Source organism: Sus scrofa, chromosome 6, assembly GCF_000003025.6.
Source record: "Sus scrofa isolate TJ Tabasco breed Duroc chromosome 6, Sscrofa11.1, whole genome shotgun sequence".
Classification (NCBI taxonomy): Eukaryota; Metazoa; Chordata; class Mammalia; order Artiodactyla; family Suidae; genus Sus; species Sus scrofa.
The window spans coordinates 28819271-29106376 of record NC_010448.4 but is presented as its reverse complement, the minus strand read 5'-3'; the positions used below and the strand labels follow the sequence as shown (position 1 = coordinate 29106376).

The 287106-nt window shown below is 48.5% G+C and overlaps 5 protein-coding genes across 28 annotated transcripts; 2 read left to right on the top strand and 3 right to left on the bottom strand.

Moving 5' to 3' along the window:
* On the top strand, nt 80980-168090 carry SMPD3 (sphingomyelin phosphodiesterase 3). Of its 5 annotated transcripts, none has more exons than XM_005655777.3 (9): nt 80980-81180; nt 138511-138581; nt 153896-155432; nt 160799-160874; nt 160987-161142; nt 161714-161803; nt 162014-162077; nt 164689-164851; nt 165097-168090. In XM_005655777.3, the coding sequence occupies exons 3-9, from the start codon at nt 154113-154115 to the stop codon at nt 165196-165198; spliced, it is 1971 nt and encodes a 656-aa protein (XP_005655834.1). In that variant the 5' UTR covers nt 80980-81180; nt 138511-138581; nt 153896-154112; the 3' UTR covers nt 165199-168090. The 5 variants fall into 5 exon arrangements, with proteins under 5 accessions (XP_005655834.1, XP_020949808.1, XP_020949807.1 ...); XM_021094149.1 differs by lacking the exon at nt 80980-81180 and adding an exon at nt 136060-136166; XM_021094148.1 differs by lacking the exon at nt 80980-81180 and adding an exon at nt 137623-137863.
* Nucleotides 160473-223229, bottom strand: PRMT7 (protein arginine methyltransferase 7). Of its 13 annotated transcripts, none has more exons than XM_021094140.1 (21): nt 222675-222754; nt 219872-219905; nt 219188-219239; nt 218799-218977; nt 214101-214137; nt 204878-205027; nt 199649-199757; nt 189768-189880; nt 186280-186521; nt 185880-186060; nt 182333-182460; nt 181813-181948; nt 180754-180837; nt 180335-180382; nt 179375-179464; nt 174722-174883; nt 173450-173524; nt 170491-170690; nt 169509-169605; nt 169066-169274; nt 160473-162185 (listed from the first exon to the last, which is right to left on the bottom strand). In XM_021094140.1, exons 4-20 carry the CDS (start codon nt 218891-218893, stop codon nt 169101-169103), a joined length of 2121 nt encoding a protein of 706 aa, XP_020949799.1. In that variant the 5' UTR covers nt 218894-218977; nt 219188-219239; nt 219872-219905; nt 222675-222754; the 3' UTR covers nt 160473-162185; nt 169066-169100. The 13 variants fall into 13 exon arrangements, 12 of the variants coding, with proteins under 12 accessions (XP_020949799.1, XP_020949800.1, XP_020949798.1 ...); XM_021094141.1 differs by having other exon boundaries at nt 219188-219250; nt 222675-222728; XM_021094146.1 differs by having other exon boundaries at nt 160482-162185; nt 170491-170651; nt 222675-222805.
* Nucleotides 222805-232157, top strand: SLC7A6OS (solute carrier family 7 member 6 opposite strand). The gene is made up of 5 exons (XM_021094162.1): nt 222805-223046; nt 223155-223439; nt 227678-227881; nt 229367-229487; nt 230406-232157. The coding sequence occupies exons 1-5, from the start codon at nt 222852-222854 to the stop codon at nt 230534-230536; spliced, it is 936 nt and encodes a 311-aa protein (XP_020949821.1). The 5' UTR covers nt 222805-222851; the 3' UTR covers nt 230537-232157.
* Nucleotides 230223-271580, bottom strand: SLC7A6 (solute carrier family 7 member 6). 7 transcript variants are annotated; one of them, XM_021094151.1, is made up of 11 exons: nt 270359-270640; nt 268522-268649; nt 257189-257747; nt 245191-245316; nt 242739-242883; nt 242014-242137; nt 241698-241801; nt 238097-238193; nt 235298-235447; nt 234992-235175; nt 230223-234566 (listed from the first exon to the last, which is right to left on the bottom strand). In XM_021094151.1, exons 3-11 carry the CDS (start codon nt 257709-257711, stop codon nt 234472-234474), a joined length of 1548 nt encoding a protein of 515 aa, XP_020949810.1. In that variant the 5' UTR covers nt 257712-257747; nt 268522-268649; nt 270359-270640; the 3' UTR covers nt 230223-234471. The 7 variants fall into 7 exon arrangements, with proteins under 7 accessions (XP_020949810.1, XP_020949814.1, XP_020949811.1 ...); XM_021094155.1 differs by having other exon boundaries at nt 270217-270363; XM_021094152.1 differs by lacking the exon at nt 270359-270640 and adding an exon at nt 270169-270352.
* On the bottom strand, nt 273609-285757 carry PLA2G15 (phospholipase A2 group XV). 2 transcript variants are annotated; one of them, XM_021094160.1, is made up of 6 exons: nt 285502-285751; nt 281953-282109; nt 278622-278740; nt 278296-278394; nt 277668-277892; nt 273609-275463 (listed from the first exon to the last, which is right to left on the bottom strand). In XM_021094160.1, the coding sequence occupies exons 1-6, from the start codon at nt 285608-285610 to the stop codon at nt 274952-274954; spliced, it is 1221 nt and encodes a 406-aa protein (XP_020949819.1). In that variant the 5' UTR covers nt 285611-285751; the 3' UTR covers nt 273609-274951. The 2 variants fall into 2 exon arrangements, with proteins under 2 accessions (XP_020949819.1, XP_020949820.1); XM_021094161.1 differs by lacking the exon at nt 277668-277892 and having other exon boundaries at nt 273612-275463; nt 285502-285757.

The following is a 287106-nucleotide window of genomic DNA, read 5'->3' as shown; positions in this document are numbered from 1 at the left end:
TTTATTATTTTACTTACCTATTTATCTTCCTACACCCATGTGTCATGCAAATACACTCTGCCCTGGAAATGAATTCATTCCTATGCTGTGTATCCCCAGGCTTATACTTAAAACCCTCTGGCACCCAAGATATTTGGTAAAGAAGGCAATTAGGGTGGCCTTATCTATCAATTCCATTATATGTATGTATTCGTATGTGTAGGAATGCATATATGTATGTATTCGTATGTGTGTATATACATATGCATTCATATGTATGTATGTATATATATACACACAGACACATATACACTCATTGACTTTTTTATCAATTAATCTCACTCTTTTCAATATCTAATTTATCAATTTATTTGAGTGTCCCATGCGACATAGGGATGTTGTCTGGCCAGAATTGGATCTCCCAACGCAGCTCTTGCCACAGCCCCAGCAATGACAAGGAGAGACACTGAAGTCAGGCAGCTATGAGGGAGCTCCCTGAGAGCTTGCCTGATGATACCCATCAACGCTGCTTAATTCATCAGACCTGGTTCAACTCAGGCCTCCATACCTGGCACCGTACTGAAAAGTGAGGCTCAACCCAAAAGGCAAGAAGGAAAATTGCGGGGAGCCGAGGGGGTGCAAGGACTCAAAAAAAAGGACCTTGCCTGATGGCAGAAAAACCTGAAGGCAGGTTCCTAACCAAGGAAGGGAGCTCACCTGAACAGTACATGCCGAAGGTGGGCCTCTGGACAGGATAAAAGCCTCCCTGAACAGTGCATGCCAAAGGTGGGCCTCTGGTCAGAATGAAAGCCTGCCTGTATGGTACAAGCCGAGGGCAGTCCTCAGGTTACACAGCTCTCATTTTGATGTTTATGGGGAAGAATTGGGGCTTCCCTGGGAAAACAATTTCCATGTTTGCGCTGGAGAACATGGATTGTTTCTTGGGTGACCTATTTGTTCCTGTTGTTTTATTTGTTATTCAGTTTTCCTCAGTCTTTCCTGATTATTTGCTTATTATTCTTATTTTCCATTCTTATTTTCCTGTGGTGATTTGTGATTTAACAAAATTACAATAATAATATAATAAGAATTTCATTCTGAAGGACTTTGCCTATTTAAATCCAACTTAATTAAACATAGTGTTTATCTACTAACTAGTTATACAGTAAACTTTAGAGTTAGGATTTTAATGAGGTCTATAGAAGTTAGATATATATTATTCTTGATCAAAAGAAACCCAGCTGTGAGTTTCGCCCTTGTGTTTAGAAACTTTGAACAGTAGCTAAGTTGATTTGTATTTTCTCACACTGTCTCCCTGCCAAGGACACTTTGATGATAGACATTAGTCTAAAGACAGGATTTTTTGTGTTTGTAACTTCTTCAGCTTGTGGGAATTAGCTGGTCATGAGATGGTTTGTGCTGGGTCTCCTCTTTCCCACATGATATGCTGTGTCTGTTTGTCCTTGAATTGTACTCACTAAATTTAGTTAGACTAAAGATTTTAAAACATGACGTATTGCTACTGTACCATTTGACCAAAAAACAAAGTCTAATAGTTAACCAATGTACTTTTAACACTGTGATGCAATCTATAGTGAAAAACTATATAATTAACCACTTATGCCAATAAAATCTGGGCAGTCCAGCACCCTGAAAGAAGGGACAAAGAGGCTGTCTCTGTTTTTTTGCCTATGCTGCCCATCTCCGATTGGGATGTATACTCCCTGGCCACAGGAGCTGGCCTCCAGCAGAAAATTCTGTAACCCTCTTGAGTGAAAAAACCCAGGGACTAGCCCAGCTGCCCACCCTAATGCCACAGAAGTCCCCCATTAATTCATCAGGACCAAGATCTTTCTCCACTTACCTAAATCCCTGATGGTCACGGGCTTGAAAATGGCCAGCTCCCGACACAACACAGATGCTGTGTGGGTCTCAGCCTCTGCTGCTGGAGGAACACCAGGCCTTCTCATACCCAGTGAATACTTCAAGCCTTCTAGACACGCAGCCACCCACCCAACCGGGCTGCCACTCCACTGCCAAATGCTGGAGGGTCACCTGTGCCCTCCGCCTGACCTGAGGCGTCTTGGAGCAGAGAGTCCCTGGTGCCCAGGCAATAACCAAAAAACCGGTGGGTGAATGCTGGGGGTCCCGCTTGGAACCCCATCAGCCCCAGCTGGGAGCCTGCCCCTTCAGAGCCGGGCCGCTCTCAGCTGTTCCAGGCTGCCAGCTGCACCTGGGTCCAGAAGGTACTCTGGCGCCCTCGTGTGGACACCGGCTCTAACATCCCCTCTCAGGTTTTCCTCCTCTCCCCGGCTCAGCAGTCCCTGGTGGGTATAGGCTCCATGGGCAATAGGCTCGATGGATTTCCTTGCCCCGCGTTGAGGAGATACCAAGAAGGGCCCTTTGAAGTGGGCTCTTTCTCTCTCAAAGGCTTTCAGAGCCCTGGGGCCAACCTATGCCCAGCCTCTCCGGTTACACCCCCATCATGTCATGACAGCCTTCTTACTTTCGCATGGATCCCGGCACTTCCATCTTGATGAAGATAGGTGTGTAGGTATGTAACAATTGATGTTTATGTTCTTCATTTTCCACCTGGGATTCCTTCATACAGGAAATTCTGGCCTGCTTGCTTGCTTGCTTTTATTTTATTCTGCTTTTCCTCTTTCTCTCTTTCTCTCTTTCTCAATGTATGAACACCACCTGAAGCGTGCGTGAGTGGTCTGCCCATCGAGGTTTTGGAAGCCGCAGTGTTTTCCACACCCACCGCAGCGACAAAGACATCTCTTGGACCCAGGGTGCCGGGAGGGATCTCGGCGAGAGCTTCCTTGCTATCAATCATTCGACCGACCTGAATATCCCCGACCTGGATTTCGGTCACGACTTCCTAGCGGCTGCCTGGAAGGAACAGAAGAGGCTCCATGGGAAGAAAAGGATCGAGTTTCACGAGACCTCTTGAGACAAAATGCCCAGCGATTGGCACAGCTGCTCTCCAAATTGTCAGGCTTCTAGCATCTCCCGTGCACCACCCGCAGGCACTTTCTCGGGATCCCAAACACCAGGTCAGTCTGGGCTGGCCAAAAGGGACAACTCTGCAACTGAAAGCGCCCAACAGCCAACCAACACCCACAACCCCATGGAAAAGTGGGCAACAGACCTAAAGAGCCCTCTCCCTAAACCCGATAGAGAGCAACAAGCACCAGAAACATGATCCCCGTCACTCATTGCTAGAGAATTGCAAAAGACAACGAACATGAGAGTCCCCCTCACCCCTCTCCAAGTGGCCGTCGTTCACACACCTATAAAGGACGAGCCCTGGAGAGGGGCTGGAGAAGAAGGTGCCCTCCTCCAGGGCGGGCGTGTATGGAAAGGTGTACAACCACTGTGGCCCACAGGATCCAGGTAATCCGAACAAGAAGGAGAGAACGAGCATGGGAATCGGCCATGCCACCCTTGGGCATGTATCCAGAACATGCCCATTGCACAAAGCTCAGTACCCAGCAGTGTTCCTGCAGCCCTCTCCCCAAGAGCAAGACATGGACATGCAGGCCATGTCCACAGACAGGTGATGGGATCAGGAAGAGGGTGTCCATGTGCACAAGGCAACACGACGCAGCCACAACGAGGAGACCCACCCCACCCACCAACACCAAAAAACACGCCTTGGCAGCCACAGAGATGGAAAGAAAAACTCCTGGACGCAGCGACACAGGTCCAGAAGTGAAAGGGAGATACCATGGGAAACCCCTTTCCTCTGGAACCTTCCAAAGGACACCAAGGAACCTTTGTACAGAAAAGAAACACGTGAACTGGAAAACCGATGTGCGGTGGCCGGACTGGAGGGGGAGGGGGTGGGCAGGCCTGGGATGCGGAGGGTAGAAAATCCAACCTCTTGACCTTGCAGTGGGAAAGCCTGGGGATCCTGCTGTATGGCACCAGGAACTATATTGTGTCACCATCTTTAGAATCAAGTGGAGGATACTGGGAGAAAAAGAACATGCAGATACAAGTATGAGCACGTTACTTTATTGTCAAAGTGAAACTGAGCACCAACATCAGCGACAATGGAAAATAATCAATGACCAAACCAACCACCAAACCTGGTGGCTCAGCGTTCACCAGAGAAGGTGTCTGGGTTGAGAGGACCACCTCTTGAGAAGAGAGACAGGCACACCGACTCCATTGAATCTGTCCAGATGTCCTAGCAAAGTGACATCTGACCAGACCTAATTACCTCGCATATATGATGGTATTTCTCTGATAACACTGCATCATAACATGATTTTCCTAACCTGCAGTGAAGTCCCTCCTAGGCTGGACATCCCCAGCCTCGTCCCGAAAACCCTCTGCCACCTGAGCTCTTGGTAAGGACAGCTTTTGGGATTGCCCTATCTATCAATTCCCTTGGCTACTCTGTAGGAAGAGATGTGTGTGTGTGTGTGTGTGTGTGTGTGTGTGTGTGTGTGTGTGTGTGTGTGTACACATACATGTATTCAATGACTTCATTATCAGTGAAGCTCATTCATTTCAATATAATTTTTTTAACAATTTCTTTGGGTGCCACCTACAACAATGGGATGTTGTCTGGCCAGAGCTGGATCTCCCAACACAACTCTTGCCACAGCCACAGCAGTGACAAGGAGAGACTCAGAAGCCAGGCAGCCACAAGGGAACTCCCTGAGAGCATGCCTGATGATACCAATTAAGCCTGCTTAATTCATCAGACCTGGTTTCGGTCAGGCCTCCAGACCCTGGCACTGGCCTGAAAAGGGAGGCTCATCTCGCCAGGCAAGAAGGAATGTTCCCTAAGCCTCTTGAGTGAAAAAAAGCCCAGGGGCTAGCCCGGCTGCCCACACTCACGCCAACGAAGTCCCCTATTCGTTCATTGACACACACGCACATACACACACACACACACCAGGTCAAATTGGGACTCCAAGTGTGAATACCCTCTTGGTGGGGGCTGCAAGGTCAATTGCCCGTTTCAAACGTTGGCAATGCATGCAAGATGTGGAACATATCTCCCATGAAACCTGATAACCACAAGCGGGTCCCTGTGGGGATCTGCAAGCTGAATTCGCAGTCCCTGGGTGCTCCAAAAAACTGCAAGCTCAACATTTCCTTTGCATGGATGGGCCCCAGGGTCATGGTGCTTCCAGGCACCTGGCAGAAGCAGTCACAAATCCTCTGAGAGATAGGAGCTCACAGTGTTTTTTTGTTTGTTTGTTTGTTTGTTTGTCTTTTTGTCTTTTCTAGGGCTGCTCCTGTGGCACATGGAGGTTCCCAGGCTAGCAGTCAAATTGGAATTGTGCCACCAGCCTGCGCCACAGCCAGAGTAACACAGGATCTGAGCCACGTCTGCAACCTACACCACAGCTCACAGCAATGCCGAATCCTTAACCCACTGAGCAAGGCCAGGGATTGAACCCACAACCTAATGGTTCCTCATCAGATTCATTAACCACTGTGCCACAACGGGAACTCCAAGCTCACAGTCTTGAATCACAAAATATATTTAGAAAATAAGGAGCCATGAATGAAATTGCATTATGTGTGTAAGTCAAAGTTTGTTTTACTTCTTATACATAGGTGTGTTGTCTGTTATTTGTCCATAAACCTGGAAGTAATAAAAGAAACAAAAACACTGGGGCTAGACACCTCAGCTCTCACAAAGGTGTACCGGGTGATGAATTTTCCCTGATTCTCTTCACCAGTGCATCAATGCTACCCCCGTTTTCCAGGTTCCATAAGGAGTTAGGATGGGAAAGTAAAGGAAGTAATCCTCCAAAAAGCTAGGCCGCTTCCTCGTGGGGAAAGTGAGGTTGTACCATCCTCCCAAGATGAATGACAGACAGTACTAAAAAATGGGCATAATCAGATTTGTAACAACCTCAAACAGGGAGATCTCAAACACAGAATTTACCATAAAACATCTAATACATTTCCAAAATTATTTTAAGTAATTCATATATGTGTTGAGTATATGGGCAGAGTTCAAAGTTTTTAAAATATTCCTGTTGTGGCTCAGTGATAACCAACTGGAGTAGTAACCAGGAGGACGCAGGCTTGTTCCTGGCCCTGTTCAGTGGGTTAAGGATCCAGTGTTGCCTTGACCTGCAGTGTAGGTTGCAGACAGGACACTGTTCAGATGTGGTATAGCTGTGACTGTGGCAGAAGCTGTCCTGGAGGTTGGGAGGTGCAGATTCAGCTGCTATTGGACCCCTAGACCTGGAACTTCTGTATGCCCCATGTGAGGCTCTAAATATATATATACATATGTGTGTGTGTGTGTGTGTATACTAAAATATTATGAAATAGAACTGAATACGAACCTAATAGAATTTATATAAATAAAAAAATGCAGTATGTTAAACCTAAAATTTCATTACTGGAGGTAACAGCAGATTAGGTATAGCTGGAGAGGAAACTAGTTAATAGTGAACAGAAACTAGACCTCAGGAAATTACCCACAAAGGACAAAGAGAAGTAAAAGCTGGGAAAAAAAAAAAAAAAACAGAGAGCTAGAGCATATCTAACTAGTCTCCAGAGGTTGAAAAGAAGAGGAATGAGGTAATAGATAAAAGCTACAAATTTTCTGAAATGATGAAAGACTCAGATTTATAGGTTCTGGAATACCAGTATCCCAAACGAGATAAAAATAAATTTACACTGAGACACATCATAGTGAAAGCGAAAAACACCAAAGAAGATCTTAAAAGCAGAGAGAGAAAAGACAGATTACCTTTGAAAGAATGAGGTGCGTGTAGAGATGTACTCATCAAAAGGTGCAGGGCTCAGCAGGGCTCTAACACAGGAGGGATCCCGGGAGTGGGCTGGAAGGGAGTCTGCATGTGCCTTCAGCACTCCAAGAGCAGTCACACAGCACAACAGTGCAAAGATACATTCATCTCATTTTTTAACCTTACGTTTAAATTTTTTTTCATTTGTCCATTTCAAGGATTATTGATAAAACCTTAGAAGGGACCACTTGGCAATTTTGAAGGGCGATTTACACCGGCCTGGTGGTTGGCTTGGATTTCTACGTAGATTCACAAATAGATGCATACACTGAACTGGCTCCTCCTCACAGCTGCGAAATGCTGCCCGGAATCTGAATTACCCCAACCCTCCCCCTAAACCAGCACACCTAAGGTCTGGATTGCCAGGGGTTGGCGATGTAAGTGGTGCCTGTCCCCTGCTCCCGGGCCCTGGCAGGCCTTGCACTCTGGGGAGGAAGCTGAGCCCACTCAAAAATGGTGGGATGGTCTGCAGGGAGTCTGAGGACAGCTTCATGAGACTCTGGACAGCCATCCTGAGTCCCAGGTGCAGTCCCCTTCCTTCGGCTCCAGGTCTGTGCTCCAGACAGGAGGGGTGGGGGCACCCAGTAGGGGATACTTGATCCTACCTGGCCTGGCTCTGCCGGGCCTGCTGAAGGTCTGGCGGCTAGCAGCCAGATTCCTCAAGGTGGGTCCACAGCTTTGATTTGACCGTGGGGCCAAGGGGAGTTAACAATCCTTCCAGCCAGGCAAGAGCCACATTCTTCCCTGTGCCCTCCTGTGTCCATGACAAATGCCTCAGCATCTGTTTTAGATTGGAAGATGTACTGCTGAAAAAACCACCTTACAGGTCCAGTTGAGGTTCTGGACATGCAGTCTGGACCAGGGAGATTGGTGAGGACCTTCAGGTGCCCCAAAGTCTTCTGTGACCTGCGACCTGGTGGGCAGAAGGCTGCACCTCTGTTTGGGAAATGGATGATGTCGGATTCAGCAGGACTTTGTCTCAGCCAGGGCAAAGGCAAAATGCTTTCCATGTCACCTGCTCAATCTTTAATAACTACATGGATTTGATCCTCATCTCCTGACTCAACCTGCTGTGGGTCAGGTTTTTGGCTGGGGCCTCCCCCATATCACAGAAGTATCCAAGTTCCAGTCACTTTAGGATGCTCGTTAAAATATTCCACCCTCTGGTTTCCATGAAAACTCCTGAGAGGAGATGGGACCCAGTGAAAGTAGCTGGCTCAAATCCAACCCTATTCAGCCAGAGAACCCCGATTCCTGGAGCAATAGGGAACGTGGGCCCTCTTCTGTGCACACTGGCCAAGGAGAACAAGACGGTGGCCCTGAGAGGGGACTGCATAGCTTCAGCCCTCCACCGAGAGATCTTTGTCAAGCTATCACCACAAAAGAACTCCCTGTGCTGTCATAGTGATACCTTCCTCACTCCCTTCTCTAATTCATGGTAGACAGTGGTCTGTTCTCCATCTCTATACTTTTGTAATTTGTAGAATCATGTAAGTGGAATAATACAATCAGCTTACTTTCCCACTCAGAATAATGCCCTTGAAGTCCATCTAAGTTGTTGTATCAATAGTTGACTCCTTTTTTATTAGTTGACTCCATCTACTGTACGGATGGACCATGTAGTCTCTGGTTCAGTCTTAACTCAGCTATAAGGGATAGGGAAGTTAGAAAAGGAAAAAACTGGACACTCAGTCCTCTAGACCCATACAGTGTGTTGTAAACACCTGAGGCCTTGTCACAGACACCCCATGGTGATGTCTGATAAGGTTTAATCTTGGTCAGTTTCTTTCTTTTTTAACCATTTGGACAGTTTCTTGACCACTACTGACCCTGCTAATTCACTTTCAAGTCAAGCCTGAAGCCTCCACAAGCCTCAGAAAAGTTTTCAACTCAATGAAAGTCCACTGGTCACCTGCAGCCCAAGCTTCCTGAGCTCCTGCTGCTCCAGGTTTCCTCACAAAACCTTCCCGGTGATCTCCTGCCACCCTGAGCCAAGCTGCTGGGACCCACAGACTCTTGCTCCATCCCTGCTATGGTGACCCAGGCCAGAATCAAGTGATGTCACCTCTGAGGCAAGGTAGTCTCTGCCAGTAACAAGGGCCAGAGGTCAGGAGAGCTCACTTTGGTCCTGGCTCAGCCACCTGGCTTTCCCAGGCAGGCCTTCCTCAGGCCAGTCACTTGCCTCCTTGTTCATCGGGTCTCCTTGTTTGCCAACAGATGAGATGGGCCCCTGAGGCACCCTAGCATCCCATATTGCCCTGACCCTGTGGCCTAGTCTGCTTGATCTCAGGCTCCTGTCATGGGCTTGGAATCATGAAAAATGTCTCCTGAAGGAAGGCTTTCCCCAGAGGCCTTTGTACCCGTGAGACCAGGAGGTTCAGTGGACCCGGGATATGGCTGGTTGTATGGAGAGATTTATCCCACTGGGCCCCCTAGGAGGCAAGTGGGATCTGAGGGCTTCTGCAACCAAACAATGGGCTTTGCAGGGAGATCAAAAAGTAGACGAAATGACCCAAGGATGCGATGGGGGAAAGGGGAGAGAAAGGATCAAGGACTAGAAATGAAACAAAATTATTCTCATATTATACTTATTGAAGTAGATGTGTTTGGATTTGAAGTTTTTTTTCTTCCATCATTGCCTTAATGATGAATGTTTAGAGGCTATTAACGTCTATGAGTTTTTAAAATAAACTTGCAAGTTAATTAACTCACAAATATTCTCATGGAGGTACTTTTCGTTCATGGCTAATGTCCTCTGACATTGCAACCAGATACATGAACTCAAGGGACCTGGGCTATAGCCAAGACATGGAAACAACCTAAATGTCCATCGACAGAGGAGTGGATCCAAAAGATGTGGTACATATACACAATGGAATATTACTCAGCCATTAAAATGAACAAAATACCAGCATTTTTAGCAACATGGATGGACATAGAAATTATCATGCCAAGTGAAGTCAGCCATACAATGAGACACCAACATCAAATGCTTTCACTGACATGTGGAATCTGAAAAAAGGGCAGACCGAACTTCTTTGCAGAACAGATGCTGACTCACAGACATCGAAAAACTTATGGTCTCCAGAGGAGACAGTTTGGGAGGTGGGGAGATATGCTTGGGTTATGGGATGGAAATCCTGTGAAACTGGATTGTTATGATCATTATACGACTACAGATGTGATAAATTCATTGAGTAATAAAAAATAAAAATTAAAACTTCTACTTTAAAAAAAAAAAGGGACCTGGGCTAGGTTCTGTGCCCAGTTAACTGAGCTGAGTTCATGAAATGAAGGCTTTGCTTTATTATAGAGATTAATGGGCTTTGAAATCAGCTAGGGCATCTTCTTCACTTTATAGAAGCAGGGGAAGCCCAGAGAAGGAACGACATTAATTGGAGAAGGAAGAAAATGGCATAGGAAAGAAAAGATGCATGTGATCAACTGAAGAAGATTCTTAAGTTACACTGTAGCATTTTATATACATACATGCATACACACACACATACACACACACACACACACACACACACATATAAATCTCATCAGGTGAAATGTGAGGTTTAAAACAATTTAAATTCAAAAATGATAATAAAAAAAAACAAAAAAAGTAAATAAAAAAACATAGAACATGTTACATTGCCAGATTGGTCTTTGGTCATTTGCATTATTTTCTTCATTCCCCCTGCCCCAACTTTCTCTTTGGCTCTATTTACAGGACAGCTGTGTGGTCTCTAGCAAGTGCCTTTCCCTCTCTGGGTTTCTATTTCATCTGTAAAATGAAGGATCTGGTTTGGCTCATCCTAAACCCCATTTTATTTTTCTTCCCCAACTGCTATGCCTAGCTCAAACAGCAAAGGTATGACCTGCATGGAGGTGAGAAAATGCGAAAGTGAAAGTCAGCTGGATCTTTGTCCCTGCCTGGGCTTTTGAAGGCCACAGACAGGCAAGCATTTGTGACACCCTGCTTGGGTGTTCTCTGCTCCTCCCCACCAAAGGTTTAGGGGTAACACCTGCAGGCTACGTGGTTACCAAGGCAACCTGCCTAAGCCACTGTTGCTCCCTAGCTCTGTCATTTTTCCCTTGGGAAAAATGTTCCTTTGGCAGCTCTGTCCAGGGAGGTGGCTCTGGTACTCACCCCTGTGCTGCTAGGCTCTGTCCTGAACCTTGGCTTCAGCAGCCCACTCCCAATCCCACCTGTCCAATCATTCTGGCTTCTCTGGCCTGGGGCCAGGTTTCTCTGGTTTAGTCACCCAGGCCCAATAGCCCTAACCATCAGCTGCTTCCAACCAGGATCCTAGGGGCTTAAGAAGGACTTTTACCCAGGGCACTTCCAGAATCCTTCTAGAAAGTGCAAAAGTCCAATATGATATCAACCAAAATACTCTTCTCTTGGCCAGACCCCACCCCACCCCCATTCTGCCAGTAGCCTTTAATTCAGAACTCAGCTCCTTGTGCCACTTTCCCAGACAGACTTTGTCCATTTTAGGGTGGGATCCCATGGCTAGGATCTAGGAAGGCACCAGTGTAGTGGGGGCATCACTACAGCAAGGCATGGAAGACTCAGTTGGCAGATGGGCATGGGGGTGGGAATGGGCAGGGACAAGGTTGGTGGCACAGGGTAGTTCCCATTTTGGCCCAGTGGAAACAAATCCGACTAGTATCCATGAGGATGCGGGTTCAATCCCTGGCCTTGCTCAGTGGGTCAGGGATCCGGTGTTGCTGTGAACTGTGGTGTAGGTCACAGAAGCAGCTCAGATTCCGCTATGCTGTGGCTGTGGTGTAGGCAAGCAGCTGCAGCTCCGAGTTGACCCCTAGCCTGGGAAACTCCATATGCCTTGGGCCCTAAAAAGCAAACAAAACAAAGCAAAACCCCAAAAGAACAACAAAAGGTTGGTCGCACAGTGTGTGCTGGGACCATGCATGGAGAAGGGGGACTCACCCCAGCCTGAGCCAGAAAGAAAAGCTTCTTGGGGGATGCGATGTCTCAGCTGAAGCTCCAAGGACGAACGGGCACCTGGACTGGAGCAGAGATGTCAGTGATGGTAGGCTTTTCGTTAGGAGGACTTCGAGGTCTTTCTCTTCAGTCTGCTCTCCTGAGGCTGCTGTTCCTCATCAGGATCCATGGATCCTGTGGCTCTTCCTTCTCCTCTTCCTCTTCTTACCCTGTCCTCTCTCCCTGGGCAATCTCTTCCAGCCGCGTGATTGTAACCAGCACTCTTTTGCTACATGTGGTTCATTCTCCTTTGTCACACGCAGTCCCTTCTACTTGGACTGCTGCTGCCTTGCATGCCTACCTGGGGAACCCATCCTTCAAGACCCACCTTAGTATTCACTTCTTTTTGGTGCCTTTCCAGAGCCACCCTTTCAATCATGTATTCATTCTATAAACAACTATCAAGCACTGAGTATTAGGTTCAGAATATGTTCCTACACTTGTAACTTTCTGTTCACTTGTCTGTCTCCCCAGCTGACTAGTATCTCCTGGGGGCTCTAGTAGGCCAGACAGTGTCTTTTGTTTTCTTAATCCTCAGGTTTTCACATTCACTCCCTGAAGGAATAGGTGGATGGGTGAATGGATATAAGCACAGCTTCCCCTTATTAAACAACAAAAAACACCCCAGTTAACAGGGCTGGTACTCCTGACTCCCAGTTCTGTCTCCTAACACTGTTTCAAAGGAATCTGGCCATATGTTATTAAATTAAAGTGAATTAAAATTTGCTTGAAATAACCACAAACGCCCCCACTCCCCTGAGCCTGCAATGACCAGATTACATCTCCTCCAGGCAGAGAAGTTTTGACATTTCATTGCAAAGTCATTTTCTTCTCATTTCCTTATGTTGCTAAAATATTCTCTTTCTCTTCACTTCCCCTTTGTGTCCCCATTACTCATGTTTAAATTTATCTGCTGCCATTTAATCATCGGAGATAGGATTGCTGTTGTGGACAGTCCTAGGGCACTGCCTGGCCTTCCAGACCATCTGTCTCCTTCTGGGCCAGCCTGAGAATGGGGCCCAGATTCCTCCCCTAGGTTTCCGGGCCACCCCTCAAAACCTAGGTTTGTCCCCTGGACAACTCTGACTCGGGTCCTCCTCCCTTTCCCACCTATGGCCGTCTCTACCCAGCCTTCTCCTTCTCGGTTTCCTGGGGCATGGTTTTCATTCTGCGTCCAAGCCTGGCATTTCCTGACAGCCCCTTGGACACACTGAGCAAGGAGTCTCATAATTCTTCTCTCATTAGGTCCCCCAAGTAAGTCCTTAACAGGACAAAATATCCAGCAGGGCAGCCAATACAGAATTGTTCAGTGTCTACTTGGGACACTGCCATGTCTTCTGTGTTTCTGTGACTGGCTGAAACATCCTTCTTCTCACCTGCCCACTTACCCTCATAATATAAGGGTGGGGATGATTCTTTTCCCTGGAGATAGTTAGCAAAGATCAGAAAGGCAATTTTGGCCTTGAGTGGAATCCCAGTTTGGCCTCTCTATACCTGTGTCACTTAGGGATCTGGGATTGCCCTTGGGACTCAGGGCTTAGAACTTCTCAGCACAGGGGCCGTCAAGTCCCAGGGGCCAGAGCCGCTGCCAGGGCCCTGTGAGGCAGGACCAGAAGGCCAGGATGGCTGCATGTACCAGGCACTTGTGGCATGCTGGGCTCTGCGGGCATAGCTGGAGGGATGGCACTGTGAGCCTCCTCTTCTGAGGTGGGCAGTGAAGAATGCTTACTCCTCGCCTCAAGCCTGGGGAAAGGGGCTTCTGGGAGACCATGCAGAAAGCTCAAGACATGTCCTTTGGAGCTCCAGAGACACTGGGGTGATTCATGCCAGAGAAATCTTGATGGCAGGAGACAGGCTGGCCAGATGGCTTGGCAGCACAGCTAGGGGAGTAGCCGCATTGGGCTCTGTGTGTGCGCCCCGAGAGCATGAGGGCAAAGGACAAGGGGATGTTCCAGAGGAGGAGAGGTGGCCACTGACCTGAGAGCCAGCATGGGGCAGTCTCATAGCCTGAGAACCTCCTGCAGTAAAAGAAAGATATCAGCCGAGGGATGAAGAAGGGGTCAGAAGGCGATTTAGCTTAGATTTCAACCAGGGGCAAGGGAAAAGGCAGCTCTATAGGTAATTTTTTTTTTTTTTTTTTTTTTTTTTGCTTTTTAGGGCTGCACCTGCAGCATAGGGAAGTTCCCAGGCCAAGGCTTGATCAGTGCTTCAGCTGCTAGCCTACATCACAGCCACAGCAACATGAGATCCAAGCTACCTTTGTGACCTACACCAGAGCTCACGGCAACGTCGGATCCTTAACCCACTGAGTGAGGCCGGGGATTGAACCTGTGTCCTCATGGATACTAGTCGGGTTCATTACTGCTGAGCCATGACGGGAACTCCATAAATACATTTAAAGGACAAAGGGAGACAAAGATAAATTGTTTTATAGTTAGTTCGCCTTTATGAATCATGTTTGTAGGCCTACACATAAATTATCTTAATTTTTTTCTTTAATGAAATGTACTTCATTCTTGTGTCAATTCAAAACATATTCATCTTTCTAGAACAAGCTCATATCTCCAGCCTACCCTCATTGATATTTTCTATAATCTCCAGCGGCATCTATGTCAAAAAGATCTATTATCTTTATTATTTCCAAAATAGTTTATGCCCTCAAACCCTTATCTCACTTAATTTTCACAACGACCCTGGAAGGGAAGGTCTCGTTAGCCTTGTTCCAGTTTTGAGGATCAGACATTGGGAATGGGGCTCAGGGGTACGCAGGAGTAAGTGGCAAAGTCAACATTTAATTGGAAAAGTTGGGGAGGGGGTGCAGGCAGTGGTGGTGCCAGTGGAGGATGAGGGTCTTCAACAGCCCTCCTTCCCCACCCCTATTCTTAGGTCTGGGCAGCTGTTGTCTAGATGCCCTCTGAGGAAGTTCTGGGTGGCGCCTTCTAACAAACACCTATAGGACAGTGGCCCTGGCTGCCCAGGATTTTGACAAGAGTGCATGAGCCACTCTGTCTCCCGGAAACCCCCACAAAGGAGCCAGGGTGGGTCTCCTTGGTTGATAGTGGTTCTCAAACTACTGAATCAAGTGCCATGACTGAAATTAGTGAACCTAGAGTCATGCTTGTGCGAATTCCAGTTTTAGGGGGAGCAGGAATCAAGGGCCCATCTGCAGAAAGGAGTGCCAGGAGCTAGGAGGTGGGTGAACAGCCCCAGGCCACCCCCAGAGAGATGCTGCCTGTGACTAGACAGTTCCCAGGAGGTCTAGAGGCCTCTTACATTTGGCTCCAGCCCAGGATTTCCCTGGATCCCTGCAGGGACCAGCTCCCCCTTGTAACCTTGGCTGTGGATGGCTCTATCCTCACACCAGTACATCCTCAACTAAGAAAATCTAAAAAAAAGAAAAGAAACTGGATTTAGGAGTTCCTTGGTGGTTTAGCAGGTTGAGGATCCGGTGTTACCACTGTTGTGGCTCTGGTCACTGCTGTGCTGTGGGTTTGATCCCTGGCCCTGGGAACTTCCACATGCCATGGATGCGGCCATAAACAAACAAACAAGCAAATAAATAACTGGATTTCATGAAAAACTTACAGTTCTCTGCATGCACTGGCCACACTAGATTCCTCCATTCTTAGTGCCACTTACTTATCAGTACTCCATCTTTAAGAAGGCAACAGGCTTCCAAGAAGACCACTAGCCTTGGTCCCCTAGCCTCTTTCCTGCCATATTATTTCCTTCGAATAGATGGAGAAAAAATGAGAAGACTAGACTAAAATCAAGCCACATGGCTGTTGCTTGCAGAAGGGACAGAATGAAGTCCCATGGGTTTTTCTCACCCCAGCCACATCTACCTGGTGGTAAGAGATGTCCACCAGAGGCTCAGATGCATTTGATGTCAGTCTGGTTCTGAAGGAGGAGTCTCACGTTTCACCTTTTACTGGGACCTCACGGGTGTTTTAATGTGACTCTGGTCGAGCTACATTGGGGGTGTCAGTGGGTGTTATTTTGAATCATAAGCTCTTCTTTCATTTTTTCTGATGAGGGGGTTTCAGCAGGTGTTGAAGAGGCTGAGGCAGCGGAGGGCGAGCTGCACTAAGATGCATGTGTTCGGCATCTAATTTGATTTGACTTGTTTTCCTGGCCATGAGAACCTGCAGCCAGGAATAAAACGCATGGGCTGCAGGGTGACAGCTTCCTGCCTCATATCCCTGGCTCCCTCCAGCCTGAGGGCTTATTCTATAGCCACAGGGGCACGTGCAGGGAGTATGGCCAAGCTCTCCTGTCAGGCACACACAGCATGGGAGATTGTTTTTTATTATGTTTGAAAGGCCCCAGAAAAATCTCTTCCCCTAACTTTCTACAATCAGGCAAAGAGGCAATTTATTAAGCATGGGTCACACAGGGCCAGCTCTCCTGGTTGGCTAAAATTGGCCTAAAAAATAATTTGGGGTTGTGAGATCCTAAATTAAATGATTCAAATAGTACTGTGGCTGATTACAGGACTTTATTCCATTGCCTCTTGACCACATGCTTTTCTGCGAAGGCAAGAGAGATACTGTTTCTGGAAGAAATTCAATGTTCAGAGATCCTTGATCTGATATAATGAATGGTGTTACTAAATATGGTTCCTCCTCCCTTGTTTGATGAAAGGTGACACTAAAGAGGAAGGAAGAAATGAAATGACTTACTGTTTGTTTTACTATGAACCACCCTCCCCCTGCCAGGTCTCTGGTTCAGAGCCTCCACAGTGAACCAGGCTGGGTGCCTGAGGAATTTTTAAGAATCCTTGAAAGACCTCTAGGTGACAATAACAAAGGTCACCAAATGAAACTCAAGCATGAGCCAACAGAGAAAAGCAATGGATGGATTTGGGACTCTAGCAGACGGTTCTAACAGGGGTGCCTGAATCATCCAGGGCTCTGGAAGTAGGCCCAGCCTTGTGCCGACCCCTAGTGCCCTCTCTTCTTGCCCCCGCTGATTGAACCAGGAGGAGACCATGACCCTAAGCAGCCATTCCAGAGATACAGGATGTTCTGTGGCACAAAACAGATGAGCTAGCTTGGGAGCCTGAAAGAAGAAGCACGTAGTGAGGGGGTTAGGGGCTGGTGTGAACACTGAAAGGAGCAGGGGGAGAGGGCAGGAGGTGCTCAGAGCAGCAACTATCAGGAAATGGGAACTGGGAGACAGGGAAAGGAAACACAGAATGAAAGAAAAACAAAGGAACTGCAGGTGGAGAGAGGAGAGCAAAGCATCTCAGAAAGAGACTAGGGGACCCTGGAAGGGACACAGAGAAACCAGCTGGCCCCCAGGGCGGCCCTTCCTCTCAGCTGCTCTCTGTGCTCTGTCCTAGTTTATGCTCATCTTGAAAACCCCTTCTTAAGGTGGTCTAAGCAGGACTCAAAAGAGCCCAGGTGGACACAAGAATCAACGGAAGTTCTCAGCACTGAACAACAGGGCAGTTCACCATATGAAACATAAGCAATTTTTAGAGAGTGATTCATCTGATCTCAAAGGGATGTGATGAGGTCAGACCAGTGGGGAAGGGAATGGCCTTTTGGCCACAGCAAGAAGGAGCATGGCAGGCATTGGGCAAGAATTGGGTTCGCCTCCTCCGGGGCCACTTGCTCTCCCTCTGACCTTACTCTGGGCTTCTGTCTCTGGAGGAAAATAGGTCATGCAGACAACAGTCATGGCCTGGCCTTTCTACACCAGGCCAGCAAACAGGGAGCTCACCAAAGGGCAGTTCACTGCGAATTCTAGGTGCTGCCTACATCTAGCAGGGCAGAGAGAGCATGGAGGCCTAGGCACCCAGGGTCCGGCCGGGCCCAGGGGCAGGTGCCCAGTGCACTCACCCCCGATTCCCTCAGGCTCCTGGGCAGGCTGCCCTCCTGGAGTCTGGGGTGTGGGCTGGATGGTCCCTCCTGATCATCAAACTTCTTATCGCATTTTACAGCGCTGCCTTGTGCTGCTGTCCCAGCTCAGAGGGCCAGAATGTGGGTAAATTATCTTCACCCAGATATTAGTGAGGGCTTCCCTTCTACTTCCTCAGATCGCCCCCACCTTCTGCTGACACACATGGGGAAGAGTTGTTGCATGGGACCAGTTGCAAGGAAGTGAGCAAATGCCCAGGGCAAAAACAGGTGTTATCATTACTTAACAGTTAGCAGGCAAGTCTGCCTACCCTCCCCTAACATCTAGTGTGGCTCTGGGCACTGGCAATGGACCAAGAGGCCGCACAGGAGCCAATCGCCACTGTCCACATGGACAGAGCTCTCAGCACAGCCTCAGGGACCTGCCTTCTGCCTGGAAGTCTCTCTCCTTCCCTTTCTGTAGGTCTCCGCTCAAGTGCCAACTTCTCAAGGGGTCCATTCGACCACATGATTTAAACAGCCCTCCCTCTCCCCCTCACCATGCTATTCCCTCCCCCCCCCATTTATCCCATCTGCCATAGAATATGGTTTCATGTTTATTGTCTCTCTCTCTCCCCCCACAGGGATGTAAGCTTAATGTTTTGTGTGTTTTGGTATCTATTCCCCTGCAGCCAGAATAGGACCTGGCTTACAACAGGCATCTGACAAATACTTGGAGGATAAATTAATTTACTGAATGAATTGTTTTGATTTGCACTTTGGTTTTTAGCCGGAATATATATTTTTCAAATGTTGAGAACTGGTCTGGTGGAGTAAGGCCCTAGGCTCTGGTGCCAGGGTGCCAGGTTAGATACTGGCCCTGCCACTCACTGAGTAAGTCACTTAGCCTCCTATGCCTCAGTTTAGTCATCTGCGGAATGGGAATACTCCCTAGTAGCACTGTTGAGAGATTTAAAAGAGTTGATCCATATAAGGGTTTGCAAAAGATCCTGCCTATATAAACATCCACTTAACATTTTATTGGGCGTCTGTGTTTCCTGTCCTTTGCCCATTTTTATGGAAGTACTTTTCTAGTTGATGGGCAGGCTGTTGTTGGAGGGAGCGCCCTACTGGGTGTACGCTGTGCAGCCCCTGCTCTCACAGCCTCCAGGGGGCGTGCGGGGTCTGCAGCCGTTGGGGCAGAAAACTCCATGTGGAACCATGACCTGGGTCCTCCTGGATTGTGCCTCTTGTCCCAGATCCTCTGCCCGTTCCCACCTCCAAGAATGGAAGTGGGCAGCGGCTGGATGCACCTCCGGGGGCGTGCAGCCTCCCAGATGGGGCTCCCCTTTGACTTACCTTTGTGTGTGATACCTCCAGCTTCTAGATGTTGCTTGGCTGGCACCCAGGGGAAGCAGGGATGGAGCAGGGATGCCAGCCCCAGGGTCTCAGAGGATACCCCCTGCGGGCTGCCCACAGACCAAGGAAAATGAAGCCCTCATTATTTCGCTCTGAAGAATTTGTACATCAATTCTTCTTCACAGGTGTCTCGCTGGGACCGGAGGAACTGGGCCAAAGCAGGGGTGGAGTGGGGGGAGTGCGAGGGAATCTGGGGCTGGGTTCCTACCAGGCTGGCTAGTAGGGTCATCAGGTAGCAGCTCCCTGCCCAGCCAGGGGCCTTAGATGGCAGCACCTGAGAGTAAGGGATAGAGATACTGGGCTTCAGGGGCTCGAAGGGGAGACAGGGGGATGGCAACAGGATCCCGGTGGAAATGAGGGGACACAAGATCCTCTGGGCTGCTGACCAGAGCCTCCTCAGGGGAAGAAGATGAGAGACACACAGAGTGCTGGGTGTAGCCAAGATGTCAGTTTAGTGGCCGAGACTGTTCGGGATCCAGTCTGGTCATGCCAGCCTTGATGTGGCAGAAAGTGGAGGGGCATCAAAGAAGCTTGTGACTGGTGGGATGGGTCATTCACACCTCATTAAAGTTATCCAAGATGAAGGCAGGTCTTTGAAGTGGGAAAGAGTGAGTCAGGGCCCAGAACAAGGGCTGGGAAGTGGGGGACAGCATTAAGGAGCCTCAAAGGCTGGGGGCTTTGTTTAAGGGTACAGGAGCCATGGTCTCCAGAGGTATTGGGGGGGTCTGGAGAATGAGCAAGAACACCTGTGGTAGGGAAGCTGTGGCAGGAGGGGGCAGATTCAAAGCAGGAGATGGAAAGAGAGGTGAGCATGTTTCTATGGGGATGATGCCTGTGAAGGGAGGACTGCAGGTGGGGAGCAGGTGAGGAGATGTGCGACTTCAGTGGATGGGAGAGCAGGATGGGGCCACCTGGGTATGCGGGTAGGAGGCTGGGCTGGCCTCAAGCATCACAGGGCCTCTGGATAGAGCCCGGGCATCAGAGGCCTCCCTCACAGCTGCTGCTTCAGAGGACCCATCTCCTATTAAGAACCCCCTGCGCCATGACAGGTCCTTAAAGGGCAGGAACCCTGGGCTCTCAGTGCACACGGAGGCGCCTCACATGTGAGAATGCTTCCAGAAGCATTTAGTGCTTTAAAAGGCCCACTGCTTGGCAAGTCGGCCCCATTAGAGGGAACATTTTATCACAATGAAGGTACAAGTAGGTTGTTTGATGGTAATTGCTTCTCTAATCCATAGAGAAAAATGCATCACGAACCCACCACAATTAAGTAAAGTGGTCACACTTCTCTTTTTTTGGATTTAGAGCTATTTAGAAATATTAGCAGCTGACTTTGCTTCCAGGTTTTTATTTTTATTTTTTAACCTCAACTGAAACTTTTTTCTTTTGAATTCCATTAAATATTTTAAGTGCTCCAGGAGGGAAGAATAAAAAGATGTTTGTGTTTCCAGCTCTGCAGCCAACCATTGCTCAAATAATACCCTCAACGCATAACCTGGGAGTTTAAAATCCTTAAATATTTATAATTATGCAGAAATAGCCCCGAGAAATGTTCAGCTTACTCACAGCTGGATAATTATCGGCATCCAACATTCACAAACTCAGAGTTCTCAAAGTTTGGTGGCATCCCTCTGCCACCCAAGGCTTTCTAGGGACGTGGAATCAGTGGGCATGTCCCTAAGGGGGCAAGGAAATGGCATGTCGAGCTCTCCTGAGCACACTGCAGCCCCTCCCCTGCTAAGTTTAAGCCCCTCTTTCCTTCTCCAGAGCATGAAAAGTCCAGATGTGGAATGCAAATGGTGCCCAGCTCCAGTGGTAATGAGGAAGAGCCAGACACACACACACACACACACACACACACACACACACACACACACACACAAAATACTTACTCATTCCCAACAAATACTTTACTCAACCCATGGCTGAAGTCCCACATCCAGGGGTGTCCCATGGAGTCTCAGATGCTGTCTGAAAAAGGGGGCTGTCATCAGATAAGCATGGGAGGCGCTGTACACGCTACCGCTGAGGCCCTTCGGAGAACACACCCTCTATTAATACATCTTCCCTCTCCTGTCGTCTCTCCTGCTGCTCCCTCTGCTCCACGCACATTTCCAGAAGAATATCAAGAAAACTATTTTCCCTGCATAATTACCCACCTCCTCTCCACCCACCTACACACATCTTTCCTGCTTTGAAGTGGCAGCTGCTCTGATTTCTTTAAGTGGACTTGCACTCTGCATTTACCAGTCAGGTAGAGTTAAACTGAGGGAGCTCCAGCCAGTCTAAGGGCCAGGGACCTTGGCTCCAGCCCTCCCCTCACCAGACCTGCTTCCCCTGGGCTCCTCTGTCCACATTAAAGGCCCTTTCCCACTTCTCCTTGGCTGGGGGTGGGTGCAAGGCTGTTGCTGAATGGGTCAGCAACCAGCTGCCTGGTCCTCCTTCCCCTGAACATAGGAAGCCTCAGTTGACCTTGCAACCTGAACGGAAGTTCTTTAGTGAGATCAGCTAGCATGTCCTCAGCTGGAGGTTACATAAAATCCAACCCAAACTAATGAGAACAGTAAAGAGAGTGGGTTGGCTAATGTAACCTCAGAGTCCAGAGGTAGCTGAGGCTCCAGCTGAGGTTCGGGCAGGGCACTGGTTCCACCACCCTGGAATTCTCTCAGGCCTGCCAGACTCTGGCCATGGACTTCATCCCCAGCCCAGCCATACGCCAGGCTGCAAATGGGTCAAAGTTGCTTCAAACCCATGTCTGTGCTCTGACCATCCGGAAGAGTCAGTAAGTCTTTTTTCAGATGATCAAGAAAACCTGTCTCAGGGGATCTTCAAAAGTCCCCTGGTCTGGTTGACCCAGCTTGGGTGAGATCTACCCCTTGGCCATCTATGGCCTGGTAGATGGCGTGTGCTAACTGGCCTCACTAAATCGGGGCCCACCCCTGCAGGGGAGACGCTGCCTGGGAGAATGATGGGTATCCAAGTAAATGGATGGAAGAGGGCACCAAGAAAAGAGAGAATGTATGCCAGAGGCCCACAGTGGCCAATGCCCTCTTCTCTGGGTAACTTGTAATCAAGTCCCCGCACCTAATCTCTCTGAGGAGCAAAGATGAACCTCTTTTTCAGTGCACCTCAATAAAGAGCTTTTCTAGTAGGATCCTTGCCTGTCTTGTGTTCCCAGCACCCAGAACACACACTGGCTGGCCAACCACCGATATGTGTGGGAGGAAGGGATCAAAGGGAGGGAGAAGCAGGGAATCCAATTTCACATCTGCTCAGTACAGTTGGCTCTGGGGCTGTGGGTGAGTCGATGGACTGAGACAGCCCTCGGATCAATGGAGCCGGTTGGCTGGGGGCTTGGGGCCCAGAGTGACACCAGCGCTTCCCCACAGGCCTCCCTTCTGAGATGGACAGGAGGAGGGAGAGCTTTTATCGACAGAATGGTGTGTGCCTACTGTGTAAATACTCTACTCCCCAGGCTGCAGGGACAATTCAATGAAATTCTGGAAGCATCTGTGGAATATCTACTTGGGCCAGATCCAGGAATGGGCAGTGCAGGGCCCAGAGCAAGTGGACAAGGCACAGCTAGCTCCGTCCTGTAGGTGTACAGCCTGGTGGATACAGGTCCTGACAAGCCAGCACAAAATCAGTGGGAATTCCATCACCAGAGGTGGGAGGGGCCCTGTCAAGGCCCCCTCTGCTTCATCTCAGTCCTATCAGCAGCCAGGATGAGCCCCAGGAGCCCTCACATAGCTGCTGGGTGTTCTGGACACTCTCCACTTACAAACACGTGATTTGTGACAAATCAATCCATACCTGCCTGTTTTCACCTTAGTTGCTAAGGCATAAATGAAAGTGTATCTCCTCAACTTTCCTCATGAAGAAATTGGTACTTTGGACACAATGCGTCTGTTTCTTTGAGAGCTCTTCTTAGTAAGAGGAATACATTTATTTCTTCAGTAAAATAATCTATTGCTCAAAATTTTGAAAACTGACTTAATTTCTACGCCTAATTCCAGAGTGGATGTGTGTTTGATGTCAAGGGCCTGTAGACACCCCAGGTCAGGTGTTGGTGCAGCAAGAAGGGATCCTGTGGCCTCCCAAAGACAGCTTCCATTTCCCAAGAAAAAAAAAGAGGAATAAAATGAATAAGAGCCACATGGAACCATGTAAATTATGAGATGCAATAGGGATTTGATTACCAGCCTTCTCAGGCAGTGAGAATTGTGTCCGACATTTTCACTGAAACTACCTGGATGCCCTTCCCCGGGCTGACTCATGCAGTGACAGCCCCTGGAGCCCTTAGGTCTGGAAGTTGCTGGGTCACCTAAGAGAGACACTCTTGGGGTTGGGAATCCATGACCTTTGGTGGGAGACCATACTGGCCCCTCCCAAGCTATTCTGATTCAATCATCAGACTGAAATGTATTCATTCACCCTACAAATGTGTGGTGGGCACCTACCACGTTTCAAGTTCGGCTCTAGGTGCTGGGTCTGAAATGCTGGGCTGCTTAATTCTCAGGATGGTCACACTGAAAAGGGTCTCCATGTTTCCCCCCTTTGCTCAGCCCCTAAAAAGGAGGCCTGGCTAGGAAGAGGTGCCAATGAAATTTCCAATCCAGGCTTCTCCCTGAGTAGACATGTGGGCTTTTCTCATTGATATGTCAAGCAGGCAAGTGCATACCTAGTGCCTTCCACATTCAAGGCGGCCTTACCAGACACTGGGAGGCTATCCCTAAATAAATCGTATAGGCATTAGTGGAAAGAATCCCCAGTGACTCTCAAGTTCATCTCCCTTGTTTGATGGGTGAACAACTGAGGCCCAGGGAGACTGGAGGCTTGCCCAGGAAGCCATTAGAGCAGGATGGGGACAGAGTGGTAAACCCAACTCTAGACTCTTGATCTTGAGGTCAGCATTTCTATCAGATGGATTAATTAGGGGAAAGACCAATGGTATCCGCTGACAGTGATGAAAGCTGGGTGAACTCCCTGCACTGGGATACTGCTTTCTAGGCATTGTATTATTTACTAGGATAACCAACTGTCCTGGTTTGTCCACTACTGAGGGATTTCCCTGAAAGTGGGGCTTTTAGTGCAAAAACGGCAAAGTCCCAAATTGGACAAGTTAGTCATCCTACATTGAACCCTTTCAAAACCTTATGAAGGAACCACTATTGCCGCTTCCATTTTAAAGATCAGAAAACCAAGATTTAGAGAGGTGACACGACTTGCTAAAGGTTTCACAGCTAGTGAATAAAAGAAGCACAGTTGGGACCTAAGAAATTCAACTTCAGAGCCTGCCAGTTTAATCATAAATTAAAATAGGGACCCCTCCTAAAAAATGAGGAATCTTGCAAAATTTGGTTTGTCAGCATATGTATTGAGGAGATTTTTGTTTGGGGGGGGGGAGTCTGAGGCACTCATCAGACTTTTAAAGGGGCTCAGGACTCCATAGTGGATGAAGAGAAGGTCTGAGCTAACTTTCCTTTCGCTCTGAAGATAGAAAAGGATTAACCAGTAAGATCAGGTCTCGTGTGCAACTGCAAGAAAACAAAGAAGGTGGGGGCTGTGCAGTTCTAGAGCAGTCCAGAGGAGTTGTGAAATTGCCTTCCCTCGAAGTGTTAGCAAAGGTGAGAGTCCCCATTCAGCTGCCATGACTCAAGCTTGACCTCCACAAGGATCTGGGATGTGAGCCCTCAAGGGCCCAATTGAGGTAGGCAAGAAGCATCTCCAAGCTTTATCAGCTCAGCAAGGCTGCTTGCCACTTCCTCTCCTCCCTGCTTTGGTCAGCAACTAGCAGGGGGCTTTGGGATTCCACTGGGAAAGGCTTTTCCAGAATATACCATATAAGCTAATGTTGATGGCGTGGGTGTTTACAATTTGAAGTACTGTACTAAGTGCTGTATCTGAAAGAACTCAATTGTTTCTCATCACAGCCTTATGAGGTAGATACTATTATCATCCTCATTTTATAGGATAAATTGAGGTTTAAAGCTGCTAATGGACTTTCTGAGGTGACCCAGCAGCTAAGAGCTGGCCCCAGGCTCTGAACCCAGGCAGTCTGATGCCAACCACCCTTCTACCAAACACTTGGCTGCTTGTCTCTCCACCCTTTATGGTCCGTGTGGCCTGGCTGACAACTCCTGCTACTCCCCTGTTGGGTGCCAAGGGGGCACTCAAAACATCCCTTCCGGAGTTCCCGTCGTGGCGCAGTGGTTAACGAATCCGACTAGGAACCATGAGGTTGCGGGTTCGGTCCCTGCCCTTGCTCAGTGGGTTAGCGATCCGGCGTTGCCGTGAGCTGTGGTGTAGGTTGCAGACGCGGCTCAGATCCCGCATAGCTGTGGCTCTGGCGTAGGCCGGTGGCTACAGCTCCGATTCGACCCCTAGCCTGGGAACCTCCATATGCCGCGGGAGCGGCCCAAAGAAATAGCAAAAAGACAAAAAAAAAAAAAAAAAATCCCTTCCCCTATCGTGGTGCTTAGCCTGTTTGTAGAGCCCCTTGGGAGACACTGTGGCCATCAGCACAGTGACAGAGGCCAGCATCCCTGCGTCAAGGATGGAAAGTGAGAAGAGAGAGGGAGGATGATGCCTCCACCCCACTGGCTCCTGTGCGCCACTCCCCAGGATGAACCCAGAGAAGACAGGACCGAGGGGCTTAAAGCTCCTGAGCCTTGCAGGGAAGCAGTAGGGCCTCGCCTGCAGGAAGAGAAGGAAAGCTCTGGCCCTGAAGAGGAAGGGCTCCCCGCCTACCTGGTCCTTCTTTCCCACTTTGGCTGGGGAGCTGCTTTCCCACACAGCATCCAAATAAATATCCCATGCACTATAGCTCCTCCCCAGTCCCATATGCTCCCCTGAGCTCCGGGCCTGCACATCCAGGGCTACCATGCAGAGCTGTGCAGTTTGTTTTCTGCAGAAGGGTGCATGGCCAAGGGGACTCACGGAGGTCCAGCTGTGCTCTGCCATGTGCCCTGCTGGGAAGCAACGTTTGCCTGAAGGAAAGGACTCCCTTCTCTCATTTGCACAAAGGCACCATATGTGCTGGTAGAAGCCCTGCATTTTTCTCTCTGCCTCCTGACAGTCCCACTTGAGTGACATCTCAAATGTTGCAGGACCAAGACCGATCCCTCGATTTCTGCCCCCCTCAGCCTGCTCCACTCCCGACATCCTCTTTTCAACAGCTGGCACCTCTGTTCACCCAGTTACTCAACCCACAACACTGGACTCTTCTCCTTTCATCGCCTTTCATATCCAAACCAGCAGCAGTCCATCAGCTCCACCACCAAGCTGGCCAGCTCCCCTGTCCTCCAGAGCTCCTGCCCCAGGAAAAAGACCATCATCTTTTGCCTGGACTGATGTGGGAGACATCTACCATTTCACTGCTCTGCTTCAAACCCTCTGAAGGATGCTGCTCATTCTTAGAAGGTCAACATCCAAACTTATCACAGTGGCTTTCAGATGCCTACAGAGAGTGGGCTCCATACTCATGCCCAAATTCCCAACAGAAGGGATCTTGCCCAAGAGAGCTTCCTTCCAGGTGAGGGGAGTGACATAAAGAGGCCAGGCTGAGTCTCAAGTTCACTCAAGGAGGTGAACTCCATGACAGAGAACTACATGAGGAGGTCCTAGTGGGGAGGGAATGAGGAAGGGCTCTGAGGAGCCCATGAAAGTGCCCAGCTGAGAAAGATCCAGAAGTTATATACCAGCCACAGAGAAGGCCAGGATGTCAGATCCCAGCTCTGGTGTTAAGAAAATATTTTTCAGGCCTCTTATGCCCCTCTCCACCTCACTCCCAAAGCCTGGTCCATCCCCAGAGAGATGGACAACATGGCAGCCAGCAAATGGAAGATGAGCCAGAGCAAGAAAGAAGAGACAGGCATACACAACCTTCTGTCTCCATTGCAGGCTTCTGTGTTCAGGTAGAAGAGATTTAGATAGGATAGATATTTGATTATGTGAGGGTGGCTGGAAAAGATTTGGAACATGCCTGAGAGTTTTTCCAGTAGGTGGAGGTGAGAGTAGGAAGGAAGGAGGGTTTTCAGAGGCCAAATCCAGCTCATTTTATAAACTACGTACAGGAAAGTTGGAGATGGAAAGTACAAGTCATTTCGAGGGAAAAATTCACTCCGTGAAGCTCTTGCATGGTGTGTGCTGGGGACAGTTGTGGGAGTGACACAGGCAGAGACAGATTACATTGGTCTAATAGGTCAGGTCAAGTCATCTGAACCTTAACCTGGACAGTAGGGAGCCATAGATGATTGTAGGCAGGGAGTGCCATGCTCTGATCATATATTCTAAAGTTCATTCTGAGTGTGGGGATGGACCAGAGCAGTCAAAACAGATGTCCAGGGGCCTGAGCAAGTTAAAGGAGGTGGGACTGGCAAAGGGAGAGTGGACTGGTGAGAAATTAAGGAAATGAAACTGGCAGGGCATGCTATATTGGGTCCCCTGCAAGCCAATGAGTCACTGAGGCTTTGTGGGAGGAGTTGAGAATCTAGTGTATGCAGGCCCCAGCCTGGGTCTTCCCATCTGTTCTCCCACCCAGTCCTCAAATGACCCATGAGGTAGGGACCATGGTGCCCACATGGCCAGTGAGGGGACTGACTCAGAGAAGCCCTGTGACTTGTTATAGGCTGCACATCTGGGTAGTGAAGCATCCAGGACAGGATGCCAGCCCCGGCAGGGGATCTTTCCTTTCCTGCCACTCATGGGAGAGAGCAGTCACAGGTGACTGACTATCCCACTGTCTCCTTGCAGAGGGACAGAGCAGGCCAGGGCAGGTCTGAGCCACAGCAAAGAGCCAGCTAGGGTTGTAAGTGTTTTCCACTTAACTCACTTAACTTTTTCAGTGGTCCCTGATACAAGTAACAGTTATTAACCACATTTTACAAATGAATAAACGGAGGAACAGAGAGATTCTATAACTTATCCAAGGTCACACAATATCCAGTACCTAGCCAGGCTGGGGCTTGAACCCAGGTGGTCTGGCTCAAGTATTACAACTATGTGTCCCACCCCTACCCCCACTCCTCAAAAGCCCTTCTTGAGCCCTCCCCTGCCTGTATCCTCCCCCAGCTTTCCACCTCATAAGATGCTCTGCCTAAGTGACCTTGACCTAGCCATAGTCTCTGGATATGACCTTGGCTACTAAGCCAACCCCTAGCATTTGCCTTGACTTGCCCAAGACCCTCGGCAGAGGGTCACAGACAGACTTGCCCTGAGAGGAGGTGAGCCAGACCTTCAGGGTGGAGAATGGGCAGCCCCGCAGGCATGACCCACAGGAGGTCAGATGAGGGCTGAGAGCTGGACACAGAGGCGTCCCTCCCACCACAGCCTTGCCACATATACAGACCACAGACCACAGAGACACCGAGCCCTTTGTTCCGCCCAGCTTAAAATAAGTCAGGCCTTGCTCTACAGTGAGAAATGCCAGGCCACACTCCTAAAATGGACTCGTGCACAGGGAGCACTGTGGCTGCAACCCCATGACCCACGGGAAGAGGCAGTAGTTCTCTGGGTTCCAAAAGGCACGGAAACAGGGGTTTGTGTCCTAGGGTAGGGCCAGAACTGGGCCTCAGCCTCTTCTGCTGCTAAGCTGTCCTTTGGCATCTCTAAGGAGACTGTGTGATCTCAGCCCACTAGGAAGCCGAGTCAGCCTGTTACCCCATTTTAGAGGTAAGTGAGGCCTGGAGAGGTAGCACCTACCCAGGGGCAGCCAGAAAGCCAGTGGCAAAGCAAAGATTCAAGCTCCAGCCAGTTCCTATAGCTGCAGGTGCCCTGCCCTATGAACACCCTGAAACCACCCAAGACAGGCCAGGTCTTGTTCAGATGCCCTTGGACATCCCAGCCATGCCACCAAGGCAGTGAACACAAAGCCTGTCATTTTCCCTGGCATGTTTTCCTAACCACCACACCACGATTTTCCCTTTCATTTATTTTTCCACTCATCCACATGAAGAGAACATAAAGAAAACATAATAAAAAGAGCTCTCCAATTAGAGATGGTCCGTAATGCAAAGAAGGTTAACTATAAATAGAAGGCTGACCTCTCCAAGATGCCTCTGGGATGGCCTGATTAGGCAGAGGCCTGCACCCTCTCATTAGGCAGCCCTTCCATCGCTCTCGGGCCCCTGGCAGGGGGACCAACAGGGACATCACAGACACGCTTTTGGGGAGGGAGTCTCGGCACCATCTATTGTGGGCAGCATTTCCTCTGCATGGGTGAGAGGCTGAGGGCAGATCTGGGGCAGATTGTGGTTGGGGGTCCCCTTGGCTTGGATAAGATGCCCGGCCACTCTCTCAGGACACATTCTTAGACATGGATGATGGATATTCAAGAAGATTCAGAAGCAGCTGGGTAAGCAACCCCAACAGCACTCTCCACACTTGATCTCATTTAATCCTCCCAAAAACCCAGTGTCGTAGTATTAAGACTGCCCTTGATCACCAAAACAGACATACAGACCAATGGAACAGAATAGAGAACCCAGAAATAAACCTATAGACACCTATAGTCAATTAATCTTCAACAAAGGAGGAAAGAATATGAAATAGGGAAAAGAGTCTTTTCAGCAAGGGTGCTGGGAAAATTGGACAGTCACATGTAAAGCAATAAAACTGGAATACACCTGCACACCATGCACAAAAATAAACTCAAAATGGCTTAAAGACTTAAACATAAGACAAGACACCATAAAACTCCTAGAAGAGAACACAGGCAAAACATTCTCTGACATCAACCCTACAAATGTTTTCTTAGGTCAGACTCCCAAGGCAACAGAAATAAAAGCAAAAATAAGCCAATGGGACCAATCAAACTGACAAGCTTTTTCATAGCAAAGGAAACCATTAAAAAAAAAAAAAAGACAGAGTTCCCGTCGTGGCGCAGTGGTTAACGAATCCAACTAGGAACCATGAGGTTGCGGGTTCAGTCCCTGCCCTTGCTCAGTGGGTTAACAATCCGGCATTGCCGTGAGCTGTGGTGTAGGTTGCAGACGCGGCTCGGATCCTGCGTTGCTGTGGCTCTGGCGTAGGCTGGTGGCTAAACTCCGATTCGACCCCTAGCCTGGGAACCTCCATATGCCGTGGGAGCGGCCCAAGAAATAGCAAAAAGACAAAAAAAAAAAAAAAAAAAAAAAAAGACAACCTATGCAATAGGAGAAAATAGTTTCAAGTGATGCAACTGACAAGGGCTTAATCTCTAAAATATACAAACAACTTATACAACTCAACAGCAAAAAAACCAAAAACCCAACTGAAAAATGGCAAAAGACCTGAAGAGACGTTACTCCAAAGAAGATATACAGACAGCCAACAGGCACATGAAAAAAATGCTCAACATCACAAATTATTAGAGAGATGTAAATCAAAACTACTATGAGCCACCACCTCAAACCTGTCAGAATGGCCAACAAATAACAAATGCTGGAGAGGGTGTAGAGAAAGGTACCCTCCTACACTGTTGGTGGGAAGGTAAATTGGTACAACCACTATGGAAAACAGGATGGAGGTACCTCCGAAAACTAAATATAAAACTACCAAATGACCTAGCGATCCTACTCTAGGACATATATCCAGACAAAACTTTCCTTGAAAAAGATACATGCACATGTGTGTTCATTGCAGCACTATTCACAATAGCCAAGACATGGAAACAACCCAAATGTCCATCAACAGACGAATGGATTAAGAAGATGTGGAGTTCCTGTTGTGGCGCAGTGGTTAACGAATCCAACTAGGAACCATGAGGTTGCGGGTTCGGTCCCTGCCCTTGCTCAGTGGGTTAGCGATCCGGCGTTGCCGTGAGCTGTGGTGTAGGTCACAGACGCGGCTCGGATCCCGCGTTGCTGTGGCTCTGGCGTAGGCCAGTGGCTACAGCTCCGATTAGACCCCTAGTCTGGGAACCTCCATATGCCGAGGGAGCGGCCCAAGAAATAGCAACAACAACAACAACAACAACAATAACAACAAAAAGACAAAAAAAAAAAAAAAAAAGAAGATGTGGTATAGGAGTTCCCATCATGGTGCAGCAGAAACGAATCTGACTAGGAATCATGAGGTTGTGGGTTCGATCCCTGGCCTTGCTCAGTGGGTTAAGGATCCAGAGTTTCCATGAGCTGTGGTGTAGCTTGCAGACGCAGTTCAGATCTGGCATTGCTGTGGCTGTGGTGTAGGCAGGCAGCTAGGGCTGATTGGACCCCTAGCCTGGGAACCTCCATATGCCACAGGTGCAGCCCTAAAAAGAGACAAACAAAACAAAACAAAATAAAACAAGACTTGAATAACTTGGCATAAAAAAAAAAAGAAGACGTGGTATATATACATAATGGAATACTACTCAGCCATAAAAAAGAACAAAATAATGCCATGTGCAGCAACATGGATGGAACTAGAGACTCTCACACTAAATGAAGTAACTCAGAAAGAGAAAGACAAATACAATACGATTTCACTTATATCTGGAATCTAATATACAGCACAAATGAACCTTTCCACAGAAAAGAAACTCATGGACTTGGAGAACAGACTTGTGGTTTCCAAGGGGGAGGGGGAGGGAGCGGGATGGACTGGGAGTCTGGGGTTAATAGATGCAAACTATTGCATTTGTAGTAGATAAGCAATGAGATCCTGCTGTATAATACAGGGAACTATATCTAGTCACTTGTGATGGAACATGATAGAGGATAATGTGAGAAAAAGAATGTATGTATATATGTATGACTGGGTCACTTTGCTGTACAGTAGAAATTGACAGAACACTGTATACCAACTATAATGGAAAAAATAAAAATGATTAAAAAAGAACAAGAAGTAAATGCCAAAGGGGGGAGAAAAAAAATATTGCCATTATTTCACAGATGATGAACAGAGAAGTTAAGCAACTTGCCTGGGGTGACAGAGCAAGTAAGAGGTAGAGACAGAGTTTGAACCCTGGAAGTTTTCCCCAGGGCCTGCAGTTCTAACCACAACACTATGCTGCTTCCCTCAGAGGGCTGAGGAAGAGATCTACTTGAGCTCGGAGAAGGGTCTCTGACAGCAGGCCATCTGGGTTTGGCCTCAGTTCCAGCTTGTTTGACTGGCCCTGGATAAGGAACGAGGTAAGCAGTGTACTGACTATGGTCAAGGATGACAGGGAGCAGGGAGGGACAGCTGAAGTGAAGGCGGACATTCACGATCCTCAGAGGTACATGGCAGAAGTCACAAGTTGCATCCATTAGAAAGCAACATTCTGAGGGGAAATGTGGAGAGCTGGGAAACGGGCCTTCAGAAACGGGGTCTCCAGGGAGGGAGGGTTATGCCATGTCCTAACAGCAATGCATGTGGCACGTACCCATCAAAGCGAGTGATTAGAGAGGTTCACATACCAGAAGCTGGTCCAGGTCAGCAGGTACGGGAAGCTATAGGGCCTCTGAGCTGAAGACACCTATGGCCACAGGTACTCTAGGCTGCAAATCCTCAAGTTCATGGGCCTCCAGGGTACCTAAGTTCAAAGTCCCCCGGGCCTTTGAAGGTACTGAGGGCCACAGATCTTGGCTCCTGGCCCATGCCTCCCTCTACCTCTCATCTCCCTGGCCAGAGAATCATCCCAGTGGTTACGAATGGGTTCATGGCCAGGTGGGGATGGTCCTGCTTGGCCTCAGGATGCTCAGCATAAACAGGGGCCCCAGAGGCTGGTGTGAGGTGTTCTTGGGCAGGTGCCCAGAGGATCAGGTGGTCTGACGATCTAGCCATGGCAAGATGGCATCAGAACAAAGGAGGAGAGAGGCTGTGCCATGCAGCCTTTGGAGAATGCAGGGCCCACTGGGGGAGGGAGCTTGAGGAGGCCAGCAAGGAGTCACAGACAGAAAGATCTAAGCTAAATAAGGCAAAATGGAATGGGTCCATGCCCACAGGCTACCCCAGACAAAGGGCAGAGCCAGACCTCCGCTCAGGGCCCCACAGCCTGGCTATGCTCAATCCTAGGAGGCGCACTGAACACAGAAAAGACAGCCACGTGGGAAGGTGGCCAGTGTCCTACAGGAGGCCCAAGATTTGTAGGAAAGGAAATGTTCCACCTTCTTTAGGCCTCGAGGGACCTTTGCCAACACTGCTGTGGGGGATCTGCCTTATTACCCTCTGAAGACCCCAGAGAGGACACCCAGGCTCAATGAGGAGCCTGGCCACAGTGCTCAGGGTGGCCACCCTGGAGCCCTGGACCAGTGCAGACCACTCAGACCTTAGGGGTGGCCTGGAAAGCAAGACAAGAGGGCCATGAGAGACAGCTTCGGCCTGGCCTCAACATCCCGGGACCAGCCTCTCCGGCGACCTCCAGGGAGCTAAGTCAGTGATAAGAACGCTGGCTTCTTTCTCCTGCATAATGCACTGGCATTAATAAGGCCACTGCTGTGCAGATTTACAGAACCTCTGATTTCACAATCATTGAGGGCATTGCAAGTATTAATTAAGGCTCAAAACCCCAGGAGCCTGGAGCCGATTCTCATTAACCTCACTCTGCAGAAGCTAGGCGCTTCAATCCGAGAGCCCTACCGATGTGGCAATAGCTCCCGCCCTGGGAGTCAGGCTCCCTCCCCATGTCACAGGCTGGCAGGGCACAGGAGGCTCTGGGCTCCTGATGACTTTGTGACACTCCTGTCAGAGCCAGGTTCAGACCAGACAGACCACAGCTTCTACTAGAGTAGTAGACTTTTTTAAGAATAGTCAGCTCAAAAAAAAAAAAAAAAAAAAAAACCCAAAACAAACAACACGACTTTACTGAGATATAAGTCACCCACATACCATAGACTTCACCCATTGAGAGAGCTCAATTCAATGTCTTCTAGTGTATTTGCAGAGTTGTGCATCCATGACCACAATCAATTTTAGAACATTTTCATGACCACATTTTCAGGACCACAAAAGGAAATCCGCAACTGGCCATGACCCCGATTTCCCCGGCATTCTCCTCAGCCGTAGGCAACCACCACTCTACTTTCTGTCTTTATCATTTTTGCCTATTCTGGCCTATTTTTATTTATTTTTATTGTGGTAAATTTTACATAACATAAAATTTACCATTTTAACCACTTTTAAGTATTAAGTTCAGTGGCATTAAGTACATTCAAGTAAGATGGCAACCGTCACCACTATCCATCTCTGGAACATTTTCATGGTTCCAAACTGAAACTGTTATTAGATAATAATTCCCCATCCTCCTTCCTCCCAGCCCCACTGTAACCACTTCTCTACTTTCTGTCTCTATGCATTACTACTCAAGGTACTTCATATAAGTGGAACCATACAATAATTTCCTTTTTGTGTCTTCTTATTTCATTTAGTGTAACATTTTCGAGGTTCAGCCTGGCTTGCTTAAGTATGAAATACTTAAGTCAAAAGTACAGAAAACAGGATGCAACACAGCCCCTTGATTTAACCCATATATCTCTGATTTGTTAAATGTGCTTTGGTAGCCTCTTGCCATATTTGCTTCCTTCGTCTCTTTTTGCTAATGTCTCCTCGAGAGCTAATGCCATTGTGAAATTAATACGTAGCTTTCTTGTTCATGTCTTTATATGTTTGTGAACTAAGTTTATAACCATAACAATGAATGGTACTGTTTTGTGTCTTTACAATACACTGAAAAGGTGTCAGATGTTCTCCGTCTTGTCATCTGTCCTTCACTCCACATTGTAACTCCAGATGAAGCTGCACCGGTCTGGGCAGCCTGGTTTGCTCATTTCTCCTGCTGCACATAGCCCACTCCTGGCTTTATTGGGTTGGGGGGGGGGGTTCCATGTTTGGATTCTCACAAGAGAAGCCAGGGTCATTCTCATCTGAGCTGGGCAGACAGAGACACACTCCGAAAGCAGAGGACCAGCAAGAAAGCAGAACCCAGAAGTGGACCCGGAGCCTCCACAATCCACACTACGTAGGCTCTGTACTCAGAGCCGTGGAGGGCACAGGTGGCCCTCCCATGCAGGGCCAGCACCACGGAGAGGGGCAACAGTACCATTCTTCCTTTGGTCCCCTGGTCTCTCTCTCTCTCTCTAGGTTGCCGACTCCCTTGAGAGGCTGACAAAGCTAGGATTTCCTCTCCCCATGGAAACACACCATAGAGAAACCTCAAGCTCCCCCACAGGCCTCCAGGGGTGAGGTCCGGCCACATCTTTCTGCGGGTTTCTCTACACAAGTCAGGGAAACGGTGCTTGAAACTGCTGGGGAACTGACTGGTGGTGTGCTGCACTTGGCCAAGTGCTCGGTAAACACTTGCTGAGGGAGCCATCCAGTGAGTGGACAGTTAAGCAAACATGCAAAGCCCCAGGCACAGTGCCTGGGAGGCCTCGGAAACAGTGGCTATGATTAATGTGTGTTTATTGAAAGTCAGGTTAACGAAGTACCATTTACATACAGCAAAATCCACCCTTTGTAGTATACAGTCCTATGAGTTTTGATAAGTGTATAGTCACAGCTGAGGAACTGAGCATGGGTTGGGGGGATGATGGGGAGAAATGAACAGGCTGGATAAGCCACTGACCTTGGCCTTCCCGATGGTCACCAAGCTCCTCCAGTCAAACATCGAAGTCCTTCGGATGGGGGCAGACACTGCTCCCCCTCTGCCATCATGCCCTTACCACCCATAGCAGTACCTCTACTCCTGCTCCTTGACCATCCCTTCCTCCTCTTCCCAGGACCATCCCTGGGGCTCCCCTGCCCCCAGCCCACCTCAGTCTTCCATCTTTTGCAGGTGTCTGCACCAGGAGCCCTGGCTAGCCACACACCACATGCAAGAGGATTGACTGGCAATAAAATATGTCAGTTCGGCATCATTAGTCATGAGGGGAAAAGCAGATTAAAGTCATGTGGAGATACCACCACACACCCATTCAAATGGCCTAAAGGAAAAAAGTGGCAACAACAAGTGCTGGTCAGGAGGCAAAGCAACTGGAACTGTCAGATATGGTTGGAGGGAATGCGAAATGGCACAGCCACTTTGGAAAACATGCTGGTGGGTGGAAAACATGGCTGAGGGCCATTCTGTCTGGCTGCTTGCTCCTCTTCTTCCATCACTCATTCAGCAAGCAGCCAGGGGCATCTCTTCTGCTCTGAGCAGGCAGGGCCTGGGGAACACAGAGAAAAGCCCAGAGGAAGAGTAGTGGAGGTGGCTCATACCTTGGAGCAGGGCCACCTCACTCTGGACTATGGACCCAACATCTGCAGCTCCTGGGTGGCACCAGGAGGCCTGGGAGAGTGTCTGCTGCACAAACACAACACAGAGATCACAACCTCCCCTTCTAGGGTTACGCCCTGCCAGTTCTTCCGCATTCCTCCTCAGTCCCCCAAGGCAGGTGGCAGTCACCCCAGGTGGCCCTTGGCAGTGCTTTGGAGATTCACAGGGTGCTCTTGGCTCCAAAGTTCCCAAGTCATCACTGGGAATTCATGCCCTGGGTCCAGGGAAGCCCAGCCTGTACTATCTGTGCACCTCATCGCCCAGCCTCCTGCCTGGGATTTCTCAGGATGGTACCACCATTCAGTGTCAGGTTCTGGTCTTTACCATCGAACCAGGGAAGTGCCTCCCTGGACTGAGAATAAAACCCCCACTGGGCTCCCCTCTCTGTGCCAGGCACCTCTCCGCTTAGCACAAGCCTTATCTCCAGGCACTGGGCCTCTCCTGCTCCCACTCTGCCCTTGAGCTTCTCATCTTTGTTGTCTACACCTGGACCATTTCCTCTGCTGCTGCTACTGCTGCAATGGTCTGGTGGGCAGGAAGGCCACATTTGCCTGGAAGGCCTGACCCAGCAGGCCCTCTTCCCTCAGTGGTAAATGGGCAAGGATGGGAAGGGCCTGCTGGTGGTGCCAGCAGGCAGGGAACAGGCCAGTCCTGAGTCAGCGACCACTGGGGTATTGCAGCCCAGAGCACCAAACATGGAGGTCCACCAGGAGCCCTTGGAGCCCAAGGGGACACCTCTAAGGGCCCTCCCAGCTCTGATACTCTATGATTCACTCTCTGTCAACCCTCAGCATCAACTGGTCCACAAGCCTGAGCGGAGGAGCAGGAGTGAACATCTTTGAACTGTCTTCTCAAACCCACTTCACGCGATCTGTGCCCAGTGTCTTGATCCTCACAGAGCCCAGACTGAGGCCGAGGGAACATAGACACAAACACTAATTTGCAGCCCCTGCGATCAGGGTCCAGATGGGCTCAGAGAGGTGAAGTAATTGTCTCCCATGGTCACCCAGTGGAGGTGGCACTGGGGATTGGAACTCAAGATTCCAGGCTTCTACACGACACGAGTGCTCTTCTTCCACATCAGACGAGTGTAGCAGCTGCTGTACACGGCCCCTCTCACCACTCCTCCCTCCCCACCCACGCCCGCCCCCCCATGCACACAATTTTGAAGGTGAATTCTGGTTACAGTGAATGCCATTCTGAGGTCACCTGTGGATAGAGTTTTCAGCAGGTCAGTCAAAATGACAGAAACCCGCCTGGACAGTGCTGTACTCACTGTGAGTAACCAGGAAAAGGGCACATGATGTCAATGCTCAGTGACTGCAGCTAAGATTCAACTCCTTGGCAGAGGTCACACTGAAACCTTTGACCTCCCCCTAGGCTCTGCATTCTCCTCCCTTCCCCTCCTGCCCCATGGATGGGATCTCCATGGGAAACTGGGGCCTTTCCTACCCAGAAGTTCAAAGTTACAGCCCCAGGAAGGCCCTCACTGCCTTAGGAATTTCGGGAAGAAGGGACGGCAGGGCCTTTGTGTCACAGGTGACCAACTGAACCTCTGGGAATTGGCCCATGCTGAGAGAAGTCAGACATGAATCACTAACATCCTGTTGGACTGGGAGGACATCTGCGGTCCCCACCTTCACCTCAGTGAAGGATGGCTGCTTAGGAGGAGGTGATGGATGGATGGGAGATGTATGCCTTGGCTCACTCCTGAGCCAAACAGCCAACTTTATGTCCCTCTAACCATCCCCTCATTTATTAATTTTTTTTCTTTTTGGCCACACCCATGGCTTGCAGAAGTTCCTAGGCGAAGGATCAAATCCATACCACAGCTGCAACCCAAGTCATAGCAGTGTTAATAGTGGATCCTTAACCTGCTGAGCCACAAGGGAACTCCATCCCCCATTTATTTTTTATCCATTCAGTGCTTGGTGGGAATCAAGAGAGAGCAGTGTCGCTGAAGCCATAAGAAGAGCAGGTGGCTATGGAGAAGTGCTGACTCGTCTCCGTCACCCCCATATGTGTCTCTCCCTTGTTCTCTCACCACCACCACCACCCACTCAGCTCCTCCTTGGCCTCTTCCTAATGACCTTTCCACCCATGGTCTGTCCACGCTCAAATCTATCCTTTGCATTGGCTGCCAGGTCCCTTTCTAAAACACAAACCTGTTCTAATCCCCATTTTGCCCCTCCCATAAATACTATCTATATCCCTTGGCAGGAACTGGATGGTTTCACAACCTGGCCCCAACCTGCCTGAGTCAACTCTGTTTCCAAAGAGGCACTGATTGATGTTGTTGAACGGATGCATGAATGAACTGCACACTCCAAACTCGGGTAGGACTCATTCCATAAAAACATCATAATCCAGAAAGGCCAGGCCCCAGCAGTGACCAGAGGGACAGGGGCATCAGCCTTGCCCTCTAGTGCTGGGCGCTGCTCCAAGCTCCTTCCTGCAGGGAATGGGCCTAGATCAGCAGCCTTGACCTGGGCAGTCCCCAGGGCTCTGGAGTTCTAGGCCCTGAGTTCTATGGCTCCTCCTGGGGCAGTCTGGCCAGGGGGCCACCTTCCTGGAACAGAGCTCTAAGCCAGGGCCCAGACCTCTTCCCTAACTCTCCCAACATCCACTGAAGTCATTTATTTACATAAAAATTAGTTTCACTGGAAATTAGGCTGTAACTGTTGGACTGTGGCTCTTTGAGTCCAGAGGGATTTTCTCAAATGCTGAGCTAGAGATGACTTTGTTTATTATCTGCAGGTCCTGCTCAATTCCTCCAGCCTCTGGGCCTACATCAATGACAAACAAGCCTCTTAAGATGATGCCAAGTCTGACACCATCTTCTGGAAGGATTTCCAGGAAATCCCTCCCTCCATGACCTGGGCCCAAGGGCTACAGGTCACCAGCTGGGCAAACCCAATGAAGACTCAGCTCCGAAGGTTTACCCTGTGGTTCATAGCCAGTCAAGAAAAGGTATGTGGCAAATTCATACCTTGTTGATGAGAATGTGAAATGGAACAACCACTTAGAAAACAATCTGGCAATTCCTTTAAAAGTTAAACATATACCTATCATATGACCCAGCCATTCCATTCCTAGCTACTTACACAAACATTTGCATACAGATATTCATAGCAGGTTTATTTGTAGCAGCTCCAAATTAGAAACAACCCAAATGTCCATTAGCAGGAAAAATGGAAAAATGAAAAATAAACAGACTGTGATATAATCCATGCCATGGAACACTACTTAGCAACGAAAAGGAATTAACTATGAATATACACAGCATGGATGAGTCACAAAACAAAGGTGCTGAGCAATAAGAAAAATAAACAACAATAGTACACACGGGATGATTTCATTTGCATAAATTTTAGAAAATACAATCTAATCTGCAGTGACAGACAGCAGTAGATGGGTGGTTACCTGGGGATAGGAGGGAGGATGACAAAGGGACACAGGGAAACTTTGGAGGTGATGGATGTGCTCATTATTTTGATTGGGGTGATGGTTTCTCAAATGTATACATACTCTTGTTATATACGTGTATACATTAAAGCTCCAGATTTAAAGTATGTTCAGTTTGCATGACTCAATTATACCTCGATACAGCTATTTTTTAAAAAAAAATAAGAAACAGACAGAGTCTCCCTGGACCCTCACTGCAGCCCTCAGGATTGAGTCACCACACAGCTTGGTCTGCAAGGCCTAGTTTCTGGTGGCCTGGCACCTCTCCAGCCTCTTCCCTCTCTCCCCTCCAGTAGCTGGGCCATCTTCTGCCTCATCCACACAGAGAACTCCTACTCCTTTGTCAAGGCCCTGCTCACTGTGCCCTCTCTGGGGAAGCAGGTCACAATGGACAGCTTCCTCTGTATCCCACAGTCAAGGAGCACAATCTGTCATTAGCATCTGTCTGTCCCAGCAGACTGTAGGCTCTGTGAAGCTGGGACAGTGTCACATCCATCTTTGTATTGTCAGTGCCAGGCACATGGGCATCCATGAGGCTTTACTCAGCAGATTCTACCTGCCCAAGGAGGTGAGGTGGGTCAGCATGGGCAGAGCATGAGAGGTTCAGAACTGAGGAGCTAGGAGCAGGAGAAAGTGGGGCAGGAGGCACAGCTTCCCCGATGAGAGGCAGGCTGCTTCCCTGGGAAGAGGGAAGACTGCACTGCTCAGGGTTCAGCCAGCATCTCAGCTGGGGTACTCCCTGCTCCTCCAATTACAGGAGGAACAAGGAGCCTTGGCAGAGGAGAAGAAGCAGTTCTGCCTCCCCTCCAGACAGGGGAGGGTGCTGAGGTCTCGGACCCAGAGTTCATTGGGAGTTTCCCCAGATCTGGTGGAAAACAGCACAGGAAATTCCATCTGCAGTGAGCAGCTTGGAGGAACAGAATGGGTGGCAGGCTCTACCATGATTCCTGCAAACAGTGAGAAACACTGCAAAGGGAACCACAGGAGTTCCTGACTGCTTTGGTTGACGGTCCTAATCTCCTCCTCCACGGTACAGGGATCCTCTGGCTGGACACTGTGCAGGGGAAACCCCTTTTCCACACAGCCCTGCAGCCTTAGCCTTCCTGTTTAGCTCCAGCTCAAGATAAGCTAGATAATCTCTGTTGGGAGTCAGGCCACGCAGGCAGATGAGAGCTCCCACTCTGCCCAATCAATCAGGGAACAGTGTGGAGGCCAAGTACAGAAGGACTGAAGGAAATCAGCCTTCAGAGCCCAAATCTGGGAGACTAAACACCCAGAAATAATGGCCCACAAGCTTCTAGGCTGGTAACTAGAAACAGGTGTGTGCCAGGGGCCAAAATTCCTGAACCCAAGTAGCCCATTTGGGAATAAGGACAGCGAAGAGCCAGAGGCACAGCCGAAGGTGACAAACCTGGGCTGGGGGCAGAAAGGCTGCTGTCCAACCCTGGTCAAACTAATTCCGGATGCCACAGGCAGACGATCATGGATGCCACACTTCTTTGCAAACCCTAGTGCCACCACTGGGGACTGTTCCCATTGTTTACCCTTGAGCAGAACTAGCTATGAGCTGGTTGTTCTTGGCTCCCATCCTAGCTGATTTAGCAACTGGTTTCACATCAAAGGACACATTAAAGGTCAGCCTGTCCTTGAAGGTATCCTGTGACACCTCTCTTGGAGAGGGGCCTTCTAATGGTGCCTTTCTTGAAAATTCCTCAAGCTGGCATTGCCAAGTGATGTCCTAGAAACTCATTCTTAAGCCCACACAGTTTGGCTTAGGAAAGTTGCTAAAATCCTCAGCACCTTAGCATCTTCCACTGCAAAAGGTCTGCAATTCACTCCCTTTCTTCCATTTCACAAGTATTTCTAGGGTACCTGCTACACGTGGGACCCTGTACTAGATGCCTCAGAGAAGAGAGATGAATATCCTACTGGCTGGAGGGTGCAGCCATGCATTTAGAAACTCGCTGACCCACACGGGCTTCAGAGCCTGGTCCAGTGAGCATCCCTGGGAATGTGGAGAGGAGAAATGAGGGGAGTGGGCCACACAGCCCTGTTTGAAAGGGGCTTACAGCCCAGAGGGGGAACCAAGAGGCCAACACAATTCTGAGTGCTCTGCGAACTGATCAAAGAATGTTCCAGAACAGGTGTACCAGGAGGGAAGGTGGGAATGGCACCCATTTTATGTCATTCCCATTCATAGCTCCCTCTCCAGCAGAATTAGATGAGCTGGTCTTTCTACTGGGAGTGCAAAGGGTCAAGGCCAGCTTTGTGGGGAAGTGCTACTTGAACAGTCTCTGAGTAATAGAGATTTCCAGGTAGGTAAGGGTGAAAGGGCAGGCCAAGGAAACAACATGAGCAAATCTCAGAACAATAGCTTATTATGTGAGATAAGAAGCACAAAGAATTATAAAGTTTGCTAGGGGAGTTCAAAGAATTCCAGAGAAATTTCCAGATTAAAAAAAAAATGATGCAGTGATGTTTGCCTCTTGATACAGAATGGGTGCTGAGTCTGGTGCTGGCCTAATTCACCTCCTTCTGCCTCTGTAGGGAGTTTCTTGGAGACGGCTCACTCTAAAAGCCCTTAGTAATGTTTTCCTATGAAGACACACTGATTCCCCACTGGACAATTAGGATGGAGCTGAATGCTTCTGAGAATGTTGCCTTCTCTAAAGGGTATAAACTGCAGCAGCCCAGGAACTAGGGCCCCTTAATTGATACAGTTTATCTGCATTTGAATCTCATATCCCTTTTGTAAGAGCATTTTTTTTTTTTTTGGTTGCACCCATGGCATGTGGAAGTTCCCAGGGCCAGGGATCAAACCCACACCACAGCAGTGGCCCAAGCTGGTGTATCTTGACCAGCCAGATGGTTAAGCCAGATCCTTAACCTGCTGCACCACAAGGGAACTCCAAGGCATGTACCTCTTTTTAGCTGGCTGAATTTGTTTAAAAAACTGTCTACTTTACGCATGTATACAGGTAAAATGGCAAAAAATGCTGCATTTGATAAGAAAGCAGCTTCAATCTATAAAGTACTCCATAATGCTTAGAATCATGTGAATTTTCATTCTTCTAGACCTGGGCTGCCAATTCAATTATCTCCAAGCTGCTATCCACCCTTCCTGACTCTGAAATCTAGAAAGGTCTCTCTGGGCTGGGACTCACTTCCATCAGATGGGAAGTGTTCAGCCTTCTCAACCTCCCAGCCAGACCTCACCTTCTGGGGAACTGACATAAAGGCCATGGGGATCAAAATGACCAAGGTGAAGCTCAGGGAAGGACAGTTCATTCCCCAACCAACACCAAAAAGGGAGCTGATGGAACAGGATACTCCAGGGTCATTTGACCCTGAGTTTGGGGAATTTTCTTTGGGGAGAAAATGTTATTCACAAAAAGTAGTGTCCATGGCCTTGGAAATGCATAGAAATCCTCTGGTGTCAGGGAGAGCAGTGGTGACCTGGGCTGACTCTAGTGGTGGGGGGTTAGGGTGGGGAAGAAGTGTAATGGAGGCAGATGGAGGGGTCAGAATTGATTCTGGGAATAGCCTATATGGCCCTCGGGGAACTCCCTGGTTCCAGATCCCCAGGACAGAGAGGGTCACTCTTGGCCTCTTGGCACTAGAAAATGAAATGAACACTCACCAGTGACTTCCTAGACACAGAGGGAATTTTTCTCCCAGAGAAACAATGTGCAGCCCCAGTGTGCAGCCAAACACCCTTGTAGGCATTATGGATGTCACTTCTGGGGATGCTACTGAGGTCATGGGTACAGACTTCCCCAGGGACGTTTCATGCTCCCCAGGACTGAAGTTGGTGGTCAGGTGCCTCCCTGGCACCCAGCCCGGCTTGGTTGCGCTACAGACCTTCATATGTGGGGTCAGACCTTAGCTAGAACCTCAGGGGTTGAAGGGGGATGGAGAACCCTGGGCATCAGTCCCCCGGACCTCGGGTCTCAGACTGAATGACTGGGCTCTGGTTTTGTCCCAAAGATCCAGCCCCACCAGGAAGTAAGAGGAAAGGGAACTTCTATTTATTATGCCAAGAATAAGTACTATGTGCAGAGCACTGTGCCTTTATCTTCATTTTCTCATTTAATCCTTCCAATCACCCTATGAAGTAAGTAAAAGGCTGAGGGCCAGAGAGAAGAAGTGACTTATGCAAAATCACACAGCATGAATATACTGTACCACCGAGGGAAATATAGTCATTATTTTGTAACAACTTTAACTGGAGTATAATCCATAAAAATACTGAATCACTATGTTGTATGCCTGAAACTAATATAATGTTGTAAGTCAACTACACTGCAATTTCTTTTTTTTTTTTTTTTTTTTTTTTGTCTTTTTACCATTTCTTGGGCCCCTCCCGCGGCATATGGAGGTTCCCAGGCTAGGGGTCGAATCAGAGCTGTAGCTGCCAGCCTACGCCAGAGCCAGAGCAACGCAGGATCCGAGCTGCGTCTGCGACCTACACCACAGCCCACGGCAATGCCAGATCGTCAATCCACTGAGCAAGGGCAGGGATTGAACCCGCAACCTCATGGTTCCTAGTCGGATTCGCCAACCACTGCGCCACGACGGGAACTCCTATACTGCAATTTCAAACAATCACACAGAATGAGAAGATCTGCCAACTTCAGTTTTAGGGAATAACAGTTGCTAAAAAAACAAACCAAAAAAAAGGAGTTCCCATCATGGTGCAGTGGTTACCGAATCCAACAAGGAGCCTTGAGGTTGCAGATTCAATCCCTGGCCTTGCTCAGTGGGTTAAGGATCCAGCGTTGCCATTAGCTGTGGTATAGGTCGAAGACGCAGCTTGGATCCCGCGTTGCTGTAGCCGGCGGGCTACATCTCCGATTCGACCCCTAGCCTGGGAACCTCCACATGCCATGGGACGGGCCCTAGAAAAGGCAAAAAAAAAGACAAAAAAAATAAAACAGAAAATAAAACAAACTAAATCCTAGATGAAACATGAAATATCCTTCTTGAGAGCATCAAAGAACTGGCAAGAGAGAAAGGAATAAGGTTAAAAATCAAAGGAGAGACAAGAGCCTATAAAAGTAAGGAGAGCCAAAGTCATTTTGGCTCTGTGGGTGTTTACAGATACAGGTATGTGCGAATCTCAGTTTGGATGGCCTTGAGGGGCAATGGGAACAAATGTCAAAACTCAGAGCCTGTCACAAGTGGGGAATCTACCCAGAGACCCTCTTAGATAAAGCTGGTTCGCTAAAACCTCACCTCCAGGGGAATGAAAAAGAAGGGGGAGGGGATACCTCTGAGAAGTTGTGACCACAAGCTAGGCTTCATACAGAGTAGCTGCTCAAATTCACATCACTGAGTGGTTCAAAAAGCCTCAAGTCATGAATTTAGTTCAGAGCATTCCTGGACTACGATTTCCCTGAGGCACCTAGCAGAAGATAAATCCTTTCTGAGGGAAGACATCTTCATTCTAGGCCTCATCTTAGGCCTCCGCAAATACCCACCAATAAATTTCCAAGTAAATTTTTAGCAACACACAAGCCAAAAATAACCAAGCACACAAGGAAACAATGAACAAGAACCAGCGGAGATAACAGACAGCAGACACAGATGTACAACTTCAGATGGTAGAATTATCAAGTATAGATTATAAAATAATGATGCTTACTATGCTTAATGAAATAAAAGACAAGCTTAAAAATATCTCCAAGAAGTAGAAAAATATAAAGAGTGACCTAACCAATTTGAGAAAAAAGCAAACAGAACTTCCAGGAATGAAAAATACCATAACTAAAATTTTCAAACTATTGATTTTGGAATGGATTAGCAATGAGATCCTATTGTTTAGCACTGAGAACTATGTCTAGTCACTCATGACGCAGCATGATAATAGGAGAAAAAAGAATATACACATGTGTGGGTAACTGGGTCACCATGCTGTACAGTAGAAGAAAAACTGTATTGAGGAAAGAACAATTAAAAAAAATTTTTTAATGTGGTGAAAGATTAGACTTAGCTAAAGATACAAATTTTTTTTTAAAGAGACAATTTGTGAACTGGCAGGTGGATTAGAAATAAGCAACAGGAGTTTCTGTTGTGGCTCAGTGGGTTAAGCATCTGATTAGTATCTGTGAGGATGCAGCTTCAATCCCTGGCCTCAATCACTGAGTTAAGGATCTGGCATTGCTGCAAGCTGCAATGAAGGTTACAGATGCAGCTCAGATCTGGCATAGCTGTGGCTGTGACATAGGCCTCAGCTGCAGCTCCAGTTCGATCCCTAGCTTGGGAACTTCCATATGCTACAGATGCAGTCTTAAAAAGAAAAAGAAAAAAGAAAAGAAAAGAAAGAAAAAAGTAACAGAAAACAACGGAGAGACAAAAAGATAGAAAATATGGGATAAAGCTTAAGAGACATGGAGAAGGTGGCCTATGATTAGTAGCAGTTCTAGGAGGAGAAGAGAAAGAAAATGGAAAGAGAGAGTTCCCGTCGTGGCGCAGTGGTTAACGAATCCGACTAGGAACCATGAGGTTGTGGGTTCGGTCCCTGCCCTTGCTCAGTGGGTTAAGGATCCAGCGTTGCCGTGAGCTGTGGTGTAGGTTGCAGACGCGGCTCGGATCCTGCGTTGCTGTGGCTCTGGCGTAGGCCAGTGGCTACAGCTCCGATTCGACCCCTAGCCTGGGAACCTCCATATGCCAAAGGAGCGGCTCAAGAAATAGCAAAAAAGACAAAAAAAAAAAAAAAGAAAAAAGAAAAGAAAATGGAAAGAGGCAATATTTGAAGAGATACTTGCTGAGAATTTTCCAGAACTGATAGGAAACACTATTTACAGATGTTAAGAAACCCAAGGAATTCCAAACATCATTAAAAATAAAAGGAATACACCCTTAAACATACACAATAAATTGCAGAACATACATGAGAGAGAATCAAAGAAAGAGTCAGTGTGCTTAGATTACAGCTGACCATGGCAAAAACAGAACAACAGAAGCTGGGAGTGGAAGGGACCTGACAAGCCAGAATTGCAATGACAGATCCTTAACCCACTGAGCAAGGCCAGGGATCGAACCCACAAGCTCATGGTTCCCAGTTGGATTGGTTTCCACTGTGCCACAATGGGAACTCCCAAGCCAGAATTCTTTATCCAGTGAAAATATCTTCCATGAATAAACACAAAACAAACACATTTTCAGACAAACAAAACCTGAGAGAACGTATAACCAAAGAACTCTCATTAAAGGATGTAAGTTAGGCAGAAAGAAAATGATCCCACATGGAAGATCTGAGATGCTATAAAGAGCCAAAAAAAAAAAAAGAAAGAAAAGAAAAGTAGTAAATATTGTGGGTAAAGCTAAAAAAACATTGGCTATATAATATAACAGGAATGATAAGGTCCGATGAGGTCACGATAAAACCAGACAGAATTAAAGCACACTAAAATAATGTAACAGGAGTGGGTAGATAGAGTTAGGATGTTTAAGATTTTGCATTTTACAGAGAGGAATGTAAAGTGATTGACTAAATTTAGATCTTGATAAGTATGCATGTGGTACTCTCTAAGAAATCTAAAAGGAAGAAGAAAAAGAAACACAGTGTATAACTTCCAATTAATAGAGGAGAAAAGAAGTCAACAATAAAAATAATCTGAAAGAGAAACACAAAAAAGATGAGAAAAATAGGAAGCACAAGTAGGATAGTGGATTCAAGATCACTGTGTGTGAGTGAGAGAGAGAGCGCGCCCCATTTCTGGCCCCATGCAGCTTTGGAAAGGCATCCTCCTTCTTCAGAACACCCTCACTGCCTCCTGATACTGATACAGCCCCAGCATTAGTTGTCTACTGCATGTGTCTGAGCAATACCAGGCTTCACATCCTGCCCTTCCAATAACCCCCAATCAATGCTGGGCTCCCTAAGGCAAGAGGCTAGCACATGGCATTAACAACGATCATGTGTTGAGGGCGTACTGTATGTAGGCACATACTGTGCACACCACAGCAACATCCTCCCTTACTCCTCACAGCTATTCTACAGTTAGTTTTAACATCATCTCAGCGCTACTGATAAGGAAACTGAGGCTTCGAGAGATGAAGTAACTTGCCCAAGGTTGCACAACTATGAAGCAACAAACCTGGATCTGTTTGTCTAACTCAGAGGTTGTGCCCTTAAATATTAAGCTGGCTTTCAAGGGTTTTTTTGGGGGGTGGGTAGGCAAAATACACACAACACAAAATTTACCATCTGACCATTTTTATGTGTTCAATTCAGGGATATTAAGTACAGTCACACAGTTGTGCAAACATCACCAGCATCCATGTCCAAAACTCTGCATTTTACAAAGCTGAAACCCTGTGCTATGAAACAACTCCCTCCCAAGTTCCTAGCAACCATCATTCTACTTTCTGTCTCTTGGTTTCCAAGGATATGTACCAACTGGTCCCAAGTTCCTCTCAGCCTACACTCAGGTAACTTAGTTCTGTCTTCTGAATGCACCCTGCAGGATCCTAACTCCTGGACTTCACTCATGCAGACCCCTTCCTCCTGCAATTCCCTTCTCCAACCCCTATCCTTCTGGAAGTCTCATTCTAAATGTCTCCTCTCCAGGAATAAGCTCCCGCCTTTAGTGATTGTTGGGGATTTGCATCACGCTCAAGTGTGTTCATGTGCCTCCTGCCCTGCCGAGCGGTGAGTTTACTAAGAGCTGGGACCATGTTTGGTTCATCATTCAGCGTCCAGAAGTACCTTCCCCAGTGCGTGGTATGCATGCTTCCTGAATTCTTTAAATCTAGTTCAAGCAGATGGGTACAAGCTGCACACAAGCAGATCCTTTCCCAAGCAGCACAGCTTGAAGGACGGGACACATTCTCCTGGAGCTTGGCATGTAGAGCATTCCTGCCCTCCCCATGTGTGAAGCAATGGAGAAGTTTCTGTGGGCAGGGATACTCCTGGGTGGTGTAAGGGCTGGTTCTGAGCCTAGGACCTCTCTTCCGTGGCCCCTCATTTCTCTCACCTTCAGAGGGGAACGCCAGCATCTATTAACCTCAAGGCTCTAGCCCTGAGAGCAGTAAGCATCTCTGTGCCACCATAGTCTGTCTCCTTTCCAGAATTCAAAGCAAAACTATAAACTACAGATGGCAAACCTCCCACCTTCCTTCCAAGGCTCAGACTCGGGCAAATCAAACTGAAGTAATCCAAATCCATTCAGTGCCACATGAACAGTGCCAGGTGCTGAGAAGACTCGATGCAACGAGGAAGGATCAGACCTGCCTGTGCCCAGGAGGAGCTTACAGTCTAGCTGGGGAGATAAGACACACAGGAAAGCTATGCAGATGGTAATGAGATGAACCTAATTGCCAGTTTCAGGCCAGAGAGGGAGAGGTTCTATAAGACTGAGCCTCAGAAACAGGCTTAGCACATGTGAGGGTCACCAGGTCTGAGGGTGCCAGGGCAGGAACAGGCCCACCCAGCTGAGAGAATCTGGGACCCAAGCTGATTCTCAGGGGACCAAGTGCAGGGACATTCCTGCATGAAAAGCTGAAGGACAGGAAGAAGGGTGTGGACCCGGTAAAGGGTGTGGATCCCTGAGGTGACCAGCCTAGCTAGATAGACTTCCTGAAAAGATCCAGGGAGAGGCTGAGATTGGAAAGGGGCCAGGCTGAGAACACCAGGCTGAGGAACTTGGGTTTGATGGGGACAGTGAGGGATCGCAGAGGGCCTGATCATCAGCCAGCCCCCAACCTTCCTTCCCCCACACACTTGGGACTGTGAGCTGACTCCCAAGCCCTACAGGAGCACTCCCATTCTGGCCCCAATGAAAAGGAGAAGAAAAAAATAAAGCCTAGATCCTTGGAAAGGTAAACCAGCCTCTCCCAAACCTTTCTTTGATTTGACCCAAGACCTTACATACACCCCTTTTTTGGGGCCAGGCCCACAGTATTCAGAAGTTCCCAGGCCAGGACTCGAACCCACACCACAGCAGCAACCCGAGCTACAGCAGTGACAATGCCAGATCCTTAACCCACTGCACCACCTGAGAACTCCCAAATATATTCCTTTAAACATTTCATTCATTGCAGTTGCTTTTCTTTGAAACCATAAAGGAATGTGGGGCAGAGTTTGTATTGTTGGCAGGAATTCTATACAAAATTTGCAGGATTTACAGGGTGGGAACTACTGGCCTGGGAGTAGGAGGTCTGAGTCTAGTAGTTTTTTTCCTGGAGTTTCCAGGAGTTAAGTCACATTATGATGAGCCAGTTGAGTGACCTTGGGCAGGTCACTGAAACTTATGAAACCTTAGTTTGCTCACTCATGATATGAAGATAATACCTGCTCCCACTCAGGAAGGCTGCTTCCCTTCTAAGCATGTAGGTTTCTGCGAGTGCCAACAAGGATGTCAGGCTAGCTGAGATTTCAGTTGGATTTTTTTTTTCTTTTTTTTGGCTCATGGAGGTTCCTGGGCCAGGGATTGAATCTGAGGTGCAGTTGTGACCTACACCACAGCTGTGGCAATGCCAGATCTTTAACCCACTGTGCCAGGCTAGGGATCGAACCTCCACTACTGCAGAGACAATGCCAGATCCTTAGCTGTGGCACAGCAGAAACTCCTCCAGTTGATTTTTAGAACTCTTAAGAGTCTGGCTATCTCTCCTAGTGGAAAGATCTAGATACTCTGGCTGTCATTATAAGAGTTAGATTATCTGGAAAGGCAAACTGTCACCAGCACTATTGTCCATCAAGTGTGGAATGGCCTTGGAGTTCCCTGGAGGCACAGGAGGCTAAGGATCTGGCATTGTCACTGCTGTGGGTTGGGTCACTGCTGTGGTGTGGGTTTGATCTCTGGCCCAGGAACTTTCATATTCCAAGATCATGGCCAAAAATTAAAAAAAAAAAATTTAAGTGGAGTGCCCTCAAAGGGATGCTGTTCTGGTCTTTGTCTCCATGATTAGTGCCAGATGGGGGTGCTCCAGGGCCCCCAGAGCAGGAGGAAGGGGAATGGTGCCCCTGTCCCCACCATGTGCTTGAGTGTGCAGCAGAAGATCAGAGGCTGAATAGATCAGGAGACATCAGAGACAGGATGGTGGCTTCATGAAGAGGTGGAGATGGTGGTATGATGGGGAGAGGACAGAATGCTAACCCAGAGCATCAGGAATCTTGGAAGAAAATGGCTGAACCTAGACTCTTACTTCACATTATATACAAAAATTAAAAAGGATCGCTGACTTAAATGTAAGAAATAGCATTATAAAATGACCATAAAAAATCCAAGAGAAGTCCTTTGTGGCCCTGGATTTGGCAAAGACTTCCTATATAGTACACAAAAAGTGCAAGCTTCTAAAAGATAAAAGCCAACATATTGATCTAAAAATCTTCATCTAGATTTAAAACTTTTGTGCTTCAAAATACACTGCTACAAAAACTAAAAGGTAATCCAAAGACTAGGAGAAAATACTTGCAAACTATATATCTACCAACTAACTAACTAAACACACACACACACACACACACACACACACACACGAATCGAGGCCAGTGTTGCCTCCTCTTAGACGCACCGTGGAAGCCTGGCCCCACTTTAATTTCTCTTCCTAACTACAGATCCTGAATCATGTCTGCGACCTACACCATAGCTCATGGCAATGCCAGATCCTTAACCCACTGAGCAAGGTCAGGGATCGTATCCATGTATGTATATGCACACATACACACACACACCCTTATGGCATAGTGGGTTAAGGATATAGTGTTGCCTCAGCTGTGACGTGGGTCACAACTGCAGTGTGGGTTCGATCCCTGGCCCAGGAACTTCCACATGCCATTGGGTGGAGGCAAAAAAAAAACAGTTGTTACTTGGTGCCATTTTACCACAGAAATTGTCAATAAATTACAAGGGGGAATGTGATATATTTGGATATGTATTTGAAAAACAAAACTTTTGATGGATATATAGTTTGTAAATATTTATATATAACATATACTATATAATATTAGTATATGTTATCTTAATGTATATATTATCATAATATAATATAAATTACATAATAATTTTTTTTTGTATTTTTAGGGCTGCACCTGCAGCATATGGAGGTTCCCAGGCTAGCGGTCGAATTGGAGCTGCAACTGCGACCTACACCACAGCTCATGTGGGATCCTTAACCCACTGAGTGAGGCCAGGGATGGAACCTGTGCCCTCATGGATGCTAGTTAGATTCATTTCCACTAAGCCACTACAGGAATTCCAAATTATTTTATACATTATATTAATATAAACCACCAGCTTTTTTTGGCTACACCTGCAGCTGGTGGAAGTTCCTGGGTCAGGGATTAAACCCGCACCACAGTAATGACAATGTTGATCCTTAACCCACTGAGCCACCAGGAAACTCCAACAACCCAGCAAAGAATTTAAGAGACACGTCACCAAAGAAATATATGGATGGCAAGTAAACACATAAATAGATCTGCAACATTATTAGTTACTAGGGAAATCAAATTAAAACTACAGAAAGATACCATGACACATCCACTAGAATGGCTAAAATTTAAAAGATTGCCCAGGAGTTCCCATTGTGGTACAGCAGAAACGAATCCAACAAGTATCCATGAGGATGTGGGTTTGATCCCTGGCCTCGCTCAGTGGGTCAGGAATCTGGCATTGCTGTGAACTGTGGTTGCAGGTGCAGCTCAGGTCCTGAGTTACCATGGTGTTGTGTAAGCTAACAGCTATAGCTTCGATTCAACCCCTAGCCTGGGAACTTCCACATGCCATGGGTGCAGTCCTAAAAAGCAAAGCAAAGCAAAATAAATAAAATAAAATAAAAATAAAATAAGACTGCCCATACTAAGTGTTGACAAGGATATGGAGAAACTATAACTCTCATAAAGTGCTGATGGGAATGTAAAATATTCAATCATTTTAGAAAACAGTTTGACAGGGTTTTTTAAAAGTTAAAAACTAATGAGCCAGCCATTTAATGCCCAAGAGTAGTAAAAACATATATTTACAACAACACTTGTATAAGAACATTCAGAGAAGCTCTATTTCTAGTGGTCCCAAGCTAGAAACAATTCAAATGTCCACAAACAAATGAATAGATATACAAACTGAGTTATGGTCATATGACTGAATACTAGTCATCAAGAAAAAGGAACTATTCATATATGCAACAACACAGATAAATCTTAAAATAACAATGTTGAGTGAAAGAAAGCAGACAATCCAATCAAAAAATAGGCAGAAGCTCTAAACAGACATTTCTCTAAAGACAGACAGATGGCCAAAAAATACATGAAAAGTTCTTCAACATCACTAATTATTAGAGAAATGCAAGCCAAAACTACAATGAGGTATCACCTCACACCAGGCCATCATCAAAAAGTCTACAAACAGCAAATGCTGAAGAGGATGTAGAGAGAAGGGAACCCTCCTATACTGTTGGTAGGAATGTGAATTGGTGCAGCCATTATGGAAGAACAGTATGGAGATTCCTTTAAAAATTAAATATAGAACTACCATATGATCCCACAATCCCACTCCTAGGCATGTATCTGGAGAAAATCACAATTCAAAAAGATACATGCACCGCAATGTTCATTGCAGCACTATTTACAATATCCAAGAAGCAACATAAATGTCCACTGACAGAGGAATGGAGAAAGAAGACAGAGTACATATATACAATAGAATATTATTTGGCCATAAAAAATAATGAAATAATGCCATTTGCAGCAATATGGATGGACCTAGAAAAAATCATACTGAGTGAAGTTACACTGAGAAAGATAAATATATGATATCCCTTATATGTAGAATCTAATAAAAATTATACAAAATAACCTATTTACAACATAGAACAAACTCACAGACTTCTTCTTTTTTTTTTTTTTTTTGGCTTTTGCTTTTTTAGGGCCACACCCACAACATATGGAAGTTCCCAGGCTAGGGGTCAAATCGGAGCCAAAGCCGCTGGCCTATGCCACAGCCACAGCAATGCAGGAACTGAGCCGCATCAGCAACCTACACCACAGCTCATGGCAACGCCAGATCCTTAACCCACTGAGCAAGGCCAGAGATCGAACTGGCATCCTCAAAGATCCTTGGGTTTGTTAACCACTGAGCCATGAAGAGAACTCCCCAAACTCACAGATTTCAAGACCACAGGAATCTTGAAATGGTTACCACAGGAAAAACTGTATAAAGAGGGAAGAATTGGGAGGGTGGGAATAACATATACACATCACAGTATAAAATAGAGGATTTAAGAGAAACTATTGTATGGCATAGGGGAATCTACTCAATAGTTTGTAATAACCTATATTGTATATTTTAAACATGTACAGTTTACTGTACATTAATTATACTTCAGTAAAGCTGTTCAAAAGGAGGAGGGAGGAAGGACCCCTTGGCCCCTTAGAGGAGACTGGTCACTCTCCTGCTCTCCTGGTTGGGTGCAGATATGAGTGTGGGATTTATGAATTATGTCTCCTCTGCCATCCAGAATTCTGTCTCATCTTTACCTATTCAGCTGCATATCCCCCAGTTGTTCCAGGTTTCTCAAAGGCAGGGCAGTGCCTTCTATGTCAAGCCTCTCCTGTTTAGGAAGAGGAAGATGACGACGATAATGGAGCATCCCCCATGGGCAGCGGAGAAGAGCTGCTCTATCACTGGGACCAGGGGTGATCACATGAGGATCCTGCAGCATGCGACTGCTTCATCCCTGGCTTGTCTGTGGAATGTGTACAGCTCACTGGGGGAATACTCCCAACACTGCTGCAGAACTGGATAAGGCAGACGTGAGATGCTGAGCCACGTTTGGCTCCTGAAGGAACTGAACCACCGGGACTTACCCTTCAGGTCAGAGCTGTCAGACAAGATGGTTATTATGTAACCTGCAATGAGTTCCGAAATAATTCTGGAACCAGGAGGCTAATGCTATGTGCAATGGACTCCTCCAGCAACTGGCTGAGCCCAGATTCCAATCTATACCATGCTGAACTGATTGAAATCTCTATAGTCTTCTGGTAAGATTGTCATTCAGGCTGAGGCACCCAGAGGTTGATAAGCTAAATTCTTTTTTTCCCCCTTTTCTTTCTTTCTTTTTTCTTCTTCTTTTTTTTTGTTTTTTGTTTTTTGGTTTTTTTTGCTTGTTAGGGCCGAACCCACAGAATATGGAAGTCCCCAGGCTAGGGGTCAAATTGGAGCAGCTGCTGTCCTAGCCACAGCCACAGAGCCACAGCCACAGAGCCACAGCAATGCCAGATCCAAGCCGACTCTGCGACCTACACCACAGCTCATGGCAATGCTAGATCCTGGACACTGACCAAGGCCAGGGATTGAACCCAAATCATCATGGATACTGTCGGTTCTTAATCTGATGAGCCACAGAAGGAACTCTGACAAGCCAAATTCTTAGCTCTCTCCCTTCTAGAAGCTAGGCCAGCAATTCTTCATGTCAGTAGGCCTTGACCTTCTGAGGGCCAAACACTCAACTCTGCATGAAGGAGTTCATTCCTCTTGCATTCAAACTCCACAAGGGCCTGCAGTGGCAATGGTTCCCATAGATTTGTGGAAATCAAAGCATGGGCGAGGAGTTCCCATTGTGGCTCAGTGGTTAACGAACCCGACTAGTATCCACAAGGACTAGGGTTCGATCCCTGGTCTCACTGAGTAAGTTAAGGATCTGGTGTTGCCATGAGTTGTGGTGTAGGTCACAGACGCAGCTCGGATCCCGAATTGCTGTGGCTGTGGTGTAGACTGGCAGCTATAGCTCTGATTAGACCCCTAGCCTGGGAACCTCCATATGCTGGGGGTGAGGCTCTAAAAAGACGAAAGACAAAAGACAAAAAAAAAGCACGGACAAGGCTAAGAATGAAATTCTCCATCACTGTTGTGAGTCCTGCCAACAGCTATGATCTGCCCTCACACTGTGCGGATTTTCCCTGACAGCACTAGCCTCACTAAAGGAAAGTTTGATTCAAAAAGCCAACCACAAGATGGACATATGTGTTGGGGTTGCTTCTTACATGACCAAAGGAAAAACTCTTTCCTCTATTCATAATGTTTCCAACACCAAATGTGTGGGATTTTCCCTCCCATTAAGCAATCCTGACACCAACTACTTGGAATTAGCATAAACCCCCAAAGTTAAAGTCTCAGGCCCACAAGATGGCCCCCCTTCAGACACCAGTTGCAAGTAAAAGGTACCTGGTTACTCACACTTCTGACTTGGCTGCACACTGAGGGTTCCATGACTCCCTCTTCAGGTTCCATAATTTGCTACATGGCTCACAGAACTTAGGGAAACACCATACCTACTATTATTGGCTTATTATAAAGGCTACAATTCAGGAACAGTCAAATGGCAGAGATCCACAGAGGAAAGTATGGGCACGTCACCCTCTCAGCACCTCCGTGTGTTCACCAACCCAGAGGCTCTCTGAGTCCCTTCATTCCAGAATTTGTTTTTTTTTCTTGGCCACCCTGTGGCAAATGAAGTTCCTGGGCGAGGGATCAGATCTGAGCTGCAGTTGCAACGTACACTGCAGTTGCAGCAACACTGGATCCTTAACTCCCTATGCTAGGCCAGGGATGGAATCTGAGTCCTTGTCCTGCAGAGATACCAATGATCACATTGTGCCACAGTGGGAACTCCTTATTTAGGGTTTTTATGGAGGCTCCTTACATAGGCATGACTGATTAAGTCATTGGTGGTTAACCCAATGCTCAGCCCCTCCCCCTGCCCCAGAAGTTGGGGGTAGGGGCAGGAAAAACAATTCCAATCCTCTAATCCCATGGTGGTTCCTCCGGCAACCAGGGACCATCTTCCAAGAGTCATCTCATTAACACAAACTCGGATTTGGGTGCAGGGGCTTATATGAATAACCAAAAATGTCCCTCCTGACACTCAGGAAACTACAAGGTTTTAGAAGCTCTGTGTCTGGAACTGGGGACAAAGACCAAATATATATTCCTTATTATAGTACACCATCACGGTGACAAAGGAATTCATCACCCAGTGGGACAGCTGTACCGGGTATTCCTTTAAATCACACAGTCTCAGAGTTCCTGTTGTGGCTCAGCAGAAACAAATCTGACTAGTAACCATAAGGACTCAGGTTCACCCCTGGCCTCACTCAGGGGATTAAAGATCTGGCGTTGTCGTGAGCTGTGGTGTAGGTTACAGATGCAGCTTGGATCTGGCATTGCTGTGGCTGCAGTATAGGCTGGCAGCTACAGCTCATATTTGAGCCCTAGACTGGGAACCTCCATATGCCATGGGTGCAGCCCTAAAAAGACCAAAAAATAAAAAATAAATCACACACTATCTCAGAAATATCCACAGAGACTGCCAGCAGGTGGATTTTCGGGTGACACTGAGAAGCAGGCTTTCCTCTCCTCTGTGTTCTCTGTGGTTCCATTTCCTCAGGAAGTTCACCTTGACTTTGACAAGGGCCAGGCTGCAACAGGAGGCAGTGCAGGGAGGGTGTGTGCATTGCAAACAGTCTGAGCTTCCTCTCTAGGCCCCACTGACCTCCATGGACCCACAGGCCTTGCTCACTCTCCAGACCAGCATCTTCATTCTCCCCTTGGCCCAGAGTTCTGTGGACTCAGAGAGTCTCTGTGGACTCAGAACATGGGAGCAACTCCTATCCTACAGATACTTCTTACTGAGCTCAACTCCCCAGATGGTGGGAAAGGTCTGCTTCTAGATCTCTTACCCAGCAGACACCAGGCGACAACTTGCCACCTTGTCAAGTAACTCAGAAAATCCTTCTGATGAACTTTAACAGAGAGCACATGGTGGAGTTCCCATCATGGCTCAGCAGTTAACAAATGTGACTAGTATCCATGAGGACGCAGGTTCAATCCCTGGCCTCGCTCAGAGGGTTATGGATTCGGCATTGCCATGAGCTGCAGGGTAGGTCACAGGTGCGGCTCAGATCCTGCATTGCTGTGGCTGTGGTGTAGGCCTATAGCTACAGCTCCGATTTGACCCCTAGCCTGTAAACTCCATATGTGACGGGTGAAGCCCTTAAAAAAAAAAAAAAGCAAGCACATGCCGAGAATGGCCACGCCGGTGAACAAGGCAAGACTAAGTGACCTCTCTTGTGGTCAAGCACCTGCACAAAGCTCACCCTGGCACAGTCCCTATCTTCCCAAAGCACTTGTTTAACAGAACACAGTCTTCTCAGGGGAGTTCTTGTCCCCACTGTCATGTGCTCATGAGGCCCATGAACAAGCAGGGCACTAAAGCCAACCAGAGAGTCACATGGAGAAGGATGCAGGACTCTGCAATCTAAGACACGGTTGCAGCACACACAGATGAGCATGTAAACAGCACAAGGAGGAGGGACACCAGGGCCCTGACCCTGAGACCACCCACTTCCTTCTTCAGAATGCAGACCCCTGTACAAATATTTGTCAGGCACCTACTAGGTGTTGGCACTGAGGATTCAGTGGTTAATGAGATGGATGAGGCCCCCTGCCCATACAGTTTCCACAACCTCAGCCCTGTCACATCAGCTCTGAGAGATCATAAATCAAGAGGAGGGCTGGCCAGATTACGTAACCAAAGCAGACCAGGCAGAACTCCAGAACTCCACTCCTGAGTGAGAGGAGTGAGAACTCGGGACAGGACAGGCAGGGCCAGACACAGAGCAGAAGCAGCCAATACCCCAGTCAAAAGCAAAAAGGTGTGCACATGCATGTGGGCATATTCCGATCAAGTTCAATGACTAGCCAAAGCTGGCTGAGCACCAAAAGTGCCTGACAAAAGCCACAGGCTATACCAGGGCCTCTCCTAAAGGCTTCGGGTGCTGCTCTTGGTCTGGGCAGGGCAGATCCTGCACCCGCCTGGGACCAGGGGTCCAGCGGCACGAGCTGGGAGCAAAGTCTGGGCTTGCAGTGAAATAGCAAGGCATGTGCAAGTGAGCAGAGAGGTTGAGGAGGTGGAAAGAGAGCAGCAGCCTAAGCAGGCACAGAGGTGACAGTAAAGAATGGGGCAATGCCATGTGTCTCAGCCAAGGGACAGAATCAGGACTGTAGACCATGGCTGCATCTCCCACACATTCCCAGCTGATATGCACCAGAGCCAGAGACCGCCAGTTGCTGCAGCTGGCCTCCAGACTCTGCTTTTCACTCGCCACTTCCCTCCAAGCTACCTTTCTCAGGCTTTGACCTTCTCGGCTGTGTTACCTGTGTCCAACCTACACTCACCCTGTAGACTCACATCAGAGCTTGACTTCCCTGCCTCCCAGGTAGCCCCACGTCCAGCTGCCCTCCCCATCCTCTGGCTATTTTGTCTCCTGCCTGACCCAACTCTGGCCTCACCTCACACCCAGCTGCCAAAGTATCAGGTTGGCTCATCCTGCCCTCCAAGGCTTTCCTTGACCCCACTTGATGGAGGATGGTCTGGATGGAACCAGGAGATATGGAAAATCCGGAGATTGGGAGTAAGAAACCAGGGGCTTCCCAGGACTGCATGGGGACAGCTGGACAGACATGAGTTGTTGGTAAGTTCAGTTCAAAATTGGAGAGACAGGAGTTCCCACTGTGGCTCAGCAGTAATGAACCCGACTAGTATCCATGAGGACGTGGGTTTGATCCCTGGCTTCGCTCAGTGGGTTAAAGATCTGGTGCTGCCAAGAGCTGTGGTGTAGGTCACAGACATGACTCGGATCTGGCTTTGCTGTGGTGTAGGTCAGCAGCTGCAGCTCTGATTCGACTCCTAGCCTGGGAACCTACGTATGCCATCGATATGGCCCTAAAAAGCAAAGAAAAGAAAGGAATGCATTTGAGGTTTCATGGTATAATAATGGCTAGCCCTCTGGACTCTGAAGAATGCATTTGACCCAACAAATAGTGGTTAAATAAAGATGAGGTTTTTTTTTAAAAAAAAAAAAAAAACTGGAGAGACAGGGTTGAGAGGGGAGGCATGACTGAGGCTGGAAGCTTCCCAGAGATTCCAGGAGCTGAGCTGACACGTGCTGAGAGCTGCTCAGCTGGGCTTGAGGCCAGTAATCTGAGAGGCCACAGGGAACTCAGAAGGTGGCTGGGGACTACTGTCACATTGGGCGTCTTTCTCATCTGGGCTCACTGTGTTGTCCCATAGCACCTCGCACTGCCGGGCTGCAGGCAGATGGGACAGGCCAGAGGAGAAAGAGCCACAGTGACCAAGACAACAGCCCCCGGGTGCTCTTCTCGGTACTGTGAAGAGGGTGCAGCTCTCTCACCTTGCATCCAAGCTAAATTCTCCCCCAGGGGATGGCATCCCATGGGTGTGCACTTCAGAAAGTGTTCCTAGCTCCTGCAGGCCACACTGATAGAGTTAGCAAATCTTGCCCTGAGGAATTTCAGATTAACTGCTCCCATCTGTTCATCATCCAAAATGTGGAGTGGAGTTGGATGAGACATGAAACACACATTACAATTCAAGATCCCAGGATCTCAAACAAGGATCAAAGAGTTAATTTGGTTTTGGAAACATATAATCAGCTCCCAAGAAGAATGCGGCTCCAAGGCTCCTAAATGAGAATAACGCCAACACCCACCCACGAGTGCCATCTCCAACCATCTGCAGCCACGTGGCACGTTCTGACCAGGGCGATGGCAGCCAGGAGGCCAGCACTGAGCTGGGTTCTACCACAACCTGTGGCAAGATCCTAGGCTGGTCACTTTTCTCCTGGCCTCAGGTTCCTGATCTGCAAAACACTCCCTGCTCTGTGCCAGGCTGCATGGGGGAGCCTCGTCTATAAGAGCAACTCACTCTCACTGGGCTGAGCTCTGGGTAAAGGCTGTCTGGATCCATCAGAGAAACTGAACTTCCTCCAAAACTCTGGCTCATGGACAGCTCAGCCAGTGCACAGCACTCCAGGGGCCTGGCTCTGAAGGGAGCTGAGTCTTTTCACATGGCTCTGAGGGACCAGGGACAGCTGAAAGGAGAACAGAGAAAGGAGAAGCAGAGCAGAGGTACGTGTGCCCTCCGAGAGCGCTCAGCTTCCTCTCGCAGACCACAGGGCTCAGCATCACCAGGCTCACTGCTGATCTGGAGAGGGACACAGTGGTTCAAGCTGACAGCTGCTGTGCTCCTCCACTCTGTGGCCTTGGCCAAGTGACTCTCCTGCTCTGTGTCTCGGTTTCCCCACCTATCGAGTGGCTCAGTTTTGAGGATTAAATAAGGATATATGTTACACAACAGTCACATGACAAACACCCCATAAATGGAAGTCCTCCTCGCGCTCCTCCTGATCACCTATCACCACCTCTCCAGGAGAGCAAGCAGCCACTATGCTGCTCTCAGCTTACCACCAACCCCCAGGCTTTGGGTGAAACATTTAATGAATAGCTGTAAAAATGTGCAGCTGCATTACGAATAGACAGAAATCTGCGTATTCCCTGTTGTTTCCTTTACAATCTATTATTTTTTTCTAGCAAACTCTACCACTAGCTGAACAAAACCCAATATTTTGGAAAGTTTTAGTTTTGCCTATGAATAGTTTAGTTTTCCTTTAGTTTTCCTATGAATGGCAAAAAACTATGTTAGCCCAAACAGCTTTTAAAAAGAAGAAATAAGAAGAAATAAAACTGAAACCAAATTTGTTTTTAGAAATGCCTTTTGAAATGTAAATATTGATTTTAAAAGGGTAAGAATATTAACATACACATACAAAAAGGATTTCTCCTCCTAAATCTTTAGCTGTGGAGTTCCTGTCGAGGCTCAATGGAAAAGAATCTGACTAGCATCCATGAGGTCGCACATTGGATCCCTGGCCTCGCTCAGTGGGTTAAGGATCTGGCATTGCCATGAGCTATGGTGTAGGCTGCAGACTGTGCTTGGATCCTGAGTTGCTGTGGCTGTGGTGTAGGCCGGCAACTGCAGCTCCGATTAGACCCCCTAGCCTGGGAACCTCCATATGCTACAGGTGTGGCCCTAAAAAGAAAAAAAAATCTTGAGCTGCTCGATCTTCAGAAAATCCAGAACTCTTTTCAAGTTTTTCATTCTGATTCAGATCCAATTTCAGTGCATTCTACTCATGCTGAACAAAGTATAAAATTAATTTTTCTATTCTAAATATTTGTTAAGAAAATAGTCTTACAATTTTAAAAACAAATTTGTTCAGAAATATTTCAAAACTAGCTTTTATGCTATTTCTTACCATGCCTCATGTTTGGGTCGGAGCATAGATAGTTTTGTTCGTCAAAACTGCCTTACTTCCACTGCTGGTCATCACATTGATTTTATATTTCACTAGGAGACAAGGAGCCATATATTGGATGCATCAAAGAGAGCTGGAAAGGGCTTAGTCTCTAGAAAGAGTTTCCATACTTTTCCATTGAATAGACTTAAACATCATTTTGGTACCTGAAGCCTACATGACATGTCTGCAAATGTAGTAATCAAAAACACCGCCACACTGAGAAACAGAAGCAAGAGAACAATCAGGTCAGTGGCTGAAGCCACTGAGAGATGGACAGAGGGATGGGCACAAACTCCAAACAGGCACAAACGACAATTTGGGGATCTTTTGGAAGAAACCATGACACCTACGCTAATAAAACTCAAGACACTGGGTCCTCCACTAGTGCAGAATATGGCAGGTGACGGGATCTTGAGCACCTGGGTCTGAGGGGTGTGGCATGCAGGGTTGATTTCATGGGCAAGTGAACAGTGTAGTTGAATGGGGCTCTGTACTTTAGAGGGTTAATGCCCTACAAATGTCATATCAAAAACTTTACAATTTGATCTTTGAGCTTGTGTTCCATAATTGATGTCTGATGGGACAACAGAGCTGGGTGCCTTGATTCACTTGAGGTCATGCTGCCCTGGGACAAGTTCCCTGCCGCCTGCCCCAATTCCACCCAGGGCGACACCTGCTTTGGCCGGGGTCTGGCACAGGTGCAGGAGGTCAAGGTTGGGTGTATGTGCCACATCATGGGGGGCAGGGCCCCTGGCACAATAAGGGGCTGCACTTGAGTTGTGAGTAACCCTTGGGTCTGAGGAAGCACAACATTAAATATTAGACAAATTAAAAACATTTGTACAGGTTGAAAGAGAAACTATGGAAGAAAGAGAAAAGCTTTTCTCTGCTTTTTTAACAAGGTGTCTCACTTCGCACAAATTATGTAGGTAGCCCTGGCATCAGGCACTCAAAGAAGAAATTTCTAGTCCTGGAAGAGTTAGAAATAACCTCACTGTGGAGCATGGGGACTTCTCTAAGTGAGGCTTAAGTAAGAGGACTGCCAAAATTGTTGCAGGTAGGGCTTTTATCTTTACCTTTGGTTTAAAATACTGGGGTCTATGATGAATGCTCGTGGGAGTGTACATCAGAACTAACTTTGGGAAGACATTTGGCATTTGCTTGTAAAATCCAAGATGCACACACACCTGAGAGAAATTTTGCATTTGTGCACAAGGAGACAAATATGAGAGCCAGCACTGTGGGAATTTTCAAAAATTAGGAATAATCTTAATGTTCATCAGGAGAACAGGTACGGTAGTACATCCATGCAGTGGAACAAAGACAAATGAATTAGGGCTACATGTGTCAACATGGACCACTCTGGAACATAACATGGAGCAGCCCTACAGGCACATAATCTTCATGAGCCATGCTCTATAGCCCCTAAATTGGCTGAGGCCTGGAGCAGGAATGGGATGGCCCCCTGTGGTGAATGTGAAAATCAGCAGACCAGCCTGCATCAAATTCACCAAGGGTCCAATGCCTGAATTTCCATGATTAGAAATTTAATCTTCTGGGTCAAGGTTAGTGTGCTGTGTTGGACATCAAAGAGACTCAATGGTTTCTAGCTCTACAGCACCCTGCTGGGCAGTCACTGGCCACAGCCCAAACCCCTTCGCACTAAAAAGCTTGAGGAAGGAAGCAGAGGCAGGAAGGATGAGCAGCAAGACCAAGGGCAAAATTGGTGGGCACACCAGTGTTTAAGAATTGGTAGATGAAGGGAGGTCAGAGGAAATAGCTGGAAGCATCAGGATATAAGAAATGCCAATGAAATCATAAGCATTTTAAGCGGGCATTATAGAAACTGATCATGTATCACGGAGGTAGGTCAATTCAGGTGAAAAGATGTCCTTTAATAATTTGACAATGAAAAAGCCGCTGGTGGACTTAGCAAGGGCAGTCTTGGTAGAATAATGGGAGAAGAACCCAGACTTGGGGGAGAATAAAGAATGACAAGGAAAGAGAGGCCAAAAAATGTGGGCTACTTCGGAGAAGTTTGTTTAAAGGACAGGGTGGGAGGTGCCAGGGAAGAGAAAGTGAAGAAAGTGAAGGTTTTCTAGAACGAAAAAGAATTATGCTCGCTGAGTGAAGGAAGGGAAAGAGTAGAATTAGAGAATCAGAGAAAGAAGGTAATTTATTGAACTGGGTCCTAGAAGAGGAAAGAGAGAGTGGGAGGGAGAACCTAGGAGGCAGGTTGGTCTCGAAATGTCGTGTGGATCCTGCTAGAAGCAGAGAGCTGAGAAGCTGATACTCTACTCTCCCAGACAGCAGATGTTATGGTCATTAGAGATGAGACATTGGTGGGGTGGACAATTTGAGGAGAGTTGGACAAGCAGGAAACAGCCACCACGGGGAACAAAATTAGTGTCTGGCCAGGTGTGAATAAAAGGACTGGCAAAGAGCTGGCTGAGTTGGAAACTACACCTCTGTGGTGGTGCTTGTTTTCTTTCGTCCCAGGAGAGCCTGAAAAGATGGAAGCCTGGATTATTCCAGATGGGAGAAGGCAGAGAGGGTGCAGCTGGATAGGGGGCTTAAGGCTATCAAGAGTGCTAGTTAGATGACAGCAGCTCTAGGAACAGCTGGGGTTGGCAGACAAAAGAGGCTTCTCCAGTTTTCTTTTTCATAAGAGACAATAGTGCATTGCAACTTAAAAGGCATTAAATAGAAAAGCCACTTGAATGACTGGAATTGATGTTTTCAACAGTGCAGTAGCAACCTGTACCCCACCTTGCTTCTGGGTCACTGACCAGCGTCAAGTGACATCTATAGGTACATGATCTTGCCAGCCTATGTCTCTGCGTGTCATGTCAACCCCACAAACTCGCAGGATTAGATTCTTGTCTTTACTTCCCACCCCCCGTGTGGGTGACTGGGGCTAAAGGTGCTTAAAAAGAGAAGTTTACAAGTTCCTAAACTGTGGTGTTTGGTCAACATGATGAACCATTATTCAAAGAATGGTTGGGTTGAAAACTATTATGTAGAGAAACACCAGAGTCACAACAACGCGGAATCTGAGCCACATCTGAAACCTATGCCACAGCTCATGGCAACGCCGGGTCCTTAACCCACTAAGCAAGGCAGGGATCGAACCCGCAACCTCATGGTTCCTAGTCGGATTCGTTAACCACTGCACCACGACGGAACTCCCTTTTTTTCTTTTTAATGGTCAACCCGCGGCATGTGAAATTTCCAGCCAGCAACACTGGATCCTTTAACCCACTGCACTGGGCCAGGGATCGAACCTGCACCTTCACAGCAACCTGAGCCACTGCAATCAGATTCTTAACCCACTGTACCACAGTGGGAACTCCAATTGCTTTTTGAATCGAGACCTACTGATAAACACTGCGGCAGTTTCACTCCCTCTTAAACATCTTTAAGCAATTTTATCAGGGTTTCTTATTGGAAAAGCAATGCATGTTCAAGTCAGAAAAGTCAAAAATGCAGACAGGTAAAAGAACTGGAGGATATGTGGACTCCTTCCCAGAGACACCATCACTGCTAGTTAACACCCAGGAACAAGTCTTCCAGCAATTTCTCTAAGCCTATAGATAGTGGCTTCATACCATATTTACTTTTTTGCAACCAGTTATAACTGCCCTAAGGAATCCAGCTCTCTGGAGCTCAAGTTCCTAATCTACCCCACCTGTCTTATGCCCTAGGGAAGGGGTTTTGGAAATAAGAGTTGAGAGTGCTGTGAGGTTAACCTAAAAAGGAGAAAGACATTGCAGGCTCTTCTTGGAAGGTGAAATGGCCACATTTGCTTCAGGGATTGCAATGCCCTCACTGAATAGTAATGTAAACAACCACCTCCAGACATCTGTGAATAATCTAGAATCTTGTAATTTGTGCTTTTGGAGAGTGCCACAAAGCCATGGTGGCTCCCTCCTCTGGGGACACTCAACTCATGGCTAAGTGGAGCCGATGAAACTTGAACTTGATCCATAACAGACTGAGAACAAAGTTCAAAAGATTAAATGAGCTACAAAATGCCAACGACCATCCTGAATGGTTGTTATCCTGAAATAACATGTCAAGTGTGCCCTTTTCCTCCCGGTGCCTCCCAAGGTTTCCCCAGCTTGGCAGGCTCAAAAATGAGGGGATATGCTCCAGACCCCGAGAGGTGCTGCCTTACCCTGCCCACAGTCAAGTCCTGTGACCCCTGTTCTTCCAGCCCTCAGTACAAGAAGACAGAACATGGGGCAGCATTCCTCATGCAGTCTCCAAGAAACTGATGGATGAACTGGCCTCAGTGGGTGACCTGATGTGTGGAGAGAGCAGAGGCTCTGACAGACCATGATTTGCACCTTGGTCCTGCCCGATTCCAGATCTTGAAAAAGTTACCTAATTTCTCTGATTCTCAATTATTTGCCTAAAAAATAGGGATCCTGGTAGAGTTACGGGACTAAGTTGAGGCTTTGTAGGAAAAACACCTAGCACCTTACCTGGTATATAGGTGGCGCCCAGTGAATATTAATTTCTTTACCTCCCAGCCCAGTGGTCCCAGTGGTCCCATCATGCCTTTCAGACCTGCCACAACCTGAGCAAGAGCATCCCTGAGATCGGAGTGAACAACATTCATTCACTCAAGTAGCATTTATACAAAGTGCCTGTGTACCTAGCGCCCTGGAATAGCAACTGCACTTCAAGATTTTTTTAATATTATTTTAACAGCAAGCCAAATATGGAGAAGAAAGCAAAATTTGTATTAACTTTAAAGAAAAATATGAGCCATTTTCTCCAGGCCCCCGACTTCCTAGGGATCACATACAGGGCAGCTTGAAGGTGCTAAGTTGCCCAAGAACATGACCTCAGGTCCAGTTCACAGAGATCTTCACATTTTCCTACGGTGAGTCATGAACCAGAAGTGACATAGTCCCTCCCAAGAAAATCACCGTGGAAGAGGGAAATCAAAGGTCCAGGGGAAGCCAGCCAATTACTCAGTGAACCCTCATGGTTGCTGAGTCCACTGTCCCAGAACCTTGCTTACACAGCCTATCTTTCTGATGTAACTGTCACTCTTGGGCCAACTCTACCAAGATTATCTCAACTTCAGTTCTCTGGAAAAGATACACCCATTTCTAGGGAAAATTCGTAAAATTTGCTGTATGTCAAATCTAGGATGTTCAGTCAGATCAAAGTTGTTTCCCTCCTCACTTTCCAGTCTCAGCTCTCAGACTACTTGGCGTCACCCTGCAAGGTCAGACTGGGATTCTAACCTGGAGGTGACCCCATCCTCTTACTTTTGCTACCTGTGCCTTGCTGGACTCAGATCTGTGGGCTCCTCTTAGCAAAGGTCGACCTGAGCTGTAAACCAGATCTCTCATGTTTACTTTCTCATAAAAATATAGCTCCTGGAGTTCCCTTTGTGGCTTGGTGGTAATGAACCTGACAAGTATCCATGAAGATGCAGGTTTGATCCCTGGCCTTGCTCAGTGGGTTAAGTATCTGGTCTTCTGTGATATGGCTTGGATCCCACGTTGCTGTGGCTGAGGTGTAGGCCGGCAGATGCAGCTCTGATTATGACCCCTAGCCTCGGAATTTCCATATATGACGTGTGGCCCTAAAAAGGTGGGGGGGGAGCGCCTTCCCTGAGTCAGTCATCATGTCAACTAATTTCAATATTTGATATAAACAGAAAAGTAGTGCTATAACCCTCTCTGACTGGTGAAAATATAAGTGTTTCTATTTTCATCATTTTGCTTACCTGTATTTTCTTTTTCTTTCTTTTTTTTTTTTTTTTTTTTTTTTGTCTTTTTGCCATTTCTTGGGCCGTTCCTGCGGCATATGGGTGGTTCCCAGGCTAGGGGTCGAATCGGAGCTATAGCTGCCAGCCTATGCCAGAGCCACAGCAACACAGGATCTGAGCCGTGTCTGTGACCCACACCACAGCTCACGGCAACGCCGGATCGTTAACCACTGAGCAAGGCCAGGGATCGAACCCGCAACCTCATGGTTCCTAGTCGGATTCGTTAACTAACCACTGTGCCACGACGGGAACTCCCTATTTTCTCATTTTTGACAATGGACATATATTTTTTGTGTACAGAAAGTGGGGAAAAAAATGTAAAGACTAACATCCCTCTCACTCAGCTGTTAGCTGGTACATTTACATTCTGAATTCAAGCTCAAAATTCCAAGCAGAAAGTCAAAGAATGTTTTTCCCTAGGACAGAAGACTAGAAATCCAGTAATTCTTGCATATTGCTCTTTACCAAGCTGAACCGAATTCCAATTTATAGTTAGGTTTACCAGATCAAAGGAAATTGCTTCAGGAGCAGGGTTATTTATCCAATGTACTTTACATATGATTATGAATCAAAGTCACGACGAAGTCAGAAAAACTACTGGCGAGGTAACGGAAACACACAATTCAAAGCCATGGGCTTGGGAGATTACATCATCCTCCCAATAGCTTAGGAATCTAAGGAAGTGACACCGGACACAGAACAGTACAAGTCATTCAGTCAATAAATATCTGTATATTTACTGTGTTCCAGGCACCATTCCAGGTATAAGGGACACAGCAGTAATGAAAACTAGCACAAACTCCTGCCCTCAGGAAGCCTGTTGTTCAGTCAGGGAGACAGAGGTCCCAGGCAACAACCAAATCCCTAGCATGGTATTAATACTGTTTCTGCTGTTTTGACTGTTTTCCTGCCGTTTTTCTTAGTGAAGGAAAACTTTTACCATGTCCCTTCTACAGCAAGTGACTAAGTCAACTGTTTTTTGACATAGTCCCCCCAGGAAGGGGGCAGACTGGATGCCAGTCCCTATGAAGTCAAAGTAACTAAGAACTGGAGAGCCACCTGGCCACAATCTGCCCGCAGCGATTTTCCTCAGGGCTTAGCTGATACAAAACGGTTCAGATATTCCCAGAGGAAGAAGATGAAGTACCCCAACCATGAATGGAGCAGAGAACTGAGCCAAAAGATTGGGAAACCAGGAGCTGCCACAGTGGGCTGCTGGGATAAACAGAATCAGGAAAGAAACTGACTTAGATCATAGTTCTGTGCACGAGAAAGCATTTCAAGGCCAGAGCTGCTCCACAGTGAAATGCGCTAAAGGAAAGGCAGTTCTCAGGCTCTGCTGGTGAATGATCAGCCTAGCTCTGCCCCTTACGGACTGTGTGACCGTGAGCTAGTCCCGTAACTTCTGTGGGCCTTAATTTCCTTGTCTATAAAATGTTAATAACAATGGTACCTGGTTCATGGGATTGTGCTACAGATTTAGCAAGAGAAAGCAAGAGAAAGCATGTAAGTGCCTGACACCCAGTAAGTTAGACACTGAAAGGCTATCTAGATCAGATCACATTCAAAAACTTATATATTCTATGCTATTTTTTTGGTTTTTGGAGGTTTTTTTGTTTTTTGTTGTTGTTGTTTGGGGGTTTTGTTGTTGTTGTTTTTTGTTTGTTTGTTTTTGGCTGTGCCTACGGCATGCAGAACTTCTCAGGCCAGGGATCAAACTTGAGCCACAACAATAACCTGAGCTATGGCAGTGACAACACCAAGTCCTTAACTACTAAGCTACCAGGGAATTCCTCTACCCTGTTTTTGTTTTTGTTTTTGTTTTTGTTTGTCTTTTTGCTCTTTCTTTGGGCCGCTCCCGCGGCATATGGAGGTTCCCAGGCAGGGGTCGAATCGGAACTGTAGCCACTGGCCTACGCCAGAGCTACAGCAGCACGGGATCCGAGCCACGTCTGCAACCTACACCACAGCTCATGGCAACACCAGATCGTTAACCCACTGAGCAAGGGCAGGGACCGAACCCGCAACCTCATGGTTCCTAGTTGGATTCGTTAACCACTGCGCCACAACGGGAACTCCTACCCTGTTTTTAATAGTGGACTTTATTTTATAGCAAAACAATATTCAGCAGAGTCCTTTTTGGCAATAGGGTTAAAATCTATACTTGTGGGAGTTCCTGTTGTGGTGCAGTGAAAACAAATCCAACTGGTATCCATGAGGATGCTGATTTGATCCCTGGCCTCATTCAGTGGGTTAAAGACCCAGCGTTGCCATGAGCTGTGGTGTAGGTGGCAGACACGGCTCAGATCCTGTGTTGCCGTGGCTGTGGTGTAGGCCGGCAGCCATAGCTCTGATTCAACCCCTAGCCTAGGAACGTCCATATGCCATGAGTGTGGCTCTAAAAAGAAAAAAAAAATCTATAGTGTGACAGTAACATCACAAAAATCAGGAGCTGTGGCAGGGATAAAACCTACAGTTCCCTATGAGGACCCCTCTGAACGATGCTGCCTTATTTCTGATATGACCACAGTCCAGGCCTGTACATGATCTCTGGCTGGTTCGGACACATTGTGATCTTTGTCCTTTCTGGAGGTGTGACAAGGTACTGGGCAAAGGCAGGGATCAGGCCAGTACCAGTGTTCAGTGTTCAGAGAATGTCCTAAGGCAGAAGCACCACCCCCCATACACACACTGAGTCAGGCTGATTTGGGATGATCTGGGGTTCAAGTCCCCAGAGATGTTGTGCTCAAGGTCACAAAGCTCCCAAGGGCCCATTAATGGCCACAGCAGCAGGGCCAGCCTTAGTCCCCCAGGGCTGATGGACTCAGATGGCACCCTGTGAGGCAGGATTCTGGAGGCATAGCCAGGCAGGGCTGGAGAGCCGAGCCATAGCTCAGCAGGATGAAAGGCAGCCTGAAGGCAGCCCAGGATGGAATCCCGACCTGGGATAAATGCTCATGTGGTTCCAGTGGTGGGTAGCACATTCAGACAGGTCTCCTCTCCCACCCAGGACGGATGCCCCAGGGGCAGCTGCACAGCTCCAAGTGACCTGCTTTCGGCCTAGCATTGCCTTGGCTGTTGCTAATGGTCCAAAGGTAGGAGAGAACAAGTAGCAGACCCACTTGCATGTGCCCAGCAGGCCCTCTGGCAGCTGCCATCTTCATTCCAACTTCCCAGGTCAGCCTTTAACTGTCCTGCCAGTGCCTAGCCCATGAGTTCCTAACATTACCCTCCTACAGATTCCTCGGCACGCCTAGACCTGTCTGAACTCTCAGGAGGTACCGAGGTCAGGCCTACCTCCCCCAACTCCCCTCATGCCCACTACTTAAGGGTCAAAATTCCACACAATAATATCTTGTATGTGTGTGGTGCTTAGCATTTTTCAAGGCACTTTTCATTTCCTGTACAAAATCTCCAGGAGCGTTGAGAATCAGACTTGGAAGCACACAGTCAGAAACGATGCCCCAAGCCCCAGCCTGGCAGTGGTCTAAGAAGACACCATCATGACGATGAGTCTAGCATACTGTCCCTGCCACCTACACCACGGACAATCTTATGCTGGATGCTGCCCGTAAAACCACTATCACTGGAAACCGAGCTCATATCCATCAAATCACTAAAAGGGTCGTGTAGCAGACCCTCCTCTGCTGTCACTGGCTTCCAATTCAAGACTGGTGCAGGTGGCAAGGGGCAGGGGGCTCATCACAAGCCTGAGCCTGAGGCCAATGCCCCCACTCTAGCTGCAAAGGAAAATGGCTCCACCTCACGAGGCATGGAATTCCTCCAGCACAGCTGCCAAGCAACCAAAATGAGTGACAAATGTCCAGCCCTGCATCTCATTCAATCATCACACCAACACACATTGTCAGAATGACTCTTATTATCCCCATTTTAGAGAGTAGGAGTCGGACACACTGAACAACAAATAAAACAGGAAGAAAAGCAAGGTCTTGTTTTGGAGTTTAAAAAGATCAACTGCAGAAGTGTGGGATAAGAGGAACTAGGTTTGGCTTCAGGTCATGTAAAGAAGGTCTTAGCATCTCAGCTGAACTTAAGCTTTATATGAACCCAGCCAAAAAAGCTGCTGACATGGCCACAGCAGAGACTTGTGGGTAGGGCAGTCTTGGCCTCAGGGCCTGCCAGACTTACCTAGGGTTGACCATTCTCGTCTGGTCACATGTTTGCAGAGATGGATAGTCAACATAGGGAGGTTCTATGACATCTGGTGCGTGGGCTCTGCTGCTTCAGAGGGCAGAAATGGGGCCACATGGGAGCCACAGGGACCAGATGCCAGGTCGACATCTGCAAAAAGGACAAAAACATGCCAGACTTCCCTGTGAGGTGGTGGAATCGCCATGGGTATGCAAACAGAGGCTAGAAAGTCATCTATCAGAAATTTTACTTGAGGAGTTCCTGTCATGGCTCAGCAGAAACAAATCGAACTATTATCCATGAGGACGCAGCTTCAATTCCTGGCCTTGCTCAGTGGGTTAAGGATCCTGCATTGCCATGAGCTGTGGTGTAGGCTGCAGACACAGCTCGGATTTGGCATTGCTGGGCTGTGGCATAGGCCAGCGGCTACAGCTCCCACTTGACCCCTAGCCTGGGAACTTCCATGTGCCACAGGTGCAGCCCTAAAAACCAAAAAAAAAAAAAAAAGACGCCATAAGGCAACAACATACACTAAACATTGGGCATGGTCTCCAAGGTAAGACAATGAGCCTCCAAAAGCCTCCTAGGGAACCTACTGAACTAAACAATGACAAAAGAAGAAAACCAAAAATGCGCATTCTTACTAAACATCAATTATATGCAAAAATAAAAGGAAAGATCATTTAACACTATCCAAAATTGGAAAGTAATGCCAATACTAGAGAGGCTGTGATAAAGCTAGAACATGCATGCCGGCAACTGGGTTAAGCGGGTACCACCCCTTTCTGAAATCAATGTGGCAGATGGTATTTTAAAGAAAATAAAGGAGTTCCCGTCGTGGCGCAGTGGTTAACGAATCCAACTAGGAACCATAAGGTTGCAGGTTCGGTCCCTGCCCTTGCTCAGTGGGTTAAGGATCCGGCGTTGCCATGAGCTGTGGTGTAGGTTGCAGACGCGGCTTGGATCCCGCGTTGCTGTGGCTCTGGCGTAGGCTGGAGACTACAGTTCCGATTCGACCCCTAGCCTGGGAACCTCCATATGCTGCGGGATCGGCCCAAGAAATAGCAAAAAGACAAAAAAAAAAAAAAAAAAAAAAAAGCACATTTAATCCTTTACCCCAATAACTGCACACTGGGGAATCTACCTTAAAGAATAATTTTTAAAGGGTAATTGCTATATACTTGGATGTATTCATTACATCTCTATTAATAATAAAAAGTCTCAAACAGGTGAGAGGTTAAGTATAGCATGGTGTTTGATGGACTATTAGACAATCATTACAGATGGTGTTTATAAAGAACCTCTGTTCCTCTAGGGCAAGTCCTGCATCCTATTTATTACTGTAGTACCAGCACCTCTGGAACATAAAAAACGCCTCATTAGATATTTGTTGAATGACTGAGTGAATAAACAATTAACAAAAGAATTCAATCTTAGCAAGGGAAAATGCTTCTTACATGTTGACAAAAAACAAGCAAAACTCAAAATTATATCTAATCTATGATTTCCAAAATATGAAAGACTATATGCACATGGATCCTACATGTGGACTGTACGGAAAAGTAAAAACAGATGTTAGGGTTATACACTAAGAATGATGGATCATTCTTATTCATTCACCATGCTTTTCTGAGTATTTTTTATATATCAGGTGCTGTGCCACACGCTGTGAGTAGAGCAGTAAACAAAATAAACACAGTCTCTACTGGAAAGGAGACTTTATCCTAGTGGGTTATTGGAGGAGCAAGAGTAGGGAAGAGACAGACAAACAGATAAATAAAAGACTGTATGATATCAGGTGGTAATAAGTGCTATTGGAAAAAAAAAATAGGAACGGGGGCTAGAGAGTGTCAGGAGAAGAAAGGCTGCCATTTTATATGGGTTGTCCACAAGGATATCTAGAGAAGGTCTTTTAAGCAGAGGGAACAGCAAAGTGCAAAGGCCCTGAGGCCAGGGTGTACTTGTCATCAAGGAGTAGCATGGAAGTCAAAGAGCTGAAGCAGAGGGAACCTAGGGGATGAGGTGGAGAAGTGAGAGTAGGTATGGTGCAGTAGGCCGTCAGGAACGCTTTAGGGCCTACATTGAAAGAGACAAAGAAGCCATTAGAGGCATTTGAATAGAGATGTAACATGATCTGACTTGTGTTTAAATAGAAACACTCCTTTTATAAGAATTTTTTATGAGGGAGTTCCCCATGGCACAGTGGAAACAATCCAACTAGGAACCATGAAGTTGCGGGTTCTATCCCTGGCCTCGATCAGTGGGTTAAGGATCTAGCGTTGCCATGAGCTGTGGTGTAGGTTGCAGATATGGCTTGGATCTGGCATTGCTGTGGCTGTGGCTGTGGCGTAGACTGGCAGCTATAGCTCTGATTCGACCCCTAGCATGGGAACCTCCATGTGCCGCAGGTACGGCCCTAAAAAAAAAAGAAGCAAAAAAATAAAAGAATATTTTATGAAAGTTTAAGACGAGAGTAAGAATTTTAAACAATGGACAGATTATCATAACATTCATGAATTGGTTCACAAAATATTTTCTGAGCACCCCTTGCTTCAAGGGGCTGGAATAGCAGGCCTCTTTTAAGATTACGAAGACATGTCAGCCATACAAAAGTATTTTTAAATAACATTTTTTTTTCCCTTCATACGCAGCACATGGAAGTTCCTGGACAAGGGATGGAATCTGAGCTTCAGCTGTGACCTATGCCATAGCTGTGGCAAAGCCAGATCCTTAACCCACTTCACCTGGCTGGGGATCCAACCTGTGCCGCTGCAGAGACAACACTGGATCCTTAACCTGCTATGCCACAGCAGGAACTCCATAACAAAAACACTATTTTAAGGCCGAGATTTCTCAGAGCAATTAACTGATTTTGTCCTTTTTTCTTTAGAAATTACGGAAATAATTTTTCTCAATTAACATTTAGATGCACATTTCATATTCTATACCAAGTCCCTTAATTGTAAACTGAGCTGCTGTTTGGGAAATCCTAAAGTTGGCTGCTTATTTGACACATCTTAAATTTCTCATGCACAACACTTCTGTAGCATCACTCACAATCCAACAATACTGATAGGAGACCCTTGTGGGAAGTCTGTATGTGCTGGCAAGACTATCTGAAAACTAATAAAATCCTTGTAATCCTTTTCAAGGATACAGAAAGGAACATGGCTGCATTTCAAATTCATGGCATTTCAAAGGCATGAATTAAGCTCTAAGCTCTACATTTGAAAAAAAAATCAACACAAGTTCTCTAATTTATGTTCTAAAGTGAGAAAACAAATCGTTGCTAAGAAATGAAATTTGCAAAATTCTTAAACACACTTTCTAGTTGATATGCACATACTTAAAACTACAAACTATACTAAAATACAAATTCAGGAACCACTACCATTGAACTTGGTTGATACAACTTCATCATGAAGTCTGGAATTGCTTTTTGGTTTGGTTAATTTTATTCCTAGACATTCTGTCTTTTAGGTGTGTACAAAACTGATTATGTGTAGATGATGTCGAGATGATATATCTGCAAAAACATATGAGAGAGCTTATTTCTTCTCTTCCTCTTCACCCTTCAAGCCCTGGGTAAAGGGGCTTCTTCTTACCTCCCCAACATCTTGTGTGACACTCCTGTCAGAGGGCTCTGCACTCTATCCCTCCTCCTTGCCATCATCTGTTAACTTCTCACTCAATGTAGCCTGTCACAGTGCTACCAGAGGTCCTCTCTCCATCAGAGCAGTCATCTTTCTGGAAGATTTGCCAGTGACCCATCCAGCAAATTTGCCCATGACTGCCTCTGTCACTCCAGCTACCCTGCACCTGCCCACAGCTCCTCTACCTCTGACCAGCACGCCTGCCCTCCCTGCTATTCCCTCCCGCTCATCACATCTATCCTCTCACTCCAGAGAGCCCTGCCCCTCCAATATGTCCACTCCATTCTGGCTTCACCTCCTTCTTGGTGGACTACCACTTCCATCTCTCTTGTCTGCATCTCCAACTCTCTTGCCTCCTGGTCTCCCTTGTCTAGCAAAGCCCATCCCTGGATCAGCCTCACTAATAACCTGCTCCATGCCTATCTCAGGGCTGATGGGATGCTGAAGAAAGCCCACACCTCAGAGACTGTTGCCCTCACAAACCCAGAGCCTCCAGCCTCAGCAAGCTCTCACCTCTGCCCTATTGTCTCTGTAGGTTGCTATTAGCTTTCCCTCCTCTTTTCCACAGCAGCCATCTTGAGCATCTTCCTCTTTCTCCAAGCTTCCCACACAATCCCACTTCCTCACACTGAGCAGGTATCACTGCCTTCCAACACAAGAGAAGGAATGGCCCCTGGGTGTGAATTCCCTCCACTTCTCAGGCCCATCTCCCAACTACCTGCATACCTACTGACACACTGACCTACCTGCATCTCCAGCTCCTTCCTCTCTCTGCTCCCGCCTGAGGCTCACTCTGAACCGCACCATCTCCCATCCTCTTGCTGACCTCACTCCATCTTCAATCCCTCTCGTTCCTGTATCCTCAACTGTCCCTATACTGGCTTTTCCCCATTGGCACTTTGAAATGTCCTAATCTCTCCCAACTTAAAACAACATTGTCTCCCAACTCTACATTCTTCCTGGTTTTCTTCCTCCTCCCCCTTCAAACCACTAACAAGAGTTATCTATGTCCACCTCCCACATCCTCAGACTTCTGTTCCTGCTACTCCATGGAACCCACTCTCCCCATGATTGCCAGTGACCTCTTTGTCGCTAAATGTGGTGTGCACTTGTGGTCTACTGGACCATTCTGCACTATGTCACCTCACTTCCTCCATTTGGTTTCAGTGGCACACCATTCTTTTCCTCTTGTCTTTCCATTCTCACCTTTATTTCTGGGCTACTCTTCCTCTACTTGTCCCTTAAATGTTGATATTTCCTAAAGGATTTTGGCTTTCTCTTTCATCTTCCCTACCAAAGGATTTCATCCATTTCCATAGCTTCAGTTATGATATATATGGTGATAATTCAATAACTTAAGGTTCTTTCTCCAGATCAGATCTCTCAAGGATAACAGGCTCTCAGGCTCTTGTCTTTTTGGTTTGAATTAGGTTCAGGGTAATAGTTCCCCTGATTACTTCTTCTTTGGCCATGGATTAATTACTCCCATATACGAAGGCATTGTCCCATGAAAAGCTCCAAATCATCTAATGGACACCTCACTTGATGCCCCACTCACCTCAAACTCACCTCCTCCTCTTCCTGCCTAAACCTGCTCCTTTACTATTCCATATCTCAGAAGAAAGCACCACCATCCAGCTACCTAGTTACCAAGGCAGACACCTGTGCATCACCTTTGATTCAGACTACTCTCCTCCACACCCTCAGCTCATCACTCACAAAGTCCTCCGAATTTCCTTTTTTTCATCTTTTTTTTTTTTTTTTTTTTGCTATTTCTTGGCCACTGGGCACATGGAGGTTCCCAGGCTAGGGGTCGAATCGGAGCTGTAGCCGCCAGCCTACACCAGAGCCACAGCAACGTGGGATCCGAGCCACGTCTGCAACCCACACCACAGCTCACGGCAACGCCGGATCATCAACCCACTGAGCAAGGGCAGGAACCGAACTGGAAACCCCATGGTTCCTAATCGGATTCGCTAACCACTGCGCCACGACAGGAACTCCCCAGTCCTCCGAATTTCTGCCTCCTTAATATATCTCAGATCTACTCCTTTCCCCCATCATCATAGACACTGTGCTGCATCACTGCAGCAACTCAAACCTAAATCTAAGCCTCATCTTCTTCCAGTCATTCTCCACATAGGCCCAACCCCTTTTCAAAATGTACATCTCCTTAAAAACCTTCATTATCCTTAGAATAAAGTTCTACTTCTCAGCCTCCCTTCAGGACCCAGCCTGAGTTACTCCAATCCTATGTCTGAGATTTAGCATTCTGGTTAATCCCCTCGTTACTGAGGGTCTATGGAACGTCACTGAGACCTTTTTCCTCTTTAACAAGGTAGGAGACTAGCTCAATGTTCCCCTGGATCCTTTGCAATTCTAGCTTAGAAGCATCTCGAATTCCTTTTTCTTAAAGTTCTCTGTTCTAACGCTACTCCTTGAAAGTGACAAAACAAATATATTGAACATATGCCTGATCAAAATCATGAAACTCATAAGAAAGAATGGGGATTTCAACAAATTACCCAGGACACTGCTTCCTGCCTATTTATTCACAATCAAACCAGCTTCTGAGAATCCAAGATGAAGAATGTGGAAACAGACAAATGTTCATTGAGTGCTTAATTTTCACAAACTTCTTTGCATAAGGTGTTTTATTTCTCCATTACAATACTGTCGAATAAGCCAAGGGCAGATCCGAGAAGGTGGTTTATACAAAGTCACAAAGCTAGTAAATTTCCCCACCACCATCTTATTAGCTGCTCCCTACCACCAATAAATACCATTTTACAATGGAAGAAACAAGTGCAGCCCAGGTCACACATCTCTCTGATTAGCGGTAAAATCAGAATTAGGATCCAGGTTTCCTGACTCTGCTTGGCTGGGCCGATACTATTTTAGTTGCTGCTTTCGGGAAGAATCGTGGAATCCTGACTTTTACCCTACTTACATCAATTTCCTAAACATTAGCACTACTTCTGAAGGGTAAACTTACCTCTAGAGTTTCAAGTGTGGCTCCAGGAGGTCTTCTTTGGTAGCCCTCTGCAGATACTTTGCCGATGCTGTGCTGATGCCTGCCCTGTAGTGTAGTCCTCTGCCTTCCCGCTTTTCCAACAGCCTCTGCTCTCACTGCATCCACAGAATTAGACAGTCTGTCAGCACAAATCCTACTGCCCCTGCCTCCCTACAGTTTTCTCATCTTTAGTAATGAGGCCTCCATGTGTCCACTCAGCCCCAAAGGCCTTTCCTCATGGTTTAGGCCAGGAGGATCAAAGCCCCTCCGCCATGCCTCTTAGAAGTCCAGTAGTTCTCCCCTAAATGCAATCCATTTGACTCATTGCCCCATTCTGGCCTTCCCTCTCTGGATGTCATTAACTCAAGAATGGCACAGTTGTTGTCTCAGGCTCTGTCTTTTTGATTTGAAACAGGTTTATATTAATAGCTTCCCTGGTTACTTCTTTGGCCATAAATTAACTCTCCTGTTTATTAAGGCATTATCCCAAGAATGCTTTAGCTAAAATACACCCAAAAATGTCTGGATGAAGTGACATACGAAGCATGTGTGGGATTAACTGGACCATCTGACCAACACTGGGGACCTTGAGTGGGGAAAGATTCAGAAAAGATGCTACCTAGCAAGGTGGGATATCACCACCAGGGTTCTATGACACTGGGCAGAGGACTAAAAGAAGGGCAGGGATCTCAGACTGTCTTTACTTCATAACTGACAGGAGCAGATCTTTCCCAGAAAGGGAGTGGGAGGTAGGATGTTTAGACATAGAAGAAGGGCCAACAGCTAGAAATAGAGGAACACAAAGAACTAATGACATTTAGGGGAGAACTGACAGAACTTCCAAGGAATAAAGGGCATGAATCTATCACTCTCTGGCATCGTGGAATTGAAAGGCCTTCAAAGCACTCAGGCCAAATTCCAATCCACTGTATGAATGACATGAGCATTTCTTCAAGGGGGTTGCATCCCTTTAGTTGAATGCTCTCAGCAATGGGAAACACCTGACTTTAGGATAGCAAGATCATGGAGGTATGAGGAAAATTTGATTCCTGTACACTCATTTTCAATTCAACAAACACCTATTGAGGAGTTCCTGTTGTGGCTCTGCGGAAACGTATCTGACTAGCATCCATGAGGACGCGGGTTCGATCCCTAGCCTTGATTAATGGGTTAGGGATCTGGCGCTGTTGTGAGCTGTGGAGTGGGTCGTAGACGAGGCTTGGATCTGGTGTTGCTGTGGTTGTGGTGTAGGCTGGCAGCTGAAGCTCCAATTCAACCCCTAGCCTGGGAACCTCCATAGGCCATGGGTGTGGCCCTAAAAAAGGAAAAAAAAATATATATATATATATATATATAATACACTACTATGTGCCGGACACTACAGGTGCTGGACTATAAATATGAATAATATAGACATGGTCCTTGCTATGTGGATTTTACAATCTAGTACAGAAGATAGGCACTCAAACACGCAAACAGAACAGGGGAAGTAAAGGGTGCTGCTCAAACACAAGGTGAGGTACCTCAAACTGAGCCGGGCCTCTGGAAAGACTTCCCTGAGGAGGCTGCGTCTAGGCTGGGGCCTGAAGAGTGTGCGGGGTTAGCTGAGTGGAGGGGGGAGGAACCTATGGGAGAGAACGGGCGCTTGAGGCTTCCCAGCCTCCAAAGTTCAGATCTTGAAGGGCCTTTACATTGATACTGAAAAAAGTGGATTTAATTCTGGAGGCAGTGAGAAGCTGGGCGAAGGGTTTCAAGCAGGAGAGGCACCCCCCTGGCTACGCTGTGAGAGACCCTGCCTGAGGTATGGGGGGTGTCGTGAAGGAGGCCAGAACCCAGGACAGGAAGGCCCAAGGAAAATGACCAAAAGCAAAGCGCTCAATGACAAGATCGAGGCAAAAATAAAGGGATAAAACTCAGAACGTGCCCCTTCCACTCTCATGTCGAAGGTATCCTTCCTCTCTCACCTTTGCTAGGCAAACCAAAGGGGCTTGCTCTCGAATTGCCCTAACACCGCAGAGTGTGGGTGGAGAGACGACTCCATGCCCCTCTTTCCAGATAAGAAAACTGAAGCCCAGCTCCCGGAGTGGGGATCGAGGACAGACAAGAATAGAAACGGCCTCCTAAGAGGCCGCCCGAAATCCTGCACAATCCTTCGAGGGTCCCACGGCCTGCCCCATTTCTCCGTCAGCCACTCCCAACCAGCCGCCTTTGCTATAGAAACAGTCCTCCCGCCCTCCTCAGCGCCTGCGTTTCGTCAATGCACTCTGGGAAATGCAGTCCACCTCTGGTTACCTGCCCGCGACTTGAGCCCACTCTGCGTCCTTAAAGGACTACAGGTTCCAGAAGCCGGCGCGTAAAACTCCGGCGTCTCTGGGGAATGAGGTCCTGCTAGAGAGACAGAGGAACCCGCGGGCGGGGCAGCAGGGAGCCGGGACTGCACCCCCCCAATGGGCGGCCTCCTGGGCGGGGCCCGGGTGGCCATTGGCTACGGAGGCACGGAGGAGGCGGGGTCATCGGAATGAGGCGCGGAGCTGTTCGCCTCTCCAGGTGCTGAGTCCGAGGGAGGCTCCGGTTGCGCGAGCCGAGGTTGCAGGCGCCGCGGTCGCAGCCGCGTACCGCGCCGTCGCCGTCGCGAGAGGCATCGCCTAGAAGCTGGAGCCGTGAAGAGCTCGGAGGAGCTCCTAGACCGCCCTCCAGCCTTTCTGAGGTCGGTGCTTTCAGATTCGCTTTTGTTTTATTGGGGAGGGAATGAATTGAGGCATGAGGGGGCCTGGTGAGTTGATGGGACCTGTCCTCACCGCCCTCAAGACCATTGTCCTGGAGCGCTGCTGACTGTGGCCCCGCGTCTGAGGTCGGAGCAGCTTTGGTTAGTTTTTGTCTTATGGTGAAGGGGGCTCTTGAGCGTGAAGGTAGAGGGCTGGTGACCTGCCCCTCCATCCCTAGTGAGAGGGCGTTAAGAGCTTGGAGCTTCTCTCCTCTAGTGCCTGAAGTCCAGGCTGCCTGGATTATTGAGAATGGGAAAGTGTCTTGAGATGAAAGATTCAGAGGAAGGGGGACTCTTCCCCACAACACCTCGGCTCCTTAAGGTTACAAAGAGTCTGGATGGAATGGATAAAACAGCGGGACGCCTCCTCGTCTGCTCAGAATCTTCTGGGATTATTGAGGAAGGGCTGTTTGGGGATGTCATGAACACCTATCCTAGTACTCATCTCTCTGCTGAAGCCGAGGGCTTCTGAGGAGGGGAAACGGGATGAAGATGGAGACAGAGGACTCTTCCCCTCCCACCTGGACCCGCCTTGGTTATGGGGGGTAGGGGAAAATGAGATGTGAGGGTAAAGGCTGGGAGACCCCTCCCTACTCTGACAGGAGTCGCCGGTACAGGAAAGCACTGACGGGTTCTCAGGGTCCTTTGCGATCTGGGCCCCGCGCCTAAGGTCAGAGTGGCCAGGGGGTGAGGTGTGCAGTGGGGAAAAGTAAGAGGGATTGAGGAACCTCCCTGGCCTCTCCCCTTCCACGCCTTACCACCTTGACCCCCCTCTACCTCGGTCCAGGCCAGGGGCCCTTAGTCGAGACGACCCTCCCCGCCCCACTCCGGAGCCCGTGCTCCTGTACCGCATCGGGGAGCCAGACCCGGATGGGCACGTGCTGGGCGGGACAGGGCTAGTCCCCTCTCGGGCACCCTGAAGCTCCAGGTAGACGCCCACCGCGGCTGTAGACCCTCGGGCTGTTCCGCTCGGCGCAGGGTGCGCCTCAGATCCAGCTACAGACACCTATCTCCCAGCCACGCGGCGGCCGCTCTGAGCGCAGGGCTTTCAAGCTCGGCCCCAGCATCCGAGGGAGGACAAAGCCGCGGTCGCCGCACTGGCGGGCCTGCGCCACCGGCTGGGCGGGGGGCGAGGCCGAGGGAGGGGGGGTTCGGGTGCGGCGCGGGGAGCTTCCGCGGAAGCGTGACAGAAGCCAGGCAGGAGACAAAGCGTGCTGGCTCCTCGCGGGCCCGCGCGAGCGGGGATGGAAAATCCCGAGGGAGGAGGCGGCCGCGCGGGGCAGGGCACTATATACCCCACACCCTTCCCTCCCACCCCACCCCCCCGCCAACTCCCACCCCCGCGGGTCCTGCCTCCGGGTGCTGTGTGTGCAATGGTAACAGGGTCCCGTCTGTGGGGCGTTCAAGACCTGTGACCATGAGGACGTGGACAGGCAAGGGGTTCTGCCTCGCAGAAGGGACCCAAGGTTCGAGGCATGAGTGAGTCAGGGTCCGCAGGATCATCCTGACTAACCCCTCCCAACCCCACCCACTCCATCAGCCATGTTAGGTCAAATTTGGTCGTGTGTGTGTGTGTGTGTGTGTGTGTGTGTGTGTCAGAGTGTAATGTTTGCATGGGCAATGGTGTGGGTCAGAGTTTGAGTGTGAATGTGTATGACTAGGGAGGTGCCAAGGTGTGCTCTAGTGTTCACATGCGTGTCATAGTGAGCTTGTGCATCTGGCTGGCTGTGTGTGAAAAGAATGAAGTACTGTTGGCCTCAGAGGCGGGGAGCAGGGTAGTCACCTTCAACTCTCAAATCACAGTAACGACCTAAAGTCCACTGGATTCCCTCAGGTAAAGATAGCTTCAGGCCATGTGCATGTGGTGCGGCCCAGAAAGTGGGACCGCACAAGTAAGTGGAGCCCTCTTCAGCCCTTTTGGTGCCTTGGGTCTGACCCTAACATCCTCACCAGTGCCCTGCCTTTCCCATCCCTCAGAAACCTTATCCTGCTGCAGTGGGCTGCCTGAGGACCAGAATTCTGTCCCCCACCATCATAGGCTGACAAGTGAGGCTTGGGGAGCTCATAAGCAGAGGGGTTCCTTCTTTGTTTTTTTGTTTGTTTGTTTTTGCCTTTTGGGCTGCACTCGCGGCATATGGAAGTTCCCAGGTTAGGGGCTGAAACAGAGTTACAGCTGTTGGCCCATGCCACAGCCACAGCAATGCTGGATCCAAGCTGTGTCTTTGACCTACACCACAGTTCACAGCAACCCTGGATCCTTAACCCACTGAGCAAGGCCAGGGATTGAACCCTCGTCCTCATGGATACTATTTGGATTGTTTCCACTGTGCCACAACAGGAACTCCAGGAGAGTTCTTACGATATGGGTGCAAGACTGTGTGGCAAGACAACTTTTGTCACTTGGATCTCTATCTGGAAGGGCCATGGGGTTGGAGTTGCAGGTCAGTGACAGGTGGCCTCTCAGTAATACCAGGTGCACTTGTAGAGAGGACACAAATGTGTCACAAAGATATCACTATGGATAGATAACCCTAGAGGATGAGGATAACCCTCTCAAACCTGCCCATTCCCACTAAGTGACCTCCATTTCACAGCACTTTTATGCAAAGGTGCTGTGTGGCTTTGAGATAATCCCCACCTGAGACTCCTTTTCCCATACAACGAGGGGCAGTGGACCTAGAGGAAGAGCAGTTAACAGACAGTAGAGCTACCATCCAGCCCAGCCCTGCCCCAACCAGTCTCTACAAGTATCCACAGCGACCTCTGCTGGGCAGAAGTGAAACCAAGCTGCAATTTGGCAACTAACACTGGCCCAAGGTGTGAAAGCTCAAGGTGGGTGTGGGCATTGTTTGGTGAAAACCACAAACCTTTCTACTTAGTGGCTACCTGCCTGCTTATGGAGTCCTGAGTTGATGTTCTTGTACACAGTTCCTTCAAGTGATGGAACTGACACTGTCCTCATGCATGTGGAAATATTTAAAGAGGACCTAAACGCCTTTGTTCAAGTTTCCATCCAATTAGGGGTGGGCATCAAATTTATTTATGAGAAAAATGCATGAAAAATATTTATCAGGCTCAAGGAGGTTTAAGCATATACCCTGTCTTTTCCTCTCCTTCAATTCCCTTCTCCTTTTTCTTCCTATTCTACTTTTATCCTCCTCTCTTCCTCATAATTAAATCACTAATTTAGATTAGTCAAAAACAAATTTTTCAAACATAAGCTTTCTTCTTCCTTATCAACAATATGGCCCAGGAGTTCCTGTTGTGGCTCAGTGGTTAACAAATCTGACTAGGAACCATGAGGTTGCGGGTGAACCCTGGCCTTGCTCAGCAGGTTAAGGATCCAGCATTGCCATGAGCTGTGGTGTAGGTTGCAGACATGGCTCGGATCCTGCGTTGCTGTGGCTCTGGCGAAAGCTGGCAGCTGCAGCTCTGATTGGACCCCTAGCCTGGGAACCTCCATATGCTGTGGGAAGCAGCCCTAGAAAAGGCAAAAAGACAAAAAAAAGAAAAGAAAAAGAACACAATATGCCCCAGAAAATGCAGATATCAGGAAGCTATTACTAAATGCAAAGAACTGACAAACCCTGGCTCCTTCAGGCCTAATGATGGGAGTAGGGGAGATGGATGCTCAGTCTTAAATGCCCATCAAGTGACAGGTGTCTCCTTTCCTAGAGTTGCTCTAAAAGGATTTCACACAGCCACAAATTCTTTAGAGCTCCCAAAAGGAAAAGAGGTATTTAAATACCTGGTATTGTTCTTACTTTGGCATCAGTGTGATTTGCATTGAACTATGTGACTCAGTATCATAAAGTAAAAATAGGACTTAATCTCTTCCTTGGCTCTTCAGAAGGTGACTGCATGTGTGTGTTGTGTTTTGCACTGGAGAGCGAAAAGCTAAATTATCTCATAAATTGAACTAACCGCTTACCCTGATTAGAAAATGTCACTTAACATTACACTCAGGCAATAACATTATGGGGTTTTTTAATTCATGCATGAATTTCTGTCTTATAAAACCTTTCTTCATTATTACTTTCACTTGAGGTTAATCAAGAATATTTAATCCTTGTACTGAAGCCAAACAAGATATATATCAGAAGATACAGGAAGATGTGGGTGGTATTTCTGTTCTTCTTAGGCTCAAAAAAAAAAAAAATCCTTGGGGTTCACAGGAACAAAGGAAAGGCCGTGAAGATTTGGTAAATCTTAGGGAGTTAAACAGGTTTCCTCTCCTCAAAATTTTCCAGGAGGGCTGGTCATGTTGAAGAACCTTAGCACGCATGCAAATGGCACACATGCTGGGAATGAGACTGCAGCCTTTAGGGTTCCTAAATTCCTATGGCAGCCCCTCTGGAAAAATCTCCCAAGTCCTTCCTGTTCCTCAGGCAGCAGCCTGAGTAGTTGCTAGGGAGTGGAGCTGTCCAAGGTTCTGGAGCACTGGCCTCAGCCCCCCTAATGGAAAGGGAGAATTTGGGGGCATGGAGTAGAAGCAAGCTCTGAAAACACAGCCTCTGTGATGATTTCTGCAAAGCTAGTTACAGAATGAAATAGGAGGGAGTTTCCGTTGTGGCTCAGCAGAAACAAATCTGACTAACATCCATGAGGACACAGGTTCGATCCCTGGCCTTGCTCAGTGGGCTGGGGATCCAGCATTGCTGGGAGCTGTGGTATAGGTTGCAGACACAGCTCAGGTCTGGCGTTGCTGTGGCTGTGGCATAGACCAGTGGCTATAACTCTATTGGACCCCTAGCCTGGGAACCTCCATATGCCACAGGTACAGCCCTAAAATAAAAGACAAAAAAAAAAAAAAATGGAAAGGAGAAAACATAGCTGTAGAGGGTCCACTGCATCACTTTGAATGAACCCATCAGCAATTCCTATTTAAAGAATCATAAGCTAATAATTAGAAGAAACCTTTCTGAGTCAGGCTCTTCACATGTAAGAATGTATTTAAACCTCATAGTCCTATGAGGTGGGTGGTGTTGTTATTCCCACTTTCAAGATGAGGAAAGGAAGCTCTGAGAGGAAAAGGGGTTTGCCTGTGGTTATACAGCTCAGAAGGAGCAGAATTTAAGTTCTAACCTGGATCTCAAATTCCTACCACTATTTTTTCCCTACTATTATATTATAGAAAAAATTATAGAGGAAAAATTGAAGTATTGGACTGTCCTCTATGAGATTCCAACTAGATTTTAGAGGAAGAGGATTGGGGACTAACTAAGATTCAGACATAAATCACAGAGTCCTTCCAAATTCAGCAAGGATGTTGCCACATACTTTACATCTTATCCTGACAAAGGGCTTGTTACCTGAGCTTGACTGCCAAAGAAGTGGAAATGGAAGTAGATGACCCTTATGGTCAGTGGCCCAGGGTTTTCTTTCTAGAGTGGAAGAGCTTCACAGGAAGTCAAGCCTGCATGGCAACAAAATATGTTTTAATAATCTTCAAGAATAGAGAGGAAAAAAAAACCCTGAGGACACCGTCATTATTCAACAGAGTACATATAGAGCTTAAAAAAAAAAGGCTTATCTTTATTTGCTAGCATCCTGTTCCAATGCTGAGGACGTTTGGATATTGTTAAGAGGCTCCTTCCACCTATTCCCACTCTCAAGATTCTTCACAGCAAAGCTTCTAATATCAAAATAAAAGTTTTCACTGCTGTGAGCCTCAAGTAATCTCAGGGAAACATCACATTCCTGCCTCATGTCATCACAACCAATGTTCCACCTTCGTATGTGGCTGCAGGAGTTCTGAAGGTAAGCAGATTTGGGCCTTGATGGACTTCAGGCCACAGATATCCTCTGGTCTTCCCAAGCTGGCAGTGCCAACTGCCCCAATCTTACCACATACACAAAGGGCCTATGCCTGAGAACTCCTAGCCATAGGTTTGAGTGCCTAAGGAGAGTAGAGTGAAATAGCTCTCCCTAGACCTCAGTGTGCACAACATCCAGATAGGGGGCCTGGCCTTTTGAAAATCTGCTTCACTTCGTGTTGGATCTCCAATCCATTTTGAGCAATTCCTCCCCCTTCTAGGTTGGAATTTCGCAGGGCTTTGACGTTCGGAGCAAAGGCTGCTATTGCTTTTCCTGAGGGCACTTGGAGGCCAAGGACCGGCTCCGCATCTGGGTCTGCTCTGACTCATACGAGTGCAGACAGATTTGATTGTTTTCTTATTTAGAGTCATTAATAAACTCTCCTCGGCATCAGAACAGCATGTAATAAGAGGGAGGCTATTTGCGGGGGTCTCTAGGCAGCCATGCCTATAGCTGAGCACCATCTCCTTTGCTAACAGGATCAGGAAATGGTTTCTAACCCCAGCTATTGCCCTTCAAAAGGCTTAGATTATCAGGATTTTAGGCTAATATGAGAAAGAAAATGAAAGTGTAATTAATTGCTACAGATGATATAGTTATTCTAGCAAAATTGAGGCCCAGGATTCCCCCAAAGAAGAACTGGATTTTCATTCATTCAACAAACATTTCTTGTGCCTACAGTGTGCCAGGCACAGAGCTGGGCACAAGGAACACAACACCAACATGGGATAAGCCCCATCATACAAAAATTTTGACTGGAAAGAGGAAAGAGCTGCAGAAACCCTGAAAAGGGATGTGCTGTAAGCAGAGTTTCTTAGAAATAAAAAGACACTTAATAATCATAAGCCATCATCTCTTTTTTAACATGAAGAAAGAGGCTGAGGGAGGTTGAGGGTTGCCACTGGTCAAAGGCCCAGTCAGTGGTGAGGATGAGAACCAGGTTTTATAATTTCTAAGGCACGTTCTTGCCACTGTCCTAAACTGCTGCTATGTTTATTAAATTATCCAAAGGGCACATTTTCATTTGATCATAGCCTTTTATGATCCAATCCTAACGCAAAACCTAAATTTAAAGTTGAAATAGAAACAAATAGATGAAATAGGACAAGGAAAATGCCTATTTATATCTGTGTTGTCCATGTAATAACCACAGGCAGCTACTGAGCACTTGAAATACGACTAGTCTGAACTGAGATGTAAGTATAAAATATACACCAGATTTTGATAAATTAGTATAAAAAGAATAAAATAGCTCATTAATAATGTTAATAATGATTACAGGTTAAAATAACATTTGGAATACATTGGGTTAAATAAATATTATTAAAATTAATTTCACTTGTTTCTTTTTACTTAGCTGCTACTGTTATCAGAAGGGGCTCATAAATTCTTATAAGATGGGGCAACCGGAAGAAGAACAAACGATTTTCAGATAAATCAAACAAAAGATTTACTACCAGTTAAAACATGACTGACGGGAGTTCCTGTTGTGGTGCAGCGGAAATGAATCCGAATAGGAACCATGACGTTTCAGGTTCGATCCCTGGCCTTGATCAGTGGGTTAAGGATCCGGTGTTGCCATGAGCTGTGGTGTAGATTGCAGACATGGCTCAGATCCTGCATTACTGTGGCTAATGTGTAGGCAGGCAGATGTAGCTCTGATTAGACCCCTAGCCTGGGAACCTCCATATGCCATGGGTGCAGCCCTAAAAAGCAAAAAAATAAAAAATAAAAAAATAAAACATGATTGAAAACACTTGCAAGTATAAGCAAATGAATTACGTTGATGTGGCCCCAATTTTCTTGCAGATGAGGATACTGAGAAAGAGTTCAAGCCATTTACATAAGCATATGATGAATAAACAAATTAGCTAACTGAATTATGCACAGGTCTTGACCTCTGCTAATAAGTTGAAGAAGAGGATGATTAGAGGGTGCTTATAACAGATGACCCAAGAACTCTAAGTCTCTTGGACTCCAAGGTTCCTCAGGGAAATGGGAGCCTTGTGCTCTAGGAGAAAGATGTTGCACAGGAGTCAGACATACACAAAGTCAGAGCCACTCTGCCACCCGTTGGCCTTGATCAAGATACTGAGTCTTGAGCACTCAAAACATGGTGGCTATGATCAAATGAGATTTCAGGTGTTCTTTAATAGAAAAAAAAAAATCAACAGTCTTTGCTACTTTTTTTTTTTGTTTTTTCTAGGGCCGCTCCAGCAGCATATGGAGGTTCCCAGGCTAGGGGTCTAATCAGAGCCGTAGCCACCAGCCTACGCCAGAGCCACAGCAACACTGGATCCAAGCCGCATCTGCAATCTACACCACAGCTCACGGCAACACCAGGTCCTTAACCCACTGAGCAAGGCCAGGGATCAAACCCACAACCTCATGGTTCTTAGATTCGTTAACCACTGTGCCACGAAGGGAACTCCTCTTTTCTACAGTTCTACTGCCCCCATTCCTCATCTTTGCTTGGTCCCTGAAGAAGTTTAAAGGACAGTTTCACATGATTAAGTGTGTCTACACCAAAATGTAGGGTCTCAGCCACTTTGGACACACCTCACCATCTTTCATGTTCCCCTGTCTCATTAACAAATGTACAGTTCTTTCCCTGGGACGATGAGGCAAGCAGCAAAATGGACATTGTTCTCTCATGTCTATCCTGAAATTCTGACATTCTGATGTTGGTGTTTACAGCACTTTACATACAGCTTTACTTTAAAAATAAAGCGACATAAGTTCAGAAACCACAGTCACTGGAGAACGTGGCCATGGAGCCTTCACTGCACAGCTCTGAGGGAGCACATTGTTGCTATCCTTGACCATCGCTTTTCCAAAAGTTTGCCTCTGGATCAAAGAAATACATGTTAAGCTCAGCGAAGACATGTTAACAGAGCATGTTGGAACCAAACTCCTTTCTAGTCCCACAGGAAGGACAGAGATCCCTGGGAGTGTTTTGGAAGGAAACATGGTCAGATATCCTGGGTCAAAGTGTGGTGGGCGGATTGAAGTGGAGGAAGAGCCTGGAGGTGGGCTCACCCCTAGTTCTCTTGAGAGGCCCTTGACTTCCAGGGACTTAAATGCCAGGGTCGGGTTCTTTGGAATAGAATCTGGTTTTGAAATGAATTTTTCCCATCCCTTTACTCTTTTGTTCACTCAACAGACACTGAAGGGTGCATAGCAGGGGTGGGGGCATTTTGAGAAACCTGGCTCTGGAGGAGCCCAGAGTCTGGCTGGGGAGAGGAGTGATGCCCACATGATGGGTGAACCAAGGAACCAGGGCTGAAGTAACCATAGGAGGCCTAATAGCATGGGTTGGCTACGGCAGTGGAAAAGCGGTGGGTCCCAACCAGACAGACCTGACTGAATCTTTGCTTCATCACCAAATGTGTGACCTTGGGCAAGTGCTTTAACCTTTCTGAGCCTCATTTTCTTTATATGGGGCAATAAAATGTACTTTTCCTAGGCTGTTATGGCCTTACATGGCAACATATAAAGAAAATTCTTAGGACGATAGTAACCCTCCTTCAGGCATTGTGGTCAGCCCTTTACATGCATAACAAAGCTGCCATTATTATCCCTGGTTTATAGCTGAGGAAAGTAATACTCAGGAACTTCAAGTAACTTGCCCAGGGTCACACAGGCAGTAGGAGGTATGCGGTCTGACTGCAGAACCTGCTCTTAACCATGGTGATTGCTGCCTCCCTGGTTCAAGGTCAGCAGGAATCCAATAACTTATTTTGAAGGAGGGCGAGGTAATTTGTGGGTCAGCTTGTGGAGAGATTTTCTGCTTGATCTTCAAGGGTGGGTACCATCTGGAGAGGCTCTGAAGGGTAGGGTGGGGAGGGAAGGCAGAGAAAAGCTGTGACCAAATGAACAGGGCTGGCTATGCCAGTGATGTATTTATTCCAGGGCCCCCGAAATAGAGAATAGAGTTTCAGTAGGAAATAGATTTTTGGAAAGAAGGATTGAGAAAATCTTTGGGTAACAAAGGTTAGCTGACAAAAGTTTATAGGCAAAGAAAGAGACATGAAATCTGAAACTACCAATCTGGGGCATCTCACTGAATGTGGGCATTTTATTGCAGTATGGACCATGCTCATCAAATATGCCCAAAGCCAGAGCTTGTGGAGGGTGTGGCCAGTTAGCTCCACCATCCAGCATTCCTCCCAGTGCTCTTTGCCCTTTAGAGAACATGCATGGACTTTTCTCTTATTTGGTCTTCACAAAAGCTCTAGGCAGTAGAAGGTGGTAGGTCTGCTACAATTGCTGTCTGTGTCAAGCAGCATGAGCTGCCAGGAGGCACAGATGCCAGGCACAGCTGCAGTGCCCCAATTCAGGCAAAAGGCTTAGGAGGGTTTTTTCTGTGAGAGAGGAGGCAGAAGTCTTGCCCCCTGGGCTGAGACCTTTTCTCTGTACTCTGGGAGGCAGGCAGTGTTATCTTTGGTCCATGATTCTAGAGTGACACCCCCAAGTGGCTGCCTCCTAGAGTGGCCGCTGTGAGGGCCCGAGTCGGGGGTCACTGCAAATCCCATAGCCCTTTCTGGATGCTGCACCTGTCAATCAGTGGCTCCCTCCTGTGCAGAGAGCTTGTCTCACAAAAGGGGATTTTTCTGGACTTGCCATCTCAAATTCGTTCTGCCTATTTCTCTGCAAACTGTAGGAACTGGAAGCCGAACCCCATTCTCCTTAGGCTGATTAGAGGGAAAATCTGTCTTTTCTAATGGCTGCAGTTGCTGCTGACCACCAGATTTCTCTCCATGGCTACGCTTCTAATAACAATGCAAAACAAAGGCAGGAAGGGAGAGAGATACAGATGCAGCACCTGCAGTTCTGTGAAGGATGTGAGGCAGTGGGGGAGGTAACTTTCACAGCCATGAGAGAGTCTTTTGATGAGTAAAGGGGGAATTTTGATGTGCAAGATGACAGAAGATGAAAGAGATCATGATGCTGTACTGTGTCTTCTTTGGAAAGTCCTATTAGGGTTCCAGATGCCCTCCATAGTTCTGGAGGGATAAATTCACAGGTTGGTGAAGCCATGCAGACTTTGACAAGTTGTCTAGGGAAAAGTCCATAATGATTATAAACATAAGACTAATGAGAAATGACAAACATTTGGTAATGGAATGTTCAGGGTTCATCTGGTCACTGACCCTAGTAATGATTAATGTGTGTCCACGCACACTGAATGCAGCACAGTGGAATGGTGACTTCCGAAGAATAAGACCAAATTGAGAAATCAGAATAAAGGTGTGGATGCTTAGAACGATTGGGCCTCACAAAGTAGAGCTGTGGTGATTTCAGAGCAGTTTACCAGCCAGGTCTCATTTACCTGATCATTTTGACACCAAGGCTCTGACACACCAATTCTTAGACATTCCCAGAACAGCATCTGCCACCTACTCTGTGCTGAGCCCTGAGCCAGGCATTGGAGAGATGGGGGTGAATGAGACCTAAGGCCCTGTCCTTAGGGGGCTAGCCAATCTAAAATAGACCATGGAGTACAGAATAGGAAATGTGAAAATGAACATGACCACTTCGTGATGTTTCCTTATAGATGCTGCCTCACCTGTAGCCCAGCAGGTGAGCCAAACAGGGATCTTATAAACACCGCTAATCTCGTCTCAAATCTGAGCAGCTATGACTCCAGCTCTGGAATCTGGGGTAGCAGAGTGAGGGCAAAGGAGGCAGAGGCTGGTATATTTCAGAAACCTGATGCATTCACTCAGTGAAAATGTTTTTCCTCCACAAAAGCTTGAAAGACCCACTTTCGAGACCCTTTGCCTGCAATTAGAGCATGCTGCTACAAGGGGCACTATGAAGCAGTGTGGCCCAAGCAGCCATACTCCCCACAGGCACGTATGCTAAGACAAGCCTAGTTTTTCAGATATTAACCTTCAGAAGAACAACATTTTTAATTAATTGATCATAGAAAGATTGCACATTTAATAGGACCAAGCCACCGTAACCTATTTACAGTGAGTGGAGAGCTGTGAATTCATCAACATTCATTAACAAAATTCATGTATGCCTAACTGTATAAAAAGAACTGCACAAAGTCCCTGCTCTTAGGTACTCACTGCTGTGAGAAAGACAAACAGAGGCAGGTAATTCCAGTGCCGCCAGATAAATGGTATGATGGAGGGATGAGCAGGGAGCACTGAAAACACGGAAGAGGAATGACTAACTCTGACAGGGAGCACCCCTCCCTTCCTCCCTCTCTCTCATGTGTTAGGTTTGGACCTTAATCCCTGAGGCAAAGGGTTGACACCAACTCATAGAAGAAGAAAAACAAATGGGTCAAATATTTTGAAACACTGGGAGGAACTGGAATCAGCCCACTGAATGAACGTGGACGCCTCGCCTACATCTCTGGACCTCAGTGTTCTCGCCTGGTGCTCCAGGGCTTGACAGTAGCCACCATGATCATGTGGGCCTGTAGATTAGAGTGTTGACCTTGACTCCAATGGCTGGGCCTGGCTTTGTCCCAGCCCCTGCTTATCTGGACTCTGATGATACTACCTCTCGATTCTGGCTAAATGTTCCAAGGCTTCCCAGAGGATCTGGTCCTAAAGGAACTTGGTGTTGGTGAGGTGTCAGTTTTTGGTGTCTGGTGGAAATGGTCTCGCTCTCCTGAGTAGCTATTTGGCTCATCACCCTCCTTGGAAGACCAAAAGCCAGGCTGGCCCTGTCAAAGCTCTGATCACTGCATGCACTGCCCCGTATCACCAGCCAGTCTTTAACCTGTGGCCACTCTTAGGAAAGCATTGCCCTGTCAGGCAGAGGATCACTGGTGGCAGGTGGCCCCACCCTGCCTTTCCCACGCCCCAGCTCTCTCCTGCCTGTGGGTGTGACGTTGGCCTCCCACCTCTGTCTTAGGGAGTCCAAAGGAGCAACTATCTTGCATACATGAAAAAAAAAAAAAAAAGCCAGAGTATTTACATTTAAACAAGTCACTTAAAGCTGTTAATTGCCTTGTGGAGAGTTTTAATATACAATTCATGGTAAAGAAACCTGGTTAAGAGAGTAAATAAATGGAGGCCCCAAGAAAGCCCTCAATGAAATTCCATTTACAAGCCTTTTTGTTTGTTTGTTTGTTTTAGGGCCACACCTGCTGCATATGGAAGTTCCCAGGGTAGGCGTGGAATTGGAGCTACAGCTGCTAGCCTACACCACAGCCACAGCAACTCGGGACCCAAGCCACGTCTGCATTCCTAGTCAGATTCGTTTCTGCTGCACCACGATGGGAACTCCGCATTTATAAGTCTTAAAAAGCATATTTTAGGGAGTTCCCGCTGTGGTGCAGCAGAAACAAATCCGACTAGTATCCATGAGGATGAGGGTTCAATCCCTGGCCTTACTCAGTGGGCTGCAAATCCGGCGTAGATCACAGACGCGGCACAGATCCCACTTTGCTGTGGCTGTGGCATAGGCCAGCAGCTGCAGCTCCGATTTGACTCCTAGCCTGGGAACTTCCATACGCAGCAGCTGTGGCCCTGAAAAAAAGCTTATTTAAAAATAATTCATGGACTTCCCTTTGCGGCGCAGAGGAAATGAATCTGACTGGCATCCATGAGGATGTGGGTTCTATCCCTGGCCTGGCTCTGTGGGTTGGGGATCCGGCTTTGCCATGAGCTGTGGTATAGTTTGCAGGCTCGGCTTGGATCCTGAGTTGCTGTGGCTGTGGCTGTAGTATAGGCTGGCAGCTGTAGCTCCAATTCGACCCCTAGCCTAGGAGCTTCCATATGCCACTGGTGTGGCCCTAAAAAGCAAAAAAAAAAAAATAGTTCACATGCCCAGAATTTCACACCCTTAGACTCTCAGACCCTGAACTGCCTGTCTAGACCGGAACCAGGACCCTGCCAGCTCAGGTCCCACCCACCCCACCCACACCCCCTCACTCTGGTCCCTCAGCCCTGGGAGCCTCTCTCAGCAGAGAGTTCATTCCTGTCAGCTGGGACCAGGTCTGCTCAGGTCACTTTTCTCAACCAAGGGCCCCCAGGCACTTCCTGCTGGGGCTTCCCTGGGCAGCACTGCCAGACACACACCCCCTCTGGCTATAGAGCCTGGACCACCCCTCCCCGTCTTGCAAGAACACAGGGCCCTTCCTCCAGGGAGAGTCCCTCAGCGGTCCTGCTCCATATGCCCAACTTCCTTCCCAGAATAAGCAAACAGAGGGAAAAAAAATCGACAAAGGGCCTTTAAAACCATTCTGCAGAGGATGTCACCTCCAGGAGATGAGCAGGGCTAGGCTGAGATAAGCAGAGCTGCTTACAAACAGACCCGAGACAAATTAAAACATTCATTGAAGGCAACAGAATGCAGATCAGTGGAGTGAGAAACAAGATGTCTCCCTTCCAAATCACTGCAGAAGGTAAAAGAAATCATCAGCTGTGGCTCAAAAGTCAGAACAGAAAGGAGATGCAGAAAACACTAAACAAGATGACAAGGGACAATACATGTAAGCATTTGCCATTCCCTTGTTAGAAGACAATGGTTCCTGCATTAAATTAATGCAAGAGCCTCACCTAAAATAAAACGACTCCAGGGTAGGCAAAGCTATACCAGGTAAATGCAAACAAAAGAGAACACGTGAGTGGCCATGTCAGACAAAGCACAGTTTAAGGGAATAAGCAGCGTCAAGCAGGATAAAAAGGGTAATTTTATATTCATAGGCACAATTGTGAAAGCATAAATGTTCTGAACATTTGTACTTAGTATTTTAGCATCAAAATACTTGAGGCAAAACCCGTTACCATTAAAAATACAAGATGAAGACAGTTGTGGGCATAAATTTACATACGATTCTCAGTACCTGACATCAAGTAGCCAAAATGTATATAACAGAAAGGAGTAATATCATGAAGACGATTGAATTAAAAGGCAGGTGCTGAACTTTGTACCAGCCTAAAGGATTTTTTTTTGTCATGTTTTAAAAGTCCAATCATAGATTGATGCTTCTAGTATGTTAAATTGTGTACAAATGTATATATACAGTATAATTATCATTGCCATTTTAAAAGCTCTAAACCACTGAAAACCCACTGAAAGCCACTGAAAGAAAACACACCAAAACGTTAACATTTGATGTTTAGAAAGGGTGGAAATTAAACATTTAACATTTTTCTTTCCACTTTTTCCTCAATGTTCTTTAATGATCATGTAATATTCTATGACTAAGAAGAAGATAACTGGAAAAAAGAGTTAAGACTTATCGCCATAGCATAAGATTTATAATTTCCAAGATCTGGGTAAAATTTAACAAACTAGAGCAGCGAGCAGTAATCCTAGCAGGTTCCACCCAACCCGGGCCTCCTGGCTTCAGCAGGCCCTCCTGGTCACTTCCTCCTTGAAACCTCTGCTTCTCTGCCTTGGGACACTGTGTTCTCCCAACTCGGTTCCCACCCCTTCTACTGTGCCTTTCAACCCTTCCACCTGCACTAGCAGCTCAAGGGTGGTTGTCTTGAGACAGATTCTGGCCTTTCCCCCTCTGCCCATACCCCTGGTGACCTCACCTACTCTTGTAGAGGGCTCTATAAGCCAAGGATTCCTGGATTCATCTCTAGCTCCAAGTTCATCACAAAGTATCAAGGGCGTACATGAGCCTGCAGACTGGCCACCATCCCATACAGGGGTGGCAGGCACAGTGGACATGCCTTCAGAGCAAACTGTCACTGAATCCTCTCTGAAGACATGGTGATGAGGCACAGGGATTGAGTGTGACACAGGGGGTAGGTAGGGGGTGGCCCAAGGGGTGGTGAAGAAAGCATTTTATCAACCTGTCAGATGCAGAAGAAGGTTCCTGTGAAAGAATCAGAATAAATCACCACCTTGAACAAGGACCTCTCCAGGCCATTTAGAAACAAAACCTGTGGCTCTTGGGAGTTCCCGTCATGGCGCAGCAGAAATGAATCTGACTAGGAATCATGAGTCTGTGGGCTCAATCCCTGATCCCTGGCCTCAATTAGTGGGTTAAGGATTCAGCATTGCGGTGAGCAGTGGTGTAGGTTGCAGACGCAGCTCGGATCTGGCATTGCCGTGGCTCTGGCATAGGCCAGAGGCTACAGATCCAATTCAACCCCTAGCCTGAGAACCTCCACGTGCCATGGGTGCGGCCTTAAAAAGACAAAAAACAAAAAAAAAAAAACAAAAAAACCTCTTGCTCTGATTTATGGGACTATGAATTACGGTTGTAGCGATAATCAAGAAAAGCAACAAAGTCAAATTTAAAAAACCAAGCCCCAAGTTCCCATCATGGCTCAGAAGAAACAAATCTGACTAGTATCCATGAGGATACAGGTTCGATCCCTGGCCTTGCTCAGTGGGTTAAGGATCCAGCATTGCCGTCAGCTGTGGTGTAAGTTGCAGACGTTGCTTGGCTCCTGTGTTGCTGTGGTTCTGGCAGAGGCCGGCAGCTACAGCACCAATTCGACCCCTAGTGGAAACCTCCATATGCCTCAGTCCAGCCCTAAAAAGAAAATAAATCAATAAAATTTTTAAAAAGTAAAAAATAAAAAAGCAGGCCCAGCCCTCTCTGGCCCTTGGACTGCTCATCCACGGTGCCTCAAATTCTCTTCTGCTTTCCACACATATCCAGCCACTGGTTCAGTGCACAGACCCTGGGACACCACTGAGATTTACTGGTCAGTGGTTTCTGGTTTGGTCTCCTGACTTTTCAGGGGCAAGTCGAAAGTCTATAAATACCCTAAGTCTTTAATCTACTAGCAAAAAAGAGTGAGGATGAGATCAGGTGGTTAGTTTACTGATGTGGTCTGTTAATTTAAAGATACAGTTTCTTTTGAAAATGACCAAAATAAACTGAAGTACTAATTTTAAACATAACATGCTTATCAATTTCAGCTCTAAGTACATACTCTCATTGGAAAGTAAAGAAAGTAAATTACTTTAAGAGAGCTTTCTAAAATTATTCCATATAATTTCGCTTGCATTCCTAGGTCTAGATTGCTAGCCAGTTACTGTTTTATTTTGGAAGGCAAAGATACGTGAGTCCCCTCTTTAGAAAAAGGATTTCATGAAATGCGATGCAGCTACCTGGTTTTGGAGAAGAGATACGGAGAAATCACCTCCAGTGAGTTATTTAACTTTTCTAATTCACAAACTCTTCTTAATCATGAAGAGAATCATCCCTACCATAAAATACTGCTGTAAAGAAAATGATGTTTCCTTATACGAAGTGCCTAGAACAAGAGACTGTCTTGAAGCAGGAGCTCAGTAAACATAGCAGGTTATTATTCTTCGCCTATCAGGGGTTTCCAGCCTCCCCGCCCCAGCCCAGCTGAGTGATGGATGGGAGTCCCAGTTTTCCCACAGGTTCCACAGGTACAGCTCTAGCACCACATCCTTTCTCCTCCCACTTTAGAAACATCAGAAGGCACAGAACTGAAATGGAAGTGATGATAGGAAAATCCCCTAGAATCCCTGCTTGTTTTCTTTTTGTTTTTTGTTTTGTACATTAGTGCCAAGCTTTATTACTTTATCATCAGTAATAAATGAAAGGAGATCCAGCAATGTCTAAAAGAAAAGGCCCAATTTATGAGAGCTAGTTTCTTGGAACCAGGCATATCATAACTTCCCTGGGGACCAGAAATCCTAACATCTCCTGCCACGTGCAAGACCTGGGGGCCTGTCTCCCTATCCCAGTCAGATCTCAACCACTGGGTAGTGAGGGCCACATTTTCTTACTCCCCCTCCTTGCTTTTAACTGACAGTTAATAAATGTTTCATGAATAAATGCATCTGAAATCTGGTCCCACTTTTGCACCTCCCTGCACTGGGACTGGCAAATATGTGCAGCAATACTGTGCACAGGAGGCAAATGATTAAATAATGCATGTCTATCCACTTGTCACGACATTCTGCAGCCATTGGAAATGATGCTATCAAAGACTCAAAGGACACACAGAGATGCATCTGACATTAATTGAATAAATAGACCATAAAGAGAATGTCCAGTTCCAGCTATCACACACATGGTCCCGGATCGAAGGGGAAAACCTAACAGAATTTGTTGCTATGCAAGGGGCACGATTCCACATGATGTATTTCCAGATCCTCTTCTATATTGTTTGGTTTTCACAATGAGCGGGGAGCGGGGTGATGAGGGAAAAGGCCCCTGAGATTGGAAATTAGCCCAGGGCTTCCACATAGGCATGTGGCCAAACTCAGTGTGTGAACTCAAAAAGAAGACTGAGGAGCTGGACCGGGGACAGGATGGGTAAGCCAGAGTCCATTCAGGAATGAAATGTGGACTTGACCCAAAATAGCTGTCATGCTCAGCCTCAGAGTCTGAATTAATCCTCCTCTTAGTTTACTGACGACTATGAAATTGATTCTCACCACAGAATCACAACCCATGGCCCTGGCACTGCGGCCAATAAAAAGTGTGACTGGGAGGCAGTAAAAAACATCTGCTCCAAAGATTTGCAAAGGGCCACTGCCGTGGGCTTAGGTGTTCATCCTGGAAAATGTCCCTGTGCCTTCCTGGAAAGAAAGTGAAAAAAGGAGAGAAAAGAAAGGGACAGACGGGAGGTGGGCTTTATGTTGGGGGCTGGCAGGGCAGCTTCTGGGCTGTCTCGTGAAAGCTGACCTGGAGTGTTGCCTCCTCAAGGAAGCCTGGCCCCACTTTAAGCTCTCTTCGTCACTGCAGACCCCAAACGTACTCCCCTAAGATGCAACCCACTGCTGGGTCCAGGAGGTTTCCTCCCTTGGTCCTCAAGTTCTTCATTTGGAAAAGAACTGGGAAGGGCACGGCCCAAAGGGTTGGTAGAGACCCACTGCTGACAAGGATGACCAGGGCAAGCCTGTGGCAGCCGCAGATTACACAGCCACTATCTTTCTCAGCTGGGCTGCAACTGATCAGGCTTCACCACAGGCCAGCAAGGAAGAGCCCATCACATGGCCCCAAGCCAACCCTTTCTCCTGACCCAAGCTTTTGCTGAGAGCAGCAACAACCATTCTCCAGGAATCAGTGTTATAGCCTTGAGGACCAGCATCCCCCAGACACTGGGAGCCTCCCCAGGAGATCCAGCCCAGCCCCGAGACTGCCAGGACAGTCACGGTAGGTACTCTGTCCCCGAACCATACTCAAGCACAGGGCACTAACCTGCTACATGCAGCTCTGATTGGTGCCCAGCTCTGGCAGTTCCTACTACACTGACCCTCCTCACAAAAGCACAGAGTCTGGAAGCAGAGTGATTGGACTGAGCCCACCGTTTCCAGTAGGAATGCCGACGGGCCTTGACTTTGCCACATGGGAGCCCAGATCACCATTAATGCTGCCCTCCGCTTCCATATAGCCTACCCTCAGGGCACCTGGTGGGCCAGGACCACCTCCAGATCCATAACCCTGCAGTGACCAAGATCCCATGGGGCAGCCAAGTTTGATTACATCATGAGAAGCCCCTGGCTCGGGCAGGCTAGCCTGTTCTGGTCACCACTGTCCACTGGATTTTTGTGGTAACTGTTGTTTCCAGCATCAAAAATCTGACTGATCATGACCTCCTCTGGGCTATGTGTACACAGCACAGGGGCTACCCGTGTCCTTGTACGACTCTCTCTGGCCCCAAGTCTAGGCTGGGGAGAAGAGGGAGGTCTCTAGGCTATGGGAGATTTCAGGGACTGTGTCTTACAAACTTCCCAAGGGCACCCTTCCTTCTCCTTCCACCATCAGAACAGAAAAGAGTCAGAGGTCCCAAGACTCAGCATCACTTCCCAGGAGGGCCGTGGCTAGTTCATCTATCTGCCTCCTGCCCTTTCTAGTCCAGACTCAAGACAGTGTGAGGACAGAAGGTAAATCCACCCCAGCCTTTGGAAGCCCAGGGCAGGATGCCTCTCTGAAGCAAGGTGTCCAGGCCCTTCCGTTGTTGCACCTGCTGCCCCCAAATCTGCAGGCTGTGGGGGGAGTGGCCTGAGGGGTGCATTCACTTTGCAAACCAGAGTCTGTGTGGCTGTCCTGTTCAGAGCGTTGCCACCGATGGCCTTGTCCGGGATTGGTCCTGAGCCTTTCTGATCACAAGCAGTTTATTGCCTTCAGCTTCCTATTATCTTTCTCCATGGCCAAATCTCCTCAGGCATGGCTCACAGAAGCAAAAGGGCTTTTGAGCTAGAAAATCATGGGCCGTTAGCCTTTGTAAGAGGAGTCAAGTGAGTTTGTCTCCACGGTGATGTTTCTTTCTCAGCTCCCAGGATGAGGCACAGGCTGTTCAGATGCCCCAAAGCAAACAAAGGAAAAGGATATAGACAGGGGGGGACACAGCTCACAGGAAGTCTAGGGCATGCAGCAGAGGGACAGGAAGGTGCTTCCCTCCAGGGCAGAGCCCTTAACTGGCGCTGAGAAACCTTCTTTCCTTCACATTTATGAGGCTTTAGCTCAGATGACAAGGACTGGGTCCTCAGATGAACCCATATTCTACCTGCCTTCGCTTTCCAAGCCCCTGCCTCCTCCCTTTCTCTGATTTAATGTCTCAGCTCCTACATCTAGAGGAGCTCCTACATCTAGAGGAGCCTCCAAAGGCCTCCAATGAGGCCCGAGCTCAGAGCGCATCAGCTTGGGCCCCGGTCATTTTCAATTCCCTGGTCTGTTCCTATGGCCCAAATGCAAGAGGTATACAGATCCTGACCCAGAATCATCCTGTTGGTTTCTCCCTGTAGCCCTACGTACAGTCTTAGTCCAGCACAGGAGCCACCAGCATATGGCTATTTAAATCGATTTAAATTAAAAATTCAGTTTCTCAGCCGCAATAGCCACATTTCAAATTCCCTACGGGCATGTGTGGCTAGCGGCTACCATTACAGATGGCCCTGATACGAAACATTTCCATCACTGCAGAAAGTTCTAGTGGACAGTGCTGCCCAGGGCTTCAAGATATTTTAGGGGCCCAAGTCTTTGACTGAAAGCTTTCCCTATTTTCCCCAGCTCTTCCTTGCCATCTGCAAGTTTGTTGACCAGAGCAAGAGGAGATCATCTTTGCTGGAATCAGACAAACCAAAGTTTCCGTGATTGAAACTTGAGAGCTGAGTGGCCCTAGGAGGCTTCAGCCTCTGCACCTCCTATATGGGAAAAATCATCTCGACCAAAGTGGATTGACGGAAGGCAGAAGTGAGCCTTAAGTGCCTGGCAGAGAGAAGCGGTCCATAGCGGTAGTTATGGTTATTAATCAAGTGTCGAACAGCACAGGGCTGAGGCCTGAGTCTGTCTGAGGGATTTAAATCCTCGAACACGATCAGGACTGGGAAATGAGTGCAATGACAGGAAGTCACGAGGAGTGTGGATCTGTCCCTCGGCCTCTGGGGGGTATTTCTATTTCGGGTGCTATTTCCTCACTGTATTGATTTTAAATCAATTGTTAAGAGCTTTTCATTGTTTCACAGTTTTCTGAAGCCTATCTCTCCCCCAGATGTTCAGTACCTGTCACTGTAAAATCCCATCAATGAGTCACTTCTGTAAGAGCCAAAGGGTCATGGTGAGCCGCAGGGCGAGGTGGGGGTCAGCTCGAGGTCGCCATGGGGAATCCCAGAGGAACTTCTTGGAATGGTCATGAACCAGTTATCAGGATGGCCTTGGCCAGCCAGCTCACTACTCTTTGCTCTGCTTCCAGTGCCCAGTCCCCGTAATGAATGGGGTTGTCATAGACCAAATGAGGTAATTGAATCAACATTCATTTCCTGGTGGGTGTACCTGTGTCTGGCACCCCGGGACCTGGTTCTGCATGGAATCTTGGTAGACGCTCAGCAAACATGTTGGCTGGATGGTCAATCATAGAAAAATCCTGTTTAGAGCCATTGCTTCGTACTTTGCAAAAAATGGGATAGGACTGTTAATAGTACAATAGATAAGATAGTCTAAAATAGAGCCTCTATTTTATTTTTACCTTCATTCTATTCTCTGATGTTTATTTTCCTTAGAAAAATCCAGTCAGAATCAGAGGTCCCCATTCCTTTTTCGGTCAAAACCATTGTTCACTCAGCACGCCCCTGGGTGCCCCCAAATGCCAGGCTCGGTGCTGAGGGCACATCACAAACTTCAGGGAAACACATGTGACTGGCTTCTTTGCAACCTAAGACAACAGACGAGGGCTGCAAAGCCAGGTGCTGTCCCTCCAGGGGCGTTTACCTCAGCCTCTCTCAGCAGGACAGCTTGTTCTTCAAAACCCCACCTCTCAGCACTAGCCTGGGTCTTGTTTACTGTCCACCAGCCTCCCAGCCTATAGGTTCCTGGTAGCTGTAAGAATCCAAAGAGCTCAGGACTGGTGCTTCCCATGGAGCCTCCACCTTCCTGCCTCTGTCCTCCCAGCTCCCCGCTTTTTGTTATTTCTTCTTCCCATCCTAGATCCGCCCCAGTGGCCAACAGAGCCCTGAGGCCTCTGGCTCCTTAGGAGGCTCTCCCTGTCCTCATGGCATCCAGCTGAGTACTCCTTCCGCTCCTGCCATGCACCCCAGGACCCAAAGACTCTCTTGGAGAGATGAGGAACCTCCCCACTGGGAGAAACCCAGCCACTGACTCTTCACGTCGAGTCTTTGAACCTTCTGGCTGGAGGAGACCCTCTCAGCATGCAGGGCTCCTGCCCATGTTGCCTCTACCCCAAGCAGCCTACTTCTTTCCTCCCTCACCGGTTCCAGCCTTGACTGCAGGGCACCTCTAGGGACATCCATGAGGTTAACTTTTTATTCCCCGTGTGTGCTGAGGCTTGACAATCAAGGGCCTGAAGCCAGAGGTTCTGATTCTGGCCCTGTAAGCCCACTGGCTGATGATGAGTGGGGGTGAGTGCCATTGTGGATAGAGTTCCATTGATTGAGACCCAGGCCTCTCTTCCACACCTTTCTATTAAGGTTTCTCCACCTTTTATTAGGGCTCATTTCTTAAGGATATTCTTCTGGTGTGTAACTAAGACCGCAGCTTTGCAGGAGAACCACACAGCCTCTGTTGAACATTCGGGTGCCCGGCCCAGTGCTGAAACATTCTCTCTGGGTTTTCTCATTTCTTCCTCTCAGCCCCCTTATAGGTGAGAGCTGGGGCTCCAAAGTGAGGTTACTTTACCCAGTCACGGTAGACTTGGGTCCAACCTGACTTCCATGATGCCACAGCCCCGGCACACAAAGCCAAAGCTCTAAAGACTGTGCCCAGGAGTCACGAGGGTCTCGGGAGCTGCTTACTCCCCTGCAGCCCCCATGACACCATATGGGGGTGGGAGTAAAGCGGGCAGAAGAGCAGGGTTGATGCCCCGGGGAAGGCTCAGCATTAAAGCCCCGAGACAGCATCTGTAGGACAATTACATTCTGTCATGCGCACACAGGAACTCTAGTGTTGTAAGGACATGGCATTACAGAGAGGAATCGGAAGAGAAGTTTGTCCCAATGGTCACGACACAGAGGGCTGTGATCACCCCCTGGCCTGGGCACCAACCTGCCATGCTGACCATGCCATGTGCTGACCAATATCCCCCAATCCCCTCAAACTCACCCCTGAAACCCTGAAGGGCACAGCCAGGGCTCTGCAGGTGTTTCCTATGGTGAAGCAAAGGAAAGGTTATACCTAGAGAAGGTGGAGCCAGATCCTCGGGCTTTATGCAGAGAGTGCTTGGCTGGGCAGGAGGCCTCCCCAGCCCCAGCCCCTGGTCACCTCGACCTCTTACCCTCTTGCTTTTGGCCATGTCTACCCCAGTGTGGGCTGCCCACCCCCAACAGAGACCTCTAGATGGCCCCTCTTCCTGATGCTGCTCTGTTGAGTGGCAGCCCCCACCCCACCCCCGCCAAGCACTGCTGGGCTCCAGAGCAACCCCTTTCAGCCTCCATGACTTGCTTCCTCTGCATCAGCCTGTTCCTCCACGCTCAGAGCTCCCCACAGAGCCAGCAATAGCATCGAGCTTAGGAAATACTTGTTAGTGGGTCACTGGGATGGACCTGGCCTTGTCCAGGCTCAAAGCAGGGATCCAGGTGCAGGGATAAGACCCCTAGGTGGAAAGGCCCAGCCCAGCCTGCTGCTAACTCCCTGTGGTATCCTGGGAAAAGTCTCCAGCTCACAAGAGCAGGGTCACAGAACAGGGGTGACCAGGATGATCATGGAGATCCACTCTGTGTCCCGAAGGAAGCCAGGAGGAGGCTAGAAAAGCCGAGTCAAAATCCTCGCCCTGCCAGCTAACTTGAACCAATCAGGTCGCCTCTCCCAGACTCAGTTTCCTCAACAGCAAAATGGGACAATGCCAGTTCCTGCCTCAGGGATTGTGAGAATCAAAGAGCACATGACTTTGAAGATGACGGCAAAGCACCCTCCCACCCCAGGACAGGATGAATGATCATTAACCAAGGTCCCATAAACCAAGGTGGGACCGTGTATACGGACAATGGTTAAAGCAACTGTTCCTTGTCAAGGAGAATCTGATATTTTAAGCTGAAAGGCGCCTCAGAAATCCTAACGTTAACCCCCTCATTTTAATGAGGAGCAGTGCGGCCCCACCGAGGCTCACCTCCTTCCTGGTGGCAGGTCCGCCCACAGGAGGCAGAGTCACCCTCTGTTCCCTGGAGGTTAAACTGAGGAGAAGCAATTTGCAGTCATCTCAGATCTGGGCCTCAGAAGTTCCCTCCCCAAATCGTCAGCGTCATCCAACTACAACAGACACCTTCAGTAGGAGGCAAAAGATCCCCGTGCAGCCCGACTTCTCCCCTCCCCTCCCCTCAAGCAGCTGAGGCTCAGACTTTTGTGACCACAGGGAATTTCTGTTTTCCTCCTCTGAGCACTTACCTATCCTCTGCCTCCCACTCTCTTCCAGCCCCTTCCTTCTCAAGCACCTGATGCAAGTCACAGCTCAAGCTAGGGCCAGGCCCGGATCTACGGCTTCCCCAGTGCCGGGCAAGGAAAGAGGTTGGTTCTGATTGTGAGAAGGCCTGGGCACGATCAAAACAAACCTCTCCTCTCACCCAGAATACATGGTACCTCCTGCTGAGAGCTGCTGATGTAGTCGGAGGATGCTGGGAAGAATGCCGAGGGATTTATTATCTTACAGTTTTGGAGGTCCGAAGCCGGAAATCTGTTTCACTGGACGCACATCAACAGGCTGGCGCTCCTTCTGGAAGCTCTGGGGGGAAATCCGCCCCCTTGCTTTTTCTATCTTCCAGAGGCCGTCTGTGTTCCTTGGCTGTGGCGCCTTCCTCCATCTTTAAAGCGCACCCCCGCAGCTTGCATTTCGCCATCCCCTTCTTCCCCCTCTGGCGGGCGTGCCTCCTTTTATAAGGATTGCTCTAATTCCACCGGGCCCACCTGGAGAATCCAGGCTCCTCTCCCAGCTCAAAATCCTTAAGTACATCTGCAGAGTTCCTACTGCCATGTAAGGTAACATATTCACAGGTTTCAGGGTTTAAGGCATGGACACCTTTCAGGGGCCACCATTCAGTTCACTGCAGGCAGGTCACTGAACCCCTGAGCCTTGGTTTCACGAGCCACCTGGGAAACAGATGCCCACCCCCAGGCTCACTGAGTCAACTCAGTGGTGACCTGGCAGGGCCGTGGCCCAGGAATGGAGGCTGAGCTCAGTGTCAGGACTCCTTCCCTGGCAGAGCCAGAGAGGATGGTGCCTGGGAGACGGGAGCTGGGAGCGAGGGATTTGGGCTTGGTTGTTCCACCTGACACGGCTTCTCCGGGGAAGCTGGGGGAGCCAGTTTGTACTAACACTGCCAAGTGGGTCACAAGTTTACTAAGCCCAGCACTGGACAGAGAGGGCACAAATGCCCTGGGGAGTGGATCTAATGGCCAAGAGGGTCGTCTAGGGCTCCTCCTCTCTCACGCTGCCTCCACGTGCATCACCAAGTCCTGTCAACCTCCTCTCTAAATGCCCCTCAAGCTCCTCCTCTCCACCGAACTACCACGGCCAACTGGAGCCCCCTCAGTGCTCCCCTGGCTCATTGCCATGGCCTTCTCTTGGCCTCACTGCCTCTGGCATCCCTCACCCCACACACATATCTCCCTGAACCATCATCCCAAAGCACAAAGCTGACCATGCCCCTCCCTTTTTTGGTTCCTCCACATCCTTGGGTGGAAGCCCAAGCTCGCTACCCAAGTTATGCGGTCTCTTCCCACATCCCCACAAGCTCCAGGATGTCAGAAAACAGCAAGCAAGTGGCAGATGTGTGAGGGCAGAACTGGGAATGGAGGCGAAGCAGATGAGGGGTGGAGGATGGGGGATGCGGTACAGATGGTGTTGCAGGGACCAGCCTGACCCCCAAGGTCCCGCATGCAGGTACAGCCAGTTCTGATACAGCCGGCAGGCAGACCAGGAGCTCCATCAGCTCCGAGGTAACCTAGGGGGCTGGTGGGTGGCACCGGATGGGCCCAGCCATGGAGCTGTTGGCCTGACCCTAACTCTAATGGGAAACAGCTGCTGAGTGCTGGTTATTATTTTGAAGTCTGGAAGAACACGCAGGAAGACTTTTTCTGCAAATGATTTTGGCTAGACTCCAGGGACGACGACTGCCCACTGGGGCCTGGCCAGGCTGAAGGCCATGGCTTGCTGGGGGAGTGATGTGGTCTCTTTCTGCATCAGCTAAAGACATGGAAAGTGGATCCAGGGCCCCCACGTACCTGAGCCACCACCATGAAGCTTAATTAATGCTTGCAAAGTACTCTGAGGCCTCAGCTGAGAGGCCTCCCGTGAACGCAGAATATCCTTATTAATCACTGCCATGGCGCCAAGTGGGATGGCCTGTGGGGCAGCTGCCTCCACGCACAGAACAATGGATGCAGCGGAGCAGTTAAATGGTGATTGTGAAGAGCAGTCGTGATCAGCCAGCTCCAAAGGAGCTCGGCTGGGGGAGGCAGGCCTGTGTAGGAGCCACTTAACTCACCTGGCCAGTATCTCCGTGCATTAAATGGAGGTGGTAGAACCTCCCATCCCGCTGGGCAGGGCTAAGGGGAGGACAGTCAGGTAATGATGAAGTGTCCCTTGTCATCCTGGGTAACCAGGCTGTACAACCTTGCAAAGATTAGACAGGTGGAAGAGCATACAGTCTCCGTAGCAGGCTGGGCATCTTTGGGCAAGCCTGTCAACCTCTCTGAGCCTCAGTTTCTTCAGCTGTAAAGAGAAATAATCATAATCATACCTTCTCCCTTATAGGATTGTGAGATGCAAATGACACAGTACATGAAAAGGCCTTGTGCCGACAGCAATGACCTCAAAAGGAGTAAGAATAGCAATAGCTGGTAAGGATGCTACCACGTGCCAGGCACCCATCTAAACACATCCCATAATTAGCTACTCTGAGTCCCATTTTACAGATGAGGGAGCCTGGCACAAAGAAGTTCAGTAACCTCTAGTTTCCCAGAGCCAGTGAGAGGTGGAGCCAGGATACAGGCCCAGGCAGTCCGGCTCCAAAGTCTGTTCTCGCCCTCACTCTCTGATGCTGCCTTTATCATTGCTGACATTGTCTTCATTTTGAGGATCAGGCTGGGTGCCTCGTTATCACCACCACCACCACCACCATCAGCCAGTGCTCAGGAACTGGACCCTGAGGCATCTGCAGTGTCGGGCAGCAGGGAGGGGTCCCTGGTCATCTCTGACCCTCTACCCTCTGACCCTCAGGGAGGGGAAGAAACTTACTGTTTTGTTTTTGTTTTTGTTTTTTTGTTTTCTCCTTTTTATGGCCACACCCGAGGTATATGGAGGTTCCCAGGCTAGGAGTCAGATCGGAGCTACCGCTGCTGGCCACAGACACAGCCACAGCCACACCCACACCAGACCCAAGCCGCATCTGCGACCTACACCACAGCTCATGGCAACACCGGATCCTTAACCCACTGATTGAGGCCAGGGATCAAACCCGAAACCTCATGGTACCTAGTCAGATTTGTTTCCACAGCGCCACAATGGGAACTCCCAAAATTTACTATTACCAAGATGAAAACATGGGTTTCTTCACTCATCAAAATTCTGATGGATGTGCAAGGAAATGTGCAGGTACCAGGTTTTTAGGGAGAACAGTCAATAGATGCTGAAAGAGTCTGAAAATGCAACCCTGCCTCCTTCCCCAGGCTGTGGACAGAGGGGGACATTGTCCCCACAGGTGGTAGACAAGAGTGGGTGACAGAGTAGGGCATCAATTGTCCTCTTGCACTGGCTGATGCTGGAGACGAAGGCTCCTGAGGACTGACCCAAAGTCCTGATGTTGGTTCATGTGCTCAGTCCATGCCCCAGAACTTCTAGCTGGCCCTGCAGGGGACCCTGGCTCAGGGACACCAACCCCAGTCTTCTCCCTGTCTCATTGGTGGCTGTAGCAGCTCTGAGGCATCTTCCTCCCAGTCTCACCCGGCCACTCCCAAACCAGCCCCAGGGGGGTGGCCCAGAACCCCTCACCCTTCCAGGAGTCAATGGCCAGCCAGGTACTCACCCCAGCCTCTCCCTACTTCTTCGCTCCTCTCCCACTTCCTGAGGCCCACTCCTACAAGAGACCACCAGGGCCTCCTCTTCACCTGCACCTCCTCAGCATCTTGCCTTCAACCCATCCCCCTTCCTCCTAAATAGGATGCACCCAAAGAGACCTGCCTGTGAATGGTTCCTGCCTGTGAGTGGTTCCTGCTCCAGACTCCTCAGCCCCAAGAAAAACCAGAGACTCCAGTTTCACACCCATCTTTGGATGAGCTCCAGGCCAAGGTTCAGGCCCATGTGGCATTTACAAAGGGACAGAGTCACCTTGAGAGTGAATAAAAGGAGTTCCTGTAGTGGCTCGGCGGTAACGAAACTGACTAGTAACCATGAGGATGCGGGTTCTATTCCTGCATGGGCCAGCATTGCCATGGGCTGTGGTGTAGGTTGAAGATATCGCTTGGATATAGCATTGCTGTGGCTCTGGCATAGGCCAGCGGCTGCAGCTCCAATTCAACCCCTAGCCTGGGAAATTCCATATGCCGTGGGTGCGGCCCTGAAAAAAAAAAAGGGGGAATAAAAGATTTTTCCCAAGCCTCCACCCCTTTAAAATGGGCTTTTCTGTTCCAATATGGGTTCCAACCTGGTCTGCAAAGTAACTTGCGGCATATGGGGCACCAGCACAGGCTACGAAATGCATAGAATCCTCCAAAGCTGGCTGGAGGGGGATGTGAGGCCGACATGGATGTTATTCTTTGCCTTTTCCACTTGCCTTTTGGGGAACATGTCCCTACAGGAAAGTGAGTCTCTCACCCCAGGAAAGATCTCAGCTTTAAAAAATTTAGTGCAATTCTTTTTATATCAGATGGTTATATTTAAAGTATTCAAAGGCCTAGATTTACATTGTCTCGGTTAAATTACTCATCGCCAATTTCTCATCACAACTTTTTTCATTTTCCAAAGGCTCAGTTTACACAGAGGTTTTTCCTTCCCCCTTTTTAAAAATTTTTTGGCCGCCTCTCGGCATTTGGCGCTCCCGGGCCAGGGATCAGATTCTAGCTCTTGTAGTAGCAACCTAAGCCACAGCTGTGGCAATGCCAGATCCTTAACCCGCTGTGTGGGGCCAGCAAGTGAACCTGCATCCCAGTACTCCCAAGACACCTCGGATCCTATTGTGCCACAGTGGGAACTCCCACGCAGAGATTTAGTTTTGGTTTTTTTCCCCAGCCAAGTACACGCTCATTTATACCCTGAGTGTTTTACTTGTTTATCCACCTGCCAGGGGTTAACAATCCATGCACATCTCTACTGACCCTGCTGCTGGTCCACACAGTCTGCTGTGAGCTGAGGGTGCCTGGGTAGATGGCCAGTCTCCCACCGGAAAGTGAAACCCAACAGCCCAGAAATGTACCTTGGCTAACAGCCAGCACGTGACAGGGGAGAGGACAAAAGATAAGACCACGTGGTAGGGCAGATTCGTGAGAGCAACGTGATTTCATTCAAAAATTGTTATTAACGCCTTCCATGTATTGAGCCCTTGATATGTATCAGCCAAGTGTTTACTGTACATATCTTCAAAATAATTCTGGGGAGTTCCCATCATGGCTCAGTGGTTAACGAATCCAACTAGGAACCATGAGGATGCGGGTTCGATCCTTGGCCTCGCTCAGTGGGTTAATGATCCAGCATTGCTGTGAGCCGTGGTGTAGGTTGCAGACACGGCTCGGATCCCTCGTTGCTGTGGCTGTGGTGTAGGCTGGCAGCTGTAGCTCTGATTGGACCCCTAGCCTGGGAACTTCCATATGCCATGAGTGCAGCCATCAAAAGCAAATAAATAAAATAAAATAAAATAAAAATTCTGTGATGTAGGCATCAGGCCCACTGCCTGGCTGAAGAAACTATGGTTCAGAGAAGTTGTGACTTGGCAAATGTCCCAGCTGGTAACCAGCAGCCAGGTCTGACAACAGAGCCCTAACGCTGTATGGGTGTGTTTACTCATTTACACCCTATCTCATTCTAAACAGACCTTGAGGCAGCTCAGAGGGAGCTGTGTGATGCAGCAAAGCAACAAATAACAATAGTGAGGAAGGTGGGCTATGGGAACTCAGAAGGCACCAGCTGTGCCTGGCACACTTGGATGGGGGGCCAAGCTTCCTTGCAGCCAAAGGCAAGAAAGCCCAGTCTCTTCCCCAGTCAGTGCAGGCAGCATAAACACAAATCAAACACAGGCCAAAGGCCCAAAGAAACACAAGTGTTCTAAGTTCAAGTCCAAAAACAAAAGTCTCCCAGGTTACCTCTTAGGGAGGCTTGAGTATAGCAGTAGAAAACTGAAACACCTCAGCAGCCCCAGCACAGCAGGGCCAGGATGGCTCTGGATTGGGAGCTGGGGACTCCTGGAGGGGCGCGGGGTCAGCCTTGTCTCTGTGAGCTCAGCCCGGGCAGCTGTCTTAGACTGGCTTCCCTGAGTTGTGCGCAGACTCGATGGTGAGTGCAGGGACGTGAAGAAGGCAGGATTGGGCAGAGGGAGAAACTGACCCAGGCTGTAGTTGTGACAGAAGGCTCAGCAGTTCCATGGGGAACTCAGGAGCTGAGATGGAGAGTTGTCCCAAATGGAGGCCAAGGGGCCTGGCCTTGGTGCTTTCTGCCCATCAGCTAGTCATGGCCACAGGCCAACCTCAGGGAGGGAGTTTAATCCTGATTGAGTCAGTTCACCTTGGCTGAGGGCATTTCTGGGGAGGGACATAGCTGTGAGACAGTCCCGGCATCTAGGGGATAGATGTGCCAGCCCCAAAGACAGGATCTAGGCAGACACCACAGCAGCCACTACAAAGAGCCCTTGGGCACAACATTTGTGACTGAGTGACCCAGCAATCCTTGGGGAGCTCTCCAGCCACGGGAGCTCTTGTGGGGACTGACACATCCTCCAGGGACACAAGGCCCTTCACCTGGGTTTGGACAAGGCAGGCCTAGGACCAGCCAAGGTGCCCCTGGAGTGTAGCATCGCCTTGCTGACACCTCACGCAGACAGTGCTGAAGCCCAAGGGCTGCTCTGGTTGGCGTGGGCAGCGATAACTTCAGCCTGGAAACTGCCCAACACCTGCCGAAGGCGCACCTACCTACACACACAACCTCAGAAATAAAAGGTGCATCGGGCGCTTGGCTTTAGCAGTATATTGCTTCCTGGTCATTCTGCCAAAGTAAATTGTTTGCTAAGCATACAAGGAGGAAGCAGAGTGAGGGGACCAGTTGGGTGGTACTGGTAAGAGAAAACCTGCTGGGGTTAGGAGACGACAATGGCCTTAGACTTTGCAGTTTGTCAGTGACGTGCTGGATGAGAGGGTCGGGAGGGATGGACCCGCTGGGGCGGCTGCAGTGGCATGGGGAGGGAAGAGTGGGGCAGGGGTGTGAGCCTAGGACAGTTCAGGGTCTGAGGCCCCAGAGAAGGGAGATGGGGTGGGGGGACCAGCAAGGGACAAGGGAGAGATGGGAGAAGGGAGGGGTGAGGTGCAGCGAGGGGAAAGGGTCCAGCTCTGAGCCATGCCCCAGGAGTTTTCATTCACAAGGGGGCCTTCCTGACCAGGGCCCAACAGGAAACAGCTGACACCTGCCTGATCACTAGGCACAGAGGCGACAGCAACCTGTTACTTTCCCTAATGGAAATGGGGTTTCAGAGCCTCACGGAAGGCAGAATTCACAGCTCCATTCAGATTCCATTTGGTTCTGCCTGGCCTCGCCTAGCTGCCCTTGCCTGACTCTGATTCGATGAATGCTTTAAATAGCCACCCTAATGGATAATCAATCATTTCAGAGCTTTAATACTAAATCAGGCTGTTGGACACATTTGGGGGCGAAGCTGCTGTATCTGAGCCCAAAACCGCCCTTTCTCTTTTTCTCTTTTACTTTGCAAAGCAGAGCATGTCACATTAAATACCTAATGGTCTATGATAGGTCTCTTGTGACCTGAAAAAAAAGCCCAAGAGGTAGACTCTCCAAGAGCCTACAAATTAAATACGTAATTTGTAGATCTTTTTAAATGAGGCTCTTCATTGGAAGAGCGTAAAGAAGAGTAAAATAGAATCTCGTGTTAACATTTAAAGTAAGAGTTTGCTCTAAGTATTTTTTGAAGTTAAGATTAAAATAATATAAACAGAGCATCCCTGGTTACACTTTTATCTAAATTAAAAAGGTCCTGGAGTTCCCATTGTGGCTCAGGGGTAACGAACCCGACCCATAACCATGAGACCGCAGGTTCGATCCCTGGCCTTGCTCAGTGGGTTGAGGATCCAGCATTGCTATGAGCTGTGGTGTAGGTCGCAGATGAGGCTCGGACTATGGCATAGACCAGCAGCTACAGCTCAGAGTTGACCCTTAGCCTGGGAACTTCCATATGCCTCGAGTACAGCCCTAAAAAGACCAAAAAACAAAAACAAAAACAAAAGTCCTTTAGGATGTGGGATAAAGTTTCCACTGACAGATCTCCTGGAAACTCCCAAGGAGCCCACTTGCAACCTTCTATCCAGGAAAACAGACCATCTGCAAACCTGCAGAGCTGGCTGAGCCCACAGCATGAGCCTCAGCATTGCTAGTGGGGCCCAGTCCCTCTCCGATCACCCACACTTTCACCAGCCAGGACCCACCTGGCTAAGGCCACCATCCCCAGACCCCTGCAGACTCTTGTCTCTGTGGGATCCCCTGGCTGCTCTCCCAGTCACCCCTCTGCCTGCTCCTTACACTTCTCCAAGGAGTCTGTTTTCTGAAGCTTGAATGTCCGTGATTCCCTCTTTGGGCCTCACCCTACATCTCCCTCTGGGATCTCATCCACTTGGGTGCTGGCCTCATGCACTTTTCTTTCCGGGTTGACTCTCTCCCTGACTGTGCACACTTAGGTCCCACGGCATCTCAGCCCACCCACATGTCCCTCAGCGCCTCAGTTTCTACCTGCCCAACCCTGACTCACCAAAGACACCCACAGCCACACCACCCTCCCCAGCTCATCTCAACATGAGCCCTCGCATCTGCCCAGGAGCCCGGTCCTCCCCCCAGGCCCATTCCCCCCTTGCCCACCACGTCACCAGATCTTCCAGTTCATCATTCGTGCTTCCCAGCTACCCTGTCCCTGGGTGACCAAGGCAACCAGGCCCTGCTGCCTCTGAGCCCTTCTCCTCCTGCAGCCCCTGTGACCTTTGTAGAACACAAATGAGACAGGTCGCTCTCTCCATCTGATGGCTGCAGGATCTGGCTGCTGCTGGCCTCCCTCATCTCCTGCCACGCCCCTGGTGGCTGGAGCCAAGAGCCAGCACTCTCCCTACAGATTCTGCCATTTCTTCTGTTCCTACTTGGGCACACGTCAAGAAATAAAAGCCAACCCCATTTGTGGGAGCCTCCCACGTCTTGGAGGGACTGCCACCAAGAAACCTGACTGCACCTCCCAGATCCCATCCTCTCACCACCAGTTGCGGGGGTGTTGATGTGGGAGTCACCAGACTGGGTCTGTGCCACAGGCAGGGCTGCACAAAACTTAGCGGAGATGGAGTCGATCTGATAAAGACAAGGGGACACAGCTGTTCCTTATCTTCCCAAAGACACACTTAAAGATTTTCTACAAGTTTTTCACGAAGAGGAAAGCCAAAATTTTCTTGTCCAGGCTGTGTTTTCCAAATACTCTGTCACTCCCCATCACTTGCTCAGCTTCACAAAAGCAGCTGAATTACTGAGTGCCCTTTAAAATGTCCTCGTGATGGGGATCTCACAGATACTTGTTTATCTTCTAGCTGCAAAGCCTTCACCGGTCACCCAAGTCCATACGGCAGGGCTCTGTCAGAGTCTGGAAATATCTGGGGACCAGAGGCGGGGAAGGAAGCCAAACAGGGGAACTGTCTCAGGCTGGGCTACGGTCCGGCAGCATCTAGTATCGCCAGCAGGCCAAGCCAGGCCGCTCCTGTCCACCTCTCAGGTGGAAGGCACAGATAGGCTAGAGGGAAGGTTCTCAGATGCCCACAGGCCTGCACCTTGCCAGGCAGCACCCCAGGCCACTAGGAGGGCACCGAGACTGGGGATCCTCCCCATTTTGCACGTGAGGGAACTGAGGCTCAGGGGCTGAGGGTACTTGCTCCAGGCTTCACACTTGGTGTGGAGCAGCTGGTCAGAGATTCCAGGTCGGGACCCCGGTCTGCACAGCCCATGCTCCACCCATACAAAGTCACTTGTCCTTGAACTTAAAAACAGAAACTTAACACACATAGGGGAGACTAGAGAGGGGATTATTATGAGCTGTTTCCAAAGGAGGATTAAATCCTTTTTTGGATCCATTTTAATATACTGCCACATTTTCGTGACTAGCCTGGATTTCTCCAAGTCCACTTATCTTTTTATAGTTTGACCTTTACACAGGAAAAATCTCAATGATTTTCCACTGTTTTGAATAAACTGAAATGGATGTATTTTTCTGAATGATTAGGGAATGAAAAACAGAGGCTGCAGCATCAAAGCCCTTCAGGAATGAACTTCCCTGAGGGATGGGGTTCACAAAACTATCCCCCATGACAGGACTCTGGCAGCTCTTGGTCTGCCTTCCAGCTGCAAGAGCTCTGTCGCTTACCATCTCCCCGTGAGAAGAGGGGAGCTTTGTCCTGGATTAGAGGCAGAAGTAGGGTGGTCCCCCCAACCCCTCAGAGTGGCCCAGGCTGTGGAGGCCAGGGCGGGAGCCAGCAGGGAAGTGCCAGCATCAGCACCACCCTCAAGGGCATCATCGGGGCTCAGGCCCAGTGGGTTCACTTATTATCACACAGCAGGCTTTCCACACAGGTAGCCGCTGAGAACCACAGGGAAGCAGAGGGTGACGTGGGAAAAGCATTCAGAGTGTGGCTGGGACAAATCACTTCAGCTCTCGAAGTCTGTTTTCTTTTCTATAAAATGGTCAGGATAATAGTTACTGGCAGGATTCAGGTTGGTGAGTGGATGGTAAGTTCTCAATAGATGGATTTCCATTCCCTTCTCAAGAGCCTAAACTTCTGAAATCACTACTTCCTGACATTTACATACACTCCCTGCCTTCTTAGGCAATGGAGACGGGATATTATTCCACCACGTCTTCATAACTGAGCTCCTTCTACAGGAATGTGGGAATCACAGACTGTCAGTCTTCAGTCTTGTCCAGGTCAAACCCTCTCCTTGATCTCACACATTGAAGATTTGAAGAGCCATTTACCTTGTGTTTTTTTCTCTTGATTTTGAGTTTTTAAAAAATCAAAACCAGGAATTCCTGCTGTGGTGCAGCAGAAACGAATCCAACTTGTATCCATGAGGATGCAGGTTCGATCCCTGGCCTGACTCAGTGGGTTGGGGATCTAGCGTTGCTGTAAGCTGTGGTGTAAGTCGCAGAGACGGTTCGGATCCCGTGTTGCTGTGGCTGTGGCATAGGCTGGCAGCTGCAGCTCCGACTTGACACCTAGCCTGGAAACCTCCATATGCCACGAGTACAGCCCTAAAAAGCAAAAATAAGATGAAATTAAAATTAAAAAAGTAAAAAATTGAAACAAGGTTGCGATGTTGATCAGAAGTGTGTGTTAACTAAAATTGGTTGGCTCTGAGTGACGGCTTCAGGGGCTTTCCGTACCAAGCAAAGCCCACTAGCGTGGCTGGTACTGGAGGGGCGCTGGCAGCCGCTCTGACTGCATGGAGATGCTTTCTGTTTACTTCTGGACTCATGGCTATGATTGGAGAGGTAGAAGTGGCTGGAAATCTGTGGCACTTCCTGATCTTGATCTTTCATATATGTTTGGTGTTAGGGGTTTGGGGGCTGTTGTCCTGGCTGTGGGCTTCCTCTGCCCACTCCCAAGGGTTATGTCTGGCAGCCAGGAATGGCAGTGTATCTGAGCACTGGGCATTGGCCTGTGGGACTCATGGTTCTTACAGGTTGCTGTGGGGGAACCTTGACAGTAAAATCTTCTTCCATGTCCTCGCCATCCACTCACTCCTCATACTCTGCACTCCAGGCCCTGCCTGCCTTATTCCTTTCCCAGGGAGGTGCCCCAGTCTCCTCTGACGAAGCTCTCCCCAGTGCCTGCCTCTGCTGCCTCCTCAGCCTCCAGCGCGCACTGCCCTAGCATCCCTGCCTTTCCTCCTCCCATCACTTGCTGCTTCTAGATGCTCACTTTCCCACAGCGCTCCCTCTGGCTTCTTCCTCTGCTCAGCTAATGCCCCTTGGCTGCTCATAAACTTGCTGCTGCAACCGACCCTCATCAGCCTCCTGCCTCTGCAGCTCCGCTGGTCCAGGACCACATTTGCAGCTGCCGGCTGTCTTCTCAAACGCGAGTCACAAAACACACTTACATCCTCAACACCCTCATTTCTGCTCAAAGCTTACGGGCCTCCCAGCCGCCCTATCTCCAAACCCAGTGATCAGACTCCCGAATTCCTTGGGTCTATTATTTCCATTTCTACCCACCAGCTCCCACCTCTCGGCACCTCTCGATGGCTGTCCCACTGCCCTGGCGTCCCCAGAGTGTCACAGTCACTTCCCATGGGTGCCCACCAGGGCAAAGTAGGTAGGGCATTAGGAGCTACATATTAGAGTCAGAAACTGAGGTAAGGCTTGGGGCTCACTTTAGCGACCCAGCTGGTTTTATAAGGATGCTCCGTATGCTGGCTGTGAGGGCCTTGTCTCCTTTGGTCACTATCCGTCATCACTTCTACCTGCCCAGTATCACGTCGTGTGGGCGGCCTAGCCAGCCGTCACTCAGCCTCTGGCCATCCCCCATCCCTTCCCCTCCCACCCCTCACTCCCCACCCCTCCGTCCACGCCTGCAGGGGAAGCTGGGGCCACTAAATAGGGTGTCAGGACAGGGGCTAGTGTTGGTCCCACAAGCCTCCATTCTGAACCGTATCAGTCACTTTGACAGAGGATGGTGGAGGGTGTCGGGGAGTGGCCCTCAGACCCCAGCTCTCAGCCCCTATACGGCCAGGCAGCACGACCCCCATAACCGGAGCTCCCTACTCTAACCCCACGGCAGAGCCCAGTACCAAGTTCAAGGAGTTTGTGCTGGTCTCTGATCACTGGATGGAGGTGGTCCTGGCAGGACGGGCCTGAGGGAGCAGGGAGACTGAGCTGACCCTCCCTGCAGGTCTGACCACACTAGGGCTGCATGCAGGCCCTCCCCCACGCCCACGGGGGGGGGCATTCTGACCTTTGACCTTAGACTTTAATGTTAAACAGCAGCAGCCACCTCCCCACCTCTGCCCCCGCCCCGCCCCCGCCCCACCCTTGCCCCTGCCACTCCCACAGAAGCAGCCAATGATGATGATCAGCTGATTCTGGGCTTGGGCAGAACTCACAGCATCCACTGCAGAGCCTAAGCAATTCCTGACCTGACACTTCCTAGGCCGTGCTCCTGCCGCTAAGGTGTCTTCTCTCTGCCTAAGGTCTCTCCATCCCTGATAGGGTCAGGGCGACCAACGCCACAGCTGTTACTGCCCATTTTACCTCAATTACTTGTTGGGCCCTTCATCTGGCTTATAAGTCCTTCTCCACATCTGGGAAACTTTGGAATTAATAAACAAAGAAACTAAGATCTACGCCAGTATTTCCATCCATGGTGGTGGAGAAACAGGTAAAATGATTCTCTGTGGAACCCTGCAGCAAAATGAGGATTTAGTCAGGGAGGCTCGTGCTGTGCGCTCAGAGGTTTTTGAGTCAGGTGTCCAATGTCAGGCTGATTTAAATCCAGTAAGCCATCTCTGTTTATTCTTAACCCCTTCACTTAAGGGTGCCGGATTTGGGAGTTCCCGTTGTGGTGCATCAGAAACGAATCAGACTAGAATTCATGAGGATGCAGGTTCGATCCCCGGCCTTGCTCAGTGGGTCAGAGATCCTGCATTGCCGTGAGCTGTGGTGTAGGTCACAGATGTGGCCCGGATCTCCGAGTTGCTGTGGCTGTGGCGCACGCCAGCAGCTGTAGCTCTGATTTGACCCCTAGCCTGGGAACTTCTATGTGCCACGGGTATGGCTCTAATAAAGGGGGGGCAAAAGGGGGCCAGACTTGGCATGGAAAAATATGACAGTCCAGCCCCTGAGTGATTGGGTGGCAGTAGTGAGACCTGCTGGGGGAGGGGAATCCATGCATCATCTGTGTCTGAACCTCAGAGTGGCATCTGGAGTGACAATGGCAATAATGATCAGGTGGGTGGGACCATCCTGAGTCTGTGGACGGCGAGGCCCACCCTCAGCCCTCCCTTCTCCCTCCCACAGGGGCATCTGCCCTCAGCAAAGCTGACCTCAGGAGCCACCGTGAGACCCTGTCCACCTGAGCCCAGGGCTCCATCACTCAGGAAAGGCATTCTCTGCAAGGCCAAAATGAGCCCTCTAGGGACTTCAAACAAAACGGTGAAACAAAGGATCTTTAGAGCAGCACAGGAATCTGCACTGAGTAACTGAAAGAAAAAGGCAACTCTAGCTAGCTGGTAAAATGCAGTGCCTGCTCCACTCCCACCCTCAAGCCTGCTGGGCAGACAGCTAGAGAGAGGTCAGCCTTGTCACTAAGGGCCCCTCCCCAGCTCCACTCTCCCTGCCACCTATCCACTGGCAGAGCCCTTAGGGGACCTGACCCAGCCTGCAGAGCCTCGGGGTGAGCGCTGCATCAGAAGGGCCACGACAGAGGCTTCTGGAAAGAAGCCCAACATCACAGCTGTACCCATTCATCCAATGCGCCGAAACTGCCCACCTGCCCCTGGAGGGTCCATCCAGGAATTCTCCTGAGCAAAAACTGGCAGATTTAGTCATTGCTGTTAAGAGTTGCAAAAATGCTGCCACTAAGTGGCAAATAGCGTTTGTCATTTTGTAGTACTTTTCCCGTTTTTAGTTTGTGAGCTCTTAGCATCCAGCACCGAGTGGCTGCTAGTAGGAGACAGACGTCCCGGGGTGCTGGGACGGAGTCCATGCCCTCCTGGAGTTCTCAACTCAGGGGAGACAGAGCCAGGGTTAAGTTCTTTATGTGCAAAAGGTACCAGGCACTGGTACAGAGAAATAGGACCGAAGAATAGGAAACATCTCTTCCTGAGGACAGGCAGACACACCAAATGCCCAGGCCCTGGTCATGGCCTTGACTTGCTCACCATAGAAGTGATTTATTCAGCAATAAACTGATTGAATCAGAGCCACCCCAGGTTCACCCACCCAGATCTTAGTGAATGTGTCAGTCTTGTTGCCCAAGCTTTGCCTCTCACAAAAAATTTTCAGAATTCATCTTTTTCTTTTTAACTATTTTTTAAAAATATCCCCCCATTTCCTGAGAAGTTTCCTCTGCCTCGCTTGCTTTTATAAGTTCATAAATAATTACTTAATTAAATATTCATGAATTGACATGCTTTGTCCATTTTAGCAACTGAACCTAAATGTTTTCCCTTTTCACCTTGGATTCCAGGAAGCTCGGGGCTGAATTAGAACTTGATTATAGAAGTAAGGTTAGTCATTGCAGCTAGAAGTTTTGCATTCTCTTTTCTGACTGGGTTCTAATATTCCATTTTTATTTTAATAACCTCACCATCATATCTTTTGTGATAAGCCTCCAAAATCCCTCTTTGATAAGAGGAAGGGAATAAGTGAAGTAAATTTTTAAAAAGACATATTCTCAAAGTATTCTTTCAAAAGAGGTGATCGACCATTTAAATTATCCTTTTCAGAGGAAGATGGCTTTAATTTATGCCTATAAGCAGGGTTCTCTGCACTTCCATGACACTGTCTCAGAAGTGAATTTTGCAAATTGATGGGGACAGTTGTCCTTGCCTGCATTTTGTTTTCGCGGAATGCCTCCAGCAACCTGTGTGTGAATGAATGCATCCCCATCAAGCTACATTTATGATTAAGCAATAATTATAGTGTGCCTGGACCTGCACCTCAAGGGTTCACCTCAAGCCAAGATGTGTGTTCCCTTTAATCTCTTTCTGACCAAGCTTCTGCTCCTGTCTGGCCCCCACACTCTATTCTCCCTGGGAAGTAACCGGAAGACCACATCAATGAACAGCTGAGAACACCCCCGTGATTTTAGAGGATTCCCTCAGGCGAACACGAAATCCTGTCTCCACCTCCACCCCACCCCCCACCCCGGGCCCTGGTGTGCTGTTGTGAGCCACTTCATTCCTAACAGCCAATTGCCTTCTGCAATGTTTGTAAATGTCTCTGGCCGTGTCTCCTCCATGCTACGGTGAGCTTCTGCCCCCTGAAACTGTGTTTTCTGAAGCTTTTGTGTCTCCTAATGGTGCCTGGAACATTTTGAACATGATAAGGAACTCAAATTAAATGAACAATAAGCGTCCCCAACCAGCCAGTGCTTTTTACGAGGCTTTTAATGAAAACACTGAACCGCATCAGGGTCTGACAAAGGCGAACATCTGGAGATGCCAGTGGCAGATGCCCGATTATGCGGAGGCTGATGAATGGGCATGGAGTTATTTGAGGCTCAGCGGCATCACGCAGCTGGGCCTGCTGCTACTTTGGCGACAGGCTTCCCCCTTTCCAGGACACAATGCCGGCCTGGAGAGGGTTGGCAATGCCTGCTCGTCCACGCACCAGCCTAAGCCATCCCAGCCGGCCACCATCACAAGTCTGTTGCCCTGTCCCCAAGGAAGAGAAGGACCAGGTTCAATGTATTTTCCCATTCACGGAAATATCATGTTTTCTAGGCAAAAGTGTTAATTACACCACAGGCACCATCAAATGGCACTAAGTGATAACTACATGTTCAGGAGGTTGACACGTACATTGTTTCAAGTAGCTCTGTGATTTATTATCCAATTTAGATAAACGGCAAATAGTGGTATCATAATAGCCCCCTTTTATTCTGGTTTACGCCTCACTGTCTCTGGGTGTAGAATAAGAAATGAATCATCAGACAGGCCCCCTGGGAAGAATGGCAGGCTGGCTAAGAGCACAGCCTCCAGCATCACACCCATGGGGCTTGAAATCCCAGCCCTGCTGCTGACCAAGGGCAAAAGCTGTGACCGATGAGGGCTTCTCGGGCAGGACCAGGGGTGAGTATGGAGTGAGGCAACCCCCTTGGCAATGCGTCCAGCATAAGAATGGGCTCCACCTGTGTTCGCTGTTGTTAAGTCTTGGGTTGAGGATGACTCTGGGTTTCCGCTCTTGGGGTTGAGGGGCATGTGACTGCAGTAGCCTCCAAACTGTGCAAGCGAGGAGGGGGTGTGAACCGAGGGTCTTACCATGAAAGGGCAGCCCCTGTGGTGGGCCAACCTGAGGCTGAGCTGGCATCTCTCCAAGGCCCGGGCCACACTGACATACCATTCTGAAAGAGGAAGAGGGCTTTCAGGCATGCGTTTTACCCCAAGTCACCATTTTCGTCGGAGCGGAGCTTGGTTCTTCATGATGGAAGAGGAACATTAAGGTCTCCCAGACAGAATCCTTCATGAAGGCTACCAGGCAGCCGGCAGTCTTGGGAAACATGCGGTCCAGGCCCATAGGAAAGAAGACACAGGGCAGCCGTGAGTCCCAAGGATGTGACCTAAACCCTCATCAGAACACCTGCCTAGAGTTCCCATCATGGCTCAGTGGTTAACGAATCCGACTAGAAACCATGAGGTTGTGAGTTCGATCCCTGGCCTTGCTCAGTGGGTTAAGGATCCAGCGCTGCCATGAGCTGTGGTGTAGGTCACAGACGCGGCTCAGCTCCCACGTTGCTGTGGCTCTGGCGTAGGCTGGTGGCTACAGCTCCGATTCAACCCCTAGCCTGGGAACCTCCGTATGCCACGGAAAGCGGCCCTAAAAGGACACACACACAAAAAAAGAACACCTGTGTGGGGGAAGAAACCCTGCTGCCCCACACATAGTGCCTCAGATATAGGTCTCCCTCAAAAGCTACCAATTCCACACATGATAATTAACCATCAAATCAGCTGAAGAAGAAAATCCCATCTTCCAAGAGTTACCAAATGTCTGGGTAAGAGCCAGGTTCTACCCCGGCTTGGCCCACAGGGCCTGGCAGGTCCAAGCATGTGTTATTGGGGTTACAGAGGCTGGTCACTTGTGGTGTGACCAAGAACAAGGTCTCCCACAGAGCATTCCAAGTCGCTGGGGTGACCCTACAAAGTACCAGTGCCTTTTGGTTTCCAATTTGGGTAGAAAGCTTTCTTTTCTACGTTATACTCTTGGAAACAGTGTTTCAGGCTATCGTGATACCCCAGATTCTGTACTGGGCCGGGGTGCGCTCAGCCTCCATGGGCTGGAGCCTCCATGGCAGATGCGCCAGGGATGCAGGTGACTCCCCTCCTCCTCCCCGAGGGACCCTGACTCATCCCCGCAGTCCTGCTACCAAGGTTCCCCGACAAACCCTCCCTGCGCCCAAGCCCTGCACACCCTCCCTTGCGTTTGTGAAGCTGTGGTCATGGGGACTCTGGGAGAAACACAGAAGCCAGGGAGTGTGATGCCCGCCATCCCAGCCTCACCCGGAGAACTGGTGCTAGCTGCACAATGCGGTGCACGGGCTTCTGGACCCCCTCCTCCAGGGCCTTGGCCCCTTCAGTCACAGGCATTCTGTAAAAACAGGGATCTTCTCTCCTCCGTTGCAGGAAGATCCAGCAGGTATCCTTCAGGATGCTGCCCAGCCCTGAGGTTGAAGTGAGCTGGGTAAATTATCGAGCAGGCGATCAAACACCAGCAAATCCATTCTAATTCACTTCATGTAAAACTTTTGTTTTCCATAAAGGATTAGGCTAGGAAAGAATTTAATCACACCAAATCCATTTCCAAAATGGTTACAGATCCCACGATTAAGAGTAATGATTAGAAAAAAGACTAAAAAAAAAAAAAACCCTGACTGTTGAGAACTCGTGTTTGGTAATTAACTGATCAAACCAGCCTTCCTGACACCAAGAAGTAGTCTTCCTCTGGGCTAGGGGTGCTGTCTTGGGTGTTTTCAAGCAGGAATGAAGACAGAGGTTGAGGTGAAGTCAGGACACTTTTTACACCTGACCTGCCGCCAATTTGCACTGGTGTCTGCTATGAGCTGGGTGCTGTTCTGGGTGATCAACAGGGAACAAGACAGACACAGTCCCTGCCTTCATGGGCTTTACCTCCTGGCGGAGGAGGAAAGACAACATAGAAATGCGTACTGTGCGAAGTATGGTGATACTTGGGGAAGGAATATGGAGCAAGGCAAGGGGATACAGGGTGATGGAAAGGATATTATTTTATACAGGATGGTAAAGGTTATGCCGAGGGGGTGGTATTTGAGCAGGGACCGCATAAAGTATTTGAGCCGTGTGGACGGCGAAGTGTTCAGAGGAGCGAAGACCCTGGACCAGAGGTGGCAATGCATTCTGTGTGCTGCACCCTGATACAGTGGCTACAAACTCCTCTTCAGACTCAAGAGGCAAGATTAGCTCATCACCATTCCAGGAACAAAGCCTTCTCACCAGCAAGTCAGCAGAGCAGGTCTTGGTCCCAAGGAGACATTCTTGCTCTTCTCGGCATCTTCCCAGAAGCCTTCTAACTCAGCTCACACTGGCTTCCCAGGGGAATGAGGTGGCCATCTGGAGTTGCGTTCTGGACTGAGAGAGCAGCATCTCACCAGGAAAGGCTTTAACCACTCAGTCCAGCACCCACCGTGTCATAGACCCATCAGACCATCAGAAGGATGCCCCCTGCCTTCCACCACCAGCATAAATATGTCTGCTGACCTCACATGGGCCCTGCTCTGTGGGGCTCCTACCACTGGTGCCAAGATGAAAAGCCCGACTGAGTCACGATTCTGGCCTAAAGCTTGTCCTCTGAGTATGAAAACATACCTGCCAGAATCAATCCCAGGCTCACAACCCTTAGCACCTGGAGGCAGCCCCTTCCTGGGGCTGGTATATCTCACCCCATCCCCATTTTATGTGGGAGAGAAACTGAGGCCTGGAGAGGTGGGGTGCTGTATCATTCAGGGAGGCAGAATCACTTCTAAGCACGATGGAATAAGGGACGGGTTACAGGAGTCAGACCTTGCCGACTGTGAGAGGAGCTGCGGAAGCAACAGTCATAAGGAGGGACTTGATGGATCAGATGAAGGTCACCAGCCAGCCCTGGTGTGGGTGAGGGGGTATCAGAGCTTGCAGAGAGTTCTAGAAGGCAGGCCCATGCTGCTCAAGGAGGCTGGGGTAGGAGTCTATGGAATGTTGTCGGCTCTCAGTGGCCACCATCTCCATGAGTTTGCAGAGAAGCCTGGGATCACTGGTCAGCTGGGCTGGCAGTCAGGAAAGAAGTGGGGACAGAAATTTCAATCCAATCTGAAAGTAACAGTTTCAGGAGTTCCCATCATATCTCAGCAGATAAAGAACCAGATTAGTATCCATGAGGACGCAGGTTCGATCTCTGGCCTCACGCAGTGGGTTAAGGATCTGGCATTGCCACAAGCTGTGGCATAGGTCACAGATGCAGCTCAGATCCCACGATGCTATGGCTGTGCAGAGGCAAGTCCAATTCAACCCCTAGCCAGGGAACGTTCATATGCCACAGACATGGCCCTAAAAAGGAAAAGAAAGGAAGGGAGGGAGGGAGGGAGAAAGGAGGGAGGAGGAGGAGAAAGAGAGAGAGAGAGAGAGAGAGAAAGAAAGAGAGAGAGAGAGAGAGGGAGGGAGGGAGGAAGGAAGGAAGGAAAAGAGAGATCCAGTCACAATCCCCAATAATCTGATTATTGTTTGGCCTATGCGACTCCCGAACCACCAGTTTGAGGAGAAATTCTCCCCCCTCAGAGCTGGTCACACGTTTGCCAGGTATGTGAGCTCAGTGGCTGAGAGTTTTATGATCCTCAGTCACAGAACGGGAAGGAAGGGCCAGCCCCACCTACTGGTTGGTCTCCCAGCTTTGGTTTTGAACAGCACAGTGCTCCAGGCATCTAGGCACCTTCGTCAGGACTTGAAAGGCGTGGCTGCGATGGGATGAGGCTGTGGATGTGCACAGGGCCGGTCTGAAAGTTGCCCCCATCTATGTCTGGGACACATGATGTGTGTAGCCATAATGCACAATACTGAAAAAGTTTGTCTCTTCCATTTAATTTTTTTTAAGCTGTCAGAAAGTACTGGTTGGTGCTTGTTTGAGTCTAATCCAACCATCATGGTTGTCTAACTCATTGAACCAGCTTCTTTTTTTTTTATTTTTTTGGCTGTGCCCACAGCATGCGGAAGTTTCTGCTGTGGTGTGGCTTGAACCCACACCACAGCAGTTACCTAAGCTGCTGCAGTGACAATGCTGGATCCTTAACCTGCTGCACCATAAGAGAACTCCTGGACCAGCTTCTATATCTTGATAAATGTTGATAGAGCCACTGTATTGAATTAGGAGCTGATTATATCTGATTTACACTGCAACGGGTTAGGTTCATTTCCTGGGATGAAGCAGGAGAGCCTGATGGTCACCAAGCTGATACACAATTGCTTCTTTTTTTTTTTTTTTTTTTTTTTTTTTTTTTTTTTTTTTTTTTTTTGTCTTTTTAGGGCTGCACTTGCGGCATATGGAGGTTCCCAGGCTAGGGGTAGAATTGGACCTACAGCTACCAGCCTACACCACAGCTCACGGCAATGCCGGACCCTTAACCGCCTGAGCGAGGCCAGGGATCGAACCCGAGTCCTCATGGATACTAGTTGGGTTTGTTAATTGCTGAGCCACGATGGGAACTCCCATAATTGCCTCTTAAAATTACAGCCCAGGAGTTCCCATTGTGGCTCAGGAGAAATGGGTCTGACTTGTACCCATGGGGATACAGGTTTGATCCCTGGCCTCACTCAGTGGGTTAATGGTCCGTCATTGCCATGAGCTGTGGTGTAGGTCACATATGCGACTCAGATCCAGCTACAGCTCCATTTCAATCCCTAGCCTGGGAACCTCTGTATGCCTTGGGTGCGGCCCTAAAAAGACAAAAAAAAAAAAAAAAAATTATAGCCCAGATGGGCCACACCAAAGGTCCCCAACTAAGGGACACCCAGAGCTGGGCAAGACTTGACAAGAAGCACCACAGCTGCCAGTATGTCCACAGAGCCATCGACCCTTGCCCAGGACCACATTGCCTGTGATGCTTATATTTGAGGGTGGCTCCCTCCAGAGGCCATTTGCCAAAAGCAGGAAGTGGAGCAGGAGGCTCTGTGACAGGGTAGATTGAGAAGAACTCTGGTTTCAGAATCAGATGGACCTGGGTTCAAATCCCAAATTCCCCACTGTGATCTTGGGCAGCCTTACCTCTCCTGGCCTCACCTCTCCAGACCTCAGTGTCCTTATCAGTAAAACAGTGACAACAGCAGTAGTTGTGCTGCTGTGGTGTAGACTGGACAGATGTGATGATGCCAGGAACCTGGTCTCAGTCCCGTGGAGCCAAGGGTTTCAAGGTGCCATGGGCATCACTGATGTGCTGCATTTGTAACAAAGCACTGCTCTCTGGACGTGGTCATTGCAGAAGCCATGTCGATACCTGGCTGCTGGCCAAGTCTTCTAATCAGTGAGGACAGGGAACCTGGTGGTCTGGGCAAGAAGCAGGTGAGTGGGCTGAGTCATCCAGGGGGAACAGGGACCACCACCCTCCCCCCACATGGCAGTCGGCTACCTTTGGGCGAGCCTGGACCAGGAGGGATCTAGTATGTGCCTGTCTCCAAAATGGGATAGATAACACTTAGCTATCCTGGACCCCATGGGACTAGAAGGGGTCCCTTCCACTGCCCTCCCCTCCATCCCACCTAGCAGCCGTATTGGGGGGAAGGGAGCGGGAGGACACTGGTGTTGTCCTGTTTACATCCAAGGCCTAGGGGGCCAGGGACCAATACTCACAAATGAAGCAAGGTGGTGACAGATGTGCAGGGGGGCAGCAGGCCACGGGGCAGCAGGAGCTGGATGGGGGCCCCTCCCCCCTCCCCTCCCGACACACACCCTGCACCCAGAGTAGGAGCCCAGCAGTAAGAGGCCAGAAGGGGCCTCACGCAGGCCTGATTTTGAATCCTGAAGCATCCTCTCCCCACCCCCACCCAGAAAGACGGCTTTCTTCCTTCAGTATTTAAATGAGAAGCGAGAGCTGGAGGAGGCTCAGGAGAAGCCCCTCTCCTGCCCAGGGAGGCTTGGAGGATTTGCTTTGTTCAGAGCCAAGAGCTACAGGCTCAGTGCTTTAAAAACGTTTGAATCAACAGAGGGAGTGTTTATCAGCATTTCTAAAAAAGCAATGTAATTAGGGGCTGGCGAACCCCCAGAGCTTCTGGCCATGGATGTCAAAGGCTTCCTTGCCCTGGAGTGGAGGGACAGGGTGAAGCCACCGCAGACCGGCGGCTGGCCGCGTGGGCTCTGCCGCAAATCCCTCTTGGCAGGCGCTCCCCGCGAGGCCCAGGAAGGACAGGCTGATGCAGGGCTGTTTCGCATAGGTCCACGATTTTCTTTCCTGGGTGGTTTTTCTTTCTAAGCGTGGGGATACGGACGTTCTATTTGGAGAACATTAATTACTGCCCAATTTTAATGTAATCAATGCGAACAAAAAACCAACTTTGAACTGAGGAAAGGCAACAAAAGTAATTTATGGGGTGATTTCGTGTTCACATCCCTCAAGATTGCCTGAGAACATCTGTCTCATGCATTTATTTCTGGTTAAAAGCAGTGAATAAATGGCTTTTTGGTGGTTTCTGGACAACGAGGTGAGGGCTGGCCACATCTGCCTCAGAGACGCCGGCTCAGGCCACCTCAGGCCAGGACGCCTCCTGGGACTCAAAGGAGTAGTGTCAGGAAGGTAAAAATAGAGAGGGAATCGGCAGCAGCTTTGACACACAGTTTTCTCATCCCAGGGACTGCCACGTAGGGCCCTCCTGTTCCAGCTATTCTAAGTGAAACAGAAAAAAACGTAAGAATATCTGAGCACTAAATAAAAACAGTGCTATATTTTAGCCACCTTTTCTGCATTTTTCCACCTTTTCCCAAATGCTCTTTTTGGCTCCTCTTTCCTCACCCAGCCAAAAATGGGATGAGGCCCAAAGTTCTGTCCTTGACCCCCTTTTCCCTCCACCTGCCCTCCCTGAGAACGGGCGTCCCCAGCTGAGGCTTCAGCTCAGGGGCCAGGGGGCGGGTGGCCGCAGCCCTGCCCGTGTCAGGCACCTTGGACAGTCCTCCTCCCAACACCCCGGAACCAGAGCAGAGCCTCCCGTGCAAGGGGCGCGTGTGGGCTGTGTTGCTCCTCCTGGCTGTCAGACCTCATGGCCTTGTCCAAAGGCAGGTGACCCAGGCCCCGGCCCCTCCAGGGCTCACCTTCCCTGCAGGAAGCCCTAATACTGAACGCCAGGGGATACGGGGTCAGCTTCCTGGAGGAAGAGACTTTTCAGCTGAGACCTGAAGCTGAGGAGTAGCCAGCCAGGCAAGGCGGCGAGGCGGTCGGGGGAGGAGGTATCCAGCGGGAGGGCACAGTATGAGGGAACGAAGGCCCACCCTGAAAGAGACCGGGACCACGGAGGAAACAGGATAAGACTGGCAAAGCATGGTATGGTGGCTCAGGGCATGCCTTCTATTCTGGGGGCAATGAAGGCGTTTTAAGCTTGGAAGGTGCTCAGGTTTGCTCAGAGAAAGATCATGTTGGCTTCTGCGTGGAGAATGGATGGTGGGGGCAAGGCTGAAGGACCAGGTGAGAGAAAACAGGCTTGGCCAGGGTGTCCCCCCAACACCCCCAGAGGTGATCACAGTAGCTCTACCTGCTCCTGCTGGTTCACACCTTCCAATCCTCACCAGCTCTAGGTCCACGACAACAGTCCTTGGACACCAGCTGGCACTCTGGTGCTAAGGACAAATAGTGGCAACATCCACTTCAAGTCCCTCTGGGACAGAGGAAGGTGGCAGCAAAGAGGGGAGAGGGGTGGCTACAAGCCTCCCCGCCCCCCAGCCTATGGGTGCCTCCCGATCATTAGGGAGCCCTCAAGGGTCAAAACCCTAGCCAGGATAGGGCCATGGATAAGTCTTCCCCCCAGAGTGTGGTTCTGCCACTCTCTAGCTGTGTGACTCAGACAAGTCACTTACTCTCCTCGAGCCTCAGTTTCCCTCTCTGAGTGTGGGAACAATAATACCCAACCTCCCCAAGCTGTTCAGAGAATTAAACAAGAGATTAATCCTTGCATGCAACAACCTTAGCACAACTTCTGACATACACTGTGTGTCCCAAAATGTTGATGCTGCAGGCGCTATCACCACACACATGCGAGTTCACACAAGTCTTTTAAACTTTAAGGCTACATTTTTGCCTACCTCCCTTTATACAAGGCAGCCTAATTGATGCACTAGTTCAAACAGTTGGGAGCCGTTTTCCCACAGTTGCTGCCATGCCACTTGGTACGTACAGAGGGAACCGAACCTTTTGGTGACTGACGTTGGCCTGGCTAGAAACCACTGTATTAATTCAACCAAGGTTCCTTGAGTTCCTCTCAGGGCCTAGGCTCTGTGCTGGGCACTCAGGGAGCTCTGGGCTGCCAATACAAACCCCAGTGGGTGTGCATGTGGAGGGAGGGGCTTGACAGCTGTAGAGCTGAGCCTCAGAGGCTGGGTGCCAGGGTGTTCCAGGCACAGGGGACAGTGTGTGCAAAGGCACGGAGGCGTGAAAGAGCATGGCATGTTCCAGGAAAGAGAAAAGCTAGAGACTGGGGCTACGAGAATGAATCACTGGGAGAAAGAAAAAGGCAGAAGTGAGGCTGAGAAGGGCAGAGCCCCATCACCAAGGGCCCCTAAGCCAGGCAACACTGGTGGATTTGTTCTGTGCGTAGAGAGAGGTCTGGCAATGCTGGACGAGGGCAGGATGAACTCACACTGCTTGTGGCGGGGATCACGGGCTGGGACATGGAGAATGAGGGAAGGGGCTACATGCAGGCTTGGTCCCTGCAGGCAACCCTGCAGGCAAGAAATGAGGAGGCCTAAAGGGAGATGATGGCAGGGAAGGCAGGGAGCAAGTGATAGAATTTGTTCCAGAGTGACAGAATTGCATTGTTTCCTCTCTCCCGCCCAGCAAGTAAAAGAGGGCCTGTCTCACTTTATAACTGTTCTTATATCCCCGCGCTGCGAACCCAAGTAGGGACCCAATTTCTCCTGCCCCAGCCCCCGAAGCCTTGGGTAAGGGTTGAGTGTTGTCTGATCTCTGAATGGGGCATATTTGACCTTCTGATTGGGCTTGTGCAGGGTACCTCTATTTGCATGGGGAACAGGTTATATAGAGGTGGGCTGAGGAATGGGCGACATTCCTTTCCTCCCAGGGAGGGAGCAAACCAGGCTGCTCAAGGTGGGGGAGGGGGCATCGCAATAAGACTTGTCCAGAGGCTTTCGGGCTTAATCTCGAGGGGACTTGAAGCCTGTAACACAAGGACTGGAAATGGGCCAAAGAGCTAGGAGTGACTAGCTCTAGACAGGACAGGTTGAGGGTGAGGAAGGGGCCAAGGACAGAGCTCTTCCCAAATGATCAAAGGGGCCCAGGCTTGCAAAGCATGGGAGCTGGAGCAGGGAGGGCAGGGCTGGTCCCTGGGACAGGTCTCTGGCCCCTGCCTTCCCTTCACTGCTTTCAGTCTCCTCTCTGTCTTTCTCTCTTTACCTGCCACCAATAGGAAACCAAATACTTTTTAATTTTTTAATATATTTCCTTTTTTTTTTTTTTGTCTTTTTGCCATTTCTGGGGCCGCTTCCACGGCATATGGAGGTTGCCAGGCTAGGGGTCGAATCGGAGCTGTAGCCGCTAGCCTACGCCAGAGCCACAGCAACGGGGGATCCAAGGCGTGTCTGCGACCTATACCACAGCTCATGGCAACGCTGGATCCTTAACCCACTGAGCAAGGCCAGGGATCGAACTGTCAACCTCATGGTTCCTAGTCAGATTCGTTAACCACTGAGCCATGACAGGAACTCCCTATTCCTTGTTTTTAATCTAAAAAATTAAGTGGAATATTTTCTATTTCTCCCTCAAATAGAAAAGCAAAAATAATTAGTGTGCATGAATCTTGATGTGTTTTTTAAAAAAAAAAAGCAGGCAGCTTTTTACCTGTGGGATCTGCAGACCTTCCCTCAAAGCCAGAGGGCACATTCTTCAAACCCAGGATGATGACATTTTGATAAAGTTTTTTTTTTTTTAATGATTTCATTTTGCAAGACAAACGGCTAATAAAATAGAATATATTTTTTTTGGTAACCACCCATACACCAATCAATCTGTCACTCGGAAAACTGTTTCCTGGGAGGTGTGAAATGAGGCCACTCTGTGGGAACAGAGAGCCCCCGAGAAGGCTTCCTCTCACCCAGATGACACTAATCACCCCAAATCTACTGGATTCTGAGCACAAGAAAAACACAGTTAATTAGTTGCTCAATCAATACTGACTTTTGGAAGCCGAGCAGGAGGCCACTGTTCCAGTGTTTACATGCAGCCACCCACACATCATGTGAGCGTGTATCTCACCTATGTTTCTTTGCAATTCCACCCTGTTGGGAACAAAACTAAAAAGTGATTCCCACCCTGGGGGCCTGCAGAGTAAGCTACACCTTGGGCGTTCTGCGCTGCCACCATTCAAGTAAGAACTTAAAGGGTCTAAACAAACAAACAAAAACTTAAAGGGTTGTTTCAACACCACCAACAAAAATTTTAAAGGACAGGTTTCAGCCATAAAACACATCCCCTCTGTGCCCACTTGAAGTCACCATGAGAACCAAGAGGCCCTCCCCTCACTCACCCAGTCTTACCATCTCTGCTTGGCTGCTTTGTGTTTTTTCTACCTTCATTTTCCCTTAGCCCTAATTCTCTCACTACTTTTAAAAAAAGTCTATTACAGTGCACATAGAACACAGTTTAAGTCGCCTTGAATCTCTTCTAGATCAAGATGAAATAAATCTTAATTCATCAGAACCTCCCTCAAAGCAGCCCTAACTGCAGAATTCTCCTGCATAAAACTTAGAAGGGAAGCTGCCACCTTAGTGAGCACACAGTAGGCCCTTGAAAAAGTCAATTAATTTGTTTTTTTAGATGATGAAATCTGCAAAACCTCAGGAACAAGTAAGGTGAACTGAGTAATAACTACTTTGAAAGAAATAAATGACTAGCAGGCCCAGTTCAGAACCACCACCACCAAAAGACAGCTGTAATTCCATGACTATAAAAGAACTGAAAAACATCTGAATCTAGTAGTTTGCATAACTGAAACAATAGAATAAATGAATCAGTGATGCTGAGGATAAAATAAAAACATCCAACCAGAAATGGAGACACAGAAAACAAACAGAGGCTCAAATAACTGACTGGGAAAATGGGGAACAGTGTCACAGCCCTGAAACTGGAGGGAGGTATATGATGAAGAAAACATCTAGGAAAAAAATAACACAAGAAAAGTTTCCAGAGATGAAAAACAACTCGGCATAGAACTAAAGTACACAAACTGTGCCTTTCAAGTTTGACTCTCAGGGAAAGAAGTAAACATTTTCTAGTTAAATTTTTGAATGATAAATTATCTGGCAAGATGAAGTGAAGGAAGATAGGTTCTTTTGAAATTGGAATGACAAGAATGACAAGAGAATTGACATCACGAGACTGAAGATAAACCCCAGGAAAAAATGTGCAATTCTAAACAGACATCAGTTTGCTCCTAAACAAGACTTGCTTTGTGTAAGCAGAAGAAAGCAAAGACATTTAAAAACTGGGGAGGAGTTCCCGCCGTGGCTCAGTGGTTAATGAACCTGACTAGTTCAATCCCTGGACACGGGTTAAATCCCTGGCCTTGCTCAGGGGTTAAGGATCCGTCATTGCTACGAGCTATGGTGCAGGTCACAAAGGAGGCTTGGATCTGGTGTTGCTGTGGCTTTGATGTAGGCTGACAGCTGTAGCTCAGATTTGACCCCTAGCTTGGAACCTCCATATACCATGGGTGCAGACCTAAAAAGACAAAAGACCAAAAAAAAAAAAAAAAAAAAAAAAATTGGGGAGGATTTGTTCACAATTACACTTTTTAAAAGCAAAGGAGAGTGTCTGATTTTTCATAAAATATAAAAGATAAAAGCTGACATAAAAGATACTGGAATTAGAATGGTCAACTGAAAAAAAAAAAAAAAAAAAGAAGCCAACTGACAGAATTTAGTCATTCATAATAATTCCCAAATCCTGTTCCAGCCCAGACCTCTTCTCTGGTCTAAATATCCTGCTGTCACCTGGACACAGTCATGCAAATGTCTCATTTCCCCTGCCCCCCAGCCCAGCCCCCAGCCTTCCCCCACTCCAAGCAAGAACCGCAAACCTCTGAAAGCATTATTTGTCCTTTTCCACATTTCCCAGCCACCCCTCAACCCCATCCGTTCGTGTTAGTCCGCTAGGGCTGCCATAATAAATATCACAGACGGGCTGGATTAAACAACAGAAATTAATTTTCTCACAGTTCTGGAAGCTAGAAGTCCAAGATCACTGTTTTGGGTGATTCATTTTCTACTGCGGCCTCTCTTCCTGGCTTGCAGTCCTCACATGGCCTTTCCTCGACGCATGTGCGAAGTAGTAGGAGTTCTCTGATGTCTTTTTTTTTTGCCTGCACCCGCAGCATATGGAAGTTCCCAGGCCTGGATGGAACCTGAGGCACAGTTGTGACCTGTGGCACAGCCACAGCAAAGCCAGATCCTTTTAATCCACTGTGCTACATGGAACTTCCTCTGAGGTCTTTCTTCGAAGGACACTAATATTGGATCAGAGCCCACCCTTATGACCTCAGGTAACCTAAATTACTTCGATAGACGTAATACAGCCACACCGGGGCAATGAGGGCTTCAGTATATAAGTTGGCAGAGAGGTAGGAGCAGCTCCTCTCACCAGCCATCTCTAGTAGTTACTCTAGGCACAACCCCTAAGGTCCCAACCAAGTGCAGGCCAATTCTCAGCTTGCCTGTCCAGCCATGTCTCTTCCCTTGCCTTGGTTTTGGGGTTCTAGGGGTAACTCCTTCACCAAAGTTCAGTCGAGACCCTTCCCTGAGATCATCAGCTGCTCCCCACCCTCACCTCAAGGGGCTTTTGCCAACCCAACTTAGTTTCAGGTCTGCATGAAGTCTGACCCTGGACTCTCAGCTGCATGAAATCTGACCCTCAGCTGGAGGGCTGTGTGTCTTTCTGTATGTTACCAAACCTCTCTGGGCTTGAATCTTGTCAAAGGTAACTGAACCTAGCAACAACATGTGGATAAGTAAGTCAACCTCCCAAGTACCCAGCCCTTTGCAAGTATTTCTGGGCCTGTGAGGTGTTACTAGCCTCATTTCAAGAAAGTAGAAACTGAGGCTTGGAGAGATCCCCTGCTTGAGGCCACTACTTACTGGTCTAGGGAGCAGGTCCATTCAATGCCACAGCTAGTTCTGCTGCCCAGGCTGTGTCTCAGGACAAGGAAAGGCATCCAGAACCTGGACCAAGCTCCGTGCGTCCAGGCACATGGTCGCACTTAGAGCTGCACGTCCATCAGGGTCATTCCAGGCGCTGGTCTGTGGTCTAGGGGCCCGTGGGCTGGAGGCTCATGGTGGACAAGCAGGCAAGTGAGTGCTTAGGACCACTGCTGGCTCCACAGACACTGCCTTGCTGTGTTGGGTAAATGGCCCACTTTCCATGCCCGCTCCCCAGGCCCGCCCTGCCCCCCTCCCACTGCCTATTTAAGCAACAGGCCCCAAATCCACTGGCCCCAGACGCTGCCAGCTTCCAGAGCTAGGAAAGCAGTGCTGCAGGCCTCGCTCACTCGGGATGAAAGGTCCTTCTGTTTCACCATTTCCTACCGGTGCGTTTTGAATGATGATGCTGAGCTGGGTTGTAGTGGGAGCTGATTCTGCTCGCCTGGGAGTATACTGAGATTGTGACTGGCAAAGGGAGGCTCTGATTGAATTTTTCCCATTTCTAATCCCTGGCTTGATGTGATCTTATTTTCAAAGAGGGAGAAAGGCTGTAGTTTGCTAAAGGACAGAGGAGAGGATAACGAGTTCTGGCTCAGAATATCAATGATCTGACATGTTTTTCTTTTCTTTTGAGAAATGGAAAGGTCCTGCAATCTTGAGGTTGCAGAGTTTCCATTTCCCCTCAGGAACTCCTCCTAAATAGTTAGTTCCTGTCATTTAATTCTATTTTGAAAACACACACACACACACACAGGGAGTTTGGGGGAGGAACTTGGTAGTTGGAGAGAGGCTATGAAGCCTGTGGGGGATAGTTTGGGGGACATCTGAGGATGAAGACTCCTTGGCGAATTCCCCACTGAGATATGAGGCGCAAGCTTCTCACTGCTCTGGGAACGGACTGAGAGCCCACCAGAGGGGCCTGCCTCTTTTGTGTCCACTTCCAGATTCTTGTCAGCCTGTGGTCTAGGGGCAGGTCAGCCCGGCAAGAGAGTAAAGGACAGAGGTGAATGCAGGTTGTCTTCTTACTGAGGATCAGGAGGCAGGCGTTCCCAGCACAGGCCACCCTCTAACCTCTCGGCAGGTTGGACTCCCCAGACTATGGATGAGGAAGAATACCTGCCAGGTGCTTAACTCAGAGGAAATAAGCCAGGTGTCCCCATGGAAACAAGGTCCCCTCATGCAGAGCATGTGGAGCAAGGACCTGGGGCTCTGGCTTCCTTCTTCCCACTCTGATCTGGTGATGTCAAGTTCCTATGCTCACTTGGTCCTGGCCATGGCCATCTAAAACCCTGTAGTGACACTCAGTGTTACAGCAGAGGGGGCATCTGAGGCTCAGAAGTTAAATGACTTGCCCAAGACCTTTCAGCTGACTAGAACCCTTGTCTCACTGGAGCTTTTCTAGTGGCTTCCTAATCGGGAGGGTGCCAACTGTTTCCCAAGTGAGGAGACACTCCTTCCAGCTCTTCTGCAGTATCTTTGGCTTGGGGTCAAAGGGCTTGGGACTCAAATTTCAGATCTTCCGAAACAGTTTGGGTAATTGGCAAAAATAAGTGTATATAAAGCAGGCGACTGGTCCCAAGGGCCCCCGGGGAGCAATGGTTGCATGCCAGGGATGTGAGGGGGTAAGAGGGCTTTGGTCCGGGCAGCAGAACTGGCTCCAGAGGGTAAAGTACCAAAGAGCTCTGCACAGGGCCACGGTGGGGGGGGGGGGGAGCTGAACTTCCTGGGCCTGATTCCAGGGATTCGGGCCAATAACCCAGGCTTCAGCTGGAAAGTCGGGGGGTGGGACTTGAGATTGGAGGGCGGGACAAAAGAGCGCGGACTTTGCCTGAGGCCAGGGGGCGCGGCCAGAGAGCTGCCCGGGGGACCAGGTTTCAGGAGGCGGGGCCGGAACGTCAAGGCAGTGCCCGAGGCTCAGCGGCCCAGAACAGAAATCAGGGCGGGTCCAGCAACCTGAGGCAGCGGCGGGGCCCGATGGTGAGACCTGGCCTAAGAACCCCCAGTGGGGAGTGAGTGTCCGGGCCAGCCGATCCTCCGAGTGGGCCAGCAAGGATTACAGGAACCGGTGGCTTCGTTTCCGAAGGTCTCGGCTCATACAAGTGCCCTCCCAAACGCCCCTTCCGAACACCCCTTGCGGTTCACCAAGGGCCCCCAATGAGCCTCCCCTCCGCCGGTCTGCCTACCTTGCCCCTCAATTCTCCCTCTCAGCTCGGCTTCCTCCCCCTACCCCACCTCCAGCCCCAGTCCTTTCCGGGTCTGGGTTCAGCTTTGCCCCCACCTCCAGGTAACTTTATGAGGCTGAGATGACACAAAGCTCCTGGGGAGAGCGCCCATTGTTCTGGATGTGCTGGTCAGATTAAACCCGGGCTAAGGCAGCCAGAGCTCTGAATTCGCCTCTGCCCGCCCCATACCCCTCGAAGCTCCTGCCTGGCCTGGGTCCAGCTGTCCACATGGAAGCATCTTGCCTCTCACCGGAGTCTTCCTCACGTGTCAGCCCTCCTACCCTCGGACTTGTCTAGGTCTGTCCCACAAACGCGCCCCCCCACTCCCCTACCCAGCTGAACTCCGTGGGGACAGCTGGGCCCACACCCTCTCCTTGGCGACGTGGAGGGTGTGGCGGTGCCTCTGGCACAGGTGCGGCCCCTCGGTCTTTGTACCTGGCTCACTGGCACCTGGCTGCTCGGTGACTGTGGAGTTCCGGACACCTGTGAACCGTTCATCTCCTTTCAGGTCCTTGACTCCGCAGTGAGTGCTCCCTCTTCAGCCAGAAGGACAAGAAGATCCCAGCGGCACTTCCTCAGGTAAGAGCAGGACTTTGCGAATGGTGGGCTGGAGTTCCATCGTGCCTCTGCAGTTAACCAACCCAGCTAGTATCCATGAGGACTCGGGTTCGATCCCTGCCCTTGAGCTGTGGTGTAGGCCACAGTCTCAGCTTGGATCTGGCTGCGACATAGACCTGCGGCTTTAGCTCCGATTTGACCCCTAGCCTGGGAACCTCCGCATGCGGCAGGTGTAGCCCTAAAAAGACAATAAGCAAACAAATAAATAGAAGGGGGGGGTGCATGCCAAGCATGTCCTCATAGGCTACTTATTAATGTTTCACATAGAGAGGTATTGTGTGAGATTGTCTGAGAAAAGGTTCTGCTGCTTGGTTGAAAAGTTTGAGAACACTGCTCTAGGGTAAGCAATCTGGGCAGGCAGTTTGGTCCTAATCTGAACCTGCCTTCATGTAGTTCAATGCCAGCAGAAGGGGTATATCTGGCACACCCAAATCTAGGAAGAAAATGCAAACGCCTTCAATAAGTAGGAAAAGAATGGAGGTAGCACTTCACAAAAGTGAAGGAACACAATTTAAACATCCCAGACAATGTAATCCGATACTATTACCCATTAAACTATTTTAAAAATTTTAGGGAGTTCCCCTTGTGTCTCAGCAGGTTAAGGACTTGATACAGTGTTGGTGAGAATGCAAGTTTGATCCCTGCCCTCTCTCAGTGGGTTAAAGATCTGGTGTTGATGCAAGCTGAAGTATAGGTCCCAGATGCAGCTCGGATCCCAGGGTTGCTGCGGCTGAGGCAGAGGCCGGCAGCTGCGGCTCTGATTTGACTCCTAGCCTGGGAACTTCCATATGCCAGAGGTGCGGCCCTACAAAGAAAAAACAATTTTAATGCTAAATTCGGAGCTGGTAAGGATGCTATGAAACAGGCACTCTCAAACAGCCTTGGTGGAGAGCAGTTTGGCAATAAGATCAGAAGCTTTAAAGTTTATCTCACAATTTTAATCTTGAACTCATTCCAGAGAAATAATTCAAACTACTGGAATAAAAGTAGAAGCCAGTGGAGTTCCCATCGTGGCTCAGTGCTTAATGAACCTGACTAGCATCCATAAGGCCACAGGTTCAATCCCTGGCCTTGCTCAGTGGGTTAAGGATCTGGCGTTGCCATGAGCCATGGGGTAGGTCGCAGATGCGGCTTGGATCTGGTGTTGCTGTGGCTGTGGTATAGGCCAGCGGCTACAGCTCCAATTAGACCCCTAGCCTGGGAACCTCCATATGCCAAGGGTGCAGCCCTAAAAAAGACAAAAGACAAAAAAACCCCAAAAAGTAGAAGCCAGAAACACAGTGATCCTTCAGTCAGGAACCTCAGTCCCGGAGCCAGGAGAGCAAGATCCTTATAAGAACTTGCCCTCTCCCAAATATTGGCAAAATAAGGTATTTTCATGGTTTCTGGGGGGGTCACTTGACTGGAGGTAGGGAGACTTGGGGGTCCAAGGTGATAGTGACAGGATGGAAAAACAAACGCGGAGCTGGATAAGGCTAGCAGTGCACAGGGAGGGAGGAAGGGTCTTCACTAAGGGCTCAGAGGGGGTAGATGATAAACGTAACCTGCAGAGAGACTGGGGGAAAAAAGGGGTAAGGATCTTGTTTGGTGAAAAATGAGCAGGAAGAACAGGAGGATGAGGGGGATAATGTGGGGAACTTGTCCTGGACGTAGGGGGCTTGGTGCTGGATGGTACTCATTCGCATATTTTGAATACATTTGCATATCATTTGTATTCAACCTTGGTGAGAAATACAGAGAGGGAGGGAAATTGGGGTCTGGAGTCCAGGCTACACCTTTCAAGGATGGTCATTTACTTTTCTGAGTATCGGTTTTCTCTTCTATAAATGGGGCAGTGGTCTCCGCTTGAGGGGTCTACAGTGCGAAAGCACTGTCAGCGTCAAGAGCACGTTCTGGGATATGTGTGCTGTGCAACATCTGCTCAGATGTCCTAACAAGGGGATCTGTTGGTTCTGCCTTTCTGAGGCTCATTTCTAGTCTCCCTCATGTCTTCGCTATGGACTGGCTCGTAGCTACACCCCACCTCGCAGGGAAAGGGAGAGGAAGGGAATGAGTTTGAGGTCCTGAGTGGGCCTCAGGCCCCAGATGAGCTGGATTGCTGAAGCCACCCTGGCTGGACTCCAGGTCTGTACCTGTCAATCAGTCATCAGGGGTTCCTATGATCTGTCTACTACGTGCCCAACACAGAGGTAGTGTCAGGTGATGGGATAAAATACTGAGTGCCTGCAAGGGGAGAAAAGAACCTGCATTTCTCAGGACTGGAAGTTGAAATGGTGGGTGAGCTCCAAGGCCGCTGGTACCACCATGCGGGCAGGGTCCCTGGTTCTGCAGACAACCCATAGGGCCACACCCTCCCTTTGTTTCGAGGGATGGGATTTACCAACAATCCTCAAGTCTTCTCTCTCTCAGTACTGTGTCTAATGTGGTAGATCTGAAAGTGTGGGAGGCTGGTCACCTTTCTGGTGTGCCAACGGCAACTGTGCAGTAAATGCAGAGAAGCTGCCAGCTGTCAAGAGAGAAATGGCCCATTTGAGCTGGGCCAAAGATCTCTAGTTATCCCTGGGGCCACTGAGTAGGGGACTGGCTGGGGTTTGGTGAGGAGACCATCACTGTGACTTCCAAACCCTGAGCACCTCTGCTGAGGCCTCATTCCTTGGCACTGATGAGGGCTACAAGGAAACAGCCTCAGCAAGACATGGAGGGCTAGAAGGGTGTGGTGGGAACCGTGCAGCTCAGGGCCCCGGGACTCCAGAAGTAGGAGGGGACACAGGGTAGTCAGGCTGCTGGGCCTCACCTGCCCTTCCCTGTCCTTCCCTGCCTGGGGTCAGCAAGGGCCATTGAAGAGTTTAGCAGGGGAGCAATGCGGTCTGGTACATAGTTTAGAAAGATGCCGCCAGCTGCAGGGAGACCGGGTGGTGGCTGTTGCAGTGTCTGGGGAGAGGGTGAGGCCTAAACCGAACACGATCATGGGAATGGATGCAAAGGGTTAGGGAGGCAGAACCGTGAGCTGGAGAGAGGAGGTGGGTAGGGAGGAGGCCCAGGGTCCTAGGACTACTCAGGAGACAGAGCTGGTGTTGGGGAAGCAGAGGAAGAGGAAAGATGAACTTTTAGGGGAAGGTGGAGAGCAGTATGTCCTCCTGGGCTGCAGCCTGGGCTGGAGTGATCATCGAGGGTGAAGGCTGGCAGGCGGGACATCCTGGCAGCTCTGCCTCCCTCGAGCTACTCTCGGCTCTGACACCCCACCTTACCTCCCTCCTTTGCTCACTGCTTGTTCCACCCACCACCTATCACTTTCCTGCCTCCCTACCATCTAGGGGGACACCCCCACACTCAAATATACACACCCAGAGGAGTCCCCGCTGTGGCATAGTAGGTTAAGAATATGACTGCAGCAGCTTGGGTCACTGAGGAGGTTTGAGTTCGATCCCCGATCTGATGCAGTGGATTCAAGGATCCAGCATTGCCGTAGCTGCAGCATAGGTCACAGCTGAGGCTCAGATTCAATCCCTGGCCTGGGAACTTCCACATGCCATGGGTGTAGCCATAAAAACAAATTAAAAAACCAAATATACATACCTAGAAAGAAAGGCTCTGCCCCCAGAAATTCTTGGGTCCTTTCTGTGAAATACCCCGAGCAGTCACAGTGCTGTGCCAGACTCACAGGAAGGGCTGACAGCTGCTGTCCTGCCCCCTCCCCAGCCATGACAGGTGCCCGCCCCGTCAGCCAGTGCGACCTGGCAGCGTCTGACCACGCCCGGCCCCTCAGCTCTGACCTGAGCCTCAAGCACGAGCTGTTGGCCTCATCTGGACACGCCCTCCTCCCATCCCCTGCAGGCCCTGCTTGGACCGGGGATCAACCCCATACACTGATCCCTGGCAGAAGTTTCCGATGGATTTACTTCCCCTTGTCTATGGATTTATTTTGCTACCTATATCACCAGCCACAGCCTTCTTCTCTGAGCAGAAACAGTTTTCACTGAAAATTAAAAGCTCAAGCTCCCTGATGCCTCAGAGTCCTGTGGACCACAGCCACAAAGCAGGAATCTACTTTTAAGTCCATATATTGACAGCACGGGAAGGAGTAAGCATCCTACCTGGTTTGGATTCAGGGCAGAAGAACGTCCTTATCACCATTTTTTGTTGTTGTTGTTGTTGGCTTTTTAGGGCTGCACCCGCAGCATATGGAGGTTCCCAGGCTAGGGGTCGAATTGGAGCTACAGCTGCCAGCCTACGCCACAGCCATAGCAACGCCAGATCTCAGCCGCGTCTGTAACCTACACCACAGCTCACAGCAATGTCAGATCCTTAACCCACTGAGCAAGGCCAGGGATCGAACCCGCAAGCTCATAGTTCCTAGTTGTATTTGTTTCCGCTGCACCACAACAGGAACTCCTATGTCAGCTTCTTAACACGCTGAGCCACAACAGGAACTCCCATTATTACAATTTAAAATGAAGAACTTGAATAGAGTCCAGTCTATAGGGCAGATGTCTGTATTCCTGGGAAACTAGGTGCAGTCAATCAATAAGGCTTGTTTTTGGCAATCAGGCTGATTAAAGGCCAAATCAGAAGCCTTCCTCTATTGGTTAGGATAGGTTTCCTTCTCATTTGTACTATGTGTGGATCAGTGCGGGCCCTGCTCCAGGTCTCCTCAGCCCAGGACCCAGGTCGAAGTGGCAGAGGGAAAGCACCCTGAGAGGTGTCACACTGGCTGTTAAGAACTCTGGCCCAGGAGTGACACACATCACTTTCACTCAGAGTTCATGGATCAGAGAGGGTCACACGATCTGACCCAACTGCAAGGGGCAGGAGGTGCAACACCTCCCGGGGAGGGGGCAGCAGACTCCAGTAGCCCCCAATCCCCTCCCAGTTATACATTCTGGAGCACGCCCAGGACAGCCCCGTGGGCAGGTCAGTGGCCTCCCCAAGCAAGCAGGCCATGGTTTGGCCTGAGCTCTCATTGGGAGGGTGTCTTCTGGCTGGTTCTCTTGGAGGCAAGGGCTCCTGTGGTGCCATGTACAGAGGGAGGACCTGAGGATAGCGGTGGCCTGGGGTCCAAGGTCTCCAAAAGGGCCCAGGACAAGGGCCTTGGCCCTCAGTGGTGAGTGAGATCCAGTTTGGGTCCAGAAATGCAGCCCTCAGGCCCAGCTGCCCAGGGCTAACAGGGAAAGTTGGTGAGATGCTGACGCCTGATTTTATTTACTCATCCACTCTGATTTGCTTTTTAATCTCTGCATAAATTCTCCTCTAGGACTCAGTTTGTTAAATGTTCTTTGCATAGAAAACTTGAGGCTGAATGTGAAATGATTCCCTTCGGAAGAATTTTAGCAAGTCTGTTCCGCTTTAGGGAGGCTTGTTGTCTTCATCTGTGCTCTCTGGTGCCTTGAAATGCCTACACGCTGCTCAGCCGGCCAATCCATTCCAGGAGGAAAGGCTGTGCTTGAAACACAGCTGAACACTGAGTCTGCATAAATCCTACCATTTGTGTGGACTTGTATTTAAAGTTCTACTCCCACAGAAAGTATGTTGTCATTTCTTCTCAAGCAAAGAATGTTCCAAGCCTTGTTCGGCTCATGAACCATTAATAATATCAGCCCTCATGTCAGGAAAGCAGGGACTTTGCTGGGACAGAAGCCTCAAAGGCAGAGTCTGAGAGAAAGGAGATTCCTCCTGGTGCCCCTTCCCTGAGGAGGGATTCTTCTGAGGGTAGAGGTGGCTCTGGCCAGCAGGGAGCTTGCTGGGGGGCTGGCATTCAGCCAGTCACACAGCCGACACCCGGGCTCACCTGAGGCTGGGGAGTTCCGGGATCCCTGGCTTCTGGCTATTTGCCAGGCGAGGCTCAGGCACAAACCTCAGCGCCTGGGCAGGCTCAGTGCTCTTGAGGTAGGAGGCTCAAGCGCATCTAAACGCTCACCTACTGGCACGTGCTCTCCTGATTTGGGCCTTGCTTAAGGTGCGGCCCTGGAGCTGTCCTATCAAAGCCAAGCGGAGCAGACTCTCTGAATAGAGCGATCTCAGACCTGATTTTCATCTCAGAGGAAGCCCTCACCTCTCAGCATCCCCCACCGTGGCCTCGGCCGTCATGAGCACACAAGACAGGCTACAGCCCTGTGGGACTCGGCTTCCAGCAGACTCTCGGCAGACAGATCTGGCTGTAGGCAGGTTCTTGAGACTAATGCGAGGGTACACGGAAGTGAGAGAAGAAGCAGCTCAGGATGGCCCAGACATGGATTTAGGTATCAGCCACCACCCAGCATTCTCCTTAATGGCCCTCTTTTTGGTCACCCATAGATGATTCTGGAATGGGACGCCATAGAGAATAGGGTGGCCAGCTCCTCAAACTCAGCCCCCTCTGGTGATGGGACCCATGCTACCAGAGCAAGTGCCACACATCCCTGCAGCACAAGGTCCTGAACCCAGGGGTACTGCAATTTTAAACACTAGAATGGTTGGGGCACCCTGGCACACATACCTCTGACCTGGCTTGAGAATAGCTTTTCAGTCATGTGAGAATCAACTCCATCTGTGTTTTCTGAGTTCTGAGGTGGAAATGCCGAGGCTGGCTGATTGAAGGAGTGCCACAGAGCTGCTTGCAGCCTGTTCCTATTCTCAGAAACCACGTGACACATTAATAGCTCTCATGGCAAGTTTCTTTTTGAAAATTTTATGGCCCCTCTGCCTGCATCTGGCTTCTGCAGACTTGGCTCACACAAGGAGCTGCAACAGACAGTCCTACCTGGAGGCAGAGGCCCTGGTGTCCCCAGCACCATCCCTGCCCCTCATCTGGGAGAGCAGGGCACCCTCTCTGTCAAGCAACCAAGCACATAAGAAGGAAACTTTGAAGCCTCCAGCTGTATCTCGATGATCCTTGCAGCAAGGAAACTAAAAGTGAAGTAGTAATAAAAATATTACAGTCATCCCTCGGTATCCATGGGGGATTGGTTCCAGAAGCTCCCGCAGATACCCAAATCCAGAGATGCTCTAATCCCTCAGGGTCAGCCATCCATGTATGCAGGTTCCACATCCACAGATAGAGAGGACTGACTGTACTAGAGATGTGGCAGGCACCGTGCTAAGTGCTGTCCATCCACCATGTCCAACTACCCTGAGATCTTCTTACTATGTGTGCTTAACAGATGAGGAAACTATAGCTCAGAGTCAGTTAAGCACCTCCAGCAAGAGGATCTGAACCCGGCATGCCTGACACCAGAGTTTGTGCTTGTAGCATCCGCCCTGTTGTCCCCTGAGCCCGAGGAATGCTCATGGGCACAAACCACAGGCACCGGGTCTTGCCAGGACCTTTGAGGACTTGGAAGGGAGGCCCCCCCTCTGCCCAGTGGTCAGACCAGGGGGTGCCACAGGGGGTTTGCATGGGAGAAACTGCTAAGAATTAAGTTTTAGAAAGACCAAGTAGCACATACATATTAGACAGGATCCTTTTGGTGGCAAGTGACAGAAACTCAACTCAAAGTGTCTAGAGAAAGAAAAGGGTATTTTTTCAACTCATTAATTAGAAACTCTGGGGCTTGTGTTGGGCTCAGGCATAGGGAAATTGGAGCTCAAAGATGTCACCAGGACTTGTCCTTTTTCCTTCCAGCTCTAAGATCCATTTTTCTCTGAACCGGATTCACTCTCCAGGAAGGCTCCAGAAGCTTCCATCTCAGAGAAAATGCAGCTGTCTTTCTAAGGGATCCAGGGAGAGCTAGGGTCATGTGACCATTTAGCTTAGGGTCTAGAGGCTGTGGTGCCAATTGGCCTGGTGTGGGACAGACAAAAGCAAGTCTGCTGCAGTCAGAGAGCTGGAGCAGGCTAGGATTTGGGCCTGTGTTGGTGCTTGAGATGCCACTGGGAGGTCCTGGGCTCGGGGGTTTGGGGGGGCGGGATGCTGATGTGCAAACAAGCATGTACCTGCTTAGAGGGACAGTTGGGGCTATGCAGGGGAGGGAGAGTAGGAAGGGGTAAGGAGGCTGGGGAGGGCTTCAAGGAAGGGGAGGCAGGTGCTTTGGATTTAGAAGGGTGAATAGGCATTTACCTGGCACAGGTACATGGTTGGGAGTTGTCATTACAGCACACGTGTTCGTGCCAGACCCAAGACCCCCGTTCTGCTTCTGGGATGTAGCTTTCGGGATTAGCCTGGGTTTGTCTGATCTACATCACACAGAAAGGCATCCTATCCCATCGTTCTTTCTGTCCTCCCAGCTATGAGTTGACTCCAAGTTTCAGCAGCTCAGAGCTCGTGTTGCCATGCCAACCCCTCCCCAGCAGGCATCCAGGCAGAAATGGGCTGGCTCGATCTCACTGCTGCCAGCAATGTGAGCACATGCGGGTAACTGGACTGGAGCAGTCCTCTCCGGCTTTCCTACAGGAGCCTGGGGCTTGGGTCCTGCTAGACATGAGCCTTTGGACACAAAGAAGACGCAAGGCAGTCCCTCTGCTCCAGGACTCCCAGCCCTGATGCTGGGAAGAAAGGGCTCAGCAGGCATGAGAACCAGATGGAATGGGTGAGGGAGGGTCAGTTCCCTCCCGGCCCAATACAGGGCCACGCCTGATCCTCATCAACTTCCCAGAAGTTCCCCAGGCAAGACTCAGAGATCCCAAAAAACATGGGCTTCCTCACAGGGGCTTGCCTTGGCCAGCAGAACTGGTCCGGCTTACTCACTTTCACACTGCAGGATAAATTCAAAGTCAAAGTCAGCACCCCTAGGTTGGACCCTTTGGGCCTCTGAGGCTCATCTTGGGGACCAGCACACAGGCCAGGTCTGCTTCCCAGGGAGATGGAAGTGGAATGGCTGTCTCACTGCCCGTGTTACCTGGCATCCAATAGCAGAGATCCCGTCCACTGGTCACCCATGAGGGCTGCTGAGGACCCATCTCTCTACCCAGCATCTTCAACATCCCAACAGGACGAGGCCTGGCCAGGCCCTACTCCTGAGAATGCCCTCCTGGGGGATGGTGAATTAGTCCACCCCAGAGCCCTCAGGACAGTGACTCTGATTTGGCTCAGGCCTATGAGCAGTCGGAGTCCCCCTTCCCATGCTGTGGTGGCTGCAGGTCACAGGTTAATGACCAGCAGTCTCAGTGTTGACATGTTGGTGTGAGCTGCTTGCTGTCAATGCCCCAGGCATTGCCTACCTGGGAGTGGCTGCACCTGTGACTTTTCAGGTCCTACTCAGGACCTGACCGGCCACCTCTTCCTCTCCTGTCTGGACTTAGGGTCATCTGGGCTCCCAAACCTCTCACCCGGGTCAACCTGCAAACCGTGGAGCTCTCTGCTCTTCTCTCCATCCTGGCTCCATGGCCCAGGGTCCTTGTCACAGTCAGACCCAGTCCAGCCCTCACTTCAGGGAGAAGAACAAGTCGGTGAAAGCCGGCAGGTCCGACCTAAACAGTGTGGCGGCATCTCTGAAGGTCTGGAGGCCCTGCAGGTCAGTCAGGGGCCTAGAGGTTCAGTGGGTTGGCTCAGGCTGCCCTCAGAACAGCACAGAGAACCAGCCTGTCCTGTCTTCGAACTCCACCAAGTTTCCAGGTCGGGAAGAGCAAACAGGGTACCTAGGGCCCAACCTCAGGGGAAGAGTGGTCAGGGAGGTCCTGCTAAGAGCAGGGGAGGTAGGGGAGAAAATGGGGCAGCCAGGTTAGCAGCCTGGCCCCCTTTAATCCTCGTGACAGTCCTGGGGACAGGTTTTGCTACTCCATGTCGTAGATAATGAGACAGAGGCTCAATGAGCCTGACTCCAGCGCCAGAATTTCATTCAGGTCAGCCCGCCCCATGAGCCCAAGCTGAGCATTGAACACTGCAGCGGAGAGATGGGGTCTCACCGCACCTGGTAATGACAGAGGATTTACTTCCAGAAGCCCTCTCTTGGGCACTGCGTAGATCCCCACACTGACCCCAGGGCTCAGGAGTGACCGTGAGGACCTGAGGGTGTCTGGGACTCTGGAACAGCTCTGGAGACCATGGTATTGGGGCAGAAGTCATCCCAAGCAACCCTGGAAGCCACACACCAGGATTCGCAATGGAGATAAGCCCCAGGTTGGCTGTCAGCTTTAAAACAGGAACCTGAGGAGTTCCCGTCATGGCTCAGTGGTTAATGAATCCGACTAGGAACCAATGAGGCTGCGGGTTGGATCCCTGGCCTTGCTCAGTGGGTTAAGGATCCGGCGTTGGCCTGAGCTGTGGTATAGGCCGGCAGCCACAGTTCCAATTAGACCCCTAGCCTGGGAACCTCCATATGCCGCAGGTACAGCCCTAGAAAAGACAAAATAAGTGAATAAATAAACAGAAAATAAAAAATAAAATAGGAACCTGAGGCATTCTCTTGTGGCGCTGTGGGTTAAGGATCCAGTGTTGTCACCGCAGTGGCTTGGCTCACTGCTCTGGCGCAAGTTTGGTGCCTTGCACATGCCGTGGGTATGGCAAAAAAAATAAAACAAATAAAAATCAGTCAGTAAAACAGGGACGTGGGAGAGCAATCCAGCCTGCAGAGTTGACCGGCAACAGCTTAGCACACACGGCCTTTCAGGGACCTGTCAGCCCCATCAGAAATGCCCATGGTGGACTTCATGGCAAAGGTGCCAGCCCCTGGACACGGAAGCAGAGAACTGGGGTCAGGGGAGGCAGGTGGTCTCCCCTGGGAGGCAGACCTGGGCTGGGCGAGAAGGCGCTGGGGCAGGGGGCGCAGGCTGGGCGGCTGTGCACCGCTCCCCCCGCCCTGCCAGCCCTCCGAGGACCCTCTGCTTCTCTGAGAGGCTGCCACCCTCCGCTGTTTAACTTCGCTCTCCTCTTTTGTGGGGAAAGTGTAGATCAGACTAATTAATGTGTTGTTGTTTGTTTACCCTCCTTTCATTTCACTGAAACAAAATAATTAACCAAAGAGCTTTAGAAATCGGCTCCATTGGTGGCAATCCCTTTTGTGTCAACTGTGCCAGCAGCTTCTGTGGGTAGATGCAGGGACCTCGTGCGGGAGCAGGGCAGGTGGGCAGCACCTGGAGGCTCCTTCTGGCCGGGAACTGCAGGATGGGAGACAGGTGGACAAGGGATCCAGAGGAGCTGTGAAGGGCCAGGATGGCGGGCAGGAAGGGCTGGGGCACTCGGAGCTGTGGTGGCCACCTCTGCCCGTCGGCCCTCTGGACTGCCTGCCACCTCCATCCCATCAATGCCTGAATTGGGACAAGAAACATTCCTCTGTGCAGCCTGGGGGAGGCAGAAAGGTCAGACCCACCACTCGCCCCCACTGCAGGCTGAGCTGGGAAGGGAATTGCCTGGAAGGGTTTCTGGGGCCACAGCAGGAGCAAGGAGGACCCAGGGCAGCTGAAGAGGGACACCCTCCCCTCAAAAGCCCCATCTCAGCTAACAGCAGATCCCACCCTGATCAGCCAGTGTTGAGGATGAGCCACACAGGACAGAAGGGTTAAGAATTTCTCTCTGAGAGTTCCCATCGTGGCTCAGCGGAAACAATCCAACTAGGAACCATGAGGCTGCAGGTTCAATCCCTGGCCTCGCTCAGTGGGTTAAGGATCTGGCATTGCCGTGAGCTATGGTGTAGGTCGCAGATCGTGGCTTGGATCTGGCATTGCTGTGTCTCTGCGTAGGCCAGCGGCTACAGCTCCGATTCGACCCCTAGCCTGGGAACCTACATATGCCGCTCTCTGGAATCCTTTTAAGAAGCGAGGCTGCATTTACCTCTGACCCATGATGCAGCTATGGCCACTCCATGCCACAGGCCAGTTCTGCTGGGAGGGCAGCAAGGTGTGAACAGAACACCCTCTCCTCCCAAATCCTTTCTCCAGAGTCATCAGGACAGCCAGGGCCCGGCCATGCCGGACTCCTAACAACATGGTGTGACAGTGCACCTGGGAGGGCAGGGGGCAGACAACCCCAGCCGCTCCGCCTTCGCAGCCTCTCAGCCTGGACACAGCAAGGCTCATTCTTCCTCAGTCAGGCCCTCGGCTCAGCCAGACAGTCCCAGTGGAATTCTGCTTTTGGGATCCAGGTATTAAACAGCCTCAGTTCCTGCCTGGATGACAGCGCAGAGTAGAGAGGGTTCGGGGGTCCCAGGCAGCCCTGGGTGAGTCAAGGAAGACCCCTCCCACCCCCAAAGGTGCATCTCAGCTGGCCCCAGAAGAGTAAGGCATTGCTGTAGACCATGCAGCAGGGGGCTTTCAGGCAGAGAGCCCAGCAGGGGCAGAGGCCTGGAGACCAGACAGCAGCATGCGTCTGAGGCAATGGAGGAGCCCAGGTGTGGGCTGGGGAGGAAAGAGGCCCGTGAGGCAGGAGCACAAAGGGCCCCGGACAGAGAAAGGAGAGTGGACTTTGTCCCCTGAGACAGTGAGACCACCAAAGGGAGAATATAATCAGATGGTTTTGAAAGCTCCATCCGACTGTGGATTCAGGGCTTGTGGCCTGAGCCTGAGCACAGGAGGACAGCGCCAGGTGGGGCAGGCACTCAGGTGAGGATGGTGTTGTCTGGGCTGGTGGCCTCAGGTCCTCTTCCACATAGAAGAGGAAGAAAGAGTGGAGGGAGACTTGGGAGGGGTCCTGCTCTGTGACATGTGACACCCAGGGGGCCCAGGGTCCCCAGGAGTCTGGCCTTGGTAAGAACTGCAGGTGCTGCCGGCAGCTGGGGTGGCTCCCTCCCACCCACAGGGATAGGACCTGCATCTCTTGATCTGGGTGCAGTTGGTTCAGGCGGCCGTGCCCTCTCCTGTGGCTCTCACTCCAGCCAGTCCGAAGCTGCGGGCTCCACACCATGACGTGTGCCCATCAGGCTGGGTGGGCAACCGAGTAGGCTGTCACCCCAACTTCAGGTTAAATTCAAATGAAATTGCTGGGATTTTAAAGAAAGAACAAGTGAGTATGTCAGATGGCAGGTGTGGACTCCCTGGATAGCCAATAGCTCCCCAAGCCCTGAGCCTCAAGCGCTAGGCCACAGAGGTGATAGCTCTGCTGGGGCTTAAAGGAGACTGCAAGCACAGAGGGTCAGCAAGTTCTCCAACTTCAGCCACTGTCTATGAAATTGGTAAACCAGCCTGGCCTGAGCTCACAGGGCCCCTGCAGCAGCTGACCACAAGTTCAAGGCCATCAGGGTTAGGCCACGTCCATCCCGGGTGAGAGGGCAGTGGCAAAGGCACTGGCTGGGTCTGAGGCTGCAGGACAGCACGCGGTAAGGAAGGTACTGGGGCATCTCTGGCCTCACCCCCTTCCTCGGCAGTGAGCCTCACTGCTCACACCTGAGTGAGGGGCGCCTGGTCAGATGCCTGTGGTCTGAGTGGACACACCTGCTTCTTTGAAACGTAACCTTCTAGTGTTTGCTTGAAAGTGACTCCTTCCGAAGACAGTAACATCTTCGTAAAAACGGGTTCTCCAGAACCAGCCACAGCCACCAGGTTAGGTTCATCTTTAGACATTTAGCTGTTTCAGAGTGAACCCACCACCCCCATGTCAGATGGTGGCTGCAGGAGTACAACTGGGTGGCTGAAACTCCCCCTCCTTACGCCTTGAGGCCGACTGACCAACATTCACCCACACATCTCCTGGGCTTCTGCTGGTGCAGCCCTGGGTTCCCTGGTGCCCTCAGTGCTGCCCCTTCTTTCAAGAAATCCCTAGTTCTTCTGGGGAGGCCACCTCATCCCATGAGCATCTGTGATCTAGAATTGCAGAGACCAGGCCAGAGATAAGGGGCACGGGAGCCCCACTGGAGGTACCTACCTACGCCACCTAGCAAGGGGGACTTTTGCATCTGGCTGAGGAGTGATTTCTAAGCTGAGTCTTAGAGGGAGGAAGTGAGCGAGACGAGGAGCAGAGGAAATGGCAGGGCACAGCCAGGAAACCACATCACAAAGCAGGCTGGGGCTGCAGACAGGGGCCGGGGAGGGGGGGGGGCGGTGCTGGCTGAGGAGATGAAACGCCCAATAAGGGCTGAGCAAGGCCTCAGCATCTGTGACAAGGTCCGATTAGACAGAGTTCCTCGCCACTGTGTGGAAGATGGCCTGACGGGGAAGAGGCTGGGAAAGCTGGTGATGTGTGACGCAGTCCTGGACCAGCACAGGCGGTCCAGGGGGGCTTGGGTGGGTAGGAGGGACTGATGGGACATGGGGACTGAGGGAGGGTAGAGGCTAGATGACAGCGAGGTCCTGCCTGGGGTGACCAGGGAGGCAGGAAGAAGAGAGGGTGTGGGGCCGAGATAGATGGTCTTGTGGGCTCAGACCCCTAAGGTGCAGGGGCAGAAGCAGGGCTGGGCCGGTGAGACAGTGAGCAGAAAATGAGTCCCCCGGCTAATCTGGTCATGAAAACTCTGGGCTATGCTATACCAGCTTCACCATAGAATGACCACCCTTGGCTCCTGGAGGCTGGGTAAACTTTCCAGACTCTTTATTGATTCGACATTCAGCACAATGCATGCACCTGCAGCCTCTCCCAGGTGGGGCCCTGGGCCTGCTCTAAGACCCACATCAGCTCCCGCACGGGCTGGGTTGGACTCGTTGTGGTAGCTGTCGGCCTCAGCTGGGCTCTGGGGCTGTGTCTCAGAGGCTTAGAGGACAAGCTTGGACCAGACCCTAAAAGCCTCAGGGAGCTTCTTCAAAAGTTACAGGGACCATCAGGGGCCCCTCTAACTGGGTAACTCTGATCATTCTGGAACTTGGGAAGGCCCAGGCTGTATCTGGATCCTCATCAGAAAGGAATTTCTGCTGGGGGTTAGCAGGAGTGGGATGCCAGAGAAGGTCTAATGCTGTAGGCTGGGGCACAGTGAGAGCCTGGTTGTGGGGGGACTCTCCTCTCAGGGCTCCTGCCAGCCACACTCCCCTTCACCCCAGGATGCTCTGGCCCTTTTCTGTGCAGTTTGTTCCCTCACTGTCCTGACCAGTGGTTGCTCAGTGACAGCTGGCTGTGTTTGCAGCTCCTCTGCTCAGACTCACCCCTCGCCAGTTCTAAACACACCCCTGACCCCTGACAGGCTTCAGGCTGCTCTGGGCCAGTGTCAGGCCCAAGCATCCTCCAGGATCCCTCAAATCCTGGGCCAGTTTCCAAGCAATTAGGTTACAAGGTCAAAATGGCCAGCCAGAGGGAGTCATGTCACCAAACACACACAGGCAAACGCAGTGCGCCAAGCCAGCTCCTGGCCCCAAATGCCCCATGTGAAGTTGCCAGCTCCGGCATGGTCCTTGGAACAATCTTGCTTGTGTCAGGGGAGGCAGGAATGGGATGAGCAGGGCAATGGCCCCAGCATCCGACATGCTCCCCTCCAAATGAATATAAGCCCACTCACTTTGTTTTGCAGGTTCTCCAGCAGGCCTTGGTGGCCCAGCATGGCCCACTGAGGTCAACCATGACTGGCTGGCAGACACGTGCCACTGACCACCCAAAGTCACAACTCACCAGGAGGTGACCCCTCCCTCCTGCGGTCACCACTCGCCCGCCCCGCCCCACCCAGGAAAGTGCCTGCGCCGTCAGGGACACCATGTAGTAGGGCCGGCTGCGGCATCCAATGAGCTGCGATGGTTTTGTACACGACCCCCTTTCCCAACAGCTGTCTGTCTGCCCTGCACGCTGTGTCCTGGGCCCTCATCTTCCCATGCTACTGGCTGGCGGACCGGCTCCTGGCCTCCTTCATACCCACCACCTACGAGAAGCGCCAGCGGGCAGACGACCCGTGCTACCTCCAGCTGCTCTGCACCCTGCTCTTCACCCCTGTCTACCTGGCCCTCCTGGTTGCCTCACTGCCCTTTGCATTCCTTGGGTTCCTCCTCTGGTCACCCCTGCAGTCTGCCCGCCGGCCCTACATCTACTCCCGGCTGGAGGACAAGGGCTCGGCCGGAGGGGTGGCCCTGCTCAATGAATGGAAGGGCACAGGTCCTGGCAAAAGCTTCTGCTTCGCCACCGCCAACCTCTGCCTCCTCCCCGACTCACTGGCCAGGCTCAACAATGTTTTCAACACCCAAGCCCGGGCCAAAGAGATCGGGCAGAGAATCCGCAATGGGGCCAGTAGGCCTCAGATCAAAATCTACATCGACTCACCCACCAACACCTCCATTAGTGCGGCCAGCTTCAGCAGTCTGGTGTCACCACAGGGCAGTGATGGCGTGGCACGGGGTGTCCCTGGGAGCATTAAGAGGACTGCCTCTGTGGAGTACAAGGGTGACAGCGGGCGTCACGCCAGCGATGAGGCTGCCAACGGCCTAGCCTCTGGGGACCCAGCAGACGGCGGCTGCCTTGAAGATGCCTGCATTGTGCGCATCAGTGGCGACGAAGGAGGCCGGCCCCCAGAAGCCATCGACCCCCCTGCTGGGGGCCAGGCCAGGAACGGGGCCAGCGGGGGCCCACGAGGCCAGACACCCAACCACAGTCAGCAGGATGGGGACTCGGGGAGCCTGGGCAGCCCCTCCGCCTCCAGGGAGTCCCTGGTGAAGGCACGGGCCGGGGCCGACGGCGGCAGCGGGGAGCCGGGCGCCAACAACAAGCTCCCATACAAGGCCTCGGTGGTGAAGAAGGCAGCCGCGCGCAGGAGGCGGCACCCAGACGAGGCCTTTGACCATGAGGTCTCAGCCTTCTTTCCCGCCAACCTGGACTTCCTGTGCCTGCAGGAGGTGTTTGACAAGCGGGCGGCTGCCAAGTTGAAAGAGCAGCTGCACGGCTATTTCGAATACATCCTCTATGATGTCGGGGTCTATGGCTGCCACGGCTGCTGCAGCTTCAAGTGTCTCAACAGTGGCCTCTTCTTTGCCAGCCGCTACCCCATCATGGACGTGGCCTATCACTGTTACCCCAACGGGCGCTTGTCCGACAGCCTGGCCTCGAAGGGAGCGCTGTATCTCAAGGTAGGAGGCCTCGGCCAGCAGGTCCCAGAACCGGGGGCGGGGGGCGGGCTGCAGCCAGAGGTCTTCACTCTCCCAGAGGGCAGGGGCAGACAAGGCCTTTCATGGAGCCGAACTGGAGAAGAGCTCAGGGGTAAGAGCGAGGCTCCAGGCTGGGTGATCTCAGGCCAGTTCCTCAGATCTCTGAGCCACCATTTCCCCACCTGTAAAGTGGGGGCAATGCAGAGCCTACTCACATGATGGGGAACGGTGCGTGTGCAGCCAGGCTCGGGAGGTTCTCACAGAGCTGGTGTGAAGGTAGCAGGCAGTGATTAAGAGGTGGAGGCGGCAGGGAGCCCCTTCTCTGAATCACTGCAGACAAACAGTCGTAGGCAGGCAGGCAGGCAGGGCTCTCAGGCTCCAGCCCGTTATCATACCCACCCCCTCCGGCCAACAGCCTCACTGGCCAGGACACCCTCTCCCTCCCGGCTGTCACGCAGCTGCCACACCAGGGACTCTGCCCACCAGCCAGAGGCTTCACTTCCATAGTCACTAATTAAAGTGAATCATAATTATTTCTGCTAATTTGGATGCAACTGGAGGAGTTTTTAGACCATGGTAATTTGGTCATTACACATTATCTTCTACTGAGCCTGATACGCTCAGCATGTCCACTTTCTGCTCTCTATTCAAAAGCTGCTCTTGGTGCGTCCAGAGTTTGAAGTACCGTTTGGCCAGCTGCTACAGAACAGGGCTTTCTGCCCCCAGAGGCAGCAGCTGCTGTGTTGTGGCTTGTGGGTTCTCTCCATACTCCCCTCAAGACTTTTCAATTCCCCTAGAAGGGGTCTGTGAGTGGAGGGGGGCCGGTGTGGCTCTTATGGAGGCCCAGCGTGGTGAGGCTGTCATTCCCAGATCAAACTGCACTCAGTCTGTCCAAGAAAGTGCTCTGGTCAGCCAAGCTCCTGCCAGGGGTGAGAGCCCAGGTGGAGGGTCTGCACGGAGTCTGCTGGAGCCAGGGCCCCACCCCCGTGCCCAGACCTACTCCTGTTGCTCCGGCCTTTGCGTAGCACCGCAGGTACCGAAGCTGGGGTCCTGGCTCCCCATTCACAGCCCGAGATGCTGAAATTGAAGGCACTCCTCTTGGAGGAGGGCCAGCCTCCCCATTTTGACATACGGTTCATCAGTGTTCTGTTCCATGGATGTATTTTTGTCTCAGCAGCCAGAGTGACTTTCTGGGGAAGGAGGGGACGTGTTGTCAGGCTTGTGGGTGGGGAGAACACACCCTCTCCCACCTGCCCATCCTACAACAGAGGGCTCAGAGGCCAGGGTCCCCTCCAACCCCACCCCCAGTCCACATGCCCCCTCCTCATCACTCTCCTTGGTCTGGTACCTCAACTCCCATGCGCACCAGGATCAAAAGTCTCCTAGGGACAACCCCTCTGCTGCAGGCTTTCCTCCCACCCCTTACCTCTCTGGCCGATCCTTCCAGGTCCCTTGTATCCTGCCCATCCCTTAAATGCTGATGCTCCCTTGACCTCCTGGATCTAAAACTAGGTTGCAAATATGTTTAGTTTGGTCCACACCATTAAAAACTTTGTGTTGGCCAACATTTAAAAATCAAGCTATTTCATATAAAATCCAATCTGCAACCTCTCACCTCACCTTGGCAGATCTGGCAGCACCAGGCCTGCTGCACTCTGCCCAGCTCTCTGCCCTCACTGAGGGCTGGCAGCCCCCAGAGGAGGGTGGCCACACTGGCCTTTTTATTTCTGAGTGGTTACCATAACCAGCCAGCCCCAGGCGCCTGCCCCAGGGAAGTGACTCTGTTTCCACACTTGCTGAGGACTCGCTTGCCCTGAACCCAATGGATCCACCCAGGCTCCCGATTTCACTTTCCAGGTACGTCTGTGTCCAGCCCATATCTCCACAGAGTGGCTCTCTCACGGCCCAGGCCGCCTTTCCTCTGCCCCCACCAGATGTTTTGGGCTGTGCCCCCTGTTTCTAACTTGTCCTCCTCATGTGATGGGTCTGATTCCTATTACCCTCTTCTGCTGTGCTGGGAAGAAGCCCAGCCTTCACCCAGGCCCCTCCACCCTCCCCGGGCTCTGCTCCAGCTGCACCCCCAGGGGCCTCCATGTGTGCCCCCATGGTCCTGACTGCTCCTGGGTGGCGTTTCCTCAGCAGCATCCAGCACAAGCCAGCTTTCCCTCATGGGTTCCTCAGCCCTCGTCCTGGGTGTCTTGTCTCCGTCTCTCCCATTAGACAGAACTAGCGTGGAGCCATCGTGCCCGGCACAGCAGACCCAACTGCCTCTGGTGGCAAGAGCAGGCCTGTTTCCCTGCATGGAGGAGTGAAATGAGTGAGGTTTCCAGAGCCAGGCCAGCCCCGGAAGGGCCTGGGGGCTGGAAAGATTCTGGCCTGGCTGCATGGAAGGCAGCACCCTTCACCTGGGACTCCCCTTCCAACTCTGCCTCCTCGTTTACTCTAGGAGCTTCCCATTCTCAAGGAAAGCGTCTTTTCCTGTTGCCAAGACACCCTGAGAAGGGGGGACAGGAATGACTTCTGCCTCACAAGCGAGCCAGATTCTGGGCCCTGCTCTATTGACAGTCTTTGCCCACCAGGACTAAAGGCACAACCTCTCGGAATGATTGTTTGTTTTTGCAAGAGAAACATGAGCCTCTGTGGCTCCTGAGGACTCAAGCCGGGAATCAATAAGTCCCAGCACATAATAAAGTGGATCTTGGTGAGCTGACAGGACTGACTGAAGCTGGGCAGGGGGCGGGAGGAGTTGAGATACCTCACGCTGCATGTCTTCCCTCTCCTTAGCAGCAGGGCCAAGTGGTGCCTCCCTGCACTTGCCCCAGTCCCTGCCCAGGACTCAGCACAGGCAGGTGACATGAAGTGCTGAATGACTGTGGGGCTTACGCGCTAAAAGCATCAAATAGGTGGCTACTGAAAAGCCCGGCTCAGTCACCAGGAGCTCAGAAAGCAGCATAGAGCAGGGGTGGAATGGGGTATAGGTCACAAACACCAGATTTGAGCATCAGATTTGAATCGCCCTCAGTCACCAGAGCCTCATGGCCCCGGCCAATGATGATGTATTTTCAGTATAATCTCCATGGTTGTTGTAAGGATCTAGTAAGGCCGAGTCCATGAAGCACTAAGTGACGGTGCTCACAGCATGAATGTTGAGCAAGGAACAGACTTCTGGCCTGAGGAATGCAGAGGGGAAAGCTCCATCATGTGCCCTTTGGGGACACTGTGGTTTTAAAACTGTTGTGTTTTTGCAACAGGGGAACCAAAGGTGTGTGATTTCCAAGGCATTCCAGGGGAGAGGGTACCACTGAGCCAAGGTCTGGGTCTGGAATATGGGCAAGAAGTGAATGGTGAACAAGCGAATTTTTAAACAGCCCCAAATATAGGCCCATTATCAAGTAACCAGTCATCCATCCACTTGGGCACTGGAAAAGGAAAGATGTGCATCCATCCGCACTAGGGAAGGGGATGAAGAACTGCAGAAAGCTAAGGGTGATGATGCAAAAGTCCCCGTGGATGAGAACAGTGCCAACCTAACTTCGGCAGCAAAAACCAGGATGGAAGCCTCCGGAGGCTCTCAGAGCAGAGAATGAGTCCAGGCCACTGTTAGCTAGAGGACAGGCAGTGCTGTGCTCAGCAGATGCCAGGTACACCTGCCCTGCTGCTGCACACACCTCAGCCAAGAACTGGCCTCTATGGTCACCCTCCCTGGACACATCCTGGGGTCCAGGGACTCGTCATCATAGAAAACCCGGTCTGGAATAGATTAGCGAAGTTTGGGGAAGACAGCTGAGGCTCAGATGGGAGGAAAAGGAAAGCCAGAGAGGAAGAGGATGAGGAGCCAACTAGAGGCCTCTGGGAAAGGCACTCAGGGATGGTCTCAGGAGGAGGCGGGAGGCACTCTCCCACCACGGTCTCTAGCAGAGGGCTTGAGAGAGCCAGCAGGCTGGGTGGCCAACCCTCCCCTCCCCAACCACAGGCAGACAAGAGCTCAGGCTTGCCCCAGGCTTACCACTGGGTGCAGAGTTTTCTGTGCTGTACGTGTGAGATGCTCATTTTCATCTGCCAACCTGTGGAGACGGCCTGCCAGGGTCACCTGCAGCTGGGCAGGGAGTCAGGGAGCAGCTTTCAGCCCCACTCTACCCGCCAGGGACTCTGTCTGGAGTGAAGGAAGTGATCAGGAGGCAGACTGAGATGGGGGAGAGAAGAGTGTGAAGAGGCCCCTGTGGAGGGAGGCAGACTGGACTCGGGATGGAGGCTTGGAGTGCCTAGGGTCAGCCCATGACATGGATGCCATGGAGAAAATGGACACAGCTGTCATCCCAGATGGGGGACTAATGGGGACCATAGCCAAAAGGCAAATAAAATGATTACTCATAAAGCCAGAGGGGCAGAGACTGGGAAGAGAGAGCAGTGGGCAGGGTTTGACGCCTCTCACAGTGGAGGAGGGTGGTGGGCTTTGCAGGTGGCCCCTCACAGAGGGGAGCCTTAGACTTCAGAGAAATGGGCTCCAGGGTATGGTCCCTGGAGGGTGTGTGACCAAGGAGAGGAAGAAAGAGTGGACAAGGAACTGAGGGGCTGGTGCTTGAGGGTCATCCATGTGAACATTCTGGTCACCAGGAGATAGCAGGGGCTTGGGGAGGAAATCTGTGGAGATTTCTGCATCTCTACTCTACAAAGCCTTGCACGACACGCCTTGGGGGTTTGGAATGGAAATGCTATAAAACTGGAGAGTTCCCGTCATGGCACAGTGGTTACCGAATCCGATTAGGAACCATGAGGTTGCGGGTTTGATGCCTGGCCTTGCTCAATGGGTTAACGATCCAGCGTTGCCATGAGCTGTGGTGTAGGTCGCAGATGCGGCTCGGATACCATGTTGCTGTGACTCTGGTGTAGGCCGGCAGATATAGCTCCGATTGGACCCCTAGCCTGGGAACCTCCATATACCACAGAAGAGGCCCTAGAAATGGCAAAAAGACGAAAATTCAAAAAAAAAGAAAAAAGAAATGCTATAAAATTGGGTTGTGATGATCGTTGTACAATCATAAATGTAATGAAATTCATTAAAAGAAAGAAAAATAATACAAAGCCCTGCATGAACTGTTGGTGGTATCACCGTGGCATAGGCCGGCGTTTCTTCATGTATATTCCCACGTTGGACCAGAAGCTTCTAGAAGCAGGTCATGTGCTGGTCCTCACTGGGCCCAAGTCTAGCCAGAAGCTGACAGAGATGGGCTTCTGAGGGTTTGAGCTGGCAGTTTGGAGGGGGAGGGGGTGTCACAGGTGTCCCTTTGTACTCCGAGCAACAATAGCTCATAGGCCTTGTCACCAACACCTCCCCTCTTCCCTCACAGGTGCAGGTGGGAAGCACACCTCAGGACCAAAGAATTGTCGGGTACATCTCCTGCACACACCTGCATGCCCTGCCAGGTAGGGCCCAGGGGCCCGTGCTTCAGGGGTGGGGAATGTCCCTTTAGAGGGTGGGATTGGCCTGGCTGGGGTCTGGCTGTAGCTACATCATCTCTTTGTGGTTCTGTCCCAGAGGACAGTGACATTCGGTGTGAGCAGCTGAACATGCTTCAGGACTGGCTGGCTGATTTCCGAAAATCTACCTCCTCGTCCAGCACAGCCAACCCCGAGGAGCTGGTGGCATTTGACATCATCTGCGGAGATTTTAACTTTGACAACTGCTCCTCCGGTGAGGCGTGCTCCTCCCCGTTAGGGTTGGCCACCGGGGGAGGCGTGGGCTCCAGTCAAGGCTGGCAAGACTGGGGTTAGGTTAGGCAGCTTGAAGAACTTCCTGCTCCTCAGGAGCAGGGGGGTGGGACATTTAATAAGACTATGATTCTTCTGCCCCTGAGAAATCCTAGAATGAGAAGAACTCTGCCTAGAAAGCTCAGAGGCCACTTTGCTGGAAAAAAAAGAGATCTCCTACAGATGAACCTCTGGCAGGGAAGGCTGGGAGCCTGTGAAAGCCTAAGGGCAGGTCAGCTAATGGTACTCACCAAGTCATTGTTCACCTCTCACTCTTCACCAGGCACAATTCTAACAGCTCTGGTGGAGGGGGTGGCAGTCTCAAGGACACAGAAACCCAGTGACAGATGATCATAGATCCATCTGTCTGGGACTAGAGACCCTATCCAGAGCCAGTTACCCAAGGGACAGGGACTCAGTGACTCTGGTCAGATTGGAACCCAAGGCAGGTGGCCCTCTAGCACAGGGCAGACATCCCAAGTCTCTCAGCACTCCTTCCCTCTCTCCCTGCACAGATGATAAGCTGGAGCAACAGCACTCCCTGTTTACACGCTACAAGGACCCTTGCCGCCTCGGGCCGGGGGAGGAGAAGCCATGGGCTATCGGTGAGCTGGGGCGGCGGGGGGTGGGGGGGGTGGGGGATTGAGACTGAGGAGCACTGGAGCCCCAGCAAGACCCCACTGCTGCGGGGAGGGGGACACTCAGCTGCCGGGCCAGCAGAAGCCCCTGCTTCCCCTCCTGCCCCAGGGAGGCAGCCCTCCTCAAGGGTGGCTGAGCCCTGCCTTCAGTGACCACTCTTGTCCCCTTGTCCCCAGGTACCCTTTTGGACAAGGATGGTCTCTACGATGAGGAAGTGTGCACCCCTGACAATCTGCAAAAGTAAGCTCCAGCTCCCAGCTGCTGTGGTCAGGCGGGGTAGGCAGATCCAGGTGGCTCCCAGGTCTGGGATGAGCACCAAGCCCGAACTCAGGTGTGGCGAGATGGGCCCTGTGGGAGACAAGAGGGCACAGCTCTGTAGAAGGACACCTGTGAGTCAGCCATACAATGAGACACCAACATCAAATGCTTTCACTGACATGTGGAATCTGAAAAAAGGACAGACTAAACTTCTTTGCAGAACAGATGCTGACTCACAGACACTGAAAAACTTACGGTCTCCAAAGGGGACCGTTTCGGGGGTGGGGGGATATGCTTGGGTTGTGGGATGGAAATCCTGTGAAACTGGATTGTTACAATCATTATACAACTACAGATATGAGGGGAAAAAAAAAAAAAAGGACACCTGTGAGAGCCTCAGGGGCTTGGGCTGGGGTGCATGGAGGCCATGGCGGCCCTCACATCCCAGGGCTGTCCTTACCAAGGAGAAGCCTCTGAGTAAGTATGGGGCCATTTTGTCTTTTTTTTGCCTTTTGTTCTTAGGGCTGAACCGTGGCTTATGGAGGTTCCCAGGCTAGGGGTCCAATCGGAGCTGTAGTGGCCAGCCTACGCCAGAGACACAGCAATGGGGGATCCAAGCCACGTCTATGACCTACACCTCAGGTCACGGCAACACCGGATCCTTAACCCACTGAGCGAGGCCAGGGATGGAACCTGCATCCTCATGGCTACTAGTCGGGGTCATTAACCACCGAGCCACAACGAGAGTTCCAGGCTGGGGGCCCTGAGGTGGCATTTCCTACACCAACACCCAGAGTCCGGGCCCACTCTACCAGAGCCTGCCCGAGCCCCAGCCTGCCTTGGGCACAGGAGGAAGGAGCAGAATCTCCCAGGTCAAGAGACCCTTATGCAAGAGCCCTAGGGACCGTGTCTGCTATGGCAGCTCGTAACCACCAATTAGGCAAAAAGAGAGCTAACACAAGCCAGTCATTTTCAAAGTAGAGACAGCTCCATCCCAGCCAAACTATATTCTTGAACCCGACGAGACTTCCATGAAGGACACATTTGAGGCCAGCAGCAGAGCCAATTCATCACTCACAGCCTGAGACTGCACAGTCACAGTGATGGCTCTTTGTAGCTAATTTGGGACAATTAATTAGATTATAGACTAAATTTGAAACATCATCCTATGCCGAAAAAATTATCTTTTTATGAGATGATGATTTAAAAATGACTATCCCTAACTCTTAGCTCACTGATGCTGGAATTCATTATAAAAGGCAAAGGACAGTAATTGATTACATTCCTGAGATGTAGTGATGTTCTGCACATCATTGGTGTATCTATCTCAAGGCTGATAAAGATCTTGCAGAAATCCCTATTTACTGGCTGTGCCTGTCCAGGTGTCCTGTCCATCTATCCAGGCAAGCCAATGCAGTGTCTCTTGGTGGCTATACCTCTTGCCCTAGAAGTTGGCCTGCACCCCTGCTCTGTGCTGGGGTGTCCCTTGAAGCCTCCTCCCCATTGGTGCTTGGGCTCTGAAGGAAACCCGGCAGGAAGCAGACTGCAGACAAGGAGTCAGAAGACCCAGGATCAGGGTGTGACATTCCACCTGAGCACCCTGCCCTCCCTGTAGAACTATGACCAGCAGTTAATCACCCATATTCATTTCCTTCCTGAGAAACAGGACCATAGCTACATCCCACCTGTTCCTATCTTGACACACCTGATCCCCAAAGTGTGCTGGGGCCACAGCCATCATTCTTATATTAGAGGACGAAATGGAGACTCAGAGGTTTGATGGCACAGCAACTCAGGGACAGACAGATGCAGTCCTGGGATGGGGTCTGGGTGCTCTCCTGGCTCCCAATGATCTGAAACAAGAGTCATGGAGGAAACTGGGCGTGGTGGTTGTTCCAGAACAGAAGGGTTCCAGTGGTTCACTGCAAAGACAAAGTTCTCCAAAAGAGAACCCCACTAGCTCAGAGCAGAACCCCATCCCGAAGAGAGTGGGGGAAATTCTCTCCCTAGCTCGGTCACAGGCTCTGGGTGGTGCCAACATCCTGTTCAGAAAGAGAAAGTAGAGGAGTTCCCGTTGTGGCTCAGCAGAAACAAATCCAACTAACATCCATGAGGACATGGGTTCGATCCCTGGCCTCGCTCAGTGGGTCGGGGATTTGGCATTGCTGTGAGCTGTGGTGTAGCTCATAGACAAGGCTCAGGTCCTGCATTGCTGTGGCCATGGCGCAGGCCAACAGCTGTAGCTCCGATTCAACCCCTAGCCTGGGAACTTCCATATGCCGCAAGTGTGGCCCTAAAAAGCCAAAAAAAAAAAAAAAAAAAAAAAAAAAGTAAAGTAGGAGCTGGCCAGCTTGAGGTGGACATGGGACACTCCTGGGCAGATTCTAGAGTGGCCCAGTTCAGTCAGGGACTTGCAGGCTTGGACTCGGGCTCCTTCCATCCCAGTCCCTTTTTGGGCTCACAGGGAAGACAAATCTTAAATGCAGGGGTTTGGTCTGACCTGGGGGTGGAATATGGCTCCACCACACTTAGGACCCGGGGCCAGGGCTGGGCCAAGGCTGACCTTGCCTTCCTGTGCTTTCTGTGTGAGCAGGGTCTTGGAGAGCGAGGAAGGTCGCCGGGAGTACCTCGCCTTCCCCACCAGCAAGAGCCCTGGGGGTGGCCAGAAAGGACGCAAGGACCTGCTGAAGGGCAACGGCAGGCGCATCGACTACATGCTTCACGGGGAGGAGGGGCTGTGCCCAGACTGGAAAGCTGTGAGTCTGGGGCTGGACTGGGCAGCCAAGCTGTGCATGTAGATAGGGGACCCTGTGCCCTGCACCCCTTAGCAGCACTAAGCTCTCCCCTGAAAATGGGACGAGCCAGTCCAGGAGGCCTTTGGGGCCCATGGATCCCCCTAACCCTCTGCTTTCGGCAAGGTCCAGGCCAGGCCTCTCCTTTACAGGATGCCCTTTCTGTCTAACTGGGATGTTTCTTCCTCTCCCCCGCCCCGCCCCCGCAGGAGGTGGAAGAATTCAGCTTCATCACCCAGCTGTCGGGCCTGACTGACCACCTCCCAGTGGCCATGCGGCTGATGGTGTCTGCAGGGGAGGACGAGGCGTAGACTGGCCAAGTCATCACAAGCAGCAGGGCCTCCGCCAGCCCTTTGAGCCGCAGTCCCTCCCTAGCCATGTCCCCTCCAGCAGGCACCACCGGTGCTGGGGGAGGAGGGCAGGAGCCTGGGAGGGCCACGGCCAGTCCTGGGTGAGCTGGGACCAGCGCTGCCCAGCACCTCTGGGCACTCACTTTGGACAGCAGTCAGGCGGGCCTGGGGAGTCCCGGCTGCCCAACCAGTGCCATTCTTTCAAACCGTGATTTTCTACAAATTTACAGCACAACATAGTTTGTAACCCGTGGGTTAGTATGAGAATCGGGTTTCTGTACTCTTTGTAATTTCTTCTCAAGCTTTGTCCAGGGTTCATTATTTTTGTCTGCTGCCATGTTGTCTCGCATGCCTGCACCCTCGCATGCACGCTGCCCGCATGTCACATGCCATACCGTAGCCACAGACCCCTCCCTCGGGCCTCACCCAAGGCCAAACTCCAAACGTAATCAGAACCAGCCAAAGACGCATTCCTGGACACAGGGCCACCAGCTCGCCGCCTCCAGCCTGGACAGCCCACAAGCCGGGACCTTGAGGGCTGTGTCCAGTTACCAGCGAGCCTGGGCTCTTCCCCAGGGTCTTGCATTCAAGGGCGATTACATTTTAAAAAGAAAAACAGAAAAAGTTAAGAACAAAAACAACCCTTCACTTTAGAGGGTCTATAAGCCACGAGGGAGAACGCTGCTCTTTCTGAGACAGGCTCCCTTTCCCCAGCACAGCAGAGCCTGGAGCCTCCCTCCGAGACTCCAAAGTGGTCGGTGGAGTCAGAGACAGGAATCTAAGGAGAAAGCATCACGTTTTTTTACAGGAAGAAGGGAAATGGTTTTGAAAATGAAAGATTTGTAGCTTCTCTTCCGTCAAAACCAACACCTCCTCTTTCTGCCTGACCCCGTCTCCCCTTCGGACATCTCTCTGGTTCAGGACCAATCCTCTCCTGGGGACTGTCCCCATCCACGTGCTGGCTGAGCTCAGGAACCGTCCACCTGCCTCTTGGTGGGGCTGTGGCTCTGTCCTCCCAGGCCTAACCTCAACAGCGACAAGGGGGCCCTGGATGAAGGGGCTGGAAGCCAAGGTGCAGAGCACCCTGTCCCCTCACCAGCGCGCAGGCTTGGGGTGGCAAAGCCAACAGCCACCACTCGCCCTGGGTAGGGAGTGGTACTGGTTGGCGTCCAGGCACAGATATCCACTCTGCCACCATGTGAACAGGGCCAGCCCTGGGCACCCACGCACAGCGTGGCAGAGCCTGCAGGTGAAGCCCGCAACTCCCCGTCCCACAGCAGCAGTCTCTGCCACCTGCCTTTTTAAACATACCTGGGGACGCTCCCCTCCCCTGCCCCCATGGTCATGCAGGGAGGGTTTTATCTGTTTCCAAGCATGAGGCCCGTCCAACCCCAGGGCAATTCTGGACAACTTCCACTGGTCTGCCCTCATCACTGCGCCCCCATCAACATGCCCACCCGGCTTGAAGCCAGTTCTGCCCAATGAGGCTGAGGGAGCACCAGGACCCTGCTGTCAGGAGCCTCCTAGTGCCAGTAGGCTGACACTGTGCCTTGCCACTCACCGAGCTGCAAGAGACCAAGAGGGGCCAAGGCCAGAGGCCAGGCCCCACGCTGGGGGAGGACACTGCTGAGAGCCAGTGTTCAGGCAGCACTGGTTTGCCTGAACCTCCCTGGCTAAGGCAGCAGCTGGGCTGAGGGCCTCACTGCCTGGAGCACTTCCCTGGCCAGGCCCCCAGCCCCACCCCCCAAGCAGAGCCAGAAGGGGATGCTCACCGCCTAAGGCATGGTCCTTGCCGAGCTCATCACTGCACCCCTGCTCTCGGGGCCTCAGCTAAGCTCCATGGGGTCAGAGGCCCCCACTCCCAAGAGCAGCGAGCAATCTGCTCACAGGCGGAGCTCAACTGGGCAGGCGTGAGGCCTGATATCTGGGCCCGAGCCGAGGTCCTCAGGCTGCAGGCCAGCTGTGTGCCCAGGAGAGCATTAGAGGCAGAGCCAGGGCCTCTGAAGCAGAGCAACTACAGCACAGCGTCCACCCCTCAGAGAGGATGCCTCCCTCCCACAGCAGCTGAGTGGGGACCAAGGCACAGGGGCACATGCTTCTCCCCCTACTCGTGGGGCGGCCTTAGGCAAGTCATACCTCCCTGTGCCTCGGTCATTTCCTGTCCTAATGAGCAGGGCTGCCTGCCTCCTTGATCCCCTCACACCTCCCTCTGGCACGGCCTCAGCACCGAGGCCACCATCGCCCAACCACAAGTTTCATCAAGCCTGTGGACCCCCCCTAGAGCCGGGCACAAGCCAGATTTTTCCATTTCAATTTTTAAAAAGGAAGAAAACAAACATCTCAGATATCTCTGTGGCATCTAGGCCTGGAAAGGACGGACACAGGGGTCACCCAAATCCCCGAGGTCCCACACCTGCCCTGGGCCCAGCCTCTTCCAGAGAAGCCAGGAGGCAGGGGTCAGCTTCGGAAGAAAATGGTCATTTCATTTGTCCAAAACACCTTGAGTTTTAAGTATGAATATTAATCTTGATGCTTTTTAACTATTGTATTAACTTGCTGAGATTTAGAAATACTGTTTTAAAAAAGAAAAAAAATTTTTTAATTTCTGTATTTTTTTCTGTATTATATCCTCATGGGACATTAGGGGTTTTATATGGTAAACACACCTAAGGTTTTGGTAAAAACATCATCAAATATATATCCAGTTGATTCTTCCCCAGAAGAAAAACAATCTTTACATCTGATAAAATATTTTGAAAAGAGAGGTGTTTTTTTGTTTTGTTTTGTTTTGTTCCTTTACTGGTGCTGAAAGGAAGGATGGATAACGAGGAAAAAATAAAACTGTGAGGCTCATGGTTGGTGTTCTCTAGTTATTTGTGTGAAAAGCTGAGGCTGGGCCCTGCTCTGACTCCAAGGGGCTAGGCAGCCAGATGGGGCCGAGAGGCCACTGTGAGGGGCCTGCCTTTCCTGCCTCTCCCCTCAGGATGGGCACGGCCTGAGTCTGCCCTGAGCTACCGGAAACTGGGCCACTGGGTTCTCTTACTCCCTGTGAAACTAGGAGTAAATAGCAGAAGAGCACCTTAAGCATGGGGAGCAGCAGGTCTGGGGCCTCTCTGGGACTCTTTTGACCTTCCCTGGTAAGGCAAGGCTGGGGTGACTGTGCTGGTACGCATATGCCTCAGACTTGTGGGGAACGAGGTCCTTCTGCTAGAAGAAGGGCACATGGGAAAGGAGTGTACCTCCTGGCTCCCTTCTCCCGATGGCTGGTTCCCTGGGTCTGTCTCTTAGGAAATGCTTTGGGACAGCTTCCTCCCTGTCCTCTGAAGAGCAGCCTGGTGTCCAGGTGATAGTCTTGGTCACCTGTTGGTGCTGTTCAATGAAGCCAGACCTTTACAAATGTGGCTTGGTGCCATTACCTAGCAAGTGACCAGGCCTGAACCTGGTCCTCAGTCTGATCCTGGCATGGTCTTCAAGGGCTGGGACCCAGCCATAAGTCAGTGGCTCTGCCCCAGAAGCCCCTCCTAGCTGGAGCAGGCAGGTAGGGCCAAGTTCCCAGAGCATGAGCCCAGCTAGGCCAGCTCTCACAGGAGCAGCCTACCCCGGCATTGTGCAGCAGATGGCCATCCAATCTGCTAGGCCCAGCCAACTCTGGATCCCTTCCGGGAAGTGCAGGTGAGCTCCAAAGCCGAGCCCTGCTTCCCACCACAGCTGGAACAAGAAGCCAACAGTGTGAAAACACAAAAAGGGAAGACGTCTCCTCCAAGCCTAGAGGCCAAGCTGGGCCCTGAAAGGAGAGGCGCCTTCACCTTCCTTCCGAGAAAGCCATACCATGCAGAGCCTGGAGCCCTTGGCCACTTTATTTCTCAACAAGAGAGGACATCAGGGAGTATGAAATCCATGGTGATGTCTCCAGTGTGAGAGTGGAACTCCACAGTGTAGCCGACGGTCCGGGGGCTGCCTGATGCCACGCTGGGGTCTAGTGTGGTGTTGAAGAAGTACACAGCCTGCTTGCAGTGGGGGTTCCAGCAACAGTCCCCCTACAAGGGAAACAGCAAGAAGGCAGTGAGGGCTTCTAGCACCTGAGTCCATCCTTGCCAGCCTCCACCCTGGGAAGCTTGCAGTGAGAAGCTGCGGCTCAGGGCCGGGTGATGGGTCCACTGAGGAGTTAGCATCTGGCTGAATATGCCAGGAAAACTTGGAGGGCAGGCGGGAGGCATGGCAGCACTTGCTCTCAGGGTTGGCCACTCTGAGACCCATGCACCCAGCATTACCTTGTCCTCTGTGGGCTTCAGGAGGCCGGTGCTGACCGTGCTGTCCGGGGTCAGGTGGTATTCCATCCATAAGACAGCCCCGTGGCTCCTCCCAGGCCTATGGGCGGAGGATGTTGGGACAATTAGAAATGCTACAGGAGGGACAGGTGGGCGTGGCCATGGCTCTCCTCTGGTCTCCCCAGCTTCCCCTCTGCCCAGTCAGGAGACTCCTAACACTCCACCTGACTTAAGGCCACTCAGTAAAATACTGAACAGGAAAGGCCACAGCCCAAAGCCCCCATTCATTCCGGAAGCCTGGCCAAGTACCAAAAGTAACCATAGGACAGGGCCAGCTGGCTGCAGGACCACCTCCTCAGCCTGAGGTCACAGAAAGGTTTGGTCCAGAAGCCCTGGAGAAGAGACCAGCATCAAAGTCTATTAGATCTCTCCTAGACACCCTGGAGGGCAGGCCCAGATGGGCCACTGCCCTGCCTCCTCATTACCAAAGGGGCCCCCGGCACTCTGGGCTCATGGCTTCCACCCAATCAGATGAGGTTTGTTCCTCCAGGAAGAAGCTGCCTCCTCCCCATGAAGGGAGCTGGAGCTAAGCTGGATGGGCCTGGTCATGCATCACAACGACAGCCCCTGCCAATTCCTAACCTGCTTTAGTTCCCAGGAGAGTTCAGAAACATGGGCCAATGGGTAACCATAGCAACCAAATTCACGTTTCTCTGCAGCTGTGCGTAACATGCTTCTTAGCTCAAAGAGAGCCTCAGATATGGGAGGATGAGTAAGCCCACCGGGGCTCTCCCTCCCTACTCCGAAGCTGAGGGGCCCATTATATACTCACAGTCACTGCAGACAGGGAAGGGCAGGGCCAAGACAAGGAGAGCCAACCCATATGAATGTGACCAAAGTAAAGGCTGAGCCACTCGGGCAGTAACTATTAGACAGAAAGCAAGCCCAGTTCCTCCACTCCCCCAACCCTGGAGCCTACACTCACCGCCTGAGCTTAATGGTGCCCTCAGCACGGACAGGCTGTGAGGGGACTGGCTGCCGAAAATCAAAGGTCAGAACCTTCTGGGGCTCGGACAGGCTGCGGCACGGGTACTCCCACAGCGGATGGGGCTCAGCCTCCTTGCTCTCTCTGAAGTCCAGGGCACGCTGAGAAGGGAAGGGAAGCAGGGATCTGCAGAGACAGAGCTGGGTGGCCAGGGGACAAGGGCTCATGTCCCTGGGCAACTGCCAGAATCACATGGGGGCAGTGGGTCCTCACAAAAAACCACAAGTGCCTGAATCGGACCAGTTGGTTTCTCGGTTCCCTGCCACCACTCATGAACCATCTCTTTGGTAAGCTTCATTTTCGCCCTTTTAAAACTGGATGACACTGCCCGTCTCATGAGCTACATGAAAGATCAAATGTCTTTACTGGAGAAAACACCTGCCATTTGGACACTCGCCCATGAAGTGACCCTTAATGAGCACTACAGCTGCCAGATCCCCACACCAGGCTCCCAGTCCAGAGGGAGACAAGCAACCACAGCATCTGGGGAACACGGACTGGCTGAGAACAGGGCTGAGCAGGAAAGCTGCCCAGAGACGTGATCTCTGGGCTGCCTCCTGAAGGTCATACGGAAGTTGGCAGCAGGGAGGAGAGAAGACAAAGCCCAGCAGGGAGAGGGTAGAGAGCAGGACAGGGTGGGCCAAGTGGCGGGGGGTGACTGCAGGGGTGTGGGGCGGGGGGATGGGGGCCCTCAGGGAGCCTCCCAGGGTTTTCCCACAGGGGACAGACAGAACCAGTCTTTAGATCTACAGATTCACTTGGGCTCCATGTGAAGGCAGGCAAGAGACAAGAGACCAAAGTGGCCCAGACCAGACCAGCAGCAGCAGGGCAAGAAAACTGGTTCATGGAGGGCCTGATGGCTATGGAACCCAACAACCAACTGCAAGGGAAGGCCAAGACTCATCTGGGAGGAGGTGGTGGCCCTGAGCCCAGAAGTCAGGTATGAAGTAGTGGCAGGTCAAGGACAGGAGCACTGGAAGGGACCAGGCTGGGGATGGGGAAGACAGGTGAATTCTGGAAGCACCAGGTCAGAGTGCCTGAAGACATCTCAGTGGAGAGCCTACTGCTCTTAGCTATTTGGTCTGAGCTCAGGAAAGAGGCAGACACTGGCCAGCAAAGAGAGAGGATGCGGACAGCCACAGAGGGCAGGGTCAGGGTAAGGGCCTGAGGGAGACCCAGAACCCACATCATCTTAGGGAATGGAAAGGTGGGGGAAGGGAGCCCAGGAAGGAGATTAAGGAGTGGCCAGAGGGAGCCAGAAATGTGTGGTGACTTGGCACAAAGGAGTTTTCTAGAAGCATGGAAGTCACTGGTCTGCTGTGGAGAAGCAGGTAAGATGCAAATTGAAAATGTTCACTGAATTTATTTACTTAAAAAATGTTTACACAAGCAATCTACAATCACTGTAGAAAACAGAAAGATAAACAAAAGGAGGAAAAACTTAACCAATTCCTAATTCCACAACTAACATTTTGGTGTCCACTACTCTACCTCTTTTTCTGTGTGTGAATTTTTTTTTCAATTAAAAAAATTTGGGGTGGGGGAGTTCCCGTCATGGCTCATTGGTAACCAACTAGTATCCATGAGGACCTGCATTCAATCCCTGGCCTCACTTAGTGGGTTAAGGATCCGGCGTTGCAGTGAGCTGTGGTATAGGTTGCAGACATGGCTCGGATTCAGCATTTCTGTGGCTGTGGCGTAGGACATTGGCTATAGCTCCCGATTGGACCCCCTACCCTGGAAACTTCCATATGCCTTGAGTGTGGCCCAAAAAGACAAAAACACAATTTTAAAGAGTTCCCTGGTGACCTAGTGGTTAAGGATACAGCACTGTCACTGCTGTGGCTCAGGTCACTGCTGTGGCATGGGTTTGATTCCTGGCCTGGGAGCTTTTGTATGCTGCAGGAGCACCCAAAAAAAATTTTTTTTAATGTTTTATATAATTTTTATTTATTTATTTATTTTAGGTCCGCACCCACGGCATACGAAGTTCCCAGGCTAGGGGTCAAATCAGAGCTACAGCTGCCACCCTAACCACAGCCATGGCAATGCAGGATCTGAGCCATGTCCGCAACTTATACCACAGCTTATGGCAATGCTGGATTCTTAAGCCACTGAGCAAGGCCAGGGATCAAACCCACGTCTTCATGGATACTAGTCAGTTTTGTGAACCACTGAGCCATGACTGGAACTCCTGTTGTATACAATTTTTAAAGGTTACTTTCCATTTATAGTTCTTACATGTATGAATTTTCTTAATGCTTTTACAAAAATGGGATGGTCCTCCCTGTCCTGCCCTTCTCACAGGACTCATGACTCTTCCGGTCCATGCATGTGGAGCCAAATATCACTGGCACTTTCATGACTGCCCTGGGTTCTGAGCAGATCCTGGCAACTGACCTGATCTCCTACTGATGTACAAATAACCCTAGAGAACTCTTCTTCCATATCCCACCTCCTCCACGCTCAGCACCTTCCCCTGGAATGGAGTCCCCAAGCTGAAAATAACTGGCTCAGAAGGCTGCCAAAAGTGCATTCTAGAGAGGCCATCCCAAAAGAGAGAATCTGCTGACATAAGCAGAAGTGATTCCAGTGACCTGGTGATAGACAGACAGACAGACCCCAGCCCAAAATTCTGTTTCAGGGGTTATAGTCCAGGGCCAAGAAGGGCCTAATACCAGACTTGGAGATGCAATAGCTCTCAGGTTCATGCTCACAGTGAACCAAGTACAACGGGACACAGGTGCCCTCCCTGCCCCCAACAGAGGAGCTCTCTGCATGCTGCCTGCACTGCCCAACCTGGGTCCCTCCATGGAAGCCAGATGTCCCCATCAGAAGCCTATGGCCATGTGGAAGGGGTGGGTGGGACAGTGGGGGTGGGAGGTGTGGCCCTGCCTACCTTAATCATATCATCCATGATGTGCACATCAAAGCCTTCACAGTCACCACAGGGGCTCCGGATTCTCCACAGATCCTGTAGGGAAAGCATAGCCTTCACTGATACCCACCTGCCATGGCATGCTGACATCCATACCCACCCAAAGCGGGTGGGCAGGCCAGGCCAAAGGTTCTGTAGGATAGCACACAGACACCCACATCCACCCAGGCATACGGCAATGTGGTGACAAGAGGAGAAAGGGTCAGTACGGTCAGGCTAGGGGTTGTCCCAGTTCTAAATATGAGGCACAGCTAGCTGTTCCTGCAAGCTTGGAAGGACTCCCACAGTTAAAGCGACCCAGACACACCAAAGACCTAGGATGGTTCTTCAAACCTGCAAAGCTTCACATGACCCCAAGCCCTCCCCTATAGGGGACAATCAGCCAGAGCTACTAGGCTTGGGTAGGGTCTCTAAGTCCCTCCCTGTGCATGCTAAACACTGGTTTATTGGGAAGAGCTCTGAAAAGCAGTTCTCAAGGCTCTGCACCCAAAAAAGAGCATGACGATGACGGAGCCCACGAGAGGACCAGAGGTGCACTCAGGCCAGTCAGCTTTGCACTGTCTCTTGGATGTACGCCTAGGAATAAACGTCATTCTGCACATCCCTTCTCTGGCCATGAAAACCAGAATTCACATGGAAATCTGATCAAGTGAATACATAACACAGAAGAAATGCCTAGAAAATTAAGTGATGGAACTACTAAGCTACCAGTGGATAAAGCAGTTCTTATCAAAGAAACATCAAATGAGGTTCACTCTATATTTCAGGTTAAAAGCATTTCAAAATCCTTTTAATAAAAAATGCCTTTCCCCAAATGACTTTGTGACTGTGGTTCTGCTTTGATGAGAAAATTAAAATGAAGCTTTTCAATTTTTTTCTTGCATAAAGAAGCTGACTTGCCCATCTCAAAATGCTTTTAACAACTGGAGCCTCAGCTCTTAATGAGAGCAGAGCAAGCTGCACAGCTTGTCTTCTGAAACTCTTAATTTATATTTTTAAATTATTCTGATAAGCCATAATTGTAAAATGACAACACAGAGCCATTTCCATTTCATGTGCCAAATTACTGCATTTTTACAAAAGTAAGCCTTTTCTATTCAGCCCTGCAGTGTGCTGATACAGAAAAGCTAAGGCCCAAATCATTAAGACCCTAGTTGCTCCACCTGCATCCAAGGTCTTTATGAGAAAACATGGTTCCCCTGGCCCTTCCACAAAAAACTCTGGGTGGCCTACCTTGAATTCCACGACCACCATGTGCAATGAGGCAGCCTGAGGCATCACGACGGCACCAGGCCCCAGATGTTGTGCCACTGCAGTCCGCACATACCAGAAGTACAGGTTGTGCCACGGCAGCAGGCTGGTGGTGAAGAACGGTTCACCCAGGAAGAGAGAGACCTGGGGTCAGAGCAAGATGCAAGACCAGGGTGTCAGAAGGATTTAGCTGATAATTGAATGACAGATCATAAGTTTCACAGGCACATTCGTTCATTCACTAATCCAGTCAGTCAGTCAGTCCACAAACAAGCATGTCAAGGTCTGTACCCACCCCTGAAGATACAGAGATGAGAAACAGATACAAGCCCTATCCTCGGGAGTACAGAATGGAAGAAAGAGCAGGTGAGGCTGGGGGCCATCTCCAGAGGGTGCAGTAAGCTCTCACAGACGCAATGAAGGGGCTCATGGAGGGACCCCAGAACTGAGAGCATTGGGAAGGGCTCCCGTGATGGCATCCTGTAAATCCCACTCAAGCCTTATCATGACAATTTATTTTAGTGCTTGTCTGTCTCCTTCACCAGGATCGAGGAACCACCCAAGTGAGGACATTGGCAGAACAGTATTCCCAGCATAGTAGCTGGCCCAGAGCAGATGGTCAGTGAAGGTTTGCTGATTAGATGAATAAATGCATGAACAGGAGTCTGAAAAGCAACGAAGTGGGGATTCTGGGCAGAGGCAAAAACAGGGGTGTGAATGAGAGCAAGGCCCTTTTGGGAGCTTGTTAGATTAGCAGATGGGGTAGGACAGTAAAGGGCAAAGCCAGAATGGTGGCGAGGAGCCAGGTCACCCTGAGGAAGCTGATGACAGGTAAAGGGGACTGCATCTGCCCTGGAAACAAAAGGGGATCACTAAAAGCTTTCATCAGGGTTTAAAATAAGAAGGAATGTGCTTTAGAAAGATCCCTCTAAGGACCACGAAGTATGTGGGGAGGCTACCTGCAGGTAGACCTGGGGACAGGAGCTGACTTGGGCAAGTACTGCTACAATCCAGCCAAGTCTGTGTCAAAGGGAGGAGAGGGAGGAGTTCCCGACCCATGGCACAGCGGAAATTAATCCAACTAGGAACCATGAGGTTGCAGGTTCAATCCCTGGCCTCACTCAGTGGGTTAAGGATCCGGCATTGCCGTGGCTGTGGTGTAGGCCGGCAGCTGTAGCTCCGACTGGATCCCTAGCCTGGGAACCTCCACATGCCGCAGGTTTGGCCCTCAAAAGACCAAAAACAAAAAATTTTTTTTAATTTAAAGAAAAAAAAGGGAAGAGAGATGGCCAATGCTGAGGAGACAGATCACTCATGGTTAGGCCCAAGCAGATGGGCTCAGGACAGAGCCAGTCTAAGATGACACCTGAGTTCCTGCCTGAGATGACGGAAATGCAGAAGCAAACACTGAAGACAGAATGAGGTTGGCCCTGCGTATTCCCGGCTCCCCCGACATTGGGAACAAGGCAAGACTGGCCACTCTCACTTCTACTTGACAATGACTTACAGAATTTAAGTATCTTGAGAGTTCCCGTCATGGCTCAGTAGAAACGAATCTGACTAGTAATCATGAGGACACAGGTTCAATCCTTGGCCTCGCTCAGTGGGTCAGTGATCTGGTGTTGCCATGAGCTGTAGTGCAGGTCACAGACAGGGCTTGGATCTTGCATTGCTATCTGTGGCTGTGGGGTAGGCTGGTGGCTGTAGCTCTGATTCTACCCCAGCCTGGGAACTTCCATTTGCCACAGGGGCGGCCCTAAAAAAACAAAAAATAAAAAAAAGAATTTAAGAATCTTTTTAATACTCATCAATGAGGAAAAATAAAAGGGCAACTTGTACATGAATGAAGTTTCTAGCATTCTTCATCACAGCCAAAAAGTACCAAAAAACCCAAATGTCCATCAACTGTCCATCAATATGGATAAATAAACAAATGGCTATTGAAAAGATAAATAAAATGTGGTATATCATATCGTGGAGTATTATTCAGCAGTAGAAAGAAATGAAGTACTGACTTGATTCCATTTGTATGAAATGTCTAGAACTGGCACATACACACAGAAAGAAAAATGACTAGTGGTTGCCTAGGGCTGGGAGGACTGGGGATATATGGGGAGTGACTGCTAATGGGCAGGGAGTTTCTAGGTGATGAAAATGTTCTAAAATTGATTGTGCAATCTTATGAATATACCAAATCCTGAACTGTACACTTTAAATTTGTATGCTATGTGAATCATATCTCAAAAAAAGCAGTTCTTTAAAAATAAACAAAGTCAAGAGGGAGTTCCCCTGTGGTGCAGTGGGTAAGGGATCTGGTGTTGTCAATGCAGTGGCTTAGGTCACTGCTGTGCCACAAGTGTGATCCCTGGCCCAGGAACTTCGCATGCTGCAAGCACAGCCCCCCCCCCCCCAAAAAGGCACAGGAGGAAAACAGGCAAAAAATGTACATATTTCACCAAACGAGACAGAGAATAGCTAATAAGCACCTGAAAAGGTGTTCAACATTACTAGTCATTAGGCAAATACAAATCAGAACTATGAGCTATCACTACACACCTGCTAAAATGGCTATCATAAAAAAGACAGTAGCAAGTGTTGGAAAAGCTACAGAGAAACTTCACCCTCAAACATTACTGGTGGCGATATAGTGTTATAGCCGCTTTGGACAACATTATAGCAATTTAAAAAATTTATTTATTCATTTATTCTTCCATTCATTAATTTATTCATTCAATCTTGGGCCAGGGACTGAACCCAAGCTGTAGCTATGACCTATGCCATGCCTTTTTTTAACCCACTGTGCTGGGTGGGGTATCAAATCCATGCCTCCACAACAACCAGAACCACTGCAGTCAGATTCTTTTAACTCCACTGGAATGGAATGCAGTCCATTCTTAACCACAGCAGGAACCCCTAAATTTTTATTTTATTTTATATTTTTGGCTGCATCTGAGGGCATGCAGAAGTTTCCAGGCCAGGAGTCAAACCCAAGCCAAAGCAGTGAAAATGCCAGATCCTTAACCACTAAGCCACCAGGAAACTCCAGAAGTTTCTTGAAGAGTTAAACAAAAACATACAACCCAACAATTCCAAGCCTAGGGATCTAAGGGAACTGAAAACATATTCCTGGAGTTTCCGTTGTGGCACAGTGGAAATGAACCTGACTAGGATCCATGAAGATGTGGGTTTGATCCCTGGCCTCTCTCAGTGGGTCGGGGATCCGGCCTTGTTATGAGCTGTGGTGTAGGTCACAGATGCGGCTCAGATCTGGTGTTGCTGTGGCTGTGGCGTAGGCCAGAAGCTGCAGCTCTGACCTGACCCCTAGCCTTGAAACTTCCAAATGCCAGGGGTGTGGCCCTAAAGAGCACACATACACACACACACAAATTCCCTCACAAAGACTTACATACCCATGTTCAAATAGCATTATTCATAACAGCCCAAAACTGGAAACAATCCAAATGTCCACCAACAAGTGAATGGATGAACAAAATACTGCACACTCATACCTTGGAATACTATTCGGCATTAAAAAGGAACAAAATACTAACATATTCTGCAACATGGATGAACTGTTCAGCCATGCCAGATACAAAAGACAACATACTGTATTATTCCACTCACATGAAATGCCCAGAAAAGGCAGATTTATCAAGACAGAATAGTGCTTGCCCGGGGCTAGGGACTGGGTTGTGGAAGTTTTAAAACCACTCTGATTCCCACGTGGGAAGGGATGCGATGGCCCTGAGAGGAGACACCACGGGAGAAGAGAGGATGGATAAGGAGAGGACACCTGTAGGGGAGGATCAAGTGAAGGAAGAGACAGACGAAGGGCTGAGAAGGAGCAGTCAGAAAGAGAAGAGGAACTCTGGAAAGGCAGCCTCTTAAGAAATCCCGAGAAGGTGTTATGAAGGGAGAGGTCCCTGTCATGAGGGTCCAGGAGACCTGGGAGATGAAGGAGCAGGGAAACCATGTTTAGTAGCTAAGGTCACCAAGTCGGGGTGGGGGGGAGGGTTTGGGAGGCACACACAGGGGACCAAAGACCAAGCACGGCTGCAGGAGGAGGGAGGAACAGACAGGAAGCAGAAGCCAGCCCAGCAGTGCCGTGAAGGGACACATACGTGCTGCTGCCCATCCCAGCAGAGCCAGTCTGCTGTCAGTGAAGGGTCAGGGATTAACTGGAATCAAGACAAGTGCAAGTGGAGTTCCCGTCATGGCTCAGTGGAAACGAATCTGACTGGCATCCATGAGGACGTGGGTTCTATCCCAGACCTTGCTCAGTGGGTTAAGGATCCGGCGATGCTGTGAGCTGTGGTGTAGGTTGCAGACACAGCTCGGATCTGGCATTGCTGTGGCTGTGGTGTAGGCTGGCAGCTACAGCTCCAATTCGACCCCATATGCCGTGGGTATGGCCTTAAAAAGCCAAAAAAAAAAAAAAAAAAAAAAAAAAAAAGAGTAGTGCAAATATTTATCTGCTCAGTGGGCATCTCTGTCAACCTCACCACATCCTTAACCTTGCTGAGTCCTTAGCTGGTGAGTGAGTAGGGGAACCATAGTGAGGCCTGGAGAAGGGGGCAACTCAGGCCATCTCAGAGCTGTGCTGTTCAGAACAAATGCAGAGCACTTGCTACTCACCTTTTTACCCTCCAGGTCTGCAGGTGCTAATAATTCAGGCCGTTTCTCTATGATATTAATTTTATCTTCCAAATGGTTAGCCTTGAAGATCTTAGAAAGAAAAAAAAAAGGTATTATTTTTGTTCAGAAAAAGAACACCCCAGAGTTGCTTTATCCGTGTGCAATTCTCTGGCCCAACAGCTCTGGAGCACCACTTTCACCTACTTTGTGGAACTTCCCCGCCTTGAGGGCCCCCTAGAGACCTCAGATCAGATCAAGAGCAAAATGTCATTAAGAGCAAAAGAAAATTTCTCTTGCAGACAGACTTAGCAGTAGGCTTGTAGTCTGCTGGAGATGGGTTATCTTTAAGAAAACAAAACCACTCACTAGCCAGCAGGAGAAAAACCATCAGGGAAACAACCAGTCAGGTCAGTTTGTTTCTGGTACTTCAGAAACAAATCTTTTTTTTTTTTTCCCCTTTTTAGGGCTGCACCCACAGCAAATGGAAGTTACTGGGCTAAGGGTCGAATCAGAGCCAGATCTGCAACCTACACCGCAGCTTGAGGGAACATGGGATCTTTAACCCACTAAGCAAGGCCAGGGATAGAACCAGCATCCTCATGAATACTAGTTGAGTTCTTAACCCATTGAACCACAACAGGAACTACCCCAGAAACAAATCTTCAATTCACTTTTATCCCTGCAAAAATTTCAGTGTTTTTAGTTTTATGTGAAGTGAGGAGAAAAGTCTACACTTCTTCAGCCATAAGAAACAAAGCAGAGTCTAAATACTGGCTGCTATTCAATGAAAGCCCTAAAAGATTTCCAAGTCAGCTCTCGATGCAGGAGTCAGGAGAGCTTCACTGGCAGCAGTTACTTCCTCTAGTTCCCTTGGTATGGAGGCTGCTAGCGATCAATTCCAGACTCAGGAAAGCAGGCCCCACAGATCCTCTCATGACTACAGTAACAATGATCACTTACTTTTTTCATCACTCTATGAGAAGCTGCTGAATTCTCTATTGTAAATACCTAAAAAGAGAAACCATGATATTAGCTGTAGGAAATGCACTTACCAGAGAAAGAAAATAAATATTAAAATGCAACACCAGGGCAGAGGACAACACTTAACCAACTCTAGCTGTGCTCATACCCACCAGGACAGTACAACATTCTGCACTGACCCAAGCAAGGTGGCTGACTCAGACTCAGGGCTGAAGCTACGTGACAACAGCTACAGGCTGACTCCTGCCCACATGCGCAGCAACCGACCCAAACATACCTGCCACATATGTGGCAGCTGTACTTGCAAAGAGTTCAGTAGCAAAACTGTATCCAGACCACATGACACCCTGATTCAAGAGCTGTGGTCAGAAAGCTGGTAGAAAGCACACATCCAGTACCTGCTCTGCTCCAAGGTGATAGGCCAGCATGGAAAGCAGACTGCCATCACTGACGCACAGACAGACACTGTCTGGTTTCAGCACCTGAAGGAAGAGAGCAACCCCAAGTTTTCTTACAGTGTCAAGAAATTCTTATTGACAAAATAACAGGAACATTTCCCACCCACCTGACTCCCTAACTCACTCTGTGATGATTCAATCTGATCATCTCCTCACTCCATCTCCCATACACCCAGCTGGATCTACCTGTGCCTCCACTCCAGTCATACTTGCCTCCCAGGCCCAGGTGGAAACCAGCCACCTTCTAACACACCCACTTCCCTCACCGCTTCGCCCCCTGGGTCCCACTGTCAGGAAAGCCCTTTCCCAAGCCATCCTAGAAGGCCCAGCTGAAGGCCTGCCCTGTTTGCTGAAGGCCACCTCCCAGGCCACAACCATAGGCCTCTCCCCTGCCTGGGAAGAAACTGTCTCAGGATCATAGATCCCTCTGAGAGAAACTCAGGACTGTCGGGAACCCCCTCCCCCCCAGCCCCAAATATGCCTGCATGTCTACACATGCACACATATTTCTGCATATGACTCCAAGGAGTCCAGAGACCCTGCCGTGAAACCTTCTGTGTGGTCCCCAAGTAGAAAGAACCCTACTACAGGCAACAGGGAGCAAAGGTTTTCAAGAGTGTCACATGACCAGATTTAAATTACAAAAAATTTTAGCAAGGAAGCAGCAGACGAAAGGAGTAATGGGGTGGCTGACTCCACAGGAATGGGCCACAGGAACTGCTGGTGACCACAAAGGAAAAGTGTCCAGAGGGACAAAGGCCAGGCCAGGGGGAGGCTCCCCATCAGAGGCTCTCATAGAATAGCAAAAAACAATCCCTCAGGTAGTCCAAAAACAAGCTCCTGCTTGAATCCTCGCTCAGAAGGAGCTGGCTGAAGCTACTCATGGACCAACGGGAAAGCACGGTAAACAAAACCAGCAAATCATAAGCAAGTAATGAGCTGGGGTCCACGGGACAAACCCCTTCTTGCCCACAGTCAGCCAAAGGGCTGGATACTTACTGTCCTCAGGGCCTGGACATATTGATCAGTTCTGTCCTGATCATTGATCTCGCCAAACCGAGGCCGGGTCCAGAGCAGGTGAGCCTGGCAGTCACACACGGGGCGCAGTGGGTGGACTCTCTCATTCTCTTCAGGGCTGGGCCAGGAAATGAACAGACAGGGGGTGATGGGCGTAACCTGCTAGGCACGAGCATGAAGGCAGAGCACCGGGTCCTGCCCCAGGGAAACTGAGATGGAAAGGGGCCAGTCACCCATGGTCCTCTGGGGGCATGGTCTAGGCACTGACTCTTAAGTGGCCTTAGAGGCTGGTATATATGGCTGCCCCAAATGGGGGATCCTACAACTAGGGCAGCCTCTTCTGAGTACATAAATAAGCAAAGAAATATCCAGTCACAAACTGCCCTTATTCTATTCAGATACAAATGTGCCCATTCAAACCTCTACTGGGTCTATAGAGGGTATTTACACAAATGCATAGTGTCACAAACCTAGCGCCCACCCTACAAGGCTTGGGGCACACCTGGTCCTCTGGAGGCTGTACCACACACAGTAGTCGTCATGGTGAGCCACCAGCCAGACGGCTAAGCCCTGGACAACAGGCTCCTCTTGTGGCAGGAAGTACACACACTGCATCCAGTGGTCCCGCCACTGAAACACAAAGAGAATCAGCTGTCACCAAGCTGCAGTAAGAGCAACACATCTGGGAATTGCCACTGTGGAGCAACAGAAACAAATCCGACTAATATCCATGAGGACGAGGGTTCGATCCCTGGCCTCGCTCAGTGAGTTAAGGATCTGGTGTTGCCTTGAACTATAGTGTAGCTCACAGACAGGGCTTGGATCCTGAGTTGCTATGGCTGTGGTACAGGCCGCCAGCTGTAGCTCTGATTAGATCCCTAGCCTGGGAACCTCCACATGCCGCGAGTGCAGCCCTAAAAAGCAAAAAACCCAAAAAACCCCCAGGAATGCATTTAATCCAAGAACCAAAACCCAAGCCAGCAATCAATTTGCAGGGAGACTACTGGGTGGACTGCAGATAGCAACTGTGGCCAGAGAGATAAGGAAAAAAATTCTCAAGTCAGAGAGGCTAAGGCCCTTTCTGGCTTCAGGAAGACAGAATGTGGCCTAGGGTTCAGGAAGATAGAATGTGACCTAGGGTAATGGTCTTCAAGGTGGGCTCAGGGGAGGGGACTCCAGCCCCTGAAAGCCAATGTAAATGTTAACAGCTCATAAAAATTTAAGTAGAGGGCATATCGATGTTCATTTTCACTTATTTTGTGGATTTAAGATTTTCAAAATAAAAAATTGAGAAAACAGCCAATGCCCCTTCTCAGGAAGGCATTTACCAATTAAATATTGTTGTTTACCCCTGGTTCTACAAGTACGAAGTGACGAGCCACTGCAGTCCCTGCCCTTCAACACATCCTGAAAGGAGTTCAGCTTAGAGATTAGGAATGAGGCACTTGATGCTCTAAGAAAAACTGGCAAAACAGGCCTTCAGGTAGATATTTTCAGGAGATTTTGTGGGCCTAATTTCTTGCATCTTATATCTAGAAAAGCACTAAAGTCATTAACAGAGATATCTACTCCTCATGCCTAGCAGTAACCTCGTGACTAGCAGCAACCTTTTGCCAAAATATGTGCTGGACCGCACGTATCCTCTGTGCACTAATATCATACATAAGTGACCTCTTGGAGTTCCCGTGTGGCTCACAACATAAGTGACCTCCCTTCTACCTCTTCAGAGCCGCTCCTCAGAGCCATCTGAGAAGCTGTCTCCCAGGCTGTGGTCCTCATTTGGCTTCAAATAAAACTTAACTCACAACTCTTAACATCATGCTTTTTATTTATTTATTTATTTATTTTCGCCCCCGCCCCCCAGTCGACACATTCTATCTTACCTGGTGTTGAATTTAACTAAAAGGCATAGGAGTGACATTCCCATCTAAGATGTCTATTTGAACATAAAAGCTAGAAAATGAAAATCTAACCAGATACATTCTGGGGAAAAAAAAAAAACAATAACACGGGGCGGGGGGGGCATCTCTAAACCCTGTTACTCATTCCTCTCTATGCAAATGGATCCAAAGATAGAGAAGCCTCCCGTGACCCCTCCCACGCTCCTGCGGTGCTTCCCTGTCATCATGTCCTTCCCACACACGCAGCCTCCCAGGCCCAAATGTTAAAAGAGCTATGACAGTCAGAACCCACTGTCTGAGGTGAGATGGGCTTATTAGGAGCACTTCAGTGAAGTCAGAAAGGAGATTCATTAGCAGCTCTTCAAACTCCTAAGAGTCCGAAAGTCACCTTTGGTAGAGAAAGGACTCAAGCCCCATACTCTGGGAACAAGCACTCATGACTGCTGCCTAGACATGAGGCCCTGTTCCGCTCACCAGGCCTGGCATTATGTGGTTACCTAGCATGTCTTATATGAAGATTCAAGGAGAAAATCTATGTAAGAAGCACTGTGAAGATATGCAAATGAAAAGTATTAACATCTTTATGAAATTCTTAAGCTAATTTTGCAACCATCACTCTCCTGGAAAGGAAGAAAGCGGCCGAGTGCCAATTTCATTTCCTCTGATTTTCCCCCAACATATACATACACACACAGAGACACACATACACACATTCAGTCTGCAGAAGATCAAGGCTGTGCAGAGTGGAGCTAAAGGAGCTCACTGGCCCAAGAGACCACAATCCCTCAGCAGTCACGACCCTTCAGCCTAAGCAGTAAGCGAGGGAGCTGCTAAGGCCTTCTCTGAAGACACCATGTGTATATCCAGAAGCAGCACATGAGCAATTAAAAGAAAGCCAGGGCCCAGCCAGTGGTAACAGGAAGTCAGAACACACAGAGGATGGTGCCCAGGCCTTCCGGCAGAGAGGGAAGTTTCACTCCGTGGCCCTGAAGCACCTTTCCCACTTTTTTCCCTTGTGTGTGTATGGGTAACACATGCTCATAAGAGAAAACTCAAAAGATATAAAAGGGTTATGGAGTGAAAAAGAAGCTTCCTTTCCACCCTTAATCTCCAGCCCCCTTCCAAGAAGCAATCATTTTTACCAATTTCTGTGAGTTCTTCCAAAGACACCCTTATACCATGCACCACACAGATACACTCATAAACACATACATGCTTATTATTTTTAGTTAACACCAACACTGGCACAGCACATATCTGTGGCTCTCTTTGTTTCACTTGATCTACCTTGATTGTTCCACCTCAGTGCAGAGAGAGCCACCTTGCCCTTTGAGTGGATGCAGGAGAATGGACTTAGCCAGTCCCTAAAGATGGCCTCTAGGTTCTTCCAGTCTTTTCTATTAAATCAGGGCTGCAGCGAGTCTCCTGGCACACATGTCATTCTACATCTATACAAATCCATCCAGAGCCCAAATGTCTAGATAGGCATCACTTCCCATACCAACGGACTGTGGGCCTTGCTGTGCTCCAGGATGCCCTGATCATCACTTTCCTGCTCCGCCTCATGGCTCCACCAACAAAGTGAAAACTTTCAACTTTATTCCCTAATAGGTGAAAGTGCTATTTCATTGCAGTTTAAATTTGCATGGTTCAGAGTGAGGCTGAACAACTTTTCACACGTTAAAGAGCAATATAATATGTATTTCCTTTTCTGTAGTTCACATCTTCCACCCACTTTACATTGAGCTGAAGAAGGAAGATTTTGAGGCCACAAAAGACGAGGCTGCAGAATGGCTCTATTTCTCTATTCCAAGCTAATCTGAGGACCCCGGGGGATTACTGGGGCGGAGTGGGCAGGGTAGGGGTCTATGAGTGGCTGTGCCAGGATGCAGGAGAGCCAGTACACCAAAGCTGCCCTATGGCTTACTGTGCCTACTGCTATTGCCCACAAGGCAGAGAGGTCTGACAGCTTACTCAAAGCCTTGCTTTTTTTTTTTTTTTTTTGGTTAAACTCTTCTTTGACATTGATTCTGACCCTTCTATCTCTAAATTCCTGTAGATCTAAGGTCCAGCGTGCTCCTTTCCCATGACCGTAAGTCGACAAGTTTCCTGATTTCCATGAGAATGTGCTCAGCTCCTGTCTCTTACCTGGAGCTCCTCCGGGTTCGACTGTGCCCAGAAGGGGGCCATGGTGCACTTGATCTTCCCCTCGGGGTCCATTTCAATGTCCCACCAGGAGAGAACCACCTGAGCTCGGCCTGATGCCAAAGGTTCAAAGTACCTGCAGTGGCAGGCTGTTGAACTACTGACTTGCTTGCTGAAGTCCACACTGTGGAAGAATATTCAGGAACTGAAGCATTTTTTAGGCTCACACACTCTCTTCTTAAGCTTTTATGGTGACCTCACCAGCCATGAGAATTGTTTGCAATGGATTCCTGCCTTCAGAGGCATGGGACATCAGCTAGGGGCTGATGTCAGAAAGAATTGCCAAAGACCCAGTTCTACCAAATGTCTCCAAGCACCATAACCCTGGGTGGCTCCTTGGTACCTGAACATCGGCAGCACATCACTGAGGACAGTGAAGTCAGTAGGCGAGACCTGGTTCAGCTGAATATCGTAGACAGAGGGCGCACCAGGGCACCTCTCCAGTTCCGAGGGGGGAACAATGACCTGCTCTCCAAGGCTAGTCTGAACATGGATGGGAAACAGCTTGTTCCATGACCACATCTTCCTGGACTCCACCAGCTGAGCATAGACAGTTGCTCTGTGAGGCACCGCCTCGCAATTTTCCTAAGTTAAAAAAATTAAACAAAAGAATAAAAAAAAAAAAAAATAGTTATGTTGACCCACAGTAATTCCCATTGAGCAAAAGAAGTTTATTCCTTAGTATTAGGCAGGTTTAGTAACATCTAATGCCTTATCACTATTAGGAGAGCAAACAGTTTTCAGGCCAGTGTCCTAGGAAAAAAAGAAAAGAAACTAGACTTCAGAACGAATACACATTATGCCTAAGATGATTTATGTCAGGTAAGTTCCTAGCTACCTGACACTCTTGAATACTCCAAAAATAAACTTTAATTGTCATCATGCCAATTAACTCCCACAGCAACTTTGAAGAAAGAGTCCAAGGCTTCCTGCAAGGCAGGAACCCTGGCACTAGGCTTGGAGCTTCCCTTCCATGCAGCTCTCATCCAGACACCTCTTCCTGCACAGCCCAATGGACAAGTGTCCATCCTATCCTCAACCATTTTGATCTCCTGGCCTAACCGGGCACTGCTAACGCCCTCCTCATTGGGCTCTGGCTACACTCCCCCATTCAGTATCCCTCCTACCCCATTCACTCATCTGACATCCTCTACACACCAGGCACTAGGGGCCCAGCCACAAAGGGGACACTCACAGCTGCGACCACATGTAAAGCACAAGCACAGACTTTCTCTACCCCAGCACTAGTGACCTTCTGGGCCAGATGATCCTTTGCTATGAGGGCTGCTCTGAGTGTTGTAGGATGTTTGACAACCCTGGCCTATACCTTCAAGATGACAGTAGCACCCCCTTCTCAACTGTGACACCAAAACTGTTTCCAGACACAGCTCTGGATCAGAAGCACAGCTCTGCCCACCCTGGTCTCCTTCACAAGGCTGTGCCCCTGTCCAACCCCCCAGTCTGGACCATCCTTTCTTCCTTCCATACACTCTTCCTTAAGCTTGACCTCAACCACTCCATCTTCATTTACCAAATACCCTGTATCCAACTGCCTCTTGGTCCTCTCTACTTGGCTTACCCTCAGCTCAAACTCTGTCTAAACCAACCAAGTCACCTCTGCCCCACCCTCCCAGGCCTGCTCCTCCTCCCAGACTCTCAGCCAACAGAGAGCACCACCATCCAAGCCAGCTGCCCAAACCTTAAGCCCTGACATCATCCTCAATGCCTCCACATCAAAGTAATAACAAGTCCTTGACCACCTTGCTCTTCTCCGAGTCTACCTCTCTGGGTCCATTTCTATGCCCTTAGCTAATAAGGCCCTCAGCCCAGCTCCTGGACAGCTTCAATCACCTTCTAACTAGTCTTCCTGCCTCTAATGCTATACCTCAGCTGTTCTCCACACATGTGCCGGCATAAACCTGACATCAAACCCTTCTGAGCTACCACACTGCCCTCCGGAGCACAGAAGCTCTTCTTGGTCAGGGTCTGCTCAGCCCTCCAGACTTCCCTCCAACCCTACATCCCACATAATCCGACTCATCTTCACATCTTTGTACAGGCTGATCTCGGCCCTGACTACCCCCAGGTGCCAGGCCAACCCCTGTTCACTCTCAAGACTGATTCAGCTCTCGCTTCCTCTTCCCTGATCTCCCCGCCTTCCCCACCAGAGGGAGCAGGATCTCACCCCATGGATCACCATCAGAGTGGACTTCAAACTATACTGTGACAACTTACTCACCACCCCCACCTCCCCAGGAGTTCACACATGTATTCTTGGTACCCAGAAAAGGGCTGAGAAAATGAAGACACCAATAATTGTGTCTTCTGAGATCAACTCCTGGGTCACTGCAACACTACAGGGACTGTCAGGTGCTCCAGCACCCAGTCCCATGACTTCCAAAATAGGAGGAAGAGGGCAAGGGTAAAGGGACTGGGTACTGCCATACTTCCTTCAAGCTCAGACAGAGGCGGAGCAGATCAGGACAGTGGTGAGAGTAGACACACACACCTGGCTGCTGCAGACCAGCTGGGAAAGGAAGCTGAGGACAGCTGCCAATACACCTTTTAATGACTACATGAATTAGAGGAAAGACAAATTGGGCAACATTAATATACTCCTAAATATCTTTGTTCTCTCTTTCAGGGATTTACCCTAATTAATGGTTTTAATGTGAAGAAATAGAAATAATTTCTACCAAAGTTACCAGAAAAGGATGTTGATTTTGGGAGACAAGACATCTCACGTAGCACAGAGATGTGCAGGACAGTCACCATCACATGCTGACCATGTGATTAATGTGGTCTCTGGCCTCACCCACCCAGGAAGGAGCCCTCTTGCCCACTCTGGGGACACTAAGAACATCTAAGAAGGCTCCTGGGCTAAGGCGGTCACAGGCTCATGTGAACAGTGCCCACAGAGCAGGTGCCAGCAGAAGCAGACACTCACACCTCCCCAGTTAGCCTCTGCCTATGAGTTTCCACCTCCCAGTTTATGCCTATAAAAAAGTAAGGCCAGGAATTCCCTTGTGGTAGAGGGTTAAGGATCAAGCACTGTCACTGCAGTGGCTCAGGTCCGATCCCTGGCCCAGGGAACTTCTACATGCGTGGGTATAGGCCTCACCACCCCCAACAAAAAAGACCAATGCCTCTAAAATAACATTTTCATCAGGTCTCTCCCTTCTCAAAACAACTGTCAAAGATGATGACCACTCAAACCCCTTCATCTGGAATGGCTGGCATTCAAGGCTTTCCACTCCCCACCCTATGCTCCACGATTAGCTTACAAGCACCAGAGGCTGGTGTTCTCACTGACCTACCAAACGGGTGCCCCACTGGGACCTCTCTCCTCCTCAGTGCCTTTACAAATTCTACCCTCTCCACACATGCCCTCATCTCCTTCCTGACCCTTGACCTTTTCTATCAGCCCTGCACTAAATGTCAGTGGTGCTTCTGCCTACTTCTCCATTTGGCCCATCAGGTCCTGAACCCTGCTGACCAGTGTGGGTCTTAGAAGCAAGAAGGATGTCTCACATGTCTGCCTGGTCTGCCTGGATGCCAAACACCTTATACACAGATGACATTCAAAGAACGTCTGCTGAATCGAACTGAATTTAAGCAGAGTTTCTAGTCTTTTGACTCTAAGACCTGGCATTCAAGAGCCACAGAAGTCACAACTGAGGAGAACCAGAGTCTTATAGGAATCAAAGGATGCCCAAGGGTGTATAGGGATACTGAAGGGTCAGGCTGTGTAGAATGTGCTGCACCAGTGAGAGCTGTGTGAGCCGGCTGAGACTGCAGCAATTTGCCTGAGGGAGGCCCTTAGTCCCAAACCTGCACAAGATGCCTGTGTGCGTGTTCATAGGAGGGCAGCGCTCCCTCCCCAATCAATTCTGTGTCGAACAGCTCTGTGATCAGGATGTTGGCACGGCATGGCATGTCACCATCTGAGAAACATAAGCAATGAGTCAGAAGCAAGCAACAGATTAAAACAAGTATTTACAGCAAATAAATAAAGACAAAAGGTTCGTAGGTCATTAAATTGAAAGCTTATACATATGCTGAAGTATTTAGAAGTGTCATCATGTCTGCAACTGACTTTCCAACAGTTCAGCAGAAAAAAATCCACATTGATACACACGTACACATCAAAATGCTAACTGGCAAGTTGTATTAAGAGAATATGAGTGTTGGGAGTTCCCATCGAGGCTCAGTGGTTAACGAATCCGACTAGAAACCATGAGGTTGCAGGTTCGGTCCCTGGCCTTGCTCAGTGGGTTAAGGATCCGGCGTTGCCGTGAGCTGTGGTATAGGTTGCAGACGAGGCTCGGATCCCACGTTGCTGTGGCTGTGGCGCAGGCCAGCGGCTACAGCTCCGATTCGACCCCTAGCCTGGGAACTTCCATGTGCCGCAGGAGCAGCCCTAGAAAAGACAAAAAAAAAAAAAAAAAAAAAAAAAAAGAGAGAGAGAGAGAGAATATGAGTGTTGCTGTAGAGCAGAAATTAACACAACCCTATAAATCAACTATTCATCAATAAAACTTTTTCAAAAAGAGAAAACATGAGTATTCAGAGTACAACTCTTTCAGTTTTTCTCTATGTTTAATATTGCAAGGGACTTATAAAACTGATGAGAAAACTATACACAAAAAGAAAACGAGGCAAAAATACGAATAAACAATTCAAAACAGAAAACAAATCAATTAAAATACATGGAAAATTTTTCATTCTAATTAGCAACTGGAGAGATAACAAACTATTAAATGCTAAACTAGCTAAAATTACTTGAAAAGCAAACACTGAATCCTGGTACTTCTAGTATTTCTAGGCTGCAGAGAAGGAGAGAAAACCAAAGCAAGAGAGAGGCTGACAGCGCTGACACCCACTGATGCAACTGAGATGCGGGATTCAGAATCTCAGTTCCTTACATGAAATCCCCCTTAATCCAGTTAGTTTCCTGCTACCAAACAATCCCCCAACTAAGTTTTTCTTAGGAGAGTAGGATTATGGAAGGTCTTTCTGTTAAACTCTATTTTTTAAACCTCTATAATGTAATATAGTGTTACTTCTAAAATTACAACTTTTAATGAGCCAAGACAAAATAAACTTTGGAAGGTGCTATTCATCATGGAGAATCAACTGTAAATACTTTGAATGGCTCATGAATTACAATTTGACAAAGCCTACTCATCTTCCCTACACAGAACATAAGTTATCATGGATACAAACAACTCATGCAGTTCAATATCAAAAAAACAACCCCATCAAAAAATGGGCAGAAGATCTAAACAGACATTTCTCCAAAGAAGACAGATGGCAAAAAAAAATATGAAAAGATGCTCAAACATCACTAATTATTAGAGAAATGCAAATCAAAACAACTATGAGGTACCACTTTATACCAGCCAGAATGGCTGTCATCAAAAAGTCTACAAACAGGAGTTCCCAATGTGGCTCAGTGGAAACAAATCTGACTAGGAACCATGAGGTTGTGGGTTCAATCCCTGGCCTCGCTCAATGGGTTAAGGATCTGGCATTGCCATGAGCTGAGGTGTATGCCGCAGACACGGCTCAGATCTGGAGTTGCTGTGGCTGTGGTGTAGGCTAGTAGTTGTAGCTCAGATTAGACCCCTAGCCTGGGAACCTCTATATGCCTCAGGTGTGACCCTAAAAAGAAAAAAATAAAAATAAAAAAGTCTACAGACAATAAATGCTAGAGAAGAGGTGGAGAAAACATAAACCTCTTACACTGCTGGTGGGAATGTCAACTAGTACAACCACTGTGGAAAACAGTATGGAGGTTCCCCAAAAAACTAAAACTGAAACTACCAACACAGATCCAGCAATCCCACTATTAGGCATCTATCCGGAGAAAAACATGCACCCCAATGTTCCCTGCAGCACTATCTATAATAGCCAAGACATGGAAGCAACCTAAATGTTCACTGACAGAGGAAATGGATAAAGATGTGATATATATATATACACTAGAACATTACTTAGCAGTAAAAAAAAGAATGAAATAGAGGAGTTCCCACTATGGCAAAGTGGGTTAAGAATCCAGCTGCAGCAGCTCGGGTTGCTGTGGAGGTACAGGTTCGATTCCCTGCCCAGTGCAATGGGTCAGTGGGTAAAGTCCAGTGTTGCTGCATCTGCAGCTCAGATTCAATCCCTGGCCTGGGAACTTTCATATACCACAGGTGCAGCCATAAGAAATAAAGGAAGGAAGGAAGAAAATCCCATTTGCAGCAACATGGATGGACCCAGAGATTATCACACTAAGTGAAGTTAGTGAAAGATAAACATCGTATGACATCACTTATACGTGGAATCTTAGAAAAGGACAAAAATGAACTTATTTGCAGAACAGAAACAGACTCAGAGACTCTGAAAACAAGCTTACGATTACCAAAGGGGACAGGTGTGTGGGAGGGATGGAATAGGGGTTTGGAACTGGTATATGCACACTGTGGTATATGGAATGATTGGCCAATGGGGACCTGCAGTATAGCACAGGCAACTCTTCCCCATATTCTGTAGTAATCTATATGGGAAAAGAATCTGAAAAAGAATGGGTGTGTGCATATGTATAACTGAATCACTTTGCTGTAGAGCAGAAATTATCACAACATTGTAAATCAACTATACTTCAATAAAACATTAAAAACTGAAAACAAAAGTATCATGGATGATGTAAGAAAAGGTGCAGTAGAGAGAGGTTGAACCTGAGTCAGGGACCTGGGCTCAGATCCCACTTTTTAGCCCTGAATCCTCAGTCCTGACTATCAGTCACTTCATCTGTAAAAAGAAGATCAAGTAACAGGATATGCTTCACGTGGTGGTGGTCAGGGTAACAAAGGTAAAACCTGGCACTTCCCTGCAGTACATGGGTGCTCAATGGCAGCATGACATGAAAAGAGGCTGAGGAAAAGTTCCGGGTGTAGAGACCACTCTCCCGAGTCACTGCCCATCCTGATATCACACCCGACTCCAAATGAAATACTCTGAGCCAACTGCATCCCACTCACACGCATCTGCTCCTCCCTCCGATGTTGCCACCGCAGTGAGTGGCCCAACTAGTCACACAGTCCTAAAACCCAAGGGTGCCTGACTAGCTCCAGGAGAGCAGGAACCCTGATTGGCCTGTTCACCATCGCACCCCTGTGCCCAGAACAAGGCCTAGCACCCAGCAAACATTAGCTGAATTCTTTTAAGGGCCATACCTGAGGCATATGGCATATGGAAGTTCCCAGGCTAGGGGTTGAATCAGAGCTATAGCCGCGAGCCTACACCATAGCCACGGCAATGTGGGATCCAAGTCGTTTGCAACCTATGTCATAGCTCACAGCAATGCCAGATCCTTAACCCATCGAGTGAGGCCAGGGATCTAACCCACATCTTCATGGTTACTCATCAGGTTCATTACCACTGAACCACAACAGAAATGCCATTAACTGAATTCCTGATTCCTCACCATCACCCCTACAACCAATCAATCACCAAGCCCTGCCAACTCTACCTTCTGAATAATTTTTTTTTCTTTTTTTTTTTTTGCTATTTCTTGGGCCGCTACCACGGCATATGGAGGTTCCCAGGCTAGGGGTCGAATCGGAGCTGTAGCCACCAGCCTACACCAGAGCCACAGCAACGCAGGATCCGAGCCGCGTCTGCAACCCACACCACAGCTCACGGCAACGCCGGATCGTTAACCCACTGAGCTAGGCCAGGGACCGAACCCGAAACCTCATGGTTCCTAGCCGGATTTGTTAACCACTGCGCCACGACAGGAACTCCCTGAATAATTTTTAAGCCAATTATTTAACTTAAAACTATTTATTGTCCAAATTTGCTTCAAAAATAAAGCTTTGGGGAGTTCCCATTGTGGCACAGTAGAAATGAATCCAACTAGAGTCCATGAGAACACAGGTTTGATCCCTTGCCTTGCTCGATGGGTTAAGGATCCGGCACTGCCGTGGCTGTGCTGTAGGCCAGCAGCTGTAGCTCCGATTTGACCCCAAGCCTAGGAACTTCCACGTGGCCCCAAAAAGGGAGGGAGGGAGGAAGGAAGGAAGCTTTGTGATCCAATGAGTTTCCCTGTGAGTACTAAGGTAGAAGGGTACAGAGAGTGCAAGGGGAGCCTGAGGAGGGGCAGTTACCCCCAGGTGCCTCTAAAGGCTTCACCAGATGACTGGATGGTTGAATTAATGCCAACCCAAGCAGACTGCTCCACATGCCTCAGTGTACAATCCATCTCTGGAGGAATAAGCAACCAACTCAGATGCCATTTTAAAAGCTTCAGAAGAGAAGCTTGGGAGTTCCCGTCGTGGCGCAGTGGTTCCCGAATCCGACTAGGAACCATGAGGTTGCGGGTTCGATCCCTGGCCTTGCTCAGTGCGTTAAGGATCCAGTGTTGCCGTGAGCTGTGGTATAGGTCGCAGACGCGGCTCGGATCCCACGTTGCTGTGGCTCTGGTGTAGGCCAGAGGCTACAGCCCCGATTCGACCCCTAGCCTGGGAACCTCCCTATGCTGTGGGAGCGGCCCAAGAAAATGGCAAAAAGACAAAAAAAAAAAAAAAAAAAAAAAAAAAAAAAGAGAGAGAAGCTTGGAAATATGCACTTGAGAGCAAAAAGGAACCTGCAAAAGAGAAGCAAGCCTGGGAGATGTCACTGAGGCCTGGGAAGAGATGGCTCCCAGGCGTGAATGGCAGCAGTACCAAAGCTGCAGTGTTTGAAAAGCAAAGGAAAGACTACCAACCTTGACAGTGAGGAAGCTACTTGTCAAGCTGAAGGAGTACAAACAAAGTACCATTTATAAAAGGCTAAGGACTGAGCAGAGTTGACAATCTACTCACTAAACAAATATTACTGCATTCTTTCATGTGCCAGGCCCTGTGTCAAGTTATAGAATGGAATAAATTAATAAGACCACACAGTCCATGAATTCAGGATGCTTCAGCTCTGAGGGGATATAGACAATGAATACATAATTACATAATTATTTGATTACTACAATAATAAGCACTACTTAGAAAAATATTAAGAAAGTATATAAGAGGCCTGGTCTACTACAGGGTGTGTGTGAACAAGACACGCCTGGAGGAGGCACAGGGCAGAGCATAGAGTCAGTAACACGGCAAAAACTGCTCCACAGGTCAGCTGCTGCACTGTCAAGATCTCCACCTCAGGCCAAAAGGGAGTAACTAGGTTCAGATTTATCCACCACTGTAATCAACCAGAAAACCAGGTAAAATACGTGAAACAAATGTTTTCAGATCTTGAACAATGGGAAACAAGGTGACCCTTTCTACTGCCCAGGCTTCCAGCCAGCAGGCACTTTCCAGACCTCAGTACACAGAGTGAGAAGCCAAGCAGAACAAAGTGTCTTACTGAGATAAGGAGATAGCAAGTGGAGTCCAGGGAAGTGAAAGTGGCTGGGATTTGCAAGGGAGAGAACTAGAGACGAAGTTACAGGGAAAAAAGGGCTTCAGAAATCTGCACAAATACATTGTGCTCTTGCTAAATACACATGGGGTAAGCCTCTAGAAGGCCAGCAAAGGATGACCATGTAGCTATAAGCTGAACAATTTCCAGAGCTCAGAGAACTGAGAAACATTCTAGTTCTGATTAGCCAGCACCCAGGCACTCGGCAGGGACCCCAGAAAAGTCATGCTGTACTAGTATGGCTAAAGTAGGCTTAGAGCAGGAGTTCTCAATAGGAGGAGATTTTGCCCCCAGCTCCCCCCACACACCCGGGACACTGGCAATATCTGGAGACATTTTTGGTCGGCACAAATGGTGTGGAAAAGAGGGAGGTGCTCTCAAATTCTACCAGAGACAGGGGTAAACATTCCACAATGCACAGGACAACTCTCCCAGCAAAGAACTATCAGGCCCAGGAGTTCCCGCTGTGGCACAATGGGTTAAGAATCCAATTGCATCAGCTCGGGTCACTGCAGAGGTGAAGTGTGGGTTCTATCCCTGGCCTGGGAACTTCCATATGCCAAGATTGCAGTCATTAAAAAAAAGAGAATCATCAGGCCCCAAATGTCAATAGTGCTGAAGCTGAGAAATCTTGAAATCTAGAAATCTATTCTAACCCTGCTCCAACAAAGCTCTAAAACAAGTACTGAGGGAGTTTCCTGGTGGTCTAGTTGTTAGGATTTGGCACTTTCACCACTACAGACCAGGTTCAATCTCTGGTCTGGGAACTGAGATCCCACATTGAGCTGCTGCACGTGTGGCCCAACAATAACAACAAGCCTTGAAAGAATCAAACTGATCTGCAAGAAACCCAACTGCATGCAAAGCTTTTAATGGAAGACAACAAAACCCACCACTCAGCAATGCAAATCTCCAACATACACAATATCCAAATAAAAATTACTAGACATGCAAAGAAGGAAAACAGGACCCAAAACCAGAATAAAAATTTACCCACAGAACAAACCCAGAGAAGACAGAGAAGCAGTTGAATAAAAGACAAGGATTTGGAGTTCCCAATGTGGCACAGTGGAAACAAATCCAACTAGTATCCATGAGGATGCAGGTTTGATCCCTGGCATCCATCAGTGGATTAAGGATTTGGCGTTGCCGTGAGCTGCGGTGCAGGTCACAGATGAGGCTTGGATCCTGCGTTGATGTGGCTGTGGAGCAGGCCAGCAGCTGTAGCTCTGATTTGATCCCTAGTCTGGGAACTTCCATGTGCCGCAGGTATGGCCCTAAAAATAAGAAAATAAAAAAAAGATAAGGATGCTAAAATAGCTGATATGTTAACTATTATTATATGTTAACTATTTAAAGGAACACAATGAATCTATGAGGATTAAGTTTTTAAAAAGAATCAAAGGGAACTTTTAGAGGTGAAAAATACAGTATCAGAAGTGAAAAGTTCACTAGATGTACATGACAGAAGATCAAATACCACAAAAGAAAACATCATTGGGAGTTCCTATTGGTGCAGCAGGTTAAGGATCCAGTGTTGTCTCTGTGGTGGCTTGGGTCGCTACTGAGGCACAGTTCTATCCCCAGCCCAACACAGTGGATTAAGGATCTAGTGTTGCCACAGCTGCAGCATAGGCCACAGCTGGTCCATCCCTGGCCTAGGAACTTCCATATGCAGTGGGTGTGGCCAAAAAAAAAAAAAAAAAAAAAAGGATCCAAGAAAATACCCATGTTCATCAACAGGCGAAAGGATGAACAGATTATGGAATGTACACACATGAAGCACTGCTCAGTCATAGAAGGGAATGATTCTTTTTACGGCTGCACCTGTGCCATATGGAAGTTCCCCGGCTAGGGGCTGAACTGGAGCTGCAGCTGCAGGCCTATGTCACAGCCACAGCAACAATGGATCCAAGCTGCAGCTGCAGGCCTATGTCACAGCCACAGCAACAATGGATCCAAGCTGCAGCTGCAAACTATGCCCCAGCTTGCAGCAAAACTGGATCCTTAACCTACCGAGCGAGGTCAGGGATCAAACCAATATCCTTGTGGACACTGTGTCAGGTTCTTACACCTCTGAGCCACAACAGGAACTTGAAGAATAATTCTTTTTTTTTTTTTTTTTTTTTAAGAGAATGCGAAGTATGTGTGTGTCTGTTGTGGGGGGAGTTTTGTTTTGTTTTTTTTCTTTTTTCTTTTATGGCCACCCCATGGCATATGAGGTTCCCAGGCCAGGGATCAGATCTGAGCTGCAGCTGCAACCTATACTATATTTCTATAGTGACAACGAGTTCTTAACCCACTGTGCCAGGCCAGGGATCAAACCTGTGTCCTGGTACTTCAAAGAAGCCACCAATCCTGCTGCATCACAGCAGGAACTGTTGAGGATAATTTTTGACACTTAAAATACTGAAGACAAAACTTAAAAGCATCGTGCTACAGAAAAGCACAAACGAGCACACGCCGTATGATTTCACTTACTCAAAACTCTAGAAAAGGCCAATTTAACTTATATTGAAGAAAGAAGATCCCTAGGGCCAGGGATATGGGGGGGTTGGGGGGTGGGAAATGACTGTAAAGGGTCATAAGGAACCTCTGAGCATGATGGAGATATTCTATTATCTTGATAGTGGAAGTGGTTACAAATGTGTTTGTCAGAACTGAAACTATACACTTCAAGTGAGTGTATCCACTTAATGTAAGTTACACCTAAATAATGTTGATTAAGGAGTTCCATCGTGGCGCAGCAGAAACAAATCTGACTAGGAACCACAAGGTTGCAAGTTCGATCCCCGGACTTGCTCAGTGGGTTAAGGATCTGGCATTGCCGTGAGCTGCGGTGTAGGTCATAGACTTGGCTCGGATCTGGCACTGCTGTGCCTGTGGTATAGGCCAGCAGCTGTAGCTCCAATTATAGATCCCTAGCCTGAGAACCTCCATATGCCATGGGTGTGTCCCTAAAAAGCAAAAAATATAATAATAATGTTGATTAAAAATGGGATGATAGTAATTCCCACTGTGGCACAGTGGGTTGAGGATCCGGTGTTGCCTATGTGGCAGCACAGGTCTGATCCCCGACCAGGTGCAGTGAGTTAAGGATTTGGCAATGGCATGCAGCTGCAGCATGGATTAGATCCTTGGCAAGAGAATTCCATGTGCTATGGGGGGATGATCTGTTCGATCTTTTATGCGTACATGTGTATGGTATGGTATGGTATGGTATGGTTGACTGACTGAGTGATTGGTTTACTTATTTATTGGAGAGCGGGGTGCCGTGCCTGTAGCATGTGGAAGTTCCTGGGGAAGGGATCAAACCCACACCACAGTGGTAACAATGCAGAACCTTAACCTCTAGGCCAGCAGAGAATTCCTGTATGGTATGCTTTAAAAATAAAGGGGATACTAATCCCTTCTTTTATGCATGTTTCAGATTCTCCATAAAAAAATCTTAAGTGAGAGAAAAAGCTGACTTTAGGCAGATGCTTTATTCTAAAATACCATATTTTTGGAGTTCACACTGTGGTGCAGTGGATAAGGATCTGGTGTTGTCTCTGCAGTGGCTCAGGCTGCTTCACGAGGTTCGAGATCAATCCCTAGCCTGGTGCAGCGGGTTAAAGAATCAGGTGTTACCGCAGCTGTGGCTTGGATTAGATACCTGACCCAGGAACTTCCATATGCCGTTGGAAAATGAAAAATAAAATAAAATTTAAAAATATTAAAAAAAATAAAATACTGCATTTTTAATAACCATGATGATATCCATAACCTCATCCTAGAAGCTTCTTTGTAAATCTTTCCACGTGCTCTGCCGGTATTAGTGGCATGTGAAATGTTAGAAGTCTAATTCAAATTTCTAGACTATGTAAAATATTTTGAAAACCTACAAAGACTGAGTTATACAGGGAAATCTCTCACACTGGAAGCTGAGGCAGGATGTTGGATGTAAGCAAACCTCTTTCTACTGTCAACTTAGTTTCACTTCTGTCTGATAAAACTCACAACTCAGACACACTGAGCCCCACAAGAAATCCAACTTCCTAAGCACAAGCACTCTTACACTTGATTAGCTCTGGTTTACTCATTCCTGATTTATTTTAACTAGTAGAGAAATAAACTAATAAGAGAAGCAAAGTACTTATCTTTAGACCTGCACATGGAGAGGCCCCAATTCTCTGTGATTATATGGCTACATTTATCCCAGAAACTGGAATAAACCTTTTCCTCTTTCCTACAACAGCAGGTAAAACTTTTGGCACAGGATGTGCTGATCTTACCCGACCCTATGGTCACCTCAGTGGAATGCTTGTTGATAACCTTAATCTTATCACTGAAGCCATTTTTCTCTACAATCTTCACTGCAGCATCAGCCATAGGCTTAAAAACCTAGATATTAGAGAAAAAAAAAACAAATAAAAAGAAGCAATAAATAGCATCCTAACACCCAAGATTAGCGAAATATGCCTTAATTTTGGCTGTAAGATCTGAAGTAAAAGAGGCCTCCACTATACAATTTCTTCCTGAATATACAAAATGGAGCTTTGTTACCATTTGAGATAGGCAAAACATTTCATTAGGCTGATTTGATATAAATTGACAAGACTTCATCTACATAACTTAAATACTTTAATCTCCAAATGTGTGTCATGGAAATGAATACAGAAGGATGAGATTCTGTTGGATTTAACTTGCAGCTAGGAGTTTCCATTACATATGAGGCACCCGAGGATGAAGGGTGGGTCCCAAGGAGGTTGCACTACCTTGTAAGGATGGCATCAGCTAAGCTAGAAGAAGCCAGGAAGGGGACCTGCTTCACAAAACCATGATCTGTGACCTGGGATGGGAAATGCATGTGCTCTTTATTTTTATCCGTCTTTTTTTTTTTTTTTTTTTTTTAAGGGACACACCCTCGGTATATGGAGGTTCCCAGGCTAGGGGTCAAATTGGAGCTGTAGCCACCGGCCTATGCTACAGCAGTGCCAGATCCAAGCTGTGTCGGCGACCTACACTACAGCTCAAGGCAGCACCAGATCCTTAACCCACTGAGTGAGGCCAGGCATCGAACCTGTGTCCTCATGGATACTAGTCAGATTCGTTTTTGCTAAGCCGTGATGGGAACTCCGCCGGTATGTGCTCTTTAGAACAAAGGGAGACTATAACTGTATTGGATGTTAAGTGTAACAGGTCACTCTCCTGCTTAACACTGTCTCAAACCCCCACTGCTAGCAGAACACAGCTTATATTTCCTTACTGTATCTGAGGCCCTCTACAGTGCACCACCTTACTTTACCCAGCCTTACTCCCCTCCCAAGCCCCTCAGTGTGCATGCACACATGTGTGCACACACGCACACACTACCAATGCTACAGCTGAAATGATCTTCCGCAAGCCTGAGCCTTCCCTGCCCTAACCCAACATGCCAAAGCAAACCCAATTTCCCAGGGCATCACAAATCCCCCCACAAAAGTCTTCCCTGAGCCCTTCGCACGTCCCTAAACATAAGCTCCTCCAACTCTTACTTTCTGGCTTGCCCAATTTAGACAGCACAGCCCGACCATGTTACTACATAAAACATACAGATGCACATGCAACAAAACACACACACACAGAGAAAATTTTTTTAAATGATGTAGTGACTGGTCACAATGACACAAGTTCCATTTTTTTTCTAGGTCCTTTTCTGCATCACCCAAATTTTCTGTCATGAACACACTTTTTACTATAATCAAGAGGAAAATGTTATACTCTTCTATAAAGAGTGCATATATGCTCAGTCAGAGAGGAAAAAGTCTTCACAATCTGTTTCAAATTATTTCTAGGACCTGATCTGGCTGGCTGGTTTTGCTGTAGTCTGAAGGCCTCAAATCCTCAGTTCTCACCAATCACTATGCCTCCACCCCAAAAGCACCACTAACATATACCACCCTCTCAGTCCTCCTCTCTTTTATCTATCATTTAAGGAGTTCCCATTGTGGCTCAGTGGTAATGAACCTAACTTGCATCCATGAGGGCACGGGTTCGATCCCTGGCCTCGTTCAGTGGGTTAAAGATCTGGTGTTGCCCTGAGGCTGTGGTATAGTTTGCCGAAGACGAGGCTCAGATTTGGCATTGGCTTTAGCTCAGCTTTGACCCCTAGCCTGGGAACTTCCATATGCCACAGGTGTAGCCCTAAGAAACAAAAAAAAAAAGAAAAAATAAACTATTTTATCTATCATTTATCTCCTCTGCCGACCCTTCAGGCTCTGTCGTCCATAGTCTCCTCCTCAGCCACCAACAACTCAAGAACACACCCCAAACACTATCTGGAATGAACTCTGAGTTGACTTCCCAGAACCATTCCGTTCCTCCCCTGCCCTGCAAATCAGTTTGGGTAAATGACCTTCCTTCAAGTAGTGCACCTGTCTGTTCTAAGGGTAACTGAATCTTTCTTGTCAGGTCAATGAAGTAATAAGTCAAACGATATTTAACCTCACACTGGTCAATGATACCCAAGGAGAAGTTTGCTAGAGATTCCTGGCAAAGTTCTTTCTTGCCTTTAAATAGGAGAAAGAAAGTGAGGAAGCCAGGACCATGCCTTGTTTTCAAGGCATTTACCACAGAAATCACTGTAACCGATACAGCTTCCCCAAATATTCTTTCCTTTTCAAATGTACTAAAAGAGAATCCTATAGTCAATATTTGTGATTTCTTATATTCCATCCTCTCCTCAACCCTACCCTCTCCTGAAAACATCACCTAAAAGGGGTCATCAATAACCAGGCTGTCACGCCAACAGCTTTCTTACTCCTCATCCTGTGCAACTTCTACACTTGTGCTAATACAGCAGCCACGTGTAGCTATTTAAATGTAAATTACAAGTGAATAAAATTTAAAAGTTCAGTTCCTCAGTCATACTAGTTACATTTCAAGTGCTGAGCAGCCACATGTGGCTAGGGACCACCATACTGGCTAGAACTACCATCGAAGATTTCATCATCAGAAAGTTCTGTTAGTGCTGCTCTCTCATATCCACACCTGCTGACCACTCCCTCTTTCTCACAATTTCCATGCAGTCTGCCTCTGCCCTCTAGGGTCTCTTCATGTCTGCCTCAACTTAACTTTATGGTCACTTTTCTCCCCTCAGCCCCCTGAACAGAGGCATGTTCCAAGGTTTGCTCTTTTCAGTCTACTCTCTCTCCTGGGACAGCCACCTACATTGCCAGCTTCACCTGTCACATCTTTAGCAAGTGAGTCCCAAATCCACCTGTACGTGCACCCCTCTCAAGGTTCAGACTTCTGTCTCTAGGGACCAGTAGGCTCTCTCTCTCTGGCGCTCTCTCTCTCTCTCTCTCTCTCTCTCTCTCATTCTGGACCTGTCTTTCCTCTTGCCATGCAGCTCAGGCAGAGCAGAAAACCACAGGGCAGTCCACAGAAAGGATGAACAGAGGATCAAACAGGTGGTCACTAAAACACAAACTGGGAGGCCATCATAAGATGTCAAGAGTCAAACAGAAGAGGTCTGAGAGTTACAAGCCAGAGCAGCAAGAGAGAATTAGAAACCCAGGTAAGTGAGCTAGGAATAAAGAAAAACCCAAGAGTCTTACCAATTCTATCAAAAAACATGTTGTCGCTCTGTATTTGTAATTCACAGTCCATATATATACTGGTTCCTGCCCCGGGCCGGTTCTCTCATACTTAACACCTCCAAAATTCAATGCATTGTCTTTCCCACCAAAGTATTTTCCTCTGAGTTCCTCCTATGAGTCCATGGTATCCCTGCCCCCACCCGAGACACCCACACTAGAAAACTCTCTCACACACGCACAGCACACCTCCAACCAAAGCTACCACTAAGGACTGAGAACCATATTAGGAACCAAAAGACCAAGTTCTAGGTCTAGCTCGCCTGCTTATCAACTGTGGGACTTAAGTCTTTAACCTCTCTGGCTCTTAGTTTCTTCATTTGTAAAGATAACAAAAACTACTTGAGGTTATCAAGGTAACTACCCTAAAACACTGTTTTCTTTTTATCAGCTCAAAAGCCTTGAATACTCCCCCAAAGGCAAAGAAACGGCTCTTAATCATTTTTATGAAATCCTGAGACAAGTGTACAGAATCACGTGCGTGCATGCACACACACCCTTCCCAGGACTTTCAGGGACACCTAAAACCCATTACTCTTCCCTCCCCACACCCTTTTTGGCCGCATCCACAGCATATGAAAGTTCCAGGCCAGGGATTGAACCTGCACTGCCACAGAAACAACACCAGATCCTCAACCTACTGCGCCACAGTGGGAACTCCTGAAACCCATTACTCTTATCTCAGGTTAAGAAAACTTAAGATAGTTACAAGTCTTTACTGTGATACTTAGGTCCTCCAGAGTCTGGCTACAATCCAGTTTTCTGAGTTTTTCTACTGTGACACCCTTTGCCACAGCTCTGGATGACATTATTCTCCAAACACACTACGGTATTTCTTTAACCCAAACTGGCCATCTTTCTGGACCATAAGCATGCGGGCCACCCTGTGGGGTGGGGAACTGGAAAGATCCTGGCTAGAATAGCCTAGAGTGCTAAATTCCAGATTTTACATAAGAAAGCAAAAAGCTTTAAAAAAAAGTGTTTAAGCCACTGTTGATTAGGGATTTGTCTGCAGCTCAATCACCATATGAACCATATTTTGAAGGGCAAAGTGCTTATATACATGCCCCCTTCCCAAAAGCTTGGAAGAAAATACACCAACATTTTAACATGGTTAACTGTGCATTAAAAATTTGTTTTATTTTCTATTTATCAAATTTCCTCTAGTGATATGTATTATTTATATTATCAAAAAATAACATGTTTACTGTTTTAGGAAAGGAAAGAAACAGCAAGGAGTTCCTGTTGTGGCTCAGCAGCAATGAACCTCACTAGTATCCACAAGAATGCAGGTTCGATCCCTGGCCCCACCCAGTGTGTTAAGGATCCAGTGTTGCTGTGAGCTTTGGGGTAGGTCATAGATGCGGCTCAGATTCCGAGTTGCTGTGGCTGTGGTATAGGCCAGTAGCTACACCTCTGATTCGACCCCTAGCCTGGGAACTTCCATATGACACACGCGTGGCATTAAAAAGAAAAAAAAAATAGCAGATTGGCAAACTACTGGTAAATGTAGTAAGATAACCTGGCTCTGTGGGGACACTGAAGGTAGCATATCTCAACCTAGATGCACATTCAAAAATCCCAATTCTGAGGCCACATCCCAGAACAATTAAATTAAAATCAGGAGGCTGGGGGACAACTGACGAAGTATCAGTATTTTTTAAAGCTCCTCATGATTCTGACATGCAGCCAAGGCTGAGAACCACTGATTTCAGAGGAAGAAAATGAACTCCTGGAGAAAAGAATTGTCTGATTCATCTCTATATCCCCAGAACCTGGCCCTGGGTTCGGCACAGAGGGAACACTCTGTGTATGTCTGTGAACAAATGAATGGTCATAGAGCAGGGGACACAAGGGACTTCCCACACAAGACATATGACTCACCTCAACAGCATAGCAGAAGTCGGCGCCTGCTGTGACCGCCATCATTGACAGAAGTCCTGTGCCAGTGCCAATGTCCAGAACCAAAGCCTTCTGTCCTCTGTCCTTCACCCTGCTCACAGCAGCCCGAATACCTTGGTAATATTTCATATTCTAAGAAAAAGAAATAGCTGTTACTTTACACCAGTTATTCTAAGTAAGTGCTTTGTGAAGGTCTGGAGTCACAGCAGGCAGCAGCAGCAGTGTGAGACATGACCTCAGGGCCTCTCTGGCTCACTGAAGACCAGCACTGACTGAGTCCAGAAGGCCCTGCAAGACTCCAAGGGCAGTGGGTCAGCTTCCTGAATTTATTAAGGACTGTCTCTCCCCTCTCTCCACATCCACTCTTCCACACTCTGCTTAGAGATGCTGGGGCTGGGGCTCTGCACCACATTCTCCTTTTTCAGCTGTTAGGACTGGACAACAGGGGAACTAGAGGGAGACTGGAAGGCAAGAGGAAGGAGAAAGCCCACGCCTTCCCATACAGCTGCTCTCCTCAGGCTATTCAGAGAGCCACAGCACTTGAGCTGTGACCTCTCTCAGAGGTCTGAGCACCAGCTCCACAGGACCTCTCTTCCACACAGCTAGGTTCTGGAAACCCCAATCTCCTCCCTTTGTTTCCCCAGCCCTAGAAAAGGGAACTGCTTCCTGCAATTACTACCACTAGGTTACCCTGATGGCTTCCCAGTCCTCTCATACCTGTGTAACCAATTCCCTCTATTAAATTCCCTCTGTTGAAATATGCAATGTGGTTTTTGGTTCCCTTAATGGACTCTAATTCCAAGAGCTTTCTGAGCTAAAAAATATTTTCCCCTCATGAAATTATTTCATTATTTGATCAGTTCTTACTAGCTTAAACAGACACGTTTTTTTCTCTGTATCAGTTTGCCTGATTAAGTACCCTGACCCTTCTATTGAAAATAACTAAAAATGATGGTGAGGGAGTTCCCGTCTTGGCACAGTGGAAACGAATCCAACTAGGAACCATGAGGTTGTAGATTCGATCCCTGGCCTTGCTCAGTGCGTTAAGGATCCGGCATTGCCATGAGCTGTGTTGTACGTCGCAGATGTGGCTTTGATCTGGAATTGCTATGGCTCTGGCATAGGCCAGCGGCTACAGCTCCAATTCGACCCCTAGCCTGGGAACCTCCATATGCTGCAGGTGTGGCCCTAAAAAGGCAAAAGAAGGAAAAAAAAAAAGATGGTGAAAATATTTGTAAATCTGTTTAAATACACTGATGAGCTTGCAAGTTAGTGAGGAATATTAAAAGGCCGAACACCTAGACATGGATTCACCCTAGATGAGCCTTAAGATGACTCCCCTACCAGCTGACACTTTTTTTTTTTATTTTTAGGGCCACACCCATGGCATATGGAGGTTCCCAGGTTAGGGGTCAAACTGGAGCTGTAGCCACTGCTGTATACCACAGCCACAGCAATGTGGGATCCAAGCCACATCCACACCACAGCTTAGGGCAATGCTGGATTCTTAACCCACTGATCAAACCTGCATCCTCATGGATATTAGTCAGATTCGTTCCCACTGAGCCACGACGGGAACCCGTCAGCTGACACCTTAATCACAGCCTGTAAGAGACCTGGAGGCAGGGGCACAAGCTAAGACTTCTGACCCACATAAACTGTGAGATAACAACTCTTTTAAGCCATTTAATTTTGGGATAATTTGTTATGCAATAGAAAATAACTATTATAGCGGAAATTCCCTTGTAGCGCAGTGGGTTAAGGATCTGGCACTGACTATGTGGTGGCTCAGGTCGCTGCTGAGGCAGAGGATCAATCTCTAGCCTGGTGCAATGGGTTAAGGATCTGGCATTGCTGCAGTTGTGGTATAGGTTTCAGCTGCAGCTCAGATTCAATCCCTGGCCCAGAAGTTTTCATAAGACACGGGCACAGCCCAAAAAAAACTTAAAAAATAAAAGAAACAAAATTATTACTCACAGATGAGATGAATATCTGTGAATCCAAAACACCTATAGATAATTATCAGAATTAAGAGAACTTAGAAATTTTTTTTTTTTTTTTTTGTCTTTTTGCCTTTTCTAGTGTCACACCTGAGGCATATGGAGGTTCCCAGGCTAGGGGTCGAATCGGAGCTGTAGCCACTGGCCTATGCCACAGCAACGCAAGATCTGAGCTAGGTCTGCGACCTACACCACAGCTCATGGCAACACTGGATCCTTAACCCACTGAGCTAGGCCAGGGATTGAGCCCGCAACCTCATGGTTCCTAGTCAGATTTGTTAACCACTGAGCCATGACAGGAACTCCAGAAATTCTGATTATAGGATTCCAAATCAAGAAATAAAAAACAACTGAAATTTGGCATTATTAGTAACAGCCTTTAAAGCCTTGGCAAAGTGTAAGATTTCTTAAATAAGAGACAAAAGCACCAGCAAATAAAAAATATATAGGATAAATCTGACAGTAAATTTAAGAACCTGTCTTTCAAAAAAACAACTCACAAACTAAGAGACCAGGAATACATATAACTGATAAATGGTTAGTACCCAGTACATATAAAGAATTCCTATAAATTACTAAGTCACTAGGCATTTCCTGGTGGCTCAGCGGGTTAAGGATCCAGCACTGTCATTGCCGTGGCTCTGGTTACATCTGTGGTTCAATCCCTGGCCCAAGAACTTCTGCATGCCAAGGGTGCAGCCAAAAAAAAAAAAAGAACATGAGTAGCCAATGAATGAGCAAAAAAAGCTCACACTCAGTAGTAATCGGAACAATGCAAATTAAAACTACAGTGAGGGAGTTCCCTTGTGGCTCACTGGGATAAGTAGCCTGTGTTATCACTGTAGTGGCTCAGGTCACTGTTACAGCGTGGGTTTGATCCCTAGCCTGGGAACTTCTGCATGCCACAGGTGTAGCCCACAAGAAAAATAAAAAGTACAGTGAGAGACTAGTTCAAACCTACTAGATTATCAAAAATGTAAAAACTGCTTAACACAGGAAGTGAGAATGTGAACTGGCATGATTAACTTGGAAAAGAATTTGACATTACCCAGCAGAGCTTAACACACTTGATGGTCAATGGCCAGCAATTCCATTTCCAGGTATACACACCCTAGAGAGAAGCATGCATATGCACCATAGTCCAGGTACTGGAACGTTCCAGGTAGCACTACTTACAATAGCAAGAAGCTGGAAACAAACCCAAAGCCTATCAACAGAAGAATGGGTAAGCAGTGAATATTTACACAATAGAATGAATACAGCAGTGAAAATGAATGAAGATACAGCTACATGCAAAATGGGTGAATCTCAGAAACAATGCGGAGCCAAAACGCATGTCACAAAGAATAACACAATACGAATCCATTATGTAAAGTTCAAAAAGAAACTAAACTGAAGCTCCCATCGTGGCTCAATGGTTAAGGAATCTGACTAGCATCCATGAGGACGCACTTTCGATCCCTGGCCTTGCTCAGTGGGTTAAGGATCCAGCTTTGCCATGAGCTTTGGTGTAGGCTGGCAGACGTGGCTCAGATCCTGTGTTGCTGTGGCTGTGGCATTGTCCAGCAGCTACAGCTCCAATTCAAGCCCTAGCCTGGGAACCTCCATATGCCACAGGTACGGCCTTAAAAAGCAAAAAAGCTAAACTAATAATTTTAAGGATATGCAGTATGTGATAAAACTATAAAGAAAAGCAAGAGAGTAACTGATACAAAGTTTAAGACTGTAGGATTTTTTTTTATGTTTTTGTTTTTATTTTTATTTTTTGCATTTTAGGGCCACACTGGGAGCATACGGAGGTACCCAGGCTAGGGGTCTAATCAGAGCTAGAGCCACCCGGCCTACACCACAGCCAGAGCAACTCGAGATCCAAGCAGCATCTGTGACCAAGAGGATGAAACCAACAGAATAGCAGATTGTTTTGACCTTTCCTCCTGCAAGGAAATCTAGACTATTAGGGGAAAGTTTGGATATAAAAAAATGGTGTGTACACAGAAAACTAAGCAAAAATAAGATAATCATTAACAAAGAATTATGCAAGAAAGGAAAAGTAATCAAAGTACATCACACAGCTCAAGTGTGAATAGTGTTTACACATGCCTAATAAAGTTAGCAAATGATTTTAACACACACACATTGATGTAACTGTTTACCTCATCACAACCCTTCAAAGAGGGTATTACTATTATCCTTATTTTACAAGATGAGGAAATAAAAGCACGAAGAATTTAAATGGCTTGTCTACTGAAACACTGAATATTAGCATTTTTTTTTTCTTCTGCTTTTTAGGGCTGCACCAGTGGCATATGGAGGTTCCCAGGATAGGGGTCCAATTGGAGCCACAGCAACATCAGATCTGAGCCACATCCTCGACCTACACCACAGCTCATGGCAACACCAGATCCTTAAACCACTGAGTGAGGCCAGGGATCAAACCCACAACCTCATGATTCCTAGTCATTTCCAGTGCACCACTACAGGAATTCCAAACACTGAACGTTAATTTATTTATTTTTTCCTGAATATTAATTTAGCAAAAATTATAACTTCATTGGGAGGAAAGAATGAGTGGGAAGGAGAAGCTGAAAGAATACCAAATTATCAGCTGTAACAGTGGGAAGTCAATAGGCAACAGCTATTTAGATCTGGAAGTAGATATAAAACAAATAGCTCAAAAAGAAGAAAGAGGAGGCTTCTAAGGGTAAGCATAAAAAGGTTTTTGTCTGGGAGTTCCCGTTGTGGCTCAGTGGTTAACGAACCCGACTAGGAACCATGAGGTTGCAGGTTCGATCCCTGCCCTTGCTCAGTGGGTTAAGGATCGGCACTGCTGTGAGCTGTGATATAGGTCGCAGGTGCAGCTCTCGGATCCTGCATTACCATGGCTGTGGTGTAGGCCAGCAGCTACAGCTCTGATTCGATCCCTAGCCTGGGAACTTCCATATGCTGCGAGTGGGGCCCTAAAGTGCAAAAAAAAAAAAAAAAAAAAGGTTTTGTCTGGGGGAAATGATCCACCAAGGGGATTGCTCTTCTTCACCATAAGCCTCAAAGAAACATGTGACCCTTAAAAGTAATTGCATTTACGTCTTGGATAAAATAGGTATGGCATTTCATATGGTTTTTGTTCATTTCTTTTTTTTCTTGCTGTTTAGGGCCACACCTGAGGCATACGAAGGTTCCTAAACTAGGAGTTAAATTGCACCTGCAGCTGCAGGCCTACACCACAGCCACAGCAACTCAGGATCCAAGCCACAAATGTGACCTACACCACAGCTCAGGGCAACATCAGATCCTTAACCCACTGAGAGAGGCCAGGGATCGAACCTGCATCCTCATAGATACCAGTTGGGTTCTTAATCCGCTGAGCCACAATGGGAACTCCCTTATGGTATGTGCTTTTAACCACAATGAGAAAAGATAAAGTTTTAAAAAATCAGGATGACAGTTGTTACAATTGTTGAACTAGGAAAATGAACATCAAACACACTATATCCCCCCAACGCAGGGGGGTGCAGTTTTTCTCTGTGTAGCTGTGGCTGTAGGGTAACAAAGAAAGTAGGACTAGGAGCTAGCCTGGAAGTGTCAGTACAGTGAGCTCATCACCAGAGAACCCTGATTAGCAGCATCCACAACAGTAAACAGGGTCAGCATATGCTCCAATGACAACCATTAAATTAGTTATCCCCCCCCTTTTTTTTTTCTTTTTTTTTTGTCTTTTAGCTATTTCTTTGGGCCGCTCCTGCAGCATATGGAGGTTCCCAGGCCAGGGGTCCAATCAGAGCTGTAGCCACCGACCTTTGCCAGAGCCACAGCAACTCGGGATCTGAGCCGCATCTGCAACCTACACCACAGCTCACGGCAACGCTGGATCATTAACCCACTGAGCAAGGGCAGGGACCGAACCCGCAACCTCATGGTTCCTAGTCGGATTCGTTAACCACTGCGCCACAATGGGAACTCCCATCACTTTTGAGATGATAACTTGAAGCTACTACCACTGCAGCCCTCTTAAAAGGCAACTGGGGAGTTCCCATTGTGGCTCAGTGGTTAATGAACCCGACTAGGATTCATGAGGACGTGGGTTCGATCCCTGCCCTTGCTCAGTGGGTTAAGGATCCAGCACTGCCGTGAGCTGTGGTACAGGTCACAGACATGGCTCGGATTCTATGTTGCTTCGGTTATGCTGCAGGCCAGCAGCTACAGCTCCAATAGGACCCCTAACATGGGAAACTCCATATGCCACAGGTGCAGCCCTAAAAAGCAAAAAATAAATAAATAAACAAGAGGTATATGACATGATTAGCCATTAGAAAAAAATGGAAATTAAAGTTACAAAGCTAGATAATGCACACTTAACATCCAGCAATTCCACTCATATATTTATCCTAAAGGAATGAAAACATGTCCACCAAATACTTATATGTGACTATATATCATATGATTTCATTTAGATGAAATTTCTAGAAAAGGCAAAACTAATGGTTGCCTAGCTCTAGGGGTGGGCACCAGGATTTATTACAAAGCATGAGATAATTTTATAGGATAACGGAAGTGTTTTAAAACAACAAAATGTAAGGTACCATGCAAAAGTAGAGAGAAATTTGTTCATCTTGACTCTTTCACTAGCCAGCAACTTCTGACTCCATTTTCTCAAGTGCACACTTGGGGAGGGGAGAACAGAATTAGAATTAAATAATGTAGAGTCAGGAAAGCTCCACCAAAGAGACTGAATTTTACCTCAAAAGCAGTGAGAGGCCACTAAATGGTTTTAAGCAGAGTAATAACACGATTAGACTGGTATTTCAGGCCAAGACCCATGAGGCTGCCATAGTGAGGAAGAAAAAGAGGGACCAACACCAGTAAATGAGGGCTGAGCAGACAATGGGATTGAAAGAATCATACAATTTGATGACCAAGTGCAGACTTAGATAAGGAAAAGGGTACTACCTTTCTGGCTTGGCTGATCAGATGGATAACAATGCCACTTGTCCAAATCCCACGGAAACTGAGGCAAAAAGAAGCCACTCTGCAGATGACACTAAAATCAGAGAGGCTCTCAGGCCCAGGAGTCTAATAAGAAGTCAAGATTGGAGTTACCAATGTGGCTCAGCAGGTTAAGGACCCAATGTTGCCTCTATGATGATGCAGGTTCCATCCCTGGCCTCACTCAGTGGGTTAAGGATCTGGTATTACCACAAGCTGTGGTGTAGGTCACAGATGCAGCTCAGATCCCATGCTGCTATGGCTGTGGTACAGGCCAGCAGCTGCAGCTCCGATTCAACCCCTAGCCTGGGAATTTCCATATGCTGCAGGTACAACTGTAAAAAGACAAAAAAATTTAAAAAGTCAAGACCACTAAACTAGAAAGGTTAGTCAAAAACCAGGAACAGGAGTTCCCGTGTGGCGCAGTGGTTAACGAATCCTACTAGGAACCATCAGGTTGCAGGTTCAGTCCCTGCCCTTGCTCAGTGGGTTAACGATCTGGCGTTGCCGTGAGCTGTGGTGTAGGTCGCAGATGCGGCTCGGATCCTGCGTTGCTATGGCTCTGGTGTAGGCCGGTGGCTACAGCTCCAATTGGATCCCTAGCCTGGGAACCTCCATATGCCCTGGGAACGGCCCAGGAAATAGCAAAAAGACCAAAAAAAAAAAAAATTAAAAAAAAAAACAGGAACAACGTTTGTTCCACATTCTGTAATTCCCCAACAACTCAGCAAAGGCACTCAGATATTTGATGAAAACTACGGAGGCACCCAGCCCATCTGGTATAGCCTACACACAAATGGTGCTTAAGGAGGTCTTTCTGTCAGTGTTGCCAAGAAGTAGGCATGCTGAGAAGTTAACCAGGGCTGGGTGAAGCAGAAACCACCACCAACCTGGCCTCACGACCAGCCCTACCTTCTGCCCTGATCCTTCTGCCATGCACCAGTTTCTTAGCATGGCCCTGCATCCTTCTCCTTCAAAGAATCTCAATTTCTGAACCATCCAGATGAGGCTGACTAGTCAAGCACTCTGGTAGACAGGAAAAATCCTGGGTTGCTAACCGTCCTAAGACCAGAAATGTAATAAACTCAAAGAAAGGAAACTCAGATGAAACAAAAATGGAGGAAAGAAGCCGAAATGTAATTCTGCCATGAAAGCCAAATACGTTTTACAAAATACAGTCTACAGTGACCTCTAGAGATTTTGTTTTAAAATTACTATATAGGAGTTCCCGTCGTGGCTTAGTGGTTAATGAACCTGACCATGAGGATGTGGGTTCAATCCCTGGCCTTGCTTAGTGGGTTAAGGATCTGGCATTGTAGGTCAGAGAAGCAGGTCACAGAAGCAGTTTGGGTCCTGTGTTGCTGTGGTGTAGGCTGGCAGCTGTAGTGCCAATTAGACCCCTAGCCTGGGAACCTCCAAATGCCGTGGGTATGGCCCTAAAAAGATAAATAAATAAATAAATAAATAAATAAATAAATAAATAAATAAGTAAAAATAAAAATAAAATTTCTATAGAAGGTGAAACGGTGTAATTAGAGCATTTTTTTTTCTTTTTTGTCTTTTTAGGGCCACACCCACAGCATATGGAGGTTCCTAGGCTAGAGGTCTAATTGGAACTGTAGCCACCGGCCTACGCCACAGCCATACCTACATCAGATGCGAGCCATGTCTGTGACCTACACCCCACAGCTCACGGCAATGCCAGATCCTCAACCCACTGAGCGAGGCCAGGGAATGAACCCACAACCACATGGTTCCTAGTCGGATTCGTTTCTGTTGCGCCAGGACGGGAACTCCCCTAATTATTTTTATCCAGAGATCATGGAGATCAGCCAGTATGATCTACTCATTTTAAATTCTAACAGGAGTTCCCTTGTGGTGCAGTAGGTTAAGGATCCAGCATTGTCACTGCAGCAGCTCAGGTTGCTGCTGTAGTGTGGGTTTGATCTCTAGCCTGGGAATTTCCACATGTTGCAGGCGTGGCCAAATAAATAAATAAACAAACAAATTCTCATTAAGTTAGGTCTGCAGAGGTCCCATGTTTTCTCCAAGGTTCCACTCAGGTCAATAACAGAGCATGAAGTAGAACCTGGTCTCACCTCCTGATTTTCCATACTGCCTGTCTGCATCATTCTAAAACCATACCTCTGGGGGGAGCTTTTAACATTCTTATAATGGAAGGTTTCAAATACTACAGCAAGATAATGGATTCCTTTTACACTTACCCGATCTTTGTCATGCAGCATATCAGCATAGGATGACCTTAAAAAAAAAAGATACATCAGATACATCTGCTAATAATGATTGATAAACATCAATAAATGAGAATATTCACACATACAAATGCATTTCTAAATCAAATGGAACAAACATCCAGGCCCATTTTAAACTATTTTAACAGAGTTATAAACTGTCATTCTGCCATATTGCAGAAAAAAAATCTCAAAGAGAGATGTTTATTTTCAGTAAAGGATCTCAGACTAGGAGTTCCGTTGTGGCTCAGTGGGTTAAGGACCAGATGTTGTCTCTATGAGGATGCGGGTTCAATCTCTGGCCTCACTCAGTGGGTTAAGGATCTGGCATTGTGGCATAGGTTGCAGATACAGCTCATATTCATTGTTGCCTTGGCTGTGGTGCAGGCCAGTCACAGCTCCAATTCAACCCCTGGCCAGGAACTTCCATATGCCAGTAAAAAGAAAAAAAAAAAAAAAGAATTTCAGACTAAAAATGCTCTAGTTGTTAGCTCTGTCACAGTAATTCCATAGCTCCAGCAGAATGGTCATGTTATACATCATACAATTTTTTCCCTCAGGAACAACTCAGATATGTGTAATACTTTACATAATAATCTTGCACACATTTGTACATTGGGATAATCACAGACATAACAATGGGGAGAGGAATGAGGGAAAGGGAAAGTACATGCCTGCTGTTCATGTGTAGGGTACTGTGTCTGGCACTTTCTCTTATGTCATCAACGATAACTAAGAGTTCACCAAACTACAGGGAGGAGAGTCGCTTACCCCTATTTTCTACCATAGTAATTCACAAACATGAAATATCTCTGGCAGGGTTAGAATAAGCCACCACAGCTCAGCAGGCTCAGCCTGAAGATGCGTTCTGAGAATTCCAGGTGAGAGTCAAGAAACAAAGGACTGCAAGTTCTCGCCATGGCTTAGCAGTAACAAACCTGACTAGTATCCATGAGGATGTAGGTTCAATCCCTGGCCTTGTTCAGTGGGTTAAGGATCTGGTGTTGCCATGAGCTCTGGTGTAGGTCACAGACTCAACTTGAATCCTGAGTTGCTGTGGCTTTGGTATAGGCCAGCAGCTACAGGTTCAATTTGACCCCTAGTCTGGAACTTCCAAATGCCCCAGGTAAGGCCCTAAAAAGACAAAAAAAAAATTCTCATCACTAGAAACAAAGGACCTCCAGCTTCTGGTCAATATCAGAATTAATGGAGAGCTTTACCTGTGGCAGGTGGAAGTTTCTGGGCCAGGGAATGAACCCAAACCACAGCTGCAGCCTGTGCCACAACTGCAGGAACACCGAATCCATAACCCACTGTACCACAGCGGGAATTCCCTGGAGAGCTTTTTTTTTTTTTTTTTTTTTTTTTTTGCCATTTCTAGGGCCGCTCCTTCAGCACATGGAGGTTCCCAGGCTAGAGGTCTAATCAGAGCTATAGCCACCGGCCTACACCACAACCACAGCAATGTGGGATCCGAGCCGAGTCTGCGACCTACACCCCAGCTTATGGCACTGCTGGATCCTTAACACACTGAGCAAGGGCAGGGATTGAACCTGCAACCTCGAAGTTCCTAGTCAGATTCGTTAACCTCTGAGCCACAACAGGAACTCCCAGGAGAGTTTATTTTAAATGGAGATTCCCACTATACATGCTTTTGATCCAGAATATGGAGCTGCAGTCTGGAAATTTGCACTTTGATTGGTTAAGGCAACTATGAAACAGGCATTCCACACTTTACATTTTGAGGCACACTGCACAAAAAGTACAGGGTTTTTCTTCATGGCATACCAAGGTTTTTACAGTTGAACCCACCTATGAGTGTTTAGTTGAAATCTGATCCTATCTACTTTTTCCCACCTTTTAAGGGGCTTTTTCACTCATCTTCCCTGCCTTATCACCCACTCGCTCCCCCCAATTCCACCGATATCAATCTCCCTAGGCACCACTAGCTCACTCCCATCAGTAAAGTCCAGGATTTCTCTGATGCTGAACACTCTCTCTTCCTGAAACCATCTCTTCCTTTCTATTCTCTGGCCATTCCCTCCTGCCTCAGCAGCTATTCCAAAATTCCTTCTCTCACCCTCTACCTTCCTCAATCTACGCAAGCTCTGAAAGCCTGCAATCTCTTCCAGTTTCAACTCTTAACAACTGCAAACTGTTTCCAGATCCACATTTATCTGCCCACTGGCATTTCCATCTGGATGTCTAAATCCAGACACCTAACCTCCACCACCCAACAATGCCCATTTCTCCTGTGTTGTTCTTTTCAGGAAACAACAGTTCCATCCACCTAGTCACTCTAACCAGAAATCTTGGTGCTTCTTCAATTTTCTCTCTCCATCTATCACTGCATCCAATGAGTTGCCAAACTCAAGCTCCCTCAAAGCTGTCTCCTCCTCTCTCTACCTCCTCTGCCTCAGCTTTGCAGTTGCAATATCCACCCAAATGCCCATATGGTCTCTGCTCCCCCCAACTCACTTTCCACACTGCTCTCAGTGATTTCTCCAAAATGCAACCTTTTTTTTTTTTTCTCCCTCTCCCGTTTAACATCTCAATCACCCAGAAAATGTCTAAATTATTTAGAAGGAAATATGTTTGAGCCCTTATTCTATACCAGACATCGTCCTTCATTCATTCACTCATCAAACAACCCTCAGATAAGGGTACTTTTTGATAATAAACATTATTATATTGAGGCATATACTTTTTTTTTCCTTCTTTTTATGGCCACATCCACAACACATGGAAGTTCCCAGGCTAGGGGTTGAATTGGAGCTATAGATGCCAACCTACACCACAGCACAGCAACACATGATCCTAGCCGCATCTGCTACCTACACCACAACTCATGGCACCACCAGGCCCTTAACCCACTGAGGAAGGTCAGAGATCGAACCCACGTCCTCATGGATAGTAGTAGGCTTCGTTAACACTGAACCATGATGGGAACTCCTAGGCATATACTGTTAAATTGCATATTGAGGCACATGTTATTATATTGAGTCTCAGAAGTTATGTAGCTTGCCCAATGTCACAGAGTTAAGAAGTAGCAAAGCTAGAACTTATAAAATCACATTACACTTCCTGCATTTTTTTTTTTTTTGTCTTTTGTTGTTGTTGTTGCTATTTCTTGGGCCGCTCCCGCGGCATATGGAGGTTCCCAGGCTAGGGGTTGAATCGGAGCTGTAGCCACCGGCCTACACCACAGCCACAGCAACACGTGATCCGAGCCACGACTGCAACCTACACCACAGCTCACGGCAACGCCGGATCGTTAACCCACTGAGCAAGGGCAGGGACCGAACCCGCAACCTCATGGTTCCTAGTCGGATTCGTTAACCACTGCGCCACGACGGGAACTCCCCCACTTCCTGCATTTTTTTTTTTTTTTTTTTTGGTCTTTTTGTCTGTTGTTGTTGTTGTTGCTGTTGATGCTATTTCTTGGGCCGCTCCTGAGGCATATGGAGGTTCCCAGGCTAGGGGTTGAATCGGAGCTGTAGCCACCGGCCTACGCCAGAGCCACAGCAACACGTGATCCGAGCCGCGACTGCAACCTACACCACAGCTCACGGCAACGCCGGATCGTTAACCCACTGAGCAAGGGCAGGGACCGAACCCGCAACCTCATGGTTCCTAGTCGGATTCGTTAACCACTGCGCCACGACGGGAACTCCCCTGAATTTTTTTAAATGGCCCCATGCATAGCATATGGAAGTTCCTGGGCCAGAGACTGAATGCAAGCCACAGCTGCGACCCAAGCTGCAGCTGTGGCAACAATGGGTCCTTTAACTCACTGTGCCGAGCCAGGGATCAAACGTGCACCTCTGCAGTGACCCAAGCCGCTGCACTCGAACTCTCAACCTACTGCACCACAGCAGGAACTCCCTCTTCCTGCATTTTGCTACCACCAATTATAACACAATCCTGCCTACCTTTTCTCAGTATTCTCTCTCATCATACTTTTGCACCACACTCCAGCCACATTGATCTGCTAGCCATCCCCCAAACTAGCTCATCTGGAAGTCTGCACAAAATCCTTGTTGCTCAGAAAGCAATCTTGCTCCCTTTAGACTTGGGAAAGCACTCAAATATCACCCTCCCAATCCAACTGGTTCTGCTGCTTCCATGAAGTTTTGTGCCCACTTCCACTGGCCTTTAGCTCATGGTGTCATGATTTTTTATATGTCTGCCTCGTTCACAAAACTCCATGATCCTTGAGAATGGGGACCCTATCTTCCTCATTTTGGTATTCACAACCCTAGCACAGTATCGCATCCACTTAATGATTGCTAAATAACAGTAACTCACAAACTTTTAAACATTCCTCCAAAGAAGGGGGGGAAGTGTCACCCTTTCAGTGACACAAATAACACTGCATAAACTCTTCTATTACTACTACAGAAACTTGAGTTCTCTTTGGTCTACTGGACAGATCCTCTGGGACTCTGGTAAGGCTGCTACATGATGTCTGACTCTCTACAAAGGCATGACTTTGCCTAACTCCCACACAAACCTACCTGGCTGAGCAGACCGGCTAGTGGGCAAGACCTGCCCTGATCAGAAGCACTGAGTGACTGACAGCCTATTTCCCACTCAGACTGGATTCCAAGACATGTGCTTTGAGATCAAGGGCTCTGGCCAGCCATGGCCAACTGTGGGAAAACTTGTTACCTTGCAATCTCCTGGTGGTAATCGTAATGCTCATCCTCCTCCAGCCATTCCACAGATCCTGTGGTCGGATTGGCCCTTCCACAGAAGACTTTCATGGTGCCAGTCAGCTCCTCAGTTTTAGCATTAGAAAAGCACTCTTGCCTGCTCACTTCTTGTAGACAGGTCTGATCAGCAGAAATCTAATCAAATCATAATGCCCCAAAAGGGGGAGGCAGGGCATATTTTAAGACAAGGGAAAAAAAGAAAAAAGAAATCAAAAATGAACAAAAATGTCAGAGCACCTGGAAAAATTTATTAACCAGTATTTTAACCTTTTCCAGCAATTGTTACTTGGTTTTATATTCAGCATATAACATCAAAACTATTAAGACAAAAATTCAGAAGGCTACCTGGAAACTTTAGCAGTCCTCAACAAGGGTCAAATGAGCCTTGCAGGTCCACCTGAGTACAGCCTCAGATGAAGGCAGGTGAGAAGGGAAATAAAGCAGAGGAAAGGGCAAGAAGGAAAGGAAAACAGAAAGAGATTTTGGGGTGGTGGTAAAAGAGTATCACCAAGACTGCCTCAGGATATTAAACATTTAGTTTCAGAAAAATACAAAGATAAGAGCAATTCAAACCAAATAAGAAAACCTTTGTCTAAACAAATAAACCAGGAGTTCCCATTGTGGCTGGGCAGAAACAAACCCAACTAGGATCCATGAGGATGCAGGTTTGATCCCTGGCCTCACTCAGTGGGTTGAGGATCCGGCATTGCTGTGAGCTGTGGTAAAGGTCAAAGACGGCTCAGATCCTGCATTGCTGTGGCTGTGCTATGGGCCGGCGGCTGTGGCTCTGATTAAACCCCTACCCTGGGAACTTCCATATGCTGCATCTGTAGCCCTTAAAAGCGAAAAAAAAAAATTTTTTTTAATAAAAAAAAAAACAAATAAATCATAGCTATACGCAAATATGGATAATCACAGGGCTATCATGTTGAACTTAAAAAGAAGCAAATCACAGAATATATATGATTACATTCATATGAAATTTATAATCATGCAAAGAGAACAATATATTCTTCAAGGATCACTTACAAAGCAGAGCAGGGAATGAGGATGGTGGTTGCCTCTAAGAAAGAAGGGAAAAGCATGAGATCAAAGAAGGCCACACAGGGATTTCAAAAGTAACAGCACTGTTCTTTTCTAAAAATGGATGGTAGTAATACATTGTCATTCTTTATCCCTTACTATTCTTTATAATGATTACTTCTTATCTACTCAACATTCAATTTTAAAAGCAATTTTGGAGTTCCCATCGTGGCTCAGTGCTTGACACATCTGACTAGGAACTATGAGGTAATGGGTTCGATCCCTGGTCTTGCTCAGAGGGTTAAGGATCCGGCGTTGCCGTGAGCTGCGGTATAGGTTGCAGATGCAGCTCGGATCCAGCGTTGTGGCTGTGGTGTAGGCCGGCAGCTACAGCTCCAATTAGACCCCTAGCCTGGGAACCTCCATATGCTGTGGGAGCAGCCCTAGAAAAGGCAAAAAACAAAAAAATAATAAAAATAAAAAGACAAAAAAATTAAAAATTAAAATTAAAATGCTTCAAATAAATAAAATGTTACCAGATTCGTATCTCATATGGGCTACTTCCCCAAAGAGATCTATTTCTGAGAGATAAATACCAAACTCAAAAAGTTTGAAGGTATTTCTCAGTAGATAAGGCCTCTCACTATGCGGTCCCTCTCACTATTCAGAAAACAAGTGTTCCACATTCCCCTTCAGTTCTTCGTAAACACTGATCCATCACCAAGAAACCTTAAAAAGAATGCCTCCTCAATTCCCTAAACCACCCTAAGGCATCTTCATTGGCCAGAGTCACTTTCTTTTGACGTTATCTAATTTAAGAAAACACCGCAATCCTTACACTAGAGGATGGGGAACAATCTTTTCTAAAAGGCTCAGGCAGTCACTGGCCTGGTTCAAAATAGTCAATTTGTCCTTCAGTAAATCCTACTTCTAACTCTACTTAGGCGTATCTATTATCCAATCTAGTGGCTTTCTGACAACTCCAGTAAGAAATACACACACACACATATAACTTAAAGTTCCACAAACAGTATTTGGCCTTCCTATGGGTAAGACCCTCTGATACAGTTGACTCTGTTTAACTTTCCTTATGCTGGTCATGATCCACCAAATTAATTTAATAACTCTCCAATGGACTGCAACCTACAGTTTGAAAACCACTGCTAGAATCAAGTCTTTATATCTCATACGCTAATATTTATTATTAAAAGACAGGGTATCTAGAATTACCAGAACATGTAATGTGCTTTAGAAAACTGTGTCCAACAAATACTACAGGAGAAAGAAATACTACATCTGGCTGAATGTTCAGGGAAAGTTTAAAAGATGGCTAGGATTTATTTAGGTGGGTGAGAGGAGGGAGAATGTGAAACTGAACAAGCAATCACACATGTTCCTGTGGTTCATGTTATAGAGTTCCTGAGACACTTATCCTATGGCCCATGTGGAATCAACCAAGAACTCACTTACAGGTGAAGAGTAGAGTAAACAACTTTAAGGAATTCCGTTCCCTCTATGATGTTGTAGGGGACACAACACAACTAGGACACAGTGTCTTCCCATAACTATAAATTTTGATTTCATATAAATCTAAGTAAATGTTTGAGAACAGAAATCATGTCCTGTAACCACTCTGTGTGAACACTACACATCTTCTATGGATAAATCCCCTCATCTATTACTATGACTTGTCCTCTCCTAGAAGGAGCCCACACTCCAGGTTCAGGATACCCTAACCTCCTCATTCTCTAAGAACTAGGAACTCAAATTGTTATTTACAAGGAGAGAATGGCAATCACCTGTCAAGCCCTGTTTTACTTGGTAGATTTCACAGCAGATGTCTGGTTCATTCATTTAAAATTTACCAGGCACCTTCTGTATGCCGGGCCCTACGTTAGGACTGGAGGGCTATCACAAACAAGATAGCGAAGGTCCTTGTCCCCCAAGAATTTATATACTCTAATGGGAAGAGAGTATATATAAACAAAGACTTCACAAGGCAAAGGAAGGAAATACACAGAGTGCTATGAAAGAGAGAAAGTTATGGGAAGATTCTCTGAGAAAGGCAGCATACAAGTTGAGGCCTACAAGACAAGCCAAATTAAAAGCTGTGAAAGTGTAGTGCTCATATTTCAGGAATCCTTACCCCAACTTTTCCCAAGAAAAGGCCCTAGGATATAAAAAACCAGGTGCATAGTGACAAAAGCCTGCCGGACTGAAGCACTTTGAGTAGAAGAAATGACAGATTAGGGGTGGGCTTCTGCAAATCACTGTGGCCTGTTGGCTTTGGAAAAGTGGTTTGCATTTTGTTCTAGATGCACTGGGAGCAACTCAAGGATTTCAAGCAAAAAAAAAAAAAAAAAATACCTACGGTGAGTGTATGGTTTTACAGACCACTCAGGCCGGTATGTGGTAAATAGGTTTCCGACTACTGAAAACACTGTGACTGGGAAAGCCTAGCGAACCAGACAGCCGTGCGACAGCTGGAGGTCCATATGACCGTGGTGCAAGTCTCTGTCGCTGAGGAGAGACGCCAGGTACTATGACCGAGGTCCCCGTGGAGGTGCTCAGTCACAGACCCAGCTAGAAGCAATCACCCGACTGGATGGCAGAGACGGAGACCTCCCGGAACCCCGCACTCTCGCCGGCCCGGGAGCTCCGAGCCGCCTCAGGCGGACTCTAGAAAGGTCCTCGAGAGTCTCGAAGACATGCGTACCCCAGGCTCCGAGGCCTTGAGCTGAGGACTGGAAGCTGGCTGCACCCAAGCCTCCAACCGCGACCGACCTTCCCAACCCGCCCAGCGCCTCACCCGCCGCAAGAATCTCTCCACTCACGTCTGCCGCCCCCGCCATATTGCCGCGGCAGGCGTGCAAGGGCGGGACCTCCCTTGGCTCGCGGAGCGTGCGGGGCACGGAGCCCGGAAGCGGAAGCAGAAAGCTCTTCCGTCGCACCTCTCGCGTTCCCACAGTGCTCCACGACAGCCAGTATGGAGGCCGGCAGGACAGCGGTGCTCCGAGTGAAGCGGAAGCGCAGCGCAGAACCAGCTGAGGCACTTGTCCTCGCTTGTAAACGCCTCCGCTCCAGCGCAGTTGAGTCGGGAGTCCAAAAGACGCCTCCGGATGGTCTGGAGAGTGCAGCAGAAAATAATGTCTTCCAGTTGGTGGCCACTTTGCGCTCCCAGGTATTGGGCTGGGAGGGAGCCGGTGTGAAAGGGATCTTAGGGCTCAGCTGTGGTGCGTCCTTATCTCTGACACTCTCTTGAACCCTTGCTTCCACCCTCTCCCACCAGGAGGAGCCAGTCCAGCCTCTCCTGCGGGCGGCCCTGCGCCCATCCCAGAGCAGCCAGCAGCGCATCCGCAGTCATCTCCGCGCGTCTGCTCAGGAGATGCGGCAGGAGGGCCGCTACAGAGTAGTCTCTAGCCACCGATCTTCGGGGATTCCCTCGGGTGGCTTGGAATCCGAAGACGCGCCGGGAAGCCCAGAGGCCACGGCTGAGGACGCAGGCTTCCAGCTGTTGGACCTGGTCCGTGAGGAAGAAGACCCAGAAGCCGCGAACGCCACAATCTCCCGCAAAGTGAGTACACGTCCGCAGTCGCGCACTGGGCTTCTACACAGTTAAAGAGGGTACACATGACTTCACTTTAGAGATGGATGCTCCAACCATATTGATAAGCTCAGTTTATAGGTTAGGTTTTTCATTCAACAAGTATTTATTCACAGGCCACTATGTGCCACTCCTTGTTCTTAAGTTCTGTGGATACAGCAGTGAGGACCTAACTTAGAGGAGAGAAAGATCAAGGAAATAAATTCAATTTCAGGTAGCGATATGGGCTATAAGGACAGGGAGAGAAAAAGGAAAACTATGATCCCATCTCATTGAGAAAATGCCATTTGAGTGAAGACTTGGAGGTGAATGGCAGGGCACTGTATATATCTGGGGAGGATTCCAGACTGGGGAGCTATAACTGCAAAGACCCTGAAGCCAAATTTATCTGGTGTTTTCAGAGTCATTGTGCCTGGAGCCCAGTGAGATGGGGAAAGATAGTAAGAAATTTGGGGAGAGGATACTTGCTAGACCCTTTCAAGTAGATACTTGCAAGGATACACTGCCTTTCGTCCTGAGATGGGGAATCACTGGAGGCTTTTGACCAAGGTAAAAATAGAGCAGATGGGAAAACTCTATATTTAAGGGAGGTTAAAGGACCAGCCCTGGGTAGGCTACCAGGTTTGAGGTAATTTAGAATTAGAGTGCAAGACCTCTTACATTTAATTCAGTATTACTTTCTACTAATTACATTTACTAAGTTAGTTTTGTCCCTCACTTCCAAAAAACAAAGTCAGCTACATGCAGTAAAACCAAAGAAATAGAAAATTCTCAACCTCAGGTATGCTTCCTCTTGATAAACATTTTTCAGATCTCCTTTTAGTAGTTCTCGTAGTTTAAAAAATGAGATTTTTATTCAAAATGTATCAAGCAAAAAATATTTTATCATGTTGCTACTATACTTGGATAACAATTTGGGCATGGTGACCATAGCCACCTCTCTTGCCAAAACTAGTTCCACACGAATTCATACTGCTTCATGAGTTATGAAGTTTTGTTTTTGTTTTTTCTTAAATACAGATTGACAGGAGTTCCCTTGTGGCTCAGTAGGTTAAGGATCCAGCATTGTCACTGCTGTGGCTCTGGTTACTGCAGTGGCTCAGGCCTGATCCTTGGCCCAAGAACTTTCATGTACCACAGGTGCAGCCAAAATATTTTAAAAATACTAATAATAAAGAAGACACTTTATTTTTTTGGCCTGGCTCATGGCATGTAGAAGTTCTTGGGCCAGGGATCAAACCCAAGCCACAGCAGTGGCAGTGCTGAAGGCCACCAGGGAACTCCTTAGTTACACATTCTTAAAAGTGAACCAGGATGTTCCCGTTGTGGCACAGTGGAAACAAATCCAGCTAATATCCATGAGGATGCCGGTGCATCCCTGGCCTTGTTTAGTGGGTGGGGGATCCAGCATTGCTGTGAGCTGTAGTTCGCAGACGTGGCTCAGATCCCACGTTGCTGTGGCTGTAGTGTAGGTTGGCAGCTATAGCTCTGATTTGACCCCTGACCTAGTAACTTGCATGTGCTGCAGGGGTGGCCCTAAAAAGCTAAAAAAAAGAAAAAAAGTGAACCAGTATTCAGTGGAATCAAATCAATTAAATAGCTCATTAAATCATAGAGGGAAAACTAGTAGATGAGCTAGGAAAGATATGAACAGAGATTTTCCCAATAGTGCAATACAAACTATAAACACATTAAAAATGTTTGCACATGGGAGTTTCCTGGTTGCTCAGCGGGTTAAGGACCTAGTGTTGTCACTGCTGTGGTGTAGATTTGATCCATAGCCCAAGAACTTCCACATGCTGCAGGTGAAGCCAAAAAAAAAAAAAAAATACTTGCACAGATTAACCATAAAAAACATAAATTTAAGGTGAAAGCAAACTTGAGGTTTTATGCCTACTAGATTATCAGGAAAAGAGATGTTGATAGTACTGCTGGCAAGGCTGTATTAAAACTGTACATGATTGTAGTGCTTAAAATTGATGCAAGCCTTTGGGAAAACAGCAGGGCTTCGTAATTTCAGGAACCCTAAAAACAGATCAGGGCCTATTTTAAAACTATTTTCTAACTGTATTTTTTTATTACAATACACTTAATTTATAATGTTGTGCCGATTTCTTCTGTACAGCAAAGTGACCAAGTCATACATATATACACACTCTCTTTTTTATACTATCTTCCATAATGGTCTCTCCCAAGAGATTGGATATAGTTACCTGTGCTATACAGTAGGACCTCATTGTTTATCTATCAAATGTAATAGTTTCCATCTAGCAACCCCAAATTCCATTCCACAACCACCCCCTCCCCATTGGCAGAACTATTTATTTTTATATCATTTGGACTCTAAAGCCATCCAAAAATCTAAAGAAATTTAAAAATTAGTGACAGCATTTATATGCCCGTTACAGTGGGTTTCTTCTTAAAGTGATATGGTCTAAGTTTTAAAGTACTATTTGATCATACAACATTCTAAACCAACCATACTCAAATAAATTTTTTTAAAAGGATAGAACAATTAAAAAAAATTTGAGAAGAAATCTAAGAAAGTGGAAAAGTTAAGTTCATTTTATCTTGTAATCTCACCCAAGATGTATTCTAGGGAAATAATTCAGCAGAAGCAAATAGCTGTGGCAGTAGCAAAAGCTACTGCTGATTTACTATTTAATTATGTGTCAAGTACTGTACTTTTTTTTTAACTCATTTTATCCTCACAAAAACTGTATGAGGTCGATACTTTCATCTTCATTTTTCAAATGCAAGAAATGACACACTCGTCACAGTGTTTTGTATGGAGGCTAGAAATTATGTCCGAAAAATTGACATACACAACTAGTTCTACCATTAAATTGATAACCATGAAGATTGGCAAGATGGGAAATTACCTATCTATGTCTAACAATAGGAAATGCTATGTGTAATTGAAAATAAAGGTAAACATACACATAGACTAAATAATTTTTCTTTTATGAAAATGATATACATTCATTATAGGAAATTTGAAAAAATACAGAATAAAAAGTGGAGGGGAGCACCCATTTTACCCCATCCCAGAGATAACTAGAGTAAAATTGGTTTATTCCCTTCTGAGTGTAGAATTCTAAACAGCTTTGAAGTTGGTCAGGAGTCTGCATAAAAATTGATGCCTCTGGTTCCTTTTTACTTTGGAGCAAGAAAAAATTAATTCCCTTTAACCAACATTGGTTCCCTTTATTTGCCTTGGTCATGGGATACTCCCCACCTCCCCCTGTATGGTGTCTGGTTTGAGTTGCACAGCGTCTGGTGATGAACCTGTTGAGAGTGACCTGCAGCATATCCTTATGGTTTCCAAAGTGACCTGTCCTACCCCGGATAACACAGCCCAAAACTAACAGAAAAAGGATTATAGAGGAGTCCTCTCCTGGTTTATGATTAAAAGCAGGATGTGAAAAATATATATATATTGTAAAGGAGTTCCTATCATGGCTCAGTGGTTAACGAACCCGACTAGTAACCATGAGGTTTCAGGTTCGATTGCTGGCCCCGATCAGTGGGTTAAGGATCTGGTGTTGCTGTGAGCTGTGGTGTAGGTCGCAGATGCAGCTCAGATCTGGTGTTGCTGTGGCTGTGGGGTAGGCCAGAAGCTGTAGCTCTGATTCGACCCCTAGCCTGGGAACCTCCATATGCCACATGTGCGGCCCTAAAAAGACAGGAGACAAAAAAAAGAAAATTGTAAAAGCAGGATGTCAGTGTGAGCAAGGCAAGTGGTGGGTGATGGCTGGCAGTAGTCACCAGGGTGCAGAAATCACTTTTAGGCCCCAATAAGAGGCCACACAGATCCATTGGAGGTCAACAATAGAGGTGCTGCTGTGGGCCTGTGGATCTCCAAGGGGAGAACATCATACCAAAGGAGCTCAGAGGTCTATAGAAGCAGAGCCTAGGGGCAAGACTAGCCGGCTCTGCTGGCTCTCTGCTTCGTCAGGACAGTCTTCCCATGTGTTCTGTTGTGTCAGCCAAGTACAAAAGAACAGAACGCTACCTTGTAAGCATCTGTCTTGAAAGAAATACTACATGTAGAGACTCTTGCTTTTTAAAATTTCATAGCTGAGAAGAGACTAGTAGGCCATAGGGATAAGAATCTTGAACTGTAGAGAGGCTTCCTTTACCTAGCTCCTAGCTTTCTCCATCCATGTTTTAGGTTATGCGTGTATTATCAGCTGTTCTCTTTACAGACATCTGACCCAGATGTGATCCTCTGCAATTCTGTGGAATTGATCCGTGAGCGGTTGACTATATCAGAAGATGGACCAAAAGTTGAGCACCAGGAGGAACAGAAGGATGACTATGTGTATGACATTTACTATTTGGACATGGCCACTCCAGGATGGATTGAGAACATCCTCTCTGTCCAGCCCTACAGCCAGGAGTGGGAGTTGGTAAGAGGGCCCATGAGGACAAGGGGGCATGAGGCAGCCGAAGTTCATTTTTCTAGTCAGGGTACTTTGCCTCCCTGGGTTCCACTCCTGATCACCATTGTCCTTAGTTCTTGTCCTTGCTTAAAAGGAAAGATTTATTCTAAAGGCCTTTTAGAAGCCTGGGTTTAGTGCAGGAAATTTTGGGAAAGACAATCTACATTGATACTTTTTGCTCTTAATGAGTCCTTTACAAGATTTGCAAGATTATTGTTTATACGGTTGGCCTTACATACCTGCAGGTTCTATGGGCTCTGCATCTTCAGATTCAACCAACCATAGATTGAAAATATTTTTGGGGGGAAAATTTCAGAAAGTCCCAAAAAGCGGCAGTCACCAGGGTGCAGGAATTACCCTTAAGTCCCTATAAGAAGCCACACAAAATGCAGATCCATTTGGAGGTCAGCCATAGAGGTTCTGCTGTGGGCATGTGGATCTCCAAGGGGAGAATGTCATACCAAAAATTTGAATTTGCAGTACACTGACAACTATTCACATAGTAGTAGGTATTACAAGTAATCTAGAGATTAAGCACATTAAGTAATCTAAAGATTAAGTACATGAAAAAGATGTGCATAGGTTATATGCAAATACTTAGTGATTTTGTGGAAAGAACTTATGAAAACAAAGCTTTTTTAAAAACTTTATGTCTTAAAAGGTGGAAAAAGAAAACTAACATCCTGGAGTTCCTGCTGTGGTGCAGTGGGTTAATGATCTGGCTCATTTTTGTGGCGTTGCCAGTTCAGTCCCCAAGCCAGTGCAGTGGATTAAGGATTTGGCATTGCCGCAGCTGTGACATAGGTCGCAGATATAGCTCAGATCTGATCCCTGGCCCAGGAACTTCCATATACCACTGGTGTGGCTGAAAAAGGAAAAAAAAGAAAGAAAGCTAACATCCTGACACTGTTAATTTCAAAAATGATTAATGGGAAAAGTTAAGGTGTACCTGTCATTCTCTTATTATGAGAAGTACCTTATCCCACACCTGCACTACAACTGTAGTCTCGCAGTAAGGTACCCACCTTGGACCACTGAATAGGCCCCACTTCTGCCTTTCAGCATCCTTCACACTCGGGTTTTGGTTCTGACCAATGGCATCACCCATAATCCATATAATCCCTCTCCTACATGGCAGCCTTTCCACAGCTTGAAGATAATCCTGTTCAGAACTGTCTCTCCTCCCCTCCCTGCTGCATTCCCTTCCAGTGGAGTTCAGACCATCCGACCAGGAGTGTGGTTCCTGGAGCTGGACTCTTGAGTAGAGTAGGGCTATTATCTCCCTCTCATAGCCAAGGTTTCTGTAACCTCTAGCAAACTAGCTCCTAGGTTCTTTCTTTTTCACTCAGCACCCTTAAATGACATCTCTCCAGGCTGGTCTGCTGATAGCTTCCCTCAGAGCATAACTTTAGAGGTTTTGACTTACACTTACGTTTGTGTTGAGATGTGCAGGTGAATGATGACCAACAACCAGAGGACATTTATGAAGATGAAGATGACGAAAACAGTGAAAATAATTGGCGCAATGAGTATCCGGAGGAGGAAAACAGTGATGGAGATGAAGATTCTAGAGGTAGGTGGTAGCAGCCCTGGACAGAGAGAGGCTGGTGGGATCTGGGACTGCAGTGTGAGCAAAGTTGACATGTTTATTTTAATGGGCTTTCCTTTTTTGCCATGTGAGCCCCACCAGCTCAAACACAATTTGTAGAAGATGCAAGGAACAGGGTTTCAAGAGGGTGCTGCTGGAGGTTCAGTATCCATCAGGGCTGGGCTCAAGTCCTTAGTTCTGTCATTGCCTAGCAAAAAAAGTGCCTTTCCCTGCTACTTTGAATAAAGTCCTAGAGGGTTTCACCAGCAGTAGACCCAGGTTTTCATAAAACAAGGAGTGCTGCATTTGCAAGTGTTTTGTTTGGGAGTTTATTTTCTTGGCTGAGCCTGTAGCATGTAGAAGTTCCCAGGCAAGGAATCAAATCTGTGCCACTGCAGTGACAATGCCAGATCCCCAACCCCTTGCACCATGAGGGAACTGCTATGAGTGTTTTAAGAAAGGCACAACCCAGGCATGGTCCCTGGGGGAAGAGGAAAGAAGGAAGGATGCTCCGGTGCAAGAGGTCCTTGAATTTCTTGGTATTCGATAATGGAGGAACAGTTGATCAAACTATGGAATATTCTATTCGGGAAGTATCCTATAACACCTTCAAAGAAAAGGCACAAGGTACAAAATTATATTTGCAATATAACTACAACTATTATAACAAAAAATCCTATACTTAGGGGAGAAATGACAAAGTACTCCAGTGTTAAAGGATTTGATTTATGTGGTAGGAATTTTATTGCCTTTTTTGAAAATTGTTCTGTATTCTAAATTCTCTTTACTGAACAAGTCTTTTATAATAGGGAACAAAAAGCAGACTTTTTTGAGAAGGGAAGGGCTCTTGTAGTCATCTAGAAAATGATACAGTTCGCGCTCATTCCTGTTATCTCATTCTAGGTTCTGATGATTACAACAGCCTCAGTGAAGAAGAAAGAGACAACAGCAGCCCACAGAGATGGAGCAAATACCCTTTGGATGTGCAGAAGGAGTTTGGCTACGATGGCCCCCATGACCTGGATTCAGACTGATGATCTTGTGATAGCCATGAGGTTCTACCACAAGCCCTTGAGGGTTCTGTGACTGCAGCGTCAGCCACACTAGTAACATCCTCTCGGGTTTCCTGGCTTACCTTGTGGAAGGACAAAGCATATCCAACAGCACCATTCCACCGTGGTGAAAACTTGCACTAAGGGAGTGTGTCTTTTCTACTAACTGTAGCGCCCCTTGTCTCAATCAAGTGATCCTACAGCCCAGGAGGAAATGCTATGCAAGTGAAGCTTCCTGGCCCAGGCATTTTCCTGGCATTCCCATTCTCCTCCTACCCTGAAGCCAGTAAGTGGAATAGAGTCTCCTGTTTTATCAGCACTAAGACAGGGCTTTCCCAGGCGACCTGCCTCCAGTAAAAGCCTGCTCCTTTTGATAGACTTTGGAAGGGCTTTAGTAGGTCTCTTGTAGCAGCACAAACTAGATAGCAATGGTCATTAGGAAAGGAATTAGGATCCACGTGAGGTATGAGAGGCTTTAGTTAATGGCTATCTCTACCTCCCTGCTTCCTGACTCTGACAATGGTTGTAAAGATTGCTGTTTTCCTCTGGCAACAATGCCAAGGAACAGTATGTATGAATGTCTTTAATAAAAACTAACTTTGAACACAGGAGCAAGTAGTTCCTTTAAAACTTTAAAATCTATCTTAGGTATTTTCCCACCATAGTCCCTGCTCTCCCAGCTTCTGCCCACCCAGAGGGGTGAGGGGCTGGTGATAAGTTTCAGGCACTAAAGACTTAAGGCAAATGAGGAAAAGTAAAGCACGTCCTAAACTTGGCTTTCCATTGAGAAATGTTTATTCGCGGCACTCACTGAAAACAAACTACCATCAACAAGACCAATTTTGTTACCAAAGCTGGTATCTCTTGTAAGCAAACTCTGTCCCCTCCTCCTCTCCAAACCACCAATGCCTTAACTCTTACTTGAATTGGCATTTATTCTGCAATGACAAACATGTTCTATATCTGCACTGCGAAAGAGCCATTAGCTACATACGGCTCTTGAATATTTAAAATGTGATTAGTGCAACTGAGGAACTGAATTTTTTTTTTCTCAATTTTTTATTTTATTTAACTTTAACTTAACTAGCTACATGTGACTAGTAGCTACCACTCTGGATAGCACAGGCCTAGGGAAACAATACTAGAACTTTTGATTCATCAAAGTGTGCCCCTTTTCCCAGAAGCATGGACTTATTATCACACGGGAAAATAAATTATACAGAGAGCTGTCTTCCTGCCATTCTAAGATTTCATAAGCATCTCTACTTTTCTATCCTACCTCCACCCATCTCACTTTATGTTTTTTATATGTCTCTATATTTTTATCTACATAGTTGTTAAACCACCCAAAGTGATTAATTTCTATTTGTGCATATACTCAGGCCCTACTACTGTAGTTATAAAGCCATCAAACAGACCTGGTTTCCCATCCTAGCTATCCGCTAAGGTGCAGTTCCATGTTGCAAGTAATGAGCAGCAACTTACACATCTAATAGCTATCTCTGTCTCCTGTGAGCAAAGAAACAAAGGATTGAAAACCACTCTGCCATTATAATGTGCTCACTTGCTGTTTATGTACTCAATAAAGTTTGCCAACATTAAAGGGCTGACAACTTCATAAACTGTACTCACTGCAAAAAGGATTAGCACACCAGGAGAAGGATTGAAGGAGACAACAAAAATCTCACAGAAATTAATTCCACTATAAAGCTTGAGAGTGCTGTAGGGAACCTCTGGCTTCCCTCCCTCGAAGAGTTCCTAGGAGAAGTCTGTATCCAGCACAGAGGGGGAGAATGCAGTCACCATCCAGTAATGAGAGGAGGGTGACATGGCTCACTAAAGCAAGTACTAGGGTACCTAGAGTGTGAGGCCCTTGCTTTCCCCAGGAGCCACTGGGAAACAACAACTTCCTGAGATTAGCTGGTCTTTTACTTCAGTGGAGAAAACTAAAGCCTGGGTCAAGGATCTTTGAAGCACCCTGCTTGAAGGATTAACTCCAGAGGATCCCCGGGAGAGGTGCCAGTCTGGGTCAGACAGGAGTCATGTTTATATAGTCTGGACAAGTCAGCCTTTGCACAAGACCCCCTGTTGTCAGGCAAATCCCCAACCCATGACAGTAGGAATGTACTCCCACGTTCTCACAGACGCAGGCCCTGGACCACAAGCAGCTGTGACCATGCTCCCCTAAATTGCCTTTATTGAACAAGTATGACCAAGCTTATTCCTTGTCTGTAGCTGGGGCCAGACTGCTGGAGAAAAATGGCTCTCCTCTTTATCATTGACCAATTTCAAAACCTAAGAAGAAGCCCATGGGGCATACCAAACCAGCAGGTTCTTCTGGGTCCTGGATGACAGTGGCTCGAACCATCACAGGACAGTTGTCCAATCCAGTGCAGCCACGCTGCCCATAAAGGAACATCGATGAGGCCAAACCTACTTCTCTGGCCTGAACTGAGTGCTAAAGCACAGCTTGAGCACCAGAGTTCTTTGCTTCTGATCATATAGTCCGATGAAGAGCCAAATGAGGCTGAAGCAGCTTTATTCACAGAGTCTTCACTAATCTCCACAAGGAGAAGACAGAAGTCCCCACAAAGTACCAAGTTCTTCCTGAGACTGCAGCCCCACCAGACCTCAGGCAAGGGAGCAGCAGGAGAGGAGCACACTATCCCGAAGATGCACATCAAGGTGGCTCAGTGTGTAAACAAAGCCTGGTACCAGGGATAGAAGAGGAGGATGCAGCCTGGTGTGAGGTTTTCAGGAAAAAAATGACCACTTCTAGCACCAAAGTGGGCTTCATGGGTCCGCACAGCAGCCCCTCATACTGGCCCTTACAGAGAGGAACAAGCTACTTGTTGGCTTGGGTCCAAGAGATGTTCTCTAAGCCATTGACAGCTGAAAGAATTCAAGTGATTCACCTGAATCTTAGAACAGTTTCTGCCCTCCTAACTTCACACCAGAAACCCGGGGATTTGCTTTTTGTCAGCTAGAACAAAGACCTAAGGTCTCACATAAAAGATTATCTTTCCAAGTAGCAATACTACTAAATGTCTTAATAATGTGCTCATCTGTCCTTGCTGAACTTGAAGCAGGTATTTGTAACAGATGACCTATCTATATACTAAAATGTAACCAGTACATGAATAAAAAAACCTTTAAAGTTCACTTCTGCAGATAAGACTCAACAGAAGACTGTGTTAAAACCGAGCAAAAAAAAATCTATGGTCAAGAGTGTGACCCACCACCAGATACCTATTAGGTGGGAGGGACTTGGTTTGGGGTGCTTTGAATTTTTAAACACAATCAGCCTATATTGCATCCTGCAGATGGAAAGAACACCAATACTTTGCTAGAATTGGTTTTCTGGATTAAATAACAGAATACAACCCTTTTCTCCAGCGAAAGACTTTGAGCCAGAGGAAGAAATGGTCATTTCTGGTCAGAGACCATTTCTGGGTCTTGGACCTGGTCAGAGGAAAACTTACCACAAAGCAGCCCCTTTGTAGAGACTCCTGGTTCAAACGTCAAATAAGAATTCAGAATCCACCAGCCATAGCTATTAAACTGGCACTCCCTCTTTCCCCAGTGCAACTCACAAATATGTATGTGTAAGGGCTGTACTCACTCACTAGGAACAAAACCAGACAATCATTCCCCTATTCCCCAAGCCCTCTCCCACCACCTCCCTCTGAAGTCCCCACCTTCAGGCTGGCCCCAGACCCTGAGACTCCTCCCACAGCTTAGCCATGAGAGTGACCACCTGAGTAGGCCATCAGCCCTGAGCCCCCTTACATAATGTGGGCCAACAGCCCCCCTTTGGCACAACAGGGTTGGATCCACAGAGTCTTGTCATCTGGACTTTGGTGGCTGTGGCCACAAGTAGCAACTTTCCAGGCCTCAGGGGATATCTCCTCTGGCCTCTACTCAGTTTTCCTCTCAACCCGTCTCTCTTCAGCTACATCTAGCTCAGTCAGGACGCAAAAGCAAAGCTTCTGGGTGACTTTGGTGATAGCAGCTAAATGAAGATAGAGAACAGAATTTAGTAAACTGACATTTAGCTATTGCCCCAATCTGAACACAATAAGGCTGATTAAAGCACATGGTTCCCTCCCCACCTGTCCCCTAGGTACCCTGGGCCAAGCTCACCCACAGCAAGCCTCACTGTTCTCCATCCCACACCCAACCAGACAGTCTGATGCATGACTCCTCATCTTAAAAGGGGACTGCACTTTCAGGAGGGAGGGTTTTACCCCTAAACTGGACTCTAAAGTCAGAATTAAAGCAATCATGTCAAGATCAAAAGAGGCAGCTGGGTTTCCAGTGTATTACTAGTATAGGGAAGCTGATGGCCACCACACCCACCTGTGCACGCATCTTCATGTACACACACACACACACACACACACACGGCCAGCGTATGATGAGCAAAGAGAAACTTACCAAGGACATTCCGAATAAAGAGTGGCCTTCGGGACTCTGGCAGATAAACACCCAGGAAGTAGACAGGGACCCCAGAGAGGGCAATACCGATGCCAATGAGGGAATTGATGGTGTCACTGAAGAGGGGCACAATCACAAGAAACAAGGAACATATGCAGAACACGATGGGAAAAAACAGGCTCAGCTGAAAGAAAGGGAGGTGAGATATTAGGTAAAGTGAGATGAGGGAATGAGAAGATGGGGTATAGGAAAGAAGTCACCTTGGGGAGATGGCCAACCCCTCCTACCTTCCCCAGGGCCACTGACCTTGAGAGGCCGGGGCCACTCGGGCTCCTTCCAGCGAAGGTAGAGCTGTCCAGCAACAGAGAGGCCCACGAAGAACCAATAGCTAAAGCTGAAGTAGTTGATAAGCAGGAAAACATCCTCCACAGTGAGGTAGATGAGTGTCATGGTGCACTGGAGCGGGAGAGGTTGATGGGGAGGAATAGGTATTGTCACCATCAGGTTACCCAGGGGACTACCATCCAGCAGTTGGCAATGCTGACTGCTGATTTAGCTTCACCAGATGACCTCCAATTCTTCTCAGTGACCCCTTGGCATCAGAGAATTCCATTGTCCATATTAGCCTTCAAGGTGGCATCATCTCTCCCTCTTCTGCTGGGGGCCCTTCCTGCACTCAATGCAAACACTTCAGTAACAAGCTAGACTCCTTTTCCCTTCTGATGGCAGACACTGAGGCCCTCCTCACTGCATGCACCAACCTCAACATGAAGCGTGCTGTGCCTTCTGGAGACTGTTACATGTGGGTCCCAACTACCTGGCATACAAGTGGAGCCAGTGTCTCCAGAACCATCTCACTGTCCTGGAGCCTTAGAAATGCAGATTAGCAACGGATCCATACCTTTGGGCAGAAATATGACTGAATCTACCCTCTGGAACAAAAGAGTCCTAGAAGACAGGAGGCAGGGCCTCGAGTCCTGGGACAAGGTTAGATTAGCTTAAACTTTAAGAATGTGGAGCTCCTCCCACCTATCTTTTCCCCCATATTATCAATAAAGAATTTAAAACAAAAAGAGCCCATCGTAGAGAGAGAAAGGGGATTCTGTATCTAGATGAGAAAAGTCGAGTGGAGGGTGATTAAAGGCTAAGATGTCAGAGCTCCCCTAAATTTTTTTTTTCCTTTTTAGGGCCACACCTGCAGGATATGCAAGTTCCCAGGCTAGGGGTCGAACAGGAGCTGCTGCCGCCGGCCTACACCACAGCCACAGCAACACTAGATTCAAGCCGCATCTGCAACCTACACAACAGCTTGCAACAACGCCAGATCATAAACCCACTGAGCAAGGCCATGGATAGAAACCTGCATCCTCACAGAGACAACATTGGGTTCTAAACCTGCTGAGCCACAACAGGAACTGCCCCCGTAAATTTATAAATTCAGTGCTATCCCAATCAAAATATTGAGAGGAATTTTTACTATTTTGATAAAATAGTATCAAAGTTTATCAAGACAAATAAGCAGATGAGAATTGCCATTAGAATTCCAGGGGGAAGAGGGGAACTAAAGAAGTACCCTCAACCCCTCTTTTTTTTTTTTTTTTTTTTTTGTCTTTTTTCTATTTCTTTGGGCCACTCCTGCGGCATATGGAGCTTCCCAGGCTAGGGGTCGAATCGGACCTGTAGTCACCGGCCTATGCCAGAGCCACAGCAACGCAGGATCCGAGCCGCGTCTGCAACCTACACCACAGCTCACGGCAACGCCGGATCATTAACCCACTGAGCAAGGGCAGGGACCGAACCCACAACCTCATGGTTCCTAGTCGGATTCGTTAACCACTGTGCCACGACGGGAACTCCTCAACCCCTCTTTAGTTCTCAAATAATTCAGTATAAAGCTAAATAAGGAAGCTTGGTGCTGATGGAAGGGTGAGTTGAGATGATTATACATTTAAAGGGCAGATCACTGCACTTGGTATATATGAAGCACTGAAAAACTCAGATTTTATTTTTATAAGATAAAAATTTGAAAAATGTGGAAAAATGGACTCTTTAATAAATATTGAATAGGAGTTCCTGCTGTGGTGCAATGGGATCAGTGGCATCTCTGCAGCACCAGAACATAGGTTTGATCCCTACCCTGGCATAGTGGGTTAAAGGATCAAGCGTTGCCACAGCTGCAATGTAGGTCACAACTATGGCTCAGATCTCTGGCCCAACAACTCCATATGCCACAGGGCAGCCAAAAAATGAAATAAACAAACAAATACTGAATAGTACTAGTATATCTGGCTAGCCATTTGAGAAAAAAAATTAAGTGAATCCCTACCTCACTCCATACTCCAAAATATAAATTTCAGCTGAATCCAAAACTTAAAATTAAGTAATAAAACCATAAAAGAACTAAATGACAACAAAAATGAACTATTTTTCAAATCTTGGAGTAAGGCCTTTCTCAGAGTCTCTGTTTGCCTTTACATATATAATACCTTAGTGCAAATTAGAAAAAGGTGGTCCTTCTTCAAGACTCCTTCTGTCTGCCAGAATACTTCATAATTTACTGATTTTGTTGGAATAAAACACTTGAATGCCACCTACTCTATATAAATCTATAATACCTATGATATGAACAGAGGTCCCTAGGCTAACTGGTGTAAAACTGGACTGGCTTTTCCAAATATGATTTACTTTTTTTGGCTACACCTGCAGCATGTGGAAGTTCCTGGGCCAGGGATCGAACCCATGCCACAGCAGCAACCTGAGCTGCTGCAGTGACAATGCCGGATCTTTAACCTGCTCCTCCACAGGGAACTCCAAATATGATTTTTTTTTTTTTTTTGAAAAGAAGCTAGACGGCAGAAGGAGAGAAAAAGAAGCCACTGAAGGAAAATATAGAAAACTTACAAATTAATTTTTATATTCTTTTGTAGCATTTGCATTCTCTAATCTATTTTACTTTTAAAAAGTTTTAAGAAAAAAGAAGAAATACTAAGAGGCTCAACAAGTGTCCCAAGAAACTAGTATACCTCCCCCCAACCAGACTACTCATAAAGTTAGCAAGAGTATCACACAGATATGTCCAATCCCCACACTCCCAGCACAGCTTACATTGAATAGTAAAGCAGGGATGGGTGTAAAACGCTCAATGTGGATCATGGACAGAAGGTCAGGAAGGTGGCCCTCACGGGATCCTACAAAGAACAACCTGGAAGGACAAGAAATGTGTCAGGAGGATCCTTGTACTCAGCCATGCAGCCATACTCCTCACTCAGACAAACTAGGCTTAGCTCTAGGAAGAAGCAGGGGGCAGGCTCTCAGGAACCTCCCAACCTGCCCAACTTTACCTACGCATGTCCCCACCATTATCCATGAATGCCCTACCACACTGTCGCCCACCGACACCCCAGGCCCTCAGCTACACACCTGCCATCACCCAATGGCACCCCAATCCACTCCACCAGGGGTGCCCCCACTCTGCCACCCCACAAATTTCCTACTTAACATAATGGGTTTTAAAGAAGGGCGACCAGACTTCTCATTGTGCCCTCCATATATCTTCCCTGAGCTCATGACACATGAAAAGTCAGGGAGAGCCTGGGGCTCACAGAGACAACCCAAGCTTCCTCTCCGCACCTAAACAGCCCTATCGACAGGGCAGCAGAAAAATGAATCACCACGCTTGTAGTCAGCAGCATCATAGAGAACATAGCATTCACTAGGCTTAGGGGTGATCTTAGGGAACAAAAAGCTTCACAAGAGATGACCCTATCTGGCCTGGGAAGAAGAGTTGAGGTTTTCCAGAAGGTAAACGTTGGGTGAGGAAACAGGATGGGGCAAAGGCAAAATAGGCTTAGAAGAATGAAGTGTAGCCTCTTTTGAAGGTTGGTATTAGAATGCATATAATCCCAGGATACAGTGTGTGAGGACAGTGATGGGAAAACCTGCTCATGATGCCATGCCCTGAAGTCTGAACAAACACCAAAAGCCAGGTGTGGCTCTGAAGTAAGGGCCTGACCAGATTTGACAAAGATACTCTGGTGGCATCATTGAGGCTAGGGTGGGGGAGAAAGCCAGACAAGAAGGTCCTCCATGACACCTGTTCCACAAAAGAAGAAGCCTTAACGTGGGTGGACACCCTGGCAGAGGCGAGAATAAGACAGATGGGACAACCTCAGTCAAATCTGGTGACCTTCTGCGTGTGCGCACACATCTGAGCTGGGAGATAAGGGTGGACACCAAGGGAAAAATCATGAGGTCAAGAGGCAAGTAAGGAAGACTGATAGTCCACAAATCACAAATGGAGACAAAGCACACTCGGCATGCATGTTAAGTCTGAGATACTTATGCGTCATGCAGGTGGAGTCACAAGAGTTGATGGCATCATCTGAAAGGTTAAGATGTTGGAGTTTAGATGTTGGAGTTGGCTCACAAGATCAAATATTTGTACTAAAAGAGAGAAGGAAAATGGCAGAGGGAATGCTGGAAGAGGATAATATATAAGTGAGGCAAAGGTGTCTAGAACAAAACCAAAGATAGCCAGATGAGTAATAAGGAAAACGTGAAGAAGCTAACACAGGCAGAAATAATTGTGCATAACCTTGACATTTCTGCAGTCCCCTTTATGTGCAGTCCCAGATTCTTACTCTGAGTCCCCTACCCTAACCCCCACTCTCATCCTGTCAATGCCACAAGACAGCCAAGTGAGGTTAGAATGTTCCCACTATGTAAATATTTGGGGAAAAAAAATTTTCCTTCTTTGAATTATTTTTTAGGACCGCACCTGCAGTATGCGGAAGTTCCTAGGCTAGGGGTCAAATCAGAGTTGCAGCTACCAGCCTATACCATAGCCATAGCAACGCCAGATCTGAGCCATGTCCGTGACCTACACCACAGCTCCTGGCAACGCCGGATCCTTAACCCAGTGAGCAAGGCCAGGGATCAAACCTGCATCCTCACAGATACTAATCAGACTCTTAACCCACTGAGCCACAATGGGAATTGCATATTTGTGAAAATTGGCAGTCAGTTGGGATGTCTTAGGCCTCAATAAGGGTAAGGCTATGAGAAACAAAATTGTTGGGTGGGAAACTTATGAAAAGCCACATGGGTATAACTTTGGCCACACCAAGCTGTGGTGAGGGAAGATGACATCATAGTCTTTTATAACACCTGATTTTTCTATTACCCTGGTTGACCCACAGAGGCCCCAAGTACATGGACTGGTGTATCAAAGTTACTAAGAAGAATGAACAGGACAAAACTATTTCTTTCATTAATTCATCCTCCTATCTGTTCATGTGGCAGATATTTATTGAACACCAATCACACGCCTGGCTCTCAGGATAGCAACATTTATAGGATGAGTAGAAGAAAGAAGACTTCCTCTCAGATATGAGTGTCACAGAAGCCATGAGAATAGTTTCACAAGTAGAAGATGGTAAACATCTCTTGCTTTGGGAGTCCAGTAGGATAAGGACTAAAAGCAGACTAAGAAGGAGGTCACTGGTACCTTTTTTTTTTCTTTTTCTTTTTTTTTTTTTTTTGGCTGCTCACGGCATGTGGAAGTTCCCTGGGCCAGGGATCCAACCTGTTCCACAGTAGGGACCTGAGCCACAGCAGTGACAATGCCGGATCCTTAACCTGCTGCGCCTCGAGGGAACTCCACTGGTACCTTTGATAAGAACATTTTTTAGGTATCAGAAGCCTACCTATGGTAGAAAAGAGCAAGACAAGTCAAAATGTAAACCATTCCCTCGAGAAGTATGTCCAGTAAGAAAAAGGTAGATGAGAATTTGCTATTTTGTCATTTCTCTGAGTGGAAATGAGAGCAGAGCTACCTCCAACTGAACATATACCAAAAAGAAGGGCCAAGTGATGAAGCAAAGTGCTGCAGAAGAGGGGCAGTGTGGGCACCCTGGGACCTATAGCACAACCAGTCTGGAAAGGTAGGAACGGTCCACTCTCTGAAACAACTGGAAGGACTGTGCTCTCGCAGGTAAGTATCTGCACAGAGGCAAGAGCCGGAGCCTACACGTTGGCCTCAGTGTCTCCTGAGCCATGAGGGGCACTCACCCTATACCAGTACGTGGGACACAGCAAGTTCTCAATAATCATTTCTTTTTTTCTTTTTGTCTTTTCTAGGGCCACACCCAGGGCATATGGAGGTTCCCAGACTAGGGGTCTAATCGGAGCTGTAGCCACCGGCCTATGCCACAACCACAGCAATGAGAGATCCAAGCCACGTCTGTGACCTACAGCACAGCTCATGGCAATGCTGGATCCTTAACCCACTGAGCAAGGCCAGGGATCAAACCCACGACCTCATGGTTTCTAGTCGGATTTGTTAACCACTGAGCCATGACGGGAACTCCTCAATAATCATTTCATATGGGAGTGAATCCTGTGTAGCATAACCCCAGGAGCCTAGAGTCTGGACCCTGACAGGAACATGACTCCAAGATACTGCCTTCCTCCCCTCTACCTATTACAAATCTGTACTCACTTCAGATGGCAATGTGAGCTACCAGCACACAAATGTTTGCACAAAAGGAAGCACATGCATGTACACGAGCATACACACAAACACATTCTGCGTGTCTAAGAGAGACAGAGGGAAAGAAGGGTTCTGATAGATTCACCTAGAGCCTCAGAGAATTAAACACTGCAGTCTGTTCTGTAGTCTGTAATCAGTGAAGCAGAGACACAGTACCTTGATGAAGCAAAGATAGATGCGTTGAGGCCCCCAAAGCAGGACAGGGCAACAGCAATGGGAATGGTCCAGCTGAACATGCCAAATGTCTGGTCAGCAAATGTCTGGGGACAGAACACAGAAAGGGCCATCAGTGCAGGACAGGGTTTCCACACCTCTTGCATCCCTCAGGACAAAAACAGTCACTGCTGAACAGCCCACCCTCTTGCTCAGACCCATCGTCTCTTCCTGGCCGAGCCGGAGTGGCTGGAGAAACAGAGATGGAGCTACTAAGTATTACAAGACGACAAGCAAATGGAGATCCCAAGAGACTCACCACAGCCACGGCATCGCTGCCAAGGACGTCTGAAATGCTCAGCACTGTGTAATAGGCCACATTGGTCAGAATGTAGATGAGCGTCACGATTGGCATAGAAATCCCAATGGCCAGAGGCAAATTTCTGTCAGGACAAGTGAGACAGGACTACCTAGAACCAAACTCTCCTTGGGGGATGGAAATTCACCCAGGGGTTCCCTGGCCTCTGGGTCTTTGAGGCTGACTGCTCTTCCCCACAGTGCCTAAGGGAGGTATGAGTACCAGGCTCTGGGCTCTTTCAGTCTTTCTACTCAAAGAGAGAGAGAAAGAAACTCTTCTCTGTGAAGATGACTGATGATCAATATTTGATTTTGCCCCAGTGTTCTCCAGGGACTGGAGGCCAGGCTGGGAACCTGGCTGCCCAGAATAAGCTTCTGGCTCCCCAGGCTTCAGTGCAAGGTCTTAATACCTCAGCCCCAGCTTGATCAGTGTCGCACACTAAAGGACCTCTCCTCCAGGAAGGAACCTGGGATCCTCCAGCGTGAACATGAGGTCAAGGAGCCAGGGGCTTTCCCACCTTCACTCTTTCCCATCCTGGCCCCTAATCCCTCCAGGCTAGAGAAGGGGGTGTAGGGAGAAGAAGAGATGAGAGACAGAGGGAGCAAGGGAGGGAAGAGGGCAAGTGTGCCCACTATCAGCATGAGTTCCAGCCAAGTTGGGGAGCCAGAGTGGGATCCCGCCTTTACCTTTCTGGGTTTTTGATTTCTTCTGTTACAAAATTAAGGGTGTCCCAACCTGAGTAAGAGAAGAGGGCAGAGTAGAGGGCGAGAGAGAGATCTCCCATGTCCCAGGAGGAACCCTCAAAGGCGTCCTGAAAGTGCTCAGAGTGTCCTGTGGGGGCAAAGGTAGGTGGGGTGCAGAGAGGAAAAGAGGAAGAAGGAGAGGAGAGACAGGGGTATAAGGGAAAGAGGAAGGAGGGGGAGGGGCAGCAAGAAAAAGGAGAGGAAGATGGAAAAAAGAAGAAAGGAGGATGGTCAAGAAAAGAAGGGAAAAGCAAGAGGGCAGGGAGGGGAAAAAAAAAAAAGATTTAATACCAAAAGAACCACCACCAGCAGCACCCCCCACTTTACCACCTCACCCACACCCTCTGGACAGTTCATCTCCCTTTAGTAGAACTAGCCAATCTCAGAAAAACAAAGGCATTCCTGGAGGCCTTCTGAAGTGCTAACACCTTTTCCAAAGCCCTAATAAATTTCCATTTCCTGCAAGAAACCGCATGGCAGGCCACAGCTCTTCCTATTTTTAGAAAGAACCTTGTTTCACAAAATGAGTTATTTTTCATTAGCAATTAGATCTTCCTATAGAACTACCTCTCTTGGGCCAGCCCACTGCACAATTTGATCAAATGGGTTTCCTGTCTCATAGAGAGAACTCTGCTACTCTACCATGGGTATTTCGGTGTGGGGTAGGAAATCACAGGTACACAAGAACTGGGGTCTTATCTCTCACTGGGCCAGGTGTAGGCCTGGGCCACCTCCACCCTTGCCAGCCTAGACATCTGTCATTCTCCTTGGAGGCCTCTAGAGATCGCCAACTTGAAAGCCCAGGGAGCAGCACCCAGCTGTCCAGGAGAGAGACCTTCCGGACACACTGGGGTTTTTAACATGACCCAGACTTCTAAAGAAGCCTGCTGTCACCCCCTGCAGAAAGCCCAGACCCAGCACTCAATGTGACAAAAAGAGCCGGGTGGGCAGCAAAGAGGAGGAAAAACAGAGACTCTGAGCCTGAGGGGTGTCAGTCATCCCACACAGCAGTCATTTCCAAGGGCACAGATCTTCAGGAGAGAATTACTCAACTACCCAATTTGACCCCAAGAAGTTTCTGAGACTCTAGGAACATCCAGAGGGCTGGCTGTACTAACTTGGCACATGGGCATAATGGTGTGGACCAGCTGCCTAAGACTAACCCAGGACACTTATTTTTTCACTGATAGAGTGTTTCATTTTATCGCAACTTCAGCTGCAGAAAAATGTCAGTACAATTTGGAGTTGAACAGTGCTGGGGCTGGGTCTAGGCTTTCTGCAGGGGGTGACAGCAGGCTTCCTCAGAAGTCTGGGTCAGTGCCAAACTCACAATATTTTAATATTTTGCTGAGAGCTGAGTTTGGGTTTTTTTTTTTTTTTTTTTTTTTAGGGCTGCACCCAAGGCATATGGAAATTCCCAGGTTTGGGGTCAAATCAGAACTACAGCTGCTGGCCTACGCCACAGCCATGCCAGATCCGAGCCGCATCTGCGACCTATACCTCAGCTCACAGCAACGCTGGATCCTTAACCCACTGAGCAAGGCCAGGGATCAAACCCACATCCTCATGGATACTAGTCAGATTTGTTTCCGCTGAGCCACAAGAACTCCCTGATAGCTGATTTTGTATGGGAATGCTAAATAAGAACAAATCCAAATGAAAATTAAAGGTTACAAAATAACCACTCATTTCTACACCCCATCTCCCTGCCTCATACTCGCCTCCCACCCTTCTCAAGGAGGGCCAAGCCTCTCTCCTCACTGCCGGCAGTCACAGACTGAAAAAACAGGAACCAGAGTAGGGCTCACTCTATCCCCACAGATTTTTTATTTTTTTTTAATTTTTTTTGCTTTTTAGGGCCCCACACGCAGCATATGCAAGTTTCCAGGCTAGGGGACAAATCGGAGAAGTAGCTGCCAGCCTACACCACAGCCACAGCAATGCTGGATCCGAGCTGTGCCTGCGACCTACACCACAGCTCACAGCAACACCGGATTCTTAACCCACTGAGTGAGGCCAGGGATCAAACCCGCATCTTCATGGAACCTGGTCAGGTTTGCCAACCGCTGAGCCATGAAGGGAACTCCAATCCCCACTGATTTATGGCTCAATTACAACCCAAGTTTTAAAAGTTCCTAGGACCTTGGCTGGCTTCTTGATGTGCTCCCCACTTTCACAAAGAAAAAGCAACCCTGAAAGAGGGGCTAATAACTCATGTCCACTTGGCTAAGCCAGACTGGCCCAAGGATAAGTTCCTTGCTCTCACTGACACAGTCTAACATGTATACAGAAAGAGCTGAGCAATAAAGCTAACAGAGTCTCCACATCCTCCTCAGGGAATCCAAGGGAACTCCCAGAGTCACCCACCCTTCTTCCCACCTTGGGCCCTTCTTACCCTGGCACAGTTTAACAAGGCCCATGACAATGATGGCAATGAGTGCCAGGACCTTGGCATAAGTGAATGTGTCCTGCACACGTGTGCCCCACTTGACATAGGCACAGTTCACAAATGTCAGCAGACCTAGGAAGAAAACCATAAAGTCAGCAGCAGGCTTGAGCTGAAGGCACAGACACGCAACCTTTCTTTACAAAGCACATCCTCTAACCTGTCTGCCTAAGGCAAAGGGGCCAGTGGACCGGTCAGAACCAGAGCAGACAAATGGGTAGACATCCCCCATCTGCCAAGCTGAGAGATCCCATAAATATCCCATCACTGTTGATAAGTAAATATACAAAGGCATGTATGACCACATATTCATACATTCATACATTCTGACAGTCAGACTATTTTTGGAAATTCCCCTCAGGCCCAAAAATGGTAGACTTCATTCACTCTCCCCCACTCAGACTCCCAGAGTTTCAAACCACCTGGGACACAGGACCTCTCCATGGCCACACTAGAGAGTGAGGACAAGAGAGGCCCATCACCAAATGAAGTCAATTTGCATGTAGGTGGCAGGTCACCTAGGAATTAGACAATATTGCATATGCATTTTTTTTTTTTTTTTAGGGCCGCACCTTGGCATCTGGAGGTTCCCAGGCTAGGGGTCAAATCAGAGCTGTAGCTGCCTGCCTACGCCACACCACAGTAACGCCAGATCCTTTACCCACTGAGCAAGCCCAGAGATCAAACTCACATCCTCATGGATTCTAGTCAGGTTCTTGCTGAGCCACAATGGGCACTCCCTGTTTATAATTATTTTTAAAAAGCCTGTCATGTGCCTCACAATTTCACATATATCCTCTCAATTAAGTCTCCCAACCAGAAAAGACATTCCTATTCCCATTTTTTAGATGAGGCGACTGAGGTTAAGAGAGGCTAACTACCATTCCCAAGCTCACGTGGATTCTACTGATCTCCCCCATCCCCACTCCTATCCAAACCTCCCGATTCTTGGAGGGGCCCATGGAAGAGTGAGCTGGCATCAGCACTGCTAACTTCATGTTCCAGTTCTTCATGTACCTCAGTGATATCTGGGCCCTGTGCTGTGGTGTCCTGCCACCTTACTTATGCTAAACAGGGACTGCTCTGATCCATGGAGAGGACACAAGAGTAGTACCCAAGGGGCTGCACAGGGACACCTCTAAGTACTGCCCTTAGCCTGCAAAAACAGAACTTTTATAAGAACCTCAAATGTTATTACAAAATTTGGGGCTCATCCTCCAGGCCACCTCTACTTACTCCTACCCATGTTTGTACTTTCTCCTTCACCCAGACTCTCGCCTTACTGGTGCCAAATAAACACATAAAAGAAATGTCCTCCCCCCCCCCCCGCCATAGCCAATATCAACTCCCACTTTAAAGGCCTAGCTCAGCCACTTCCTGTGTAAAACTTTGCCCAAATCTATCAGCCAGCCCCTCGCTGAGCTCTCTCTCCCTGAACCCTACAGAATTCTCGCTTCACAGCACACTTAGTACTTCATGCTACTGTCATATAGACATCTGTTTCAAGAAGGTCTGTCTCTCATCCTCAGGCATCTGGGTGGTACTTCCCCAAGAAGACTACAAATTCTTAAGGGGATCCAAAAGCATACTGTTTTCTTAATGCCAAGCAAAGATGGGAACTGATGAACCCTGGTTGGAATCAAGATGGTGATGAGTTTCACCTAACTGCCAATCCCCTTGGAGCAACACAATTGTCAAAAAGTTGGGCAGGCCTCCCCTCAATTAGAGAGGAGAGCCCAGGGCCAGCCTATGGATATTAACACAGGTGGCTGGACAGCCTCTGTGGCACGTTAAGAGTTTTCACACAGTACTCTGGCAAAAGACACAGGTGCTTACTAGTCAGTCATATGAGCGGGTAGAGACAGTAAATAATGGCCAAGGTGAAGGAGGGGAGAAGGCCAAAGGAGTACACACTGCTGGCAGGTGTTCCCAGAGACCTGCCCTGGTAATCAACGTTCTCTATGTGGAGCCAAGCCTAGATCAGCTAACATGAGGATTACCCAGTTGTTAGCCACCAGTAAGCCACAGAGCCCTGTGCAATACAGTAAGCACGTTTTCAAGCACCTGCTAGGCCCTTTCCTGGGAGTGGCTCCCCCCGCCCTATCGTGGCTGATAGAGCCTGACAACAGACCCAAGCCGAGCCTATCTGATTAGCTCTCCCAAAAATATGGAGTCAAGATATCAAGAAACTGAACGTATCTAATAGCAACGGAGTCAGGAGCCAGAGCAAGTCAAAATCACATACACGCCCTTGTGACAGAGGAACAAAAACCACGAGAAAGCAGAGGAAGGAAGCAGGACTACAAAAAGAAGCAGAAGAGAAAGCAGCTCATGAGAAAAAAGACTGATGAAGGACATAGAAATACACAGAACACAGAGGCAGAGGTGAGACAGGTAAGAGACAAAGACAAGGAGGCAGAGACAGAAAGGAACAGAAAGAGAAATAGAGACAGAAAGATGGGAGAAGAGATTGTTTCAACAGTGTCCCAGCTGTGCTCACTGTGCTTCTGGTTTGTAGCACTAAGATGTGGCTGTAGGGTGGGGAGGGACACTGACAGACTCCTCAGCCCATTGACAGGGCCTCCCTCCTCTGACTTCTGCTCCTCCTTTCTTCCCTCCTGCTACAAACTGCCCCCATGGCTTGGGCCTCTGTGCACACAGTGAGATTCAATGAGTGAAGGCAGCACCTCATGGAAGGCCCTGCAGTGCCCCTTCTAAAAGACCAGCTGGAAGGATGTGAAAGAGCCCGGTGATAGCGGTTGCCTCAGGAAGACCAAAGCTCTGAAAAGGAGACTTCTGCACTGTACACCCTTTTACACTTGGACTTATTTACTGTGCGCATACACTTCTTTCCCTTTTTTTTTTTTTTTTTTTTTTTTTGCTTTTTATGGCCAAACCTGGTGCATATGGAAGTTCCCAGGCTAGAGGTCAAATCGGAGCTACAGCTACCAGCCTAAGCCACAGCCACAGCAATACGGAATCTGAGCCTCATCTGTGACCTACACTACAGCTCACGGCAATGCTGGATTACTTAACCCACTGAGCGAGACCAGGGATGGAACCCACATCCCCACAGATACTAGCTGGGTTCTTAACCCACTAAGTCACAACAGGAACTTCCATTTCTTTCTTAATATAAATAAAACTACTTAATTTAAAACAATGTGCAGGAGTTCCTGTTCTGGCACAGCAGAAAGGAATCTGACTAGGAACCATGAGGTTGCGTTTTCAATCCCTGGCCTCGCTCAGTGGGTTAAGGATCCGGTGTTGCCACGAGCTGTGGTGCTGTGGTGTAGGTCGAAGATGCGGCTTGGATCCCGTGTTGCTGTGGCTGTGGTGTAGCTCCAATTCAAGCCCTAGCCTGGGAACCTCCATATGCCACGGGTGCAGCCCTAAAAAGCAAATAAATGAATAAAATTTAAAAAACAAAATAAAACAAAACAATGTGCAGCCAGGGAGCAAGGCCAGAAGTAGAGTAAGGTAAGGAGCCGAGGGCACAAAATTGAAGGAGGTGCTCACTGTCAGGGGACGAGCTGGCAAACCAGAGAGTGAGCGCATGCTTCAGTGCTGGCTCCAAGAGACTTGCTTGCCTCACCAGACTCCCAGCCCTGCCAGAGAACAGAGAGCCCCAAGAACAGCCTACCTAGCAGAAGCCAAGTCCCTCAAATGTTTTCCTGATTCCAATTAAGAAACAAAATTTCACCATCTGATCCCCACCTCTTCATGCCTCTCAGAACCTCCATCCCCATCTAACACCAAAGACTCGATCATAGCTCAAACACAAGACAACTGGCTGAGCCTGGCAGTCAGGTACGCAGATTCAATTATCGCAATGAAAACATCCAAGCCCTCCGTTTTCCACTGACCTCATTTCCTTGCTGGAAAGCCTGTACCAATGAGTGTGGGACCCATGAGAGGGTCTTCCAGGTTCTCTAGGGGCTTATTGCTAAGAAATACTCAAACAGCAGATCCAGACCCAAGCCCAAAGCAGAAAAAAAATCCCTAAAGTCTCTTGGTGACAAAGATGGCTACATACCTTCTATCAAGTTTTTCCATCTTTCCTTAGTAATAGAAATTTTAGCTGGAGACACAGCAGCCCAAAACAAAACTGACATTTCCCAGCCTCTCTTGCAGGCAGGCATGGCCAAGTAACTAAGTTCTAATCCCAGGGATGTAAGCAAAAGTTCACACAAAGAGACCTTACAGAAGTATCTTTGAAGGGCGGGAGGTGCCTTTTTTGTCCTCCCTGTCAGCTACAACATAGATAGGCATGACTAAGGCTTGAGTAGCCACCAGCCACAAGTCACACACTGAGGATGACAGAGCAGTAAAACATAAGGAATCTTTCTCCCTGAAGAATTATGAAGTCATCCTACCAGCCTCACGCTGTCCACTTTTAACATGTAAGAGAAATAAATTTTAATTATTCAGCATGCTAGCACCATGCTGCTTTTGGTTTTCAGTTCTTTGAAATCCAAACTAATCCTGAATCCTGCCCTCAAAAAGAACTACGTCTCTCATACTACACTCTCTTGCAGATGAGAAGGTGGCCTGGCATCTGCAACTGTAGTTCCAGTCACGTCAATGAGCACAATCCTTAACGACAACAAAGTAGGAAAAGAAAAAAAAGGCAGAAAAAACACTGACAATTCTCTTACGAGAGAAATGTTCTAGAAGAATCCAGGAGAGGTAAACCCTTCCAAATGGAGATCTCGAAATCAGAAGCTACTACTTGGCATGTGTATGAATATGTAATGTACATCCTCCCCCCCTTTTTTTTGTTTTTTTGTTTCTTTAGGGCCGTACCCTGGGCATATGGAAGTTCCCAGGCTAGGGGGCCAATCGGAGCTACAGCCGCTGGCCTACATCACAGCCACAGCCACACAGGATCTGAGCCGCATCTGTGACCTACACCACAGCTCAAGGCAATGCTGGATCCTTAACTCACCAACCGAGGCCGGGGATCGAACCTGAGTCCTCAAGGATACTAATTGGGTTCATTAACCACTGAGCCACGATGGGAACTCCTATACATTCCTTTTTTAAAAGCCTCCTTGTTTTTAACTACACAAATATACACATTTAGTCTTTTTTTTTTTAGGCCCACAAGTGTGGCACATGGAAGTTCCCAGGCTAGGAGTCTAATCAGAGCTGCAGCTGCCAGCCTATGCCACAGCAACATGGGATCCAAGCCATGTCTGTGACATATAACACAGATCATGGCAACACTGGATCCTTAACCCACTGAGCAAGGCCAGGTATTAAACCCATATCCTCATGGATACAAGTCGGGTTTGTTTCTGCTGAGCCACAATGGGAACTTCCACATTTAGTCTTATAGAAACATTCAAACTATATACAGGTTTAGAGTCCAGGGTCTTTGAGTAATTCTGGTCAAGACCAGTACTCCTTAGGCCTGTCACTGTCAGAATATGAAAACCATCAATCCATAGCAACAACTGACCAAATAGGGAAGAGTAGCCGTCTTACTCAGAACCCTGCCCAGACATGAGTCCAAGACAGCAAAAGGCAATAGGAAAGCTATTCAGGCATCACGCAGTATTTCCTCACTGTAGTCTCACCATTGACAGTCTCCCTCCCCTTCTTCCTCCTCCTCCTCCTTCCCTATTAGCCTTACCAAACCAACCCTCAGGGTCAATGGAGCCTCAGTGCTGAGTGGACCTCTGCCGATGCATCACTGCTGAACTGATTTCCATGTTGAAACCTTCATGGCAAGTACTCTCCAGTGTTGTATTTGAGTTTACATAACAGAGAGGATCCCACCAAGATAAATGCTCTGACCAGACCTAAGCCAGAAACACATGCTTCTGCAGGCAAATCAAGTACTCCTACAACGCTGGGCATGTGGATTGCTGAAAATACAGCCAGTCACTTTGTCAGGAAGTGATTTTTTTTTTTTTTTTTTTTTTTTTTTGGCCATACCCCCCATGGCATGTGGAAGTTCCAGGGCCAGAGTCAAACCTGTACCACAGTAGCAACCAGAACCATCACAATAACCACACTAGATCCTTAATCTACTGTGCCACAAGGGAACTCCCAAGAAGCGGCTTATGGACCTCAAGAAGTGCCATTTTCCCTTACCATGACGTAAGTGAGTAAGAGCCCCTCAGCATACTGAGTTCAGTGGGCAGCCTGAGACCCTACCAACCACAGAAGAGTCCAAGGTCCCAGAATATGTATGAGAACAAAGACAGTTTCTCAACCTCAGCATGACTGATATTTTGGGTCAGACAAGTTTATTGCAAAGGGCTGTCTTGTGCATTATACAATGGTCCAAAACACCCGACCTCTACCCACTGGATGCCAGCAGCACCCCTTTTCCAGCAATTGTGACAACCAAAAAAGTCTCCAAATCTTGCCAACTGTCTCCTGGTGGGGGGCAAACTCACATCCAATTGAAAATCGCTGCTCTAACATAATGAGTAGCTTAAGACAACCTAAAATCTCCCAAAAAACCCAAAAAAACAAAAAACAGTTTGAATCTAGCTCCCTGTTGGTATAACTTGGGACTGAGCTGCTGAAAGCCAGGATCTGAAAGAGCAATGCCTCTAGGGCCCAAAAAGGTAATATAAATGAGCAACAGCAAGATTATCTGGATATTAAAAAAAAGAAGGGGTGTTGGGGAGTAGGGGACTGGAGTGAATGGGAGAATATGCTCCTTTTATTTATTTACTTTTTGTCTTTTTAGGGCTGTACCTGCAGCATATGGAGGTTTCCAGGCTAGGGGTCTAACTGGAGCTGCAGCCACCAGCCTACACCACAACCACAGCAACGCAGGATCCAAGTTGTATCTGTGACCTACACCACAGCTCATGGCAACACTGGACACTTAACCCACTAAGTGAGGCCAGGGATCAAACTCCGGTCCTCACAGATACTAGTCGATTTCATTACCACTGAGCCACAGTGGGAACTCCAAATAAGCTTCTTTTAAAGGAATAACCAGATGGTTGTACAACTATAAAATTCATTGAATTTAAAAAAAAAAAAAAAAAGGAATAACCACTACTCAAATGGGGCTGAGTAGTGGCTGATTATGTCAGGCAGGAATATGGTCCACGTTTGCCAGAACTTTTCAATTATCAAGAGAAAAGGAAAGTTCTGTTTCGTTTTTTTGTTTTTTGTTTTTTTTTCTTTTTATGCCACACCTACAGCATATGGAAGTTCCCAGGTTATAGGCTGAACTGGAGCTGCAGCTGAGGCCTATGCCTTAGCTATGGAAACATCGGACCCAAGCCGCACCTGCAACTTACGCTACAGCTTGCAGCAACACCAGATCCTTAACCCACTGAGCCACAATAGAAGCTCCAAATCCCAATTTTTAAACGTTGGCAAGTAATTCAAAATTATTTAGAACACTGTGCAGGCCCAACAAATTTATCTGTGGGCTAAGTCTGGCCTATGGGCCACCAGCTTACAGTTAGTTATATGGAAACTACCTGGGCCCTGTCTCCCAAGATGAAACTTTTTCCACATGCTGAGGGTAAAGCAAAAAAAAAGATGGAACTTTAATTATCTAGTCTGACATGGATCTAACTTCTTTTGTCAGTCTCCCAACCAACAACCTGTATCCCTCTCATATCTCAGTTTCAAAACTAACTTAATTCTCCTACCTCACCCCAAGATTCAGTGATCTTTGTTTTTTCCTCTAATTGTTATAATTGGTTCCTTCCAATCTATGTCTCTTGAGACCAGGCTGCTCTCCATGCTACCCCTGTCCCAGGAGGATCCCTCCAGCACACCTAGCTTTGTCAGTTGATATATCAGCTTGATTCCACACCCTAATTTCCAAGAGGAGAAGTAAACTGAGTCCTAAAACCTAGTCTGAGAGTTCCTGCTGTGGCACAGAGACTACGAACACAACTAAGATCCATGAGGATGCGGGTTCAATCCCTGGCCTTACTCAGTGGGTTAAAGATACTGCATTGCTGTGGCTGTGGTGTAGGTCAGCAGCTTAGATTTGACCACTAGCCTGGGAACTTCTATATGCCTCAAGTGTGGCCCTAAAAAGCAAAAAAAACAAACAAACAAACAAACAAACAAACTTAGTCTGTAAGGATAGGACAAGATTTTATGATTTGGCCCCATCTCTGACAAGTTCCTGCCTTCAGTCCTGCTTTATGGAAAAGCTTTGGATTCGGGGATAGGGAGTTGCGGGAATTCAAATACTGAGTAATCTGGCTACAAGTATATTTGAAAGAAAGAAGTTATGAGATACCATGACTCCGCATTTCTAAGAGGTGAAGTCTCTCTCCAGTCAAAAGATCAGTTCCTGGTATGGGGATGGACTTATTACTAAGCACAAAAAACAATGGGAAAAATCATGAAGAAAAAAGATTTAATAAAAAAAAATCTTTTTTTCTTTGTCTTTTTGCCTTTTCTAGGGCCGCTTCCCACGGTACATGGAGGTTCCCAGGCTAGGGGTCTAAACGGAGCTGTAGCTGCCAGCCCACGCCAGAGCCACAGCAACTCGGGATCCGAGCTGCATCTGCGACCTACACCACAGCTCACAGCAATGCTGGATCCCCATGCCACTGAGCAAGGCCAGGGATGGAACCCGCAACCTCATGGTTCCTCGTCGGGTTCGTTGACCACTGTTGCCACAACAGGAACTCCGAAAAAATCTTTATATGAAAAATTATGTACATGGTGCCCTTTGACTGGGTTATTCTTGGAATTCAATCTGAAACCATCACAGGACCAATGCATAGGCACTCTCAGGTGCTCAGAATCAAGAGTACAAATTCACCAATTCTTTTAGAAAGCAAATGAAGAAATTTGAAACAGTTTAATTCTTTAGACACAGGGATTTCTTATATAATTCTATCCTAATAAAATATGAAAAAACTCTGAAAATGATTTATACACAAAGGTTTCCCATAGCCACATTATTTTTTTATATTTTTGTCTTTTCTAGGGTCATTCCCTCAGCATATGGAGGTTCCCAGGCCAGGAGTCAAATTGGAGCTGAAGCTGTCAGCTTACGCCAGGGCCATAGCAACGCAGGTTCCAAGCTTCGTCTGTGACCTACACCACAGCTCATGGCAACGCCAGATCCTTAGCCCACTGAGCAAGGCCAGGGATTGAACCCACAACTTCATGGTTCCTAGTCGGATTCGTTAACCACTGAGCCACGACGGGAACTCCTAGCCACATTATTTTTAATAATATTACAAGACACTAACTATATGCCAGAAGCACTATATGTACATTGTTTAATTTATTCCTCACAACCATCTTTTCAGATAGGTACAATCAATAGTCCCATTTCACAAATAAGAAAACTAAAGCAACAGTTAACTATCTCCTTAAGGTCAACAGCTCCTGGATGGTAAAACTGGAATCAAACCCAGGAGCCTGTGATCTTAACCACTGTGTTACATTTCCTGGAAACTACTTATGTGTCCCAAACCATGTTTTCTAAGAATAACTGATAAAAGGGATTAAATATTAATTTTTAAAAAATATAGTTTATAAACCACAAAGAGTTTGATCTTAAGAGTACTTTATATACATATATATATATATCTTTTTTTTTTTTTTTTTTTTTTGGTCTTTTTGCCTTTTCTAGGGCCACTCCCGCGGCATACGGAGGTTCCCAGGCTAGGGGTCTAATTGGAGCTATAGCCGCCACCGGCCTATGCCAGAGCCACAGCAACGTGGGATCCGAGCCACATCTGCAATCTACCCCACAGCTCACAGCAACGCCAGATCCTTAACCCACTGAGCAAGGCCAGGGATCGAACCTGCAACCTCATGGTTCCTAGTCAGATTCGTTAACCGCTGTGCCACGACGGGAACTCCCAAGTGTACTTTTTTAAAAAATGATGGATAAGCACAGAAAAAAAAATACTGAAAGGTAGTTCACAGAAAAAGTAACAAAAGTTCTCTGGGAGATAAAATCAGGGGTGATTTTTAACTTTCTTTTTTCTTTTTTTTCATCCTTTTAGCGCTGCACCTGTAGCATATGTAAGTTCCCAAGCTAGGGGTCAAATGGGAGCTGTAATTGCTGGCTGGTCTACACCACAGCCACAGCAATGCAGGATCTGAGCCACATCTGCAACCTACACCACAGCTCATGGCAACGCCGGATTCTTAACCCACTGAGCAAGGCCAGGGATCAAACCCACATCCTCCAGATACTAGTCAGGTTCATTCATTAACTGCTGCACCACAACAGGAATTCCTTAACTTTCTTTTTTCTATTTTTTTTTTGGGGGGGGGCATTTTTTTATAACAGCCTATGCATTATATTTTAATTTAAAAAAAAAGACAAATACTACTAAAATTGTTTCTTTTGAAGAACATTTCACAAGGAGAGAAATCCATAATATACTTATGTTTAAAAAGCAGAATATAATGTGCAAAGTATTGTTCTAATTCCACATAACAGAAAGAAATGAAGATGCAACTGAATTATTAAAAGTGCTCATTTCTTGGTGGTAGATTATAGGTGATTTGAGGCCAATTTAATTTTCTCCTTAATGAATGTGTTTTATAATCAGAAAATTATCCCCTTTTTCAGAGAACTCAGTCAGGTAGGATTCCCCAAGCAAAACCCTATCAGATAATCAGCTGAGTACCCACCTTCCCTCCGCCCAGGGGTTTCTGTGGAGGCGCTCCCTTTAACATCTGTCTTTAATAAATTCCCTAGAGTCAGGAGGCACAGCATATTGTACAATCCTTTATTGCTAACTCCAAGGTACTTTCAGTCTATTTTTAACACTGTGGATAAACTACACATACTGCCAAAGCTTTTGCAAGCAAAGATACGGAAAGAACAGAGTATAATTAAGTGCCTCTGGCAGCACAGTGCTAAGGAACACAGGGATTTCTGGCCACTTCTCAGCTAAAACACTAGCTTTACTAGACCAAGTTCACAATATTCTCTCCCTTTCAGCAATTTCACACAGAATTCCTCCTTACTACCTCATAAGAGAAAAAGGAAAATAAAGACAGATACACTGGAATCACTCAGGTCCTGTTCTGAGAAACCCAAATACAGGGTAGAAGCCACCTTCCTCGCTGACCGCAGACAGAGCTTGTTTACAAAGTCAGTGTAAAGAAATCTGAAACACCAATGGGAAAAAGCCATTTTGGTGTGGTGCCTGCTGCTCAGAATGGGCTGCAAATTGCGGCAGCAGCAGGAGGGAAGGGTTCTGCTGTGAGCCTGAGGGATAAAATGCCTTGGGACCATCACAGTCTAGAGAAGCCCATTTCCTCACTGATGGCTTTACACTGGTTTAGGAGTAAAAGCTGGGAAACAAAATAACTTTTTTTTTCAGAGCAGCAGAATAAAGGGCTCAGCACTGAGGGTTTTCTCCTGTGCTAAGTTACAACCAGTGATGCTGACACCAATCAAAACACCTGACAAGACATGCACCAACCTGTCACATAGACTGGGGAGCAGAACTCAGGGACAGCCAAGAGTGGAAGGAATGTGAGGCACCAAAAGCCACAAACATTTTCAAACTTCCCCGATCACCATCCTTCACCCTTATTTATCTCAGGAAAAAAATGACTTGTGAGATTAATTCTTCAATAGGTGAGATACCACTCTTTCCCCACAAAAAAGCAAAATATGCTATTCAAATATGAAGTATCATTAGCATTAAAAAAGTAACCCCTGCAGTTCCCGTCGTGGTTCAGCCGTTAAGGAGCCCCACTAGCATCCATGAGGATGCCGCTTCAATCCCTAGCCTCAGCAGTGGGTTGAGGATCCGGCATTGCCGTGAGCTGAGGTGTAGGTCACGGACGCAGCTCGGATCCAGTGTTGCTGTGGCTGTGGCGTAAGCCGGTGACTACAGCTCCAATTGGACCCCTAGCTTGGGAACCTCTGCATGCCGTGGGTGCGGCCCTAAAAAGACAAAAAAAAAAGTAACCCCCACCCCCACACATACTCCTCCGACTAAACCCTCAGACTTACACATGCAGGCGGCAGCGAGGAGACGGCAGGCCAGGTACGGGGGCTCACAGGTGGGAAAGGAGGGCTGGATGATGTAGTTGGCGAAGGTGATAGCAATGATGGCCTGACTGGTGGGCTCAACAATTAGCAGAGAGGCCCAGAGGCGGATAAAGGCAATGAAGCCTCCAAAGGCCTCAAGAATATAAGCATAGCTGGCCCCAGACTTGGTGATGGTGGTCCCCAGTTCGGCATAGCAAAGGGCACCCACAACAGAGAAAAGCCCACCAATGGCCCATACGACCAGTGACAACCCATAGGAAGCAGTGTAGACCAGCACGCCCTTGGGTGAGACAAAGATTCCTGAGCCGATCATGTTGCCCACCACCAGGCTGATCCCATTCAGCAGAGAGATCTCTTTCTTCAGCTGCATAGCTTCTGCGGACTGCTGAGGTAGCATGCTGACATCTTCCTCCTCCCTGGGCTGGCCGGCCTTAGGAATAAGATGGTACGTGGGTTGGGGGCTCTCCAGCTCCCCGGCTTCCATGGCAATTGGTTCCTTCACACCTGTGTTTACTCTGGCCTGGTAAAGAATATAAGTATGTCAGTGTAGGGTAGGAGCTGATAAGGCTCTAGTTTAGACCTGCGAGGCAGGCAGGTTTCCCTGCCCACCTCTTGTGTGGGGACAGCATGAGTCATACACAGGCCTAAAGACAATAAGCCTGTCTCATTCTCACTATAGGACAGAGAAATGGAGGCAGGCTGACCTCCACAGCTCCCCAAAAAAGATAACATGCTCAGGCATGATATGAGGGTGACTTCCAACAAGAGGTACCTGGCTTGACACCCAGGGTAGGCGGGCATTGGGTTTAGCCATAGCATGGATTCTCCCTCAGATGTAGATTTTGCTCTTTTCTTACCAACTCAAAACTGGCACACCTGCCCTGCAGAGAAGACCAGAGTGCCAGCACCAGGGTCACAGCCCTAGCCAGTCTGTTGGGCATCTCAGTTTCCATACCCACGGATCTCCACCCAAACATCAACAGCCAGAAGTGGAGAGGTCTGGAGCTACTCTCAAGCCAGCAAAGAACATGAACAGGTGGTGGGAAGTGCTAGGAAGATGCTGAGACAAGGGCATATGTTTACTGCAGAGACTGGACCAAGGAGAGAACCTCCATGAAAACACACCTGGGTGTTGCTGTGTCCTCAACTCCCACCTGACTTCCCACATTGCTACTTGCCCACTCAACAGTTTGTTCCAATGTGCCCCGAAAAGAGGGATAATATAACAAGACCAGAGGGCCCCCTAATGTGGGACTCTTTTGCTATTGGCTTATTTGCTTTCCTCTTCTCACAATAACCTGGGGATACAAAAAGATTCCCACAAAACAGGACCCAGGACTCTTGACATCCAATCAAAGCCATAAGGCTTCTTGAGTTCCCATGTGGCACAGTGAGTTAAGGATCTGGCATTATCACTGCTGTGGCTCAGATTCAACCCTTGGCCCAGAAACTTCCACGTGTTGTGGGTGCAGTCAAAAAAAGGGGGGGCTTCTCTTGGAGTTCCCGTTGTGGTGCAGAAGAAACGAATCCAACTAGGAACCATGAGGTTGCAGGTTTGATCCCTGGCCTTGCTCAGGGGGTTAAGGATACGGTGTTGCCGTGAGCTGTGGTGTAGGTTGCAGACGAGGCTCCGATCTGGCATTGCTGTGGCTGTGGCATAGACCAGCGGCTACAGATCCAATTGGACCCCCAGCCTGGGAACCTCCATATGCTGCAGGTGTGGCCCTATCAACAAAAAACAAAAAACAAATGAACAAAAAAAGGCTTCTCTTATCCACGTATCTGGCATGGGAAGGCATCCTGTAGGGAAATGGTGAGCACGCACATGTGTACACATACATTACTATTATTACTACCACTACTACTACTTTTGGATTAGCATTGGTCCCGTCCATTAACCTCAAGAAAGTTGGATTCCACACCAACTTACCTATGAAGGATTCAGAATCTGTCAGAGGAAGACAAGCACCTTCCTGACCCTGCACACAGCAGGGCCATGTCCCTCCAATATCTGTGCCCTAGGAATGGGGAATTCAGATCCCCAACTCCTTCCTCATCTCCAGGAGAAAGGAACCTGGTAGGCTATTTAATTCCCACTCAGTTGTCAGTCCTTTAAGGTCACAGAGGTTACTTCCAGAACTAAGAATGGGATCAGTACATCATCTTCCCAGAAGCTTCTCATCTAGTCAACAGTGAATCTTGCCTCATGGAGCTCAAAGCAAGGGAACCACAGTCACTCAAGAGTGAGTAGTTCTCAGGAAAATTCCAATCTGCACAGGCCCCCTGCCCCCAAACGCCTCCCTTACCTGTCACAGTCCCCTTTTGGAGTCTAGGCCTGCGCCCAAGTGAAAAAGTTTCTCTGGGGCCATTAATAAGCCTTCTCCCACTCCCAGAAACGTTGAACCAGCCTACCTCTGCTTACTATGAGGACTGGCTCTAAGGCGGCAAAGCTTTCCTTTCACTCCTGGCACCATGCCATGCATGTTACTCTATGCAGGCACATGGGGAAATGTTTGTTTTCACATGTCTATTGGGTGAGTCCAGCCAAGCATGAAAACAAAACCAGGAAACACCTGAGGAGCCTATAGTCCTATGTAAGAGTCAGGTGCAGGGTCTTCATTCATCAGTGAGTGTTTCCATGTGCATGCTCAATACATGTTAATAAAACCTGGTTGGTGTTCTGTTGTTAATTTGTCTTCTGTCAGTGTAATTTACACGCCCCAGCCAGAGAACCTAAGATGGGTAGAGGGAAAAGGGATTTTCCCCTCCCTTACATTCCTTAAAAAAAAAACTCAGTACAAAGAGACTTAGGTTGGCCTTTCTTTTTTTGTTTTTTTGGTTTTTTTTAGGGCCGAACCTGTGGCATATGGAGGTTCGCAGGCTAGGGGTCGAATCAGAGCTACAGCTGCCAGCCTACACCACAGCCACAGCCACGCCAGATCCAAGCCACGTTTGTGACCACACCACAGCTCACAGGAACCCTGGATCCTTAACCCACTGAGCAAGGACAGGGATCGAACCTACAACCTCATGGTTCTAGTCAGATTCCTTTCTGCTGCGCCAATACAGGAACTTCTAGGTTGCCCTTTCCACTGAGCTCAATATGGAGGCAAGCAACGAAAAGCCTTCCCCTATTCATCAGACCCTAGCTGGTGGGGAGGGGAGATCGGGCTCCCAGGTATTCTTTTTTAACTTTTTTTTTTTTTTTGCTTTTTGGGGCCCATCCATATACGGAGGTTCCCAGGCTAGGGGTTGAATCAGAGCAACAGCTGCCAGCCTATGCCACAGCCATTGCAACGAGAGATCTGAGCCACATTCTTGTCTGTGACCCACACCACAGTTCACGGCAACACGGGGTCCCAACTCACTGAGCGAGGCCAGGGATAGAACCCGCATCTTCATGTGGGTTTGTTTCCGTTGTGCCACAATGAGAACTCCTCTTTTTGAACTTTTGATACCAAATATATGTGCTTTCTATACATCAAACAATTCTCAACTCCCAGCAGATCTGGTATCTTCCATAGTTTAACCAACTCTAACATCTACCTGGAGACAGCAACAGATTCCCCAGATTAAGGACTCAACCTATAAAACAGCCACCCTCCAATTTGAGATGCCAAGTCACAAGTCCTGTGCTTCTGACCATCCAGCTATAAATCGGAGGTTCCCACTACACCCTCTTTAGGTTCAATTAATTTGCTAAAGCTGAGCACAGAACTCAGGAAAACAGTTTACTTACTAGATTACCAGTTTGGTATAAAGGACATAATTTAGGAATAATAAGATGGAAGGGTCAGGCAAGGTATGGGGAAGGGGCATAGGAAGCTTTCTAAAACCCATCCCTTTTGGGCTCTTTATGGAGGCTTCATCACAAAGCATAGCTGATCAAATCACTGACCATTGGTGACTGATTCAACCTCCAGCCCCTCTCCCCTCCCACAAAGTCAGACCTGAACTAAAAGTCCCAACCCTCTAATCACAGGGTTGGTTCCCCTGGCAAGCAGCCCCTATCCTTAGAGGATCTAGATGCTTTCGAAAAATCACCTCATTAACATAAACTCAGGTGTGCTGAAAGAAGCTTACCACATAAATAACAAAAGACATCCATTTCACCTTTATTGATCTGGAGCTATTTCAGGAAATGGGAACAAAACTAATGTTATAACAAAAGACGCCGCTATGATTCTTATTAGAAAATTACAGGAGCTGTGTGCCAGGAATGGTGGACAAAGACCAAATATATATTTAATCACAGTATCACAGGAAGGGAAAAAAAGAGGTATGCTCATTTCACTGGAAAATTTAAAAACAGTAAGAAATGTAATTACTTTGACTTTTTCTTTTTCGGCCTTGCAGCAGCATATGGAGTTAGTACTCCAGCCAGGGATCAGATCTGAGCCATAATTGTGACCGATGCTGCAGCTGTGGCAACGCCAGATCCCTAACCCATACTGTTTGGGCCAGATATGGAACAGAACCTGAGTCCCAGCACTCCAGAGACGCTACCGATCCCATTGCACCAGAGCAGGAACTCCTGCCTTGACTTCTAACTTCCATTTAAGATGTAGAAAGCTGGGGTACATCACTTCCACTCCAATGACAATAAAAAGCTGGATAATCTACAAAATCACAACTTTTCTTTTCTTTTCTTTTTTTTTTTTTGTCTTTTGTTGTTATTGTTGCTATTTCTTGGGCCGCTCCCGCAGCATATGGAGGTTCCCAGGCTAGGGGTTGAATCGGAGCTGTAGCCACCGGCCTACACCAGAGCCACAGCAACACGGGATCCGAGCCGTGTCTGCAACCTACACCACAGCTCACGGCAACGCCGGATCGTTAACCTACTGAGCAAGGGCAGGGACCGAACCCGCAACCTCATGGTTCCTAGTCGGATTCGTTAACCACTGCGCCACGACAGGAACTCCACAACTTTTCTTGAAGTCAGTAAGGAGCTGAGGTTACAAGCCAACCAACCAGATGCAGAGATGCAAGCTCTGGCTTAACTATGGTGGATGGAGAACAACGGAACCACCATACAGGCAAGAAAGAATTCAGGGACAATTTTTAATGAATTACTAAAGGTTAAGTGTGGGTTATCAAGAGACACTCAGAGATATTTCTCCAGTGAGACCTCATGGGTGTTCACAAGAAATACTAAGCTAGAGAAAGCCTCTCAGGAGTGCTGCCCTGGAGAAGGAAAGCAGTCACTGCTCTGGAAAAAACACAAAGATCTATCTGCTCCAGTCTCTAAAGAATAAAAATCTTAAGCCCCTGGCTAAAGCGCAAACCCCATCTCTCCCAACAGCTGGGATAGTGTGAAAGAAAAATAAAACAACCCTCTATGCCTGGCGGGGAGAAAGGAAATTCTGGTCCAGACCATTAGAGATGGCAGGCTCACCCAGAAACATCCACCCACCAGACCTGGGGAAACAGGGCCTGCCCAAGGCTGAGGCTAAACCAAAACAACAGAGAAGCCCTCTACCACTCCCTCAAACCAGGTTAGCAAGCACCCAGCAACAAGGCGCTGGTAGACTGTGCACAGAGGCACAGGTGCACAAAGACCTAAAGCTGAGGGTAGAGCATAAACGCACAAAAATCCACCCTCAGGGCAAGGAAACACCAGAGGAATGTGGAGCCACTGATGCACATAAGGTAACCATAGCAACAACAAAATCCAAATCCAAATCCAACTCATATCCTGACTCAAACTCTCACATTAACAGGCTAGCAAAAGAAAGTGTACCCATTTCCTAAAATAAAGACTATATACGTCAACCCATGTATTACATCTGCGAGTTTCCATTGTGGCTCAGCGGAAACAAATCTGACTAGCATCCATATATTACATCTGACAACCAATGACAAATCACAAGCAACGCAAAAAAGCAAGAACAACCCACTATCAAGAGGCAAATTAATCAGCAGGACAAGACTTTGAGATGATCCAGACATTAGAACTGGACACAGAATTTAAAATAACTATGATTAATATATTAAAGGTTCTAATGGAAAAGTTGGACAGCATATAAGTACAGATGTGAAATTTCAGCAAAAAAATGAAAACCGTAAGAGTCAAAATGTGAAAAAAAAAAACAAAAACAAAAAACAGAACAGAGCATCTAAGAGGTATAGGACACTATCAAATGCTCTGAGGTAAACAGATATAGGATCTCAGTTTCCAGACCAGGGACTGAATGCAGGCCACAGTGGTGAAAGTGCTGAGTCAGAACCACTAGACCACCAGGGAACTCCTTTTTTTCGCTTGTTTTAATTGCCTTAGAACATAACTGACTACCTAAAGCAAAAATAGTAGCAATGCATTGTTAATTTCTAGCATATGTAAAACTAAAATGTACAACAAGAGCACAAAGAAATATAAATTTTAAAAAATAATTTTAGGACTGACGATCGCAAGCTTGATGTGTTTGAAAACAAAAGACAGTTTGTAGGACCGACGGATCCGAGCGCAGAGAGGTGGAGAGATTCGGGAGACTTGCAAGAGTGCTAATGCGTTCCTGCAGATCTAGGTGGTGGGTATACAGATATTCAATACTCAGTGTACTATTCAAAAAAATAATAATAATAATAATAATAATTTTAAAAATATAAAAAAACAATAGCACAAAAATAGGAAAGATTTGAGAGTTACACTGCTGTAAAGTCCTTACATGTGAAAATGAAGTAATATTATTTAGCGGTAGACTATGATTAATTAAAAGATGTGGGGAGTTCCCATTGTGGCTCAGTGGTAATGACCTGACTGGTATCCATGAGGACTCGGGTTCAATCCCTGGCCTCCCTCAGTGGATTAAGCATCCTGTGTTGCCATCAGCCTTGGTGTAGGTCAAACAAGGCTCGGACCCCACGTTGCTGTGTCTGTGGCATAGGGCGGCAACTGTAGCTCTGATTCAACCCTGAGCCTGGGAACTTCATATGCTGAAAGAAAAAAAAAAAAAAGATTCATATTGTAGTTTCCATTGTGGCACTTCAGGATCAGCAGTGTCTTGGGAACACTGGGACACAGATTTGATTCCTGGCCCTAGTGTTGCCACAGGTGCGGCTTAGGTCGCAACTGCAGCTTGGATCTGATCCCTGACTGGGAGCTCCACATGCTGAGGTGCAGCCAAAAAAGGGATAAAAAAAAAAGATGTACATTGTGAAACAAGGGCAACCACTAAAAAATTAAAAGAGGTATAAATACAACCCCTAGCCTGGGAACCTCCATATGCCCTGGGTGCAGCTCTGGGAGAAAAAAAAAAAAGACAAAGAAATGAGGTATAGGAGTGCCCCTCATGGCGCAGCAGAAACGAATCTGACAGGAACCATGAGGTTGTGGGTTCGATCCCTGGCCTCGCTCAGCGGGTTAAGGATCCAGCGTTGCCATGAGCTGTGGTGTAGGTTGCAGACGTGGCTTGGATCCCATGCTGCTGCGGATGTGGTGTAGGCCAGCAGCTACAGCTCCAATTAGACCCCTAGCCTGGGAACCTCCATCTGCTGCGGGGGCGGCCCTAAAAAAAGGCAAAACAAAACCAGAAAAATAGAGGTATAAATAATAAGTCAACAGTGGAGATAAAACAGATCACAATAAATACTCAATCCCAAAGTAGGTAGAAAAAAGAAGCAAAGAATATACGAAACAAACAGAATAGAGAAAACAACTAGCAAGGTGGCATTTTTTTTGCTGGGGGGGGCCACATCTGTGGCATGTGGAAGTTCCCAGGCCAGGGACTGAACCCTCACCACAGCAGTGACCCAAGCCACAAAGCCAGATCACCAGTCCTTAACCTGCTGAGCCACACGGAAACTCTAAAGACTGATTGATAGATCTGAAAGGAAAAATAGACAAATCCACAATTATAGTTGGAGACCTCAACTCACCACTGTTGGTCAATGATAGAACAAGTAGACATAAAGTCAGCAAGGATCTAGAACACCTGAAAATGGAATGTTCTCACATAGTTCTTATCTAAAATTAGGTGAACTCTGAGAAAAAAGACTGGAATAGAGCTTATCTCCATGCAGGAAATGGGGGAAAATCAGGGGTGGGAGAGAGCCTTACAAAAGGGAAAAACACAGCTTTGGCACCTCAAGTTTCACATGAGAATACCAACCTTACTATCCACTGAGTTGGTTGGCATCCGAGCACAGTTAGAAACCCTCCTTCAAGTGCTGCCTGGTCTGTAGAATCAATTCCAAGCTTCTTAGCAGAGCCTTCTAACTAGACCCCTTGCTGAGTATAGTCTCACCCGTGGTCCAATCACACTGAATTACTTGCAGTTTCCAAAACATGAAGTATTCCAGGGTTTCCAAAGCCCATCAGACAAACACATCTTTCCTTATGCTGAGTCCTTTGCCTCTAATATCCTTCTTCTCTCACCTTTTCCTCAACACCCTGGCTCCCATCTTTCTCCATACATCTTATGTCCGTGTGTGAGTGTGTGTGTGTGTGCGTGTGTGTGTGTGTGTGTGTGTGTGTACTTCAGTCTCTCTCTCTCTAAAACATACAGTCTCTAAAATTATCATTGAAGATGATTTTCATTTAACAATTCCTTGTACCCTAGAAGTTCCTGTCTTGAGAAACTGATGCTAAACCCTCCTTGTAAGGACACAATACAGTGTTCTTATAGGCTATTTTTCAGGCTCCTGCCACAGATAATAAAGGAATTCACCAAACCACTAAAATTTCTTCATGAAAATTTCACCATGAAACTATCATATGCAGTTTTCAGGGGAAAAAAATGGCTCTTTCAAATTTCAATCATAAAGAATACTCTACAAGCTGAATTTTAAAACTTTTATAATTGATGACTATGACAAAAGGTGCTGTTGAGAAAGACACCAAAATCTTAACTGTGGTAAAAACAGAGGACTTTTTCTTTTCTATATTTTGAGTTTTACAAATTTTCCACAATGAAAATGCATTATTTTTTTTAATGCTTAAACTTAAATATATATTTATAGGAGTTCCCGTCGTGGCGCAGTGGTTAACGAATCTGACTAGGAACCATGAGGTTGCGGGTTTGATCTCTGCCCTTGCTCAGTGGGTTAACGATCCGGCGTTGCCGTGAGCTGTGGTGTAGGTTGCAGACGCGGCTCGGATCCCGCGTTGCTGTGGCTCTGGCGTAGGCTGGTGGCTACAGCTCCGATTCGACCCCTAGCCTGGGAACCTCCATATGCCGCGGGAGCGGCCCAAGAAATGGCAACAACAACAACAAAAAGACAAAGAAATAGCAAAAAGACAAAAAAAAAAATGTTTAAATATATATTTATAGTACTTATATCAAGAAATGACACCATGCACAAAAATAAACTCAAAATGGCTGAAAGACTTAAATATACGACAGGACACCATCAAACCCCTAGAAGAAAACATAGGCAAAACACTCTCTGACATCAACATCATGAATATTTTCTCAGGTCAGTCTCCCAAAGCAATAGAAATTAGAGCAAAAATAAACCCATGGGACCTCATCAAACTGAAAAGCTTTTGCACAGCAAAGGAAACCAAAAAGAAAACAAAAAGACAACTTTCAGAATGGGAGAAAATAGTTTCAAATGATGCAACCGACAAGGGCTTAATCTCTAGAATATATAAACAACTTATACAACCCAACAGCAAAAAAGCCAATCAATCAATGGAAAAATGGGCAAAAGACCTGAATAGACGTTTCTCCAAGGAAGATATACAGATGGCCAACAAACACATGAAAAAATGCTCAACATCGTTGATTATAAGAGAAATGCAAATCAAAACTACCATGAGATACCACCTCACACCAGTCAGAATGGCCATCATTAATAAATCCACAAATAACAAGTGCTGGAGGGGTTGTGGAGAAAAGGGAACCCTCCTGCACTGCTGGTGGGAATGTAAACTGGTACAGCCACTATGGAGAACAGTTTGGAGATACCTTAGAAATCTATACATAGAACTTCTATATGACACTGCAATCCCACTCTTGGGCATCTATCCGGACAAAACTCTACTCAAAAGAGACACATGCACCCGCATGTTCATTGCAGCACTATTCACAATAGCCAGGACATGGAAACAACCCAAATGTCCATAAACAGAGGATTGGATTCGGAAGATGTGGTATATATACACAATGGAATACTACTCAGCCATAAAAAAAGAACGACATAATGCCATTTACAGCAACATGGATGGAACTAGAGAATCTCATACTGAGTGAAATGAGCCAGAAAGACAAAGACAAATACCATATGATATCACTTATAACTGGAATCTAATATCCAGCACAAATGAACATCTCCTCAGAAAAGAAAATCATAGACTTGGAGAAAAGACCTGTGGCTGCCTGATGGGAGGGGGAGGGAGTGGGAGGGATGGGGAGCTTGGGCTTATCAGACACAACTTAGAATAGATTTACAAGGAGATCCTGCTGAGTAGCATTGAGAACTATGTCTAGATACTCATCTTGCAACAGAACAAAGGGAACAAAGGGTGGGGGAAAAAATGTAATTGTAATGTATACATGTAAGGATAACTTGATCCCCTTGCTGTACAGTGGGAAAAAAAAAAAAAAAAAAGAAAGAAATGAAAATTATGTGACTCTTTACATTTGTCTTTTTACCTAGAACACCAGGAAACTCAAGATCAAATTCAACTCTCAATCATAACAAACAGATACCCTCACTTTTCAACAATACCTGATATCTAGTCTTTTCCATGGCTTTGGTTTCCTATTTTTAACAACCTCATTGCAAGTATCTTTAATTATAAACCACCACAACTTGAGTTCCCGTCATGGCGCAGCAGAAACAAATCTGACTAGGATCCATGAGGACACAGGCCCAATCCCTGAGCTTGCTCAGAGGGTTAAGGATCTGGGGTTGCCGTGAGCTGCGGTGTAGTGTGTAGACAGAGTTCACATCTGGCGTTGCTGTGACTGTGGTGTAGGCCAGCAGCTACAGCTCCGATTTGACCTCTAGCCTAGGAACCTCCATATGCCATGGGTGTGGCCCTAAAAAGCAAAAAAAAAAAAAAAAAAGAATCCAGCATTGTCGCTGCTGTGGCTCAGGTTCAATCCCTGGCCATGGGCATAGCCACCCCCCAAAAAATAAATCCACTACAGTTACTCTTTAGAAAGAGCTAAAATATTAAAAATATATAATTTAATTATATAATAAATTATAGTGTTACATAATTGTAAGTTATGTGCAAGTCAGTCTTTTTACTGGTATTGTATTCATACTGTACTCAAATAATTAAAACTTTTTACAAATCACAAAGATCAAAGAAAGCTAACAAAGAACAGAGCAATAACATTCACCTGTGAGGAAATAAGCAGACATCACACTTTCATAAGCCACCTCATTGTAAATGGTCAGGTACAGAGAAAAAAAATGAAGTCTCCGTAGCCAGGCCTAATTCCACGTGTCTGTTTTGGCCAATTAATCTCTGCAACAAAGAGTGAGAGGCAACTTATCAAAAAATGAACTGAGTAATCAGCAGGATGATATTTCCTTTTGTAAAATCTAATTTTTACATGCCAGCAGGGGTAGCACTCAATTACTGAGAAGTTCCATCACAGCCACGGTGGGGTGTAACTCAACACGTGTCAGAGAACTACCCTGGCCATTTCAAATCATGCATGTCTAGACAGCTGCTACTCCCTCTGTCCCAGGTCCCATGAGCACCACTTGTGTCTCTTTTGTAGAGTATGCACACATCCTGGAGACTACAGCAGGAAGCAAAGAGGACAAAGGTCAGGAAATTTCCTGTACCAAGAAGTGCCAGGAGGTCAGTCACATAACTGGTATTTACTTTTGATCTATGATAAAAATATGTCCACAGAGAAGGAGGAAGACAGAATATGGAGCCTGTGGTTTTCCACATATTTTTCAGGAAAGGAAAATCAAATATAAGAACTTTAAAAGACAATCTGAGACCAAAATTGGATGCAAAAGCCATTAGCACACAGCGGGAGGACCTCAGCAATGTGAGCGCCTGGGCCATTTCCTCAAGGGGCCTCCCAGCAAGCAGAGAGAGCTGAAAATGATCTCAGGAAGCACACACGGGCTTTCAAAAGTCTGCTCCTTCCAGAGCTTCGAAATCAGGGAGCAGCCCTCAGAGATAAGCAGCGGATGGCGGAGCATTCTGCTAACCGCGAAAGATTGGCTGGCAGTGCTTTTTTTCCCCCATCAAGGATAAAGACTGAATTCTTTTTCTCAAGCACACAGTCCCGTGCACACAAGAGGTACGCCAAAAATAAACGTTAAATTAAATATGGATTCCTGCTTAAAACTGGCCGCAACACAAGTGGTGCCCAAACTGTTTGCTCAGTGCTCCGTGAAGAATACTCAGATTGTTTCACAAATATCTCCTTCCATTTATGACATGAGATGACCCAATGTGAAGCCACTGAGAAGAGCAGTAAGAGCAGGAGCCATCATCCTCCCTCCAACAGGCCGGACTCCCAGCCCAACGCGGGATGGATTCCCCGCGGCCCCCAAAAGCTCTACTTGGCGCCCCACATCCTCGGTCTCGCCCCCCGGGGCCCTTCTCATTTTCAGAGTCTCTCCCACGCGGCACAGGTTCTTCCCCAGCTTCAGATTCACACTGGAGGGTCTCACGCGGTCCCTCACGGTCACAGTGTCGCACTCGGGGCCACTCTGACCGCGGTCTCTCTCACTCACGGTCTCTCTCAATCTCCCTCCCAGTCTCTCACAAATGGAGTCGCCCTCACACTCAGGGCCCCTCTCAGCCACACACACACACACACACACGGAGTCTCCCTCACACTAACGTCGGCACCCGCACACTCTGCGTCTCGCACACGCAGTCACCCCCGAGCCTCCCTCTCTCTCACACACACAGACACACACACACGTACACGCGCGCGCGCACACACGGCGTCCTCCTCGCACGCTCAGTCCTCCACGGCTGGAGGGCCCCTCACGCTCAAGGTCCCGCTCACACGCACGGCGTCCCCCTCGGGCTCGCTCTCAAGCGCAGCGTCTCTCACGTGCCCGCGGCCGGCCCCGCGCCGGGTTCCCAGAACCGCATCCCGTACGCCGCAGTGGCGGCAGCGGCGGGGAGAATTCCGGCCTCAGAGGACGCGGCCTCGGCCCCGCTTCCCCTCCTCGGCCCGGCTCGTGGCCCGTTACCTCGTGGCGGCCGGGAGCCTCCAGGATGCTCTGTCGCGCTGCCCCCGCCTCCGCAGCGACCACTCAAGCCCCGCCCCCGCCACGTCACCCGCAGCCGGATCGCGACAGCGCGCGCCGCGTCGGGACAGGGAGACCGGCTCCGCAAGGGGCCCGCGGGCGGCGGCGCTTCCGGGCCCGGGGGAAGCGGGGGATGGGGAGGTGAGCTGCGCCCAGGCGCCCGCTTGAGCGGCCCAACACCCCCGGCAGGCCTCGACCTGGGCCCAGCCGCCCTAGCCAACTGGACGGCGGTTCCCCGACCCCGCAATCTCTCAGGGTCTCCAAGGGACTCAATACCCGAACGCGCCCCGCCGGGACCTTTAAATGCCCCACACCGGTTCCTCTGTGGCCCTTGGCCTAGAACACCCGGGGGGGCCTCATACAGCTCACACAAGGAGCTCTAAAGGTCTCCATACCCGGTTCACAGCCAGCCCTCCACCTAGAGACACTAGGGAGACACAGACCGACGGAGGATTCGTCCTCCAGGTCACAGCCCCCACCATGGTCCCCACAGACACATGGACACCGCTGGCCTTCTATAACCAACCCCGCGCCTGCCTGGAGCTCAGGCTTGAGGACATTTTTGAGTCCTCTCCCTGCCTGACCCCTCCTGTCCTCTTCCTCTCCCTCTGGTTGCTCCTCCAACTCCTTCTGGGGCTACATTTCCTCTGGTAGCTCTAGGGCTCTTTCTAGGGCCTCCTGAACTCATGGCTGGCTGCACCCTATTCTTAGCTTCCTGTCCACACCTCAGCCCATGACTCTCCTGGGCCATGAAGTCATTTCCCCCAGACAGCTCTTCACAACTGCACCACATCCTCTGGTTCCAGTCTGACCACACACAAAATCCTGCTCCCCACCCTAGTGACCTGGCAAGGGATGGGCATCACCCTGGACCCTTCCTCCTCAGGCACCCCCAGGCCCTGCATCTCACTGTTTTCTTCTCTCCAGCTGTAGTAGCCTCCCAATCCCTGCTCTGCTCTCTCTAACCCATCCCCACAGGGTAGGAGGTACTTCTACAATTCAGAGCAGAATGACTATTTCCTCTGCTGAAAAACCCTTCCATCCTCTCCCTCTAGACCCGAGATGGTGACCATTGAAGAGTCCTCATTGGTGTTGCTCTCCTGTGCTCTCTGCTTAGAATGAAATTGTGAATGAGAGTGCAGGCATACCTTATATCTTATTGCTCTTCTCTTTATTGCAATTCACAGATACTGAATTTTTTGCAGGTAGAAGTTTTGTGGCAAGGCTGCATTGTCAGATGATAGTTAGCATTTTTTTGGCAATAAAGTTTTTTTTTTTCTTTTTCTGCCATACCGAGGTATATGGAAGTTCCTGGGCCAAGGAATGAATCCAAGCCACAAATGTGATTCACGCCACAGCTGTGGCAACACTGGATCCTTAACCCACTGCACCACAATGGGAACTCCACAATGAGGTATTTCTAAATTAAGGAATGAACTTTTTTTAAGACATAATGCTATTGCACACTTAATAGGCTATGGTGTAAACAACTTTTAGATGCACCAGGAAACAAAAAAATTCATGTGACTTGTTTTACTGAGATATTTATTTTGTGGTGATCTGGAGCTGAACTCCAATATCTCTGAGGTATGTCTGCGTTTATATACTTGGAGTCCTTAGATTCTGCCCTTTTGCCCCCTGGTCTGGAAGAGGAAGGGCTCTGGACACTCATGTCTCTCAACAGCAGCCAGTTCACTTGTCCTTGTAACAGCAGCATATATGACCTAAAAGTTCCCAAAACCTCTGGCTTCACTGTCTTATACCATTACAGCAGCCTGCCAGCTGAAAGCCACCATGAACCAAGCACTGAATCAGATCTTCTCCAACACCATCAGTGTTCCTCAGATTACCCTGCAGGGTACATTTATTCATCCCCATTCTTCATATGAGCAAACTGAGGCTTAGGGAGGTTAGGAGACTCCCCAGGCCACTTGGCTAGAGCTGGGAGAGCTCAGCCTTGAATTCCGATTTGCTGGCCCTGAAGCCTCTTCTACCTCCATGCTCTTTCTCTGCAGCTACAAGACAGAGGGTGGAAGTGGATTGAAATGGGTCAGGGGTGAGAGGGTGTCTGCAAGGACAGTAGTATGAGTGGGTAGATGTCAGGGCAGAGCTGAGTCACCCTAGGCAGGACCTGGGTTTGTTTTTTGTCTTTCTAGGGCCGTGTGGTTCCCAGGCTGAGGGTCGAATCGGAGCTGTAGACACTGGCCTACGCCACAGCTACAGCAATGAGGGACCTGAGCCATGTCTGCGACCTACACCACAGCTCACGGAGACACCGGATCCTTAACCCACTGAGCAAGGCCTGGGATTGAACCCGCAACCTCATGGTTCCTAGTTGGATTTGTTTCCGCTGCGCCACAATGGTAACTCCAGGACCTGGGTTTCATATGGTTATCCTTTTTTGAAGGCCACCAATGCAGCTGGACCTATGTATTCCTAGGCGTCCTAATCCTTTCTGGGCCATCCATTCTTCCAGGTTTGGCCAAAAACTGGGGCAGCGCGAGGGTTCAGAGCGCCCTCTAGTGGTGCAGGGTGTATTGACGCCTGAAGCCCAGACTGCCCAGGCTCCTGTGAAGGAGGCAGGATGGGGTCTGCACCACAGAACTCAGGCCTAGACGCCATTTCTATGCATATTTCCCTGCCCCTATCCTGCTCCATTTGGTCCCCAGTCTCTCAGTCCTTGTCCTTGACCATTTTGGTCTCTCTTCCTCCCTCAGTCTCACCGTCCTCAAAGACAGACAGATAGTGGGCAGCAAAGGAAATGAAGCAAAGTAGAAGGGGGGCATCCTAAAAAAACCTCTAAGATCAAAGGATGCTGAGACCTGCAAGTTGAAGGAGGCCAGAAGGCTGGGAATGGAAATCCAGCAGGGCGACCTGCAGGGATTGTCCCTGGTCTCCAGCTCCGGAGGCATTTGAAGCCTATTGACCAGACAGGAGCAGGGGGAGGATGAAGCTTCAGTCCAACAGGAATGTTTCGGATCCTGGTTCTCAGTCCCAGGAGGGGAACTAGATGCCAGGAGAGGGGGCAGGAGGATGAAGCCCAAGGAGGTGCATAGGAGCCACACTTTGGTGCTGAGAACCCACCAAGGCCCCAGGAACGGTCAGGGTCTAGCCCCTGATTACTGGCTCTCCAGCCCCTCCACTCTTCCACTGTCTCCCTCCTCTCACACTCAGAGCAGAGGCTAGGCCAGGGCACTTTACAACATTCAGAATACTTTTATTGCCAGAACCGAGGTACAGCCTGCTCAAAGCCCCATGAGGGGTCTACCACTCAGGAACAAAGGGAAAGACAGATGCTGGGTAGGAATGCAACAGAGAAAGTCCCACTCCACAGAAACCTTGGAGGAGAACAGCACAGTCCAGCCTGACTGTGGCTGTCATCCATCTGGAAACCACTGCCACCAAGGCAGATCCAGATTCTCCATCCTGCTATCACAGGGAGACCCACACAGCACCTCTAGAGTCAGAAGAAAACCCTCAGGGGACCCCCAGGCACCTGGCTCCCTCAGGGGCCCACTCAAGTTTCTGGGCTAGTCCCTGCTGACTAAATGCCACTAAGCTGCCAGGGGTGGGGACAGGTGCTAGGCAGGGTGGGCAAGATTCCTACCTCCTCTCAGGCCTGTGCCAGCCCACATCGGGGCTAGAGACCTTAGGGCAGGGTGGCAATGTGGTGGTGGGTTGGCAAGAAGGCAGCTCAGGGCAGCTCTGATTGGCCTTGGCTGCTTCCTTGAATTCTCCTTCTTCATGAGTACCTAAAGGGCCATGGCAGCAGGCCCTGCTCTCATCTTTCAGCCACAGTCCCAGGGCAAAGGGAGCCAGCATCAATAACGTGGGCAACAGCCCAACCAAGGAGATTAGGGCTCCTGGAACACAGCCCCTAGAACCAGGGGGCCATCTGCTGCCCAGTCCTGAGTGAAGCTGTTCTTAGAGGTAAGGGAGGTAGGAGTGAATGCCCCCGGCCCTGGGAACCATGGAGAACACAACTCACCCCTGCCTGCAGGGGGAACTGGGCCCCCCTAGAAAGCTACTGTCAGGCTGTCTGGACAGCTAGGCCACCCATGGTAGCAGGCTGACTTATGGCCAGTGTGTGAGAAGGTTCACCCTAGGGACCAGGAGCCCATCCTAGGGACCACAGTTCAGGAATATCCCTCACAGGAAGGCTAAGAAGCCAGGACCTGGTGGGCGAGTATGAAAAGGCCACAGGGGTAGGAGGGACACATGGCCCCAGAGCTGGGGATTGGGGCCAGGTGCCAGCCAATCCACCTGCAGAGCCAGTCCTGAGGTCACAACTGTTCCACCACCAGCAGCATTCTTTCCATCAAGGGTCCCTCAAGTAAGTGCAGACTATGTCTTCCATCCTCACTCCCAGAGAGGAAGGATAAGAAACAGCATTTCCACATGGCAGGCTTTTCACAGCCCAAGATCCACGGCTTTCGATGGTCAGTCAAACTGCTAAAGTCATGGGCCAAGGTAGCCCCGGAAGCCAGAAGAAACAGCGGTGGCCAGGCCATCGCACAGCCCTGCCTGACACAGGAGTCAGGGACCGAGGAGCACGCGTTTCAGGTAGGCCAGGGTAGTGGCATTGGCCAGCATCGCAATGTGCTCGCTGCCTGGCAGTGCCTGCAACGACACTTCTTGCTCCTGGCGGCCACGCCAGGCCTGGCACTGCAGGGCACTCTCCAAGTTCACCGTGCCATCACCATCACCAAAGCAGATCCTAGGGTCGTGGTCTGGGAAGCTCTCATAGTAGAAAGAGTCTGGCGTGGGGACGCCAGTGCCATAGAGGCAATGCAGCTGCACACCAGGCGGCACCATGGCGTCAACCAGCCCCTCCGTGTCCTGCCGCATGAGCCAGCCATCTTCGAAGCCAATGTCCTGGAAGAACCTGCGATAGTCCTGCAGCGTGTAGTTGGTCGTGGGCGTGTGCAAGAAGACCTTTTCAGGTGACCAGGAATAGTTGTAGGGCAGCAGCCAGCTGGTGGAGACGGCAGACCGCTGCTGCTCCCGGATCTTCAGGGGCCTGATGACCGGGATACGGTTGTTGTCTCCTGCCGGGAGGGGGTTCCAGTTGGTCTGTGCTCAGGAATGCAAGCCGGCTGCATGCTCACCAATGCCCCCACCCCCGTCCGCCCGCCACCACACCCCAGCATCGCTGCACCGTTAACGTCCTTACAACTCTCCTGTTTCCCTGTATTTTTGCTCTATTTGTTTCTTTCCTGTGGCATTTTGTCACCAGGGGCTTAGGCAGGCCACACCCACAGGGTGATCTATGGTAAAAACAATACCCCCTCAGAGCACTTATCACCTGGCTTGTGGGCACTGACCTTGTCAAAGGTGAATCAGCAGGTTGGTAGCCCAGGGACACATTCCTCCTAATCTTTTATTACATTGAGCCATGTAAACATTTTTCTCTTCCTAGGTTAGACCTGCAGCCAGCCAGCCCTGGCCTCATCCCACTCACCTGCCTGGCACTGACCTGGAGAAGGGCAGGCTGCAGAATGAGTGAGGGTCTTCTCACACAGGAATGCCAATAACACAAGCACACCCACCAGCCAGTGAGACCTCAGAGGATGAGCTGGAACCCTTTGCCTTGCGCAGGACCCATGGCCATCCATCACCCCACCTCTCGGACTGCAGACCTTCAGCTCTGCCTGTTGGGGCCTGGCTCTAGGACCCCCAAGGAAAGGGAAGTCCCTAGCTAGGGTTTCACGACTGCCACCCCTCCTGCACCACCTCCACTCCCAGACTGCTAGGGCTGACAGCAGTTTCCCAGAATCTGAGATAAAGCTCCAAAGGGACTTGTGGGGAAGATCTGAAAGGGCTGGGCCTGGACACCACCACTATGACAGACTGTCTCAAGTCCTGGGGGTGCCCACATCTGTCCCTTCCGGTCCAGGCTGGGCAGAGTAAGCAGCTGTAATGAGTCTTCACTGTAACTGGATTCATTGTCCAGCCAGTCCAGGGTCACTGCTGGGAGAGACCCCGGGTCTGACCCAATCACAATGACCAGTCAACCAACAAGCATGTCAGGCTGTGCTGGCAATTTGAGGAAGGAAGCTCATCGGACGCTTGGCACAGCGCTGGCTCAGGGCTCTTAAAGAGAGAGGCCACAGGGCTCAGATCCAGTCTCAGCAGCGGGAGGAAGGCCCTATGGCTCTAGCTGACAGGTCCTTTTTTTTGTCTTTTTAGGGCCACACTTGAGGCATATGGAGGTTCCCAGGCTAGGGGTCGAATTGGAGCTGTAGCCGCTGGCCTACACCACAGCCACAGCCATGCCAGATCCAAGCCGCGTCTGCGACCTACACCACAGCTCACGGCAACACCGGATCCTTAATCCTCTTAACGAGGCCAGGGATCGAACCCGGGTCCCCATGGATGCCAGCTGGGTTTGTTAACCACTTAGCCACAACGGGAACTCCTAGCTGGCAGGTTCTAACACTTGTGAAAAGGCAGGTGGATTGGAGAGGAACGGGGAAGGAGGTGGCTGTCCTAACTGCCAAGCATGTAGGCCCCAACAAATCTGCACCTGCTTGGGAGTTCCCGTCGTGGCACAGCGGTTAATGAATCCGACTAGGAACCATGAGGTTGCGGGTTTGATCCCTGCCCTTGCTCAGTGGGTTAATGATCCGGTGTTGCCGTGAGCTGTGGTGTAGGTCGCAGACGCGGCTCGGATCCTGCGTTGCTGTGGCTCTGGCATAGGCTGGCAGCTACAGCTCCGATTCAACCCCTAGCCTGGGAACCTCCATATGCCACGGGAGCAGCCCAAGAAATGACCAAAAAAAAAAAAAAATCTGCGCCTGCTTCCTCCCCGCTGCCACAGAGGGAGGCCTAACTCATAAACAGGAAGCTCAAGCTCAACTTTCCTTCTCTGGGGCAAAGGTGGAGATGAAGAAGTGAGGATGAGGTAAGAGAGGGAAAAGATTCCTCCAAAGAACCAAAGGTCAAACCAAGTTAGGTCGGCCAGGCCCAAGCAGAGTGTGTGTGGCCACGTACTCCACGTGACCAACAGTTATGCCACTCCTGCTCTAAGAAACTTCCACAGGTAACAAAGACCGTCAACTAGAGAGGCAAATCTACAAGTAGTATTAGATGCTCTTTTGGAAAGAGCTGTCTGGAAAAGAGTATCACACTGGAGAAGGAAGGGTGCTGACCCAAGAGAAGCGACAGGAGGGTGGCCCAGGGGAACATGGTAGTGCTAGAGTGTCCCACCCCAAATGCCAGCCCCTTGACGCTGGGCCAGGCAGGGTCTTACCTGAGGCCAGGACACGCAGGGTCTTGGCCACGCCCCCCCAGGGCGGACCCAGTGCCACGAAGGCACGGATGTACTTGTCCTTCCAGGCCTGTGGCTGCCGCTGCAGAAAGTAGAGCGTGTACATGTTGCCCATACTGTGGGCAACCAGCACCACGGGGCCCCCATACAGCTGGTGCATCTCCTCGATCATCTCGCGGAGGGCCAGGAAGTAGGGCCCATTTTCATCTGCAGGCCAGAGCCAGGCAGGGGTCAGGCAGGCAGGGTCCTGGGACCTGAATCACTGACCATGTCTCAGGCCAGACCCAGGACTGGGTGGGTGGGGGGAGTGCTAAAGTCCAAGTGGGAAGGGTCTGGGTCCACCTCGGTTTCCATGAAGGGAGGAAACAAAGACACTCCTTTCCCTTCCTCAGCCTCATTCTCTCTCCCCAGGGCTCAGAGGCCCAGAAATCCTGGGCTGAGGGTGAGGAAAGGACAGGATAGATTAACCAGGGGTGGCAGCTGTGACCATTAGGCTAGATGCCAGAGAACCAGGAGTCGGGTCTCTTGAAGGCCAAGGGCCTGTGGTGGCTATGATGTCCTCATCCCCACCTCCTAAGACCTCAGGGAGGAAATGAGAGCAACCGCTTACTTGGGGCTCGGCGCCAATCGTAGGGGGCCCCTCGGACATCCTCGCCTCGTGTGTAGCCCCAGCCTACAAGGCTCTCCACCATGGTGTGAAAATAGGAACCTATAGACAGAAATGCATAGGATTAGAAAGATATAGCCACTGTTAGCCACTGACACACGCCTGCATGGGGGACTGTGACATCTACTGCCAGGAGACCCCCCAGCAGTGCTATAGGGCTCTGGGCCCATCACCGGCTACCCCTTCGAACCAACAAGGTTCCTCCCACTCAGGAGTCCACCAGAACCTCCATCCCCACTCCCTGGGAGGCAGGAGGAAGGGCTACATACCCACACTGCTTTTGCTGGGGTCCAGGAACTCCAGCGAGAAGGTCTGCCCAAAGCCAGGGACACGCACATCAACACCATCGGGAAACTGGGTGGCGTGGGTTGTTCTGTTATAGACCAGCCTGTCAGGAAGGGATATTGAGCCGGTGACCCAGAGGTCATACTAAAGTTGGTGTGTCCCACTGAGGTATATGGAATGATGGGCCATCAGGGACCTGCTGTATAGCATGGAAAACTCTACTCAGTATTCTGTGATCATCTATGTGGGAAAAGATTCCGAGAGAGAAGGGATGTGTGGATATGTATGACTGAGTAACTTCACTGTACAGCAGAAATTATCATAACCTTGTAGATTACTATACTTCAATAAAACTTAAAAAAATAATAAAGTTGGTGTGTCCCAATAGCACCACTCCCTTCTTTTTTCTTTTTAGGGCTGCACCTGCAGCATATGGAAGTTCCCAGGCTAGGGGTCAAGCTGGAGCTGCAGCTGCCAGCCAAGGCCACAAACACAGCAACACGCAATGTGAGCCATGTCTGGGACCCACACCACAGCTTGTGGCAAAGCTGGATCCTTAACCCACTGAGCGAGGCCAAGGATTGAACCCACATCCTCATGCATAGCAGTCAGGTTCTTAACCCACTCAACCGCAATGGGAACGTTCTTTTTTTAATGTCTTGAGCCATACTCCCTACCCTTCCCAACCTCATGTTTGGTCAGATGCACTTCTTGGTCAGACCAAGAAGTATTAAAGCTACTTTATAAAGCACAGATCAGAGTAACCACATTCAGATGCGAACCCTCACTGAGGCTCACTCCAAAGCCTCACCCCAGGATCACTTTTGGGCATTATCTCCTTCTCCTCAATGTCACCCACACCAGAACGCAGGTCTTAGATGTGAATGGGAGAGGGTCATGTCAGGCCTGGCTCTGCCATGAATATCCCACTTGGCCCCAAAAGGCAGGCAGCCTAATTCTGCAGGCTCCCATCACTCCATCTCTATGGATCCAGCTCCTGCCACCCACCATAACACAACACAGGGCAAAGGAGATGATGACTGCAACACACAACAGAAACAGGACATGAGCCTGTGGCTGGTGAGTGGGTGGGTGGGCAAGGCCTAGAGAAAATGATGGGGAAAGGGTGGTGGGATACAGGAGAAAAGCCTGGTGCCAGACCAGGCACCCTGCTCTGGCCTCCCCTGATACTAAGGAGGCAAATGTGCCCAAGAAAACTCAGGCTAGACCTGCAGCCTGGTGGTCCTGAGTCCCACCCACCCTTAAAGATCAGCCACAGACTCAGCAGGTTAAGAATCCAACATAGTGTCGAGAAGGCAGGTTCAATCCCTGGCCTCGCTTAGTGGATTAAGGATCCGACCTTGGAGCAAGCTGTGGCATTGGAGACCCACTTTCTCCAGGGTAATCTGTAGATGACCCCAATGGCCCACTCAGCAGAGTTCTAGAAAGCGAAAGCACGCTGTGCTGGATGAAAGTCTAAACATGTCAGGGAACCAATGAAGGTAGACAAGCCCCTCTTGGTATCAGCCTGCACTTCCAATTGGCAGTACCCGAGACTATGTCTCTGCTACAAAAATAGAAATGCAGATCAACAGCCCAGAAATAACCCTGATGGCATACTGAGAAGGAAGGAGTCAACAAAGCAGGTATCGTAAACAACAGGAAAGGCATGAGGCGGGAGAACCAACTAGAACAAACTAGTGTGTCTCCAGGGAAAAAAATCTTTGTGAGACTCCATTTGGCTCAAATATTTATGGAACACCAACTGTGTTTCTGGTCCTACAGCTATAAGATAAAAGAAAGAGTATCTGCCTTCAGGGGGCTCAGCCTGGGAAAGAACCTTAGCTTCGAGGCATGCAACTCTGGGTTGGAATTTTAGTTCCGCCACTTATTAGTTGAATGACTCAGTTTAGTTGGATGAGCAATTTTGTAACCCATTTCAGCTTCTAGATTTCCTCATTTCTAAAAAAGGTTTTAAAACAGCACTTGTTTCACAAGATTGTTGTACAACTCAATGAAAGAAAGTATTTAAAATGTACAGTGTCTGTATTCAATAATTCTCTCTTTTTTTTTTTTCCTAGGGCCGCACCCTTGGCATATGGAGGTTCCTACGCTAGGGGTCGAATCGGAGCTGCAGCTGATGGCCTGCACCACAGCCACAGCAATGTAGGATCAGAGCCGCATCTGCGACCTACACCACAGCTCACAACAGTGCTGGATCCTTAACCCACTGAGCGAGGTCAGGGATCAAACCTGTGTCCTCATGGCTACTAGTCGGGTTCCTTAACCGCTGAGACACGATGGGAACTCCAGGAATAATTCTCTTTATGAGATTATTTTACTATGGAAGAAATAGCGGAGTTCCCGTCGTGGTGCAGTGGTTAACGAATCCGACTAGGAACCATGAGGTTGCGGGTTCGGTCCCTGCCCTTGCTCAGTGGGTTACCGATCCGGCATTGCCGTGAGCTGTGGTGTAGGTTGCAGATGCGGCTCGGATCCCGCGTTGCTGTGGCTCTGGCGTAGGCCGGCAGCTACAGCTCCGACTCGACCCCTAGCCTGGGAACCTCCATATGCCGCAGGAGCGGCCCAAGAAATAGCAACAACAACAACAAAAAGACAAAAAAAAAAAAAAAAAAAAAAAAAAAGAAATAGCCAAGGTAACAATGTTTGGCAGGCAGGAATGCAGGTTAGATGAAATAGGCCTGTGGCCTGGGGGAAGGAGAGATTAACAGCTTCACAGAGAAACCAGCTTTGCCTCCAGGACTCTGGGTTTGAAAGAGTAAATGGGAGGGAATTTATCGACAAAGGGTATAGATGAGATTCAGGTGGAAAGAAGAGCAAGCACTAAGAAATCCCAGGAAGCAGCAGCTGGAGGGGCAGGTGTGGCCAAGTCAGGGGGCAAGAGAGGGGGTAGGAGCTGGAGCACAGAAACCACAAACAGGACCTAAGGCGCTGGAGAGGGCAGGGAACAGAGCAGCTGGAAGGGGAAGGGTTCTGTCTGGGAGAGTGCAGAAGTGGTAACAAGTCTGAGGAAATGGGATGGGAGAAAGGTCAGTGACCTCGAGGTCTCCTGAGGTACAGATGAAGTAGAAATGAGCTCTGGAGGAGTTCCCACTGTGGCACAGAGGACTCGATCGCCCTGCCAGGCACAGTGGGTTAAGGAGTCAGAATTGCCACAGCTGCAGCTTAGGTGACTCAGATCTGATCCCTGGCCCGGGAACTCCATATGCCTTGGGGTGGCCAAAAAAGAAAAAAAGACATGGGCTCTGGACGCAGGGTCAGTGAGCAGCACCCCATCTGTGCCCCAGCCCCCACCTGATATTGTCAATCCAGCAGTCGATGATGACAGGCAGCAGCAGCTCTAGGTTCAGCCAGAGTGTGAAGTAGCTGATGGTCCTCTTGGAGCAGAGGTAGTGCACGACTGACGGCTTGTCCAGCTTTGCCTCCAGCTGGTTGCCCAAATCGCCGGGCACTGCAGGGGGACAGAGAGTTCTATGAGGCCCTGGGCCTGGCAGGCTGGAGACCCAAAGGCCTTCTATCTACAGCTGCCCTCAGAGCAGGCAGTGTCGAGTATATTCCAACAGAAGGATCGGGAAATAGGACAGAGCACTGGGCCGCTCAATGAGCCAAAACTGAATCCAAAGGCGGCATTCTAGGACAGGCCGGTATAGAAGGATAGTGAACAGAAATACATGAGAGAGGCTCAGACTGGCATCTGCTGGCCTACCCAGGTCCTCCAGGCCTTTGCTAAAGGCCAGAGCCCAGCTGCTAAACCCTGCTAAAGTTCTAGAGGGCAGATCATCTGGAGGGCCCTAGCGTCTTGGCACACCAGGATGCTGTGCTGGAAAGGGCTATCCTGAAGCACCTACCATTCCAGCCACAGCCCAGTGCCAGTGGTGCGACCAGGCCACAAGGATGACTTCTCTCTACCTGAGGGGGCCTGTTCAGTCTACACAGGGCCCTGGGGCTCTTGTGACACTCAAACCCAGCCCTCCCTATTGCTTCACTAACCCAACAGTCAAGCCCCTTCACAGACCATTTACTCCCAGTGACCTTCAGGCCTCACCTGTTCCCAAACGCCATGGTTTGGTTTTGTTTTGTTTTTCTTTAATAGGGCCATACCTGTGGCATACGGAAGTTCTCAGCTAGGGGTTGAATCGGAACTGCAGCTGCCAGCCTATGTCACAGGTACAGCAACTCAGGATCCAAGCCATACCTGTAACCTATGTCACAGCTTGAAGCAACACCACATCCTTACCCCACTGAGTGAGGCCAGGGATCGAACCTACATCGTGGATGCTAGCCAGATTCTTTCTGCTGAGCAACAACGGGAACTCCCACACATGTAATGCTCTTGACACTTTTCAAACATATTCCAATTTAGGATCCATGATCACAAAGTGGACAACCTGGGAGTTCCCGTCGTGGCGCAGTGGTTGACGAATCCGACTAGGAACCATGAGGTTGCGGGTTCGATCCCTGCCCTTGCTCAGTGGGTTAACGATCCGGCATTGCCGTGAGCTGTGGTGTAGGCTGCAGACGCGGCTCGGATCCCGCGTTGCTGTGGCTCTGGCGTAGGCCGGCAGCTACAGCTCCGATTCGACCCCTAGCCTGGGAACCTCCATATACCACAGGAGCGGCCCAAGAAATGGCAAAAAGACAAAAAAACAAAGTGGACAACCAGTAGTACCTGGCTCTCCTGGGCATTCACTGGGCTCTGGCTGTGACCCCAATCCTGCAGAGGGCACACCCTTCCTGTGCACCACCCTACAGTGTCCTCAGAGCAACCATGGCAGGCAAGTGTGGCACCTGCCTTTACCTCCCTTCATGAGGTGGTGTAGAAGTAGGGAGTCCCCAGAATGATAGCCTCTGGATGACATGCCTATGGACCACGCAGGACAGTGTAAAGACCTCAGTCACTGTCTCCACCAGAGAGGAAATGCCTGAAAGAGGAAGTCACCTGATCTGCTTCATCTGGATACCCTTTGCCCTGGCCAGGCTGTGCGGCCTTTAAAAACACCAGTGGTCACTTCCAGAGCCTCTTTACACCAAAAACTAGAATAGGAGGCATCCATGTGCATTTAACCTCACATAACACTGAGAATATCCTTATTATGTCTACTTTATAGATAAGGCGACTGAGGGTGAGAGGTGGAAATGGCTTGCTACAGTCCCTTCCCCTTGCCCAGGGTCTTCTGTACCCCTTCTCTGGCTTCTGCTTCCTCTCCCTTCAATCTGGGTCCCACCCATAGAGACCAGTCACCCTTGGATGCCAATCCTCTGATGGTCAAGGTCAGGTCGGTCCCTGCTCTGTGCCCAGGAAGAGCTTGTCTGCTGCCCACAATGGGGTTTCCCAGGATTAATGCCAATAGCCTCATACTCTGACGAGTTAGGCAGGTTAGGATTCCAGTTACTCTGAGCCTCTAGGTGAGGCCTGAGGCTCTTCTGCTGTGACCCAGGATAACCCAGAACTGAACGAATTAATGAGGTAAAAAGGCCTAGGACCAGTCCAGTCAGAGACCACACACTTCCCAATGCCACAGTGTTCATACTCAAAACTCCTTAGGTTCACATAAGGCTCCCTAAAGGCCCCCACGATAAAGTCCGGATGACCCATCCAGTCACGAGGCCCGCACAATCCACCCCTGCCCCCACTCCATTCCAGGCAGCCAGGACTGCTTAGTTCCCTCCCTCCGATATGCAGTTCCCTCTGCCTGGAGCTCTCTCTGGGCCTCAGCCCCAGCTGCGTACTCCAGGAAGCCTTCCCCGACTGGGTTGGTGGATTCTCTGTGTTTGCCTATCACAGACCTCAGCTCTCAGGATCATCCTGCCAGCTTAGGGGAAGCAGGACCAAATCTGCCCAGACCCTCTGGTGAACTTGGCATACCCCTGGAGCATTTCTTGGCCCAGAGCTCCTGGTGGGCGTGCCTGGGACTGCATGCCAACCCCACCCTCTGTGATCTGCATCATCCTCATTAAAACACTACAGTAGAAAGAGCATGGGGGGGGGGGTCATGCTGCAGCCGTTCAGTATGTAACGTATACCTCAGCATGCCTCTGCCTTCTAGAGTCCTGGCTGGTCACGGCCTGAATGAGGTACCCAAAGCCCTCAAGACAGAGGCCTCATCCATGTCCACACCCACCAGTAGGAAACACTGAGCGGCCTGGGCCAGGACCAAGGAGAACACAGGCAGGGGAGGTTGCCTAACCCCAACATAGCGTAGTCCAAGAAGGTGTGGCAGAAGTAAGGGTAGAGTATGACATCTGTTCACAGTCATTGTCTCAACTCCTACCTCTGTCTATGGCCACCCTCGGATACCCTTGAGCCTCTTCTCTCAGGCTCAGGGCCACACATTTGCTAAGTCAGGCGGAGCCCTCGTGGAAGGCTAGGAGAGGAATCCTTTCTCCAAAGAACTTCCTTTCAGTAATGCACTCTGAAACTTGTGGGGCTTGAAAGGCAAAGGGAGACCATCTTCTAGCCAGGCCCAAGTCAACGCTGAGGCTTCTGAGAGCCAACTCCGAAGCCACCCCACCTCCTTTGCGGGGCCAAAGGGCCTCGGTCTTTCCAGGTGAAAAATGGGGATGTTTGGGGCTGACATGTTTGGGAATAACGACTGAACTGACGCACAAATGCGCGGTAACCATCCCACTTATCCCTATATTCTACAGTGGAAGGTGACAAGAGTTTCACCACACCCGCGCCCAGCAAAGCGGGAAGCGGACGGACCGACCCAGGTGACAAGACAGTCATATCTTCCCCAATCCCATGCTTAGAGCAGATGCAGAACTGGAAGACAGCCTCGCCCGAGCCCCATCCAGCTGGACGCACGAACAAACGGACCCACGACTGGACGCGCGCCTTACCTAGCACCACCGGTGGGGGACGTCCGGCTGGGAGCGCCGGGTCTGTGAGCATCAGGAGGAACAGGAGGACACTCGGAAGCAGGGCGGCGCGGTAGGGGCAGAGACCCATAGCAGCGACTGCAGCTGCTGGTCTGAGGTGCGGATTCAGCTCTCGCGTCTCGTGCCTAGGCCCGGGCGGCGGCGACGCACTTAACCCCGCCGCTCACAGCCTTCACAGAGGCTGGGCCAATCAGGGCCCGCCTCCTGCAAATGGTCTGCCAATAGGGACTCGCTGCCTGGGCGTCCCTCCCAGTCAGAGCTCACCGCCCCGCCCCTGCTCATCCCGGGCCAACTCCCTTAACCGCGCTGCACGCCGAGTGCATCGATCGGCTGAGGCTCAGCCCGGTTTCCACTCATATTCCCAGCTGGTCGGACCCAGCTCGCCGCTGGACACCCCAAAGTCCACGCTGCGTAGCCCTCACCCCCGATTCCTGGCGCCTCCCTTACCAGGGATCTAGAATGCGCCGGGCCGAGCGGGTCCAATGCTCGCTGCTGCTGAGTGACCCGGATCAAATAAGAGGAAAAAGGGGATAAGTCATTCCCCGGCAACTAGTTCTGGAACTTGGGACCAGGAGCTGACCAGCAACCTTATGCATCTCCCAGGCTGGTTCTTTGCACTCTGCCCCAAGGGCATCTGGGTTCAGGCAACATTAGCCTGGTAAGCATTTCTCTTTCCAGTGAGAATTCAGTTCGCCTGTTTCGGGGTTTCATAAACACCACTTCGCCTTGACCAAGCAGTTCGCTGGCTGGGTTAAGCAAGAGTGAGCTTGAGGAGTTCCCGTCATGGCGCAGTGGTTAACGAATCCGACTAGGAACCATGAGGTTGCTGGTTCGGTCCCTGCCCTTGCTCAGTGGGTTAACGATCCGGCGTTGCCGTGAGCTGTGGTGCAGGTTGCAGACGTGGCTCGGATCCCGCGTTGCTGTGGCTCTGGCGTAGGCCGGTGGCTACAGCTCCGATTCGACCCCTAGCCTGGGAACCTCCATATGCCGCGGGAGCGGCCCAAGAAATAGCAACAACAACAACAACAAAAGACAAAAGACAAAAAAGACAAAAAAAAAAAAAAAAAGAGTGAGCTTGAGCCTCAACCCAGTGCCATGGCCATCTGCAAGTTTCTACGAAAAGCAGGAGGGGTGGTGTTGGAATCTCATGCCCCAGGCCACTCCCACCCCATGCAAACTCATTCCAGAGAGGACACAGACTCTGCACATGGAATTGGGGTGAATAGAGTGGGCAAAAGACTTAACAGCCAGTAATACTCCAGTACCATACTTCATTCTGGAATAGAGAGACCAGCGTGTTTGGAGACTGGAGGTCTTGATCCTTCACATACCCTCTCTGGAGGGCCAGTAAACACCCTGGTTATGCCTGGCTGGTCCCAAGACTTCTGTCCTGCCCCTCCCTCCCTCCCTTCTTTTTTCCTCTTTATCCAGCCTCTCTGGAGTGACAGTCAATGAACATACTCACTGTCTTGGCCTGCCTCTCTTGTGTTCTTTTAGTGAAGCACATTGGTAATTGGGGTACCCTCCTCTCCTAAGGTCCAGCTATCTCTCACCTCAGACCCTGGC

Bases quoted from the DNA above. Each gene is read 5' to 3' on its own strand.
- SMPD3 (XM_005655777.3), top strand. From the start codon at position 154,113: ATGGTTTTGTACACGACCCCCTTTCCCAACAGCTGTCTGTCTGCCCTG. The intron at 155,433-160,798 runs GTAGGAGGCCTC...CTTCCCTCACAG, and splicing joins AGGGAGCGCTGTATCTCAAG to GTGCAGGTGGGAAGCACACC. The intron at 161,143-161,713 runs GTGAGGCGTGCT...CTCCCTGCACAG, and splicing joins CTTTGACAACTGCTCCTCCG to ATGATAAGCTGGAGCAACAG.
- PRMT7 (XM_021094135.1), bottom strand. The intron at 186,522-189,767 runs GTTTGGGACTAA...TTTTTAACTTAG, and splicing joins CACACAGGCATCTTGTGCAG to GAAAATTGCGAGGCGGTGCC. The intron at 169,606-170,490 runs GTGAGTGTAGGC...CTCCGCCCATAG, and splicing joins GGCACCATTAAGCTCAGGCG to GCCTGGGAGGAGCCACGGGG.
- SLC7A6OS (XM_021094162.1), top strand. From the start codon at position 222,852: ATGGAGGCCGGCAGGACAGCGGTGCTCCGAGTGAAGCGGAAGCGCAGC. The intron at 223,047-223,154 runs GTATTGGGCTGG...CTCTCCCACCAG, and splicing joins TGGCCACTTTGCGCTCCCAG to GAGGAGCCAGTCCAGCCTCT. The intron at 227,882-229,366 runs GTAAGAGGGCCC...TGAGATGTGCAG, and splicing joins ACAGCCAGGAGTGGGAGTTG to GTGAATGATGACCAACAACC.
- SLC7A6 (XM_021094156.1), bottom strand. From the start codon at position 257,711: ATGGAAGCCGGGGAGCTGGAGAGCCCCCAACCCACGTACCATCTTATT. The intron at 242,138-242,738 runs GTAAAGGCGGGA...TTGTCCTGACAG, and splicing joins GAAATCAAAAACCCAGAAAG to AAATTTGCCTCTGGCCATTG. The intron at 241,802-242,013 runs GTGAGTCTCTTG...TTCTGTCCCCAG, and splicing joins GCAGCGATGCCGTGGCTGTG to ACATTTGCTGACCAGACATT.
- PLA2G15 (XM_021094160.1), bottom strand. From the start codon at position 285,610: ATGGGTCTCTGCCCCTACCGCGCCGCCCTGCTTCCGAGTGTCCTCCTG. The intron at 278,741-281,952 runs GTGGGGGCTGGG...CCTTCCTGACAG, and splicing joins TGCTGGATTGACAATATCAG to GCTGGTCTATAACAGAACAA. The intron at 278,395-278,621 runs GTATGTAGCCCT...TTCTGTCTATAG, and splicing joins CCCCAGCAAAAGCAGTGTGG to GTTCCTATTTTCACACCATG.